Below are 243793 nucleotides of genomic sequence, written 5' to 3' on the forward strand. Positions count from 1 at the left end.
CCTGGCCGGTGGTTGTGGGAGTCTGCGGGCAGGGGGCTTATCAGAATCTGGAAGCCCCCTTTAACAAGGGGGCCCCCAGATCCCGGCCTCCCCCCATGTGAATGAGTATGGGATACATGGTACCGCTACTCATTCACAAAAAAAAACAAAGTGTAGTGTACAAAAAGACGAGACACGGTCTTTGACAAGTCCTTTAATAAAAGAAAAATCTAAAAGAATGTCCCCCGAAGTAGATCCAATGTCAATCATGATGCAAGCCGCTGGCGACCCGAAAAAAGTACATTTTCGACACCTATGTTGGTTTATTTTTATGCCGATAGGGCTCATTTCAGTCAAAACAATTTGGCAACCGAAATTTTGGTGCATCCCTAGTTTGAGACAAACCATTTGCCATTGACCGGGGTGCTTACAATGATCAGTTTTTATGTATTCGTGTTAAATCTTTATTCCAAAAGAAAAAAAACTGCTGTACCTGCTTGTAGGACTGCAGTGTGAGCTGGAGAATCACTTCAGATTGTTAGTGTATCTAAATCTGCTAGTACATTTAACACTCCCATCCCACTAGACCAGTGTTTCTCAAAATTTTTCCTGTTGGGGCGCCCTTGAAAAGTATTTTCAGTCACGAGGCACCCCTCTCCAAGGCTTGGTTCACGTTGCTGTGTGTCGCTGAATGCATGCGAAATTACGCTCATTCCTGACACGCAGACAAATGCTCTGCTCTTTAGGGGTACCCTATACATTGGCAAATGTGGGGTGTTTTTGGTGTGGTGCAATTTTAAAACTAAGTTTAGGGACGACTTTCCCTGCATTTCTGTGGGTAAGCAGCCTATTGAAATGAATGGACTGCCCTACACACAGCCACACAGATGTGAACCGAGTGCCTGTTCACCTGTTGCCTGTTGGAGGGCTGTAAAACCACACAATTGAGCTGCTTTTACCACCCCCAACTGCTCCCCCTTTACCTGTAGAAACAGCAGCTGGGGGTACAGTTGTGACCAAAATTATTCAACCCCCACTGAAATTGAGTGTTTTGGCCAGTTTGACATTGCTTTTGATCATTCAGTCATCTTGCTTACATTTACATTAAAGAGGCACTTGTAGGTCAGACAAATATAACATAACAGTTATAATGAAATAACCACAAATGTCTTTTCTGTGCTCACAGCATTATCAGTTTTATTCAACCCCCAAGTGACATTCAATCTTAGTACTTAGTACAGCATCCTTTTACAGTTATAACAGCTTTTAAACGTGAAGCATAGCTTGACACAAGTGTCTTGCAGCGATCTACGGGTATCTTCGCCCATTCTTCATGGGCAAAGGCCTCCAGTTCAGTCACATTCTTAGGCTTGCGCACTGCAACTGCTTTCTTTAAGTCCCACCAGAGGTTCTCAATCGGATTTAAGTCTGGTGACTGCGATGGCCACTCCAAAATGTTCCAGCCTTTCCTCTGCAACCATGCTCTAGTGGACTTGGAGGTATGCTTGGGATCATTGTCCTGTTGAAAGGTCCAACGTCTCCCAAGCCTCAGGTGTGTGACGGACTGCATCACGTTTCCATCCAATATCTCCTGGTACTGAAGAGAATTCATGGTACCTTGCACACGCTGAAGCTTCCCTGTACCTGCAGAAGCAAAACAGCCCCAAAGCATGATTGACCCTCCACCATGCTTCACAGTAGGCAAGGTGTTCTTTTCATCATAGGCCTTGTTCTTCCTCCTCCAAACATAGCGTTGATCCATGGGCCCAAACAGTTCTAATTTTGTTTCATCAGTCCACAGAACACTATCCCACAACTTTTGTGGTTTGTCCACATGGCTTTTGGCATACTGCAGTCGACTCTTCTTATTCTTTGGAGACAGCAAGGGGGTACGCCTGGGAGTTCTGGCACGGAGGCCTTCATTACGCAGTGTGCGTCTTATTGTCTGGGCTGAAACTTCTGTACCCACATCTGACAAATCTTTTCTCAGTTCCTCAGCAGTCACACGGGGACTTCTCTCCACTCTACGCTTCAGGTAGCGCACAGCAGTCGAAGTCAGCATCTTCTTTCTGCCACGACCAGGTAGCGTTTCAACAGTGCCCTTTGCCTTGAATTTGCGAATGATGCTTCCTAAGGTGTCTCTTGGTATGTTTAACATCTTTGCAATCTTCTTATAGCCATTGCCCTTCCTGTGAAGAGAAATCACCTCTTCTCTTGTCTTCCTGGACCATTCTCTTGCCTTCACCATGTTTGTAACCACACCAGTAAATGTCTAGAAGGAGCTGAGTATCACAGTCATTTTAAAGCTGCCTAATTGGTGCTTATTATGCTTGATTGCTGCTCGGTGACATCCACAGGTGTTTTCAATACCTGATGGAAAGCACCTGTATGAACCTCTGTTCTTCAGAGTGGTAGTCTTTAAGGGGTTGAATAATTGTGGCAATGAAGAAACCACATAAGAACCATTTACTACTGTATTACATAAACAATTGATGTCATTTTAGTTGCATTTGGGTAGTTACAACGTCCTTGTAGGATTTGATTCTGAATACAATTCCAAATGTACACTATAGTCCCTAAACCCCTTTACAGCATTGGGGGTTGAATAATTTTGGTCACAACTGTATACACATGCTGTGGCCGTAGCTGGAAGTATACCTCCAGGTGAATGGGGTTGAACTACAACCACCCCGCAACTGTTTGCGCATTGCCGCAGTTGTGGTGTGGTGATTGATGCTACTTTTTACGGGGTTAAACCAGGTGGTGAGGAGGCAACCTATTGTCTCTTTACCACCTGTCAAATGCCTCTGAAAAGCGATCTGAACATGGATTGCTTTTCAGAGGAGCAGCAGTCCTTGCTGCTATTACGAACAAGTCATAAAAAAGCATTTTTGAAAAGACAGGAATAGGGGGCCAAGATTAAAAGTAACATACAGACACACGCGCACACACGTGTACACATATACACATGTACACACACGTACATATATATACACACACACACACACACGTGTACACATACACACACACGTGTACACATACACACACGTACACATACATGTGTACACATACACACACGTACACATACACACACACAGGCACATGTATAGAGCCCTATAAAAACTGACAGTAACTTAGCGTCCGTCACATCCAGGTACTGCACTCTAGGGGGAGGCAGAGAGCACAGAAGACAATCTCCCCACAGCACCCCTGAAGACCTCTGGTGGCACCTCGTTCAGAAAGGCTGCGCTAGACTAACAGTGCTGCTGTCCAGTGGTACCCCTGTGCTCCTTTTTCCAGAGTGGAGGCACTCTAATACAGGAGATGTGTTACTGGCCAGATCACCTGGTGAAAACAGAGGGAAAAAAGCCTTAAAAAAAGAACACTATTGCAGACACCACATCTAATGATTGGTAGGCTGCAATATATTACATTTTTGGTTTTGTTCTTATGCACAATCTTTTTATTTAGTGTTGACACTATTTTGCCATTTGTGTTACTGCTTGTTGAGTTGCAATGCTTTTTATTGCCATTCAACAGAGTAGCTTTGTTGTCAGGCCTTTTGCTGCTGTGGTCTTGTGGTCTCTCCCTTTTGTCTTCCATGTCCTGCTTTACTGTGAAGCATCTCGTGGGTGATGGAGCAGTACCATGTATAAGAGGCAGGAGGGGAGGGCAACTTTGATGCTCCCAGGAAGTGTTGGAGCTTCGCCCAGTCAGAACAGATTGAGTTTTGGAAGTGGTGATTGTCTTTTGCATTAACCACTCACCTACCAGGGCACTTATACCCCCTTCCTGCCCAGGCCAATTTCCAGCTTTCAGCGCTGTTGCACTTTGAATGACAATTGCGCGCTCATGCAACACTGTACCCATATGAGATTTTCTTATCATTTTTTTGTGACAGAGCTTTATTTTGGTGGTATTTAATCAACTCTGGGTTTTTTATTTTTTCTTAAACAAACCAAAAACCACTGAAAATGTTGAAAAAAAAAAGTTTTAGTTTTTGTTATAACATTTTGTAAAGTGATTTTTCTCATCACTGATGTGTGCTAATGAGGCTGCAGTGATGCGCACTGCTAGGCTGCACTGATGGACACTGATAGGTGGCACTGGTAGGTGGCACTGATGGGCATTGACAGGCATCACTGATATCTGGCACTGATAGGCGGCACTGACTGGCACTGTTAGGCACCACTGACTGGCACTAATAGGCGGCACTGATGCGCAGTGATCGGCGAAACTGACTTGCACTGATAGGTTGCACTGATTGGCAGCACTGATAGGTGGCACTGATTGACATTGATAGGTGGCACTGACTGGTACTGATGGGTGACACTGAAAGGCAGCTCAGATGGGCACTGATATGTAGCATTGATGTGCACTGGTAGGCACTGATATGTGGCATTGATGTGGCACTGATAGGCACTGGCAGGTGGCATGGATGAGCACTGACAGCTGGCACAGCTGGGGCTACACTGATCATCAGGGCACACTGATTATCAGTGCCCTGATGATCAGTGCAGATGTCCCCTCCGCAGAATGCCGATTAAAGGGCTCTCCTCTCCACAAGAGGAGAGAAATGCCGATAACCGGCATTTCCCTGTTTACATGTGATCAGCTGTGATTGGACACAGCTGATCACATGACTGAGCTGACATCTTCGGCTCTGTCCGTGGATCGGTGATCCGCTGTGTCTGAGGGACACAGCGCACCGCCGATCGCCACGCTGCGCACTCCCTGAGCCGTGCATGCGTGGTGAGAATGGGAAGACGTCATATGACATCCTCCCAGAACGAGAGAACCACCTTGCATCCGTCATATTACTAGTATTATAATTTACTATACGGCGGGCGGGAGGTGGTTAAAAAAAATGTAGTCAGCCTAATAAAAGAGTGGAAGTGTTTTCCACATCAGCCAATCAGATTCCAGCAGGAGTGCGGATAGCTACTGAAAACTCTTATGACGCTCTGGGCAAAATTCCATTTTGATGGTATTCCCTAGTTTATTGGTAAGGTTTCATACTCAATTCTCTGCTAATAATAGTGGTGCACCGAAATGAAAATTCTGGTGCTGAAACCGAAAATTCAGGATGCACTTGGCCGAAAAGCATATGTGGGGGCGGGGAGGCTCAAATTTGTTTTGTTTCTTTGTGTGTTTTTATCTACTTTTTTTAAATTATGTTTTTATTGCTATCACAAATGAGACCAATAGTTCTCCGATGTGATATCATACAAGTGATAGGTCCTCTTTGGAGGGGGTGGGCAGTGTGTGCAAGGAGGGGTAGGAGAGGAGCAGTGTATACAGGGAGGGAGCAGTGTATACAGACAGGCTCCCTCACTTGCCGCTGCTAAATGTCATTGCCAGTTTTAAATGCAATTGCTTGCTTTTTTTCTTTTCCTTCGCTTTATAGCTCCGAGAAGGATCTGTCATTAGCCCCAGTGACCCTGCCACTTTGTTTACTTTAGTGCCTTCCTGACAGGGCACTGGACAGAGAGGAGGACCCTGGAGCATTGTCAGGGGGACCCGAGAAGAGGAGGCTCAGCGCCGCTCTGTGCAATTTAATTGCATAGAGCAGGTAAGTGTAGAGATGTTTATTTTTAAAAAACATTTTTCCTTTACAATCACTTTAGGGCTGGTGTTCACATTGTTGCATTGTGGTGATACATTTGTGTGCTGCAATGCCATTCATTCCAAACCATACCACAATGCGCAGTGATGTAATACATTGCATTGTAGTGTGCTGCGTTACAAAGAATTTTCCATCTACCTTTTTATTGGCACATTGGGCAGCCTATTTAAAGGAATGGGTTGGCTTATTGGAATGTACAGAATACTGCGCATGCATTTACACAGTCAACAATGTGAGGTTAGGTTCACACGTATGCAGTTTGCGTTTGATTCGTTTCTGTGGTGCTTTTTGTGGTGCGTTTTGCACGTGCGTTTTTTTACGTATTTTGATTCGTTTTGTGCTTTTTTTTGAAGTTTTTTTTCAACTTGATGTTGGCCAGAATAAAATGCAAAACACATAAAAAACGCACTACATGCTTTTCTGCAGCATCTCCATTGAAGTCTGTACAACCAAAAATGCAACGTTTTGTGTTTAAAAAAAGTCCCCGACCCTTTCCAAAAAGCACACCGGGTGGAAACATGGAGATGTGAACCTGACCCATAGGAAATCATGTTAAATGGGCTGCTGTATGTTTCTGGAAAACGCATAGGTGTGAACCTAGACTATATCTGTCCTACGTGACAGGGAGTCCAGACTCCTGGATAGGAGTATAAAAGTGACAGAAGTTCTAATCTTTATACTCTTTATACAAACACAAAAAAAATACCTGAGCAGAGCAATTTTAAGGCATTTTTTTTAGCGTTTTTGCAAGATATACAAGCATTTTAGAAGTGTATTTCAAGTGTTTTCTTCAGTTTTAGTATTCAAGCTTCAGGGGTTTTTGTTTTAGCCAATGGAAAACACTGGAGGAAGATCATTTACATAGGCTAAACAATTTTCTGAAATACGCTTGAAAGAATGCTCGAGTTTTCAGGTGTTCTCATTGGAGTCTTTTGGGGCAAAAATGCTAAATTCTGCCTGAAAAGTAGCTCATAAACTTTTCTAAGAGACAGGCGTCCATCTTCAAACAACAGGGTGCTCAGATGTGAATATGGGCTGTTGAAAACCATGGGATTTGGATTGTTGAGCGCTTTGAGCTTCTAGTTACAACATGCTAAGGTGTGAAAGGGGCCTTAAAGCACAACTTCACCCAAAAGGGGAAGTTTTGTTATATTTAATTTATTTCAGGTACTTATATAGCGCTGTGAATTTACACAGCGCTTTACATATATATTGTACATTCCCTTCAGTCCCTAACCCTCAAGGGGCATACAATCTAAGGTCCCTAACTTACATTCATACATACACGGGACAATTAACCTAGCAGCATGTCTTTGGAGTGTGGGAGGAAACCGGAGCACCCGGAGGAAACCCACACAGGCACAGGGAGAACATGCAAACTCCAGGCAGGAGGTGCTGTGGCTAGGATTCAAACCAATGACCCTAGTACTGCCAGGCGGAAGTGCTAACCATTTAGCCACTGTGCTGCCCATACAAAAGCCTCCCCCCCCCCCCCCACACGCCTCTGACATATAACTTTTTTTGGGAGCAGGTACCATAGTTTGACACATCACAGGTCCAAGAACACTGTGGGACCATTCACAATGTGCAGTGGGCACCCATCTGTGAAGCTGCAAGCTGTCAGATTCAGGTGCCCACAGTTAAGATGCTGGCACTAAGAACCGCAGATAGTCCCCAGTACCCCCTGGGGTGAAGACAGTGCTGGATCCTGTTCAGGTAAGTGTCTGTTTATTAAAAGTCATCAGCTACAGTATTTGTAGCTTCTGAATTGTAATTTTCGGAAAACCAACTGGAGCTCCTCTTTTTATTACCGATTACTTTCCATACAACCTATGTATTGACTTTGTTATATTTTAACTGTTGTGCAAGATCTGACTAAGGCCACATTCACACCTCTGCTTTGGCCTGACAGTGTGTGGTTGCGAGAAAATTAGTGTTCGGTCCCCGCAATTAGCTGCAGGGAGGCAGCCACATTGGAAACAATGGGAGGCTACCGATTCCACCTGCAACTGCAGCCAGTTGCATGTAATTGCTATGTGGCGATTTACCTGCATGTGATTTGCCCAGGATGCAAATTTTCTGCATCCCAAGCTGATCACAGTAATCAATGTATGAATTACTTAATACATTGAGCACAATAAAATAAACATTTCCTATTAAACTGTGTGTTAAAATTCTTGCCCCAGCACTTGCAGTTTACAATTTTCCATGCTAATGGCTTCTGCTCTCTCAGTTCTGCTTCCCTGAACTTCTTGTCCTCACATGAAAGAGATAAAAGTGGACAGTGCAGTCTCAAGTCAGTCTGTTAGCTTGAAGGAGGAAGAAGCAAGGGAGTGTCTTGCCATCCTAGGCCATGGAGCTGTGTGTTTCTATTGATGCGCACAGTGTAGGGAGACACAACTCTAGTCCCTACATGCATGGGTGACTCAGTAGGACTGTGCCGGAGAAAAGAGCCAGCCTGGAACAGGAAACCTGAGGCATCAGTCACGGTACCAGCTTACACAGGAACATAGGCAAAGATTAAAAATATAGTATCAGCTGCTGAAAGTGCTTTAAAAAGCTGAGGGTTTAATATCACTTTAAAGTGTGGATGAATATTGTGCCTTGGCTTCCAGAGCAGTATTTAAATGTAATCCATTCAGTGGAGTATCTTGTGCATACAAATGTTCTGTAATTGTCAGCAAAAAATGTAAGCTCCAGAAAATTTTAAAGTGTTAGGCCCCTTTCACGGGGTGGTTAGATTTCAGCTTTTAGCTGCTGTTAGAAGAACTTATTTACCGCAGCTAAATGAAGACAATGCATCCCTATGGCTCCATTCACACACTGCACTTAGCATCATTTTCATAACACGATTTTATGCGGTTAGAAAAAACAAAGTTGACAGCGTCCTAGAGAGCTGCGGTACATCGATCTGTACATCTCTGTGCCAGGAATGTTGGAATATCAAAATAAAAAAAACCTGCATTTACAAGCGGCAGAACAACTGCCCGTGTGATGCCTCTTTGATTGTTTTCTGATTCAATTGTTTTGATATTATTTCACATCAGTCGGATAATACATTTGAAGCATGTATGGACACTATTAGAGTGGAAAGAAATCGGAACACTTGTCAGTGGTTTTTTTTTTTTCCGTCTGTGACCCTCTCTATTTGTCTTGGTGGCCATTATCACCAAAAGTGAAAGAATATCCCAAAGTATGAATGGCCACCAGAACAGGAATAAAGGGAACAACTTCCAATTGGGAATCTAGTTCTGGTGCCCCTCCTGGCTTGGGATGAGCTCAGGTGTGTTCAGATCATAGTTGGGACCAAGGGCGGACTGACAACTTATGGGGCCCCCGGGCAATAGGGGATCATGGGGCTCCTGTGTCCTTGCCCAAACTCAAAAAAGCTTATGAAAAAGGTACCAGGGGCATCTCATGGGGCCCCCTACTGACCCCGGGCCCTCGGTCAGTACCCGAGTTTCCAAATGGTCAGTCCGCCCCTGGTTGGGACCCATTTTCCCTCCAGGAACTATCCTCCAGGAAGCTGTCACTGTACAGAGCCAACCATTCACCGTCCTGCAGCCACATGTAGACAAGGGGCATGTAAAGCGCTGAGTAAACTGTTGGCGCTATATACAGTAAATCCTGTATAATAATAATGTACAGTATATGTATAGCTGTGGGGTGGGAAATGCGTTGGGCACTTATGTTTGGCTCTGTACAGTGACAGCTTCCTGGTGGAATAGCTCAAGTGGGTTCTGACTAGGATCCAAAAACACCTTAGCTCATCCCTAGTCATGACAACCTGGGATTTCCTTTTTACTTCCTTTTATGACTATGGGCCAAGAAGTGAAGAGGAATCTTCCCAATGAGACACTGATGCACAGAAAAAAAACCTGACAGGTTATAACCATCCAAAATGAAATAAAAAGTTTTGTTTTTAGCGCTACTTTAAAGTGGAACTTTACCCATAACAACTTGATTAAAAAATATGTTGTTTAGCAAGGAACATACATTCCACATTAATAATTATGCTGCCAAAATTAGTGGGTGCTGTAAATTGCCTCCAACATTGTTTCTCTTTCTTCTTGCTGGAGGCTGCCATTTTGCTGAAGTGCAGAGCAACAGTAAATCTTTAGGATGGCAGCAGATGAGCCATTACATTACATATGGCACAGTGCCTACAAATAGCAACTGAGCATATGCAGAGCAGGGTGAGACAGCATTTTACTGAATTTTAAACTAGCACTTATTTTTTCAGGTTAAAATAGCTTTGATTGCAAGAGGGCCAGCCTGAATTGATCCAGCAGAACTTCATTTTCTGACTAAATTTCCACTTCAAATGGAAAAGTCAGTAAGGCGCTCAGGTGTGTGGCTGATCTTCTCTGCCATTCTTCTAAATAACCACTAGGTGACACTCAAGTGTCATACGTGATCCCAACACAGTGTAGAGTAGACTGTAGAAGGACTCATCCCTGATCAGTAACAATACAAGGCACATCTCTCCTGTGTGGCCCTTCAGAATGTTCCAGAGGCAGGGGCAGACTGACCGTTTGGAAACTCGGGCACTGCCCAAGGGCCCGGGGTCAGTAGGGGGCCCCATGAGATGCCCCTGGTACCTTTTTCATAGGCTTTTTTGAGTTTGGGCAAGGACACAGGGGCCCCATGATCCCCTATTGCCTGGGGGCCCCATGAGTTGTCAGTCTGCCCCTGTCTGAGAAGGTGACCATACACTTGAATATGACAGCCCTTCAAGATTGTTAACATTCCTTTAAAAGAAAAATGTGTTCCGTCCAGTGTCACCCACTCACAATGACTGGCGTTGGTGATGTCTGACCCAACACATTAATTTGTAATATAACATGCATCTTTCACTAGCACTCCTGATGAATAGTGATGTCTGGCCACAAAATAAATACCTTAAAAGGTATTTTGTTGACACAGTGATATTATTCTACAGTAAATCACTGATAGCAATGTTTTCCATTGCATTTTCAGCTTAAAGTAGAACTATAGGCAACCTTTTTTTTTTTTTTTTGGATAGAGTAAGGGATGGTTATTTTTTTCACCATCTGGGTACCATTGCAGAGATTTACCTTCACTTCCTATGCCATAGCCAAACAGGAAGTGAGAAGAATTTCCTGCAAATTAAGGAAATTCCTTGAGGACCCCCAGGTCATCAGACTTAGTGTTCCCCATTGGAAGATTTCCCCTCTATTACTTTTCTGGGGACAACCCAAAATATAGGATTTTTTTTTACTTTCACTTTTAATGATAATGGTAAACAGGACAAATAGAGAGGATGAATTTCCTTAAAGGGGACACAGACAATAATTAAAACTAACAGGTTGCAATCCCTCTCCGCTCTATCCAAAAGTAAAAAAAAGTTTTGTCTATAGTTAGTTATACTTTACTGTAAATCCAGTTCTGCTTCACTTTTGCAATAAACTAATGTATAACTGATAGGAAAAACAAGCCCAGCAAATCACATATAACAGATAAAATAAGAAATAAAGCTTAAATTTGACGTCTCTATTTTTTTAATAGGGTGCACAGGACCATAGGACTAATTTTTATTGTATGATTCCAATTACGATATCATTTTCTATATTTCTTTTATTTCAGGAAGGGTATCTAGATGGGATTGATGCTGGAAAGGAAAAATCATTGCAGACTGGATTCAGCCTGGGATATAAGATGGGAGTAAACATGCTAATGCCCTGTGGATAACTTCAGGGGACTATTAGGTATTTTTATATTTTTTAAAGGTTTCTGGTGTGCTTGAGCACATTTCTAAAGGGATTATTTTAGATCTTGTTTATCTTTTCTTTTGGAATCTAATAAATACAGTATGTGAATGGAGAATGAAGGCACTCTTATAAAATGTCTGGCCACATCACAAATTGAATACCTCCACTCATCCAGTATAGTTCATCCGAGGCATTGGTGATGTGCTGGTATTCAAACACCTCCAAGATCAAACTATTAAAACCGTACTGCCCTCTTTGCATTGCTAGAAGCCAGGGGCGGACTGACCATTTGGAAACTCAGGCACTGCCCGAGGGCCCGGGGTCAGTAGGGGGCCCCATGAGATGCCCCTGGTACCTTTTTCATAGGCTTTTTTGAGTCTGGGCAAGGACACAGGGGCCCCATGATCCCCTATTGCCTTGGGGCCCCATGAGTTGTCAGTCCGCCCCTGCTAGAAGCACTTTTTTTGTAGGAACATTGCTGGCAAAGTATTGGAATATAAAACTGCCTATACATGTTGAATGGTCTTTGAAGTCCAATTTTACCTTTAGTTTAAACTAACTAAAAATACATTCACAATGCATTTAAAGAAAAGGTGTATGGAGTGCAGTCCATTTTCCTTAGAGAGTAGTCACATCCTGGGTAAAAAAGTCTGCCCCCTGCCTGCATGCTCTCTATGTGAAAGCAGGGGTCTGTCTTCCAAGGTCTATCATGATTCTGCTGAGTTGATACTATAGCTCTGCAATCAGCAAATCTCATGCTCTCTGCTGATTGGGGACTTTGACTCAACAGGAGTGTGTTGGACCTTTGCAGAGAGACCAATGCTTCCACAGAGTCCTTCCCTGCAGCAAGCTGGCAGAGGATGGCTTTCTAAATAAAAACCAACTGTAACACTTTGAAAACATTGTGTTTTGATGCAGCTGGAATGTATTTAGCAAAATAAATGAAAAGTTGAGTTGGGCTTTAAATTGTCAAATAACAGTAATATTTTTATTTATAAAGTAAGCAGAGGAAAGGAAATTCCACACTAACGAATTGCAAATTTCTTTAACTGTACAAACGTAATTCAGATTATACTGTCACTGGCTGCTTCACATAGACTTGTACATTTATGCAAGAAATACCGGTACTTCGGAAAGTAATTGGATATTAAAACCTAAAGTGGTTATAAAGGTAGAATGCATGAAGGTAAAACACCTTCAGCCATTACAAATATTTTAACTTGAAATGCATAGGGATATTCAGCAACTTTTTTTATTATTTTAACCGATTCCCAACCGCCCTATAGCAGAAATACTGCTACAGGGCGGCACGGGTGCGCAAAATCACGTATATATAAATATATATATATATATATATATTATATATGTGATTTTGCATTTCCGGTTAGGGTGCACGCGCCCTACCCGCACCGCCATTCGCGGCCGTGGCTGTCAATCACTGGGCCCTGGTCGATAGTTACTCGCTGGTGCCTGGTGATTTCCAAGGATCACCAACAGGGAGGAGGACTATTTTGTTTACTAGCAGTCCTCCTCCCTGTCAGCTCGGCCACCACAGCATCCACAGCAGTGTGATTACAATGAATCACACACATCCCACCCCCTAGTAAAACACACCCTACACACAGTTAACCCTTTGATTGCCCCTCATGTTAACCCCTTCCTGCCCAGTGTCATTAGTTCAGTGTCAGTGGGTTTTTTTTACCACTGATCACTGTATTGGTGTCACTGGGGATGTCAGTGACACCAAGCCAGTTCCCCCCAGTGTCAGAATGTCCACCGCAGTCCCACTTTAAGTCGCTGATTGCCACCATTACTAGTAAAAATAAAATTTTAAAAAATCCCAGTATATATACCGCCATTTGTAAACGCTATAACTTTCACGTAAACCAAATAATTTACACGTAGTAGGATTTTTTTAAGCAATGACATGTAGCAGAATACATTTTGGTCTAAATGTATAACGAAACTTGAAGTTTTACATTTTTTTACTGGACATGTTTAATAGCAAAAGTGCAAAATATTTTTTGTTTTTTTTTTCTCAAAATTGTCGGTCTTTTTTTTTTTTCTATAGTGCAAAAATTAAAAACCACACAGGTGATGAAATACCACCAAAAGAATTCAATTTGTGGGAAAAAAGGACATAAATTCCATTTGGGTGCAGCGTTGCATGACCTTGCAATTGTCAGTTAGAGTAACGCAGCGACGTTCAGGAAGGGGGTAAATCCTCAGGAGGCCAAGTGGTTAATGCTGCAAAATAAACTAGACCTCAATAATAAGTGTCTGAGGGCGACAGTTATTTTTGACCTATAACAGCCTTTCTTTGTCATGCTGGCAAAGAGTATTTGTGTGGTTGCTGTGAGGACTAAATTGTCGAGGGCCTGTCTTCTGTTCTCCAGGTTGTTTATCCCTCTGAGTGATCAAGCTGTATGGATGACATGGGGCTCAGCCAGGGGCGGACTGACCATTGGAAACTCGGGCACTGCCCGAGGGCCTGGGGTCAGTAGGGGGCCCCATGAGATGCCCCTGGTACCTTTTTCATAGGCTTTTTTGAGTTTGGGCAAGGACACAGGAACCCCATGATCCCCTATTGCCCAGGAGCCCCATGAGCTGTCAGTCCGCCCCTGGGCGTGAACAGAGCCTTGTTGGACGTGTTAGGTGCAGGGGCAGACTAACAACTCATGGGGCTCCCGGGCTATAGGGGATCATGGGGCCCCTGTGTCCTTGCCCAAACTCAAAAAAGCCTATGAAAAAGGTACCAGGGGCATCTCATGGAGTTCCCTACTGATGCCGGGCCCTTAGGCAGTGCCTGATTTTCCAAATTGTCAGTCCGCCCTCGGCTCAGCACCCATATATGTGAGCCCAGTAATGATTTGTGTGCTGCAGGCCAACACTGTTAGCACAAGCAGGAGTGTATTCCTTTCAAAACTGTAGGACTACACAGGAGCCGAATAATGTCATGAAAAATTAACTTTGTCATATTTTAAAAGACATTCACTCTATTGCTCGACATCTCAATGTGTCTTCAGATCTGCTTTATTTGCAAACTCTTGAAATGAAGTATTCATTGATTTGAAGACTACACAGATTTTATTAGAGAAATCCAACACGGTCAGAGTAAGCTAATTTATCAGTTACATCAGGTGGTTCAATGGGTTGGATTTTCTTGTATGCTTCTTACCAACTGTTCTAGGACAGTTATAATTTGTCAATTTATTGAAACCACTACTGATGATTAGTATTGATTAGAAACTTTATTTACATTCCGGAAGTGCCGTATTATACAATATATACATCTTGACGAATAGCAAATGCCCTTCCCCCAATCCTTATCCCATCATGATATCCCTTAGGGATCAAAAGTTCTTGTGACTGGATGCAAATGTGTCAGTTTGTCACCTGGAATTCATTGATCGATCAGCATAAAAAAAGTGGATCCACAGAGTAAGTTTAGGTTCACAATGCTCCAATCAGATTTTGATTTGGCTTTCAGTGTAATTATGTAGTGCAACTTGAATGCTACTTTGATAGTGGTTTGCATATTCTATGGGGATAACATTGTGCTTGAATAACACCAAAATAGTACAGGAACCTTTTCCAAACTTGTACCATAAATCGAGCTGTATTGATGTGAACAGCCACTATTGAACATTTCCCTTGTCGTGCAATTCTGTGTGACTCAAGTCGAAACTGAAATTGCACAAGTGTGTACCAGGCTTAAATTGTGACCCTGAAATTAGTTTACTGGAATAGGTATATAAATAGGGTTCACTGGACTTGGTATCTCTGCATGGAAGTTATTTGGCCATACTTGGTGACCCAGTCATTAAAGGGCACTTGTACATAAAGCTTAAGTTTAGTTAGGTGTATTTATTTATTTAGGATTATAGCTGGGTCTTCTCTTCCAGCACCCCTACTCTTCCTAAATGCACTGACACTGACACTTTGTGGTACTGTTGGAGTTTGGACACACTCTCCTGTCCCCATACTTTGGTTTGACACTGCCAGGAAGTGCTGAAACTTTAGCAGATAAGCCTAGCATTTGGGTGAAGTGAGAACATTGAAAGCTGCTGCTGGTGTGTGCCTACACTTCATACCTGTCAACATATTTTTTTTTGGTTTATAGTGACAGTGGCACTTTAACCACCTCCTGCCCGCCATATAAGGCAATGACGGGCGCAAGGTGGTTCTCTCGTTCTGGGAGGACGTCATATGACATCCTCCCATTCTAACAGCGCACGCGCCGCTCCAGGAGTGCACAGCGCTGATGATCAGTGTAGCCTCAGCAGTGCCACCTGTCAGTGTCCATCAATGCCAGCTGTCAGTGCCACCTGCCAGTATCACATCGATGCCACATATCAGTGCCTACCAGTGCACATCAATGCCACATATCAGTGCTCATCTGAGCTGCCTTTCAGTGCCACCTATCAGTGCCAGTCAGTGCCACCTATTAGTGCTGCCAATAAGTGCCGCCTATCAGTGCCAGTCAGTGCTGCATATCAGTGCCGCCTATCAGTGCCAGTCAGTGCCGCCTATCAGTGCCATATATGAGTGCTGCCTTTTAGTGCCCATCAGTGATGCCTGTCAATGCCCATCAGTGCCACCTATCAGTGCCCATCACTGCAGCCTCATTAGCGCATTTCAGTGAAGGATAAAATCACTTATTTACAAAATTTTATAACAAAAACTAAGAAAAAAACTTTTTTTTTCAAAATTTTCAGTTGTTTTTGGTTTGTTTAGCAAAAAATAAAAAACCCAAAGGGGATTAAATACCACCAAAATAAAGCTCTATCTGTCTCAAAAAAAATGATAAACATTTCATATGGGTACAGTGTTGCATGACCGTGCAATTGTCATTCAAAGTGCGACACTGAAAGCTAAAAATTGGCCTGGGCAGGAAGGGGGTATAAGTGCCCAGTAGGCAAGTGGTTATTAACCTCCTTAGCGGTGTTCCCGAGTGTAGCTCGGGTAGAATTTCTATACCAAAAGCGGTAACCCTGAGCTACACTCGGGCTTACCATGCAGTGTTCTCTGGGGGTCCCTGCAGCACTTACCTTGTCCTTCGATCCCACGATGGGTCCCCTGCAGCGTCCCCGTCCATCTCCTCCGGTGGATGCCGGCATCTGGCTTCCGTGTTCCGGTCCCTATGACGTCGGAACGTTCGGGCGGCGGAACCGGCGGGAAATTTGAAATTTTTAAAAAATTACATTTTTGCTGTCATTGCTTTTTCACTGCATTTCACATACATTTTGTCCCCACTGCTTTGTCCTGTGTCCTGCCTGCATTTTGAATGTTCTTTCTGCCTGGAAACTTAGAAAAGTCCATGGCGGCCAAAAAGCGTCCCTTTACGTCAAAAGCGGTTTTAGAACAGCGATAGTAAATCAGAACCACTTGCAGAATTGAGTGATAATGATTTGTGGGGAAATTCGTCATCAGACACTGAAAACGATTTTGCGACTTTGCTCAGCGATGTGCGAATTTGTATTTCAAATTTCAGTGTTTTTGGTTTGATTATATTATTGAATTAAATTTATTATTATATTATTATTTTTTATGATTATTTATTAAATTATAATTTATGATTTTGTGTTTCAAGTTTTATCATACCCGGGATGTTTAGTAGACTCTTTTTCGGATAGATTTCAGTGAGTTATTCCTAAAAATTACAGCCTACAATAAAAAACTACATATTTCCATGCAAAAACATGGTACCGCTTTCAGCACAAAAAACCGGAAAGAATCATACCGCCAAGGAGGTTAAAGCAGAATAAGCACAGACATGTAACACATTAAAAGCATGCACATCAACATAACACGTTAAAACCGATATTGAAACACATTATGTCAAGTTCTTTAAGCATGCATCAACTTGTGCTACATTCAACAGTACACATTGGACGTTTTAATAACGTCGGAAGTGTTAGCTGTGTAAAATTTTTTTTTGTGTTTTTGCATTAGCATCTAGCTGCGCTTTTTGTTTTTTTTTTACACCAAAATAAAAATTAAATTATTGCTCAAAAAAACACCAGTTTGCATAGTTTTTCTGTGTTTACCAGCTTTAGAATACTTTTACAGCTAAAAACTCCTCTAGAAACCCACTAGTTCTGGCTTTTTTTCCAGCCAAAAAACGCCCCTGCTAAAAAACGCTGATTAAAGCGTATGTGTACATGGACACATAGGATAACATGCTGGGGAGGTTACTGGCTGTAGAAAAAAAATGCCAAAAGCCAAAAACAGCAGCTGGAAAAAGGTTGTGCACATGAGGAAAAATGATGTGCATCCAGCCTAAACCTCTGCTTCTGGTTTGTCAACAAACTTTACAGAAAGGGCTGAGGTGCAGGTCAAGCACTGTCGCTGTGTAATAATCAATAAAGTTAGTTAAATGAGAAGCTGTTCCCTTAGCAAAGGTAATGTTAGTAAATGAATTAAATCTGTGTTCATCTTGAATACCTAATATAACCCCTTTTTCTTTAACAAACTCCTCTCACACATGATTAGTTGTTCCTAAATCCACCCCTATTTGCCTTAATCACTAAGTGATTGCATAGAAACTATACATTTTAAAGCCAATAAAAAGCCACTTTACTTGGTAAATCTGAGTTGTGGTGAGAAAAAAAAATGATATCCGGGGGAAAATATTTAGACTTAACTCTGTGTTTAGACTGCATTTTATGGAGCACTCATACTGGCACTTTTAACTGATCCCGGGCATGGGTGACCCCCTTGGGTTGATTCGTTTGTGTAGTGCGAGAGCTCCAAACTGTGCCCAGGATTGGTATCGCTTCATAGATAACAATGTACTGAAGCACAGATCACTAGTCTGATGTACCCAGGAACACCTCCTTATTGTCCAATGTAAGTGCAGACCAGCAGGGGAGAAGGAAGTATCAAACTCGGGTGAGGTTCAGTTTAACAAGTTCCAGTGTGAATGAACTTTAATGGCAATTTGTGTATTTTCCTAAAAGCACAATTGAATCGTAATTTTTTTTTAAGAATTTCATACTTTGCTGTAGAGAAACTTAAGAGAACGATTTTTGACTTACCTTTGGTCACAGTGAAAGTAACGGGCTCCTTTAAGTATTGATTGTGGGTTTTATGTTGTCACCTTCAGGTAAGGACACTAGCAAAAACGTTGTTAGGACAGCCAATATAACCTCTCCCACATCCACCAATCCTCAGTTTTTAGCAAGCAGTCAGAAAAAAAGGAAATGGCAGAGGGGAGGATACTCTACTCCAGGAAAAAAAATTTACAGGCAAGTCAAAAAATCCTTATGTCTTAAAAGTGATTCTAAAGGTTTATTTTTTTCTTAAGAAAAAATAACAAACATGTCTATAGTTACCTGCTCAGTGTAGTGGTTTTGCACAGAGCAGCCCAGATCCTCCTCCTTTTGGGTCTCCCGCAGGCTCCCCTGTCTCCTCCCTCCTGTCGAGTGCCCCCACAGCAAGCAGCTTTCTATGAGGTAAACGGCTGCTCCCTGTGTCCATTCACACACGGAGCCACGGCTCGGCCCCACCTCTTCTCTCTTCTCATTGGCTTCCTGGCTGTGATTGACAGCAGTGGGAGCCAGTGGCTCCCGCTTCTGTCTCAGCTAATGAGAAGAGGGAGTCTCAGGATAAGCGAGATTCCAGTGCACATCGCTGGATCGAGAGGGGACTTAGGTGAGTATTGGGGGGGGGGGGTGGGCGCTGCACACAGAAGGTTTTTTTACCTTCATACATGCTATGGAACCTTGAGCCTTTAGAACCACTCTAATTTTACAGTACAGGACACAGGCGCCGTTAATTCTTGGTCATGGGAAGTTCCTAGGCAAAACAACCGAAGAGTGGGCAACAGAGAAAAAGTGTTAAAAGGCTCAAACAAAGGAATGAGGTTCCCAACTAAAAGGACAGCTTGAACCACCTTATGGCTGAAGCCGGCATCAGCAGAGGTGTGATCAGTCACCTGATGAAACTCTACAAATGTAGCCTTGAAACATGCCTGGTGCTGAAAAGTCCAAAAGGCACTAACTGAATGAAACGTGTGAGCCATAACAGGGAAAGAAGGAGTCTTTTCCTTTAAGGCACATCTTGATGATAAGCTGCTTAATTCCACCTAGAGATGGTGGAATGAGGTAAAGGACAACCCTTTCAAGAGCCCACAGGCAGGACAAACAGAAAATCTGAAGGTCAAATGTAGACAGTGGGAGAAAGGTAAACTCACACTGTGCATACTCCTTCCGAAAAATGTAGAGATTTGGGTTTACATAGGAGAAGAGTCCAGAGAGGTTAGGATGATATCCTGTTTAAGGTGGAAGTAGGAAACTACCCTAGGGAGGAGGGATGCTCAGGGCCTCAAAACAACCTTTTGCGACGCCTTGAACACAGGTTCAGGTATTGGGAATGGCCAGTGGTTTTTAAAAGAGAATGGCCAGTGTCGAGTCTTGACCCTTCACAATGCTTAACCCCTTCATGATCGGGGTCTAAACAAACACCCAGACCCAATTTTGCAAATTTGGCATGTAGTAGCAAAAATGTACATATGATCACAACTACTCTGTGTATCGAGGTGAATTATACCTTTTTTGTGGGGTTTTTTCAGCATAAATTGGGTTTTTATTTGGTGCTAAATATAACGAATAACTTCATATATTTTTTTATCAAAGGAAAACTGTCCCAAAATAGTAAAAAAAACCATATTTAAATTAGCTGTATATTTCTTACTAATACCATAACTTACTGCCAAAGAACAGCCCAAAATAAATTCTGCAAATTTTGCTTTTTTTTTAAATCCTATTTAAAACACACTGACACTTTTACCAATTTAAAAGATGCTATTTTTTTTACACCAATCTTTGACCCTGATCTTGACCTTAACACTGTTCCTGACACTAACCTAGATCAACTCTTGATCTAGCTATTTTTTTATAAATTTTTTAATTATTTTTTTAATTTTTTCTTGTTTTTTTTCACAGGATTTTTGTTTGTTTGCATGTTTCTCCCCTGGCAAGAAGGCAAAGATACAATATATCTTTCGCTCCATTCAGAGGTGAGAAAAAAAAACCCAGGGGTCGGCTGCACATTGACTGATAACTGCTAGCCTATCAGAGGCTATGACAGCAATCAAGTGATTACATATGGAGCACTCAGGTTTAACCCTTTCACTGCCAAGTCCATACGGCGTACAGACCTACAGTGAAAAGTCTCCTTCTGCTATAAGCTTATGGTCACTTTGCTGAACAAGCCAATATCTGATTAGCAGCTAACAAGCCGCTGATCAGTTATTCACTTAAAAATTCACTTAAAAGGTGAATCCCCAGCCCACTGCTGCTTCTCTGTCTCTCTCCCCCTGCTTCCTGCTGCCCCTCCACATCCCTACCTTAGCTGCTAAAATGCACCCCCCCCCCCTTACTACTGTCCCCTTCCTATGCTTCTCTTATCGACCCCGGCACAAATATCCTCCCCCAGAACCACCCCCGCCAACACCAATTTGCGGTGGCTCCAATGTATATGCATAGCAAAACCTGATACATTCATGCTTAGCTCTTCTGCGATTATTGAGCTTAGCTCTCCTGTGATACTGGAGCTTGCATCCTCAGCTGTATTAGGACTGGGGCCTTCTGCCATGATAGGGCTGAGCTCCTGTACAGTAATAGAATTCTGATCCTCTGTAAGACTTAAGCAGAACTTTTCAGCAAGGCTAGAATTTGGCTATTTGAACTGACTTCTGTAATTTTATAATAGACATCTTCAGTAAAGCTGAGCAGGGCATGAGCTAGACTGAATAAACAGAATTAATGACACCATTGGTTTCAGGGAACAGTTCCTCATTGGAACATTTTTGCCATGTGTGGATCGTTTTTTCTAGTTCTTCGTTGCCCAAATGATCACTTTAAACGTCAGAATGGATTTCACCTAAATTTAAAAGCGATAAACCTTAGATAAATACTATTGCACAGAGCAGCCCCGAAACTGCTCTTATGGGGTCCCCCACCTGCGTTCTAGGTTTCTCTTCACTGAGTGCCCCCATTGCAAGTCGCTTGCTATGGGCCCACTTGTTCAAACTTGATCCCAAACCAAGCTGTGTGTGTCTATAGACACACACAGAGCAGCACGGCCCTGCTCCCTCCTCACTGGATTTGACTGACAGCAGCAGGAGCCAATGCTCTCAACCAAGCCCATGAATCCGGGAAGAGAGATCAGGGTCAGGACAGCGCTGGATCAAGAGTGGTGGCAAATAAGTGTTAAGGTGTGGCGAGGCACTGAACATGGAAGGTTTTTTTACTTTAAAGTAGAACTACAGGCAAAATTATTTCTATTTTTTTTGACTGCTATATTCTTTCTATTTTATTCTGTTTGAATTTGAGAAGCCTGCTATATCCTATTTTATTAAATAACAAAAAAAAGTGCAACGCTGGATAGTGTGAAAAACAATCAATTCATCCAAAAGTTCATGCTAATTAGTGTTAAAGTCCAACAAGAATGGAAAAAAAACATTCAATGCATCAAGAAAGGAGGAAGATGACACTTATATAATCTTGGTGAAAAATAACAGGCATGCAAGAGCTCTTACCAGAGCTATTGGGCTTTTATATTAAAAAAGCCAACAGCACTTAGGGGTTAACCCCGCACGACTCTCTGGTTTATGGTGCAGAGATAGTTGTGTCCTTGGAAAAATAGTGAAGTATGCCCACTACTTAAAACTTTCTTAAATGTAAACTAATACACTCACACGTGAAGCTCCATCCAATGCATTTTGTCATCAATTGACGTAGTTAGTAACTGTTTTGATCGTTTACTACTTCATATATCAGTTTGATTCCTACACCATATTCCTGGTGCTTAAACGAATCCTTACTTACCTATCCAAAAGTTTCTCAAGATATCTCTAGTCATAATTGAATATTTTTCATTAAACAATACCCCTGATATTTCTATCACTACAGTACTTTATGGACTGCAAACAAAGCTATGCTACGAGGTAAACCTATCGGAATAAAAGCAGCAAACAAAGAGAGGCTTGCCTACATTCACTCTCTCACTAAAAAATTAGGTGATTTGTATAGATCACACCCGGATACGCACCCTGCAGATATCGTACAGCTGTTTTCTTCGATTATGGTTGGACTCATTGCTGAATTAGACAGCTGAGAAAGCCTTGTGCTGGTCAAGAGCTAAGTTTCTGTTGCACAGTAATTTGGCCTCTTTCATGTTTGCCAGAAAATGTACTCAGTCATTATGTTCCCCTCATATTTATAAATTACAAACCCCCACAGGGCAACACACCACTCATCCTAAGGAAGTTCTGTAGATTATGTAAAATTTCTATTCTACTTTACTCTCTTTCCCAGCATCCCCCTCTCCTCCAAACACTACTTCATGGTTTGCTAATATACCCAAATTTGACCCCCTACTCCAATTACCAAATTGAATGCCCCCATTACAGATAAAGAGGTCATAGATACTATTAAATCTTTGAAACAATCCTCGGTACCTGACACAGACGGGTTTTCTAATGGCTATTATAAAACATTTTCTAAAACATTAACCCCATATTTAGTTTCTTAATATAATTATATAGTTTCTATGTATAACTGTATAGTGCAAGGACATGACTTCCCAGTGGAAATGTTACAGGCCAATATGTCCCTTCTCCCTAAACTTAATAAGGATCACTCTTTTCCCCAAAACATATGCCCTATTTTGGTAATAAATACTGATTTAAAACGTTTTCAGTCGCATCCTAGCAGACCGCTTAGCCTCTGTTATCCCATCTTTAATTTCCCCATATCAAGGTGGCTTCATCCCTCATAGACAGATTACTGACAACCTCAGGTTGGCAATTAATATTATCCAAGATGCCAAAAAATTTTCTGAAGAAGTTCTACTTTTAAGTCTAGACATTAATAAGGCCTTTGATAGTGTCTTGGGAGCAGGGGCGGACTGACCATTTGGAAACTCGGGCATTGCCCGAGGGCCCGGGGTCAGTAGGGGGCCCCATGAGATGCCCCTGGTACCTTTTTCATAGGCTTTTTTGAGTTTGGGCAAGGACACAGGGGCCCCATGATCCCCTATTGCCCGGGGGCCCCATGTGTTGTCAGTCCGCCCCTGCTTGGGAGTATCTCTCTATACTCCTCCGTAGATATGGTTTTCAGGGCTCATTTCGGCATGGATTCCAGGCCTTATACACCTCACCAAACACACGAATTCGCCTCCCTGGCTGTATGACTGGATTTTTCCACTGAAAAGGGACACGAGACAGGGGTGCCCTTTGTCACCCCTGCTTTTTGCCCTAGCTATCAAACCTTTGTCCACTGCAATCATTCCTCACCCATACTTCTCTGGTTACTTAGAAGGCCCTGACAATTTCAAGTTTTGTTTTTATGCAGACAATGTGTTACTTTTTTTTAACACAGCCACTGATCTCTTTACCGAATTTGTTGACAAGTTTGGAAACTTTTGCTTCCCTGACAGGCCTTCCTATTAACTTCTCCAAATCAGTATCAATGCCTATTAATATCACGCCTCCCAGGCACGTAACCTTTAAGGAGAAATTTATCTTTGTTTGGTTTTCTTTGATCCCTTATTTGGGCATTAATCTTACAGCAGACTTTCAGACACTGGTCCAACATAACTACATCCTGGTGGTTTCTAAAATCAAACAAACTCTACGTGCATGGTCTTCCTTTTGGATCTCTTTTCTGGGACGCGGTCAAGATGACAATCCTTCCAAAATGTATCTATTTATTTTGGGCCTTGCCTTTTCCATTAACTAAAGCTTACTTATGCTTCCTGCAATCAAATTTGAACACACTTGTATGATATAATAAACCCCCATATTTTTCGCTCCATAAGACGCACCTGACCATAAGAAGCACCTAGGTTTTAGAGGATGAAAACAAGAAAAAAAAATATTCTGAACCAATGGACTGCAGACATAGTACAGGAGATGACCAGAGACTGCAAACAGAGTACAAGAGATGACCAGAGACTGCGGACACAGTACAAGAGATGACCAGAGACTGCGGACATAGTACAGGAGATGCCCAGAGACTGCGGACATAGTACAGGAGATGCCCAGAGACTGCGGACACAGTACAGGAGATGACCAGAGACTGCGGACATACTACAGGAGATGACCAGAGACTGCGGACACAGTACAGGAGATGCCCAGAGACTGTGGACATAGTACAGGAGATGCCCAGAGACTGTGGACATAGTACAGGAGATGCCCAGAGACTGTGGACATAGTACAGGAGATGCCCAGAGACTGTGGACATAGTACAGGAGATGCCCAGAGACTGTGGACATAGTACAGGAGATGCCCAGAGACTGTGGACAAGGTACAGGAGATGCCCAGAGACTGTGGACAAGGTACAGGAGATGCCCAGAGACTGCGGACACAGTATAGGAGATGACCAGAGACTGCAGACATACTACAGGAGATGACCAGAGACTGCGGACCTTTGGGGAGCAGAGAGGGGGAGCGGGTACCTGAATTTGACAGGTACCTGTTCTCACATCCACGGAGTTGTCCTCCCACCCCATCTTCTGGGACACGTGACAGGTCACAGCCGGTTGTCCCACAAGACTTTGGGGGGGAGGGTAGGAGGACAACTTCCATTTCTGATCGCCTAGGCGATCACAGCGGAAGTGGGAGCGGGTACCTGTCAAATTCGAGTACCCGTTCCCCCCCCCCGCTCCCCAAAGGTGCCAATCGTTAATGGGGACCAATCTTTAAAGCGGAACTTCCCCTTTTGGGTGGAACACCGCTGTAAGGAAAAAATGTTTAGGCTTTAGAACCTCTTCAAAGGAAACTAATGCAGACACCACAACCAATGATTGGTAAACTGAAATATATAAAATTTTGGAGTTTAATACTGCTTTACACAAATTATTTGTGAACCTATTAAAAAAACGAATCTGCTGCCTCACAATTAGAAGCAGCATTGGCACTATTTCAGTTATCATTAGGATGCCCATCAGGTCTATGCATATTTCCTGCAGACCTGATAGGCAGCCCAACCCAACTGAATGAGCTCACAAAGCAAGCTGACAATGTGGCTTTGAGGTAACAGATTAGCATGTCCAGCCTGCAACAGATGTGTGAATACTGGCAGGTTCTCCATATAAGAAACCTTTCCTAAAACTGAACTCGAGGCAAATATAAAATGTTAATATAAAAAATTAACGCAGTTCTGTAACCATTAACACATCAATACATGTATCTGTAAATTCAAGTAGTGTAATACCTGAATAGAACCTGGTATCAGCCTTTTCCAGTCTCCGAACAGCAGGGCAGTAGTGTGAGAGGAAGAAGCAGCAGTAGGTGTCAATCAGTTCAGGTGCTGACAAAAAGCATGCTGATAGAAGTAGAAGAAAGCAGAGTGACAAAAAGATGAGCTTTTGACTGTATTGCTTCTCCTTCTACTGTCCAGTAACAAGCTGGGAAGGGTCCAGGACAAAGGTGGGCTCAGCAGAAGTGGGTTAAACAATGCTGGCCATAAGACTGAGGACATCTTAAGAGCAGAAAAAAAATACTGCAGAAGAAATCTTTGGATTAAAGAATAATTTTGCAGTATTGTGCCCAGTGGTCAGATAGTTTTACAGTTGCCTAAATCACTTCTACCAGAAAGCCCAGATTCTGCAGAAAAAAAAACAAGCTGATGGCCGGTTTTGCAACTGTAAGGTTGTGTGAACCCTTTGATTGGATGACGTGTGGGGCATGTTACAATATTGGCAGTCAAAGGGATAAACAGAAAGCAAACAAGATTTCCCTTACTTGAGTTTCTTCTAGTGTTTAACATGTATTGATTTTCAGTGCCATATGGTAAAAAAAATTAACTAGTGCAGAGTAATATTTTAATCTCCTTTAGAGCCAGCAGGTGGAGCTCTAGTCTCCATTTCACATCACAGACTTTCTGCAAACCTGTTCTGGGTCAGTGACTTGGTTTTGAAACCAAAGACAGCCAGGCTAATAGCATTTGCATGAGATGGTGAGCAAAGCAGGCTTACATATTCCTCTCATAATAGAAAATATTTTCCTAAACATTTACAGTCAGATTAGGAAACATTTGTGTCCTTTAGGCCTTTCTCGATGCCTTTGTTATGCAGATACTTTGGCTTCAATACTTTTCAGGCTTCTTCACACTGGTGACAATGCTTACAGCCCTCTGAAAAGTAATCCACAGTGGACTGCTTTTCAGAGGGTGATAAAGCAGCGGCTAGCAGCCATTCAGGAGGTGCTGCTGCAATGCAGCTTCAAGCCATTAGATTGGCTTGTAGTTGTGGTGTGGTCCCACTGATCTCAATAGGTGAATTTGACAGGCAGTCAATCTCTGCAGACTGAGGTAAAATTGCCATGGCTGCATGTGGCAGCATGTGTACAGTCCTGTGGGGCTGCAATGTTAGTACTCAGGAAGGCAACAAGGATGGCGGTGTTGTGGGCTTTTGTATCATGTCTCAAAAATATGACTTTTATCAAGACATAATATTATATGGCAAACAGATCAGCATAACCGGATGTTAAGAGTTAATTTTGTCTTGGTTGAACCACCAAGAATTCTAGTTAAAGAACTGGAGAGAATGGGTGAAGGGATTGTTTTTCTTTCCTCCTAGAGACAATACTATTTTGAAGTTCTACAGGTGATCAAACACCATTATTCAGACTTCAATAAGCAGGTAAACATATACAAGGTCTGGACATGACAATAGAGGAACCAAACTGATTGTCTGAGAGCTTACCCAAACCTTGTAGAGTGTGATGAACCAACAGACCTCTGAAACTATTACCATATACTATTGTTCACCAAGGGTGAAAGCATTAACAATTGTTTACCATGAGCCCAATACAAGGGTCATGCAAATAGAGAGTTTTTTCCCTACACAGAGAAAAATGTTGATTCTGAAACAAAGGGGTGAAATTCAGGACATTTAAGTCTAAAAGTTCACTGTATATCATTACAAAAATGTATTACAAAAACAGATTATAAATAAGATGTCATAGACTTTAAACACCACTAAATACTCAGCAATGGGAACTACATATCACTAACTTGAGTATTGAGATGATGGGAAGTAAGATGTATTATAAACTAGCATTAGTTACATGTCTTATCAGGAAACAAACAGGATGATATTTCAAGTAGGAATAACTGAATATACACCTATATTCCATGGTCCCTATTTAGAATATCATAGGTATGATCACTGCTATATCTGGAAAGAGCCGTATATTTTATTCCTGAAATTACCTGAAGATTCCACCCAAGGTATGAGTCATCTCAAATACTCACATTGTTCTGTGATACATGACCGCCACCTGGCGGGCAGGTGAGAAATAGCTTATGTACACACATTTCTCAACTAGCCAATCAGGAAGCCTGGTGGGAAGGTATCTTAGAACAATGGACTAGTGGATATAAAAGCCCATGTGCTTTAAGAAAAAGGAGGAACGCTCATAAAGACCTCATGGAAAGACCTGACATCTGAAGAAGATCTCTGCTGAAATAATTACTCTTCCATCTTTTCAAACTTCTTAAAACTTTAAACCTCTAAACTTATAACTTCCTACATTCTCCCCTATTGAATCTATCACTTGCCTATATATCAGTCTAAAGGCGTTCCACTGCCAGCTAAATCCACGGGAGAGTTGCCTAGTCTGACGTCCGGGTGTGGTGAGATGTTTATTTGATTTTGTATTAATTACTTTCTCTGTTGTGTAGAATCATAAAATTACCTTAGTGTATTACAACAATATTGGGTAGTTAGATATCTGTAGTCAGATACTGTGTTACTGTTAAAAAAATTGTTTATTGCCATATTATAAATTTTTCATATTTCATAATTTATTGAATATTAATAACCAGAGTATCACATATCAAGGGCTTACTTCTTGCAATCCTATGGCCACGGCGTGCGAGAATATAACCTTTGAGATATTCGAAATTATTAATTATTAATAAATTTAATAAATAATCATATCATTTAAAAATTGTAATTGATGTAATTAGTTAGAAACTTGATTAGTGTGTCTTACATTGGTAGGTTATATCTTTGATTGTGTGTACCAATATTCATTTATCACCAGTCTTTTGCGTTTTGTGTTAATATATATATAATTTTTGTACATAAATAAATTTTTATATTTATCTATTATAAGGCAAATTTTGTGTGTATGGTACGAAATCATATTGGCTAAAAGAATTCAAGGTATAATAATAAGTGGTGATCAAATTATCAAGGTGTCCAAATTATTGGTTTACTAAATATTTGCCGTATTTTAACGGCTGGAGGCACTGTAATATTTCATCTAAGGGAAAGGGACACGCCCTTTATAAATAATATATATCCTTACATAAACCACCACAACATAAATTTGGAGGCACTGCTGAGATCCATAGAAATCGTACCATAACACAAAACGCACTGGTGATTGTATATTTGTACACTTGGTCAAACATATATTTTATATCAAAATGGCATCCAGTAATCACGGATCCACCTCTTCCAAGCATAACGAGGAAAATATGGCGGCTCAAGGCATTGAGCAAGAAGCTATGAAGCCAGCTCGGAAAGCTGCCGGTGCTTGGCAGAAGTATGTTGAAAATGAAGTAATAGATTATCTCCGCAAGAGATTAAGTTTGGGGGATAGCAATAAGGAATTTGTGGATGAAGAGAAAAAGCAGGCTATTAGCACTTTTGAGGACCTGTTCAACCAAAAGGGCCAGGTTGTTGGGTTTTTAATAGCATTTGCTGGAGCAGAAAGTGATAGAAGCCGTGACAGACTTCTCCTAGAAGCTTGGCCCATGTTATGGTTCATGACCGCTGGAGCTGCCCAGCGGACCATGACTCTAAGGGAAGAGTTGTCAGAGGCCCGCCTCTTGTTAGAAAGCAAAAATCAGGACATTGAGTCTTTGAAAGGGAAGCTTGGTCATGCCGGTGTTCGTTTAGACGAATCCGAGAAACATTATGATAGATTGGTCGGAGACTTTCGAAGTGCTCAGGACCTATATGAAAGAAACTTTCAGGAATTAAAACAACTTCAAAAGAAATATCAGGACTTAAAAGATGAGGTGGAGTACTTCAGATCAGAGAGGTTATCTCCTATCAAAATTAAAGTTCACCCAGGGGATAAGCATGACCAGTCAGAACTTACCTTGATAAAATCTGAGCAGAAAACTCTGGAGGAGCAGATTATAAGGTTGACGGCTCAAATAAATTCTGGGGTCCAAAGACGGACCAACCCAGTCAAGCCAGAGGCTGATGAGCGGAGATACCTGCATCACAGCGAAGTATCTGATAGTGAGTCAGGGTCAGAATATAGGTCACCTCCTAAGCTTTCAAGATACACTCCAGAGCGCTCTGAAGAAAAATATGAGGTTTCATATAGGCAGGAAGGGAAATCCCAGGGGTCATTCAGGAGATATGACACCCCAAAGGTTATTAAGTTCCTGAAGGACACTGTTCCTATGTTTTCTAAGAAAGGGTCCCTTGAGATCACCGAACACATGAGAACATATGAACAGACGTTAGAGATTCTGGGCATTAGAGATGACCACACCAAAATAGAATTGCTGCCATGGGTGTTTGAAGAGAAATACCGGCAATTCTTTGAGACCTTGAGGGCCTATTCCAATCAGTCCTGGAGAGAGGTTAAACATAAGTGCCACATGGAATTTGGGCCTTATAAAACTGTAACCTCTGCCAAGGCTGCGGCCTACAATTTAAAGTGTGGTCCTCACCAAAGCCCTGCAGAATTTCTGGCTGTCCTCAGAAATGCCTATTTCCTGGCTGAAAAGGATCCCAATCCTAACCAGCCAGAATTCAAGACACTATTCTATGAAGCATTACCTGCTTACATAAAATTGGGACTTGCAAAGGATTACAGAAAGGGATGCTCTCTTGATTGGTTGGTGAGAGAGAGTGACTATTTATTCTCGATCCAACAGTCCAGTGAGGGCGGGATAAAAAGAGAACCTAAAAATAGCCCCAAGATAGTAGCAGCCACTACCGTCTCCCCTCCAAATCCAAATTTGCAGGCAGAGAAGAAATCATATGCGGAAGTAGTCCGTGGGGGTAAAACCAATGGTTCCCCTAGATTTGTACCTCAAGCCCAGCAAGTGAAGGAGGTCCAAAACTTTGCACCCCAAAACCAGTGGGTGAGAAAGGATAGACAAAAGCCAGGGAACTACGGTAGTGGAAGTGAGAAGAATAAAAAGTATGGTAAGGGTCAGTACAGTGATGAGAACCAAAGGAGTCAATGGTATCCTCAGAGGTTCTATTATCCTCGCCAAAACCAACATGGGAATTTTTATGGGAACCCCAATTTCAACAGGCCCCATAATTACAATAAGAATCCCAATTTTAATAAAAACTCCGACTTCCAAAGATTTCCTCCACGCCAAGAACACCCTCAAGCTCAAAGGGGGGATACAGTACCCCAGGCTCCCTTTAATAACAGGGAGACCCCAAAACCTCAGAGAGAACAATGGCGTCGGGACCAGAGCAGTAGTTCTGACTCTGAGTCTCATTACCAGTCTCGTCCAAAATACAAGCGCAAGTATAGGAAGAGGGAGAATCAACAGAATGACTCCTCTGAGCGTATTGGACAAATCGAGGCACAGGTCAGCAAAATGGCTGAACAAATGGACAGGCTTGTCACTCAATTTCCATCCAATCCTTTTTTAGGAGCAGCTCCTGTGACCAACCAAGGGTCACAGAATTAACAGGCAACCAAGCCTTAAACCAACAGGGGAGGACACTGAGTCAAATGACAGGAGATGTGTGCCCCGTCCCTGACACGCCTACTAATAGAGAATCTAGTTCTCAGGCAAAGGGGGACCAGTTGTTGGTTATTAATGATTCTCCTGTTTTTCAGTGTCCATCTATTGCCCCTAATATAGTCGCGGCATCAGAAGTCGTCGGGATTGACAAGCCAGACGGAGCACCAACTTCTAGTTGTGCTTCTGTCTTGAGACAGTCCAAGAATCCCACCAGGGAGGATAAGGGTAATGTGTCCACCACATGCGGTGATATAAGAGCCAGTCATATGTTATTGAAGGGCCCACAGATCTTCAACCACACTAATTTCATGTGTGAGCTGACTGAATCTGATGGGAGATATTATGCCACGGTGCAGGTGCAGGATGCCAGTGATCTTTCGATTGTCGGCTTAATAGACACTGGATCCCAAGCAACCATCATGTCACAGGAACATTTTGACAAAGTGGCTAATGTCATGCCCACCAAGCCGAGACTTAAAAGTTTTGACAGCTCATTGATTGGTGTAGGTGGAGACCCATTACAAGTCATGGGTACCGCCTGGCTTAAATTGAAACTGGGTAATAAGGAACTGAGACACCCCATCATCATTGCCAGTATCTCCCAGCACCACATGATAATTGGGATGGACTTCCTAAAAAGGCTGAACACCATAGTTGACTGTGTGAACCAAGTCCTGTGGTCACAGGTAAATACCCCAATTAAATATGGGAAACTTAAAACTCCCCATTCCCGACAACACTGCCACCTGGTGGAAGAAAGGCCTGGATCATTAGAAATCCATTTCAGGAACAGCCAACTTCCTGATGTAACGGTTATCAAACCTGATGACTGTAACCCTATCAGAAGAGATGAGGAACACATTTTTAGAATTCCCCAAGATAAAATCAAAGATATTTCCCTCCAAGATGACATCCTTACGATATCTTTTCATCAGGAGGATAAACCAAGAAAAGGGGGAGATCACACCCAATTCTTGACAGGTATCGAAAGGGTTAACAGCGACTTGTTTATCCCCATCCGGATAAATGGTCTTAATAGGTCAAAATATGCCAAACTAGATTTGAGACAGGAACACAGCTTTGTAAGCCATGGGTTGATAAAACACCTGACCGAAATGGAAATGATCCGTTTCTCCACACCTCAGCGTCATTGGATTTCAGACTCCCTTGATGACTCTGATGATCACAATTCAATGGCTAGGTGTCTCTTAAACGTCACTGTAGGAAACAAAACAGCCACCCATGTGTTCCTAGTCTTGGATAATCCCCAAACTAAAATTTATTTTGGCAACGATGTATTACATCGCTTTGCAATGCAAGTCGACCTAATTAATGACTGTTTATGGAGTCGACTAAAGGGGGACCCCGAAAAATACCAAAATCTGGACTTAGCTTTAAAATCCCAGCAACAGATGCCTTATGCTGTTGAAGTCCAGGTAGCCCAAAAGATTACAATTCCTAAGGGCATAAATAATTTCATACTCCCCATCCAAGTTAAAAAGGGACATAGACTGAAGGGGTCAGATGCATTAGTATGCCTCTCCCATAAAATGCAGGGGGAGGGACTGAACATTACACACACGCCCCTAGTCAACACACATCAATCCCCGATGTACATTTACATACATAATCTGTCCAATCAGGACATCGTCTTACCCAAAGAGACCCTTATTGGTCTAGCGGTAGAGACTGAATATTATACCTTTGGGGTTACTAACCAGGTGATTGGACTCATCCCCGATGAATATTTGTCGGAGGAACAATTAATTGAACAAACATTCCATTCATTACCAGAGGGTATTTTCACCATAGAGTCCATTTATCCATTCGATTCTAAAGATGGCACCTGTCGAATCGAAGAGACATCAATTGTCTTTGATCACCCAATCAAAGAACAAGAGTACCCCAAAGAACCTGGATGGCAGGAGAACACACACACACATCACATACCCAATGACCTCACCACGAAACTTGAAGAGGCATATGAGATAGGTCAGCCGGAAAGCTTTCCTGGATTCAAGGAGTTAGTGGAAGAGATGGTGGCCCTCGCCGATGCATGTGCCAGTGATCTCGACCGACAATTGCTCCGAGAGCTTCTCCTTGAATTCCAAGAGATCTTTGCCAAGGATTCTTACGATTGTGGGACTACTGACCTACACATCGCTAGGACCCAAACAGATCCAGATGCCCCACCAGTATTCGTAAGACAGTATAGGTTACCATTAGCTTCCTATGAATCTCTAGCTGAGATTATCAGGAAGTTACATGAAAGGGGTATAATTCGGCCCATCCACAGCTCCTACAACCACCCGATCCTGGGTATTTTAAAACCCAATGGACAATGGCGTTTGTGCGCTGACCTCCGTCAGCTAAACAAACGTGTGTACATGTCAGGATGGCCGGTCCCATACATAGACCAATGTCTCGCCCAACTCCAAGGATCCCAGGTTTTTACAGCCTTGGATTGTGCACAGGGATACTGGACCATAAAGGTGAGTGAGGAAGACCAATACAAACTGGCCTTCAGTTTTGGAAATCGACAATATTGTTGGGTGAGAATGCCTTTCGGATTCATAAATTCTGGACATGAATTTGCTGTGTTCATGCACAAGGCCATGCCAGACGCCTTCGAAAGGGGGACGTTGGCATATGTGGACGATATCCTGATCAAAAGTACTGATATGGCCAAACACATTACAGAACTTCGGCATGTCCTGGGCCAATTAAAAGCAGCAGGAGTAAAACTGTCCTTACAAAAAGCCCAGTGGTGTCGCACGAAGGTAAACTTCCTAGGCCATGAAGTTACTGCTGAAGGTTTGAACCCACAAAAGAAGAAAGTTGAGGCGGTTCTGAACTGTAAAGTCCCTACTAACCTTAAAGAATTGAGATCATTCCTAGGTATGGTAAACTACTCGCGTAAGTTTATTGATAATTACGCCGAGATAAGCAAGCCACTGCTTCACCTACTGAAGAAGGATGTCGAATGGTCGTGGGGTAAGAAACAGGAGGACGCCATGAAGGAATTAAAGGAACGTCTCACACAAGCCCCGTGTCTCGGATATCCCGAAGGGGGTAAAAATTTCTATCTAGAGACAGGGTTTACGCAGGTAAGTATGAGTTCTGTTCTTTACCAGAAACGTGATGATGTCAGTAAGGTGATTGCCTATGCCAGTAAAACTTTGTCCCCGGTTGAAGTAAAGTTCAGTGACTGTGAAAAAGCTCTATTGTCCACCGTGTGGGCATTACAGAATTTCCGCAGTTACATTCAGGGAGAGAGAATCATTGTTGAAACGGCACACCAGCCTTTACAGTATTTAAAGAGTGAACGTATCAAGGGAGGAAATGTGTCTAATAGCCGCATCACTGCTTGGACTTTGTCTTTGCAAGGGTGGCCTCTTGAAATTCGGTACAAACAGAACAAGGAAAGTCCAGTAGCCCAGGGCCTAGCCGAGCTCCATGATTGTTCCGCAACTACGCCTGCTATGGAGAGCCCGGACACTGACTTTCTGGAAGAACAACTGTTCTCTCCTTACAAGGTTTACGATGAAGAATACTGTAAACAGCTGCCGTGTGTATATGTGGATGGTTGTGCTTTTCATCACAAGGATGGGGAACAGCTCCAACTAGTGGCAGGTATTGGAATCGTTTGGACCCAAGGTGTCACCCCAATTTCTGTGGGATACAAACTTGGACCAAAAAGCAGTCAGGTTGCTGAACTTACTGCAATTCTTAGAGCAGTTGAGATGGCTATAGAGTTCAACATCAGAGAGTGTGCCATCATAACCGATTCCAATTATGTCAGGAATAGTTTTGTGGAGTATTTCCCTAGGTGGAAGCGAAACAACATGAACAAGAGTAATCACAAACCCGTGAAACATGGTAAGCTCTTTTGTCACATCGATGAACTGGTAAGGTCCAATGATCTCACCCTGCACTTCAAGAAGACCAAAGGCCACTCCAAGGTTCTAGGTGCCGAGAAAGAAGGGAACGATCTGGCCGATTCTCTAGCCAAGGAAGGGGCAATCACCGGTGAACTGATAGACATTGACCAATTTTTAGGTACCGTACAGATTGAAGCTGTCACCAGGCAACAGGCCAGAACAGCTGGTGATCCGAATGCATTACAGTGGAGTCACGATTCTCCTAGTGAGGATTTAATTACTGCCCAAAAAGAAGACCCAATAATTGGCTTGTTTTATAGTCATATAGAAGATCCCAACCAAAATCCCATAAATAAGGAAGTATATAGTGGGAAGGAGGATTTACGTATCTTAATGAAATCCAAATCCCAATTCTCTTTATACCAGGGATTGTTGATACGAACCTCAAAGGGTGGCGTACAACAATGGGTCGTCCCACTTAAATTTAGAGGTTTGATGCTACAGCATGCCCATGATGCTCCCACTTCCGGTCATCGTGGAGAGAAGATCACGTATGAGATCCTGCGGGATTATGCCTACTGGCCTCATATGTTGCGTGATGTGAAGGAGTACTGCCAAGGTTGCCTAATATGTCCCCAATTTCAACCTACCAAGCCAACTCACAGAGCACCTCTCCAGAAGAGGGGGATATGTATGCCTTGGTCAGACCTTCAGATGGATTTTATTGGGCCAGTAACAAAATCTTCACGAGGAAATCGGTATATGTTAACAGTTACATGTTTATTCACCAAGTATGTCGAATGTATACCAGCACCAAATAATAGCTCCGAGACATGTGCTGCATTGCTAATAAATCATGTATTTTCACGTTTTGGTTTACCTCAGAGGATAGAGTCTGATAGAGGATCGCACTTCACTAGCGAAGTGATGGCCAAATTGTGGAAAATTTTGGGGGTTAAAAGGAAATTGCATATCGCCTATCGGCCAGCCTCTAGTGGTGGTGTAGAACGATACAATCAGACCATCGTTAACGTCCTTAAGAAATTTGTTAAGGAAACAGGCAAAGATTGGGATGTCAAACTCCCGCTAGTCCTGATGGCGTTGAGGGCTACTCCGAATACAGTTACAAAAATGTCATCTTTTGAACTGATGACAGGTAGACGGATGGTACTGCCCCAGCACTTATTGTATCGCACTACAGATCAAAATTTGATCAATGCTACCACCACACACCAGTACATAGAGGATTTACGTAAACATCTGCAATATGCTTTTGCCTTTGCCCAGCGAAATTTGGAAAGAGCTGCAACTAGTGCTAAGACATACTATGATCTCAAAACCTCCAAGAAGGAATATGAGATTGGTGACAAGGTCTATCTATACAACTTTGCAAGAGACCAGATCAAGGAACGGAAATTCCTTCCATCTTGGAAAGGTCCGTTCTCTATCATTGATAAAATCTCTCCGGTCGCATATAAATTGCAGGTTACCCGGTATGGTGAAATCAGTGATAGATGGGTGCACATCAACCAATTACGTGCTTGCCATCCGAAGTCTCAATTGCAGTTGTTGGAAGACTGAACCCACCAATTCCTATCTGGAGATATTGAGATCATTATTAAATTTCCTTTAAACATATAATTCATCTTTTGTCTTACAGGATCCAGTAACATAATTTTATGTATATCCCATACTTAAACTGTTCATTTTAATAATTTAGAAAGGAAGGCCCAGACTATGACCAGACCGGCGATCGGAGGTGTCAATGACCGGACCCTAGAAGGAAGCTATAATGTCCTGTGGGAAAGACCAGATGCCAGAGATCGATCCGGAGACGATAACCTGATGTCCCAGGCCACCAAGGGCCAGTCCAGAGGAAAAGACCCGCCTAGGAGACCGTCTAAGAGACCTGTCGTGCGGAGGACCCATGGACCCCAAGGTGGATGTGCCAGGCCAGGCCGGCCTCATCACAAGACCAGGATCGTCATCGGAAGTGTCCATCTAAAGACGCCGAGTCAAGTTGAGGACCAACCAGCATCACCGCTGCCATTTTATTATAAAAAAAAAAAAAAAAATTTTTTTTTTTTCTTTCATTCACTTCACCGGAGAAGACGAACAATCACTCTAGCCAAAAGCCCCACTCATGTTTTGCGACACAGACACCCCTATACACGTGCCTGTACCCCAAACAAAGGGGGATTTGTTGTGGGCTTTTGTATCATGTCTCAAAAATATGACTTTTATCAAGACATAATATTATATGGCAAACAGATCAGCATAACCGGATGTTAAGAGTTAATTTTGTCTTGGTTGAACCACCAAGAATTCTAGTTAAAGAACTGGAGAGAATGGGTGAAGGGATTGTTTTTCTTTCCTCCTAGAGACAATACTATTTTGAAGTTCTACAGGTGATCAAACACCATTATTCAGACTTCAATAAGCAGGTAAACATATACAAGGTCTGGACATGACAATAGAGGAACCAAACTGATTGTCTGAGAGCTTACCCAAACCTTGTAGAGTGTGATGAACCAACAGACCTCTGAAACTATTACCATATACTATTGTTCACCAAGGGTGAAAGCATTAACAATTGTTTACCATGAGCCCAATACAAGGGTCATGCAAATAGAGAGTTTTTTCCCTACACAGAGAAAAATGTTGATTCTGAAACAAAGGGGTGAAATTCAGGACATTTAAGTCTAAAAGTTCACTGTATATCATTACAAAAATGTATTACAAAAACAGATTATAAATAAGATGTCATAGACTTTAAACACCACTAAATACTCAGCAATGGGAACTACATATCACTAACTTGAGTATTGAGATGATGGGAAGTAAGATGTATTATAAACTAGCATTAGTTACATGTCTTATCAGGAAACAAACAGGATGATATTTCAAGTAGGAATAACTGAATATACACCTATATTCCATGGTCCCTATTTAGAATATCATAGGTATGATCACTGCTATATCTGGAAAGAGCCGTATATTTTATTCCTGAAATTACCTGAAGATTCCACCCAAGGTATGAGTCATCTCAAATACTCACATTGTTTTGTGATACATGACCGCCACCTGGCGGGCAGGTGAGAAATAGCTTATGTACACACATTTCTCAACTAGCCAATCAGGAAGCCTGGTGGGAAGGTATCTTAGAACAATGGACTAGTGGATATAAAAGCCCATGTGCTTTAAGAAAAAGGAGGAACGCTCATAAAGACCTCATGGAAAGACCTGACATCTGAAGAAGATCTCTGCTGAAATAATTACTCTTCCATCTTTTCAAACTTCTTAAAACTTTAAACCTCTAAACTTATAACTTCCTACATTCTCCCCTATTGAATCTATCACTTGCCTATATATCAGTCTAAAGGCGTTCCACTGCCAGCTAAATCCACGGGAGAGTTGCCTAGTCTGACGTCCGGGTGTGGTGAGATGTTTATTTGATTTTGTATTAATTACTTTCTCTGTTGTGTAGAATCATAAAATTACCTTAGTGTATTACAACAATATTGGGTAGTTAGATATCTGTAGTCAGATACTGTGTTACTGTTAAAAAATTGTTTATTGCCATATTATAAATTTTTCATATTTCATAATTTATTGAATATTAATAACCAGAGTATCACATATCAAGGGCTTACTTCTTGCAATCCTATGGCCACGGCGTGCGAGAATATAACCTTTGAGATATTCGAAATTATTAATTATTAATAAATTTAATAAATAATCATATCATTTAAAAATTGTAATTGATGTAATTAGTTAGAAACTTGATTAGTGTGTCTTACATTGGTAGGTTATATCTTTGATTGTGTGTACCAATATTCATTTATCACCAGTCTTTTGCGTTTTGTGTTAATATATATATAATTTTTGTACATAAATAAATTTTTATATTTATCTATTATAAGGCAAATTTTGTGTGTATGGTACGAAATCATATTGGCTAAAAGAATTCAAGGTATAATAATAAGTGGTGATCAAATTATCAAGGTGTCCAAATTATTGGTTTACTAAATATTTGCCGTATTTTAACGGCTGGAGGCACTGTAATATTTCATCTAAGGGAAAGGGACACGCCCTTTATAAATAATATATATCCTTACATAAACCACCACAACAGCGGTAAAACCATGGCCTGTTTTTTCTGTGCATATGAAAGGGCCATTAGTCCCCGACTGGGAACAATCATATACAAGATATAATGGTTTAGGTCTTCTATTGAACACTCATTTGCTTATTTTAGGTTTAAGACTTGGGAGCACTGAAGCCAGACACGGACCAGAAACTAGCATTTTCACAAGAACCTCAGCAATGACAGCCTTTATAATTTCTTTCATGATAGGTGTATTCTGAGTCTTCCGGGATGCAGGTTGTAATAAGAAGCAGACCATACTTACTTTATTGTATGAGATAAACAGCTGTTGAGCAAAGTAATATACGCTGTTTGATATCATAAAATTTACATGACAGGTATAACATGACTGGGGTGTGTGAAAGGTATTTTGTTCACCAGTGCACCCATCACAGCACTTTCACGTCTACTGTTCAGTACATAACAATGGTCCATACAACCTGGAAGAGACTAGTGAGGCAAGAAGCTTATTCAGAGATTACTTACAAGCCCTCTCTGTCAGGGGTGTATTTACAACAAGGCAAACAAGGCATTTGCCTAGGGCGGCTTTTTTTTTAGGGAGGCAGCACTGCCCCAAGAAGAAGGGGCATATGTGGCATGAGAACCAGGTGGGATCTGAGAAAGGCTGTGGGCTGCTTGATGGTGTATACAGAGCCCAACTGGAGTCCCTGGAGATGGCCACATCTGTGAAGGTGAGTGTCTTTCTCTCTGTCGCTGGGGTGTTGGTGTTAGTGGAAGGCTCTCTTTAGTGGGGGGGGGGATGGGGCAGGGGTGTTGTTGGTCACTGTCAGGTTCTCTCTGCGGGGGGGGGGGGGGTTGGACCAGGTTGGTAGGTGTCAGGCTCTCTTCGTCAAGGACGGGGGGTGTCCAATTTTTGTGTTGCCTAGGGCAGCACAAAACCTAAATACACCATTGCTCTCTGTCACTCGAGAATTGACAGAATCAATCAAATCAGACAAATGTAATATCTCGTCTCTACCAGCAGGGGTAGTCATGAGAAATTTTGGCGGACATGGTTATACTGGACCATGTTTACTAATACCCTTTAGTAGACAACATTCCTACACAGAGACCCCGCCGCACTCTGCACAGATATAACTGCTACCAATGGATAGTAGGTGGGATTTTTTTTTCTTTGTGCTTAAAGTGTTACTAAACCCAGGACCCTGCATTCGCTATATCTGGTCTCACTATATCTGGAGTGTCACTTTAAGATTTGACATACATTTACAGTGCTCAGCATAAATGAGCACACCCCTTTTGAAAATTTCCAAAATTTTGACAAAACTGAGTTTTATAGAACATTTATTTAGCTCATTACATGAGCTTTTTTTCAGATCCTCAGAGAGTTCTTTGCCATGAGGTGCCATGTTGAACTTCCAGTGACCAGTATGAGAGAGTGAGAGCGATAACACCAACTTTACCACACCTGCTCCCCATTCACACCTGAGACCAGGTATCACTAACAAGCCACATGACACCAGGGAGGGAAAATGGCTAATTGGGCCCAATTTGGACATTTTCACTTAGGGGTGTACTCACTTTTGTTGCCAGCGGTTTAGACATTAATGGCTGTGTGTTGAGTTATTCTGAGGGGACAGCAAATTTACACTGTTATGCAAGCTGTACACTCACTACTTTATATTGTGGCAAAGTGTCATTTCTTCAGTGTTTTCACATGAAAAAATATAATAAAATATTTACAAAAATGTGAGGGGTGTACTCACTTCTGTGAGATACTGTAGCTACTGAATCACTTTCATCCTGTTCTTCAGAAATCAGAAAACAGTGGTCTTAGATATGTGTTTTGATCATTGTTATGTTGGAAAGGTTAACGACGAGGGCACGGAGTGATGGTAGCATCTTCTCTTTCAATATAGAGCAGTACATATGTGAATTCATCATACCATCAATGAAATGCAGCTCCCTGACACCAGCAGCACTCATGCAGCCCCCACAGAAGGACATTGTCACCACCATGTTTCACTGTAGGCACCATGCATTCTTCTTTGTACTCCTCACCTTTGCGACACCATACAGTTTTGAAGCCATCAGTTCCAAAAACATTTATCTTGGTCTCATCACTCCAGAGTACAGAGTCCCAGTAGTCTTCTTTTTCAACATGGGTCCTGGCAAATTGTTGGCGGGCTTTTTTGTGCATGGGCTTTAGGAGAGGCTTCCTTAATGGATGACACCTATGCATACTATTCCTCCTGCAGTGTACGCCGTATTTTAGTCACGGGAAACAATCACCCCAGTTTGGCTTAATACTTCTTTAGCTAACTGCTGTGAACTTGCATGGCAATTTCCTTCAACCCTTCCCATCAGAAGATGCTTCAGTCAAAGTGTTAACTTCAGTGGACAGCCTAACATTTCTGTGAGATTGTTGCAGTTTCATCTCTGTTAAATTTTTGTATCACTTTTGCTACAGTATTCTGACTGATAAGTAAAGCTTTGCTGGTCTTCTTGTAGCATTCACTTTTCTTGTGTAAAGAAATAATTTTCTTTCTCAGACCTTGTGACATTTCTCTTCCATGTGGTGCCATTGCTAACAGCATAAAATGGGAGGGATTTTCTTTGTTAAGTAACGCCCTTTTATAATCAACTGTCTGCTGAACACCTGTTTAATGATTAATTAGACTCACCTGTAGTTGAATTCTTGTAACCGCATCCCCACCGCCCTATAGCAGAAATACTTCTACAGGGCGGCACGGGTGCGCAAAATCACGTATATATACGTGATTTTGCATTTCCTGGTAGGGGGCGCGTGTGAGCCGTGTGCACCCTACCCGCGCCGCCGTTCGTGGCCACGGCTGTCAATTGCCGGGTCCCAGCCAGTAATTACTCGCCGACGCCCAGTGATTTCCGACAATCACCTACAGGGAGAAGTACTGTTTTGTTTACAGACAGTTCTCCTCCCTGTCAGCTCGGGCACACTGCTCTGGATGGAACAGCACAGCCATCCAGAGCAGTGTAATTACAGTGAAATACACACACACACACCGCCCCCCAGTAAAACACTCCCTGCACACAGTTAACCCTTTGATTGCCAATCATGTTAACCCCTTGCTGCCCAGTGCAATTAGTATAGTGTCAGTGCTTTTTTTTTTAGCACTGATCACTGTATTGGTGTCGCTGACACCAAGTCAGTTCCCCCCAGTGTCAGAATGTCCGCCGCATTCCTGCTATAAGTCGCTGATCGCCGCCATTACTAGTAAAAGTAAAAAATCCTAGTATATATACCGCCATTTGTAAACGCTATGACTTTCACGTAAACCAATTAATTTACACATATTGGGATTTTTTTTAGCAAAGACATGTAGCAGAATACATTTTGGCCTAAATTTATAACGAAATTTGATTTTTAAAATTTTTTTACTGGACATGTTTAATAGCAAAAAGTCAAAAATATTGTTTTTTTTCTCAGCGCAAAAAATAAAAAATGCACAGGCGATCAAATACCACCGAAAAAAAGCTCAATTCATGTGAAAAAAGGACGTAAATTTAATTTGAGTGCAGTGTTGCATGACCGCGCAATTGTCAGTTAAAGTAACGCAGCGCTGTAACACAAACTGCCTCTGTAACTGCTTTGTGACCACCCTATATCAGAAATACTGCTACAGGGCAGCACAGATGCACAAGATCACATATATATATATATATATATATATATATATACGTGATTTGCTCCCCCGTGGTTTTCATGCCCCTCCCAGATAGCGTCAGATTGCCCCTTAGTACACAAGTAATCACATTTAACCCCTTGATTGCCAGGAACATGCTCATACACAATAAACCTCCATTGTTAGTATAGTGTCTGAACGGATCAATATCTTTGATCAGATCAGCACTATACCAGCTGTCATATTAGTATAGTGTCTCCCAAAATGCAGCGTTAGCGGGATCAGCCCTGGCACCTACCAACACCTGCATTTAGCCCCTACGCTTACCCCCTCCTTCTCCCCCAGCAAGTGCAGTGGCAGTAGGTCACTGTCACTTGATACATTGCACACAAAACCGCAGTGTTTGCATAATCGGCACCCTTACTTCCCTCATTCACTGCCCAACCCAGAATTCTGGTGGAAACAGTAAATTTAACTACTCCCCTTGATTTTCATGGAAGATCTGTATGCATTGATTGTGAATCAAAGCAATTTATATGCACAACACTTTATCGCCGCCAACCCAAATTCAAACCTTGCCAGACCATTACGGTTTCCGAATGAAATTTTTTTTTGGGGGTCTAACCCTCAACATGGGCATTACTAAAAAAAATTAATTGTGGTTGTATTGGTCTGCAGACCCGATTCATCATATGCCCGTGTTCTCTGCTGCCATGGCCAGGCATAGATATGAGAGTATAATGTGTTTTATGCATTTCAACGACAATACACTCTGTCGTCCTCGGTGTGACCCTGAATTGTTTTTTTCAAAATTTTTTTGTTTATAGCGCCAAAAATAGAAGCGTACAGGTGATTAAATACCACCAAAAGAAAGCTCTGTTTGTGTGAAAAAAGTCTGTAAATTTAATTTATGTACCGTATTGCATGACCGCGTAATTGTAAGTTAAACTAGTGCAGCGCTGTATAGCAAACAAATGGCGTAAATTGCAGTATCTATACCATAGTTTGTAGATGCTATAACGTTCACACAAAGCAATCAATATACACTTATTGGGATTTTTTTACCAAAAAACAAAAAAAGACATGAAAAGGGGTTTTACCCTTTCCCTGCTCTATCCATAAAAAGTAAACAAAAACGCTCAGTTGAGAACAGTTGCCCTGTTTCTTACCTGATATAGTGATCAATACATCACTATTGTCTGGAAATTACATTTCTTTGATGTCCCTCATAGCAACAATATTGTGCAACTGTTTTTTTACATGTGCAATTATTTTGGATGTTAGGACATTAAAACAGTAATACAGGTATTAAATCTGGCATAGGAGAACAATATAAAAATATTAGTCTAATGCATATTTTTTATGTAATTGGACAACTGTGTAACACCAGCATGTTCAGAATATAGGATGTCCTGCTGTGCCCTCCTATGCTATGACTAAGCTCCTTATAGGGTGAAACAAGTCAGCAATAGGAAATAGATTAAGGTGGAACTGTCTGCTGTAATAAACTGTCCCAAGCCAGGGATTTCCTGTAGATCAGCGGTTCTCAATCTGTGGGTTGCGACCCCTTTTGGGGGTCGCAAGTGTATTGTCCAAACGCACACGTTCCTGCGTTATAAATGGCTGTGTGTATAAGTGGGTGCTGCAGCGGCCGTCGGCTGGAACCGAACAAAATCAGCAAGGAAAAATGTCACCAGCACACCAAGGATCACCAATATGGGTCCAAAGGTTTTAATGAACGATCAAATAGTTACAGAAAGGCAACGTTTCGGAGTCTCGCAGGACCCCTTCATCAGGCATGGGGGTCGAACGACCCTTTCACAAGGGTCGCCTAAGACCATCAGAAAACACATATTTCCGATGGTCTTAGGAACCGAGACACCGCTCTTCTACCAGGTGGGTCCACCCACATACAGATACGCCACATTTCCCTGGACTGTGATGTGTGGGTGGGATGACATGCCGCCCCTGCCATCTGGTCACACCCCCAGGATCACTCAACAGCTCCGCCTCCTATTGGGTGATTGGCCGCCGAAACTGTAGCTCAGGAGAGGCACACAGGCGGCCAATCACTGGCGATAAGGTGGAGCTTGGAGAGGAGGAGCCGAGCGGCAGCACGAAGATCAAAAAAGATCGAGTGTGGGAGCTACTGGAGCGAGTGAAGAGAGCGGCTGGAGAAGGAAGACAGCTGACCGGTAAGTGTCTGTACCGGGCAGATGGTGCTGCTGCAGCCAGGTATGCTGGCTGTAGATGGGAGAGTGAGAGAGTGAGCCCAGGCTGGAGCAGGGATCAGCAAGGTAATTATCATTGGTGTCAGTGGGAGGAATAGCAAGGAAAAATGTCACCAGCACACCAAGGATCACCAATATGGGTCCAAAGGATTTAATAAACGATCACATAGTTACAGCAAGGCAATGTTTTGGAGTCTCGCAGGACCCCTTCATCAGGCATGTGGGAGGAATAGTGCCCCATCATTGGTGTCACTAATACCAATGATGGGGCACTATTCCTCCCACTGACACCAATGATGGGGCACTATTTCCCCCCCACTGACACCAACGAAGGGGCACTATTCCTCCCTCCACTGACACCAACGATGGGGCACTATTCCTCCCCCTCACTGACACCAACGATGGGGCACTATTTCCCTCCCCCCAAACTGACAACATGAAGAACTGTATTAAAGGATCGCGGCATTAGGAAGGTTGAGAACCACTGCTGTAGATGAATATACATTATATAAAACCAAGATAAGGCTTTTACCATGACTCAAGATTTTCCACAATGTCCTGGCTGCTGCATTATCTTCAGATATTATGATCTGTCCATGTCACATAATCCTACTAATGTCCAGAAACAGCCCTGGCTTTAAAGGATTTTTGCCTGTTCCTGGAAAATCCCTAAAGCTGACCATACAATAAAATCTGATTATACAATTTCCTTAAGATGCGCAAAAAGCTAAATATAGCAAAAGGGCCTGCCTGACTTGATATAAATTTCAATATATCCCTAGGCCCTCACTTTATATAGTATCCGTAGCTATAAAGGATGTACATAGCAGGCAGATTCATACCCATTTGCAGGGATATAATTCCTGTCACTGCTGCAAAGTAAACAAAGTGTGGCTGTCTCTGCAGCTAAAGAGAGTAGCAGTTGAGGGTCGGCTCAACCGTGAGATCTTACCACCCCCAACCTCATGTGTCAACAAGACCTAATAGTGCAACCAGTAACAGTTCTCCACTCACCACCACAACAGACACAGTATTGCTAGACCAGTGTAGCTGGAATACGTGTTCCTGATTGCCACCACACCAGACCAGTGCAGGAAGCAAGTTTTCCTGATCACCGCCACACAAATCCCATTGTTATCAGAACAGTGTATGCCAACAACAGGGTTCCTTATCACCGCAACAACAGTTGCAGTGTCACCACAACAGTGTAAACCAGCAATGGTGTCCCTGATTGTTGCCACACCAATCCCAGTGTCACCAGACCAGTGTAAGCCAGCAACAGTGTCCCTGTTTGCCACTACACAAGTCCCACTGTCACCAGATCAGTGCAGCCAGTAACAGTGTTCCTGATCACTGCCACCAGTGCAGTGTTACCTCTGCCTGTCGCCTGTACTGTTTGTTGACCACATTTCTGCCTTCTGCCTGGAATGATCCTTTACCAGTTTGCTGACCGTGTCTCTGCCTGCCACTTGAACTGACCTACAGTGGGGCAAAAAAGTATTTAGTCAGCCACCAATTGTGCAAGTTCTCCCACTTAAAAAGATGAGAGAGGCCTGTAATTGGCATCATAGGTAGACCTCAACTATGAGAGACAAAATGAGAAAAAAAATCCAGACAATCACATTGGCTGATTTGGAAAGAATTTATTTGTAATTATGGTGGAAAATAAATATTTGGTCAATATCAAAAGTTAATTTCAATACTTTGTTATATATCCTTTGTTGGCAATGACAGAGGTCAAACGTTTCCTGTAAGTCTTCACAAGGTTGGCACACACTGTTGCTGGTATGTTGGCCCATTCCTCCATGCAGATCTCCTCTAGAGCAGTGATGTTTTGGGGCTGTCGCTGGGCAACACGGACTTTCAACTCCCTTCAAAGGTTTTCTATGGGGTTGAGATCTGGAGACTGGCTAGGTCACTCCAGGACCTTGAAATGCTTGTTACGAAGCCACTCCTTGGTTGCCCGGGCGGTATGTTTGGGATCATTGTCATGTTGGAAGACCCAGCCACGGTTCATCTTCAATGCCCTTGCTGATGGAAGGAGGTTTGCACTCAAAATCTCACGATACATGGCTCCATTCATTCTGTCCTGTACATGGATCAATCGTCCTGGTCCCTTTGCGGAGAAACAGCCCCAAAGCATGATGTTGCCACCCCCATGCTTCACACTAGGTATGGTGTTCTTTGGATGCAACTCAGCATTCTCTCCCCTCCAAACACGACGAGTTGTGTTTCTACCAAACAGTTCTATTTTGGTTTCATCTGACCATATGACATTCTCCCAATCCTCTTCTGGATCATCCAAATGCTCTCTAGCAAACTTCAGATGGGCCCGGACATGTACTGGCTTAAGCAGAGGGACACGTCTGGCACTGCAGGATCTGAGTCCCTGGCAGCGTAGTGTGTTACTGATGGTAGCCTTTGTTACGTTGGTCCCAGCTCTCTGCAGGTCATTCACTAGGTCCCCCCGTGTGGTCCTGGGATTTTTGCTCACCGTTCTTGTGGTCATTTTGACCCCACGGGGTGAGATCTTGCGTGGAGCCCCAGATTGAGGGAGATTATCAGTGATCTTGTATGTCTTCCATTTTCTAATTATTGCTCCCACAGTTGATTTGTTCACACTAAGCTGCTTGCCTATTGCAGATTTAGTCTTCCCAACCTGGTGCAGGTCTACAATTTTGTTTCTGGTGTCCTTCGACAGCTCTTTGGTTTTCACCATAGTGGAGTTTGGAGTGTGACTGTTTGAGGTTGTGGACAGGTGTCTGTTATACTGATAACAAGTTCAAACAGGTGCCATTGATACAGGTAATGAGTGCAGGACAGAGGAGCCTCTTAAAGAAGGTACAGGTCTGTGAGAGCCAGAAATATTGCTTGTTTGTAGGTGATCAAATACTTATTTTCCACCATAATTTGCAAATAAATTCTTTGCAAATCAGCCAATGTGATTGTCTGGATTTTTTTTCTCATTTTGTCTCTCATAGTTGAGGTCTACCTATGATGCCAATTACAGGCCTCTCTCATCTTTTTATGTGGGAGAACTTGCACAATTGGTGGCTGACTAAATACTTTTTTGCCCCACTGTATCTGCATGTCCAAATAACTATATTCCTGCGAGACACCAGTCTCATCCATCCCCGGCAGATAACTGCTCTAGGACCCAGGGGAACTCTTTCATTTTTACTTTGTTTTAACCTCATGAATTTCATGGCCAGTAAACAAGGCATTCCTGGAAGCAGTCACATACCAGTAGGCTAGGCTTGCTTGCCTTATAGGAACTGAGACTGCTATAGCTGACAATACACTAAGCTATATTCCCTGACCAGTCATCTAGAGGCGACTATTACAGTACAATTATTTTAACACAATTGGTTGTCTTGTGTGATATGCAGGATACATACAAGATGTGCGGTACATATTTATTTAAAACAGTCTCACACTTAATCTATGCCCCTAGAAAGCCTAAAGGTGCTCCTTGGATTTTGGGCCTCTCTATGTGGTTAGGCTGTGAAAAAAATCTCACACATGTATCAACAATCGGAATAAGTAACATAATTTGTTTTGGGTTGTAATTATAAGTATGCCCATGTGGTGTGTGAGAAATGTCTTATTAAATTAACAGCTTTGTGTAAAAAAAAACTAATGCAGTTTTATCTTTCAGATTTAGAGGAATTTCATACATTTTGTTGTGTTTGTGTCCCCTAATAATGATTTTAGTGTATTTTTTGTGAATGTATCATTTGGAAATTTTCAGGGGGATTTTTGGTGAATTTGTAAAAAGGGGTACTGTGTACCTCCTTATTCATTCATGTGAGGGGGGTGTTATCCGGGGGCACCTTTTTAATGTTTAAGGGGCCTTTCAGATTCAATCACCGCCACAACCACAGGGTCAGAGTTGTGGGGAAGAGGTCCTTGTCTTCATCAACATGTGTACAAGTTGCAGATTACCCCTCATGTTACAAACATGTGGCTTTGTGGATATGCATCACCCTGTGTAGGTAATTCAGTAAAATGAGGGGGCCCAGTCCAGGTGGGGAGGGGTCCGCCCATGCCCATCCTTGACCCTCAGAGTTTTCAGTTTCACCTACACAGGGTGATGGGGCAAGCCCTTTCCTCTAGAGGCACACTCTCTGCTCAGCTCTCTCCCCCACTGCCCAGCCCAGGACAGCTCCTCCCCTCCCTACTCAGCCCTGTTCAACCATGAACATGCACACAAGTTGGGGGCAGGCAGGCCACATTCTGAGCCAGTGAAAGCAGTGGGCTTGTATGTGAATCTAGAAGTCCACTCACCCTGGGTGGAAGCGGTGGGTGGTAGTGGGGGGGGGGGGACCTAGAGGTCTAGTATGGATTTTGAGGGAGGACCCCACGTAATTTTATCTTTATTTCTTGGCATGGGGTTCCCCTCAAAGGGACTGGTAAGGATTAGGGGGACCCCCACGCAGTTATTTATTTTAATGCCAGCATTCTTTTGTTTACATTCAGCTATTAGTGGGTTAGTTAATCGGTTGTTAAGGATGTGGGCGGCTGCTCTTAGCAGCGGTTAGGAATGTTTATGCGCGTTCAGCATTTTTTTTGTGTTTTTTTTTCTACTTCTAAATGCTGAGCATAAAAAATGCCTCTAGACTACAAAGTTTGTATAGGATACATGTATTTGCTTCTAAAGGCTAGGCTTGTTTAAGCTATTGTGCATGGAGCATCACTCCGAATCTGCAGGCAGGAGGAAAATGTGCCAACGTGGAGATCAGAAAGATGTCCTCTCTGATCAGCAGAGTGCTGCAAAGGAGAGTGGTACTGGCTTTATAACCAATCAGGATGCATTGCAGGAGCTCACGTAACCATATGCCAAGCTCTTTGATTGGTTGGAAAGCCAGTATCACAGGATTTCTGTAAGGAGAGGTAAGAAATTGATGATGGGGTGTGAATCACAGATCCTTTAGCCCCATTTTCCCTTCCAAGCTATTCCAATCTCTATTTAAGTTCATACAGATGCAGTGCAGGTATTATCACTGCAACATCTGACCTTTTTTACCTGCCTAGCCCACAAATTTATTCACTTAAAAGGCACAAATTTTATTTTTATTCTTTAAAATGATAAACACATTGTACTTACCTGCTCTGTGCAGTGGTTTTGAACAGAGCAGCCTGATCCTCCTCTTCTCAGGTCCCTCTTTAGCGTTTCTTGTTTTGTAAAAAAACTTCATCTTTTACAACCACTTTAGCATTGATCTCAGATCCTCCAACTTACCAAACTTCCATGCCACCACCTTATCTTCTCCTCCCACATTGCACGTATCAGGTGACACTGACAGACTAGCCTTAGTACCTCTGAGCTTCCCTTCCACCTCACTTACTAAGTAACCCCAGACTGTATATAGATCAATCAATTGGGCAACACAGTGGCTAAATGGTTAGCACTTCCGCCTGGCAGTACTAGGGGCGTTGGTTCAAATCCCAGCCACAGCACCACCTGCCTGGATTTTGCATGTTCTCCCTGTGCCTGTGTGGGTTTCTTCCAGTTTCCTCCCACACTCCAAAGACATGCTGGTAGGTTAATTGGTTCCTGTCTAAATTGGCCCTAATATGTGTATGTATTAATGTAAGTTAGGGACCTTAGATTGTATACCCCTTGAGGGTTAGGGACTGATGTGAGTGTACAATATATATGTGTGTAAAGCACTGCATAAGTTGATGGTGCTATGTAAGTACCTGAAATAAATAAAATCAATGCACAAAAGTCTCCAACTGGAGTAATATTTGGAGATTAATAGTAACTAATGATGATTTATATTTGACCAATCAACAAAACAAATAATTAATGTTCTTTCAAAACTGAGATGACATAGTTCCTTTCCCAGAATCCTTTGTAAAGATGACATATGGAAATTAGGGGTGAGGCCACTAAAGTGGGCAGCTATTTGCTCATCCCTGATTGGCTGTGACACCACAGCAGTGGAGAGAAGGTGAGTAGAATTCCGCTTTAACAAGCAGATGTTTAGTAACCTTGGTGTCCACTTTATTAGGTACGCCTCCCCTATATATTTATTACAATTAATAAATATTGTACATGGAACATTTTGAAAAGATATACCCTCTTCCCCTCCCCTCCTAGTACCACATAGAAAACTATGTTATCAAATTTAGACTGAAAGCTCTTTTTTTGTAGGTGGTGGATCTCCATCATCTAGCTGTTCTGCACAATACCAAGATGTAAATCAGAGACCTCTAGGGCCCATTAACACTTTGCCATACTAGTGCAATATGTTAATGCCTATGCATTAATGCAAGTTGTGTCACACCTTAGTATTCATTGAGTTATGGGAGCCCAATGCGAGGGGGACAGATGAAAAAACATTCATGAAAGTTTCAATTAATTTTTTTCTGATACACTGCAATGCATGTGCAGCAAAGCTGCAATACATTAGCATATTGGGTTGCTATTCAAAATTAATGGCACTGCAACACGCTTACAGTAGGGAAAATAATTATTTGATCCCCTGCAGATTTTGTAAGGTTGCCAACTTACAAAGAATTGAAGGGTCTATAATTTTTATCATAGGTATATTTTAAATGATAGAGAGAGAATATCAACCAAAAAACCAGACACATGATACAAATGTTATAAATTGAGTTGCAGTTCAGTGAGCAACATAAGTATTTGATCCCCAAGCAAAACATGACTTAGTACTTGGTGGAGAAACCATTGTTGGCAAGCACAAAGGTTAGTCGTTTCTTGTAGTTGGTTGCCAGGTTTGCACACATCTAGGAGGGATTTTGGCCCACTCTTCTTTACAGTTCTCTAAATCCTTAAGGTTTCTTGGCTGTCGCTTGGCAACTCAAAGTTTCAGCTCCCTCCATACTTTTCTATGGGATTAAGGTCTGGAGAGTGGCTAGGCCACTCCATGACCTTAATGTGCTTCTTCTTGAGCCACTCCTTTGTTGCCTTGGCGGTATGTTTTGGGTCATTGTCATGCTGGAAGACCCATCCACAACCCATCTTCAGTGTTCTGGAAGAGGAAAGAAGGTTCTAATCCAAGATTTTTACAATACATGGCCCCATTCATTGGCCCCTTAATGCCACAAATTCGGCTTGTACCTTTAGCAGAGAAACAGCCCAAAGCATAATGTTTCCATCTCCATTCCTGACTATAGGGATGGTGTTCTTGGGGTCGTAGTCAGCATCTTTCTACCTTCAAACACAGCAAGTCGAGTTAATGCCAAAGAACTCAATTTTGGTCTCATCTGACCACAGCACTTTCTCCCAATCCTTCTCTGAATCATTTAGATGTTCATTGGCAAGCTTCAGATGGCCCTGTACATGTGCCTTCTTGAGCAGGGGGACCTTGTGGGCACTGCATGATTTCAATCCATGGAGGGGTATTGTGTTACCAATGGTTTGTTTGGTGACTGTGGTACCAACTGCCTTGAGATCATTCACAAGCTCCTCTCATGTAGTTCTGGGATGATCCTTCACTTTTCTCATGATCGTCCTTACCCCATGAAGCGAAATCTTGCATGGCATTCCAGACCGAGGGTGATTGATGGTTATTTTGTATTTCTTCCATTTGCAAATAATTGCGATTATAATCGCTCCAACAGCTGTCTCCTTCTCACCATGCTTCTTACTGATGGTCTTATAGCTCATTCCAGCCTTGTGCAGGTCTACAATCTTGTCCCTGACGTCCTTTGATAGCTCTTTGGTCTTGGTGAGGTTTGAATGGAAGAAAGAGATTCTGTGGGCAGGTGTCTTTCATACATCTAACGAGTTGTCGTCAGAAGCACCTTCTAAAGGACTCGTCTGTATACCATATGAGCAGTCTGTGGGAGCCATAATTATTTTTGGTTGGTAGGAGATCACATATTTATTTTACTAACTAAATTGCAACTCAATTTCTAACATTTATATTATATACATTATATTTGTGGTTGATATTCTGTCTCTATCATTTATAATACACATATGATAAAAATTATAGACCCTTCATTTCTTTGTAAATGGGAAAACCTTCAAAATCTGCAGGGGATCAAATAACTATTTTCCCCACTGTATGCATATAACGTGTTAACATGAATCGTGGTCATGTACTTGTTACCGCAAAGCACAGCAGCACAAAACTGTTATTTGGTCCTCCTTAAGTGCTCCTTAGTCTTGATAAATAAAGACTGTGTGTTGCAGTGTGTTTTTTTACTCAAAATTGATTCCATCCAGTCATGTTTGAATACATTTAGAGCTTTGCTGAGTCCTTCTACAATGGAGGCGATTAATCTTTCCATGCACAATCTAAGCTGCTTTTTTCGAGTGGCCACAGAATAAATAAGTGCTCAGAAGCCTTTCCTCTGCAATGGTTCATTTATATTTTTTAAAGCAATAATGCAGAATATCTTCAATTTTGAGATGTGCCAATACCATTATTTACTATCGACTGGGAATGAAAATTGGTAATGGCAGGGGTGTAACTACAGACCCTAGGGCCCCATAGCCGGCACCCAGGCAGTGTCAACATGGTCAATACATGTCACTTATCTGAACATAATGTAATGTATGCCTAAATCAGGGACATGTAGCCGAAGCTGTCAGCAGATCCAGGACACTACTAGGAATTGAAGTTGTTGAGAGAAGTTTGTAGGAAAGAGGTGAAAACAGTTCAGGAAACTTTAAATCTGGACTCTGGGATATGGCCAGATGAAGATGTCAGCAGCTAGCGGGGAGTTCTGGAACATTGCAGCACTGGGGAGAAGGTGAATTCCACAATATACCCTTGTAGTGGGATCTCTCCACTGCAAGAGTTAAAGCAGAACTTCACCTAAAAAGGGAAGTTCCACTTTTCCTCCTCCTATAGGCAATACTTTTTTTCCATTTTGGAAAGAGCAAGGGAGGGTTATACCTTTAGCAGTTTTGAGGAGATTACTCTTTACTTCCTGTCCCATAGCCAAACAGGAAACCGGAGGGGAAATCCCTGAAAATTAAGGGAATTCCATGGGGATCCCCAGGTAACCAGAACTAGCATCCCCATTGGAAGATTTCCCCCTATTAATTTTCTGGGAACAACCTAAAATTTTAGATTTTCTTTTACTTTCACTTTCAACGGTAATGAAAAACAGGACTAATAGGGTAAATCTCCTTAACCACTTGCTAACCATGCTATAGGTGAATGATGGCTACAGCATGGTTGTACAGTCCTGGGAGGGCATTATATGATGTCCTCCCAGAACACGCCCTCCCACATGCCCTCAGTGGCGCGCACCCGGCGATCTCCATGATCGCTGTGTCCTATGGACACAGCTGATCATGTGATGAGGTAAAAAGCCAATCACAGCGGCCTTTTACCATGTGATCAGCTGTGTCCAATGACACAGCAGATCACGGAGTAAATACAGTTGCCAATTATCGTCAGCACTTTCCTCACGCTGTCACAACATGAGGAAAGTACTGCCGATAATTGGCAGCTGTCACAGAGCAGATCAGCACTGATCATCAGGGCACTGATCGGTGCCCAGCAGTGCCACCCACCAGTGCCCATCAGTGCCTCCCACCAGTGCCCATCAGTGCCACCCAGCAGTGTTGCCCAGCAGTGCCGTCTATTAGTGCCCATCAGTGCTGCCTATCAGTGATCATCATTGCTGCATATCAGTGCAGCATCATCAGTGACTCCTTATCAATGCCCACCAGTGGCGCCTCATCAGTACAGCCTATCTGTTCCACCTCATCAGTGCTGCCTACCAGTGCTCATAAGTGCTGCTTATCAGTGCAGCCTCATCAATGCACATCAGTGAAGGAGAAAAATTACCTGTTTGCAAAATTTTATAATAGAAACAAAGAAAAATTTTTTTTTTGCTTTTTTTGTTTATAGTGCAAGAAATAAAACACCCAGTGGCGATTAAATACCACCAAGAGAAAGCTATTATTTGTGTGAAAAAAATTATAAAAATTTCATATGGGTACAGTGTCACATGACTGCGCAATTGTAATTCAAAATGTGACAGTGCTGAAACCTGAAAAAGTACCCGGTAAGCAAATGGTTAATGGGGGCACATACAGCAAAAACAATGGACAAACGTTCTAATCCTTCTGCATTCTATTCAAAACTAAAAAAAAGTTTGCCTTTAGTTATATTTTAAGCACTTGCCACTGGGAACTTTCTTGCCCAGGCCAGTTTTCAGTGCTGTCGCACTTTCAATGACGATTGCATGGTCATGCAACACTGTACCTATATTACATTTTTATAATTTTTTTCACACAAATAGAGCTTTCTTTTGGTGGTATTTAATCAGCACTGGGTGTTTTATTTTTTGCTAAACAAAAAAAAAGTCTTACTTTCTATTATACATTTTGCAAACAGGTGATTTTTCTCCTTCACTGATGTGCGCTGATGAGGCTGCACTGATAGGCAGCATGGATGGGCACTAATGAAGAGGCGCTGATAAGCAGCACTGAAGAGGTGGCACTAGAGGATAGATGAGGAGACATTGACAAGGCTGCACTGCTATGCGGCACTTATGGGTACTGATAGGGGACAATGATGGGCACTGATAGGCAGCACTGATGGGAACAGATTGGCAGCACTGCTGAGCACAGATTTGCAGCATTGTTGGGCACTGATGGGCGCTTTTGGGGCTACACTGATATTTAGGGCACTAATAATCAGTGTCATGATTATCAGTGTAGATGTCTCCTTTCACAGTTATCAGTTATCAGCAGTACCTTTCTCATGTTGTGACAGAGTGAGAAAAGTACTGCCGATAACTGCCAAATGTGTTTACATGGTGATCAGCTGTGATTGGCCCTTTACTGTATCACGTGATCAGCCAGCTGTATCCAAAGGATGCAGCAATCATAGAGAGTGCCGGTGTGCGCTGCTGGGGGTATGTTCTGGGAGGACGTCATAGGATGCCCTCCCAGAACTGGATGACCGTGCTGTAGCCGTCATTCAGCTATAGCGCGGTCAGGAAGTGGTTAATTTTCCATCTCTCTGGAGTTTTTTCATCATCTGAATTTCAACATCAACTGGATTTTTGAGGGTATTTGACTTACAGTGCCTTGAAAAAGTATTCATACCCCTTGAAATTTTCAACATTTTGTTGTGTTACAACCAAAAATGTGAATGTGTTTTATTGGGATTTTATGTGATAGACCAACACAAAGTGACACATAATTGTGAGGTGGAAGGAAAATGATAAATGGTTTTCAAAATGTTTTACAAATAAATATCTGAAAAGTGTGGTGTGCATTTGTATTCAACCCCCTTTACTCTGATACCCCTAACTAAAATCCAGTGGAACCAATTGCCTTCAGAAGTCACCTAATTAGTAAATAGAGTGTGTAATTTAGTCTCAGTATAAATACAGCTCTTATGTGAAGTCCTCAGAGGTTTGTTAGAGAACATTAGCGAACAAACAGCACCATGAAGGCAGGAAACACACCAGTCAGGCCAGGGATAAAGTTGTGGAGAGATTTAAAGCAGGGTTAGGTTATAGAAAAAATATCTCAAGCTTTTAACATCTCACATAGTACTGTTCAATCCATCTTCCAAAAATGGAAAGAGTATGGCACAACTTCAAACCTACCGAGACATGACGTCCATCTAAATTGACAGGCTGGGGAAGGAGTGCATTAATCAGAGAAGCAGTTGGGAGAATCCGTCCACAGGACAACAATTAGCCATGTACTCCACAAATCTGGCCTTTATGGAAGAGTGGCAAGAAGAAAGCCATTGTTGAAAGAAAGCCATAAGTTTGTGAGAAGCCATGTGGGGGACACAGCAAGCATGTAAGGTGCTCTGGTTAGATGAGACCAAACATGAACTTTTTGGCCTAAAAGCAAAACGCTATGTGTGGTGGAAAACTAACACTAAACATCACCCTAAACACACCATCCCAGCGTGAAACATGGTGGTGGTAGCATGTTGTGGGGATGCTTTTCTTCAGCAGGGACAGGGAAACTGGTCAGAGTTGATGGGAAGATGGATGGAGCCAAATACAGGGCAATCTTAAAATAAAACCTGATAGAGTCTGCAAAAAACTTGAGACTAGGGTGCAGGTTCACCTTCCAGCAGGACAATGACCTTAAACATACAGTCAGAGCTATTTTGCAAAGAAGACTGGGCAAACAGACTTGCAGCTGTAATTGCAGCGAAAGGTGGTACTAAAAACTATTAACTCGGGGCTGAATACAAATGCACGCCACACTTTTCAGCTGTTTATTTGTAAAAAAAAATTCACAATTATGTACCACGTTGCGTTGGTCTATCACATAAAATCCCAATAAAATACATATTTATGTTTTTGGTTGTAACATGATAAAATGTGGAAAATTTCAAGGGTTATGAATACTTTTTCAAGGCACTGTAAAGGATTTGGTATACATTTGTATCAACCCCACTCCGTCAACCAACACAACAAGCATGTGCTTGTGATTTAGTAGTCAATAACAGGAAAAAAATATTATTTAGTAAATCTTTGTGCTCCTGCACAGAATTACTTTAAAATATAATTTTTATCTTATATCAATACAATACAATATCAGTTTTTAGCTTAGGAGATGTAGTGGGATATTTTACCTTTTTCCCTTGCCATTTTTTTTCTGCTACTGGTTGCAAAAGATATATATGGTACTTCTAGATATAGGGAGCATGTGACTTACCTCTTTCCTCCAATGTGACATTGCTGGTGCTTTGTGATTGGCCAATGCTATTACGTGGAATGGAAAAAGTGTTCTTAGCTTTGTGTAAATTTGTGACCTGGAACGTATGCAACGTTTATTCTTTTTCAATGAAGCTGAGGAAGGGAAGAAAAGGGAAGAGAGCGTTCTGCTGAAAAGCGATCAGGTACAGACCACACAGGCTCACCTTAAGTCTCCCTACTTCAACTTCAGTAAGTCACCTTAAAGTCACTGCCTTATATGCTGACCAAAAGTGGCAATCTGGAAAATGAAAGTGCAGCGCTATTGGTAAAAATATGATAAAGTCTTGTACAAAAATTACTAAAAGATGTAAAGTCCAATGTGGTATACTAAATAGGTGAACGGTCCAAAATGATAAATCATGACTTTAATCAATATGAGCACTGCTCCAGCATCCCAATGTAAAGGTATGGAAAGATTGCCCACTCCCCGGAAGCGCAATCTTAATGCGCATATAGAGATCCCAACTAGCCGGAGGTCCTAATTAGGTACTGCCTGGTGACAGAATGATCCTCAGGTGGTCCCTCCGTCTGGGTGGTAGGTAACGGGAATACTGGTCTGGTCTTAGGGCTTACTTCCTAGGCCTGGACAGGTCACCTGGAATACTGGTGTCAGGACAGGAACGCTGGAATGGACAGGCAGGCCTATTAACAATGTAACGCACTGACTGATGACAACCACCACCCACAGACCGAAGTCCCTCAGGGCGCGGAGTCTAAGTCCCAGGCTGCCCTTCACCAGGGCCCCTGATGGTGGGGATGGACTTGACGCAGCCAGGAACCAGGTCGTGGCCCCGAGACACCCCAGTTGCGGTAATGGCCGCCGCCAATGGCGTGTAGCTGGTGGAAAGGACAATAGAGTAGTCGGGCGGGCCGGGTCGACAACAACGGGACAAAACGGTACAGGACAGCAGACGAGAATCACAGGTCACGGGCCGGGTTCAGCAACGGAGAGTCAGATCAAAGGAGAATACAAAGAATGGTTGAGTCAGATTCCAGGAGAGTCACGAGAGTCAGAACAGAGTTATAGCAACACCAAGACACAAGTGCAAAGAGCATGTGCGGACCACAGGCTTATATGTCATCAGTCACACCCCTCTGGGGGATGGACCTCAGAGACCTGAAGGCATAAAGGATTCCCACCATGCTCTGCAAAAATCCAAGATGGATGCCAGCACATGGAGTAACATAACTTCTGGGAAAGGTAGGACCTTGACAACTGGGCTGAGGTGTGGGAGCTCAGTGCAAAGCAATAAAGATATAGATGCTCATAGTGTAGTATTCCAAAGGATTTACTAAGTATAAATTAGTAATGTATCAAATAGGAGCATACATGGATAAAATAAACGCACAAGGTGACTGTGAGTAGTAGTAGTAGCATGAATAGCTAAATACACTGACCAGTGTGAACCATTAGGTGGCAATCTGTTCTTATGAAGACTAGTAGACCAAAACATTACAACTGCAAGTTAGGCTTTCTACAGTCAGGTCCATAAATATTGGGACATCGACACAATTCTAACATTTTTGGCTTTATACACCACAATGGATTTGAAATGAAACGAACAAGATGTGCTTTAACTGCAGACTGTCAGCTTTAATTTGAGGGTATTTACATCCAAATCAGGTGAACGGTGTAAGAATGCCCCAATATTTATGGACCTGACTGTAGGTTAAAAAAAATACTATAGTCTGTGTTTGGTTTTCATTTTATATTATCTTTCTACATTAAATTAACCCTGCCAAGAAACTAAAATAAGCCAAAAAGCTGTTCCTGCAAAAAAAGTTAATAATTCTTCCACTGCCCCCACCTCCCAATGCTGCACTGAAATCTTTTTGACATGTGCAGAGAAGCTAATGCTCCTGGCCTCCTGCTGCACTCAGCATCACTACTGTGTCTGGTAGTGACATGTAGGTTCACAGGAATAACCACTGAGAGCAGCAGCAGACCAGGAGATCAGCATTCCTGGAAATGTCTGTTTCTCAGTCCACTTCAGAGTAGATTTATCTATAGTGAAGTGGGGTTAAGTGGCACAGGCAAAGGGAAAGGTGAGTGTTTACTTTCTTAATTTAAAGGGAGAATGTTTTGACTAATAGTTTCTTGGCAGGGTCACTTTAAATATGGTGCATGAAATCCTGTAAAAATATTATATTATGTAGAGTCCTGTAGTCACATATACCATTGTATTTACTTTCAATGTAATACAGGGTATAATTGCAGTCACAATCCACATAATTCAACTAATTCATATTTTGTATAAGGGAAGCCAGAAGTTCCCGTCACAAATCGCAATTAATAACATTTCTACAAATGTAACTAAAGATTGTCTTTACATTAGAGAACAGATCTTAAATGAAGAAGTACTCTATGTTTGCCCTTACCATGGATATATTGTATAAACTTTGGCAAGGACCCAAGAAAACTCTTCCTCGTCCCACTTCATCTGACATGGAGAAAGGAGTAGCTATAATTTCAATAGTATCTGCTTTCTCTCACATCAGCAGCCAGAGCAATAAACTTTCTCGTTGCTTTGGCTAGAAGCCCAGAAGGTGCTCTTACTAAGCAACTCTTAACAGGCAAAATATGTTTGGTTTTAATATCATGATGTCATATTTTTCTATAAAGATAACCAGATGTTTTTGTGAGTGCACAAAAAAGCAGTTTCAGTTGCAATGTTATTTGATTTTTACAATTACAGCATCCAGCACATATCTATTTCAACTTTTATTTTTTTTTTATACACCTATTGCTAATCCTTGACTGCAGGTATCTAACATTTCCATTCCAGGTATCCTTCAACACATTGTGGTTCCTCTTGCAGGCTGCTAGGTCTCTACTAGTGACTTACAAGCCGTCTGGAGGAACCACAGTGTGAGATAACTGCGCAAGTTTTCAACACACCCAGAAGTGTCATGTAGCACACTTCCTAAAGAACTGCTGGTAGTTTGGGCGCACACACAGCCAGACACGCAACAATTTTGGTAGTTTTTTGCTGACTCCAGAATCAGTCTAGGGTTTGGGGAACAATGAACTTGGATGAGGATAGGAAGCATGGGATACTTCAGAACTGTAAAACTTGAACAGAACTTGAGGACTGCTAATTTTCTGGCTTCTCTTGAAAAACCTATACAGCTCCAGCTGCACTTATACAACACCTAACAGTATTTCACCCATGCTTGGCTGTACTTGCACAACTTCTGGCTGCACTCTCCCAGCAAAGGTCACACAGAATCTCTTTACTGCCTGTCACCTCTCCTCTTCCCAAAGACTAAGCACAGCACAGTCACTCTTGCAGCACTGGGGTCTTTTACTCACTCAGTCACAGGATCAGTTGTTTTCTGTCAATATCCACCAGGCTCTTTCCCGTGAGGGAAATTTGTATGTTTGCCCACTTACAAAGAAATGAAGGGTTCATAATTGTTATAATAGGTGTATTTTAAATGATACAAATGTTATAAATTGAGTTGTAGTCCAGTGAGTAAAATCAGCATTTGATCCCCTACGAAACAACAATAATTTTGGCTCCCACAGACTGGATAAGTACTTATGGGGTACACAGATTAGTCCTGTCAATTCATGAAGGTGCTCCTAAGGATAACTCGTTATGTGTATAAAAGACACCTGTCCATGGAATCTTTCTTCTATTCAAACCTCACCACCATGGGCAAGACCAAAGAGCAATCAAAGGATGTCAGGGACAAGATTGTAGACCTGCAAAAGGCTGGAATGGGCTATAAGACCATCAGCAAGAAGCTTGGTGAGAAGGAGACAGCTGTTGGAGCGATTACTTGCAAATGGAAGAAATATAAAATAACCATCAATCACCCTCAGTCTAGAGCTCCATGCAAGGTTTCGCCTCATGGGGTAAAGATGATCATGAAAAAAGTCAGGGATCAGCCCAGCACTACATGGGAGGAGCTTGTGAATGATCTCAAGGCAGTTCGGATCACAGTCACCAAACAAACCATTGGTAACACAATACGCCTCCATGGATTGAAATCCTGCAGCGCCCGCAAGGTCCCCCTACTCAAGAAGGCACATGTTCAGACTCGTCTGAAATTTGCCAATGAACATCTAATCGATTCAGAAAAGGGTTGGGAGAAAGTGCTGTGGTCAGATGAGACCAAAATTGAGCTCTTTGGCATTGAAGGATAAGTTCACCTTTGGGAACGTTACATGTTCCACTCACTTTTAGGGTCACCCCGTACTATCTATCAAGTTTGAAAACAGCGTACCCATGCGGGACTCCACCCACACAGCCGCATCATTCATTCATCTTAACGGCTATCGGCTTGTAGTTTTCAATGAACTACCACAGCGCTGTGGAGCTCCGTGGTACTTCATTGAAGCTTCCTGTCAGAATATCTGGTTGCTCATACATCCCGTATGGCAAGCAGTTATTCTGACTGGTTTGCAGGAGACCTGCATGGCATCAACGATCTACTGATCGCTGGTGCAATGCTTTCCAGGCTCCTGTAGACAAAAATAGTAAATGCACATTTTTTTACCTGAAAAAAAGTGAATTTATTATTTTTGTCTAAAAGGTGAACTTGTCCTTTAAATCGACTTGCCATGTTTGGAGGAAGAAAAATGCTGACTATGACCCTAAGAACACCATCCCTACAATCAAGCACAGAGGTGAAAATATTATGCTTTAGGGCTGTTTTTCTGCTAAAGGTACAGGCCGACTTTGTGGCATTGAGGGGCCAGTGGACAGGGCCATGTATTGTAAAATCTTGGATGAGAACCTTCTCCCCTCAGCCAGAACACTGAAGATGGGTCGTGGATGGATCTTCCAGCATGACAGTGACCCAAAACATACCGCCAAGGCAACAAAGGACTGGCTCAAGAAGAAGCACATTAAGGTCATGGAGTGGCCTAGCCACTCTCCAGACCTTAATCCTATAGAAAATTTTTGAAGGGAGCTGAAACTACGAGTTGCCAAGCAACAGCCAAGAAACCGTAAAGATTTAGAGAAGAACTATAAAGAAGAGTGGACCAAAATTCCTCTTGAGATGTGTGCAAACCTGGTAGCCAACTACAAGAAACATCTTATCTCTGTGCTTGCCAACAAGGGTTTCTCCACCAAGTACTAAGTCATGTTTTACTTGGGGATCAAATACTTATTTTACTCACTGAACTGCAACTCAATTTATAACATTTGTATCGTGTTTTTTCTGGATTTTTGGTTGATATTCTGTCTCTATCATTTAAAATACACCTATGATAAAAATGTAGACCATTCAATTTTTTTGTAAGTGGGCAACCTTAGAAAATCTGCAGGGGATCAAATAATTATTTTCCCCACTGTATGTTTATTGTATTTTTTAGTTGTTGGCTTTTGCTTCACTTCCAGGCTTTTGGCATAGGTCATGCCCTGCTGTCTCCTGGGATTGCTATGACACAGCTATTCCTGGAGGCAGAGTGTTGGTCAGCACATAAAGACAGCAAACTGTGTCAAAGCTCAGTTGTAGTCTCATAGCTTTTTTACCTTTTATAGCCCTGTGCATTTATATGTTAAGTTTTTTAACTTGGAACTAGTTTTCAGTACTTTTTTCTCTTACCAAATATGTGTTTACTGCACTCCATGTCTAGTGATCTGTAATGGCATAGTTGAATAACAGCCACCCCTATCATTACAGGTATCAGGAGGATATGGTGCTTACTTTTGGTGTTCACTTATCGTGCTTTATAAACGCTGTACAAAAATACATTGGACAGCATGATCAAACTCTGGCACCTATTGGACTGCCCAATAATTTTTAGACACACAGTGCAACTGCAATAACAGCAATATAGATGGAACACTATGACAATGGAGGATAATACTGCAATGTCTGAATGAATATTTATGTGGCTTGTCAAGCAAACTACATATAGGGTTGTGTAGTTTGTATCCCTTTAACCACTGAGACATCTGGTTTATACAGGTTTAGAAGTGCGTCAGCCTCTTGCCTGGACAGAATCAGCTATAGACCATGATCTGTAGGATGTTGGAACTCTCCTTTGTACGTAGGAACTTTACCCTAAAGCTGACTATACACAATGAAATCAAATTGTACTATCTGTGTAAATATCCTTATTGGCCATTAGGCCTTATTCAGATATTGTAGTGCGGGAACATGCGCTTCTGAAGGCACAATTTACGTGCATGTCTGCGTGTTGCACGATTGCCACACAATTCTAATCACACTATGTTTGGGGTGCTATTAGGAATAATGGCAACCAAACGAACGTCAAAAAGGTTACTCCATAAGCACATACTGGCCCTACCTTGAGTTTGTGCAGTGCACTCCCTGCAGGAAGAGTAAAGGAAAGTGTTCAGAACCAAACCAGTACATCCCCCTAGCCAGCCATGAGCAATAATGAGCAGGCCTACCAGTCAGCGTTGAAAGAAAAGCTGGTGCAATTTGTCAATGCAGCCCCCACATCGCAAACAGCTCAAAAATTTGGCTTCTCAGTGGAAATAGTATGCAAATCCAACCTCTGAGCTAATATCTCTCACAGATTACACTCCCACAGATTTCCCCTGATTTTTCTAAAGATCATGTTGACCAAACTATACAGCAGAGTGTTTAACCTCTAATGTAGAGATACTCAAGAGGGGAGCCTACAGTTCTGCAGATTATGGAAGCAATTAGAGATTGTAAAGCACCATTAACTTCCATCAATGAAGCAGTCCGCATAGATATTTCTTTGATCAAGGGTCTGCAAAACCTTAGAGAAAGAACATTTGATGCTTAACATAGAATGAGTAATTTAGAGAAAATGGTTCAGCCTATGGGGAGAAAAATGAATTAATTGCTTAAACAGTTAGCAGCCCAGAAATTGAAACTAGATGATCTTGGATAAAGATCTAGAGGGAATAATGAATGGTTATTGGGGATGGGGCATCACCTGCGGAAGCAATTTTTGAGAATTGGCTTAAAGTGTAACTAAATATTATATAAAGATGTCAAAGCTTAGAACCTGTCAGAAAATGGTCAGCACGGAAATGGTCAGCACACCAATCGGCAAAGACCTCATATTTACAGTATCTCACAGAGGTGAGTACACCCCTCACATTTTTGTAAATATTTTATTAGATATTTTCATGTGACAACACAGAAGAAATGACACTTTTCTACAATGTAAAGTAGCGAGTGTACAGCTTGCATAACAGTGTAAATTTGCTGTACCCTCAAAATAACTCAACACACAGCCATTAATGTCTAAACCGCTGGCAAAAAAAGTGAGTACACCCCTAAGTGAAAATGTCCAAATTGGGCCCAAAGTGTCAATATTTTGTGTGGCCACCATTATTTTCCGGTACTGCCTTAACCCTCTTGGGCATGGAGTTCACCAGAGCTTCACAGGTTGCCACTAGAGTCCTCTTCCACTCCTCCATGATGACATCACGGAGCTGGTGGATGTTAGAGACCTTGCGTTCCTCCACCTTTCATTTGAGGATGCCCCACAGATGCTCAATAAGGTTTAGGTCTGGAGACATGCTTGGCCAGTCCATCACCTTTACCCTCAGCTTCTTTAGCAAGGCAGTGGTTGTCTTGGAGGTGTGTTTGGGGTCATTATTATGTTGGTATACTGCCCTGCGGCCCAATCTCCGAAGGGAGGGGATCATGCTCTGCTTCAGTATGTCACAGTGCATGTTGGAATTCATGGTTCCCTCAATGAACTGTAGCTCCGCAGTGCCGGCAGCACTCATGCAGCCCCAGACCATGACACTCCCACCACCATGCTTGACTGTAGGCAAAACACACTTGTCTTTGTACTCCTCACCTGGTTGCTGCTACACACGCTTGACACTATCTAAACCAAATACGTTTATCTTGGTCTCATCAGACCACAGGGCATGGTTCCAGTAATCCAATTTCCTTAGTCTGCTTGTCTTCAGCAAAATATTTGCTTGCTTTCTTGTTCCTTGTTCATCATCTTTAGAAGAGGCTTCCTTCTGGGATGACAGCCATGCAGATCACTTTGATGCAGTGTGTGGCGTATGGTCTGAGCACTGACAGGCTGATCCTCCCACCACTTCAACCTCTGCAGCAATGCTGGCAGCACTCATACGTCTATTTCCCAAAGACAACCTCTGGATATGACGCTGAGCACGTGCACTCAACTACTGTGGTCAACCATGGCGAGGCCTCTTCTGAGTGGAACCTGTCCTGGTAAACCGCTGTATGGTCTTGGCCACCGTGCTGCAGCTCAGTTTCAGGGTCTTGGCAATCTTCTTATAGCCTAGGCCATCTTTATGTAGAACAACAATTCTTTCTTTTCAGATCCTCAGAGAGTTCTTTGCCATGAGATGCCATGTTGAACTTCCAGTGACCAGTATGAGAGAGTGAGAGCGATAACACCAAATTTAACACACCTGCTCCTCAATCACACCTGAGACCTTGTAACACTAATGAGTCACATGACATCGGGGAGGGAAAATGGCTAACTGGGCCCATTTTGGACATTTTACTTCGGGCTGTACTCACTTTTGTTGCCAGCGGTGTAGACATTAATGGCTGTGTGTTGAGTTATTTTGAGGGGACAGCAAATTTACACTGTTATACAAGCTGTACACTACTTTACGTTGTAGCAAAGTGTCATTTCTTCAGTGTTGTCATATGAAAAGATATAATAAAATATTTACAAAAATGTGAGGGGTGCACTAACGTCTGGGAGATACTGTATACCGAGGTCTTACTTGCAATGACAGCATATTTATCACATTAAAAAACATCAAAACCATTAATGTTTTGGAGACACTATGGCCTCCTATCATACGGTGACAGAAGTCTGTGGCCCTGCTGGGAACCTTTATGCTCTCTGTGCTGGTGATCACTGTTTATTGCTCAGTAAAGGCCTAGTGCAATGACAAGCTAAAATTCAATGTTTCCAATAGGCCCAGTTTACGTCAGTGTTTTGTATTGGTATGTGTTTTGTGAAAATGGAACATGCTGCATTTAAACACATAATCACAACGTACTGCACGTATTACAATGCTTCACAGCACTCTGTTTGCATGTTATAGAAAGAAAAGTATTTTGGCTCCTGCTGTGAATAAAAAAAAGTGCATATGCAGTGCGTTAAAAAAGCAGATGTCAATGCACATCAAATAAAGCCTATTAACCACTTGCCTTCCAGAGGATTTACCCCTTCCTGATCAGGCCATTTTTTGCATTACGGCGCTGCGCCATTTCAACTGGTAATTGCACGGTCATGCAATGCTGTACTCAAGCGACATTTATGTCCTTTCTTTCACACAAATAGAGATTTCTTTTGGTGGTATTTGATCATGTTTGGGGTTTTCATTTTTTGCGCTATAAACAAATTTTGAAAACAATATTTTTTAATTTCTGTCATAAAAAATATCCAATAAACTCAAATTTCGTTATAAATTTAGGCCAAAATGTATTTTGGTACGTCTTTGGTAAAAAAAATCCTTGTAACTATATAATTGGTTTGTGTGAAAGTTATAGGATCTACAAACTATGGTATAGATATTGGAATTTACGCCATTTTTTGCTATATGCCGCTGCGCTAGTTTAACTGACAATTGTGTGGTCATGCAATTTTGTACATAAATTAAATTTATGTTATTTTTTTTTACACAGATAGAGAAAATTTTGAGATTTTAGCATGTGTGTGAAAAAAGTTAAATCCTCCCTACAAATGCAACAAGACTATGGTATTACAAATATTGTGCATTACCGATATATAAGATTAGGACACACTGCACACAAGCAATTTGGTGATTTATACCATTATTACAAAAGAAAAACTGATTGCAACACCAAGGAGGATGCTGTTTCATAAGATACTGTTCACAGGTGGACAGTTCAATTCGCACATGAAAGAAAGAGTGTTAACAGTTACCCTTGGTTAGGCAACATACCTGAGAACATTACTCATGTAAATTTGGACAAGGCGCATGATAGAGTGTTGGGTGGTGGTGGGCTGCCTCGTGTGTGGCCATAGCGAGCAGCCGGGCCAACCCCCCTATGGCCTTCTGGGAAATACAGGACTTTGCTTGATGACTCTCCACAATGTGTAGGTGGTGGGCAGACCCCTTATCCACCCACCTGGCTGTGTGCTTCCCTTCCTCACTCCCAGGGGTTCCAGACACTGGACATCGTCTACTGACTGATAGCCAGGGGACACCAGCGAATGTACTCTAAGGCCAAAGTATAATTGGAACATCTTTATTGAACATAGTGCAACAATTACAGTTGAGTTAAGGCACAGCTCATCACATCATGGCTGATGAGATAGCTGCACTTGGCCCAGGTCCATAGACCACTTTACCTTTCTCTAGTTTTGTCCTCTGGGGGACCCAGCAAAGTCCTTTCCTGTCCCAGGAGTAGTCCAGGCCTAGGAGGCCTCTTCTGGCCTAGCATCTTCTTCCTCTACCCCCCTCCCCTCTTCCTAAGAAGGACAGGTTCTGCTGTCCTCTCTCCTTCTTGCTTCCAGGACCAACTGAACTCCCAATACCAGAACCACTCACCTAATGGGACTTCCTCTCACTCCTTCCTCCAATGGAAGGATCCCACCTAAAGGGGAATTTTACCACTACGCCTGCCTACAAGATGTTTAACATTTAATCAGATTAAATAGGCATTGCAGGTGTTTAAAACAACAGTGGATTGCCTTCTAAAATAATGTCTAACAATTTTAAAAGTTGCTGCATGTTGGCTCCTGACTTGTTGTTAGTTGGGATAAAAGTGACATTTTCCATGAATGGTGAGTATTGCTGAAGTCAAACAACTGGAATGTTCATGGCAAATTTTTCTAACCTATCCTATTTTAGCCTGGGTCAAGGTAGAAGCCATAGAGTGGCCGAGGACATGCAAAGGCATGGAATCTTATGTAGGAAGAATCAAGTTGCCACACATGGACATTTTTGGTGACAGCAGTAGCACCACCCCCCACAAGGGATTTCTAACATTCTTTTCCAATGCAATTCCAGCACACAGACAGCAATGATATAACATAGCCAATAGTGGTAACAGGCTCATTGTCGCTAAGTACTAATTCACAAATACTTTATTTGACTGATACATCATGAAGGATGAGTTTTGATACCAGAGAAGAGTGTGGAACTGCACCTTAAGTTGAGTATAAAAAAGGTAGACTCACACTACTTATTGTGGAAAGACAAAGACACCGTACCTGGACAGAGATCAGGTTCCTCTCTTCAGGAAGTGTTAGGTGCCAACTGGCCCTGATTGTCTACAAAAGGAGACTAAGAAAATCTGCACCTTTTATGTATGCTTGTGATTCAAGCCTTGAGTGATGTATATTGAATATATGATTAGCCTTTAGCTAATAAAAGGCTTGTACTGTTTTATTATTCTTTTATCATAGTACATTTAGTTTATATTGAGTGTTAATATTATGCTTAGCCTGTAATTTAATTAGGATTGGGTTTATATGTTTGTATTGTATTGCATATATTTATAATGATTTAGTAGACATATACATGCCGGAAATTTTCATTTAGTTGAGGATGCATTCATTTATTGAAGAATTTTGTTTTGTCATATTTGTTATGTTGAACCAGTTGTTTTCAGAATGTATTTAATTTCTTCAGCATTCGATTTGTATATTTGTTGGTCTGGATGGATTCTAAAAATTTAGCAGTTTTTCTGGGAGATTGCTATATATTTGATATATTATCAAATCAGATGGGTTTGAATTAGAAGTATTCAATATTTTCAAATGCTAGTCCAACCCACCAAGAGAAAAGCCACAAGCTGATTGGACAATATCGACTTGCGTCATAACAAAAGGATCCAAATTGTGTTCTATCCAAATGAACGAATGGAACAAAATTTGGATTCATTAGTTATTTGAATCTGAATTATCAAACGACTTCGATAATTTAATTAATTTCCCCATAGGCCCGAACTACTATCACATCATGTGACTTCATCCAAATGAAATGAGTGCATTAGTTTATTTCATTATAACTTTTTTTTTTGGATTCGTTGACATTCGTTACTATGTCCATTTGGAGATTTGTATATATCCGAATCTCCAAAAATGTATTTTAATTGTAACTAAACGAAATGCACTTGTCTAGGATTTCGTAAAGGATTTATAAAGCAAAAACAAGGTTAAAGTCTTGTACTCAAAGTATGAAATTGGAGGTAGTGTTTGTGCGTCTGCATAGTGTGTACTAGACCTCCTTCTGCATTATCTATCTATTGTCTGAAATGTTGTATTGTATTCTTGCTGCTTTCAGCCTCCTCTGCCATCCATTTATCAGTGTGCAAATCTGCTTTCACATGTGCCCTACAAAACTGAAATTTCATCATTTCTTTGTTATCAATAAAGTCTAACGCTCACAACACCATCTGTAATTGACCTGGGTATCTTGTCTTCTAATAAGCCATCCTGAGAAGCCTTCGGTCTAATTGTAGCCATAGGCATGACTTGACCTTCTTGTGACATGTTTTTAAATAATTCAGATATTGTTACTGTATATAAAGAGTCAGAGCTGACAGTGCTAATGATTATGGAATGTTCATGCCAATATGTTTTTCAATCGCACACGTGACTTAAATATGAAGCAGCATAACAATTAGAGATTTAGGACATCTAACAAAACCTTCCTATCCTGGTGAAGGCTCTATTCACACATTGTACGGTGGCAGACATTTTACTGCATTGTAAAACGCTTGTCACTGCAACAATTGTTTCCTTTGTGTCCCATTCACACTACAGTGCAGCCTGGAGAAACTCTGCAGAGTGCTGTGATAAAAGACATGCTGCAATTTATCGCAGCACACTGTACAGAATCACATAGCACTGTACAGCAGCGCATCATGCTGTCTTTAAAGCACCATAAATGAAGTGTACCTTTTTTACACTTCACATAAAATTTGTCCAAAGCAAAAAAAAAGGGAGCCTTGTGATGCATTGAATTGCGCACCACACTGCACCCTAGTACAGCTGGGAGCAGACAGCAGCCGGACAGGTAAAATGCTCTGACAGCTGTCTGCTCTAATGTGAAATGGTCCGAAGACTGAACAACCCATTACTCGTATGGGCCTCACAGGGATAGGGAGTGAGAGAAAATCTACAATGGGCTCACAGATAGAAATAAAAACCTGACAGATATTTTTAAATATTTCCCAGTCTATCCAAAACAAAAACGTGTTTAGACTTAGGGACAGTTCATACCAGAATCACATGGGAACGTGTGTGATCCCATCCAGTATGTTTTCACAGCCTATCCATTTAATGGGGCTGCAAAACTCACTGAACCAAGGGCAAAGTAGCACTGCACCTAACCACATGGTACTGTGGTACCATATGATTTTGTGCCTACAAATGCACTGCGTTTGTGACCTGCATTTGGGTTCCATTAACATTACATTGCACCTGCAGCAGATTGCAAAGGTAGTGCATTTTGATCTTGATGCGGGAAACTTGCACGAAGCACGCCTTTCCCACATTGGGTTTTGGTGTGGATCAGTCCTTAAAGTGATTCTAAAAGTTGTAATTCAAAAAATAAGTAAATAACAAACATGTTATATTTACCTGAAGCCCCAATCCTCTTCCCTGCAGTCCTGGATCCTCCATAGCCTCTTGCTATGGGGGCACTCAAGCATGTTCCCACCTGAGTCGCGCTCCTGTGAATGGACATTGTCCATTACAGTCCCTGCTCTCTCCTCATTGGATCACTGGCTGTGATTGACAGCAGCAGGAGCCAATACATCAGCGGGGGCTGAGCGAGGAACCTCACATAGAAGGTTTTTACTGTAAAGGAGAAGCAGTTCGTTCTGCACTCCTGTGACCCATTTTCAGCTTACAGCGGACTGAAGCTGGCTGTCCACTCCATTGAGCACTGGGGGGGGGGGCAGAGCAGACAGCGGTGACTGATAGTCACCGCTCTCTGCTCAGACTGGCTTTGAGAACTCAGCGATCACCAGTCATGGGGTCACTGAGTTCTCACACTTAGAACCGGTGGGGATCATATGCAGCATCGGACCGATGCTGTAACCACCTAGGTAAGTATAGGTGGGGAAAAAAGACAGTCCATACTTCTCTGTTAACTCATAGAATGCATTAAGGTAAAAAAAGAAACTAATAATAACCATAAAGTGCCGCACTTCACAGTGTTATAACCACGTCGTTTGATATACATAAAATCATCAGTCCAATCCCAATCATATACTGTACCTAGATCTCGCTCCATGGCCTATGGCATTGTTTACATCTCTCCATCAGCTTCTTGATCCAATGTTGTGCCAGTACAGTTCAGCCCCATAGGATTTTAGGCTGGTAGATAGATAGAAGCTAATCCTTTTTGCATTGCTCCGTGAGAAATAAGGCCACTACATGGGCAGGCACCAAATACACATGAACATTTACAGTGCATCTAGCTTTGCTTCACTTTTTCTAGATTTAAAGTGTTCCACTTTTGTTGCAAAAATCCCATCTGAGTAAACTATATACAATGCAATCTTTCCTTGTAACTTTATACCTTTGATGTTGCTATACAAAGTCCTTACCTAAGTATTCTGTTGAATGAGAAGAACCATTATAACAACTTAAACAACCTCAGTGTTCTAATAAGAAAAGCTGCAGCATCAGCATCACCTTAGTAATGGAAAAAGACTTAATATCTCTTAAACAAAAGACTTCTATTACAGGGGATACCAGCAATTTAAATTAATGTCTCAAGGATTCCATATTGAAAATTCCATTTTAATGTATTTGTTTACTGTAGAGAATCACAACTAATGAATGAGATTGAAAGATCAAATTTAATGATCTTTATGATTCACTCAGAAGTTTGTGTAACTTGATATCTTCAGCCATAAAGGTCTGTTTTTCCATACAGCTGTAGAAAAAGCTTGCAAAAAATGGCAGCTCTAGTTTGGAACATACCACCACCTGCTGACTCCAAGCTGTAAATATGAAATTTGAAAAAAAATATTCCCTTGTCTTGTTTGCCTAATGATCTTATCTATTTTTAAATAAAAATGTGACAATATTATAAATGGTTATTATTAATTACAAAAATGATAATGAGTGACGCTGCATCCAGGAAGATTAATTTTTCTAATTACCATTAGAAAAATTTAGTTAACAATCTTCATTGTCGCCATGGGCAACAGTAACTTTCACTTCAGACACGTGGTGGATTGTCATTATACAGTATATTAAAAATCATTTCATTTAAATGTTTACACTGCATGAAGTTTTATAAGGTTGTAATATCAAAAGAAAACTTTCCTTTGGATATATATGATTCCAGCCCTCCCAAGGGCCCATGTTAATATGAATTTTTAATAAGTATTCTCTTTGAAGTCTTCACAGAGTGCAGGGTAGTCAGAATCAAAAAGAAATCCTAGTTAAGAGATCTCCAAGAAGCTGTGAGCTGTGTGCGTATCAAACTCTCCGATCTCCTGCTGACCCTGATCTCCCTATCCAACTCTTGTAAATAATGTTAATCTGTCTTTTTAATTGAGTTTTACTACTAGCTATTATTATAGTTATATATCATACTATTTACTATAATATTATATTGTAAAAATAAATGTAATCTGATAAACGGCTGTGGTATTTTATGTTTGGCATCTGAAGACAGGATATGCTTGTTCATGCAAATTTTGATCAACATCTAGCAGAACCAACATGGCCTAAATGACAGCTGTACAGTTGTTCTTTTAATATATCCCCCCACTTTCCCCAACGCCTGAGTGCTCTAGGACAAATACACACACAGATATTTGCTCATTCTTTTACAAAAGTGTCTGCTTCACACTGCACATGTGCGTTGCGCCATCATTCATTCTTGTAGGAATTCGTAATCTGAGCGAGCGACTGCTGGAGAACTTGTCCTAGTAGGAGACACTGGTGAGTGGGGGATTTATTAAAGGAAAGTTGTAGAAAGGTACAATAGTACTTCAAAACAAATATGTGCTTTGCCTGTGCAGAGAGAAGCAACAGGTTCACTTTAATGGTAGCAGCACATAGTCACCTTCCCTTCATTTCCAGCTACTCTGCTCATGTAAATGCAGTGAAGTAACTGGTACTTCCGAGTATAGGGATGAATTTGGCTCACTCATGCGCTGGTATAAGTGACACCTCTGGCTGGTGGTGGGAGCTCACCCAAGAAGCAGAGTGTAAGGCTAGCCATAGTTGAATCCGTTTTTTTAATCTATTTTTCTGGTTGAACCAGCAGATTGAACGAAAAATGTACCTGATTCCCCATCCACACATTCAAGGTGATTTTTACAACTGTTTGCAAATATCAGGGGCTGATAATTTGTCATGCTGTGTTGACTTTTGTAGGTGTAAACCAGTCAAATTACTTGTTATGAGTATTGTCAGTGTTTCCACATTCTGTTTATACTGTTTAAGTATTGATTGTCTTAGTTTGTAATGTAATTTTTAGGTTGTCAGTAAAAAATGTGCTCCATCGGTTTTGTCAGTAAAACATGCTGTGGGAGGTTGGCAACAGTACCTGCTCTTCTCGAATCCCCCTCTAGCACTCCTGGCCCCTCTCTCCTGCCATGTGCCTCCAGAGCAAGCAGCTTGCCATGGGGGCACCCAGGCAGGCTCGCTCCCAAGCCACTGCTTTCCGTCCGTGTCCATTCACACACAGAGCAGCGACTCGACTCCTCCCCATCTCTCTTTATTGGTTCACTGGCTGTGACTGACAGCAGCGGGAGCCAATGGCTTCCAACTGCTGTCTCAGCCAATGAGAAGGGAGAGTCCACGGAGAGCTGAGGCTCTCATCCACATCACTGGATCATGATGGGGCTCAGGTAAGTATTAGGGGGGAGTAATAATACCACTAACAGTTGACCGTGGAATATTTGGTAGCAAGGAAATTTCACGGATGGACCTATTGCCAGGTGGCAACCTATCATGGTACATGCTTGAATTCAATGAGTTCCTGAGAGTGACCCATTCTTTAACAAATGTTTGTAGAAGCAGTCTGCATGCCTAGGGGCTTATGTTTATACACCCGAGGCCATGGAGGTGATTGGAACAGCTGTCCCAATACTTTTGGCAATATAGTGCATATATATATATATATATATATATATATATATATATGTGTATAAATTACATTATAAATAGCTTCCCTCCCCTTTTTTTTAATAAGTGATCACATAAGCTTTGTTCTCAGCTGCATAGAGAGGTGAGGGTGGAAAAACAGGAGTACACTGGTTTTCCCAGTGAGTAGCTGTGCAAGGGAGTGGGGTGTCAGAACAAATTTGATCATTGGAGGAGAGCAGACTGAGTTCCCAACACTGCTAGAGAACTGACTACACTGTGCACTTATGGCTAGTGTGGTCAGTTTTTATAGGAAAGCAGAAGGATTGGCAGGAACACCAGGGATTTCACACAAAGGAAGCAATCCAAAGAGAACAGGATACTTTTTCATACAAGTACATGGTACAGCAGGTACACATCAGGAATTCGAAATGTTGGGTTTACACAGGGCTTTTTTTCAGCAGGAACACAGTTCTGGCACCTCCAGTACTGAATGTATGTAATGGCAAGGGGTGCTGGGGTGTGCTGGAGGATCTATTGTTGCTGGCTGCTGGGGTATTTATTTTTGTGAGGTGGTCTATTGTTTCTAGAGAGGTCTAGTGTTGCTGGTGGGGGGATATATTGTTGATGATGGTCAATTGTTGCTGGAAGGGATTTACTGTTGAGGGAGGGGTCTGTTGTCTATTGTTGCTGGCTGCTGGAGAGTCTATTAATGCTGGCTGCTGGGAGATCTGTTGTAGCTGCTGGGGGTCTGTTGCTGGGGTGTCATTTTGTTTTGGGGGTTAATTGTTGCTGGGGGGGTCAATTGCTGCTGGCTGCAGGGGATCTATTTTTCTGCTTTTCTTTTTATAACTAACAAATTCCATACAAAATATTTAGCACCACAAAATTATACTTGGCTCTGTATTCTCTAAAAGGAGAGGTACTAGAAGGTGGGTAGGGGGTGGAACCAAATTATGGTGCTCAGAGGTGGGTAGGGGGTGGAGACAAGAAGTAATTCAGAAGGGTGGAGTTCCTGCACCTATTTTTTTTAGAAAAAAAGCCTTGTGATTACCTATTCTTTATAGATTTACAAGGTTGTAAAATCATTACATACTTTCTCTTTTACTTTTTTCCTTGAAAAATGCTGAATAAACAGATTGTGATATAAAATTAATGTCAAAAGTAGTACAAGTTCATTTGTAAGCCCCAGTGTAAAATTGGGGCTACACTGGTGATTTTCAGTCATGGAACACTTTTTTTGTGACATTTTTAGATGAGGTCCTACAAGTGCTTTACCATTGCACAACTGATCTACAATCAATATGCAGTCCTCCACTCATTTCCTCCATAGATTTGAATGGGATTAGGAGATTAATCACTTAACAATCACTCATTTATGAGCTTCTCAGGAGATTGCTCCCAATCAAGTATACTCTAAGGGATTCATTTCATGGAACTAATCTTCTAACAATCATCCAACAATCTCCTGCAGTAGCACAAATGAACGATTTGTGCATTAGGAGATTTTTCACACTCTGAGATTAAATAACCCATGTAGCCATAGTCTTTGAGGGTTTTACACATGCCGTGGCAAAAATGTTACCACCTGTCATGTTTGGTAGGCAGTACCACTGAAAAATATGACCCATTCAAGTGACTATAGGGTGTGCAGAACCTGCCCTTCAACTGCATGCAGTGCTTGTGGTTGCAATGAGGTAGTGAGGTCTTTCAGGGTTTAGAAAGGATGGTGCCGAGGCAACATTTCAGCTGCCAGCCGCCTGTCAACCACCCTCTGAAAAGCTATCCACCTAAGATCGCTTTTCAGAGGGGCAGCAAGAGCTGCTACCAGTGTAAATGAGCCATAACATTGCAGACTTCGATATTGTTATCCTGATGTTTTTCCTGTCAAGTGACCATGAACAATACAGCCAGTGAAGTCTAAAAATTGAAGTGTACTGTATTCCTGTTTCTGGTCAATGAAGCCAGTTGGTAATGAAGCCTCTATCAGGATGACAGCCCTAAAAGCAAATCAACAATTTATTTATTTCAGGTACTTATCTAGTGCTGTCAATTTTATGCAGTGCTTTACACATATATATTGTACATTCACATCAGTCCCTATCCCTCAAGGGGTGTACAATCTAAGGTCCCTAACTTACATTCATACATACACATACTAGGGCCAATTTAGACAGCATCCAATTAACCTACCAGCATGTCTTTGGAGTGTGGGAGGAAGCTGGAGTACCCAGAGGAAGCCCATGCAGGCACAGGGAGAACATGCAAACTCCAGGCAGGTGGTGCCGTGGCTGGGATTTGAGCCAATGACCCTGGTACTGCCAGGTGGAAGTGCTAACCATTTAGCCACACTGGCAACTGCCCATTTGTTTCCTGTGTAGGAACATTTTAAACAAGGAACAGTATTTTTCAGTATTTATCTATTATTCATCATTAGCATATGGCTGTCACACCACTCAGTAAAGCTGACATAAAAGATTTGTATGTTAAAAAGAGACCCTTAGGGCTCGTTCACACATGCGACCAGGAGGGAGTAAAAAAAAGGCAGCTGAGCCACCACTGATCACCTTCCTTAAAGTGGTTGTAAAGGATTTTTTTTAAAATAACAAACATGTCTATACTTACCTGCTCTGTGCAATAGATTTGCAAAGAGCGGCCCAAATCCTCCTCTTCTCGGGTCCCCTGCCAGCGCTCCTGGCTCCTCCCCTCTTGCTGGTGCCCCAATAGGAAGCCGATTCTCATGGGGGCACTTGTGCAGGCTCACTCCCCCTCTGCTGCATCCGTTGACACAAACAGCTGGACTTAGCCCCACCCCACACTCCATCACTGGAGTTGATTGACAGGAGCGGGGGCCAATGGCTTTTGCTGCTATTGATCTGCCCAGTGAGGAGGCACAAAGTCAGGAGTGCCGCGGCTCTCACGGATAGTGCTGGATCACAATGGGGCTCAGGTAAGTATAAGGGGGGTGAGGAGGCGAGTCTGTGAAATAGAAGGTTTTTTTATCTTACTGAAATGAAATCATTAAGGTAAAAAAACCTCGAGGCTTTAGAAGCACTGTATCCATACACATGCCTTGGCAAAAATTCTACCCCATGTCATGTTCAGTACTGCCACTCTATGCGACCCATTCAAGTGAACAGCGATATGCTGCGACTGCTCTTCAGCCACATGCAATGCGGTGACGGTATGCGCTTTTTTTGGGTCAAAATAGCTTTGGGAGGAGGCAACATATTGCTTTCTAAAAATTGATCCACCACAAATTGCTTTTCAGAAGGGTGGAAAGGTGCAGGCTTTGGGGCTGTTATCCTGATCTTGTGTTTCCTGCCATGAACAAGCACTCAGCCAGTAAGGTCTGTAAGTTGAACTGGCCTGTATTCCTGTTTCTTTTCAATGACTCAGTAGTGAAGTCAGGATCAGGAACTATCTATCTATTCAGTCATATCCAACCCTTGGCAATTGCATGGACTGTCACTTGTAAGTGACTTCTTCCATGAATTCTCTTAGCAATTATTTTTACAGGGTAGGTTGCCAGGTCTTTCCCCAACCCCTACCATGCAGGAGATCCTGCATGGCCAGGGATGAAGCTAGGACAATTTAGACAGGAGCCAGTTAACCTACCAGTATGTCTGTGGAGTGTGGGCGGAAACCAGAGTACCTGGAGGAAACCAACACAAGCACAGGGAGAACATGCAAACTCCATGCAGGAGGTGCCATGGTTAGGAATCAAACCCATGACCCATTTACTGCAAGACAGATGTGCTAACCACTAAGCCACTGTGCCACCCCAGGATCAGGAAGACAGCCCTAAAAGCTAATCAACAATGACTGCCCCCTATTATTTGTGTTCCTTTATTGGATGACTTTTAACAGGGAACACAAAGAGATAGAATGTTGTGCAGCACTTATCTCTGCATGATCAGCATATGGCTGTCAGTGAAGCTGAAATAAAAGATCTGTATATTAGATGATGTGTTTACTAGCTGCTACATAAGAGCAGAGGCTTGACACTCCTATCCTCCTCCTCCATCTCATCATAATCCCCTCCTCACTTTGTGATCCTCCATCCAGTCCCTGGGTTTCCATGTCTGAAATCTCATTTCTATAAGGACACAAGGTTCCTGCCTTCATCTTCTCCAGCTAGTCCCTTCCTTGTTTCCCCTCCTCCTCCTCCTCCTCCTCTTCTCTCCCTGAGCCCTGTGTCAGCCTGTGCACATGATCTGCCTAAACAGTGACATAGGAAGAGCTGATACACCCACAGGTCCTGTCATCTGCTGACGATCAGCTTATAATCAAGCCAAGGAGTTCCACCATCGATCTGATTTACTGATTGTCCTAATTATCTGACACCCAGCATGTGACTTCACAGATGGAACACAAGAAGAAGTCCACGACTGACCAGTGATCCTTGGCAGTCGTGCACCTATTTTTAGGATATTTTGGGCGATCTGGGGATATTGATGTTACATGAAGAAATTCTGATCAAAGGTTAAAGGGAAGTGCTTGTCACCCTGAGAAATGAAGAGTTTGCAGTGTGCTGGATTCTTCCTGCTGTCACTGCTGTTGGAGGTAAGTGGATGTCCCAGGTCACAACAGCTGCCACTCACATTCCAGCATGAGATGTTGGGGTTTCCCTAATGTGTCATATTCCTTTCCAATTGTGTAGATTGCTAGAAATATGTCTGCCATCCTTTGTTAGAGAAAATGCTATTTCCCCACTATATATGGTGATCTGTTCTATGTCCCATAATACTGTTACATAGATGGGGATTTCTTGTCTTTGTGTCCTGATGGGATCCAAAGAGGCGATCAGATTTTGTGAACTTGTCTTTCTATTCTGATTATATTTGTGATGTTCTGTACTTCCCCTCTGCTTTTATATTATCATAAATGCTTTTACAGTAGAAGCTCAAACTCTTGAATATGAAGCAGCAGAATTACTGTAAATGGTGGCTGTGATTATCCCTACAGTAAAAGAGATCAGCCTTCCGCAGATTTGTGATCGAATGTAAGAAGCGTTTTAAAAATTCTGAAGAGCGAATAATTTCTTAACAGAAGGTGTTGCTGAGTGACAGATGTAACCTGAAGGAAGTTGCTTGCTGTGTACTTCTGACAGCTGTCACCAAGCGCTTTGATCTCTCCTCCATGATCTGTAGTGTTTACAGAAAATGGGAGAAAGTAGATCACAGCTGGATTTTACAGAATATGAAATGATGGGCCTTTAAATACTGTATTTGCAGCATGCGTGTTCCTCTGACTATAGCAGGCGGATAGAGGTCCATTGTTCTCTAGCAGAGACTGTGTCAGATTTCAGTTTGTGGCTTTTCAAGTCATATATTTTTCCAGCAGACGGGTTTCCCCACAACTCTACTGCATTCAGACGATGCTACTTCTTTTACTTTTCAAGGCTGTAGCCTTCATTAGATTGTATTGTGTGTGACACTGTTTCCTTATTTGCTTTCTGCTTGAAAAGCGTCCTGTTTATAAATATTTTTGCCGTCATAATCAATAGACTGCTGTAGTGGACATCAATGAGGTCAAAAAGTGAAGCAAACACATAGCAGCTGGGAATTTCTCATGCTGGAAAGCAAATTAACAGCCATGCAAAGAAAAATCTCATCTTCCTACATAAAATGGGGATAATTGTTGTTGGGGGTCATACATATGAAAATTGGGAATGAGTGGCCAACAGTTGATGAGCTTTGTAGAAATGTTTCTGTCCTAGATGGCATTAAACCCATCAGATATTGGAAAAACACAAAGGATCATATATAATGAAACTGGAACACAACCTTGTTTCTCAAAGCAACCTACTTGTGAGCTGTCATGCTCTAACTTACACCAAAATGATGAAGGTGATTGGTTGTCAAGGAGGCGAGAGCTTAATTCTTTTCCGTGCTCCCATCCTTAATAAATCAACCCTAATATGTCACCAGTGTAATCGTTTGTATATTAGGAAATGAGATTGGAGCTGTGAATCCCAGCCAGAACATCAGAATATATTGGTGTAGGATTGTGCTCATCTTTGTGTGTCTCCAGAGTGACTGTGCTAGCTCAGACATGTCAAAAGTAAAGTGCTTAATTATTAATATTCAACATGCATGTATATTGGAATGACTTGTGAAATATGTTCGACTAAAGAAAGAGGCAAATTTCCCCATCCCTTAATTTTTTTAATACGTGATACATTTTTACAATATTGAAAGACCTCTAGTCTAGACATTTCTGAATTTCTGAAGGAAAGCTATTTAGATCTCTAGACAGCCTCTCTCAACCTGGGTTCCGTGGAACCCTAGAGTTCCTCCAGAGGTTGTTCAGGGTTCCTTGAGAAAGGAGCAATTTCTTGGATAGGTTCCCACTGACACCAATCATCTTTGTAGCTGTCTGTGAGAGGGGAATGTTTCCCACTGATCATAAATGTAAATATCTTTCTTCCCATTGACCATCACAATAATGTATTCTAAGCTTTAGATATAGTAATTATTAGCAGGAGTTCCCTGAGACAGGACAGTTATTTCCATGCTTCTTTCATGCTAAAAAGGTTGAGAAAGGCTGCAGTAAACCTGTAATTTTTTGAAGCTGGAAGTGCTGCTAATATGCAAATTGGCTGATCTCTTCAAGTAGATCAGTAGAATAATTTGTTGTCTGTGTCTGCCTGTCTATAAGATCATTATGTATGAGTAGGAGCCATGCTGTGTTTGTGTCTGCTCCCACTCCCAACGGCTTTGGCATGCTGAGGTGAGAATGGACACACACACACAATTTGTGATTTTTTTAAATTTTACCACATTGTCTATAATTGTTTGCGGAATGAGGACCCTACAAACAATAAGCCTAGTTTACATGGGTATCAGGAGGAGGAAGCATTTCACGAGCTTTAAGAATGCTTACCAAATGTCTGATCCTATCTAACGGTTGTGGTAGCGCACTCAACAGTATATGGTGTTTTTTCTTGGGTAACAAAGCTTTTCAAAGTTTTCATTCTGTTGGAATGCCTTCCTACCTTTTGAAAAGTAATGTATTGTTTGACGTGCGTTTGCGTTATGTGGAGGACTGTTTATCCCCTTGGAGATAGTTTTGTATGATGTAGTACTTTTGACAGAAAATAGAGAAGTGGTGGCCATTTTCCAGCACAACCATCAACTTATCCAGTTCATAAGCACCTTCACATGCACTAAAGTGATCCTCAACAAGAAGACTGGAAGGGAATCCAGCTGTTGAAAATAACAGTTGTGTCTAATTGAGTATAGACCCAAAAAACCCAACCAAACAGCAAGAAGCACCAAAAATCAGGAGATATCTATTACTACTCTATTATTCATCACTTCCTCTTTAATCCTTCCTGTATGGCAGGGGTAACTTTTCCAAAGCTACTGAGATTAATTTTCTAAACTCTGCGGAAATCTTTGCAAATTCTATATTAATTCATTGTAAGCACTTGGCAAATGCTTGACAACACTATTAGCATTTGTGAAGTGCTTATCGAAGTACAGTATATATTTTTAAAATGCTTGTAGACTTGACCTTAGTGGTTGTAATAGAAAGGGTTGTTTTTCTTAAAGTGGTTGTAAACCCTTACGTATACCCAGTGAAGTGACTGGCCTCAGGTTTCACACAAAGATGAAACAAATCCTCCTACATAAGTTGTAACTGCCTGTCTGCAGTGTTCTCTTCTCTACATATGTTCAGGTTGCTGAATTTATGCAGCTTGTCTGAGAGTTCAGAAAACAGGGGGCAGAGAGCTGAAATTACACTCTGCTTAGTTAGGAGAGCTCTGGGAGCTGATTTGAGGGAAAGTACACCCCCTCCCACCTTCACACAGCTCACAGTAACCGAGTTGAGGCTGTCAATCTGCTGGAGGTCCCTCCCCTGCTACCATTTTTCTCTTGGTGTCAGGAAAACTTGTCGTAAGTGACTCATGCTGATGGTAGAGAAACCAAGCAGCAGAAAGACATGACACTTTGTTGCTCTTAATTGAGACAAGTACACACTATAGAGGGATATGCATTGTTCATATTTCATGTCACAGGTTTACAACCACTTAAATTGTATTGGGATAATGTCATGTGGTTAGTTTAGACATCAAACCAAGAATAATGCCATATGTATAGAAACACTCCATTGGGGTCCTCATTTACCTTACTCTAAAAAACTATCTAGAGTACTTTGTTCCTCATTATTACATCTAAAATATTTACTGATTAAAGCTCTTAAAGTGGAATTAAGCATTTTCTTTACCAACACTGGTAATTACCCAGTTTGATTCTAGTTTCTGTCCTAATTATACTTGGTGATCCTGCCTTGAATGTCCTTTTCAGGTACATCTCTGTATGTGGTCTCCCAGCTGTGTTCTGCATTATCACCTTATCACATACAAGCAGCTGTGCTGACACACATTGTACAGGCATGGTCCACTGTTGTTGATATAAGGAAGCCATTCAAAAGTAATGATGAGCAGCTCAGTGAATGGCAGAAACAGGCTGGAGGATATCAACCACACCCAGATGCACAAAAAAAAAAAAATGAAAGAAGAATGAAAGCTGTGTTTTTTGGAAAACAACATTGTAAATGATTGATACAGAGTGCTTTAACAAATAAAAATAGTTAAGGAAAGTAGAAAAATAGCACTGGCCCTGTAAGGTTATTGTATTGATATTGGTACCTTATCTTAAGGCAGTGATGATGTTGTTGTAGGTGATCTCGGTGTCCTTTTATGAAACAGAGATCAGCGGTGATCCTGAGGATCGTTGCTGATCTCCGATCATTTGTGGTTTAGGAAACAGAGATGATCACTGGAGAACATGTTCTCCGATGATCATCTCAGCACACAGACGGCCAGTATATGAAGGAGCGATCTCAGCCCTTCACTGGTGATCTGTGTTCTCCCTCCAGATTCTCCAGCCCAAGCTGGAGAATCGGAGGAACTGCAAACTAAGCAGCGATAATTTACCTCTGCTTAGTAAACAATGTTTGACTGATCTCTTACTGTAATCTCGCGAGTTTATAGTATAAGCAGCCTTTTTCCAGCGTTTGTAGATCGTTCTCCCTTCATTCGGAGAACTGATCTACACCGCTTTATAAAATGCATTCACAGGAGAACTGTGTTCTTCGAGAATGCCGGAGAACTGTGTTCTTCGAAAATGCCGGAGAACTGAGCAGCGGTCATTTACCACTGCTTGATAAAAGGACACCCTCGTTCTTGGAGAGCCAGCTCCTGTACCCCAGAGGATTTCCACAGTTTCCTTAGCTTGTAGTGTAAAGAAACAAAAATGTAAATTGAAATTAAATTGAACTACTGCTAAAAGGTACAGATATGGAGTTTATTCATATAAAGGTCAGTGGGACAATTGACTATTCCCTCGACCTTTAATGGAATTATGTCATATCTGCGACTTCTAGAAATGGTGTGGTGCTTCAATTTATATTTTTGTTAACAAACTAAATATCATTCAGTTAGGGTTTAAATGTACTATACATAATTTTCCTGTGTTGTGGAATTGAGCAAGGTAGCCTGAATGTGAACGTAAGAAAAGTGAAAAAAATGAGAAAATTAAAGAGCAATACAGTATTCCAGCAAGCAGCAGAATGGACAGAAACAGGCTAGGCTGAAGTTCCACTTCAACAATTCCTCTAGCTGAGCAGCCCATCAGTGCTTAAAATGGAAATACTTACCTTCACTCCAGTGCTTTGGTGTTCCAGAGCTCCATGCCGGCCGCTGAAATCTTCATCTGGGCGGCTTCTGGGTACTGATCTCACTTTTTAATTGGCCAGGCTGAGATGATGTCACTCCCATGCATGGGCAATGCTGAAATTGTACACTGAGCTGGGCATGTGCAAAGGTCAATGTACAGGGTGGGCAGACAGGTGAGAAATGTTAATGCAGAAGAGACATGGGGGAGTTTTACCAAAGCTGGAGAGTGCAAAATCTGATGCAGCTCTGCATAGAAACCAATCAGCTTCCAGGTTAAGCTTAATTGATCAAGCTGAAGTTAGAAGCTGATTGGCTACCATGCACAGCTGCACTAGATTCTAAGTGCTCCAGTTTTAGTAAATCTCTTCCATAGTATGAAACCTCTGTCTGTTCCCCAACTTTTTTTGGTTAGAGTTGCACTTTAAATCCCAAACAGCTCTAACCAGTATGTGATCAAGAATACGTTGGTGTTAAAAATGTGCATGTGCATTTCAGTGTTTTGCTTTATCTATATTTTATCTTATCCATAAAATACTTTAATGGCAGTAGTTGGTACTACTGTCTGTAGGAAGTGATGTCATTATTTTCTTCAGGTGGTACTACTATCTGAAGGGAATGATGTAATTATTTACATCGGGTAGTACTGTTATCTGAACAAAGTGATGTCATTATTTACATCAGGTGGTACTACTGACTAAAGGAAGTGATGTCAATATTTACATCAGGAGCTACTACATACTGAAAGAAGTGATGCCATTATTTACATCAGGTGGTACTACTGACTAAAGGAAGTGATGTCAATATTTACATCAGGAGCTACTACATACTGAAAGAAGTGATGCCATTATTTACATCAGGCAGTACTACTGACTAAAGGAAGTGATGTCAATATTTACATCAGGTGCTACTACGTACTGAAAGAAGTGATGCCATTATTTACATCAGGTGATACTACGTACTGAAAGAAGTGATGCCGTTATTTACATCAGGTGGTACTACTGACTAAAGGAAGTGATGTCAATATTTACATCAGGAGCTACTACGTACTGAAAGAAGTGATGCCATTATTTATATCAGGTGCTACTACGTACTGAAAGAAGTGATGCCATTATTTACATCAGGCGGTACTACTGACTAAAGTAAGTGATGTCAATATTTACATCAGGAGCTACTACGTACTGAAAGAAGTGATGCCATTATTTACATCAGGCAGTACTTCTGACTAAAGGAAGTGATGTCAATATTTACATCAGGTGCTACTACGTACTAAAAGAAGTGATGCCATTATTTACATCAGGCGGTACTACTGTCTAAAGCAGGGATGTCAAACTCAATTTTATTGCGGGCTGTATCAGCTTTATGGTTGCCCTCAATGGGCCAGTTGTATCTGTAAGACTATATAAATGTATCTACTCTTTATCATACTAAATAATTGCCTCTGAATTTGATTATTACTGATTTTAGTAATAACTGAAGACTAAAGCTGTGAAGGGCAGGTGCAGACCGACACTGAGTCCCCTCACATACCTGTAGCAGATGAAGTCTAAAAAGGAGAGTCGCACACCACTGGTATTATCCACAAGAAACTTTATTGGAGGCTGCTCAGACAGAACATGCTTCTGCCATGGTGAGCACGTTCTAAGCAGTCTCCATCAAAATTTAATGTGGATGATACCATCGGCATGCGACACAGCTTTTCAATTGGCATAGAATTGTATTATTCTCCTAATAATTGTAAACAGATATTTAGAGCCCCCCACCATCAGAAGCCAAGAGTCCCCCACCCTGCCTTACATCACAGTGCACCCCCCCATACCTTGTGCTGCTGCTATGAAGAAGCTGGAGGAGGAGCTGCAGGAGATGTGCGAGAGCCACATGAAATGGCTTGGAGGACCACATTCGGCCCACAGGCCTAGTGTTTGGCGCTTGTGGTCTAAAGGAAGTTATGGAATTACTTCTCTGTATGAACCACCTTCATTCTTTGCTTATCTTGCTTCTACATTTTTACCAGCCAGTTGTTTCTTGTTTTACGAAATGCAGCTGTCAATAAAATGAGAATTGAAAATTCTGGTTCTTTCAGTTTTCAGATCAATGTTTGTTGTTTGGTGCTGAAAGGACCACTCACGGCTTGAATTTTGCTCATTCAGTTGGAATCAGCTGTGCATGGCTAGCATAAAGGAGATAAGGAAAGCCTATGACTTCTAATCTATTCAGCCAGAAGAGTTGTAAACCAAGAGGTCATAGTGAATCCTGGGTCCTATGCCTACACAACTTGGAAACCTTCGAAGAAAGCCACAAGAGACACATATTTACTACTATGAATGTATGCACTGTTTTTCATTTATAATTTCAGAATGTCAAAGGGTGAAGGAAGGGCCCTACTGTAAAGCATTATAACTGCGGTCCACTTTACAGTAAGCCTGTTGCTAGACTAACAAAACTAAATTGTATACAGCCTGTAAAAGTAGATATAAATACATATGTTTCTGGCAGACATCATTTCTTGAGGCATTTAACACCTGTTTCCCCACTGGGTTCTGTGGTTCCTCCTCCTGACCACTACATCATTGTCAGACATAGTGGTGAGGTAGCAGCAGATAGATGGAATCAAAGCATGCTATGGAGGACCTCATTAGGGAGAAGATTTGACTCTGCCTGCTGGAAAGGTAGGTATTGAGTATCTTTTTTGAAGGGTTGCATGAAACGCAATATTGTTACTCTAGGGCAGCCATTCTCAGCCAGGATTCTGTGAATCCATAGGATTCCTCCAGAGGTCCCTTCAACTGTGGCAGTACGACCTCCTATCAGATGGTGCATGCATAGTTTGAGGGCCAAGTCTACTTGGCAGAACCAGCGGCAGGACATTAGTATGCTTTTTAGTTGTCTATAAGGGTAGTATTCTGACCACCACTGAAAAGGCATTCTTCCCATTATCAATCAAAGTAAGTGCTGTTTTTCCAAGTGACCTGGTTCGATCAGGTGCTTTTGAGGACAGAAGAGAGATCCCCAGATCTCTCAGTAAAGAGTATCTGTCACTGCCCATGCTATCAACAAGGATGTTGTTCATCCCTTGTGATAGCAATGAAGTTGCTAAAAAAATTTTTTTAAAGAGATAGTGTCAAAAATTAAATACATTAATAACATTTTTAAAAAGCATCCCCATCCCCTTGTGCTCACACACAAATGTGAACACACATTTAGGTCTTGTACATGTATGTAAACATGCAAGGTATCACTGTGAACGTCAGAGCAAGAGCAATATTTCTAGTACCAGACCTCCTGTTGATTTTTGAACTGGTAACCTGTAAAAGCTATTAAAGTGTTGCCTATGAAGTTTTTTGGTATGTTAGTTTGACGCCATTCCACTGGCATGCGCAATGTGTGACATATTAGGTATCTATTTACTTATATTTTACAAAAAAAAATGGTATTATATTGTGTTTGTGTGCACTAAACTTCATGAACGTGTACTTTTAAAAAAAAAATTGTGTTTGATAAACAGCTGCGCAAACATTGTGTGACAGCAGTTTCAAGAAGTTAAAGGAGATCTATGGTCACAGCATACTCTTTCATTCTGTAACATCAGAATTGTAATAATACAAAAAATAGGTTTCCAATATAAGCTTACTTGAAAACATTTCTTTCATGTTGTCAGTGCTACCTATCTGCTGGCCATCTCTTTCCACAACTTTCTTGATTCTTTGCATGCTTTCCAGCTTCTCCTCTGATATTTACTTTCAGTTTCTAAGGACCACATATCCCATGATACCTTGCTGTCTTCAAGCAGTGATTCCTGTACTGACTCTGGCTTCTGAAATTCCTCCATTCAGCCCCTATGTAGTCAAGAAGATAGGCTCTGTGAGATGTGCATATTCACAGGGCATAGTGAATACATGTCACAGAGTTTCGGAAGTAAATGTGTGCGAATCTTCACCAAGTAAGTTTACAAACCTCATGATCATCCATATTAATAGGAGTAGGCTGTAAATAATTGAAATACAATGTGGAAATTAATATAAAATTTACATTCTGACCATAGATACACTTTAACCACTTGCCAACCGCGCTATAGCTAAATGATGGCTACAGCGCGATTGTCCAATTCTGGGAGGGCGTCATACGACGTCCTCCCTGAATGCGCCCCCAGCTACGGACACAGCTGATCACGTAATGAGGTAAAAGGCCAATCACAGCGGCCTTTTACCACGGTCATACTGTCACAGCGTGAGGAAAGTACTGCCGATAACTAGCAACTGTCACTGAGCAGATCGGCACTGATCATCAGGGCACTGTTGATCAGTGCCCAGCAGTACCACTCGGCAGTGCCTCCCATCAGTGCCCAGTAGTGCCTCCCACTAGTTCCCAGCAGTGCTGCTCATCAGTGCTGCCCAGCAGTGCCGCCCAGCAGTGCCAAGCAATGCCGCCAGTCAGTTCCGCCAGTCAGTGCTGTCAGCACCACCCATGTGGAAATGAATATATAATTTTACATTCTGACCATAGATACACTTTAAACACATGCCAACCGCGCTACAGTCGAATGATGGCTTCAGCGCGGTTGTTCAGTTCTGGGAGGGCATCAGTGCCCAGTAGTGCCTCCCACCAGTGCCCTGCAGTGCCACCCATCAGTGCTGCCCAGCTGAGAAAAACTAAGGCAGTGCAGCAAGTCAAATGTGTACCATCTTATGTATTATACAGGATAATGCACCATCTGCAGTGGTTTACAAAGATAGAAAAAGTCAACTCAAACATTCATGACCCATATAGAAGCACTCAACCACTCATGTGTTTTAGAATAGTCAAGGTACCCTTCAATGGGGTTAATTCATTATGTTGTGTGAATTATTGTATTTGTATTCATTCATTTCATTGTATTCATAATTTTATCAAAAGCTTCAAACCTTTCTAAGAAAAAAATCTTTATTTTTGTCACATTTATTTTGACTCCACCTCATAATTGCTGCATTTTCTGTTCTGCTCAATACACTCATCGTAGAACCTCAGAGCTATTATCAGTTAGGAGCTATCAAAATCTTAATGTAAAAAAACCTCTGCAGTCATTTTTGTGAATTTACTTTACAGACTAACTCGTGCAGCAATCTATAAAATAATATGTCTGCAGTAAATTCAGCAGATCTGTGAGATAAAACTTACTGAATTGTAAAAATCATGTTGGAGTGTGGGAATCAGCAAAAATTGCACAATAATGAAAATACTACATGTGATATGCTTTAGTAAACTGGTCTCACTGGCTTTTATTCTAAACTATTTCAAGGATACTGTATTGGTCTTAAGTCTGTTATCTTTTAAATTTCTGTCTCGGTGATACTGGTCACTAAGGATGAGCTAAGGTTAGGGCTGAACCCGCGGGAATTTGTCACATGATAGCAGGCTCTCAGCCCAATCATCTGCGGCTGTGGAATTCCTTGTCCTGCAGCCACATGTAACAAAGAGGCTATATGTTGTCAATTACTTTGGTCAAATGTGGCCAGATGACAATATTATTTATTTTTTTATTTTCAACGATGTCATCAGCCTTCTACCCCTTTGTTATGTATAGAATTTCACGCCCGCAGCTGATTGATCCAGCAGCCCGGTCATAGTTTACTACTGGTTTGGACTGAACTTAGTTAACTGATCCTTATTGGACACCAATACCAATGGAAAGGGTGAATCTACCTAGCTTGAAGACCAACAGCAAAATAAACTTGGTAGGGGTTCTAATCTTTTTCTGTCTCAGTTCAACTGAATGGATCCTTTACAGAAAAAACATCTTGTTAAAGAAGATTTGAACTTTGGAAATTGTGTCCAAAAAAAGATATGCTTGCCTTGCCCTAAAGCACTAGTCATCAGTATAGCCTTGGCAGCTAAATTTTCCCCATTATGGACTTACCATGCTTTCTGCATTGTTTCAATGTGTTGAGGAAGCTATCTTGGTGAAGGTAGGACTTTTCTTTCTTATGTCAGAGCCTCCAGCAAGGTGAACAATGAACAGCACAATAGTGACATCACCAAATCTCATTCCAGATCTCCAAAGACTAGCAGTCAGAGGCAACAGAACCTTAGATCTCATCCTGCATACTGTATATACAGGTATAGGACTGCAGGCACAGAAGTGCTTAGGCAGCCTCACGTACCAATCTTATCCACATATACAGTTGCAAGAAAAAGTATGTGAACCCCCTGGGATTATGTGGAGTTTTGCATGAATTGGGCATAAAATGTGCTCTGAACGTCATCTAAGTCACAACAATAGAAGAACACAGTCTGCTGAACATAATACTACACAAACATTAGATGTTGCCATGGTTTAATTGCACATAACATGTAAACATTAACAGTGCAGGGAGGAAAAAGTATGTGAACCTTTGGACTTAATAACTGGTTGACCCTCCTTTGGCAGCAATAACCTCAACCAAACATTTCCTGTAGTTGCAGATCAGACCTGCACAATGATCTGGAGTAATTTTGGACTACTCCTCTTCACAAAACTGTTTCAGTGTAGCAATATTCTTGGGATGTCTGTTGTGAATCGCTCTCTTAAGGTCATGCCACAGCATTTCAATCGGGTTGAGGTCAGGACTCTGACTGGGCCACTCCAGAAGGCGTATTCTGTGCTGTTGCAGCCATTGTTTTGTTGAATTACTTGTATGCTTTGGGTCATTGTCCTGTTGCATCACCCATCCTCTGCGGAGCTTGAAACTGTAGCAGAGATCTCACTATAAAACTCCATGCTGAATAAATATGTCAATAAAAATAAAGTTAAAACTGTGAAAACCATCTACTATCTCCTAGCAGCAACTATACAATATCACTATTGTGTAATTAAAGATTCCAAAAACTGCAAAGTGTCCGAATATATTATTGAAATGAGTCTACATTGAATATAATAATATTTATGCAACTCATTCCACAGGGAATGACACAAGTAAATCCACTTTCTGCTGTAACCTTTAGCAAACGCTACTATCTACACATGGTTGGTTCGTTTCTTTACGAAACGAAATTCATACGATATTTGCGTTATTCGGAGATAGTAATGAATTTCAACTAGTCTGAAATACATTTTTAACAAAAACAACAGATTCATTCATATTCATTAGTTTCATGTGGATGACATGATGCAATTGTTTGGGCCTTTTGTTAATTTTTGAAGCATCCGAAATAACATAACGACATAACGAATAAGCAAAATTGATTCGGAAAATTCGTTTTTGCGTAATGTGAATATTCCAATAAGATTCTTTTTATATTGGGGTTGAACTTAAGAGACCATTTGTTTAATTTGTATGTGCATGGCACAACAAAGACAGTCAGTCTGGAATGGGGAAATAGATTCAACTTAATAACATAACGAAAAAAGGTGTATTAATGAATTAAATTAACACAAATATAGCCAATCGTCCGTAAAAAGAAAAGAATAACAGAACATCCGAAAATGCGAATCGATTATGATCAATGAATATATACTCTCCTGAAATAAATAATTGTTCTAAAACGAATCATTCTAACATTAAGAATATGAGACAAAATTGTTTTCTTAATGAAACTGAAACAAAACAAATTACTAACGACTTCTTTGTGCTGATGCAAAGAGCAAATATAGTGAATAATGAATGCACTGTCTGCACATTTCCCTCTTCCTTGAGGTGACTTACTAGAGAGGATACAACCTTATAACCTTATAATAACATAGCAACATTCAGTAACTGGAATGCTCATGGATCATCATTTCTCCATCTCCTTTGACGTTTCATCAAACAAGCATCAACAAGGTTCAAATGAAAGACAAAAAAACCCCACAAAAGTGTACAACCTTTTTGCTCCTGCAGGGGAAAAAATTCCTTCCTGATCCCCCGAGAGACAATCGGATATTCCCTGGATCAACTTTACCTGTGAATGTTAGTATCCAGTTATATTGTGTGTATCTAGGAAAGAATCCAGGCCTTTTTTAAAACAATCCACTGAGCTGGCCAGAACCAACTCTTGAGGGAGTCTATTCCACATTTTCACAGCTCTTACTATGAAGAAACCCCTCAATATTTGGAGATTAAATCTCTTTTCCTACAGACGTAGAGTGCCCCCTTGTCCTCTGTGGTGACCTCAGGGTGAATAACTCTACACTGAGTTCACTATATGAACCACTGATGTATTTATACATGTTGATCATATCCCCTCTTAATCTCATCTTCTCAAGAGAGAATAAATTCAGTTCCTCTAATCTTTCCTCATAACTGATCTCCTCCATGCCTCTTATCAGTTTGGTTGCCCTTCTCTGCACTTTCTCCAGTTCCCAAATGTTCTTTTTGTGAATTGGTGCCCAAAACTGAAATGCGTATTCCAGATGAGGTCTTACTAATGATTTGTACAGGGGTAATATGATACATCTCTCTCTGGAGTCTATACAGTACCTCTTTTAATACAAGAGAGGATTTTGCTCGCTTTAGAAACCGCAGGTTGGCATTGCATGCCATTATTAAGCTTGTTATCTACCAGAACCTCCAGATCCTTCTCCACCATTGATTCCCCCAGTTGTACTCCCCCTAGTATGTATGATGCATGCATATTCTTAGCCCCCAAGTGCATAACCTTACATTTATCAACATTAAATCTCATTCTCATTTGCCACATAGTTGACCAATTAAACAGTGCATTGAGGTCGGCTTGTAAATTGAAGGCATCCTGTAAGGACGTTATTCCACTGCACAGCTTGGTGTCATCTGCAAAGACTGAAATGGGATTTTTAATCCCAGACCCTATATTGTTTTTTAAATATATTTAAAAGTAAGGGTCCCAACATTGAACCCTGGAGTACACCACTGACAACCCTAGACCATTCAGAGTATGAATCATTAACCACTACTCTCTGAATACGATCTTTTAGCCAGTTTTCTATCCATACAGATTTTTCCAAGCCTGTAGCCTTTACCTTACACATTAGCCATGTGTGGGGAACTGTGTCAAACACTTTTGCAAAATCCAAGAATACCACGTCCACAGCCACCCCTCTGTCCAAGGTTTTGCTCACCTACTCATAAAAAGAAATCAGATTTGTTTGACAACTTCTGTCTTTCATGAATCTATGCTGTCTGTTGCTTAAAATATTTTTTTCCAGCAAGAACTCAACTATGTGGTCTTTTATTAAGCTCTCCAGTATCTTCCCAACTATAGAAGTTAAACTAACAGGTCTATAATTACATGGTAAAGATTTTGATCCCTTTTTAACTATAGGCACCACATTGGCCTTACGCCAATCCAGTGGTACTATGCCAGTCATTAAAGAGTCCCTAAAAATTAGAACCAATGGCTTTGAAATGACAGAGCTCAATTCTTTAAGGACCCGTGGGTGTATGCCATCCAGTCCAGGTTCTTTATTCTGTCTAAATATTTCTGGATCATATCAGTTGTGAGCCAATGTGGATTATCAGGGGCTGTGTCAATACCATGTCTCTTATGGACAAGAGCTCCCCCATGCTCCTATGTATATACAGAGCTGAAGAAGGTATTAAATAAATTTGCCTACTTTTTTGTCCCCAGTCACCCACTCTAGATTATTTTGTAAAGGGCCTACATGCTCGGACCTAAGCTTTTTATTATTAATATATTTGAAGAATTTTTGGGGGTTTGTCCTGCTATCTTTTGCAGTCTGTCGTTCCTTTTCAATTTTTGCAGCCTTGATTTCCTTTTTACATATTCTGTTATATTCTTTGTAATGTTTAAATGATGATAGTGTTCCTTCATTTTTATATTTAATAAAAGCGCTTTTCTTATTATTTATAGCTTTTTTTAACTTTGGCCGTAAGCCACATAGGCATCACTTCTGGACTTCCTCAGGAGCAGCGCACTTCCTCACATATGATATTTTTCAGTTGTTTTTCAAGGCAAAGGGTAAATTTTTCAAAATAGCACTTTGGCACAATTAACATTTATACAAAATGTATGGACGCAAATTGCACCGCAAAGAATAGCATGCATTTTAAGCAAAAATACGATTCTTGTCCAGATTGCATGCGGTTTCCCCACAGTTCCTGTGCGGAAATCGCATGCTATTCTGTGAGGTGCAATTTACATCCATACATTTTGAATTCACACAAATTGCACTGCAAAGTATTGGTACTTGTCCTCAAGTACTTGAACAAATGTATTTGTACTCGTACTTGACGATCAACAAAGGTAACGGTGCATCCCTAATATTCTGTCATTTCTACACTGACAACGATAGTGTCTATATGCCCAATGTGATTATGTGGATTAGTCAATGTTAGCAGGCAGAATTATTTATTTATTATTGTATTAATTTTACTTTTCACTGGCTGGTTTTCTGTTGAAAGTACAAAGGATGTACCTTGTATTTTACATCATGAAAATCTTGTCATATTTTGGATGAATATGTAATTGTTAAGGAGGCTCTAGAAAAAAAAACAAACTTTGAAGTAAGTGACTTTCACAGTAAGTGACTTTGGCAGGAAAGGATATCATATAAGAAAGGTGCTATAAATCTAGGAAATGAAATTTAGGTGCATTTAAGAACAGCAAAAGCACATTTCTTGAAGAAGCCACAAGGTAGCCAAGGCTCAGACATTTGCAATATCATAGATAAAGTGGATGCTGTATTAAAGTGTTACTAAACCCTTAACAGTAAAATCAATCTTTATATAGAAGTAAAGCATGCTTGTTATACTCACTGTGGAACCCAGGGGGTTAATCCTCTGCATTGTGTAAAAACGTAGTTTGATCCTGACTTCTCTGATACTCCCCCTTATCACCTGATAAGACATATCATGTGGATTCACTCTGCACATGCTCAGTTTGGTGTGTATTGCTAGAGAGTTTTTTTTTTCTTGGGAGAGTGCATTTGATCAGCACAGGGCCAATCAACACTGTTCAGACAGAGGTCCAGGGTCCTGCATCCTTCTACAACAGAGTGAAAACTCCTCCTTCAAGCTTTAACATGTGCTCGGCTGTACACTGATAGAAGTCACAAGACTGCTCTAACTGCTGATGAGAAAAGGTAGTTAGCAGTTTAAATTTACAAAAATAATTGCATTTCTATGTTGTGTGTACTGTGGGAGACCAGATATAGTGAATGCAGGGTCCTGGGTTTAGTAACACTTTTAAGTTAAAAAAAAAAAAAAGTAAAGACATCGGTTTACAATATCTAAATTAGATTTTAAATAATTTATAGATTATATAACTCGAGAGAAAATGTAAAAAAATGGTTCCCACCATATTATCAAAAAGACAAAATTTTGTAATAATAAAAAATGTACTATGATATCACACACAATAATAGAAAAAATAATGCAACAGAAAACAACTCAAATGAAAAAAATGAGCAATGTTGTCCAGTTAAAAAAAAAAAAAGCTATGGTGGTATAGTAGGCAATAAATAAGATGGGGTGTAGTGTATTACTAAGAATCACTCATGTTAAAACCAGAGTATTGTCACATAAATGTATAGCAACTACTAAATACACCTGATATGGGACTTTAGGTTATAGTACTGGTAACCACAGATCATATATGAAAAACATTATCATAAAACAGACTTTATTACAAATTTGCTTAAAAACTATGAATGGTCCATACATATTCATAGATAGAAGGAACTATAAAAAGAGAGAAATACATATATATCCTACCTGGGAGCTGTAACATGGTGCTGTTCTAACAGGAGCGGTAGCGTCACGGCGCGTCGCGGTGTGTCAAAATGGATGCCTCTGGTCAAGTCAGGAGGCGTTGAAGCCTCCTATTCTCATCTATGGTGCTGCTCCGCAAACGCCTGGCCGGCGTTTGTGGCGCGGTTGCAGTTGCGGAGCGTTTGTGGAGCGGTAACACCATTTAAACTTCATTATATGCGTTTGTGGGGCGTTTTTAACGCTCTGCAAACGCCTAGCAAATGCCGCTAAACCACGCATGCGGTGTTTGCAGAGCGTTTGCCGAGCATTAAAAAACGCTCTGCAAACGCCGGACCAACGCTTGCCAAACGCTATAGGGGCGTTGGTAAAACAGTCAAGTGTGAACGAGCCCTTAATGGGCAGCTTGTTTGTGTGGCTGGAGCTGCCTGTTACTGAATGGAGATGCAGTGGCTGTATGAACACAGCTACAAGTCCTAATTTGACAGGTGTGGGGGAGTGGCCCCAAATACACACTTGTCTGTGTTTGGGGGCCATACACCTGCATCCATATGCCTGTCAAATTATGACCTGTGGCTGTGTTCGTACAGCTTCTGCATCTCCATAGTGTAACGTAGGCTACCTGCACACAGTAAAAAAAAAAAAAAAACACAGATTCTCACTGTGCAGGCCACAGCACCTATGTGAATGAGCCCCAAGACCTCATTCACAGACATAGCTTTATTGATTAACTCAGTGCTGTTATATCTTTTAGATTTAGCAGGAATTTTGTAAGTTTAATTGTGTGTGTGTCCACTAATAATGATTTTAGTGTATTTTTAGTGAAACTATTGCTTTGGTATTTTTAGGAAGGGGGGGGGGCCTTTCAGGTAGGCTGTATGGGGGCTCCTTGATTTCTAACAGCAGCCCTGTATGTGATATAGTACATTTTTTATTACCTAATAAAAATGTTTGTATTTTTGATAATATGATGGAAACCTTTTTTTTTTCCTAGTTATACTATTGGTTAATGGGATTATGTGGGGGAGGGGGTGTATTTCAGGTGCAAAACATTTTGAAAAGGGTACTTTTCTAGGATCAATTTATCTTAAAATAATGAACACTAATAAAATAAAAAAACAAAAAAAAAAAACAAAAGCTAAAGGACCTCTACCCCATCTCCTTATGCATACCTAGAATGCACATTCATACTTAAACTGTGATCAGGTAACACATATTGGGTATCGCCACACATGCCAGAATGAGAGAAAAAAATATTTGGACATTACTTCTGGTAACTCTGAACTGAGGAGCTATAAAGATTTGTTTAAAGTGTCAGCTTTGAACAGTATTAATATTTTATGCTATTTCACTGGCACAGGCAATTTTAAGGCTTAACATATTTGGCATCTATTTACTTGACGCAGTCTGCTGTTTTAAATTAAAAAAAAAACGTGAATAATATTGTATTTGCACTAAAATTCATTTTAGTGTATTTTTTACTGAACATATAGGTTGTAAAAACAGTTGTGCAAACATTGTATGACATAAACACTCTATAGGTTGTCTGCTTTCAGCAAAAGGGTTAAACAAGAACAAGATGTCTTGCTCTGTTTTGTTTGCTTTGACATTGGTGGGACTATTTTTCTTGATTTGACGCAATGTGGTTGATTTACTGAAACTGGAGAGTGCAAAATCTGGTGCAGCTCTGCATAGTAGCCAATCAGCTTCTAACTGTGCAGCTCTTTGAAAATTAAATTAAAGTTTGCTTATAAATAGATTGATGGAAATACATTAAGGGCCAGTTTGCACCGCATGCAGTCCAGTGTGTTTTTTTCTGCATCAAAAATGCATTGATAGGAGTTTACATGGTTTCCAATGGCATAGTTCACACTAGTGCAGTCAGTTCCAGTGCTTACCATTTCTAGAAAAAAAGTAGAACATGCTGAATTTTTTGTGCACTGAACTGTACTGGAATGCAGTAAAACACACCAAAACTGCACTGGAACAAATATGTCCTTATTTAAGTTGAAGAAAAAGAGAGGGGAAAAAATTAACTGGAACACATAAGAAATTGTCAAAAACGCACCGGAACACATCAAAAATATGTCAAAAACATGAATCCGGACTGCGTTTCTATGGTGTGAACCGGCCCTTAACTAGTTGCCGACCGCAGGTAACCGAATGATGGCTGCACTGTGGCCGGCCAGTTCTGGTAGGCCGTCATATGACGTCCTCCCGGAACACGCTCTCCTGCGCGCCCCCGAGGCGCGCACCTGGTGATCTCTCGCGATGTCCTATGGACACAGCTGATCACGTGATGTGGTAAAAGGCCAATCACAGCGGCCTTTTACCACATGAACGTGAACTGGCAGTTGTCAGAGCAGGGATTGGCACCAATCATCAGGGCACTGATGATCAGTGCCCAGCAGTGCCACCCACCAGTTCAGCCCACCTTTGCCCACCAGTGCCACCCACCTGTGCCCAGCAGTGCCGCCCACTTGTGCCCAGCAGGGCCACCCACCTGTGCCCAGAAGGGCCACCCACCTATGCCCATCAGTGCAGCCCAGCAGTGCCGCCAGTCAGTGCCACCCAGCAGTGCTGCCAATCAGTGCCCAGCAGTGCCGCTAGTCAGTGCCCATCAGTTGCGCCAATCAGTGCCCAGCAGTGCCGCCAGTCAGTGCCCAGCAGTGTACCCATCATCAGTGCCGCCTATCACTGCCACCTATTAGTGCCACCTATCCGTGCCACTTCATTAGTGCTGCCTATCAGTGCCTATCAGTGCCCATCAGTGCTGCCTATCAGTGCAGCCTCATCAACACACATTAATGAAGGAGAAAAATTACCTGTTTGCAAAACTTTATAATAGAAACAAAGAAACTTTTTTTTTTCAAATTGTTTGCTCTATTTTGTATATAGTTTATAGTGCAAAAAGTAAAACACCCAATGGCAAGTAAATACCACCAAAAGAAAGCTTTATTTGTGAGAAACAAATTATAAAAATTTCCTATGGGTAGAATGTTGCATGGCCACGTAATTGTCATTCAAAGTGCGACAGCGCTAAAAGCTGAAAATTGGCCTGGTAAGGAAGGTGGTATAAGTGCCCAGTAAGCAAGTGGTTAGAGAGCAATCCAAGTCAAAAAGTGAACTATTAATGCTATACAGCAAAAACAGTGCTAAGCTTAAGATAAATATAAATGAATGAGCGCAAAAAGATATAGGTCCCACCTTATACGGTATTGCAACCCAAATATAATGTTGATGTTACAAAGCTGCTAGCATAAAAGGTATACCTCATCACCTCAGTAGTAAATATAAGTCAGTTTAGCGCTGCATTTTTTCTGACTTATAGTGCTAAGCTTAGGCTGTCTGATCAATTGACCATATTCTGAATTTCATAGAAGAATTCAGATGTTTACTGGAAGTCTAGTTCCTGTATCTTGTTCTGCATAATTTCCTCTGTCTCTGCTTTCTGTTTCACCAGTGCATTCAGAAATCCAATTAGTGGATGTAATTAGTGACTTAAATTGTTACTAATCCCATGACCTTGCATTCACTATATCTGGTCTCCCACAGTACATGGAACATGGAAATGCAATTATTTTTGTAAATATAAACCGCTAAAAACTTTTCTCATCAGCAGCATATAGCAATATAAGAAAGAAGAGAGAGAGGCCGCCGCCAGAACCAGAAGTGTCTGTAACCAGCGTGGACCACAAGAGCTGGGTGGATGTGACATCACCAAGGGGAGAGGTCGGCAACCAAGGAAGAGAAAGGCTGAGTGCGTACTAATAATATTCTCTCCCGCCCTTTTGCTCTCCATAGGGGCACTCGACGGGGTTGCCCGTTTTCTCCAGGTCTGTTCGCCCTGGCGATCGAGCCTTTGGCTTGCCTGATTCACTCCTCCAAGACCTTACAGGGGTTACCGGTGGGTAAGTGGGAGGATAGAGTTTCCCTGTATGCGGACGACACTATTTTATATCTCAAGGACTGCAGCTCATCCCTTAGAATGGTACTGGACCTTATTGATCGCTTCTTCAGCCACTCTGGGATATTCATACATTGGGAGAAATCATTATCATTTCCTCGTGCGTCGGGCCCGTTACCTAACATCTCTTTTGCCCCTATTAAATCGGTCTCCAAATTTAAATACTTGGGTGTGACGGTGCAGCGGCCCTTGATGAGATACCTTTCGGACAATTTTTATTCTCTCCTACAACATTTACAGACTAAATGTAATGCCTGGTCTTCCCTTCCTATTAGCACCATAGGCCGAGTAAATCTATTTAAAATGATATTTCTACCTAAGTTTATCTACTTTTTTTGGCATACGCTGGTACAGGTCCCTCAGTCCTTTTTCCGTCAGGTGGATGGTATTGTTTCTGCGTTTCTCTGGGCTGGGAGGACCCCTAGACTTGCCCGATGTACCTTGCACTTACCCATTTATTTGTGACGGCCTGACACTTCTTAAGCTGCTTTTATACTATTGGGCGGCTGTTTTTGTCACGGGGCGCTGGTGGTTCTCTCGGCCTAGGGATAATGCAGCGGTGATCCTGGAGGCGGCGATATTGGGTTCCTATGCAGAACTTGGCAACTTAGGTTATAGAGGTCCGAAGTCCAACTCGGCCATCACTATTCCCATGCTGACGACCTTGAGAGTGTGGGGGCAGGCTAGGGTTCAGTAAAATGCTGAAGAAAAGCATCCCCACAACATGATGCTGTCACCACCATGTCTCACGGTGGGGATGGTGTGTTCAGGGTGATGTGCAGTGTTAGTTTTCTGCCAAACATAGTGTTTTGCTTTTAGGCCAAAAAGTTTAATTTTAGTCTCATCTAAACAGAGCACCTTCTTCCACATGTTTGCTGTGTCCTCCACTTGGCCTCTCGCAGACTGCAAACAGGACTTCTTATGACTTTCTTTCAACAATGGCTTTCTTCTTGCCACTCTTCCATAAAGGCCAGATTTGTGGAATGCACAACTAATAGTTGTCCTGTGGACAGATTGTCCCACCTGAGCTGTCGATCTCTGCAGTTCCTCCAGAGTTACCATGGGCCTCTTGACTGCTTCTCTGATTATTGCTCTCCTTGCACGGCCTGTCAGTTTAGGTTGATGGCCATGTCTTGGTAGGTTTGCAGTTGTGCCGTACTCTTTCTATTTTGGGATGATGGATTGAACAGTACTCCGTGAGATGTTCAAAGCTTGGGATTTTTTTTATAACCTAACCCTGCTTTAAACTTCTCCACAGCTTTATCCCTGACCTGTCTGGCGTGTTCCTTGGCCTTCATGATGCTGTATGTTTCTCTAACAAACCTCTGAGGGCTTCACAGAACAGCTGTATCTATGCTGAGATTGAATTACATAAGGGTGGACTATATTTACTAATTAGGTGACTTCTGAAAGCAATTATTTTCACTAGATTTTAGTTAGAGGTATCAGAATAAAGAGGGCTGATTACAAATGCACACCACATTGTTCAGATATTTATTTGTAAAAAATTTTGAAAAACATTTATCATTTTCCTTCCACTTTACAATTATGTGCCACTTTGTGTTGGTCTATCACATAAAATCTCAATAAAATACATTTAAATTTTTGGTTGTAACGTGACAAAATGTGGCAAATGTCAAGGGATATGAATACTTTTTCATGACACCGTAGTAGTGATATAGGGTGTTGTGAATTCAACCATAGCACTCAGCAGGGAATCAGGCATCTGCCATCTCTAGAATTGTGTGAGATGCTGAACATTCTTTAACTAAAGAGCTTTTAAAGTGGAAGAAGATTAGTGCCATGGATGGCAGGACAGGTAAGTATTAAGTCTTTTCTGTACAGGCAGCCCATATTTTTTAGTTTTTAATGCCTTTCATATTTTGTAAACTTGGGTGTTATTGTGGAGATGATCAGAGTTAGCTTAAAGACGTGAATAAATCTACAAAGATGTTGGCCGTCTGATGGAGTATGAATCAATGTACAGTTGTGTTCAAAATAATAGCAATCAGACATCACTAACCTGATCAATCACTGTTTTTGGTAGAAATGATATTTCTACATGGCAAATAATTTACTAGCAGGTGCAATAGAGTAATAGAAATCCAACAGACCCAACAGTCATGACATGCATGCTGCTGATTCTGTGTAATTGAATCACTAATTGAAAGGGCATGTTCAAAATAAAAGCAGTGTGGAGTTCTATTAGTGAGGTCATTCATTCTTTGAAAAACAGGTGGCAATTATTGTCCTTATTTAAGGAAGGAAGGCAGCAAATGTTGTACATGCTGGTTACAGTGCATTTCTCTCTAAAATTTTGAGGAAAATGGGTCGTTCCAGACTTTGTTCAGAAGAACAGCGTACCTTGATTAAAAAGTTGATTGGAGAGGGGAAAACATATAAAGAAGTGCAGAAAATGATAGGCTGCTCAGCTAAAATGATCGCAAATGCTTTAAAATGGCAACCAAAACCTGAAAGATGTGGAAGAAAGCGAAAAACTACCATTCGAATGGATAGAAGAATAGCCAAAATGGCAAGGACTCAGCCAACAATCAGCTCCAGGAAGATCAAAGAAGGTCTAAAGTTACCTGTGAGTACTGTTACAATTAGAAGACAAATGGAGAAACAGAAAAAGGGCGCACCGACCTAGTGCATTATCGTTTAAAATAATTTATTGAAGAAACAAAATAGGTATTGTACTCACAATGGACATATTAACACAGGCATGTCAAACTGAACAAGATGTATGATCCAAACATCTGAGTCCATACGATGGAACCCTGGATGACCAACTGGCTAACGCGTTTTGAGGACACAACCCCTTCCTCAGAGCCCAGAGGGCTATGATACCTATTTTGTTTCTTCAATTATTTTAAACGATAATGCACTAGGTCGGTGCGCCCTTTTTCTGTTTCTCCATTTGTATCCAGTGTATTTGGACCACCCCGGTCTGTTGAGGGCAGCAAGCAGTGCATTATCCAGAAAATTCCAGAACATTCCTATTGGGTCTACTGAGTCCTTTCCTAGCGCAGGAGTAAAGTGTTTGTTGTGTTGGATTTACAATTAGAAGACGCCTATGTGAAGCCAAGCTATCTGCAAGAAGCCCCCGCAGAGTCCCACTGTTGAAAAAAAGACATGTGCTGAAGAGGATACAATTTGCCAAAGAGCACATTGACTGGCCTAAAGAGAAATGGCGCAACATTTGTGGACTGATGAAAGTAAGATTGTTCTTTTTGGGTCTAGTGGCCGGAGACAGTTTGTCAGACGACCCCCAAACACTGAATTCAAGCCACAGTACACTGTGAAGACAGTGAAGCATGGTTGTGCAAGCATCATGATATGGGGATGTTTCTCATACTATGGTATTGGGCCTATTTATCGCATACCAGGGATCATGGATCAGTTTGAATACATCAGAATACTTGAAGAGGTCATGCTGCCTTATGCTGAAGAGGAAATGCCCTTGAAATGGGTGTTCCAACAAGACAACGACCCCAAAAACACCAGTAAACGTGCAACATCTTGGTTCCAGACCAACAAGATTGACGTTATGGAGTGGCCAGCCCAATCCCCGGATCTTAATCCAATAGAAAACTTGTGGGGTGACATCAAAAATGCAGTTTCTGAGGCAAAACCAAGAAATAGAGAAGAACTGTGGAATGTAGTCCAATCATCCTGGGCTGGAATACCTGTTCACAGGTGCCAGAAGTTGGTTGACTCCATGCAACACAGATGTACAGCAGTTTTCAGAAACAGTGCTTATACAACAAAATATTAATTAAGTGATTCAAAGGAAAGCAAAATCTTCAAACATTTTTCAGTTTATATAGTGAATGTTTGAGTTTGTAAAGAAGAATACAAACTGCTATTTTTTTGAACAGTCTAATAATCACTTTTCTTCAATTTTTTTAGAGGAACAACACAAATTTGATATATTTTTCTTCATGTTTTGATTTGGAATAGAATGTGTAGTGTTCCCAATGCATTTGTGTGTATGGAAATAAAAGCTTTTAGAAGGATTTTGACCTTTATTCACTTTTTTTCAACACACTGCTATTATTTTGAACACAACTGTACATATGCAACAATGTAGCGGGGCTTATATATTTTTTATTTTTTTCTATGTAGCTCGATAAGTATACTGTACCCATGATGGATAATTCAGAAATGTCAGCTCTTTTGAAATATAAAATGTTTTTTTTTACTACAAATAAACATCTTCAAGTTTCCATTTAGGCTTTTCATTGGCTTTACATTGTCTCTTGGCAGGAGTCCATCTAAACATAAATACCCATAGTCTATTTTGCAGTTCTTGGCTTGCCAGCATTTTTGGATCAGCTTGGGTTTTTGGTTAATTTTTTATTAGGTTTGTTGTCATTAGCAAGGGGTATAGGTATCGGCACATGCCATCAATTTGTAAAGCTGTATATTTTTGCAAACACCTCCAAGCTCCATATACAGATAATACTTCTCTAGAAATTGGGTCTTAGACACACCTCTTCTGCATCCCCAAAGCAGTGTAGGTGCCAGAGCGACCTATTGAGAGGCACAAGATTTGTTTATGTGGCTGTCCCCCACAGCCTAGGCGAGTGGTTGGTGGGTCTTCTTATGGGATTCTGAGAATGTTTAGGATACTAAATCCAATGAGAACATGTTTCTCTAGCATCTTTTCACAGACATTCGTGAATGTGTACAGAGGAGTGCCTGGTAAAAAAACTTCATCTCACTTTGAGGACTTTTTGAAGCTTTTAATGGTTAGGAGCAGCAGATACAGCCAATGCGTTTTGGGGGAAAAAGCCATCCTCCTCTTCTTTAGGACTAATGTATAAAAAACTTCTAAATAAAACTATTTAATTATCACATATGTACCTTAAAATCTATATAGCATTAAAATGTCCTTTAAACATCCATGTTAGTTGAATTCTAGTCAATCCAAAAATTCTGACAATCAAGATGATTAATCTTTTAAAATGTAATCCAATATATAATAAAGTATAATTAAAATTGAGAGGCAGAACTGACCTTGAGCAATCTGTGATTTTAAAATCACAACAAAATGTACAAAGGAACCTGTGTTAAGGCTTGGTAAGGACTGTGGGTGATAATATCAATTTTTATTTTACTGAAAAGGACTCGGTCACACTTCCTATACATGTTACTCGCCTAGGCAAATTACAAGCACTGTTCTCCCTGTGCCTTCTGGGATATGCAAGTCACATATTCCAGGATGCCTCATCTTTCATTCACAATGGAGGAGGTCTTGCAGCACATCATCAGGAGGCCCGACAGATGAACCCAGAAATGCTGGCAACTTCCTGATGATGTCACACAGCAATGTGGTGTTGCAGAACCAGAGCGGTGACCTTAGAGAAGAGGATCTCGGCAGGACAATACTGGATCTGCTGTTTGGACAAGTATCTGAACTGTGGAGAACATGCAACAAGGTAAGCAGGGATTAAAAAAAAAGGGTGGGATGGGGTGAAGATGTTGTTGAGACAGTCGTTTGGTCCAGACATTCCTAGAAGACAATAGGTGATGTGACAACTTGGGGGTTGTTTAGCTCACATAAAGCGCTCTCCAGGGATTCAGTCCACATCAGATATGCCTTTTCAGGGCTTGTAGGCCCACTTTTATTTAAAACAACAAGAAAATATTCACAGCCATCATCTCCCCTTGCAGGGAATTTCCACCAATACAAAATTAGCAACATTTATTCTCCTGGTTCTCCTTGGCAGCCCTCTCTGGCTTGCGACCACACATGGACTCCTCGGGAGGGTGGAGCCCAGAACTCTTGTTCTGATTGCCCTAAGAACCCAGCACACACATGCACCATCATGTGCCGGTTGTCTACAAAACCTGGCCCAGACTTCTTTTTTATACTGTTGCAGGCCTTGCACTGCCACAATGACTATGTGATCTTTAGAGATGTTAAGAGCTTGGAAAAAAAAAAGAGAAGAGGATGGAGAGCAATTTCTGGAGTGAAGGGAAGTTACGATTTGGATGATAATAGAAAAGTAGCTTTCTTACGCCAATGACAGGGTTTTTTTTGTAGATAATGATTGTCTAAGTGCAAATATTATTCAGGTTTAAAGTTGGGAATAGGACTTTTTTTCTTCATATTTGCATTTTTATGTTATTGAAATTCGAAGAGACTTAAAATTCTTAGTCCCAGAAGAATGAGGCATATATATATATATATATGTATATATATATATATATAAAAATGTCTGCTCTGGAATTGAAAAAGAGAAAAAGAGCTTTAGCTTTGAACTTCTCAGCCTGCTTTGCATTAAAATAATTTCAAGACATATTACTTTACAGAAGATCTAAAAGGAGGTAAAATAATATTTTGGTATGTTTTCCTCCTTGTGAGATTCACATTTCTTTTTTATATGGATACAGAAAACGCATTGGAGAAAAAATGTGTACAATATATGAATACAGAAAATTTTTACCATATGTAGTTGTTTTTTTTTTTCTATAATCAACAAACTTTAATTAGAATAGTTGCATTGAGCTATAACATTTGTATTTATATTTATTAATTACAGATGTTATATATTGCCATCAATTTATACAGAGCTTTAAATACTATACATAATAAGGCCAGGCTAGACCAGAGCCAATTAACCTACCGGCCAGTCTTTGGAATGTGGGAGGAAAACCAAGCAAGCCCAGAAGAACATGCAAACTCCATGGAGATAGGGTTCTGAGCAGGATTAGAACTAGGATCCCAGTGCTCCAAGTACTAACCACTAAGAAGCTGTGCTGCCCACACAAATAATGCTCTTTGGATGTAAGGGAATTAAATGGTCCACCAACATACCATATTTGAGTTGGATCACCCACCAGCTTCATATTTGTTAGATGGGCTCAGGTGGTAAGATCTCTACACATGATTTACCAGTTTAACTAGAATGTTGTGACCAATATAAGGAGTTTTTACTCTCTTTTTTAACTTACCTCCTCAATTGTGTTGTAGTTCATTAAGGCTCCGTTCACATCTGTGCAACCCAGTTGGGCAGCCCATTCATTTCAGTGAGCTGTCCTACCTGCAGAAACACGGGGAACAAGACCCTGCAGCACCATAAGGTTTTACAAATGCAAAAATGCAGGCATTTAGCCAATGAGTGGGGGTGCCGTTAAGATATCTGCTAAAGAGCATTTAATTTCCCTCACATGTCAGGAAAGCACGCAATTGTGTGCACGTTTCCGGCAAGCAATAATGTGGTCCTAGCCTGAAGCAACTGAACTCTGGAAGTTGTGACTAAAAATGGCAAGCAGAAGACAAAAGACTAGTCACCAGTATGGCCTATGGTCTCTCTGCAAGCAGATAGTTTTACCATTACTGACATACCATACCTTGCTCTGCACTGTGTAGGGGTAGCTGTCTTGGTAGAGGTAGAATGGATGAAGAAGAAGCAGCAGCAGGAGGGAAATGCATGCAGCTCAGAATCCTCTCCTGCAAGTGGCACCGTAGTGGTATGAACTAATCACCAGGACAATTAGAATGAACCCACCAAGGACAGCACTAAAAATTTAAATGCCACCCACATGTTGCAGAAACTTGAATTTTTGTGTGGCCATTCCTCTTTGTCATTGTTGATTAGTTTTGAATCAGAAGAGGCTTTCAGGATGCAATAAAATCTGCTTCTATATGTATGTAATCTGTGTTGACCAACATAATTATATATTGGAAAGGTGGGAACAGAATCACATTTTTTTGAGGTTATCTACTTTTGCATTATAAGCTACTCTCCCAATTTTTATACTCTGATAGGCCCTAATAGGTCTTCCATTTAAAAAACAAGTCCAGCTTTTTTTTTTTACATATATACTGAGCAGAAGGTGTATACAGTAGGTATTTTATTATAAACCTAATTTCTTTTTATGCTCAGACTAATACTTTGGACACATATGTTCTTTATTTAGTTGGTGTTAACAATTAAAACGAAACTACACTGCATTAGAGCATCACAAACCAAAAGCACTGTTTATTAATTTTTAAAATCCCAAGCAAACGCCCCCATCTATCCATGTCTCCATGCTTTATTTTGCTGAGAAATCACTTTGAAAACACCTCCTAGCATTTCTGGCCATGGCCATCCTGAGTAAGGGCAAGTGATTAATGTAGCATTTACGTCCTGTAATCCATCTGCCCTTAGCTCAGGCATGTAGACAGGTGGGTGTGCTTAGTTGAGAAACACCCCCTTCCCCCCCTGAAGACACCTGGGATGTATGACATTATTTATCTAGGCATGGAAACCAGAAAGTAACTGAAGAAATGTAAAAAAAGTTTAAAACAAGTAAATAGGATATACTTTCTTATCTGTTTACTAATGCTAGCATCAAATATCCTGTGCAGCCAATTGGCATACAGCTGAGTTGTCAAACAAAAATCCATATGACATGAACAATAAATTCTATAATATTCACATTCTGACATTTACATTGTATACATGCACACACCCCTTTTCTACTTGTCGCATTAGCCATAAAATAAATGTAAAGCTGGCCATACACTGATCATTTTATTTTGTTCAGTCTGTGGGCGTGGATTGCTTTTCAGGATGGTGGCAAGGGCCATCACATATGTGAACGTGCTTATGCAGCGCCTGTTTGCATATTGCACTAATTTTTAACAATTATCAGAGAAAAGATCAAACCTTTTTAACCCACGACTTTTTTTTCGGGAAATTCCTTTTATAACAAAGCTGTAGGCAGGCAGCTAGAACATACAGTATTTTAATCATCTTGCTACTGCCATATGTTCAAGAACAACGGTGCAGTTGACATGTCTTTCTGATGTGGTGGCACATGAGAAAGCACACACGGATGCTCAATGTGCACATTGATGACTGTTATCTGAGCCATCATTGTATTCGGTGTTACTGGACATTGATACAAGTGAAAAGAAATCTCTTGCCTGAGATTCACCCCTTCCCGCCAACGTCACACAAATATGCGGCCTCACGGAACTGGGCTATTTTCTGTGGGGCTGCATATTTGCGTACCTGTCTTTGTGCTAGGAGTGTGCCGCTCAGCGCGCTCCCAGAACTGAGACCGCAGTGTCACTGAGAGCACCAGGTCCCGTTCTAACGATCGGGACCCGGGACTCCCAGTCCCGGGTCACATGATCGCTGTGATAGCCTCTGGTTGGCTATCACAGTGATCAGTCACTGTGCAGCCCATCCCCCTTGTTTTTTTCTCTCTTCATGAATGGAGAAGAGAGATACATTGTATCTCTCTAACTCCTGGCATAGAGAGAAAAAAAAATGTTTGTTAAAAAAAAAAAAGATAAATAAATAAATATTAAAAAATAAAATTAAAAATAAAGAAAAATACCTAGATCAAGGTTTGATCTAGTTCAGTGCCAGGGTCAGTGTTTGGGTCAAAGGTCAGGATTTAAAAAAATAAATTGGTGTCAGTTAGTGTTAATGTCAGTATCAGTGTGTTTTAGGTAAAAAAAAAAAGACAAAAACAAAATGCGCACTATTGTATCTGGGCTGTACTACGGGTACAAATAACTTACACATATATGGTATCGCTGCGATCGTCAAGAGCTGGAGAATTTATTTTGGGGAGTTGTTTGGTTGTAGGTTATGGTTGTAACAAGAAACACACAGCTAAATAAAAAAAATGATTTTTTTTTACTATTTTGGGCCAGTTTTCCTTTGATAACAAAAAAAATCATGAGATATCCATTACCATTTACCACCAAATGAAAGCCCAATTTGTCCTGAAAAAATCAAGGTATAATCCACCTGGATGTACAAAGTAGTTGTGGTGATATGTACGATTTTACTATCACATGTCAACATTGCAGAATTGTGCTTAGTCATTTAGATTTGTTTTACCCTTAGGCATGAAGGGGTTAAATGACTGCCTTGTGAGCCTTCAAGGAATAGACTGTATCAGGGGCGGACTGACCATTTGGAAACTCGGGCACTGCCCGAGGGCCCGGGGTCAGTAGGGGGCCCCATGAGATGTCCCTGGTACCTTTTGAGTTTGGGCAAGGACACAGGGGCCCCATGATCCCCTATTGCCCGGGGGCCCCATGAGTTGTCAGTCCGCCCCTGGACTGTATAGTAAGGGCTCTTGTACATGGGCCACCTGAGCCCATTTAGTGTAAATGAAGCCCTATTTCCTCCGATCAGGCAGCCTAGGTGCAGTATACGGCCTATCATTTAGACGAATGGCTTTGCACCACTATACTTGTGTGTACTGTAGGGCGTCTTAACAGCACGAGCCCAGTGTATGAGCGTTTCAAAAAAAGAACTTTCTATTTACACTCTTTACTGTGAATGGGTTCAGGCAATCCATGTGCAAGAGCACCAGGAATGCAGCGGCTGCACAGTGATGATGCGCTGAGTTTGGCGCATTGCAATGTTTTCTTTTTATTTTATTAAAAAAAAAATGATTGGGATGTCGCACAGATATCTCATAAAGTTTAGTTGCTGGCTGCGTGGTGCAAGACAGTGGATTGCCTTGCATTTCACTGCATTGAAAAAAAGTGGACCTGCGCCCACTGGGCGGATGGGGGAAGGAGCACTCTGGTGTGAGACCAGATTAGCCCTCTGATAGTGATTGTACACCTTATTTAACCACTTCCCGTCCGGCCCATGTATATAAACTGCAGGACGGGAGCAGTGCCGTTCATAAACAGTGCCCGCCATTTTAGCCTGTGCACACTCCCTGGAAGCACGCGGCACCGCAATCCGGTGCTCACTGTGTCCTCTGGACACAGCGGACACAGCGGAACACCGATCGCTGTGCGGGACCACTGTGTGAGGTCCCAATCATGTGATTACTGATTGGCCAATCAGTGATCACATGAATACTAGAAAGCAAGATGTCACTTCTGACATCATTGCTTACTATGTGTGAAATCTGTGAATGATCACAGAGATCACATGGTACAAGGCTATTCGCAACAGCCTTGTACCATGTAACAAGTCGTGACCAATCACAGATCTCACAGTATTTCTCAATGGCTGCAAGAATGCAGCCAGAAAGAAAGAGAAACTACTGCTTTTACAGCCTTTATGCGTGTAAAAGCAATCAGTGTAAAAAAAAAAAAATCTTCACCCCCCCCACAAGTAGTACAGTGTCACTATGGTGACACTGTACTGCTAGGGTGACAGTATGTTAAAATAAATAAATATTAATATATAAATAAAATAAAAAGGTAAAACATTTTTTTTTTAAATGATAAGTTTTGGTTATCAACTAATTTGGGTTATTTTTTTTACTAAAAAGATAACTGAATACATTTTGTCCAAGATTTATGAAAAAAGATTATTTATTTGCAAAATGTTATAAGAAAAACACTTTTTTTCAAAATTTTTGGATTTCTTCATTTATTTAGCAAAAAAATAAAAATCCCAGTGGTGAATAAATAAAGTTTTATCTGTCTCAAAAACATGCTAAAAATTCATATGGGTACAGTGTTGCATGACCGCGCAATTGTCATTCAAAGTGTGACAGTGCTGAAAGCTGAAAATTGGCCTGGATAGGAAGGGGGTAAAAGTGTCCGGACTTGAAGTGGTTAAAGGAACAGGAGCCAGATCCCCTGTTGAAGAAGAAAGTCTCCAGATTGCTGGGTGAAGAGGAGTTCATCTCGGGTCTGGGGTGACACAACTGGAGCTGCTGGCTAGCACTCCAACAGAGACTGTGTCAGAGAAGAGAAGCTGTGAATAGTTCAGGAAGTTGTCCTCAGATTTCTGTTCCCTTGGGCATCCTGTACACCCCTTACCCTATCTAGGTTAAATCCACTCAATAAAATTACAAAACCAATGCTCAAGGCTTGATTTCTGTCTATGGGTGAAAGCTTGTGTGGGAAATACTAACTGACTGGCTGTGCAGGACTATAGGGGGACCCGAATTCATCAGCAATCCCTAAGGGGGTAGCGCTACATTTACTATGCACATTTGTTCTGTTCCTACAATATAACAACGTTTTGTGCCTTATTGCCCTGTACACCACTTGAATAAAATAAAACCTTTCATTCTTCACAATGCTCATTTTACATCTGTGAGCTGCGCGTATTAACACATGAAACTAGGTGTTGCATGTTCCAATGTCATTCATTTAAATGAAACCCCAAAACACCTAGCTGGTGCTCCACAGCACACATGCATTTTAATGCACCACAGTCAACAGCTATGAGTCATTTGAGCCTTGTGATGGGCCAAATTGTGCAGGTCTGTGTTGCCGTGCACTGGTAGACCATTCAAACTGAATGGGTTGCCTAAAATAAAAACACATATTCACATGCCACATATTACACCACAACAGTCTGAATCCACTTTTAAAACAAACCTGAGCAAAGCAACAGGTTTGCTTTAAAGGCTAAGTTCACCTTTGGAACATGTTACATGTTCCACCCGTATTTGAGATGGTATTTGTAACGTGTTACCGCACCTGTCTCCTCCCCCCTCGATTCTACCCCGCCCATGGCAGCGAATGGGGGATATTCTCCGTGCACCCACTTTCACAGTTTAAAAACAGCTGGGCTGCGTCATTCATTCACAGAGCTCTGTGAATGAATAAACTACAAGTACCGTTGGACACCACTGCAGACTGCTTGTAGTTCTCAATGAACTGAGGAGGCGCTGGTGAGCGCTCTCGTAGTTCATTGATTATTCCTACAATTCAGTAACTGCCTGCCTGTACAGGAGGCATAAGCAGACAGCTGACTGAGAGTGCAAAGTTTTACAGTGTAAAAAAATAATAGATGCACATTTTTTACCTGCAAAAAGATGTGCATTTATTTTTTTTTTTAAAAGTGAACTTAGCATTTGTAACCTTGCAGCCTATACTCACATTTCTTTCTCTCCCTCCATTTCTCCATTCAGCATCCAGGAATAATTATAATAGCTGTTACTTCTAGTTATATTGGAGCATATGACTCACTCCCTTTTATGTGACAGCTGGTGATTGGTAATTGGCTCAGCCCTGTCACATGGGTATAGGGAGACAGACCAATTAAAGCTTACCCAGGGCTTGCTTACCTCATCTCTGGCAGGGGAAGGAGCAGTGAGGAGCCACAAATAGACCTTTTAATAAAAACAAAAATGTGTGCTAACACCAAATATTGTGGCCATCCCGCTAGACCCCACTGCACACAGAGGCCGTGATGCCCATTTCTGCCAGTGTAGCAGAATGGACCCTGCAATACACAGCTCCAGAGCGAGTATTCCTCATAATGCTCGCAATGAATAGTGCTCATTGGTCAATGCCAAGTGACCATTCTGGCCAATGAGATACTGTATGCATACGAGGCTTTTTAAGTAACTTAATACAAAGCGCTTGCCATTGAAAGCATTATTTTTTTATTTCAGGTACTTACTGTATATAGTGCTGTCAATTTATACAGCACTTTACATACAGTATGTATTATACATTCACATCAGTCCCTGCCCTCAAGGAGCTTACAATCTAAGGTCTCTAATTCACATTCATACAGTATGTAGCACTACCCTCGTGAGAGCTACTGACTAATAGGTATCCCTTAGCCTCTCTCCGCACAGCCAGGCAACATGTATTTCTCACACAGACTTGCATCCAAAGACAATGATCAGTCCATGGGTTTAGTTTTGTTGTTTTATTAGGGGAAATCAACTTGGATAGGAAAATAGGGATTATGGGATGCCCAGTTTGGCCTGAAACGATGGAAGGGGGGCAATTCCTTCCTATCTACAAAGGCAGATCCTGGACTGTTCTTTTCCTGAAAGCTATCAGTCATTGTAGATCAGTAGCAGCTGCCCTTTATTGGCGAGGAATAGAGATGAGCGAATTATTCAAAAATTCGATTCGGCTGATTCGCCAAATTCGCGGAATAAATTCGATTCGAGGCGAATATATTCGCTGCGAATTTAACTTATAAAAAGGGTGTTTCTAGGCTTCAGAGAGCCTTTATATTAGTGCAGAACACTGTACCTTTAATTTAAATGCCCTTGGAGTCTGCTGGGGAAGAGAACTAATACTGTCAGTCAGTATGACATGCAGATGAGTGCCGTCGATCTTAGAATCACTGCACACTTCACTCATTTGGGCAGTCACGGGGCCAAAACCAGAGTGTGGAGCCACAGTGTGGCGGTGGAGGCAGCAGCAATGGGAGGCCATACAGCACCCTATGACAAAATGGAACCCACCAGCAGTGTGAGGAGACCTGAAAGTGGCACATGGCAGAGTGTGGCGATGGAGACAGCAGCAATGGGAGGCCGTACAGGGACCCATGACACACTCTGGACCTGGCAGCAGCATGAGGAGGCGGTACAGGGGCCCATGACAGATTACGGGCCTGGCAGCAGCAGTGGGCGGGCGGTGGATGCAGCAGTATTCGGAAGCCAAACACAGGCCTCGGTTAAAAAGCGGAAGCCGTCAGCAGCGTGAGCAGACGACAGAGGCACATGGCGCAGGGTGGCGGTGGAGGCAGCAGTATTCGGAAGCCATACACAGGCCTAGGTTAAAAAGCGGAAGCCGTCAGCAGCGTGAGCAGACGACAGAGACACATGGCGCAGGGTGGCGGTGGAGGCAGCAGTATTCGGAAGCCATACACAGGCCTAGGTTAAAAAGCGGAAGCCGTCAGCAGCGTGAGCAGACGACAGAGACACATGGCGCAGGGTGGCGGTGGATGCAGCAGTATTCGGAAGCCAAACACAGGCCTCGGTTAAAAAGCGGAAGCCGTCAGCAGCATGAGCAGACGACAGAGGCACATGGCGCAGGGTGGCGGTGGAGGCAGCAGCAATGGAAGGCCATACAGCACCCTATCACAAAATGGAACCCACCAACAGTGTAAGGAGACCTGAAAGTGGCACATAGCGCAGGGTGGCGGTGGAGGCAGCAGTATTCGGAAGACATACACAGAACTAGGTTAAAAAGCGGAAGCCGTCAGCAGCGTGAGCAGACGACAGAGGCACATGGCGCAGGGTGGCGGTGGATGCAGCAGTATTCGGAAGCCATACACAGGCCTAGGTTAAAAAGCGGAAGCCGTCAGCAGCGTGAGCAGACGACAGAGACACATGGCGCAGGGTGGCGGTGGAGGCAGCAGCAATGGAAGGCCATACAGCACCCTATCACAAAATGGAACCCACCAACAGTGTAAGGAGACCTGAAAGTGGCACATGGTGCAGGGTGGCGGTGGAGGCAGCAGTATTCGGAAGACATACACAGGACTAGGTTAAAAAGCGGAAGCCGTCAGCAGCGTGAGCAGACGACAGAGGCATATGGCGCAGGGTGGCGGTGGATGCAGCAGTATTCGGAAGCCAAACACAGGCCTCGGTTAAAAAGCGGAAGCCGTCAGCAGCGTGAGCAGATGACAGGCACATGGCGCAGGGTGGCGGTGGAGGCAGCAGCAATGGGAGGCCATACAGCACCCTATGACAAAATGGAACCCACCAGCAGTGTGAGGAGACCTGAAAGTGGCACATGGCAGAGTGTGGCGATGGAGACAGCAGCAATGGGAGGCCGTACAGGGACCCATGACACACTCTGGACCTGGCAGCAGCATGAGGAGGCGGTACAGGGGCCCATGACAGATTACGGGCCTGGTAGCAGCATGAGGAGTCGGTACGGGGGCCCATGGCAGATTACGGGCCTGGCAGCAGCATGAGGAGGCGGTACAGGGGCCCATGGCAGAGTGGCGGAGCGTAAGCAGCTAAAATTGAAGGCCATACAGAGGCCTATGTTAAAAAGTCCCCCCAGCAGCAGCGTGGGGAGACGACTAATAGTCGTCTCCCCACGCTGCTGCTGGGGGGACTTTTTAACATAGGCCTCTGTATGGCCTTCAATTTAAGCTGCTTCTGCTCCGCCACTCTGCCATTGGACTCTTGATAGTCGTCGACTATCAAGAGTCCAATGGCAGAGTGGCGGAGCAGAAGCAGCTTCAATTGAAGGCCATACACAGGCCTAGGTTTAAAAGTCCCTCACAGTTAATTCCAATAACGAACTCTACTCCTCCGTGCAATCTACTTACGAGACCCTGGGCAGGTCTGGGTCCAATTTGTGGTAGAGACTGGTTTTGTTCAGCCATGCTTGAGCGAGTAATAACAGGTCTGTGCTGCCCTTTGGTGTCTGGCTTAATGCGCACAACACTGAACGTCCCAGCGTTTGTCAACGATTTGCCGTTAAGTGATGCAAACCCGCTGAACCACGTTCATGAGGAGCCGGTACAGGGGGCCATGAATCAGTATGGATCTGGCAGCAGCGTGAGCAGACGACAGAGGCACATGGCGCAGGGTGGCAGTGTAGGCAGCATTATTCTGAAGCCATACACAGGCCTAGGTTAAAAAGCGGAAGCCGTCAGCAGCGTGAGCAGACGACAGAGACACATGGCGCAGGGTGGCGGTGGAGGCAGCAGCAATGGAAGGCCATACAGCACCCTATCACAAAATGGAACCCACCAACAGTGTAAGGAGACCTGAAAGTGGCACATGGCAGAGTCTGGCGATGAAGTCAGCAGCAATGGGAGGCCGTACAGGGACCCATGACACACTCTGGACCTGGCAGCAGCAAGAGGAGGCGGTACAGGGGCCCATGGCAGAGTGGCGAAGTGTAAGCAGCTTAAATTGAAGGCCATACAGAGTCCTATGTTAAAAATAATAACATGTTTGGGGCATGATTCATGGCGGATTTAGTCAGTTGTGTCAGGAACTGGTGGTTTGAAATCCAGACTAATCCACGCCTGATTCATTTTCACAAACGTGAGTCTCTCCACACTTTGGGTGGACAGTCGTGTCCTCCGCGGAGTTACAATACCTCCTGCCGCACTAAACACGCGCTCCGATGCCACGCTACTGGCCGGGCATGACAGCCTTTCAAGGGCAAATTCAGCTAGTTGGGGCCAAAGGTCAAGTTTCGTTGCCCAGTAGTCAAGGGGATTGTCTACCTCGGTTGGCAGGGTGCTGTCCAAGTAGGCCCGAGCCTGTTGTTTGAGGTCCTGCTCCAGGTCCACCTGATGCTGCTGCTGCTGCGGCTGGTTAGTAGTTTCCTCACTGCGCTGGTGAAGAAAGCTACTCATCATCGACTGCAGACTGAGGCAGCCGCTGCTGGTGGAGCTGCCACTGCTCCTACCACCCCACCCCTCCCCTGCCGCCGTGGCAGCGGAACGTGAGCGCACAGGGCCCACAGTGTCTGAGGATGGACGTTGGCGCAGAAAGGCAGAGACCAACTGACTACATAGGTGGTTTTTATAGTACTTTATTTTGGCCTCCCTCTCAGCAGGTGTGAAAAAGGCCACCATTTTTGAACGGTAGCGAGGGTCCAACAAGGTGGACAGCCAAAAGTCATCCCTCTGTCTGATGGTTATTATTCGGCTGTCGCTACGCAAGCAACCGAGCATGCTATGGGCCATTTGTGCCAAGGAATGCGAGGGACTCCCTGCCTCCATCTCCACAGCATACTGACACGGTGCGTCTGGGTCCTCTGTCTCCTCCTCCTCCTCCTCTACCAGATGCTCCTGCTCCTCCACTCCTGTCCGCTGAGTGGAAAAACCACCCATTTCACTCAATAATTCCTGAGCACCAATGTCCTCCTCTACCTCCTCCTCTTCTTCCTGTCCTGCCCCCACAGGGGTCATGTGGCGTTGAGATCTGTGCGCCACGTCTACCGCACCCTGACCAGCCATTGTTAACAGCATTTGTTCCAGGACGTGCAACAGAGGAATGACGTCGTTCATCCCATAGTCCTGCCGACTCACGAATAGCGTGGCCTCCTCAAAGGGCCTGAGCAAGCGGCAGGTGTCACGCATGAGCTGCCAATGGCTGACATCTAAGTTACACAGGGGAGTACCTTTATCCGCTTGTAACATCAGGAAATCGGTGATGGCCTTTCGCTGTTCGTAAAGGCGGTCTAACATATGTAGGGTTGAATTCCACCTTGTTGCAACGTCGCAGATCAGGCAATGCTGTGGAATTCCGTTCTGCCGCTGCAGCTCAAGGAGGGTGTGCTTTGCGGTGTAGGAATGGCTGCAATGCATGCAAAGTTTACGTGACATTTTAAGGATGTCTTGCAGTGGGATGGTGGATTTTAGGAACCGCTTGACAACCAGATTGAACACGTGAGCCATGCATGGCGCATGGCACAACCTTCCTTGACGCAGAGCAGACACCATGTTCTTTCCGTTGTCGGTCAACATGGTTCCGATTTTCAGTTTGCGCGGAGACAGCCATCTGTCGATTTCTCTGTTCATTACACTCAGAAGTTCCTCCCCTGTGTGACTACGTTCGCCAAGGCATACCAGGTGCAGCACAGCGTGACACCGCTGCGCCCTGCACATGTGATATGCCGGTCGGGTAATGGGACTTGGCACGGGGGTGGCGGCTGAGGACACGGCGGAAGAAGAGGTGGTAGAGGCGGACATCTTTGCTGGACCAAGGACGTGCAAACGTGGAGGCAAAAGCGGCGTGACCTGTCCAAGTTGCTGGTGCGGCTGTGCCGGCACCACGTTCACCCAGTGGGCCGTAAATGACATGTACTGTCCCTGACCGTAGTTACAGCTCCACACGTCGGCGCTGCCGTGCACTTTGGCAGAGACCGACATGCTCAACGACTGGCCCACCATCTCTTCTACATGTGAATGCAGGGCTGGCACTGCCTTTTTGGCGAAGAAATGCCGGCTTGGCACTCTCCACCGCGGCTCAGCACAAGCCATCATTTCTCGGAAAGGTGCTGAGTCCACCACTTGGAAAGGGAGGGACTGCAGCACCAGCAACTTGGACAGGAGGACGTTCAGCTTCTGCACCGTCGGGTGCGTGCTCGCAAACTGTTGTCTCTTGGAAACGGATTCCAAGAAAGACTGCTGACGGAATCCGTGAAGAGGTGTTGGAGCCTTGACTGGCTGATAGAGGGCAATTGACGTCGGGTGACGGAGCAAGTAACGGAGCGGGTGATGGAGCGGGGGCTGGGGCAGGCAGAACCGCCGTATCTTTATCACGATTTTCCCAGGCCACCGAATGGCGACGCTGCATATGCTGACGCAACGCTGTAGTCCCAACATAGGCCCCCTGGCCACGCTTGACTTTCTGGCCACATAGTCGACATACGGCTACGTTTACTTCCTCGGGCGGCTTGACGAAAAATTGCCACACCGCCGAGTAGGAAACTTTGCCCCCGCTACTCCTCACTGGCTGACTGCTACTTCCTCCGTGCACACTGGCACCACTACTGGCCGTGGTGGTAGGCTGCAGTGGAGCTGGTGCTCTACTCCGTGGCCGTTTGCCTCCACTGACACTGCTGCGACCCTGCTGCCTCCTGGGCAACCCACCGACTGTTTTGCTCGCTGGCAAGCTGGCACCCTCTTCTCCTGATGATGCGGAAGCAATAGCCTGATGACGACGAGGCTGCCAAGTGCGATCAGCCTCATCATCATCAATTAGGGTCTCCGCGTCACTACTAGCCCCCTCGGCTGCGTGTGGGTCAGGAGACAGACCTGTCTCTAGACCGGCTACCGAGCCACTCTCCTCGCCAGTACTTCTTCGCCTGGCTGCTGAAGAGGCGGATGTCTCCCCCCGTTCCTGACCGCCCTCTGTTAGCTCTTCCTCACTGTACAGTGGGGCTGAGCCCACAGCATGCGATACTTCGCTTGGTGAGGGAACACCAAAGGACAGGGGCAGGTAGAGGACACGTGATTTCAGTGGGCTTGCTCCCGGGCCATGCCAACTAACGGTTGTGTCTGACGTACCCACCGACCGTTGGCTGTAGGTGTCAGAGGTGACCTGGGAAGAGGAAGACGACCGAGTCAACCAATCGATGACGGCAGGGTTGTCGGTGGAGACATGACCGCTGGATGACACCGGGAGCACTGGCCTCTGGCTGCGACTAGTGCTGCCTCGACCCCTTCCTCTGCTGCCACGTCTGCTCTGCCACTCCTCTGCGTGTTGTCTGACATACTCTTTAATTCAATAGTGGTTGTGAAGCAGAAAGTAACGATTCTGTGTCCCTGAGTAACGATTCTGTGTCCCCGAGTAACGATTCTGTGTCCCCGAGTAACGATTCTGTGTCCCCGAGTAACGATTCTGTGTCCCTGAGTAACGATTCTGTGTCCCTGAGTAACAATTCTGTGTCCCCGAGTAACAATTCTGTGTCCCTGAGTAACGATTCTGTGTCCCTGAGTAACGATTCTGTGTCCCTCAGTAACAATTCTGTGTCCCTGAGTAACGATTCTGTGTCCCTGAGTAACGATTCTGTGTCCCCGAGTATCAATTCTGTGTCCCTGAGTAACGATTCTGTGTCCCTGAGTAACGATTCTGTGTCCCCGAGTAACGATTCTGTGTCCCTGAGTAACGATTCTGTGTCCCCGAGTAACGATTCTGTGTCCCCCAGTAACGATTCTGTGTCCCCCAGTAACGATTCTGTGTCCCCGAGTAACGATTCTGTGTCCCCGAGTAACTATTCTGTGTCCCTGAGTAACGATTCTGTGTCCCTCAGTAACGATTCTGTGTCCCTCAGTAACGATTCTGTGTCCCTCAGTAACGATTCTGTGTCCCTGAGTAACGATTCTGTGTCCCTGAGTAACGATTCTGTGTCCCTCAGTAACGATTCTGTGTCCCTGGGTAACGATTCTGTGTCCCTGAGTAACGATTCTGTGTCCCTGAGTAACAATTCTGTGTCTGTCCCTGAGTATTGATTCTGTGTCCCTGAGTAACGATTCTGTGTCCCTGAGTAACGATTCTGTGTCTGTCCCTCAGTAACGATTCTGTGTCCCTGAGTAACGATTCTGTGTCCCTCAGTAACGATTCTGTGTCCCTCAGTAACGATTCTGTGTCCCTGAGTAACGATTCTGTGTCCCTGAGTAACGATTCTGTGTCCCTCAGTAACGATTCTGTGTCCCTGAGTAACGATTCTGTGTCCCTCAGTAACGATTCTGTGTCCCTCAGTAACGATTCTGTGTCCCTGAGTAACGATTCTGTGTCCCTCAGTAACGATTCTGTGTCCCTCAGTAACGATTCTGTGTCCCTGAGTAACGATTCTGTGTCCCTCAGTAACGATTCTGTGTCCCTGAGTAACGATTCTGTGTCCCTGAGTAACGATTCTGTGTCCCTGAGTAACGATTCTGTGTCCCTCAGTAACGATTCTGTGTCCCTGAGTAACGATTCTGTGTCCCTGAGTAACGATTCTGTGTCCCTGAGTAACAATTCTGTGTCCCTGAGTAACGATTCTGTGTCCCTGAGTAACGATTCTGTGTCCCTGAGTAACGATTCTGTGTCTGTCCCTGAGTAACGATTCTGTGTCCCTGAGTAACGATTCTGTGTCCCTGAGTAACGATTCTGTGTCCCTGAGTAACAATTCTGTGTCCCTCAGTAACGATTCTGTGTCCCTGAGTAACAATTCTGTGTCCCTGTGTCCCTGAGTAACAATTCTGTGTCCCTGAGTAACGATTCTGTGTCTGTCCCTGAGTAACGATTCTGTGTCCCTGAGTAACAATTCTGTGTCCCTGAGTAACAATTCTGTGTCCCTGAGTAACGATTCTGTGTCCCTGAGTAACGATTCTGTGTCCCTGAGTAACGATTCTGTGGCCCTAAAGTCTCTGTGGCCCTAACTCTGTCCCTAATACAGACAGGTCTGTCTCTCTTGAATGACCGGAGGCTAATGGAGAATTCTAAGATGGCCGCGATTTATAGCTCCACCATTACACAGTGCTGGCTGGCTGGCTGCTGATTGGCTAATGCGATCACATGTCATGAATGAATGCATTATGGGTCAGCGCGCCTTGTCTGCGCGCCTTCCCAGAGATCCCCGCTCCGTCGCCACACATGTCGCCGCCATTTTTGGGAAAATTCGATTCGTGCATCCGAAGTTTGCTAATTTTCGGATTTGGCGCGAATCAAATTTTTCCTAATCTTCGAAACGAATTCCACTTCGCCATGTTCGATTCGCTCATCTCTAGCGAGGAACTAGCAGTCCCTTAAAAATCAACTTTACTTCTCATAGCTACATGTAGAGATGTCTTCTCTCCCCCTGTAGAGCTGCTCCAAGCTCCACAGCCTGCAAGCACTACCAGCCCTTCTGGCTTACCAGAAGATCTTCTGGGATAAGGATAAAGGATTGAGCCCAGCTGTCCTTAGAAAGCTCGGTGACTGTGGCAGTCTTTCCACTTGTAGTTCCCAAAAGTGCTGCTGTACTCACACTCTTTGCTCCCTCCTTCTCCAGGTCTCAATCCCTTTCACACCTTACTGCTGAATGTATCCTCCCAAGCCAGCTCGAGCCCAGCCTGGAGGCTGGTCCCCCTCAGACATAGAGGACCCCTCCCAGGCTCCGATGGTCTCCTCAGTACTCCATCTTCCACCTGACTCCTTTGTCAGCCGACTCTCTAATATTTATGGGCCAGTCCACCATTCTACCAGGACCTCCAAACTTGGGATTGTACAAACTCCCATGAACATGCAGATTTGGTCTCCACCCCTTCTTGCTTACCAACTTCTGGAAGGTTCCATGGTCCTTCAGAGTCAGGAGGAGGCGATAGAGCCACAACCTGTTGAGTCATCAAGCTGACATGCAATAACCCTGCAATAACCCATCTTCAATCACAGACTCACACAATTACCATGAGTCATACACAAGGATTTTACCTATATTCACTACACTATTCTAGTAGCACACTAGAGGATGCTACACATACATACACATACTAGGGCCAATTCAGAAAGGAGCCAATTAACCTACTAGCATGTCTTTGGAGTGTAGGAGGAAACCCAAACAGGCACAGGCAGAACATGCAAACTCAACTCCAGGCAGGTAGGGTTGTGGTTGGGATTCAAACCAACGACCCTAGTGCAGCTAGGCCAAAGTGCAACCACTAAGCCTCTGTGCAGCATTATGATGGATATTCAATCCAGGGCTGTGTGTGTCAGTGTACAGTGTATGCACCGAAACAACAGCAGCATGGGGCATCACGTGCGCAATATGCAGCAAAGTCCAAAAGGGTGGCCAGGAAATTTGGAGTCAGTTCACCTTTTTCATAAAAATATAAACTTACCCTTTAACCCTTTCACTGCCAGGTTTGAACGGACCTGACCTTGGGGGGGGGGGGGGGGTTACACACAATCCATCGGCTGCAGTGGCTGTGTATAAAATGAAAAAATAAAGTTACACCCAAGCCGGTAACATCCCCCCATAACACTTTTGAGGCCCCCCACATATACCCACGTACGAACGTAAACGCATGTGCTGGTGGAGTCTACGAGTGAAAACGTTGATTGTGATATACAGGTTGCATGAGATCAGTAATTCTGGCATAAGACTTCCTCCACAACACTAAACTGATGGCCTGTAGGGCTTTTGAAGCGTAGCCTAGAAAATATAGGGTATCCAGGTTTGTTGCCATTTCACAGGCGCACACAAATTTAAGGTTTGACATGTTGGGTATCTATTTACTCGGTGCTACCTTGTCTTTTATATTTTATGAAAACATTTGGGTAATTGATTGCGATTACTTGACCTAAAATTCACTTTACTGTGTTTTTTACTGAAATGTTGCGTTTCTTTGACCGTTGCAGTAATATCGTGTGACGTAAAGAATTGGAACTACAACTATATTATTTTCTAGGGTGTCTGCTTTCAGAAAATATGTAATGTTTGGGGGTTTTGTGTAATCCTCAAGCCGAAAATGATTTTTTAAATGTGTGCAAAAAAATTGAAAAAAACGGCTTTGGCAGTGAAAGGGTTAAAACAAGACAGTTGATTTGTCCTGCATGGGAAAAACACAAGTTCTTTTTTAGATTATTATTTGAGGTCCATCTTATTTACTATGGACAGATATGCTCATAGAATAAATGAAAAGACTGCACAGCTATAACACCTGAAAGTACAACTGGAGAAATGACAGGTGTATCATTCAGCAGCACTTTACTGCTTTCCAAATACCACTTTATTGGCAGAAAGACCCTGGCAGCAGGCCCTATTTTGATCCCCTTGTTGGCAGAGGGTCCCATTCTGCAAAACTTATTGCGTAAATAATTTATGTCTATCCATCAATATTTCTGTGTTTTCTCATGTAGTTCTCCACTGGGTGAACAGGAGGAAGTTGTGTGTCCTGCTTCTTCTTTCATGTATATTTGATAAACCTTTGACTATGATTCCGTGTTCGGTATGGTGCTCAAACACAGACACATCAAGCTAAAGTTCTCCATAAGATATTTTGTTTATTTTATTATAAAAAGATGATACAATCTTAAAGGGAATGTATAATTTTATTTTATTTTATTAACTTATTTTCCAAATATTTGAAGACTTAATAAGAATATGTTCTTTTATATTTTTTTAACCACAAAACATGAATTATTGCACGCTGGTATTTCATATTTCTGATTTTCAGCTAGCAGTTGAAATAGTAGGCTTTTTACATCTTAATATGTTTATCTGTTTACTCCTAGTTTCTCTGTTGAGAAAAGACTGCTGTTTACAGAGCTTAATAGCTCAACCCAAATGTTTAAACACAACAGTGGAAAGGCTGCTTCCCTTCCCCTTGCCTTCTCTGTCTGGGGGGGGGTAATGTGGAGTCTAGTTAGAGAGAGAAGTCTGAAAGTACAAAGCTTTTGCTGTGCTCTTGTTTTGCGAAATCCATAGTGCTCTGTGAACAGGTGAACCTGTATTAAATGTTTATGTATAAGCTATATTATACACATAGTAAAAATTACTTAAAACAGCAGCTGTGCTTAAAAATAAAAACTTTTACTAAAACATGATATTTAAACTGCCTAAAAACCAAGAATGTGGCCTTATCTCAATAGGGAGTTCGCCTTTTAAGTGCAAATCCAGTAGTACCCAGAAGATCGTCACATGACATGCACGCAGGCTCAGCCTGCCCCGCTAGAGGACTGGAGAATCCACCAGTGGGCCCCTGCTCCCTATAATACCTTCAGTCCTCTGCTGTAGGCGGTAACTGGGAGCTCACAGGCGGTCAATTACAAAGCCTGGCCTGTCCCTCTGTGCCCACTGACCACCCATCTCCATGATATTTCAAAGAGGCCCACCTGACATCTTCAGGTGTTGGCCCTTTTCCCAGTACCGACATAGGCCCATTTGCTGCTGTGGATGTCATTACATGAAGAAGCCTGCCCATCCTACCTTCTTCCCTCTCCTAGTAAATCCACCAGCTGCAGCAGATATGAATGTTACACCCCTGTGTTTTTAATGTTGCAGGATTGGGGCTCATCTGAGCTCTGCATTTGTAGGAATTGGGTCTGATATGAATTTGTAAGAATTGGAGCTAATCTAAGGCACTATGTGCAGTTGTTCACTGGCATGTTGGTTATCTAATGCTTGTAAATTGACACTTATGTGGAAATGGTTGCAGACCAGGAAGAGTCTGCGCTGACCAGCGTGGAACACACTGGCGGAAGTGATGTCACCGGAAGAGGCAGAGGGCCTTCTACAGGCCTGTAGAAGGAGCTAGAGGCTCAGAGTGCATAGCCTGTGTCCTTTGCCTGTGTTCCTGGTATCTTCTGTGTTCTAAATACGGCCCTCTGCTTCTTCTGGTGACTTCAGTTCTGCCGGTGCGTTCCACGCTGGTCAGCGTGGGCTCTTCCTGGTCTGCAACCATTTCCACATAAGTGTCAATTTACAAGGTCCAGACAGCGTTGGGTCTGGCTCTGCTGCACCCCATGACATCTGGGTGTCTCCTAATCAGCATACATGGCTCCACACTGTCCCAGCTTACATCCATGGCACCCTAGATGTATGACCGACTTTACCTGCAGGATGGAGAGGACCGGCCACATGCCCCTACACAGATGAACTTGTTAATTTCTTGCCTCTTGTGAGTGTTTTTAATCCTACATTATTAAATACAGCATCTAATTACTGCACTTAGACTGGCGCCTCCTGTTCTTCTCTCTTTTTTTTCAGGGATAAATGAGGACTTTTAAAGTACTTTTACTATTTGTTCAGAATACAGTATATACATACTTTAGCGTGCATGATCTGGTTTCAGGTTCACATTAAGGTAAATTACAAAGTTTTACACTCCAGCTCACAAGATCAAACTTAGATAATATTGTTAGTTTTTAGTAGTTTTATAATGACATATTGACATCATGAACTACAGTTACCTGCCACAAAGCTATAGGTGCCAGGCTGCACTAGACTGTCAGCAGTTCCTCCAAGGTAATAATGCCTGAACAGTGGAGGAAGTACTGGAGAGCCAATTCACTGAGTATTCCTGATGAACAGATATTGTGTTGAGGGGTGACAGTGCTTCATTCATATCACAAGTGGCAGAAAGCATACTCAGCCTTCCTCTGGAAATATTGTAATCAACTTGTAGAATCAACTGGTAAATTCTGTACCTACCAATGTCAGGGCTTCCTTTATGGATGGTCAGATATGCCCAACACTTGTACTTGTCAAAGTACAGTATGGTCATCTTTCCTATTATTAAGGCATATATAAAAAGGATTTACCCTCCTAGCAGAGGCTATCATGTTGTCCCTTTTCTGAAGAATCAAGCAAAGGTCACAATTTTTCTTTGTAGAGATGGCCTTTTGATGTGTGTCCCATTGTATGGTCCATACAGTAAACTGCAGTATTTGTTGTGCATTCCCTCACTTTAGGAGAATGATATATTCTCAGAGCACCTACCATGACATTTCATTTCAGGATGGCCTTGCAGGCTGTCTCCAAGGACCCTTCCTAGCATTACGATGTTATGACAAGAAGTCGTCATTTCAATAAAGGGAGGTGGCATCCCTCTACCCAAGAGAATGCTTTAGCAGCTGGGCAGATGCTCACATAAACGCGTTGAATGTCACTGACATAGGTCTCAGTTTCTGCTTTATTTTTCTTTTCTTGAATTGATTCTGAAAGCTTCAGGCTATTCTGAATTGGCCTAATGAGTCAGACAAATGAACCGCTGTATTCAATAATGTATCATCTTTTCTTTTTGTATCCTGATAATTTATTGCACCAAAATTGGATATATTTTTTGGCAAGAAGCTAAAGCAACACCACAAAACCAGGCAATGCAGACTGAGTATATGGTAAAAAAAATGTATAAGCATTGGTTCCCTTCAAAAGATACTAAACGTTCATTTATTATTTAAAAAAAAAACAAACATACTTGCCTATAATACAAGATGTAAGGCGAGCTCAGAAAGTAAAAAGCTGATAGCACAAATTGGGCAAAGGTAACAAGACCCACAATACTAAATACAAATAGAAGTGCAGCGCTAAATATTAAATCTCCAATTTCAGTCATAAAGTGCTTAAGTGAATATAGTGAGCATACAATATCAATGTGATATGAACCTGATAAAAACACATCAAATCTTATAAATCAAATAATAAAAAATGTCTGTGTCACTACAAATCTCAGCAATCAGTGTGTGATAAATATGAATTGTCCGTGGTACTACAAATCACAGAAATGCCAAGGTGATATAAGTGCTCTTCATCTAGTGAAGAAATCCGTGGTACTACAAGGTGTAGCAATACCAAGTGGGATATTCAAAAGTGCTCATGATCCAGAGTGGAAATCTGCCACCTCTTATGGATGTGCACTCAGCAGAACGCCACTGATATAGTAGCGTTTGTGCTGATCCTTGTGGGGGATCTCAGAAAGCCATAAGGAGGGACCGGACGTCTCCAGAAATAGGGCTTACGGAACCCAATAAAGGATCCTCCGTAAAGACCTTTTCTTGGGGTTATTAGGGAGACAGGATGAGATATTCAGAGACAACCAAATTATCCTTCCCTTATACATGAGAACTGGGTACTTTATTCCCGTTTCATTGACAAATGTTGGACTCCCCCCATGTCTTTACTCTCATGGTGACCAGGAATGTGAATCCACCCAGCGGGCACACACATCGCAATTTCATCCCAAAAGGAAGAAGAGAGGTCCTTCTATAGGTGTCTGTTCTCTGCCTGCCGGATTTGGGCGACACTGCAGTGGGCGGAGACTGCTAGTATAGCGGCCTTAAACCAGAGCATGCGCAATTGCTTCACCAGATACCGATTTTCATCACAGAATACATACTAGTCCCTGATTTGGCGGCTTTACAGAACAATCAGACAGGAAAGTGTGGGACAAGCTGTCAATCACAGTCAGTCAATTACAGCCGCTTGCTGTCTCAGCCAATGAGGAGACAGAGACCCAGGACAGTGGAGACTGTTGTTTACATCGCTGGATCTCGATGGAGCTCAGGTAAATATTAAGGGTTCTGGGGGCACTGCAGCACACAGAAGGTTTTTTACCTTCATGCATAGAATGCATGAAGGTAAAAAACCCTGAACCTTTACAACCACCTTCAGTTAAAACAGCAACACAATCAGTAGATCAAGAAATATAGGCACCTAAATGTAAATGCAAATGTTGACTTTTCCTGGAAAGGTCAAGCATAGCCCTACCCCTTTCTTCTGAATCTCTACTGGTTCTTTAAGAGAGAGATGGCCTTAGTAGGGAGAATAAAGGAACACTAGAGAGTGGCCAAGTTTAAAGCAGAACTAAAGGCACCTTTTTCATTTTGGATAGAGTAAAGGAGGGTTATAGGAAAACTCATACAAATGAGCGCAGAGAGGCCACTCCAGGTGGAAACATGTGAACAGTTAATCATGAGCTCACCACTGCTGCCTTGTTAATCATATGCATGATGAAGAGAACTGGAAAAAAAGGCGCTGTGGAAAATGCTCTCAGACAAGCACCTTAGTGGAGGTGCATCTTTATTGGGTGAGATAAAGTAGCAAGTATAATAAAATTAACCAGCCTGAAGTGGACAGTGTGATTCCAATGGACGGCCCGTCCGCTCTGAGGGGAGCTGAGATCAAAGAATGCTCCTGTCGGCTTCAAATCACGTGGTGTCAGCGTACCAGCGTCCTGGGTGGTGTCACCATGGCAAACGAAGGCAGTGTCCGGCGTTGGCTTCAGCTGGGAGCATATGTGGGTTTACCAAGACGACATATTTCGCGCAGTTGCACTTTGTCAAGTCCTTGGCTGGTTAATTTTATTATACTTGCTACTTTATCTCACCCAATAAAGATGCACCTCCACTAAGGTGCTTGTCTGAGAGCATTTTCTAAAGGAGGGTTATAACCCATCAGATTTGTTTTTTTGCCCTTTATGTCACATTAGGGAGATTTCCCTTCACTTCCTGTCCTATAGCCACAACAGGAAGTGAGAAAATCCCTGGCCCTTACCAGGGTCACTAGACGTATTGTCCCTAGTGAAAGATTTCCCTTCTATTACTGTTCCCAACATATTCACTTTTTGTGATAATGGTAAACATGAAAATAGAGAGGCTGCATCTCCCTAATGGGGCCACAGACAGCAATAAAAATCTGAAAGGAGTTTTAATCCCTCTTCATTCTTCCAAAACTGAAAAAAAACTTTATCTACTTTTGTAACAATTTATCTGGTCAAAGTCTAGATTTGCAAATAAATTTAGGTGCCTATATCTCTGGATTTTTTTCACTTACTTTTCACTGAAGGTAACCTCAAATTTTTTTCTCATTATACGCCTGGTTTGAATTGCTCGTATTTATGACATGACTATTCATATAGTGGATGCAACTAAACATCTCATTAAAGTGCATTTCCACTTTTGCAGTACAATTGGGATAATGCCTACTTAACATTAACATACCAGGACTTTTAACAATTTTTGCATACCTTTTTACATGTTTTTTTTTGTGAGAACTCTAGAACTGTAAAAATCCTGCTTAGTTCCCTTTTCTATGCAATGCCTATGTTTGGGCTGCTGAGTTATGTTTGCCATAATTAACCCTGCCTATAATGTGCTGGCAGATTTCATTATCACTTGTAAACTAGATTTCAAGAGGTGTCTGTTCAAACAAAGTGTTAAAGATCTGAGGCTTGGATGGTGCTTCTATGTTAATGCATGTTTACAAAACTGTCTTCTAGTCTGTCTTCTATTTGCACATTGTCATCTATTCAAAGCAATAGAAGCTGCCCTTGGAGTCCTATGTATAAACCTGCTAAAAAAATCAACCATAGGAATACTTTTTAAATTTTTTTAGATATGCTATGTGAATGGGAACACATAACAAATATATAGTAGGGGTTTTTCAATTTCTTCCAAAGGTGGAAATACATTTTAAAATATTTAGGGGTATAAAAGATTGAGTTTTGTTTACCTTGATTTTGTTGGTGATTAAGGGCCCATTCACACTAGTGGGGGTGCAAAATGGTCAGCATAATGCATTTGCGGGTATAGGATGTGCCACCTGCTGCAGTGTGTTGGGACAATGCATTGCAGTGCTTGCTTTTTTCTTTATTTTTTGCCTTTATTTAACTTTCATATTCTCATTTAATTCTATGCACAGCGGCATGCTCCATAACAGCTGTCAAGTTGTTATTCATGTAGATAGTTCAATACTGGTTATACAATGCAATATAGATTTGTGAAGTCACTGCTTTCAACGAGTCCATCCAAATTTTAACCTGTGTGGAGCCTTGGTGAAGGAAGAGTGATGTTGCTCCAGAAAAGTGTTGGCTGTTTTTATAGGACATTTTTTTAGCAACATTTATAATTATCTTGTACTCTTTTATCTGGTTTTAGTGTGGAGCTCCTTTCTATTTCTATGATTTGAGTTACTGTTGGTGCCCATCAAGGGAAACCTTGCTATGTGGGAGCTACTGAGCTTGTTTGAAGTATTTCTTCATATGACATATACATACATATATAAGTCTAAAAGTTCCCAACACCTCTTTGAGTATGTTATTCTTGGGTTCAATGGGAACATTACATAAAAACCTGGCAGTACGTCTAACCCTTCTCCACGCTATTACAAAAAATTGTTGTTTCTTAGAAAGTATGGAGTGCTTAAAGGTTTAAGGTTTCTTACCTTCATGCACTGTATGCATGAAGGTAAAAAACCTTTAGCGTGCAGCGCCCCCCCTTAATACTCACCTGAGCCCGATCTCAGTCCAGCGATGTGTCAATAATTAATTTGACATATACAATAAATTATCTCTTAACAAGAAAATCTTAGATATTACAGAAGCAGTCCTGAAGAAGTGGACTGTCTGTAAAACGCATAGACTAGCGTTGAGTTAGGATGTGTTTGGTCACAACATGTACTTTGAATGATTTTATTGTACAAAGATACATTGAAAATGTTTGTAATAAAGCATTTTAATTATTTTATATATACTTGAGATAAATCTTTGATTCGTATTTATAAAAAAAAAATCCCATATAATTTTTGTGTGCTTTTCAGCTTCTTAGATTTTTGGGATGATAACACCAGGAAACTATGTACACAGTGTTTTCAGTGGTCTCCACATCTCTGGTTGAAATATTGACTTAGCTATTACAGAACTAACATTATACTGAACATACAAAGAATAACAATAAAGTAAGCAAACTGCATTAAATCGTATTAAGGGCCGGGTAACCTGAGCACCCTGAGCGAGCACCCTGTTTACTTTTGGTGATCTGAGGAATTTGCGCGTGGGACAGATTACAACATAGCATTGAAGAACTGGCAGGGGTTCTATCCCCTCTCACTTCTATCCAAGACTGTATTTGGAATGAACTACAAAGCCTTTGGCAAGTAAATCAGCTACTCAATATTTATTTACCAGTTTACCTGGAGTTTAGCTTTAAAATAAACTGAAGGCATTTGTTTTACATTTTGGATAGAGTGGAGAGGGATTAGAACCCCTGTTATGTTTTTATTGTTGCTTGTGCCCCCATTAGGGAGATTCACCTTCTCTATTTGTCCTGTTTACCATCATTGCTGAGAGTGAAAGTGAAAGAAAATCCCACCAGAACAGGAATAGTTGAGAAATTTTACACTAGGGACACTAGTTCTGGTGACATCTGGGGGTTCCTTCAGTTCGGGGGGATTTCCTCTTGCTTCATGTTTATGGCCGTGGGACAGGAAGTGAAGGGAAAGTCCTCCAGCAGGGCACAGATGACATTACGCCCTGATTCACACTGATGCAGCGCGGAATTCGCAGCGTATTCAGTGCAAATTCCGCACTCCATCAGAATCGCACCCCGTTCATGCGAACTGCTGCGGGTGTGTATGTAAAATTAACAACATCTGAAAGCAGTCCACAAAACGCGGTGCGATGCGCACAATCAGATCACATAGGTGTGAATACCCATGTGATCCTATTCTAGTGCGGACCCAAAAAAAGGGTCCTGCACGTTTTTGGTGCGGGTGCGGTGCGAATAGAGCCATACAAAATGTATGGCTCTGATCGCACCGCACACAAATTGCATGTGATTCACACAGGAATGCAGTTCATGTGCAAATCACATGCGATGTACCGCACCGCATGTATGTGAACCCAGGCTAAAATTGACAGGATTTATAACCCTCCCTTATTCTATGCAAAATGTAAAAAACATTGTCTTTATTTCTTTAAGTGGGTAGAGTGGGCAGAAGGTCAGTAATGAGGGGCTGGATATCACGTTAAGATTTTTTTGCAGGCTTCACGCCACAAACTTGCAAGTCAACTCTCTGAAAACAAAAACATATTTTATTATTGCCTTGTTTTGTGTTGAGAAGTTAGCACAGTACGCTCTCCCTTCCTATTAATGCAGTCATCATGCAATCACTTCTAATGCTGCATCAGCTTCTCTGTAACAGTGCAATTAGGGCAGAATTCCCGCAAGAGAGAGATAATTATACTAGCTTCTGTATCATCTCACTTACTGAGATGGCCTACGGCAGCAGGTGTTCTGCACGCTCTTTTATTAAACCATAATTATCTTATTTGTAATTATTGTATTGTAAACCATACCCTGCATAGGGTGCATTAGATGCTACCAAGGTGAACTAATGCAAAAATGAAAATAATGGAAACAAATGTAACAAAATAATGAACACAATGAAGCAGAAATGACTCACATAGCCTTTCTATGTGCAGAGTTGTAACCAAGTGTGGTTAGAGGTAGGCTCCCAGGTTATAGATAAGTCACAGAGAAGGTGTGATGTTACACTAGGGAAGAGAACAGTTTCAAAGACGTATCTACTTTATCAAAAACTGATCGTCCACTTTTAAGCAGAAGGTTGTTAGTTGTACTTGATTGTAAAGTTATGCTTACCCCACCTGTCTCAATGTAAATATCCTGCTGCGTGTGCTACTGAGTCTGTCGACAGACTACCTAAAACTAGGGGAAAGTTTTGCCTTGCAGTGGGACTGTGCCTACACTGCAAGGGGTTAATTGCTCATTTTGGTTTAGGGGAAACAGAAAGGAAGATTTATTTATTGGATTCTCCACGTCTCTGAGCAGCTAGATCAGTCCACACAGCATCTTCTACCCTACGCTCCAGTGCTTTAAAACCGTGAAGTCATCAAGACTTCACTTACCCTGCACTGGACATGATGACACAGAGGGACAGTCCACTTCCAGAGCGTGGGTAGTGCCATCTGCCTGGTAAGCAGAGGATCAGGAAAGTAAAATAGCTTCTCCTTTTCCCAAGACAAGTTCTGTTTGCATATGTATTGACTAAGGGTAAGTTTACACTAGAAGGGGATTGCAGGAAATCCCACACCACAAAACGGAGGGAGTGTTAATGTTATGTTAGCGACACCCCAAATGAAGGTCACAAGCGCAGTGCCTTTTGCATGCACTGGATCCCATGGTACAAAAGTACAATGTGATTTGATCCTAGATTGTAAGCTCGAAAGAGCAGGGCCCTCGAACCCCTCGTGTATTGTTTTGTTACTGTATTGTCTCATGTTCTGTCCCCCACTATAATGTAAAGCGCTGAGCAAACCTTTTAGCACTATATAAATACTGTATAAAAATAATAATAATTGGAGTACAATTCCATCAGTAGCATGTACTACTTTTGTTGAGGTGCAGTTTACTGCATTGTGGTCCTGTGCAATTCAAATTGTGAACCGAGACTAAGTGTGAATACCTGCATACATGTATATTTATTAATTGTACATAGATTTGTAAGCCACAAAGAAAGATTGTTTATACTAACCGCTTCCCCGCCACCCTATAGCAGAAATACTGCTACAAGGCGGCATGGGTACGCAAAATCACGTATATATATGTGATTTTGCATTTCTGGGTAGGGGGCATGTGCGAGGTGTGCGCGCGCCCTACCCACGCCGCCATTCACAGCCGCAGTCCCGGCTGGTGATTACTCACTGGCATCCGGTGATTGCTGAGCAACTCCGACAGGGAGGAGAACTGTTTGTAAACAAAACAGTTCTCCTCCCTGTCAGCTCGTGCACACTGCTTTGGATGGCTGTGCACAGCACAGCCATGCAAAGCAGTGTGCTTACAGTGAAGCACACAGACACAGCTTAAAGTAAAACACACACAGCAGTTACCCCTTTAATCGCCCCTCATGTTAACCCCCTTCCTGCCCAGTGCCATTAGTACAGTGTCAGTGCTTTTTTTTTCGAGCACTGATCACTGTATTGGTCAGTGATACCAAGTCAGTTTCCCCCAGTGTCAGAATGCCTGCCACAGTCCCTCAGTCCCGCTATAAGTCACTGATCACCGCCATTAGTAGTAAAAATAAAAAATCCCAGTATATATATCGCCATTTGTAAACTCTATAACTTTCACGTAAACCAATTAATTTACACATATTGGGATTTTTTTTTAGCAAAGACATATAGCTGAATACATTTTGGCCTAAATTTATGGCAAATTTAAATTTTTTTAATTTTTTTACTGGACGTGTTTAATAGCAAGAAGTCAAAAATATTGTTTTTTTTCTCAAAGTTGTTGGTCTTTTTTTTTATAGCCCAAGAAATTAAAAATGGACAGGCAATCAAATACCACAGAAAGACAGCTCAAGTTGTGGGGAAAAAAATGACGTAAATTTCATTTGGGTTCAGCGTTGCATGACCACGCAGTTGTCAGTTAAAGTACCGCAGTGCTGTAACGTAAAAAATGACCTGGTCAGGAAGGGGGGTAATCCTCAGGAGGACAGTTGGCTAACCTTTTCATGATCAGAAGTCATTGATGTTCAGATGCCTGGGACAAATGTATTTTTGTTTTCTTACACATATGTTAACTTGACAAAGATTCTATGGCAATTTGCATACCATAATCATTTTCATATGAGACTTATATTTGGTACACTCTTTTAATAAAAAGCCTACTGTTTGTTTTTTATTATAAAACAACAAATGTACAATAATGAAAAAAAATATATATTTTTTTTATATTGTAACTGTACCTGATAAATTACAGCATTAAGCAGATTAACACTGCCACCTTCTGACTGCAGAGGCATCTGTGGTCTTATTTTGTCAATAAAGGCTCCAGCTTGCATGTGGTCACAATGTCATAGCAGTCTCTGCTTCACGTGCTAATAAAGACTCTTGCTCAGGCTCAGCAACTGGAAGTGCTAAGATTTCTCAGGAGCCAGAATACAGCCCTCTACACTTTCCCGCTGACAACAGCCTAAAGTTCAGATTGAGCCAGACAGACCACTAGCGATAGAATCATAATCAGGTCAGGACAAATGCAAGAGAGCAGAAAGTGGAATTCAAACCAAGTCATAACTAAGGGAAACGGAATGAAAGCAGTGGTCAAAGCCAGAGCAGGGGTTCTAGAACAAACAAACAAGGTTCCAACCAAATTACAGATCACTGTACTTTCCATACCCAGAGTACAGAGTCCTTTGTCAGTCACTGAATTAGTGCCCTGAGCTAGGTGTAAATCTTGTGCATGACTGAGGTCAGGTGTGGGCCATGACTGCCATGAAACTGATTATCTGCCAGTAAATTACAGAAGCTTACATCTAAGCACATCGTTCTTGAACAGGCTAGGAAGGATATGCGAAGCAAAGGAGGTAAGGGAGTCACCTATGATCTGTTGGAGGTTTGCTCCAGGCAAAACATTACACACAATTACTAATGACCCATTAACTTGGTACTCTGCAAACCAGATTTATAAGTACTGTACACCGTGTTCCAAATGATTATGCAAATTATATTTTTCTCATTTACCTAAATAATTGATGTAAATAACGGTCAGCATAATTCTCATGTTATCAAATATTAAGAGTACAATTCAATTTTTATTGAACCAACTTCCTAATGATAACAGGATTTTTTTTAAACATAAAACACTTACAATGCACTGTTCCAAATTATTACGCACAGTAAGTTTCCAAACACTTTTATAGGTTGTAAAGAACTGAAAATTGTCATTTGTTGTGTTTGCAGCATATTTACTAAAATCAAAAGCTATTTCAATCACACTCTTAACAACATTTTAACTTTTTAAACATTTTAACAGGTCACGTTACATTGTAACATAGGACCCCTTATTTGATAGCAGCTTCACAAGTCTTGCATCCATTGAACTTGTGAGTTTTTGGACAGTTTCTGCTTGAATTTGTTTGCAAGATATCAGAATAGCCTCCCAGAGCTGCTGTTTGGATGTAAACTGCCTCCCACCCTCATAGATCTTTTGCTTGAGGATGCTCCAAAGGTTCTCAATAGGATTGAGGTCAGGGAAGGATGGAGGCCACACCATGACTTTCTCTCCTTTTATCCCCATAACAGCCATTGATGCAGAGGTATTCTTTGCAGCATGCGATGGTGCATTTTCATGCATGAAGATGATTTTATTACGGAAAGCATAGTTCTTCCTTCTGTACCAGGGAAGAAAGTGGTCAGTCATAAACTCCACATACTTTGCAGAGGTCATCTTTACACCTTTGAGGCCCCTAAAGGGGATGACCAACTCTGTTCCCATGATTCCGGCCCAAAACATGACTCCACCACTGCCTTGCTGACGTCACAGCCTTGTTGGTATAGGGTGGCCGTCCACCAACCATCCACTACTCCATCCATCTGGACCATCCAGGGTTGCACGGCACTCATCAGTGAACAGGACTGTTTGAAAATTAGTCTTCATGTATTTTTCTGCCCAATGCAGCCGTTTATGCTTGTGAGCATTGGTTATTGGTGGCCGAATAGAAGGTTTATGCACAGTTGCAAGACTCTGGAGGACTCTACACCTTGATGTCCGTGGGACTCCAGAGGCACCAGCAGGTTCAAATATCTGTTTGCTGCTATGTAGTGGTATTTTAGCAGATGCTCTCTTGATCCGATGCATGGATCTGGCAGAAATCTTCCTCAATGTGCCTTTATCTGCACAAACCTGTCTGTGCTCTGAATCAGCCACAAATCTCTTAATAGTGCGATGATCACGCTTATGTTTTTGTGAAATATCTAATGTTTTCATACCTCGTCCAAGGCATTGAACTATTTCACTCTTTTCGGTAGCAGAGAGATCCTTTTTCTTCCCCATATTGCTTGAAAATGGTGCTCTGCCTAATAATGTGGAACACCGTCCTTTAGTAGTTTTTCCTTAAATTGGGTTCACCGGCCAATCTAATTATCACAGGTGTCCGAGATTGTTTTCAGTGATCAAAAGAGCCCTGAGACACAATGCCATCCATGAGTTACACTGAAAAATAAAATACTTAATCTTTGTGACACTTAAATAGAATTTGCATAATAATTTGGAACACGGTGTATATAAGAAATGTTTTAACTGTCAAACTATTTGTAATGCTGTTCAGCCACTGGATTCATGCACCCCTTCCACACTGTATTACTGGGATGGTGACACTTTTCCCCACTAAACATACTTTTGGTTGTTCATTGGATGGTGAATCAGCAATGTAATTATTATGATTATTTGTCCATTAAGCATACAGGTGACACAATAAATTGTTAAGATGAAATTTAAAAGTGGTGTCACTTGCCTAGCTTTGCAGTGTTTCAGAGATATGTTAATTACAAACATTACGCCACGTTCACACTTCCTGTAGTCAGTGGTGTATTTAGGTTTTGTGCTGCTCTAGGCAACACAAAAATTGGCGTTCCCGCCCCCCTCCGCAGAAAGAGCCTGAAATTGACCAAGAATACCCCTGCCCTCTACCCGAGCCTTGCACTACCACTGCCCCCTGTACACCAGCCACCATCCCCCATGGCGAGAGAGAGAAAGACACTCACCTGCACAGCTCGGGACATACCCAGGATCCAGAGTCAGGCTGTGCATACACCGTCACGAAACCCACAGCATCTCTCGGAACTCACCAGGTCCCCATGCCGCGTGTGTCCCTTCTTCCGTCACTTCTTCCAAAGGGCAGTGCTGCCCCCCTGAAAAATGTCACCCTAGGCAAATGCCTTGTTTGCCTTGTAGTAAATACACCCCTGCCTGTAGTGGGAACTCACGTTCCCATTTGGGATCTTGTGTGAGCAATTATCATGCAATGGCAGGTTTCACAAATGGAGCAGCCCATTCACTTGAATGGGCTGCTTGGTGCACATTTATCATGACAAAGAAGTTCACAGACCAAATTTTTGCCCTCAGCCAGGCGTGCTTTGCCGTGAATTTATCACAAGACAATCACGGCAAAATCGCACTGCATTTGGGGCGCCATTTAAGATGAATGGCACTAAGATACACGTCACTCGTGTTGCCGTGATTTGAAATTGTGGGCAGAATCATGCAATTAAAAGCTAGACATAATTACATTAAATAACACAATTTTGGCAGCTATAACATATATGTATTTTTACCTGCTCGTAAGCTTTTGCCTGGCATGTGGCATATGGAGATCACTGGAGTAGTGGTGTCTATTTCAGTAATTTGCAGCTTCCAGAGGCACCGACCAGGTATGGTATAGACATAGTTACATTGGTCCAAGCTAAAGTGTAGATTAGCACTCATGGGCGAGTACACAAGCTCATTTAGTGCAGGATATACATGCCAAATGCACCTTCCCACATTCACACCCATTCTTGCACTTCCTTCTCACTCTACAGCTGTGCATGATGGGAACTGTAGTTTCTCCTAACTGTAGAGTAAGAAGGCAGGATGTGACATGTGCCTGGATTTGCTTCTCTGTCTTCTGCTGAGAGAATCTGCTATGTTTTAATTGCTAAGGTGACATTACAAATATTGAATTCTAAACGTCTTCTAAACGGTGAGGCTTATAAATGAACTACAAAAAATTATTAGTTTACATAGGTCAGTGTACTTATTGCAGTTTTTTTGTAGTATCCTGGAGTTCTTCTTTAATTCATCTAAAATAATAAACATGTCATACTTACCTGCTTCGTGCATACTTAACTCCTCTTCTGAGGTCCCCCGCCATTGCTCCTGGCTCCTCCTCTTCTCTAAGTTCCCCCATAACAAGTCACTTGCTATGGAGGCACTCATGCAGACTTGATCCCAAGCTGCACTGTGTGCATCTATTGACACAAACAGTGTGGCTAAGCCTCAACCCCGTTCTCACAGGATTTGATTGACAGCAGCAGGAGCCAATGGCTCCTACTGCGGCTGAGCCTCCTGTGAGAAGGGGGGAGAGAAGAGCAGCATACTGCAGATGGGCACATCACTGGATCAAGTTCGGGCTCAGGTAAGTATTTCAGAGGGCACTGGGGGGAGCTGACATGGAAAGGGTTTTTTCTGCCTTAATGCAGAGAATGCAATAAGGTAAATACAATAGTTTATTTTTACAACCATTATAATGCAGAACTTCACTCTCTCTATCAACATTGCTTATTCTGAATCCTTATGCTACTAGCATTAGTAAATAGATAGAAGTGTATATTATATTTACTTATTTTTTTACTTTTTTTACATTTCTTTAGTTACTTCCTAGTTTCCATGCCTAGGCAAATGATGTCATACATCCTCAGAGTATACAGGAGTGGAGGAGGGGTTTCTCAGCTAAGCACACATTCCTGCCTATATGCCCGAGCAAAGGGCAGATGGATTGCAGGAAGTAATTGCTACATGAATCATCGGCCCTTACTCAAGATGGCCACAGCCAGAAATGCTAGGGGGGGTGTTTTCTAAGTGATTTCTCGACAAAATAAAGCATGGAGAAATGGATGGAAGGCTGAGTTTGATTTAAAAATGAATTAAATAGCGCTTTAGGTTTGTGGTGCTCAAATACAGTGTGTTCTGCTGCACATGGGAGATTTGATGTTGCGTTTCTGCCATGTGATAACTGAGATCTAGAAAAATATGGTTGCTTGGTCGGCACTAGAAAAATGTGCACAGCAACATACAGGAGATGAGGAAAACATGTCTTTGCAAGGATGGCAGATGGCTAAACAAGCACAAATAATTCTTGTCACGTTTGGTTTGGCAGGCAAACAAATGGAAGCGAATTCATTGGTCACATGATTGCTGTATGCATACATGCGCGCACATTATTATCCGATGTTTGCTATCTTAGTATCCTTCAGTAAATTCATGTGCACATAGTGTGTGTCTTTGATGGGAATCCCCTGAGAACCCTGAAGCTTTAATCCCTTGCATATATGGGCCATCAGAAAAGTCTTTAACTACATGGTGATCTGAAGTCTTGTAAACATGGCTGTTAGTACAGGTCACACAGTGCATTAACAATACACAGGGGGATATAGGAAGATAGAGTCGTGACGCAGAACAATATATACTGTGTGTTGATGTTTGCTTTAAAAATGGAGAGAGAGGCAATATAACATGGCCTGCTGTGACCATACAACTTTCTTTGGTGTACTATCATTACCCTGTTTTTTTGGGACTTACTGTCTATGTTGCTGTTCAGATGGTCACGTTAAAGTATTATTTGAGCATGAGCAGTCATATTCCAAGTCTATGAAGTTCATTCACTCTCATAGCACATAGCTTTATGACTACGGTGATGGCCTAATGCTATACTGTCACCCTCATGTTTACGCAGGCTTATGAAAAACACTGTTTACACTGAAGTAACAGTAATGCTAGGTTCACACTGGAATCACATAGGAAGGTGCTCCGCGCTCCTGTGCAATTCTTGTGTGATTCAGTGCTATGCGATTCTCAGCCCATTTATTTGAATGGGCTAAAATTGCACTAAATTGCACCAAAAGTAGTGCTTGCATTACTTCTAAAAAAGAACTGCGTCGGGGTGTGGTTTAGGATGGTGGAGTGAGGACGTGTTCCTGCAGAGCGTCCAGTCAGTGGCTCCCTTGCATCTTTACCCCACCAAACTACCTTACATTACCATTACCAGCCGGGTCCTCAGATGGCCAGGAAGCCATCGCTCTGCCACTGCCTGTCGTGCCATGGACCGCTACCTGAAGCCACAACACTAGGTGGCCTTTACGCCAACACTCTCCACGATGGTACTGGCTTGCCACATGGCTCTACATACAGAGGAGACCACAGCCGCACACAGACCATCCCAACAGCCCCCTGATGACTACACCCTGCTGCCATTTTCTCCTCTCAGTGATCTCTCTCTCTGCCTTCCCTGATCCCTGGTAGTCTCCACCGACACGGAGGACAACTAACTTAGCTTAGAATATAAAATTGATGCAGCGCTAAAAGAACAAAGAACTAAAACCTAAATACAGTAGATACCAGATAGTAAATATAGGTATTGACATAACCCAAATCCACCTAGGGATGAGCAGAAAACAGTGGCCCTTAATAGGCTGATACCAGTGGTTAAGTGCAGGATAAAGTGTCCATAGTTCATATATCTAGAGGGGTGCAGGTGAATCACAGCACACTTTAAAAAACGTGACCCCGGGCAGTCTTGCTGCAATGGCCTCTCACCTCCACTCTATGACCCTACAGGGCCACAAAGCGTAATGTAGATCACCACGGAATCCTCCAATTCAGGGACTCTTTTGATAGATTGGCATCACATGAACAGGGACAGAATTCCTCCAGGCCAGTAGGTAAATGGAAGACACTCTCCTCCGATGTCACAACCGCTCATATGCTCATAAATGAGGAGATAAACACAATCCTCATAGTGTATTACCACTTTAATTGTACATAGGCAGCAGATATCCAAACAAGGAAAGAAGGTAATCCACTTACATGGCAAACGGCTTGTATGGAGATAGCAATACAATGCTGGGTGTACAGCAGGATCAAAAAGGTGCACCAAGATGGCGTCACGCCGGAAGTGCGTCACCACGCTATTGCCGTCTCACTTAGCTTGGGACGCTTGGCCTCTCCCCCTACCCTGGGGGACCATGGAGGTGACCTCAGTGGCACAGCTCCGGCAGTGGATGTGCAGAGACCGGACCCCCCTTTCCAGGACTCAGTGAGTAACCTAGCCTTTACTTCTCAATCTGTAGGGTCTTCCCTGAGGGGGCACGGAGCACAAACTCTGGGCATTCCTGCAACAGTTGCCCACAAGGTCTGATTTTGAGTCCCTAGCTGCTAGAATGGAAGCTGCCATGTGAGGAGAGATTCAGTGCCTTAGACAGGAGGTGGCCTCCTTGGACACTATGGTTGCAGGGCTGGAGCAGAGACAGTGCTCCGTGTCCCACACCATACAAACCCTGCAATCCACCAACAGTGAGCTCACGGACCAAGTCATACAGCTTCAACTATTATTATACAACCTGAAAAATTGCAGCCACAGACACAATATTAGGCTGAGGGGTCCCCAAATCCATCCCACCATCAGATCTATGCTCAACAGTAACCACCATCTTCAACCATTACCTGGATCGCCCGCCTGACAGAGACGTTGTCATTGGCTGGGTCCACCGCACCCTGGGCCCGAAGTCTTTCTCCCCTGATAGACCCAGGGATGTTTTATGCTATCTCCATTCCTTCACCCTCAACCCCTTGACGCTGACGTAACACAAATATGTGGCCTCACAGAACTGGGCTTTTTTCCATGGGGCCGCATATTTGCGTACCTGTCTTTGTGGCAGGAGCGCGCTGTGCAGCGCGCTCCCAGCACAAAGACCACGGTGTCACTGAGAGCACTGGGTTCCGTTCCTGATTCCGGGTCACATGATCGCTGTGATAGCCTCTGATTGGCTGTCACAGTGATCAGTCACTGTACAGCCCGGCCCCCTTGTTTTTTTTCTCTTTCTATGAATAGAGGAGGGAGATACATTGGCATAGAGGGAAAAAAAATGTTTGTAAAAAAAAAGATAAATAAAGAAATATTAAAAAATAAAGAAAAAATACCTAGATCAAGGTTTGATCTAGTTCAGTGCCAGGGTTAGTGTTTAGGTCAAAGTCAGGGTCAAAGTTCTAAAGGTCAGGGTCAAAGGTCAGGATTTAAAAAAAATTTGTATCAGTGTCAGTTAGTGTCAAAGTCAGTGTGCTTTAGGTAAAAAAAGACAAAAACAAAATGTGCACTATTGTTTCTGGGCTGTACTACAGGTACAAACAACAAATAACATACACATTTATGGTATTCCTGCGATCGTCAAGAGCTGGAGAATTTCGTTTGGGTTGTTCTTTGGTGGTAGGTTACAGTAGTAACAAGAAACACACAGCTAAGTAAAACAAAATTTTTTTTTACTATTTTGGGCAAGTTTTTCTTTGATAATAAAAAAAATCAGGAGATATCCATTACCATTTACCACCAAATGAAAGCCCAATTTGTCCTGAAGCCATTTGACACTTAAGCCACTCCTCGATGGCCTTGGGGACAACAGACTCACCTACAAATGGGGCCATCCATTCCACCTCGTGGTCCGGAAAGGCATAAACACTTTTCCCCTAAGCCGTCCATCAGAACTTCCAGATTTGTTTACCTTTGCAGAAATTAACCAAATCCACGTATTCACTTGACTGATGGTGTCTGTACCCCAGAATTTGGAATGCCGAGTCCCCCCTGGCAGACCTTAGTGTACCCAGAAAAACCACCAGCCTAGCAGGAACACCTCGCATACCTGCATGGTATTGGCCCCACGGTTGCAGAGACTGCTGATTGAACTCTCCTCTCCATATGTGAAACTGTTCTACTGTTTTATAACTTGTTGCCATTTGTTGCCTATTGTGGGCCATCAGGCCCCCTTCACACACCTACCCAGGTTCTGTGGGGGGACCTTGAAAACGGTCCAGGGACTCGATCATATCTGATGGGGGGGTTACCTCTTATGTGCCTTTGTCCACGTGCCTGTTCGGTGGCCGACTGATGTACTTTCACATTTTGCAGTATATTGACCCCTTCGGAGGAACGGTGCCATGCTTGGGTGTACATCCTCTGGTGGGAGGGTTGGACTTACCTGGACTGCAACTACGTTATCCTGCCAGCCAGAAGGGGAGAGAGTTCTTTCCTTCACCACCATCTGGCCGCCCTCTGCTCCACGGGATGAGCGTGTGGACACTGGGTCCACCTGGGGATGGAGAGGCTTTTCCTTTCTGCCCAGTAATTACTGTACTTAATAAGCATTAATGCTGGCTTCCATAATTGGTTAGACATGTGTATTATAACGTGGGTCTGTGTATGTCCACCTGGATGGACGGTCGTGTGAGTGATTGACCACTTTTTTTTGCGCACGCATCTGCAAGTGAGCTTGACTGTGTGCGTACCTGCAGGTATACATGTACTCAGTTACATTGTTTTAACACGGTTTCCAAAGGTTTACTTTGACTTTCATGCAATGTTTTCTACCTATTATACTGGATCACCGGATTTTAGTTATTGCTGTTATGGGGAGTCCCAACAACTGGGACTCTGTACCTGTTTGTGCCTTTCCACCTCCCACACTAGGGTCACTCTGCCCTGGTGGCAGTAGCTTTCCTTTGCGGAACTTCTCTTTGTAGATAGATCTCTTTCTTTTTTCTTCCCTCTGTTTCTCTTCTCCCTCTTTCCACCTCTTAAGGTTTTTCTTGTTTTCTCTTTTTTTTTATATTTCTTCCCTACACCCTTCTGTCCCCATCAACTTTCCTTACCCTCTCTTCCACTAGTGTAGGGAGCAGGTGACCTCAGTTACTCCCCCTTTGCCATAATTCCTTTCCTGGAATGTTAAGGGGTTGAATTCCTCTGAGAAGCGTACCAGTTCTGTAGCTGAACTCTGGAGACATAGGGTTCATATAGCCTTTCTCCAAGAGACCCACTTCCGAGCTGACAAGGTCCCAAACCTTACCAATAAACATTTCTCATTGGCTTATCAATGCCCATCCTCATCCTCTAAATCCAAAGGAACAAGCATTCTTATAGCAAAAACCCTTTCCTGGTAGTTCCTAGATGAGCAATGAGAATCAGAGGACAGGTGTCAGGAGCCAACTGGTGGTAGCCTCTAGCGACCCACAGGCCGTAATTCCTCAGGGCGCAGAGTCTAAGCCTCAGTCTGCTGTTTCACCAGAGCCCCTGATGGTGGGGATGGACTTTAAGCAGCCTGAGACCAGGTCGCGACCCCCGAGTACAACCAGTTGTGGTAGAGGTAGTTGCCAGTGGCAAGTAGCAGGTGAGAGCCAGATGTGAAGAGGTGGTGCGTAGCGTAATCAGACAGGCCAGGTCGGTAACAACGGAGGCAGACGGTACAGAGCGGCAGACAAAAGGATAAATGGGTCACAGGCCAGGTTAAGCAACAGGAGGTCAGATAATCAGGATCAGGCAGAGAATAGTCAGAACGAGCCAAAGGTCAGAGCAGGAGACGGTCAACAGGATCAGGGTCAGGCTGGGTCGGCAACAAGGCAATCACTGGACAGAAACGAGCAGGAACACAGGAACAAGACCATACGGCAATTTAGGTATGCACAGGGCTGGTTTAAATAGTGCGCCATGTGCTACCATTGGTGCCAGGCGCGTGTCTGCAATCGCGAGTGCGCATGTGCGGCCGCCGCTGTTGCCGCGGTTGACTATGCCCTAGTGCTCGCCAGCTAATGTGCATCGGCGTTCTGCGCATGCGCAGACCCATGCGTCGCCTCGATCCCTGACAACAGGTTTCTGCTCCTGAAAGGGACGCTTAACTCTCAAACATCTACCTTCCCAATACAAGCCAATTATCGGTACAGGAATCCTTTTTATGCACCCTGGACTCTTTTCACAAAGGTAACCTTGTTTTATGGGGGGATTTTAATCTCACCTTAGACCCTCATAGGGATTCCTCAGCGGGCTCGTCCTTGATGCCCTGGAGAGAACTACTTCGCCTTCGGGACCTTCTACATACTTACCAACTGGTTGATATTTGGAGGATTATGCACCCACAGGAGCGTGACTACACCTTCTTTTCTTCTGTACATGGCTCATATTCCACGACTGACTCTTTCCTGATGCAACACCGGGTGATTCCCATGATTTCCAAGACAACTATTGGTCAGATTACACTCTCTGATCACGCCCCGGTCTTCCTAGAACTAGTCCCGTCCGCCATGGACGCTCCTTGGATGCCCATATGACGACTTAACAAAGCTCTTCTTAAGGACCCTGAAATTGCTAAGGAGGCTCACAGGGGACTCACTACTTACTTTGTTACTAATACAGACTCGGCAGCCATCCCTCTTTCTGTGTGGGTTGCCCACAAATGCTACATCAGAGGTATTTTCAGAAAACTTGGTCATGCCCACAAACAGTGGCATGCCAAGACTCTATCTGACCTCCTAGCAAAGCTTCACGCCCTGGAAAGGTGACACAAATCAGGCCATTCCACCGAGGCCAAATTAGTCCGGATAAGGGAAGCGTTTAGGGAACACTCCTTACATAATGTGAAACAGGTCTTGTTCAATACATGTCGCTCTTTCTATGAGTACGGCAAAAAAAGTACTGGCCAATGCGTTGCGAGACAAACGCACTCAGTCTTATATTCCTGCCCTGCTTGATTCAGCTGATGTCAAAGTCCACACCTCTCCAGACCTGGTGAAGGCTTTTTGTGACTTTTACCTGAAATTCTACAACATAGATTCAGCTTCCCCCTCTACCCCAATTTGCTCTTCCCTGGGGTCCATTTGGGAATACCTACGGGATGCTAATCTTCCTACTCTCACCCCGGAAGAATGGGCTGAAGGTTTTTTCAGGAGACATTCTGCTCTGTCGGGATGCCAACACCCATTCTGCAATGGATCTCGGCCTTATATACTAACCCCACTGCCAATGTTCGAGTGAATGACCCTTTTTCAAATGGCACTACACAGGGTGTCCCCTCTCACCCTTATTATTTGTGCTCACTCTTGAGCCTCTCCTTAGCCACATAAACATTCAATACAATATCTAGGGACAAAAATTCCTTCTAATAAAAATGATGTTTTTTCTTTGTATTTCCAACCCTTCTTGACTACGTTGGCGGCAGAAATGGGACAACCTTGCTCTTTCCTGGTTCTGACGTTGTAATGTACTTACGATGAATGCAATGCCTAGATTCTTGTACCTGTTGCAGATTTTACTGATTAAGATACTCCAGAGGTTTTTCCATGCTGTACGTTCAGCGTTCATATGGTTCAGATGGCGAGGAAAGCATTCATGTATAGGCAGGGCAATACTGTTGCGACCAAAAACAACAAACAATTGTGGCGCTCAGAGAGACCAAAAAAGTACTGTACAGAGGGACACTTAACATCCAATGAGAATAAGAATAATCAGTCCACAGTCCTTATATAAGGGTAAAAATCTTTCCAATGAGAAAGCAGCCGGCTTGTCAGATGAAGCTGATCTGTCATAGGATATAGAAGAAGGAGAAACAGCAGCGCTTTCTGAGCATAGTAATAGTATAAAATATAATTTATTACAAAATAATTGTAGAAACTCACAAAGTGAGACTTGTATAAGGCACATCACTATTACAGCCGACTCCCGCTATATGGTCCAGACCACTGGTGGCGATGTATGTTCCCAGACTGTATGGTCACGCTAGATGGAGAGGAGGTCCGAGGGTGCTGGGCTTCCTTCGCTGGTAGCGGTAATGTCACCAGATCCGAAAGCGGAAGAGTGGCTAGTGGGCGGCGCGAGTTTGGAACATGCGTGCTCCTTCTTCAGGCCGTGATGCGGCCATATTGGTTTTGGGCTTAATATATCTATGGAGTATATGGATGCCATACTACTACAGGCAGCAGAATACCAAACTCAGCAATGCAATATGCAATGTAAAATATAAAACATAACTGGCTACAATAATAAAAAACAGACTAATATTAACCAGCGAATACCTAATAACAAAATTAGATTAATGAAAAGAATAATTAACAGCAATAACAGAAATAGATTGGAATACAAAATTAAAATAATTGACCCTACATTGGCAGAGATGGACAGGTTCTTCCGCCTCTCTTCCTTCTCTGGCTTTCCTTCGCCGCTGACGCCAATCATTGGACACCCAGGCTTTTCCCTGGGCCTTACGGACCCAAACTGTATAATGCAGACCCCAAAAGGACTACTCTGTGCCTCTCATTTTCATCGACCACCTAACTGGATCCCCATTCAGACATTATTAGATAGACGACCACCTATAACTCTGAATCACTGGAGAGCCCTCCAGCTCTCATACGTTTTGTCCTCTATGCCTAGACCTGCGCTCTTCCTTCGGCAGCTTCACTACTTTGAGGAGCTCTGCTTGAACGAGGACCCGAACTGTGGTACACTTTCGTCTTGCTACAAAACTCTGTTGAACTTCCATGCAATTGTCGATCCCTTTTTCTTAGTGAAATTGGAGGCAGATCTGCAGATGAGTTTTACCGAACCCCAGAAAGAATGCATCCTCTTCTTTGCACAGAAATCTTCCATCTGCAGCAACTATCAAGAATCCTCTTATAAAATTATTGTTCGCTGGTACAGGACTCTGTCGATCTTGGCCAAACTATTCCCCAATCAATCTGACCAATGTTGGAGATGCGAACAACATCCTAGCACTATCCTCTATATCTTCTGAGAATGCCCTAAACTCCAGAATTTCTGGCAGCCATTTCTCCTACTTATACACAGATTTACAGACATATCTCTGCATAATGCCCCAGCGGCAGTCCTCCTTGACCTCAATCCCATGTCTAAGAAATTCTATCATAAATCTCTTCTCAAGCACCTTCTAAATGTGTCACATGCATGCATCCCGAGCCAATGGAAACAACAGGCAGCCCCTACAGAGGCTCAATGCTTCAGCAGGTTGAATGACATTGAACAGATGGAGGACCTGACTTCTGCTATCAGAGGAACACAAGACCAGGTGGTTTTATTGGGACCTCCAATATACCTAATACTTGCTTTGTGCATATGAACCAAGGGTCTTTTTGGGTTGATAGGTAACGTGGTTCCCTGATCCCTGATGGACAAGCCTCCCCTTGGACCTCTTTTGACTCTGAAGGCGCTGTGTATGAGTGTGTGTGTATGGAGGGGGCATATATTTTTCTTGCCCAGTAGGTTCTTCCCGACTATTGTACTCAGGCCATGCTATAACTGGGTCTCAGTCCTAGAAATTTGAATGCCCTGAGTTAATGCAGTGTTCTCTCCATGTATCGATATATAATTTTTTTTTTTTTATTGTACCAGTGTTACCATGCTTATCCTATCTGGTTGGTGAAGTCACCTTTTCATGTCATTTCATTGTTACTGTCACATACCTTTAAATAAAAATTAAAAAAATAAAAAGAACTGCAACCAGATTACATGACATGGTACTGCGGTACCATGCAATCCAGTGCAGCCAAATGTGTTTGGAGGTGTCATTAGGAATCTATTGACACCCGCAGCAGATTGCATAGCCCATGTGTTTGGAACACAGTACTGGAAACACACATGGAACACAGGTTTCCTGAAATGCATTCTGGTGTGAACAGGCACTAAGGCAAGGTTCATATCTATGCAGATGTTTGACTGCGTGTATATCGCATGCAAACACACACTGCTGTTTAGTTTTTGATATATTTACATACATTTTCTGTATTGAATGTGTCTGATTGATTTATTGTTTAATTAGCATTAATTAATTGTCTTGAGGTATTTACCCTTAATTTTGAAATATTTTTTCATACACCTTGTGAGTCATCTAGTTATAATAAAGATACTCCCATCGGGTACTTGCACATGGTACTGATGTTTACTGCCTGAAAGTTCAGGTGTTTATTTTGTATGTATTCACACATATTTGTGCACGTACTCATACACAAGTAAAATAAATTATGACCTCTATAAATTAATATTTTACACACATAAGCACCATCAGCTCAGATTTCTGTATATTTTTACTTATCTATACGCAGCCCATGTTTACACGCCTTTCAACTGCATTTAGATGAGTAAAAAAAAAAAAAGCATCTATATGCCTGAAAATACTCAGTATTTTGGCAGGAGTGTGTACGAAGCCCTAAAAGATAAGTATACCTTTTCTATACCACATTCAGTGTGCAACATGTTATATGTTACAGATGCACGAGCCTCTGCACCCCCCCTTCATTCCCCATTTTGACAGTGAGCGGGGGATCTTCTCCCCATGCTCGCTGTCACAATAAAAAAAAAAATGGGCTCTGTCCACCCACCCGCGTCATTCATTCACAGTGTTCTATGAATGTTAAAACTGCTGTCTGCTTGTAGTTCTCAATTAACTTACCAGGATGGTGTTGAGCTGTCTAGGTAGTTCATTGAGCTTCCTGTCAGAGTGTAACTGCCTGCCCATATGTTTTTATTAGGGATTGGTACCAATAATTGGTTAAAAAAAAATCACTTTTTTAAAAAGATTTTTCTTATACAAGGTTCAGTACATATTAGATCTGTGCCAGTATGCTATTATATTGAGACTGAAAGGTCAGGAAAGAGTTAGTGTTTCAGGCTTTTCTAAACATCCCAGAGGGGCTGTGAACAGTCAGGCTGACAAAAGGGAAGTTTCTCCAAACACTGTGTTCTCAGGTTGCCTTGATTGTTGACAGGTGTGAGAGTGGCCTGCTATCTTCCCTCAGCAGTGGTGTTTTATTTACTCCATTGTTTCTGGAGTGTCTGCACCAGGGGTGGACTGACAACTCATGGGGCCCCCCGGGCAACAGGGGATCATGGGACCCCTGTGTCCTCGCCCACACTCAAACCACACCCAAAAAAGCCCAAGAAAAGGTACCAGGGGCATCTAAGGGGCCCCCTACTGATCCCGGGACCTCGGGCAGTGCCCGAGTTCCCAAATGGTCAGTCCGCCCCTGGTCTGCACACATCACAGGACTCTGACACTAAGCTTTCCTACGTGTCCACCCTCTGTATTCACACTTGTGAGTGCAATATTTACTGTCTGTTTTTATGTGTACTTTTTAATATAGGTATCACTGCTACTATGTAGCTTTTTTCTGCCCTTGATTACTCTTGTTTGTTACAGAACATCTTTTGAATTCCCAGTCCAGCTTCAAGTGGCAGCGAAAGCACATAGCAAGTGACAACCTTTTTCCATTCCATTTGAGCGATCAAAGACAGTTGATTGTTCAATTCTCATGTCCGTTCTGAGCACATAGCGGTAACTGTCAGTCACCGCTCTGTGCTCTGCTCCTCCAGCACTCACTGGAGTGCCGGGCTGTGGAGGGGGTGAGAGCAGCTGGCTCACACTCTATGCAGAGCGCAAAGAGGCTGAGCTAACTGACAGTCAGGCATGTGGGTGGATCCCGACATTATTGTCAGGATCCTTGCAGAGACTGGACTGGCTCTGTGATGTCAACCAGCAGGGGACCTTTTAGCCTGCTGTCATCTGAACCTGGGTCCAGTACAAAATAAGTGCACTCCTGTGACCTACAGAAGTGTGGCTAAAGAGATTTGGTCATACGTCACCTTTAATTGATATGCTGTGGTTTTAATATTTTAGATGTAATATGAGGTGATACGCAATTATCTTATACTTTGTTGCAATTTTAGCTTTTTAAAAACGGTGTATTTCTCATATACTGTAAGTTTATTTCATAACTGGAGGAAAGGGTTTATAATTAGGGCACTAGTCTTTTCCATTTAAAAATGCAGTTTGTATGTCATAACATGCCTCTGAAGAAACATATATACTATGTACTGTCTAAACAATATATACTGTAGTTTCATTAGGAAATTACTTGGTAGCAGATAAAGGTAATGCGAGATGTTTACACTGTAAAATTGATTAGGGTTGAGAGGAAGATGGATCAGCAGATTTTAAGAGGGGGGTGAATGGTGTAAATATTTTAAAGGTGTGAGCAAGACAATTAGAATGGTAAAGAGAATTTCAAAAAGCACTTTAATCATTACTGCTTATTCAGTCCTGTACATAAGTATTGACTTGTGCATACTGCAGACTCAATCTTGTGGCTTAGAAAATACTAGAAGAATAATAACCGCTAAGGAGTATGTTGCATCATCTGAGGGCAACTTTGTACATTTATAGCATCCGCTTTACTCTTTAGTCCCAGATATGGATCTCCTGCCATTACTTTTAACTCCCTGGTTATGCAGTTACTTCCACCAATATGTTGTGTGATCATTGCACCTCCATTCTGTTTGACTGTCATTGCATGACGTGTTGGATAAATAAGGAGCCCCCCTACTTACATAAATATTATAATTTAAACATGTTTCTCTTATTAAGAATTATTTTGGGAAGCAATGTTTTACCTGAAATCACCTATGAACATTTAATCTGGTATGTTGTATCTGTTTAAACTATTTTTTGGTGGCTAAAGTGAAATATGTATTAAGGAAGAATTTACTCCCTTAATGATGATAGCCGATGGTTGCATGTGTGCACGCGGTACCTTATAAGGACATTGTGTCACACATTATTAAAGTGTAAAAAATTTACCAAATCCATAGTTGCTTAGTTAGTTAGCAAAGTCACTTTCCGAGGAAATTTAATGTGGAGTTAGGTCTAGCCTGCACTATCAAGCTTTAACAGGGGTCTCCAAAATTTCAGTAAGAGGGCCTCATTGCATATTTTACAAATATTCCTGGGCTGAAAATATTCTCCATCAGAGTTCCCCCTTACTTCATGGTCCCCAACATAGTCCCCGCTTACATCAGGGTCCCCATCAGATTTCCTCCTACATTACCCCTTACATCAGGGTCTCCATTAGAGTCTCCCCCTATATCAGAAGAGGAGACCATAAACAACCTTTGCTGACCTTAATCCCCAATCAATGCACATTGAGTATACGGTACTGACCCTAGCTACAGGCCTGATAAAATCTTTTAGTAGGCCAGATGTGGCCCATGGGCTCTCGTTTGGAGACCACTGGGCTAGAACAACCTCTCTGTTCTGTTTTCCATTATTATGTGCCATAGGTTGTAGTTTTGGACTTGTCATGTTTATTATATCATCTAATACATTCTGCTATTTTGAAAATTTTAATATGTGATTGTTTAATCATTTTTTACATTAGTTCTTTTTGCTGATTTGCTGTGCAATTTATCTCCTCTGCATGAGGGTTCCACAGAATGTGAAGTACCCCGGGCACTTCTAAATATGGCCCCTTATAGCATGTCTGTTGTATATTTTGTACTTTGTTCTGATTAGGTCATGTAATCTGGAATAATCTAGTATGATGAGTAAATGGCATATCACCTTTCTGTTCTGGTAATCTGGATTTGGTTTGCAGCTTTCTATGAATTACAGATTTGTACATGCCCGTTATGTCTGAGAACACATGTAATGGGTTTCTTTTACTAAAGAAAAGTGCTACATGCAGTCACCTGCTTCTATGAATACATCGTGCTCTGCTCTGCAGAATATTGCTTGCAAAGGTGGGGCTGCTTTTCAGCACAGTGCAGAGCTGGTTTCCCATCCTCTAATGGAGGCCAACAACTGCTTGTTCACAGCAAAACAGGACATGAACACAGAGCCAGGTCATGATATTCGAGAAGGGATTTGTCTTCAATAAAGTAATACACTCTATAGTAGTTACCATAGGATGCCAATAGTTGTCTTTCCCGTGCTCCCACAACTATTTTACAAAAATAACCAGTACTTCTGGGTATGGAAGCACATGTAAAAGTGACACCCCCCGCCTACTCACAATGCTGTGCATGGTGGTTGAGCCACCAAACTTCTGGACAATATCTAATAAATGGTGACCATCAATTTTGATTAAAAAACAATATTTTTGACTTTTTACTATAAAACATATTCAATAAAAAATGCTAAAAATCAAATTTCTTCATAAATGTAGGCCAAAATGTATTCTGCTACATGTCTTTGCTTAAAGGAAATCCCAATAAGTGTATATTAATTGGTTTAAGAGAAAGTTATAGCATCTACAAATGGCGGTATATATACTGGAATTTTTATTTAAAACTTTTTACTATTTTTATACTAGTAATGGCAGCGATCAGCGACTCCACACTGCCAAACAGACCTATTTTATCACTCTCATTGACACCCTCTCATGCAATCCCCATCAACTCTTTTCTACCTTTAACTCTCTACTTCGTCCTTCTCTACCTCCACCCACTAACTCACTCACTCAGGAGATCGCTAATCACTTAAAAAATAAGATTGATACAATTCGTGATGAGATCTCCACTGTACAGATATCTCCCCCACCCTACACTCCTTGTCCACCTGCACAATCTATACTTCCCTTGTTTAACCCAGCTACTATAGAGGAGGTTGGTAAACTGTTTTCTAAAGCCCACCTAACCACCTGCCCCGTGGACCCTGTTCCCTCGCAAATCTCTCCCTTTCTACTGGCATCTCCCCCAACTCTCTAAAACAAGTGCTAGTCACCCCCATACTTAAAAAGCCTAACTGGACCCGCCAATCTTGGCAACCTAAGACCCATCTCCTTACTCCCTTTTGCCTCCAAACTCCTTGAACGTCTAATCTACAACCGGCTGAGCTGCCACCTTATTGAAAATAACCTTCTCATTCCCCTTCAGTCTGGATTTCGCCCACAACACTCCACAGAAACTGCTCTCCTAAAACTCACAAATGGCTTACTAACCGCTAAAACCAATGGTCATTATTCCGTACTCTTGCTCTTAGACCTCTCCGCTGCCTTTGACACAGTTGACCACCCCCTTCTCCTCACAAAACTCTATTTACTTGGTCTCCGTGACTATACTCTCCGTTGGTTTGAATCTTGCCTATCTCACCTTCAGTGTCACTTACAACTCTACTTCCTCCTCTCCTACTCCTTTTGCTGTCGGGGTTCCCCAAGGTTCTGTCCTTGGACCTCTCCTATTCTTGATCTACACTTATTCCTTGGGTTAGATGATAGCTTCCCGTGGTTTCCAATACCATTTCTATGCTGATAACACACAAATCTATCTCTCTACTCCTCAGCTCACCCCATCAGTTTCCACACATATCACCGATTTACTAACATACATATCAGACTGGATGTCACTCCACTTTATAAAACTCAATCTATCCAAAACTGAGCTCATAATATTTCCTCCCTCACACGCCTCTTCCCCTGATTTCTCAGTCAGGATCAATAGCACCACTATCAACCCATCCCTGCATGCCAAGGTTCCGGGTGTAACCCTGGATTCTGAACTATCCTTTCAGACCCACATCCAATCCCTGTCCAAATCATGCCGCCTCAACCTCCTCGACATCTCCAAAATACGCCCCTTCTTAACCAATGATACCACAAAGCTCCTAATTCACTCCCTGGTAATCTCTCGACTCGATTTCTACAACTCCCTCCTCATTGGCTTACCTTTACATAGGCTATCCCCCCTCTAGTCCATCATGAATACTGCTGCCAGGCTCATCCACCTTACCAACCATTCAGTGTCTGCTACCCCTCTCTGCCAATCTCTCCACTGGCTTCCACTCGCCCAATGAATAAAATTCAAAATACTAACAACAACTTACAAAGCCATCCACAACTCTGCCCCCAGCTACATCACCAACCTGGTCTCAAAATATCAAGCAAACCGCTCTCTTTGATCCTCCCAAGACCTTCTTCTCTCTAGTTCCAGTGTCACCTCCTCCCATGCTCACCTCCAGGACTTCTCCTGAGATTCTCCCATCCTATGGAACTCTCTACCCCAACCTCTCCGGCTGTCTCCTAATCTATCCACCTTTAGACGATCCCTGAAAACCTTTCTCTTTAAAGACGTCTATCCTGCTTCTACCTAGTAAACTGCCATTTATTTCCTCCATCAGCTCATCCCCCCCACAACTATTACCTTTTGTATCACTTCCTCCTAGATTATAAGCTCTAACGAGCAGGGACCTCTGTTTCCTCTTGTACCAAATTGTATTGTAACTGTAATGTCTACCTTTATTTTGTAAAGCGCTGCGCAAACTGTTGGCGCTATATAAATCCTGTATAATAATAATAAAAAATAATAATAATAAAGGGGTGTGTTCTTAATTCAACTTATCTCTGCTGCAGTCGCTATCAGATACAAGCTAGAGCTTGTTAAACAACATTATGATCAGTTCTATCCATGCCCGCTGTGACATAAATGTCCAGTCCCATCTGGAATGGCTCAGTATAAAGGGTGACAGTAGACAGTGGATTTTTATACAGGTGAAGCTACATAATCACCCTTTTAGGGGAAATAGAGATATAAGCCCTCTGGTTGCTAGAATCCAGTGTACATTCAAAGCTGAACACAAAAGTCAAAACTACCATTGTAGTGGGGCTACCCAGGAACTGTAATGGTTAAATGCGTGTTTTTTTTTTTCTAGAATGCACCTAGATGCAGTTTTTATTATGTTATCTCTCTTCTGTTTGGTGCTCTATCTGTTACTTGCATTTAGAGTCCTGCATTGTAAATTCAGGCCGCCAATAACCAACCCACAACCCAGAGCATCAGGGGAAAGAGCAAAGCACCGCCTGCCAGGGGAGGAACTATGTCTTTTTATCAGTAGCTTATGCCCTTGTTTTTCAACCTTTTTACAGTCAAGGTACCCTTTAAAAATTTGGACAATTTTGAGGTACCCTATAAAATTATGAATAATCTCCAGGCACCCTGTTTTAAAATGTAAATGATTGTTCTAATAGTTTTACATAATGCAGCAACATCAACACACATAGGATACCCAGCGTTAGAGGTGATTTACTCTTCCAAACAAATACACATTTAAACACTAGTAATGACTAGTATTCCAGTGTTTCTCTTCTCACTCACTTTCTCTCCACCACTCAGCTAACATGACCTCACTGCTGATGGAGAGAGGCAGGGGAGGGCAAACAAGGATGCTGTACAGGCGTCCGATGTCCTCTTCATTATCTGATGACATCATTGGTTGTTAGGACTCTGGCAGCTAGAAAGTCGTAAGGGTGCACAATGCAAGCTAAAAGGCTGGCTTTTGTAGCTAAAAGGCTGGCTTGATCCACCTGCTGGCTTGTATACAGTTTGTTGGCAATTTTTAAGCAGTTTGCCAAGGCAATCCTGAAGAAACCTGAAGGCACCCCAAGGTGCCTGGGCACACTGGTTAAAAAAGGCTGCCTCAGACAAAAGCAAGCGTTTAACCCTTGCAGTGTGTGAGGAGCCACAATGCAATAGTAGTTTTTAATTTTCCATTTAGTAAGCTTTAGGATGCTGCTTTCTACTTTTATAGAACTACTCAGCGAAGTTCAAAGAAGCTGTTATGGCTTTTTTCTGGTGGTGACTCCCTAAGAACTGCTTGCACCTAATGCAGGCAAGCATTTGTGCCAGTTTTGTTAACATTACCGAAACGTGTGGCAAATTCTTACTACCACCAATTTTATAATCTCTCATGGCAGCAACAAATTTTTAAATTTTTACCACCAGTTCTCAGTTTAAAAAACTGGCAGTAATTAAGACCAGTACTGAGCTTCTGTACAGAGGTATGTCAGTACTCAGTCCAGGCTGTGCCTTTGCTGGAAAGCTGTCATGTATGTGCAGGAAGATTCCCCAGCCAAAAGCTAAAAGTAACGGGGATACAGGTGATGTCATGACCCAATAATGGCAATGCCCATGTTTGGGAAATGACTTGTCATTGGGTGGGCAGATCCTGATGGGGAGCTAAGAGTCTAGTACCCCATCAGGTTAGCTTTACTTTTGATTGACAGAGCACAACAGTGGGCGGATTTGAAAGCCGCTATTGGATCCACCCACTGCTGTACGCTGTCAATCAAAATGAAAGCAGATCTGATTGGGAACTAGTCTCTTAACTCCCCATCGGGATCTGCCCACTCCAGTACACAAATCCCCAACCATATGCAGTCGGAAAAGCACAGTGGCTGGGGATGGAGTAAATTTGGAGTAGGTTGGAGTCCGGCCACAGACAGATTTGTTTACATGTCTGTGAGAGATATATGGATCAATCTTTAAATAACTTCCAAAAGTTTATTCAAAGTGATCACATCACAGCAGAAGCATGCAAAGTTTTGGTGCCACACAGGACTCCCTCGTCAGACATGTGATGTTTAGACACTGTATTATCACATATTATATTTTCAGTTTTGATTATGTTGTTAAGTACTATCAACTCGGGACTGAGAGATCTAAAGCAAAGTTGTTTTTGTGCTAGCCTGCCAAGATCTTCTAGTGTCATCCCCACAGCTGTAGTCAATGTGTCCAACCATCTAGTACCCAGTCTCCGCTATTCCTTCTTCTGAAAAAAACACAAAAAAGAGGCGCTTGAACAATACCACAATAAGTTGAGTGAGAGTAGATTGTCTGGGGCTAGGCTACTCAATTACTCATATGAACAAGTATGAGATAATCCACCAAAAAAGGAGTGCCATGACACTGCAAGTCACTTACTAATTTATTTCATAAGCCAGAAAATCCAAGGAAAGCCACAAGTAATAATAAAAGAGTCACAGTTTAATAGACTTAAAAGTTCATACATTCATCACTGTTGACCACAAACCAAAGCAGTAGACCCACAGAAATGCTGGCACAGATGTCCCATCATCAATTCCCGGTGTGGAGGGGATGGACAGGGGGATCGCGCCAGGTAACTGTAGATGGAAATCCACCAGTACTTCAGCTCTTGGACCACAGTGATGAATGTATGAACTTTTAAGTCTATTAAACTGTGATTCTTTTATGGCTACGTCTTGCTTTCCTTGATTTATCTGTTATATGAAATCAATTATTAAGCGACTTGAAGGGTCATGGCGCTTTTTTTTGGTTTCTTTGGTATTCCTTCTCCACTGATCTCTCACTTATAACAGTGTGACTAAAATAGGACAGTCGTAACTTCATCATTTGGGCTTCTAGTGACATAGCTGGTGTGATCTCTTCCAAAATCGATCTATTAGTTCTATGGGCTGTCCACATCTTGCATAAAATCCTTCTCGAGCACCAAAGCTCAAATGAAGCGATCTTCTTTTTGCCCCATTTTTGCTGTGTCCAGCTTTTGCAGACATAGTAGACAACTGAGAATGAGTTTATAGGTGAGTCTGATCTCTGTTTTGAGTGTAATTTCTTTACCTTTGAAAATTTTGTCAAAAGTCTTCATTGTGTAGCTACCAAGTGCTAATCTACGGAGTATTTTGTCACTACTAGTTGCTTCCTTGTTTATGAAAGAGCCAAGGAGATTAATTCTTCTATCGCCATCCCGCTCACAATCGTCATCATTTTCTGTGTTCATGATCTTTGTCTTCTTTATATCCAGTTCTAATCCCATGTTACGACTTTCAGCATTGACTTTTCTCAGTAAACACAGCATATCTTCTTTGCTGCTGACGAGTGTTGTGTCATCTGCATAACACAGGTTATGTTTCGGACGCTGACTTTGATACCAAAAGACTCTTCTTCCAATTAAGCATTTTTGAAGATGCCCTCACTGTATGGGTTGAGCAGGTAAAGTGACAAGAGGCACCCCTGCCTGACGCCTTGTGTTATTAGAAACCGGTCAGTGTTGTTCAGTTCTCACTTCAACTACTTGATTTTTGACCATAGCTCCACTTTAATAAAAAAAAAAAAAGATCTGTTACATAAAAATTATACTTGGAACCATGATTAAATGTAGATCTTGCTGCTTTTTACATGTTTGAACTAATCCATTGTGTCATCTCTGCTTGCATATCTAATGTTAATTGCTCTGAGAATAAAGATACTAGAAATGTTTTGGAAGGATGAACTATTTTAGCAGGCATACATTTACTAAGCAGATAAATTATCTTTTATTGTACATAAAATAAATATCCCACTTTGCAAAAACAGCTTGTCGTGGCTGTAATTTTCAGGATGTTTGTGTAATACGAAAGCAGATTCCACATTTCACCTCTTGGAATGTGTATTGGGAAATGATATGCAGTAGCATACACATCGCTGTCCTATGGGGTGCTGACATGCCATATGGCAACAGTAGAAGCTGTCAGCACTTTCATTATAAAGCAAGTCATGCACAGATATTTCAATCAAGATGGCTTGATGAACCACAGCATTTTCATTTTGCATAAATCTTAGTGTGTATATTTTTGCAAAGATTTTATAGAGATCTCTCTTCTACTGAAGTAGTAAGCAGCATATGACATTTTCCAAAATAAAGTATTGTGAGTGACAGTCGAGCGCTTCCAAAGTCCTGATGGACCTTGGAAGGCCTATGCATAGGTCTCCTGTGAACATTAATAAAATCTGCTTCAAGCTGCATATATTTATTTATTTATTCTTGCTGGATTTCACAAGCAGGAATTGGTGTCTACCCACAGGGACATCTCTTGTAAAAGTCTGATTGCTTTGATATGCTCCCAGTCAACCAAGGTAGGAAAACAAACTAAAAGCTAACTGTATTACCTCAATGGCTCTTGGGGGCTGATTTTCCGAAGCATGCTATTACAGCTGTTTCCTGCTTGCTTTATGCATTTAATATACTGTTTAAGGGCTTGTTATTCTTTTTTTGCAGTATAAAATTTGCTTTTCTATGTTGTTTGATTTATTTCTCAATGGCGCTAGTTCTTCTGGATCACCTGTAGGTGGTTGCTCAGCTTCCTTTTCTGGCCACTGTCTGGTTTCCCCCTGTAGCCTCTATTTTCTCATTAGTCGCCACCGGCATTCGGTATGCCATGTGCCCCAGCAATCTTTTGGTCTCTCTAATCCCAGTTGTGCTTTGCCCTCTTTTATGTGATTCTTCATCATATCCTCTTGCTAGTCTTGCCACAATTTTTTCTCTCCAGCTTATTTATTGCTATTATTATTTATTAAATGTATTTATATTGCACTGACAATTTGCATACACTACATTTACATCAGCCCCTGCAGTCAAGGAGCTTACAATCTAAGGTTTGTATCTCATATACATACAATGCCTTGAAAAAGTATTCATACCTCTTGAAATTTTCCACATTTTGTCATGTTACAACCAAAAACGTAAATGTATTTTATTGGGATTTTATGTGATGGACCAACACAAAGTGGCAGATAATTGTGAAATGGTTTTCAAAATTTTTTACAAATAAATATCTGAAAACCATTTATCATTTTCCTTCCAGTTCACAATTATGTACCACTTCGGGTTGGTCTATCACATAAACTCCCAATAAAATACATTTACGTTTTTGGTTGTAATATGATAAAATGTGGAAAATTTCAAGGGGTATGAATACTTTTTCAAGGCACTGTAAGTGGTACAATTTGTCATTTGTAATTTCATGTGTTCAAATAGCAAGGTTGCAGTCCTTTGACAATTTTCATTTTTATTTTTTACCTAAAGTTAACTTTTCCCTTTAGGTAGGGTTTAAAGCCCAACTTTTTCCAAAAACTTTTTTTTTTTATATTCGGAGAAACTTGAAACAGCTGTTCATGACCCTGTTGGGTAGGTTTGAATTTCTCTTCCACTGGGGTCACAGACCATAGAAAAAAACCTAACTGAGATTCAATCCCTTTCTCACGGTGTCCAAAACTAAAATAAATAAAGTTTTGGCTGGAGTTCGGCTTGACACGTGCAATATAATAACATTTAAAGTAAATAATAAAATAATTAATTTTTTACTAGGGGACCTAAGGGTAGGATGGAAGAAAGAAGTATTTATTGCAACAAAGGAATAATATTGTTTTAAACAAAAGTAATCAGTGAAGCCATTTATAGTGTATTCCTTTTGAAGGGTTCCCTGCATTGGGAACAGTATGTCATTATTTTTTTTTATGGAAAGACAAACACGTACTCTAATAACATCCTAAGCTCCCTCAAACTTTCACAATAGCTTCCAACCTTTCCTTGTAGTAACATGAATGATTGATCCCATTGCAACACCAATGATTCACCTACAACTGAAGTTTCTGACAGTACATGCAGCATCAGTATTGAGCTATAACACATTAATTATAAATATTATTGAAGCACTCGTTTAAAAAGGTATCTAGGATGAAGTTAATCAATCAAGTCTTCATCATGAGCTGGCAAAGCACAGAAAATCACTGTATCTATTGAGTGCTACCTATGAAAATGATAAAAAGCTGTAAGACTATTCATGGACATTACAGGCTGATTGTACAATTTCCTACATCTTCCATTGTGTAGTGCACTAGATCTACCAGCAACTATATAGTGGATTTGTCTTTAGGAAGAACATATTGTGTTTGTGAAGGTTAATCTGCTTGCATTTTCACATTTTCATTTCCCCTCTCCCACCTTTATCAGCACCCTAATGAATTTTATAGAGAAAAAAATCTGTTTTCATTCCTAATTTTAAAGCTGGGTCTCTTTGCTTCTTTATGCAATGCAGGAAGATCATGGCCATAAAAACACAGAACCCTGCTTCTGTATTCCTCTCAAGAGCCCTTAGCCCTGATCCAAGTAGTGGGTTGGCTTTTGAGAGGAGTTCTGCATTTACTTAAATGTGCCAATTGGTGGATGTGAGTCTAGAGGAGTAGTCTTTCCTAGGCAAACTGCATTTGTATGCAGTCAGCCATATGTAATACCTTACCCAACTCACAGTGTGCAGTTAAAGCTGAGTATTCACTTTCAATACAGGAGAGGAGCATGTACTAATGTGTAAGACTGAAGATACTGTATAGTTGGAGTTCAGCTTTAAAACCCAGCTGCATCTTTTTTTAAGACCCTCATCCATGCACACAATACAAATTAAGGGAAATCCTTGGGACCTCCAGGTTACCAGAACTAGTGTTTCCTGTGTCTGATAGGCTCCTAGTGCTGCCCCTCCCCCTTATAGTGCGGCTGTGTAAGGAATTATTATGAAGACAGATTCAAGTACTTTTATTAAGTACATTTAATAAAATACATTTGATAGTTTTTAAAGGATTATACAGCTGCATTAAATGCTGTTTTGTTAAATATGCATAAAGTTTTGTTTTAACATTTTAATATATTGAAGGGGGTTGGGGGCAGAGTTGCTCAGAGGAGCTTATGATCCAATGCTACAGTCCTTGTCATTTAGGATTCACAAAATACATAAGTGCCTGCAGTCTAGCCTTGACAAGGGTATTTAATTGGTGCCTCCTGTTTCCTAAATACCTGCAAGTTCTGCAGCCAGATATAGATATGCACAGCAGAACACACTTTTCTCTTTCTTTCCTCCATCCTTCTCTTTTCCTGTTTCTGCCTTATTCACATGACCCTCTTCCTTGTTGGGTGCCGCAATTCAGTTATATATACAGGTGAAACTCGAAAAATTAGAATATCGTGCAAAAGTTCATTTATTTCAGTAATGTAACTTAAAAGGTGAAACTATTATATGAGATAGACTCATTACATGCAAAGCATGATAGTTCAAGCTGTGATTTGTCATAATTGTGATATTATGACAAATCCACAATCTCAGAAAATTAGAATATTACATGCAATCAATAAAAAAAGGTTTGTACATAGAACAATATCAGACCTCTGAAAAGTATAAGCATGCATATGTACTCAGTACTTGGTTTGGGCCCCTTTAGCAGCAATTACTGCCTCAATGCGGCGTGGCATGGAAGCTATCAGCCTGTGGCACTGCTGAGGTGTTATGGAAGACCAGGATGCTTCAATAGCGGCCTTCAGCTCTTCTGCATTGTTCGGTCTCATGTCTCTCATCTTTTTCTTGGCAATGCCCCATAGATTCTCTATAGGGTTCAGGTCAGGCGAGTTTGCTGGCCAATCAAGCACAGTAATCCCACGGTCATTGAACCAGGTTTTGGTGCTTTTTGCAGTGTGGGCAGGTGCCAAGTCTTGCTGGAAAATGAAGTCAGCATCCCCATAAAGCTCGTCTGCGGAAGGAAGCATGAAGTGCTCCAAAATCTCCTGGTAGACGGCTGCGTTGACCCTGGACTTAATGAAGCACAGTGGACCAACACCAGCAGATGACATGGCTCCCCAAATCAACACAGACTGTGGAAACTTCACACTGGACTTCAAGCATCTTGCAGTGTGTGCCTCTCCATTCTTCCTCCATACTCTGGGTCCTTGTTTCCAAATGAGATGCAAAAGTTGCTCTCATCAGAAAAGAGGACTTTGAACCACTGAGCAACAGACCAGGTCTGTTTTTCTTTAGCCCAGGTAAGATGCTTCTGACGTTGTTTGTTGTTCAGGAGCGGCTTTACAAGAGGAACATGACATTTGAAGCCCATGTCCAGGATCCGTCTGTGTGTGGTGGCTCTTGATTTGAAAGTCCCCAACACTTTTGAATGGCCTTTTCCTGACAATCCACTCCAGGCTGCGGTCATCCCTGCTGCTTGAGCACCTTTTTCTTCCACACTTTTCCTTTCCACATAACTTTCTATTAATGTGCTTTGATACAGCACTTTGGGAACATCCAACTTCTTTTGCAATTACCTTTTGAGGCTTTCCCTCCTTATGGAGGGTGTCAATGATGGTTTTCTGCACAACTGTCAGGTCAGCAGTCTTTCCCATGATTGTGATTCCTACTGAACCAGACTGAGAGACCATTTAAAGGCTCAGGAACCCTTTGCAGGTGTTATGGCTTATTAGCTGATTAGAGTGGGACACTTTGAGCCTAGATTATTGCACCTTTTCACAATATTCAAATTTTCTGAGATTGTGGATTTGGGGTTTTCATGAGCTGTAAGCCATAACCAGCACAATTATGACAAATCACGGCTTGAACTATCTTGCTTTGCATGTAATGAGTCTATCTCATATATTAGTTTCACCTTTTAAGTTGCATTACTGAAATAAATGAACTTTTGCACGATATTCTAATTTTTCGAGTTTCACCTGTATATAACGACACACATACAGTTGTGTTCAAAATAATAGCAGTGTGTTGAAAAAAGTGAATAAAGCTCAAAATCCTTCTAATAGCTTTTATTTCTATACACACAAATGCATTAGGAACACTACACATTCTATTCCAAATCAAAACATGAAGAAAAATATATCAAATTTGTGTTGTTCCTCTAAAAAAATTGAAGAAAATTGAGAACTGCTGTATATCTGTGTTGCATGGAGTCAACCAACTTCTGGCACCTGTGAACAGGTATTCCAGCCCAGGATGATTGGACTACATTCCACAGTTCTTCTCTATTTCTTGGTTTTGCCTCAGAAACTGCATTTTTGATGTCACCCCACAAGTTTTCTATTGGATTAAGATCCGGGGATTGGGCTGGCTACTCCATAATGTCAATCTTGTTGGTCTGGAACCAAGATGTTGAACGTTTACTGGTGTGTTTGGGGTCGTTGTCTTGTTGGAACACCCATTTCAAGGGCATTTCCTCTTCAGCATAAGGCAGCATGGCCTCTTCAAGTATTCTGATGTATTCAAACTGATCCATGATCCCTGGTATGCGATAAATAGGCCCAACACCCTAGTATGAGAAACATCCCCATATCATGATGCTTGCGCAACCATGCTTCACTGTCTTCACAGTGTACTGTGGCTTGAATTCAGTGTTTGGGGGTCGTCTGACAAACTGTCTCCGGCCACTAGACCCAAAAAGAACAATCTCACTTTCATCAGTTCACAAAATGTTGCTCCATTTCTCTTTAGGCCAGTCAATGTGCTCTTTGGCAAATTGTAACCTCTTCAGCACATGTCTTTTTTTCAACAGTGGGACTTTGCGGGGGCTTCTTGCAGATAGCTTGGCTTCACATAGGCGTCTTCTAATTGTAACAGTACTCACAGGTAACTTTAGACCTTCTTTGATCTTCCTGGAGCTGATTGTTGGCTGAGTCCTTGCCATTTTGGCTATTCTTCTATTCATTCGAATGGTAGTTTTTCGCTTTCTTCCGTGTCTTTCAGGTTTTGGCTGCCGTTTTAAAGCATTTGCAATCATTTTAGCTGAGCAGCCTATCATTTTCTGCACTTCTTTATATGGTTTCCCCCTCTCCAATCAACTTTTTAATCAAGGTACGCTGTTCTTCTGAACAATGTCTGGAATGACCCATTTTCCTCAGAATTTCAGAGAGAAATGCACTGTAACCAGCATGTACAACATTTGCTGCCTTCCTTCCTTAAATAAGGGCAATAATTGCCACCTGTTTTTCAAAGAATGAACAACCTCACTAATAGAACTCCACACTGCTATTATTTTGAACATGCCCCTTTCAATTAGTGATTCAATTACACAGAATCAGCAGCATGCATGTCATGACTGTTGGGTCTGTTGGATTTCTATTACTCTACTCCACCTGCTAGTAAATTATTTGCCATGTAGAAATATAATTTCTACCAAAAACAGTGATTGATCAGGTTAGTGATGTCTGACTGCTATTATTTTGAACACAACTGTACATACAAACAAATGTACAGCACAGTGCTTTTTGTAATGGTGCTTGTATATAACATCCAAGGGTATAATTGCTGTCTGCCATCCTTGGCTTCTTCCATTCTTTCTTTCTCTTACTTACATTCCTTATTTAATGTATTATGCAGTTCTTTCGCTTCCTTTTCTTCTCTTCTTCCTTCTCTCCTCAGGACTTCTCCCAAGCCTCTGCCATCCTATGGAACTCCCTACTCCATTCTCTCTGACTATCTCCTGCTCTGTTCATTTTTAGGAGACCCCTGAAAACTTCTGTTCAGAGAAACCTATCCTGCCTCCAACTAACAACTGTACATGTATTTTCTCCAGCAGCTCATCCCCCACAGTTATTACCTTTTGTACCCTTGACCTTTCCCTTTTTGATTGGAAGCAGGGCCCTCTGATTCCTTCTGTATTGTATTGTAACTGTAATGTTTGCCCTCACATTGTAAAGCGATGCACAATATAAACCCTTTATAATAATATTATTAATATGCACACACACACTTTCAACTCCACTGTGTAAAGCACAGGAGCTTATCATCTAAAGCACAGGTGTCAAACTGGCAGCCCTCCAGCTGTTGCCAATCTTCAAGTCCCATGAAGCATTGCAAGATTGACAGTTGCAAGCATGACTCCCAAGGCAGAGGCATGATGGGACTTGTAGTTTCACAACAGCTGGAGGGCCGCCAGTTTGACACCCCTGATCTAAAGAGAAGCATCATTCCATTAGGACATGTCTTTTACTACTTCCTGTACAAATACATTATATTCAAAATGCTGAACAAAGTATTCTTTTAGGCAGCCTAAGAAAAAAGATCTTTTGTCATCAGTTTTAATTATATGGAAATGGTACAAAGAACAGAAAAAGCTACTGTACACCATTGTAGTACAGTCATGATGCCAAATAATATACCTTATCCTTTGTTATTCATAATTACTGCTGACAACATTCTAAGATTGCTCTGCTGGATTTTACATACACTGCTGTAGACAGTGCAAACACCTTGGAGAAAAAAAAATCTAGTAGGGATACAACATTTTATAAAATATAAATTCCTGGGAAACAAAGGAGCAGGGCTTGATAGAATGGGGTTGAAGGTTAAGGGCTTAAAGCCTTCTTTAAATTTATATTTATGGTTTATCTTTTTTTTGTGTGTAGTGCATGTTGGCTACGGATTGTGGGTCACCCATCGAGCTTTGCATTTGCAGTTAACGTGTAGACTTTAGATCTGCCTTAATGATCCAGTGAGAATGCGCGCAAATGACATAGAGATTTACCAGCATCCTAGAAACTGCTACAACCATTTAGGTGGTCATTACTTTACTCCACCTTAACCACCACACTTGAAATAAAAATGTAAAAGTCAGCAACAAATAATGTAGCTGCCGTTGTTTAAAAAACACACAGTCGCCTATCCAGGGATCTAGCGCTGTCCTCACCTGGACAGGTTCTTCACCGGTCTTCGGGTCCCTGGCATCGGCAGGTTAACTGCATCAACCATGCTGCCCTTTGTGAATCATCCCGCAGCCTTGTGGAACCTATGATATGCTTCAGAAGGCTCCAGGCAAAGACAAGAGGGTCGAATTTCTGCTTTGATTGTAAAGGTGGCTGGAGCAGAAGCGGGAATGGGTACCTTTCAAAACTAAGTACCCGCTTACACCCCCCCCAAGAATACTATTCCAAATATTGCAGGGGGGGGGGGAGGAGGAAGAAAAGCAGAACTTTGACCTTTGATGAAGTTCTGCTTTAAGGCTGATGTATGGGGCAAAATAATTTTTGTACAGTTTCACAATAAAAATAGGTTACCTCCCATCTGTGACTGCTGCAGCATTTGATAACACTTTAACACTGTCCAGTGCCAAGATCGGTAGTTCAGATATCACAGGAAGTATGGGCAGCACAGTGGCTAAATGGTTAGCACTTCCACCTGGCAGTACTAGGGTCGTTGGTTCAAATCCCAGCCACGGCACCTCCTGCCTGGAGTTTGCATGTTCTCCCTGTGCCTGCATGGGTTTCCTCTGGGTACTCTGGTTTCCTACCACACTCCAAAGACATGCTGGTAGGTTAATTGGATCCTGTCTAAATTGTCCCTAGTATGTGTATGTATGAATGTAAGTTAGGGACCTTAGATTGTACGCCCCTTGAGGGTTAGGGACTGATGTGAATGTACAATATATATGTAAAGTGCTGTGTAAATTGACAGCGCTATATAAGTACCTGAAATAAATAAGTCAATTACTCCAAAGCTCTTTTATTCATAAAAAGCCTTGTATTCTTTTCACTGAAACAAGGTGCTGTATGAATGGAGGAGGTCTGCGAGAGCTACCTACTGTGATATCCGTAACAGAAACAATAAGTCTCAGCACCCGACGTTCGTGACAACAAGGGAGTGCGGGCTGAATAAAAGTAAAAGTTTAGCAAATGCTGCAGCAACAAGATATGTGGCACACTTCATTGGATGTAACTTACTTTTACCATGCAAATGTACAATTGTTTATGGCCACACTTCTTTAAAGAGATGATTTTGCTTTGTGTGTCAAAAAGTTGTCATAGTCAGAAGAAAAAGGCACAGTGGGCATGGTAACACTGATAATTAACAGTTCTCTCATCTCTAGTCAAAAGGGAATGAGGGATTGATCCATGACTGATAATATTTGTTGTGAGTCTAAAACTATGGCAGATGTTTGGTACATTTAATCCAATGGAAGAAAATCTCAAATAAAGATTTACATTTTATACAAAGAATAGATATACATACATATTAAGGAGGACTGCTTACCATAAGCTGTTTCTATTAGAATGGGTGCAGTTCCTGTTTTCCAATGTACATTACTTCCTTGCAATCAAAAATGTATGACGTTGTTAAATAAAATATATCCATTAACTTTTGCACAGTTCTGTAGAAATGTGGCTTTGTGAAATAAACATAAAATTGCAGTGACTACTTACAGAATTTAGGTAAGTTTATAAGCTATGTTTTAGGGTCCTTACATGCTTGTTGTATGCTGGTATATTAATGGGTTAATGCTTCCCTAAACTGAAAGTTCCTTGATGATGCCAAGGAAATGCTTCAGTTCAGTGACATTTCTTTGTGCATGCATTTCATTTTGATATACATTGAGGAAAATGAAAACTGGCACGTCTATTAGTACTTGAGTAAACTGAGCTGTTTGGATTAAAAGAAACCTGTCACTACTTTATAGCGACTAACTGGCATTTTAAATGAAGTCATGGCACCATACATGAAGATCTGTTTCAGAGCACTCCGGGAACCTAAAACCCAAGACTTGTTGTTGTACATAAAACAATGTTGGGTATGAAGTGGTGCCGTGTCTGAACCCTTCTATGCTTCCCCTGTTGGTCCAGCAGTGTGATAGATGTCCTCACAGACTAATATGCTGGTGTAGGAGGCCACAGGTCAAAATGCCAAGTTCCTAGTTGAAGTCAGTAATTGTATAATAGTGTGCCCTAGGTTTCAGGGCTCCCGTGGGACTCTGCACAAGATCTGAAGAGCACTTGGAGCATCAAAGATTTACTGTGAGCACTACCTCACATGTTCATGTATATGGTGCCTTTTTTGTGTATATATACTGTATATAGTTAGTTACACACACACGCTCAAAAAAAATATAGGAACACTTTGAAAACACATCAAATCTTAATCGGGAAAAATATCATGCTGGATATCTATACTGCTATGGACTGGGTAATGTGTTAGGAACGTAAGGATACCCCATCGTTTGATGGAAATGAAAATTATCAACCCACAGAGGACTAAATTCAAAGACACCCCAGAAATCAAATTGAAAAAATGATGCAGCAGGCTAGTCCATTTTGCTGAAATTCCATTGCAGCAACTCAAAATGGTACTCAGTATTTTGTATGTCCCCCACGTGCTTGTATGCATGCCTGACAACATCAGGGCATGCTCTTATAAAATGACGGATGGTGTCCTGAGGTATTTCCTTCCAGATCTGGACCAGGGCATCAGTGAGTTCCTGGACAGTCTGAGGTGCAACTTGGCGGCATCGGATGAGCAGAAACATGATATCCCAGAGGTGTTATACTGGAATTAGGTCAAACGAGCGTGAAGACCTTTCATTGGTATTAATTCCTTCATCCTCCAGGAACTACCTGCATACTCTCACTACATGAGGCCGGGCATTGTCGTGCACCAGGAGGAACTCAGGACCCACTGCACCAGCATAGGGTCTGACAATGGGTCCAAGGATTTCATCCCGATACCTAATGGCAGTCAGGGTGCCATTGTTTACCCCATTGGTCTCCAAACTCCAGCCCGGGGATGTGGCCCTTTGCTTACCTTCATCCGGCTCTTGGAGCACTTTTCCTCCCACTGATACAGGACACTATTCCTTTCCTCCCACCAACAATGGGGCATAATTACTGCTACTGACATCAGCAATGAGGCACTATTTCTCCCATTGACATCAACAAAGGGGCACTATTCCTCCTCCCACTGATACAAATGATGGGGCACTATTCTCCCCACTGATACCATTGATGGAGCACTGTTTCCCTCCACTGACACAATAGGACACCATTCCTCAAACTGACACCAATGATAGGGCACTATTCCTCCCACTGACTCAATTGGACACTATTCCTCCCACTGACACCAACAATTGGGCACTATTCCTCCCACTTACACCAATGAAGGAGCACTATTCCTCCCCATAATACCAAAGATGCATTATTTACTCCCACTGATGCTGGGACAATTTATACTCCCAATGGCCACAGTCCAGCCCTCCAAATCTGGACCTATGTTTAGAAAGTTTTGAGACCCCTGGTCTAGCCTGTAGAGGTCTGTGCATCCCTCCATGGATATGCCTCCCCAGAGCATCACTGACCCACCACCAAAATGGTCATGCTGAACAATGTTACAGGCAGCATAATGTTCTCCATGGCCTCTCCAGACTTTCACGTCTGCCTCATGTGCTCAGCGTGAACTTGCTCTCATCTGTGAAAATCGTGCTTCATAGTGCCATACAGTGAGCACTGGGCCCACAAGAGGGCGTCGGGCCCTCAGGCCACCCTCATGAAGTCTGTTTATGATTGTTTCGTCAGAGACATTCTCACCAGTGGCCTGCTGGATGTCATTTTGTAGGGCTCTGGAAGTGCTCATCCTGTTCCTCCTTGCACAATGGAGCAGGTACTGGTCCTGCTGATGGGATAAGGACCTTCTACGGCCCTGTACAGCTTTCCTAGAATAACTGCCTGTCTCCTGGAATCTCCTCCATGCTCTTGAGACTGTGCTGGGAGACACAGCAAACCTTCTGGCAATGGCACGTATTGATGTGCCATCCTGGAGGAGTTGGACTGCCTGTGCAACCCCTGTAGGGTTCAGATATCATCTCATGCTACCAACAGTGATACTGACCCTATCTAAATACAAAACTAGTGAAAAACAGCCAGAAAAGATGAGTATGGAAAAAAATGTAAGTGGCCTCCATCTGTAAAACCATTCCTGTTTTGGGGGTCGTCTCATTGTTGCCCATCTAGTACAACTTCATTAACACCAAAGCAGCTGAAACTGATTAACAACCCCCTCTGCTACTTTACTGACCAGATCAATATCCCAGGAGGTTTAATTGACTTGATGGTATACTTTGATTAAAAAGTGTTCCTTTATTTTTTTTGAGCAGTGTAATATATATATATATATAATGTGCAGTATTATCAGCAGCACTCTGTAACAAGATGTAATTCAGCTGTCTTAGTCTTCCTAATATCTTTTGGTAGTCAGTCAGTCTATAAAGCATTTCAAACTATGAACCTAAACATTATGACATTAGTACAAAATGCTTCTTACCTACAGTGTGTATGGTTCGGTTGGTAACTGTAATACAGAAACTATTATTATCCTACATTGCTGAGACAGATGATATAAACCTGTAACAACACAGGAACATGGGTGGCAGTTGTAGCAACTGCTGCTAAGTCCATGGCCCCTGGTGGGCCAACTTGGAACTTGGTTCAAGAATGTTTATTTCCCTCTCATTGCATCAATAAAATCATCAACATGAGCTCATAATTGGAGATGGGAAGGTCTTGATAAAAATGGAAAAACTGGGGAAAAAACTGTTTTTCCAGTTTTTTTCTCAAAGCCTTTTTTAGTTTTTTTTTTAAATTTTGAAAAAAAAAAAGAGGAGCATGGAATATGTTCTTTCACAATAATAAATAATATATCTATGACATAGTAAAGTCCTTAATTATTGCAAGTTCTCCCAGCTGAAGAAAAGCCAATCCTGGAATGCAATTCAAGTAACACTGTACATCTCAATGTAGTTCCAAACAAGAGAAATATGCATTTCTGGCATAAGGAGGCACTTCGGGGGAAAGGCTCCAGTTTAGTTTGCTTGTGGGCTCCATCTTGCACCTCCTACAGTTGGATGATTGTTGGGATACAGTAGAGGATAGTTTCTGTCTTCCCAGGCCCTAATTGACAGAGTATAAATTTGTCTGACAAATTAGTTTATCTCTATAACCTTCAAACGATTCCTGTATACAAATGTCACCGGGGGTTTATTTACTAAAGCTGGAGAGTGCAAAATCAGACTCACTTCTGCATAGAAACCAATCAGCTTCCAGGTTTCATTGCCAAAGCTTCATTGAACAAGCTGAGGTTAGAAGCTGATTGGTTTCTATGCAGAAGGGAGTCTGATTTTGGACTCTCCAGCTTTAGTAAATAAACCCCCATGTGTCTGTAGGTCAACGGCACCACATCCTTTATGCAGATAACATGGATAGAAAATAGTTATGGTATTTTTAAGGTGCCAACAAAAAACAAAATAATTTGCATAAAATGACATGTTTATTTCTAAATTTAAAATTAAAAATATTATTAAAATTACATTTAAAGTTACAAATCATTTGTCCACATAATGGTATGCCGAGATGATGAATCCATAATTGTTGAAATGTAGGCCCTTTATCTCTTCATGTTTCACCACTATTTTGGCTTCCTCAGGAGATAGTTAAAGTGCTACAAATGAAGCCACTATGGGGCGGCAGGAACATGTAATGCGAAGTCCATGGCAGCCATTTTGTTGATGCACGTATGTTGGTGGACACCCAAGGCGATCCCTCCTATGTGGTATGAAAGATTATATATTTTTAGAATATGTCTTTACTCATTTATTGCCCAGATGGGCTTACATTTATTCACTAGAGACTAAATATTGGTGGCCTAGTTGTGATTTTACTAACACCTGATGGAAGATATTTACCTGCCTACATAGAGGGTAGGTCTACATGGCCTTTAATGGCTTTATTGTGTATTGTTATCTATCTTCTGGTGGATTTTATTAGCTATAGACTTTATATTAATTTTACATCTAGTAATCTTTTGGGGAGTCTCCCTGGACCCTTTTATCTCATATGGCTCACTAAAACTCCCGTTGAGTGGGAATGGAAGCTCACTGGACCTAGTGTGATTTTCTACATTGGTAAAAACTTTATTGAACATTTATTTTATTTGGAGCCCTCCACTATATACATAAATCTGCAATGTAGCTGAAGTAAATGTAAACATTGCTTGCAATATTATTGGGCACTGGATGTTTTTACAGCTGCTGTTTTTGTCATTTGGCATTTTTTTCTATAGCCAGAAAACTCCCCAGTATGTTATCCTATGTATTTATGCACACAGACTGTAATCAGCGCGTTTTGGCAGGGGCGTTTTTTGGCTGGAAAAAAAACGCAGAACTAGTGGGTTTCTAGAGGAGTTTTTCAGCTGCAAAAACTCTCTAATGTTGAAAAACGTGGAAAAACACGGTAAAATGTAATCTAAAAACTGCAAACGCAAAAAAACACGGTTAAATGCTAATGCAAAAATACTGAAAAACTCACGTTTTTTACATGACTTTACACAGCTAATGTTACCAGCGTTATTAAAATGCCCAGTGTGCATGGAGCCTAAGGCCTGGTTCACACCAGTGTGTTTTTCAGTGCTTTTTGCAGAAACGCACTACAGTCCATTTAACATGTTTTCCTATGGGACACGTCCACATCTATGCTTTTTTGAGCAGCTGGGTTTTTGGAAAGGGTCAGGGACTTGTTTAAACACAAAGGCAGCATTTTTGCTACAATAGAGTTCAATTGAACGCTGCTGAAACGCATGTAGTGTGTTTTTTCTGTATTTTTGCTGTGTTTTGCGATTTTCATTTTTATTCTGCCCAGCAACAAAAAGATTTCCCCTTTATTTGGTTCCCCCAGACACACCTGCCCTTAACCTATCCATTTATACATGTGCTCTTACTATGGAGGCTTTGAAAAATGTTAGTTAGGTCCACAGTATACAGAGGACCCTAGACATGGGACTGTGGCTTACGGCAAATGTGTGCAAACAAAACCCTCTGTTTTTAATGTATACTGTTAGACAGGGCCAAATTCTTTTTTTTCCCGCAGGCTGTCTGGTAAGTGTTGCTGGGAAATCATTTGTTTGTCTTGTGATGTGCATTGCCCTTCCATGTGCACCTTACTGCTAAGGCTGGTTGTAGGTTGGGATGGTTGCCATTTTTTATGTTGGTTAAAAACTAAATTCGAAATGCAAAAAGGATTGTAAAAACGGATCAAAAGCAAACTGCATTGGTGTGAACCAGGCCTAACTATCTCCTGAGGAAGCCACAGTAGTGGTGAAACATGTAGAGAACAAGTGATTCCATTTCAACAAATTATGGATTCATCATCTCAGCATATCATTATGTGGACAAATGATTTGTAACTAATTTTAATAATGTTTTTAACCACTAGCCGACCAGCCACTGTAGAAATACACGGCTGCGCAAAACCACGTTTTAAAACGTGCTTTTGCAAAACAGGTAGGGGGCGCGCATGAGGCGCGCCACCCCCCTACCTGTCCCGCCGCTCACGGCCGTGGATGTCAGTCGGCCAGTCGTTACCGGCTGTGTCTCGCCGATTAGCGGCAATTACTGACAGAGAGCAGGGCTGCAGTAGCTCTGCTTTCTGTCAGTTCCCTGTCAGCTCCTGACATGCTGAGCCGGAGAAAAGAGTTTATCTCTCCCGATCAGCGTGTCCCGTGCAGTACACACCCCCGCCCCCTAGTAAAACACTCCCCTCACACAGTTAACCCTTTCAGTAAATAAAAACGTTAACCCCTTCCTCCCCAGTGCCATTAGTACAGTGTCAGTGTTTTTTTTTTTGCACTGATCACTGTATTGGTGTCACTGGGGATGTCAGTGACCCCAAGTCAGTTCCCCCCCCAGTGTCAGAAGTCGCTGATCGACGCCATAAGTCACTGATCGCCGCCATTATTAGAATAAAAAAAATTAAAAATCCCAGTATCTTTCCCACCATTTGTAAACGCTATAACTTTCACGTAAACCAATTAATTTACACGTATTGGGTTTTTTTTTAGCAAAGACATGTCACAGAATGCATTTTGGCTGAAATTTATGACGAAATTTGATTGTTAAATTTTTTTTACTGGACATGTTTTATAGCAAAAAGTCCAAAATGTTTTTTTTTCTCAAAATTGTCAGCTTTTTTTTTTTATAGTGCGATCAAATACCACCGAAAGAAAGCTCTATTTGTGTGAAAAAATTTCATTTATGTACCGTATTGCATGACCGCGCAAAAGCAGTGCTGTATAGCAAAAAAATGGCGTAAATTGCAGTATCTATACCATAGTTTGTAGACGCTATAACTTTTACACTGAGGGAGTCTGCTGAAGCATCATAAAAAACCTCAACACCCATTCAGCACTCCCCTCAGAACCTTGGATTGGCTGTGTTAGTTCTGTAAACGCTGTCCTCAGGGATCACAAGTAATGGATGTATCTGCAGCACAGAACATTCACTTCCATTCAAACTATGCAGGAATGATGACAGTTATCCATGAGAGCCAGTAACCTTGATACACCAGATCGAACCACTCTGCAAATGAAATAATCTGCACTGGACGCAGGACCAGGCAAACTTTGCTAAGTACTTTTCACTTCTATTACTATTTATTTTGTGACTTGTTTGTTTCCTAATACTTTTTTCTGTAAATATTTTCTTGCACCATTTTTCTTTTATTTTAAATTTTTATTTTTTTAAACAATAATTAAAAATTGGTAAGCTCTATATATGAATATTATAAAGCAGAATTTAAATAACCTTTGCCTTCTGAAGGCTATCATATTTTAAATCTCTGTTACATTCCTGTCTGGACATGGTGGCAAGTGTCACAGGAACCCAACCCTTTTCACTGCTTACAAGCCAGCCTGTATTCTCATTGGTTCCCTGCAACCAGGCAGATGCCAAAGTCCCGGAGTCCAGTCTTTCTCCACTGCAATCCACCATCCAAATAATTTCTAGCCAAGGTTTACTGCAATGACAGAACACTGCTCAGCTCCACCTAAAGCCATGCCCTCATCATGTTTCACCCACAGCAGGGCTTAATCATGGGGATCCCCATGATTACGCCTTGTTGTGGGTGAAACATGTTGGGAGCATAGCTTTGAGTAGGAGTGAGCAGTGTTCTGTTATTGCAATAAACCTTGCCTGCAGCTGAATGTCTTCCATGTGCTGCCCATTATTTGTATGGAGGCATTTCATAAAGGTCACAAATGCTAAAAAAGATGCTGTGAACACTTTGTTTCTGTTAAAACACATGAAAGAGACTACAGTTTCTATGTGTGGAGGTTAACTACAGAGTTTAATGAACCCAGTGACAATTACTCTCATTCTGCTGGTGCTTAGATTGTTGTCCAGCAAGTTGGAAAATGTATGTGCATTGTGAGGCTGACTGTATGTTCACATCAACTAAGCAATGTAATACTATCATTTTACAGCAGGCACCCTAAAGTGCCTACGTAATTCTACCTGTACAGTGTCTTCCCACTATGCTGATTGAGCCCCTGAAAAATCAGAACTTTCAGGTATCCTATTATCCCCTTATTGCAGGCACAAATGCCTGAATACCATGTTGCCAAGTCCAACCACTTTGGCATGGGAAGTGAGAGGTGAACTGTCTAGCGTTAGGCACATATGGACTTTTGGGATGTTGGTATTTGCGTACTGGTTCTGGAGGGTTCCAGCAGCATACTGGGAAGGCAATTTGCTTTCTGCAGGTAGAAACAGGCTCATTTGAATTCCTGCTGCAAGACTTCAGTGTTACTTAGTAAGCAATCATTACAGGGTTAGTTTTACGTTTAGGACCCTGCTGATGTACATAACCTTCTTGAAGAAGCAAGGGACAGATTATTTTTATGTATTGGATCGATTTTTGCATTTATAAATCAAACAGCAGGCGGTAAAATTGTTATATTGGGACCAAGTGACAGATTTATCTGGAAATGAAATGGGTAAACCAAGTATATTTTTGCAAGAGCAGTAGCAAATACAATAAACTAGTGACATGCTAAAATAAGAAAAATGATAGAACTGCCCAACAGCCTGTCGCTGCGTACTACGGTGATCTATATAAAAGAGACAAAAGCCATAAAGCATGTGTTCTTTACAGAGCAAAATATACAACGGCATGCGTAAATGAAACAAGAATGGGATTCTGTGACTTTCACTGCAGAGGAATTATTACCAGTTACTACCAACATCAGGAATTATATTCTGTAGCTGAAGTGTACCGTAAAAGCAATTTTAAACCTGCCAAAGTCAGCGCACCCATACGTTTATAATGATCAACTTTGCTAAAAATAAAGAACTTTGTGGACAAATAAATATGTTTAGTGGTGTTACTGATTATGATCTTTAAAGATTGCTGGTTGTAATGTAAAATAGTAAATTAAATGAATGTAATAAGCATTCTGCAGAAGATATATCACTTTGCCCAATAAGGGCAAAGTGACAAGTTTTCTTATAAGAATAAACCCTTTGCCAACTGATACTTACCTTCAATGTGTTTCCCCGGAATCAGGGGTGGACTGACCATTTGGAAACTTGGGCACTGCCCGAGGGCCCGGAGTCAGAAGGGGGCCCCATGAGATGCCCCTGGTACCTTTTTCATAGACTTTTTTGAGTTTGGGCAAGGACACAGGGGCCCCATGATCCCCTATTGCCCGGGGGCCCCATGAGTTGTCAGTTCGCCCCTGCCTGGAATTCTTTTTAATCCTTTGAAGCCCTTGGTAGATACCTCTAATATTGAAGAACATATGACCTTCTTTCAGTATGCATTTTGTGGGCCTGAACAGCCAGTAGCCTGAATGGGCAAAGTCATAGTCTTTTTAAAGCCAAATTCCATTCTAGGAATGCTTCTCAACTTGCTTAATGCTCAAGCACAAAGGAGCCTTTGTCCATATAGTGTAAAACCAAGAGTATTCTGGAGCTCGGGAGGTATAGGTGGCCTGTACAACCTGCTGCCAGATGCCTGTCAAAATCAATGACAGACTAAAATACCCAGCAACTGTACTTTGTTCTCTGTGGCACTCACATAGATCGTATGCCCTGAATTCAGAAATTCTGTCTTTAAGGCCTATATCCCAGAACAAAATCAGCCCTATACGTGAGTACTGCTCAGAACAGCTTACAGGTGTGTACAGTTGCCATGGGTGGAGGGGAGAGAGAAGAGCAGACACATATTCTTGCTGTGACCCTGAAAGTGGCGTGTATGACGTCACTTCCAGGTCACCTTATCGCTTTCTCCGGCTAGAATAGCCAGGGAGGAATGTATTGCAATGTGATCTCCATTGCAATACATTCAGTGGAGCCCAGAGGAGACATGCAGGGTCTTTTAGACCCTGCATGTCTAATGAAAGGGAACCTGTTACCTAAAAATCATCACATTAGGGACGTTTTGTCCCCGATGTGATGTAAAAAAAAAGTTAAGCAAAAAAATAAACTTACACCCAAGCACATAACATCCCCCAGGGGTGGACTGACAACTCATGGGGCCCCCGGGCAATAAGAGATCATGGGGTCCCTGTGTCCTTGCCCACACCTATGAAAAAGCCAATGAAAGGTACCAGGGGCATCTCATGGGGGGTCCCCTACTGACCCCGGGCCCTCGGGCAGTGCCCGAGTACTCGAATGGTCAGTCCACCCCTGCATCCCCCCCTTAAAAAACATTTGAGCCCCCCATCCCCTCATATACGCACATACAAACATAACCGCACGCGTCGGGGCTCCAATGCGTGAAACGCCGATTGCAATACACATATTAAATATTACCACACACGCCTAAATGAGCAATAATTCTAGCATAGGACCTCCTTCATAACACTAAACTAATGACCTGTAGGGGCTTTAGGAGAGTCTCCATTAGAAAATATAGAGTACTGAAGTTTGTCGCCACGGGCGCACACAAATTTAAGGTTTGGCATGTCAGGTATGTATTTACTCAGTGCAACCTCATCTTTTATATTTTATCAACATTTGGGTAATTTGTTTGCCTGCTCTAAAATTCACTTTAGTGTGTTTTTTACTGCAATTTTGCGTTGGAACAATTGGAACAATTGGAAATACCACTATTTTATTTTCTAGTGTGTCTGCTTTCAGAAAATATATAATATCTGTGGGTTTTGTGTAATCTTCAGGCCTAAAATAAATTTTTAAACATATGTGCAAAAAATGCAAAAAAGGCTCTGGCAGCGAAAGGGTTAAACACAGATAAGTGATAGTTATTATGAGACCATGGCATGTAATATTAAAGAATATTTAAACCCTCACCTTGTAAAACAACATATTCAGTTTAAAAGAGAATGAAAGGCAAAACATTTATGTATAGATACAAAAACATTATAAATACCTTTTTCCCTTTTTTATAAGTGATTACATACCCTCTGTTCTCAGCTACATAAGGAGCTCAGGGAGAAGAACCAGCAACACACTGATCTTCCCAATGAATGGCTGTGCAGAGGGGTGTGTCAGCACAAGCCTAATCATTGTATTAGTTCCCAGCAAAGCCAGAAAACTGACCACACTGTTCTCTCCTGCCTTGTGTGGTCAGTTTTTAATAGGAAAGCAGAGGGACGGACAGGAGCACCCGGGATTTCACACAAAGGAAGCAGTACAAAGAGAACAGGATACTTTCATACAAGTACATGGTACAGCAGGCACATATCAGGAATATGAAGTGTTTGGCTTATACAGTATATTCTATAATGGCCATGGAAGAATTAAGAGAAAGCAAGAAAATGGGGTAATCAAAATATAAAGATCACAATAATATATTAATATAAAGAATCTACCATAAAGAAGGATCTTCTAATAAAACTACAAACAGTTTAGAAACAAAGGGGTGTGTGGGAGGTGCAGAGAATTCCCATTGTCTTCCTAAAGCATCAGCTGGGTGTGAAACAATTGCAAATTTATTCAGATTTTCCATATATCACCTCTTTTCTGCACAGTGAACATCACACATTGCTACTTGTGCGGTTGTTGTACAGTGAAATGTAAAGAAATAAAAGATGATTTTTAGGAAGGTTAAATCTTGAGGCCATTCATAAGCTTCCCTTTTGGATATGCATGACACAGAGTTGTTCAAATGCATCACTCTTACAAAGTACTGCTAAATTTAAATGCAATGAGGAGGAAGCAGGGGGGTGGGCAGGGCTAATCCCTGCGGTGTGTGGCTATGGAGAACAGCTCCTTAGACACACACAGCTCAGGAGCGAGCACACACTGTGTGCCTCCATAGAAAAGTGGCTTGCTATGGGGGCACATGAAGAAAAGGAGGAGCCAAGATTGCGTACAGGGGGCAATTTCATTGCACAGAGCAGGTACTGTAAGTATAATGCTTATTATTTTAATTTAAAAAAACTGTACCTTTAGTAACGCTTTAATGTGGCAAAATAATTAGTCAAAAAATGTACCTTAAAGGGTATTAATGGCCAAAATTTTAAATCATATATTAATTTCTTAATTGTATTTTAATTATTTTTAGCCTACTCCTGTTAAGCTAAATGATCTTAAAGTTTGTAAACTTACTTTGTGAAGATACCCACACATTTACTTGAATTCTGTGACACCTTGTGAGTAGGGACTGCTGTGTCACACATTTCACAGAGCCTGTATTCTGAATTACAAAGGTGATTAGAGGAGGAGTTTCAGGAGATGAAGTCAGTACAGGAATCACTGCTTGCAGGCAGCAAGGTAGCAAGGGATAGGTTGTCCTTAGAAATAAAAAGTAAACAGCAGAGGAGAAGCTGCAAAGCATGCAGGGAATCCAGGAAGTTGTGGAAAGAGATGGCCTGCAGATAGGCAGCACTCACAACATGAAAGGAGACTTCTCAAGTAAGCTTATAATGAATATTTAAAAGAACTATTGTTTATATTGTTATTATAGTGCTGATGTTAAAAATGAAAACTATATGCTGTGACTATATATTTCCTTTAAGTACACTGTAAATAACAGAACTCTACTGTGACAGTGCGTAGGCAACCCACGTTCCTTTAGCTCCACAGGAGCGTTGTTCTGGTTTCATCAGAGGCATTTTCTTCCACTCTTTTTTTTTCAGATTCTTCTTTTTAGGTTTTACAGAAAATCAGTGAGAAGGGTATCAGTACACATATACAAACAAAGACTTAAGTACATCCAGCAACCAATAATTAAGCATATAATATATAGTAAGCGTGGTGGTGGAAAGTTGCTAAATTAATTTTCTAAGTCCGGGTCTAAATAATTCTAGCTTCCCATTGACTGTTGGAAAGGGGTACAAGAGAAAGGCGTGCCTAGCATGGAGTGGCACACCCTAGGACAAGTAAACACTTCCAAAACTTGGTTTTGAACCGGTTACGTATATTAGAAAAGGCTAATAAAAAAAGACAGTACTGGAGTAAGCAGAGAGCCAAGAGAAAGAAAAAAGTGAGGTGGGATGGGTGGTGAAAAATAAACCAATGGGGTCATGAATGGCGTCATCAAATGGAAAGTTAAACCCTCAGAAGTTCATTAGTCTTCAAGTAATGTTCCTTGTTTTCTGAACGATCTAATTGTGCTTGACAGAATGTAAAATTACCTAGTAGAACCAGTTTTCCAGAAGCTCTCCTCCTGCTGTATAAGCGAAGAAGTGAGGTCTTCCCTAGTTTGATGATATCTTAACTGGAGGTGGGTCAGCTCAGTTTACTAAAATACATACTTGGGCTGAGTATAGGAGATGTAAAAGATTTCATCTGGGTTTTTTTTTAATCTGAGTAAGACACTGCTGGGTTATCTCCCAAGAGTATAGTAGCAAGTTTAAAAATAATTATTTGGACTGTGTCCCAGAAACCTCAAAGCCATGGACAGATACAGAGACTTGGAACATTGTCCCTTTATGATGACCACATCTCCAGCAGAGGTTGGAGCACTGGGGAAACATTTTATACAGTTTTAAAGACACATGATACCATCTGATGGGGATCTTATACCGTATGCTGTTTCCTGGAATTTTCCCACTCTGGCTGCTAATTATTGGATTATATTAAAGCTTGTTACCCCAACATTTAATATTCCTGATATGTGTCTGTGAGACCGTGTACTTGTATTAAAAAGTATCCTGTTCTCTTTTCATTGTTTCCTTCGCATGAAATACCTGGTGTTCCTACCAGTCCCTCTGCTTTTCTGTTTCAAACTGACCACTCCAGAACAAGGAAGCACATTCATCCAAGAGTGGTTAGCTTTTTCCTTTGCATTCTACTTGGGTACTTGGGAGCACAGCCCGCCTGTACTCCAGTCATCAAACTTATGCTGACACACCCCCTGCACAGCTAATCACTAGAAAGATCAATATATTGCTGTTTCTCTTCCTGACACTCCCCTTTGCTGTCTCTACCCCCAGCTCTCTAAGCCCCTTGTGTAGCTAAGAACAGAGGTCATGTGATCACTTATGGACAAAAAAAAGAAAAAAAGGTATTTAAAAGGTATTTATTTATTAATTATATATACACACACAAATGTTTTGCCTTGCATTTCTATTTTAAACTGGGTTGTTGTAGGGTTCACATACTGTATATATTTACATATATGCATTATATACATTTAATGATGAAATCAGGGTGTGGGGTCTAAGAGGAAGAGTTGCCTGGTGATAGCTTAACTTAATATGGTAGCTGCTAGATAGCATTATGTAGTGAATAATAAAGTGGACAAAACAGCATTTGCAGAATGCCTTCTGTAAGTGTGATATGATATACAGTTAACATTTCTCACAGTTTAAAATATAAGGTTTCTTGAGTCTAGGTCTGCTTTAAGGCTCCATGCACACTAGCATTTTTTTAAGCTCCTAAAAGCTATTATCAGCATTTTCTTCTGCTCCTAGAAGCTAAATAGTGTTATCTTATGTGTCCATGCACACTACTTTAGGCTATTAGCATTTTTTGAGCTTCAGTGTCTAGGAACAGAAATTCAGTGTCTAGGAACATAAATTGTTTGTGGAGAGTTTTTGGAGAGTTTTTCCAGCAGAAAACACTCCTAAACACTGCTAAACGTGACTAAAACGCGCCTAACAGCATTTTAATGGCTTTTTTTCCTCCACATGTACTATGAAAACATTAATAAAACACTGACGCTGCTAAACGCTTCTGAACGCTACTAAAATCGCTATTACCAGCTTTTTTTATCCAGTGTTTTTTTTAGCTTGAAAAAGTGTGCATGGAGCCTAAAGGTGTCCTTTGGCTTCCTCCAAAAGGAGACCCTTCCAGATATAAGAGATGACTTGTTAGACCAGATCACTTTGTTCTATTGCTTTGAGGTCTATGGGTTGTGAAAATCATGCTGTAGTGTTTTTTTTGATTTCCAATTCAGGGTGTTATTTTTTTATGCAGCTTTCCTTGACACATTACGTATTTGTTTTTATCTACCTTCTTTATAGAATCACATGTACATCACCAAGAGAAATGACATATTCTAGGGCAGTGGCCTCCAAACTGTGGCCCAGGGATCAGATGTGGCTTTTTGCTTGCCCCTATCTGGACTTTGGGGCACTATTCCACCAACTGACACCAATGATGGGACACCATTCCTCTCATTGATATAAAAATGGGGTTCTATCCTCCCATTAAAAGAAATGATGGGGTACTGATGCCTGGACATTTTCTGCTCCCACTGGTAACAGTCTGGCTTCCCCCCAAAGACTGAAGGACAGTAAACTGGTACTTTGCTTGGAAGGTTTGGAGACCCCTGTTCTAGGACATCCTTTCTCAGACTTTTTACGATGTCAAAACCCTTGAAATAACTTTCACATATAATGTCCTTAGAGCAGTGTCTTTTTTTCAGTCAAGGCACCCTTTAAAATTTGGTACAATCTTGCACCCCATTCTAAAATGTAAAAAACTAAACTGTTTTACATATCAGAGCAACATTCACACACATAGGAAACCCAGCATGATTTATTCTTCTAAAGCAAATACACCTGTGCACACTGGTACTAACTAGTATTGTAGTGTTTCTCACTCAGCTAATGTAACCCCAGGGCTGAAGGATACGGGCCGGGGAGGGCAAACACTGCGCCCGGTGTCCTCCTAATCAACTGATGACATCACCATTTGTTAGGACACTGGTGGCTAGAAGGTTGTAATGGTGCAAAATGAAACCTGTGGCTTTTTGTAACTAAAAGGCAGGCCTGATTTACCCTCTGGCTTGTATACAATTTTTGTGCAATTTTTAGGCATTTTACCAAAGTACTCCTGAAGAAACCTGAAGGCACACCAGGGTGTCTAGGCACCCTGGTTAAAAAAGGCTGCCTTAGAGGGTTATCACACTCATTGCAGCTCCTCGAATACTGAAGTAATTTCTGTAGATATATAAATATCGATCAAAAGTGCCGTCAGCACTGGGAACCGGAAAGGACGTGACTATACTTTTCGTAGCTATCCAGCTCCTTTGTCAAGCCTTGGAGCTGTGCAGCTCCAAAATGCATAGCCATGTCTCTTCTGGTTCCCAGTGCCGATGTCCCTTCCAGTCGGCTCTGCTCTATGCCAGTCGGCTTCTTGGTTGCTGTTGTCCCTCAACCAGCAGTGGTGCCCCTACAACTCCTGGACCATACTTGCCATCCCTGTGAAATGAGTTACCAACCAGGGATAACCTATTTGTAATATGCACTCCTATTTTACTGCCATATGTGAGTTGGCACTTGTGGTCAGATCCTGGCAGTACTGACGACTATAAAAACTACAATTATTTTGGAAATACAACACTTCACACACATTTTAGCTGTAAATGTAGCTGTTTGCCTTCATTTATACCATTTTTTCCTTATTTCCCCAACCCCTCCCCAGTACATTTTCATTTCCAGTTATAAATTGGATATCAGTGATGCCCGAGTATCTGAGAAAAGCACAGAGCGGAGTGAGGGAACCAGCTGTGGCAAGCTCCATAGTAACATCCTGGCAGTAAAGATCAATCTGAGTCACAACAGGAGAGTACGCTTCTCACATGTAGCAAGCTGATTGTCTGTCTGCAGACATAATAGCATCTACCAAAGCTGAACTTTATTTTCTGTTTGACATGGAGGCAGATCATTATACTTCCCTTTGCATAGTCCCTAATTAGCATCCAGCGGCGTGGGAGTTGCTTGTAAAAAAAAGACCTCATACATTCCATGCCCAGGGCATGGCTCTAACTGAGCCTCTACAGTAGAACAGAACAATCTGCCTGCTGTAGATATTAAATGCAAGAAGCAGACATGAATGAAAAATGTATTCGGTATTGTCTGAGAAGGTATTGATGATTACAGTTTTATTATGTATTGATTATATTTTCAGTATTGTTAACAATAAAGTAAAAAAATGAAAGGTTAACCCTCTCAAATTCTACCCAGTATGTACAGTGGATATAAAAAGTCTACACACCCCTGTTAAAATGTCAGATTTCTGTGTTGTAAAAAAATTAGACAAAGATAAATCATTTCAGAACTTTTTCCACCTTTAATGTAACCTATAAACTGTACAACTTACCGTAGTTGAACAACAGACTGAAATCTTTTAGGTGGAGGGAAGTAAAATAAAAAAAACTGAAATAATATGGTTGCATAAGTGTGCACACCATTGAACTAATACTTTGTTGAAGCACCTTTTGATTTTATTACAGCACTCCTTTTGGGTATGAGTCTATCAGCATGGCACATCTTGATTGACAATTGCCCACTCTTCCTTGCAAAAACACTCCACATCTGTCAGATTGCAAAGGCATCTCCTGTGCGCAGCCCTCTTCAGATCACCCCACAGATTTTCCATCGGATTCAGGTCTGGGCTCTGGCTGGGCCATTGCAAAACTATAATCTTCTTCTGGTGAAGTCATTCCTTTGTTGATTTGGATGTATGCTTTGGGTCGTTGTCATGTTTAAATATTAAGTTCCTCTTCGTGTTCAGCTTTCTAGCAGAAGCCTGAAGGTTTTTGTGCCAATATTGACTGGTATTTTGAACTGTTCATAATTCCCTCTACCTTGACTAAGGCCCCAGTTCCAGGTGAAGAAAAACAGTCCCAAAGCATGATGCTGCCACCACCATGCTTCACTGTGGGTATGGTGTTCTTTTGGTGATGTGCAGTGTTATTTTTGTGCCAAACATATCTTTTGGAATTATGGCCAAAAAATTTCAACCTTGGTTTCATCAGACCATAACACATTTTCCCACATGCTTTTGGGAGACTTCAGATGTGTTTTTGCAAAATTTAGCCAGGCTTGGATGTTTATCTTCGTAAGAAAAGGCTTCCATTTTGCCAATCTACCCCATAGCCCAGACATATGAAGAATACGGGAGATTGTTGTCACATGTACCACACAGCCAGTACTTGCAAGATATTCCTGCAGCTCCTTTAATGTTGCTGTAGGACTCTTGGCAGCCTTCCAGACTGGTTTTCTTCTCGTCTATTCAACAATTTTGGAGGGACGTCCAGTTCTTGATAATGTCACTATTGCGCCATATTTTCTCCACTTGATGATGACTGTCTTCACTGTGTTCCATGGTATATCTAATGTCTTGGAAATTCTTTTGTACCCTTCTCCTGACAATACCTTTTAACAATGAGATCCCTCTGATACTTTGGAAGCTCTCTGCGGACCATGGCTTTTTCTGTAGGATGCGACTAAGATAATGTCAGAAAAGACCAACTAGAACAGCTGAACTTTATTTAGGGCTGTACTTTAAATGATGGCAGGTGTGTACTGACTCCTATTTAACATGATTTTGAATGTGATTGCTTAATTCTGAACACAGCTACATCCCCAGTTATAAGGGTGTCCACACTTATGCAACCACATTATTTTCAGTTTTTCAATTGAGTTGTACAGTTTATAAGTCATTAATTAAAGGTGGTAAAAGTTATGAAATGATTTATCTTTGTCTCATTTTTTTACATCACAGAAACCTGACATTTTAACAAGAGTGTGCAGACTTTTTATATCCACTGTATTTCCTTATTTCAGGTGAATTGTGGCGGTTTGACCCATTATTAGGTTGTTAGTGCTGTCCAGGCCCGTGGTGCTACCATGGCCTTCTAATGCTATTCAGCAAACACTGCAGCTGTGCTAAAAACAGAACATTCACCATGTTCACCTTTATCTAGGTTTTCTGTAATTCTCAAGGGCCAGTATCCTGAGAGCATCTCACTGAGTCACTACATTTACTGATGTTTACTCAGGAACTTGTGACTCCCCTGTGCAAGGGGCCAAAAAGTTTGTGCAAAGACCTGAGTAATGTTGAGTATAGGCAAGTAAAGGTCTGTAAGCATATAAATGAGTATAGATAAGTAAAATTCTTCTTCATTGCCAGCAGGACAGCCAGCAGAAATTTCTGGGCCCCTTACACAGCTTTAGGCCTGGGCCCCACCAGGCCTGACCACCGATATTCCCCAGGTCCCATTGGATGTCCCACTGAATTCTCCCACTGGCCATCCTGAGTCCTTCAGTGCACCCACTCTTACAACTTAATATATCCTCCATCCCATGTGCTCCTCCTCCTCCAGTCCCATCTCCTTCATCCCATGTCCTCCTCCTCCTCCATCCTATGTCCTCCATACCATGTCCTTCTCCATCCTATGTCCTTCTCCTCCAGTTCCTTCCCCCCATCCCATGTCCATCTCTTCTAGTCTTATCTCTCCTATCCAAGTTCCTCCTCTTCCAGTCTCATCTCCTCCATTCTACATCCTCCTCCTCCTCTATTCCATGTCCTCCTCCTCTATTATTTTCTCCTCCTCCAGTCCTATATCCTCCTCCTCCAATCCCATCTCCACCTTCCCACATTCTCCTCCTCCATCCCATGTCCTCCTCCTCTTCCAGTCCCTTCCTACCATCCCATTTCCTCCTCTTCCAGTCTCATCTCCCCTGCCAGTCACATGGGGCACACACAGGAGGGAGTCTAATATAGACAGGGCAGGGAAGGGGATTGGTTTGATGGGGCAGGGATTAATTACAGTAACGATGCCCTATGTGTCTCTCCCTCGAGCAGCTGAAAGCTGGAGGGAGGGAGAGGAATAGAAACTGGTTTTCAGCTGCTGCAGACAGCCGCACAGAGCATTTTTACTGTAATTAACCTCCATCCTGCTGAACTGATTCAATCCATGTCCTGGCCCCCTGTGTGCCCTCGTTTCCTACAGGGGTGTCAAACTGACGGCCCTTGAGCTATTGTGGAACTGCAAGTACTGTGCTTGTGGGATTCATGCTTGTAACTGTCAGCCTTGCAATGCCTCATGGGATTTGTAGTTTGCAACAGCTGGAGGGCTGCCAGTTTGACACCTGTGCCCAAGCTTATTGTGTGTCATTGGAACCTTGTTGACGTGAAGTAGATAGCTAATGGGTTTCATCCCTAAATCTGCTGATGTTGGCTGAGAAGATGATCTATGGACATCAGACCAAAAAGGACATAGTAATGAGCAGTGCAAGAAAATATGATGTAGCGTCCATCATATTGTTTTCAGCAGCTTTTTCACTGTTTGAACTTTATTCCTTAAAAACTGTATTTATGACTTTGCACTTTAGTTTCCTAAAATGATATTACACAATCCCAGCAAGCAAGGGATTCATCCTCTTTAGAAAGACAAAATTGCACATCATTCTAGACATTTTGACTGTCAAATAAACTAGATATGGCATGTATATTTATCTAAGAGCTTCTCTAGAGAGATAAAGAATCACAAAAGGCTTGGTGCAAGATAATTTATTTCTAAAAGAAAACCACAAAATACAGAAATATTATAGATCCATACTGGTTGAAAGTGCAACAGATAGAAAATTATCCAAATGACTAATTATTTTCCATAAAACCCATTATGCAGTTCAGCGACTAGTACTGTATAATGGCAGCCATGAAAACTCATACATAGTATGAACATCTATGAATAGAGGCTGCAAGTAATGTTAATGTTTTCCTTTATGCTTCTGTCCTGAAATATATTTTTAAAAATTAAAAGAAAAAACATTTTTGTTATATTCTGAAAGGTATAAATGTGGTTTAGGCAATGTGATCATTTAATAATGTTGTCATATTTTGTTTTTTTTCAGTGCACAGAAGCCAAAAAACATTGCTGGTACTTTGAAGGTTTATATCCATCATATTACATGTAAGTAATAATATGTTTTTGTTGTTTCCTAGTGTTTATAAAAAGGATGTTAACAAGTTTAAAATGTCACTGCTACTACTAAGTTTTTTTTGTCCTTATGCATCTTTCAACTTTGAATTACTATACAGGGTGAGCAACTGCGTCCTGCCAGCTGTTGCAGAACTACTAGTCCCATCATGCCTCTGCCTGTGTCAGTTTTGCAATGCCTCATGGGACATGTAGTTTAACAACAGCTAAAGGGCCACGGTAAGTATTTTATGATTTACCAATCAAAAGCTTCAGCTCCATTAGCCGATTCCAGCTTCCTATGTGTATCAATGATGCTGACACTTCACATGTATACAATAATTCAATAAACAGTGGCGCGCAATAGACAATCCAATAAATAAAGTGCAATTTGCAGTGTTACGTGACAATATGTAAAGTGCATAAAGCCATTCCAATATGAGCATGAGCTATAAATAACTCATAAATTAGAAGTAATCCTTGTATACGATATCTTCAATACACAGTGACTTTAAATCTTGTGCAAATCCATATTCATTTTTTCCATGTGCAAAAACACACTTTTTGTGCTCCTCCACCACTGTCATACATATATACTCTCACCTCCTTATATGACCTACAAGTATTAGGTCAAATAACGCTTTCTCTTTAACCTGGGTAGGTACAGGCTCTTTGTAACTTCCCTCTCCGCCACATTCAGCTCCAGAGGGTTCCTCCTAGTTCTTATCCATCATATCCTCCGCCATGTAGAAAAAGAACGTCAAGCCGCAATACTGGAAGTTTACGAGCTCAACCTAGTGTAGCATTTAGGTTTGCCAATATTTATTACAAAGAAAAGAAGTGCACTCACATTAAAATGTGTCCTGCTGGGACACTACAGTAAAAAAACCTTTTGTCTAACACTGGATACTGATGGTTCACAAAATGGCAGCACGTAAACTTCCAGTATTGCGGCTTGACGTTCTTTTTCTACATGGCGGAGGATATGATGGATAAGAACTAGGAGGAACCCAATGGAGCTGAACGTGGAGGAGAGGGAAGTTACAAAGAGCCTGTACCTACCCAGATTAAAGTGAAAGTGTTATTTGACCTAATACTTGTAGGTCATATAAGGAGGTGAGAGTATATATGTATGACAGTGGTGGAGGAGCACAAAAAGGGTGTTTTTGCACATGGAAGAAATGAATATGGATTTGCAAAAAATGTAAAGTCACTGTATATTGAAGATATCGTATACAAGGATTACTTCTAATTTATGAGTTATTTATAGCTGATGCACATATTGGAATGGCTTTATGCTCTTTACATATTGTCACATAACACTGCAAATTGCACTCTATTTATTGGATTGTCTATTGCACGGCACTATTTATTGAATTATTTTTATGATTTCATCTCAAAGTGTTTTTTTTCTTGCTGTAATAATCCAGCGTTTTGTAAAAAGGGGGCTGTCACATAGGTGGATCATGTATTTTAGTGTTTTTTCCAGCACGTACGGCAAAAACAGATCCTTTTTGTAAATGCGATCTTGGCTATATGCACTTTTGTTTCAAACTTTTTATAAGAAACAAGGTCACACATACAGCAGTAGAGGTTGGCAAATAAATGTTAGGGCTCGTTCACACTTGACTTTATTTCTAACTCTTGCCAAACGCCCCTAGAGCATTTGACAAGCGTTAGACAGGCGTTTGTGAAGCGTTTTTAACGCTCCGCAAGCGCTCCAAAAACGCCATATGCGCAGTTTTGCGGCGGTTGGTAGGTGTTTGCCAAGCGATAAAACTGCACCACAAACGCCTATAATGAAGTTTATATGGTATAAACGCTCCGCAAATGCCATCGCAACCGTGTCGCAACTGTACTGAAAACGCCGGCCAGGCGTTTGCGGAGCAGCACCATAGACTTGAATGGGAGACTTCAACTCCTCCTGACTTGACCAGAGGCGTCTGTTTTGCCATGACGCTAACGCTTCCGTGTGAACAGCACTGTGTGCTGCCATGTGCAGAATTTTCAGAGGTGTTTAAGAAGCGTTAAAACCGCTTCCCAAACGCCTGTCTGATGCCTGCTGACAGAGCTAGTGTGAACGTAGCTTTACATCAGGTTTTCTAAACGCGTGTTCAGTCCGATCTTTTGTATTTCCAGGCTCTTTAGAACAATATGAAGTCCACTTTATCATAACAGAAAATGGTAATCATACAATCTTACATTCACTTTTACTTGTTAAACTGAAAGTATCTGGTATAATTTTCTAAGTCTTTGCTCATCAATTACAGTTGTGACCAAAATTATTCAACCCCCAATGCTGTAAAGGGGTTTAGGGACTATAGTGTACATTTGGAATTGTATTCAGAATCAAATCCTACAAGGACGTTGTAACTACCCAAATGCAACTAAAATGACATCAATTGTTTATGTAATACAGTAGTAAATGGTTCTTATGTGGTTTCTTCATTGCCACAATTATTCAACCCCTTAAAGACTACCACTCTGAAGAACAGAGGTTCATACAGGTGCTTTCCATCAGGTATTGAAAACACCTGTGGATGTCACCGAGCAGCAATCAAGCATAATAAGCACCAATTAGGCAGCTTTAAAATGACTGTGATACTCAGCTCCTTCTAGACATTTACTGGTGTGGTTACAAACATGGTGAAGGCAAGAGAATGGTCCAGGAAGACAAGAGAAGAGGTGATTTCTCTTCACAGGAAGGGCAATGGCTATAAGAAGATTGCAAAGATGTTAAACATACCAAGAGACACCTTAGGAAGCATCATTCGCAAATTCAAGGCAAAGGGCACTGTTGAAACGCTACCTGGTCGTGGCAGAAAGAAGATGCTGACTTCGACTGCTGTGCGCTACCTGAAGCGTAGAGTGGAGAGAAGTCCCCGTGTGACTGCTGAGGAACTGAGAAAAGATTTGTCAGATGTGGGTACAGAAGTTTCAGCCCAGACAATAAGACGCACACTGCGTAATGAAGGCCTCCGTGCCAGAACTCCCAGGCGTACCCCCTTGCTGTCTCCAAAGAATAAGAAGAGTCGACTGCAGTATGCCAAAAGCCATGTGGACAAACCACAAAAGTTGTGGGATAGTGTTCTGTGGACTGATGAAACAAAATTAGAACTGTTTGGGCCCATGGATCAACGCTATGTTTGGAGGAGGAAGAACAAGGCCTATGATGAAAAGAACACCTTGCCTACTGTGAAGCATGGTGGAGGGTCAATCATGCTTTGGGGCTGTTTTGCTTCTGCAGGTACAGGGAAGCTTCAGCGTGTGCAAGGTACCATGAATTCTCTTCAGTACCAGGAGATATTGGATGGAAACGTGATGCAGTCCGTCACACACCTGAGGCTTGGGAGACGTTGGACCTTTCAACAGGACAATGATCCCAAGCATACCTCCAAGTCCACTAGAGCATGGTTGCAGAGGAAAGGCTGGAACATTTTGGAGTGGCCATCGCAGTCACCAGACTTAAATCCGATTGAGAACCTCTGGTGGGACTTAAAGAAAGCAGTTGCAGTGCGCAAGCCTAAGAATGTGACTGAACTGGAGGCCTTTGCCCATGAAGAATGGGCGAAGATACCCGTAGATCGCTGCAAGACACTTGTGTCAAGCTATGCTTCACGTTTAAAAGCTGTTATAACTGTAAAAGGATGCTGTACTAAGTACTAAGATTGAATGTCACTTGGGGGTTGAATAAAACTGATAATGCTGTGAGCACAGAAAAGACATTTGTGGTTATTTCATTATAACTGTTATGTTATATTTGTCTGACCTACAAGTGCCTCTTTAATGTAAATGTAAGCAAGATGACTGAATGATCAAAAGCAATGTCAAACTGGCCAAAACACTCAATTTCAGTGGGGGTTGAATAATTTTGGTCACAACTGTATATTCAGACCGTGTGACTTTGTAGAAGTATGGTTGCTGAGCTGGCACTATTATTCTACTTTTATCCTCTCTTTCTCTGTAGACTGTTTCCCTGACTGTTTGGCAGGTTATCGAGCTTCTGTTTTTGGTTGGCTGCATTCCTGAGCATCAGAAATGTGAAAAAGCGGACATTATGAATGTTATTATGTGTTTCATGAAGCATATTGTAGTTGTTATATGAAGGAGACATTGGGGTTAATTTACCAAAGGAGAATGTTGCCTTTGAAAATTGAATGTTTACTAAACTAAAAGAATTACATATTTTAAGCTGTGCTCACTTTGAATACCCATGCATGTGCAAGAAAAAAAACATTCTTGCACAAGAAAACTATTTACTAAACTAATTGAATTTTCACTTTTAAAGTAAAGCAACCACATTTTAAATGGTTGTGAAATTGGACATACAGTATAATCTGATAAAGGGTGAATATGTCTGTATGTTGAAGATAGAATCGCTTTACTTACACTGAAACTTTTTGAATAATAATAATAATTTAGACATGTTCCTTAAACACAGCTCATATATACATTGTGTTTATTACTTGAAATGCAACCAAACTGCTGAACATGTAGTACATACAATTGTACAAACAGCCAGGTACTAATTTGCCAGAAGACACTCAGTGAAATAATTTATTTTGAACCACTTGCAGATCACCCATCTGCAATGTACTGCAGAAGGCAGCCTGTACAGACACAGCAATGTACCTGTATGTTGCCGCCTATGTCCAGGTACAGGTGCATCAGCAGGTCCTGACCAATGATTCATGGCTGGGACCTGCTGATCATCTGTGTCCAATCACAGCCCAGAGCCCTGTGTTGACAATCAACACAGGGCTCTTTACAAAGGGAACAATCTCTGTTTCTTCTCCCTGCAAAGCAGGGAGAAAAAACAAAGAGATATGTAGTAAGAAAAACAGCAGGCATTACACACATTAACACTTAGGCACCCACTTAACCCCTTGATTACCCCAGTGTCATTAGTTTTGTTACAGTGTATAGTATTATCACTGATCACTGGATTAGTGTCACTGGAGATGTCAGTGACATTTAGTCAGTTTCCCTCCAGCGTCAGTTTGTGTCAGACTGTCACTATCACAGTCCCACTATAGATAGCGTATCACTGCAATTACTAGTATGAAAAAAAAATTCCAATATATATGCCATCATGCAAACCAATCAATATACACTTATTGGATTTTTTTTTTTTACCAAAGACATGTAGCAGCATACATTTTGGCCTAAAACTATAAAGAATTTTTTTTTTGTTATGTTTTATAGGAGAAAGTAAAAAATATATTTTTTTTAGAAATGTTTGATCTTTTTTTGTTTATATAATAAAAAACCCAGTAGTGATCAAATACCACCAAAAGAAATCTCTATCTGTGTGAAAACAATTATATAAACTTCATTTGGTTGCAGTGTTGCATGACTGAGCAATTACTAGTTAAAGTAGCACAGTGCTAAAAAGGCAAAAAAAATGGCTTGGTCATGATGGGATAAAACCTTCCTGAGCTCAAATAGTTAATATATTTTAGATGATCGTATTGGTTTAATGTAGAAAATCGTATCAGTATAATTATCAGTTAAAGTGACCCTGTTGCTAGGATCACAAACTGCAAGCAGCACACACCCCCCCTCCCATGTAAAGAGACCATTCTTTGCTGAGATATGAGCACCACTGCTGTCCAATGCTTCTGGATTTGTACAACAGTGTGTTTCCGCTGGGCACTGTGTTTTTTTTTTTGCTGGCTACAGCAAAAAAACTACAGCACACTAGGAGTATGGCCCTATTCAAGTATAGGGGAGTTAGGCCCTTCCCACATGTAGCAAACTCTGCTCCGATCAGCAGGGGATCCGCTCAGAGATCCTCTGCTCCGATCAGCAGGGGATCCGCTCAGAGATCCTCTGCTGATCAGAGCAGAGGGTGGAGACGATAGGTACATTAGAACAGAGTGGGCTCTGTCCGTGTCTGCTCTGCATAAACTGAGCGGACACAGACAGAGCCCACTCTGCTCTAGGGTTCGATCCACCTATGCAGAGGAAGACAGATCCCCTTCTGTTTGTTGTTAGCAAACTGAATCGGATCAGAGGTAGGCGGGTATAAATGGACACAAGTCTGTTTACATCCACCAGTCTATAGAGATAAATGGGGAGTCCTATCAAGTCCACCTGAAAAACTAACAGAATGGTTGTGTGATCAAGGCTTTACTGTGCAGGAGAAGATTTCTAAAGCTGAGTGTGGACTAGGTTAGATGTTGTGTGTTGCAATGACATTGCCTATATAAATGGAACCCCAGTGCACTATACATTAGTGGCCAATGCATCGCACGCAGCAGCATACCACTACCTATGAATTGTGTTTGTCTGTGAATAAAAAAGTTATGTGTGTTTTCTGGTCATCTGTGGTGCGTTGGCAGTCAATTCATAATGAATCAGCTGCCTTAATGCAGTGCAGATTAACACAGTGAAGTGGACTTCATAAATCTAAATGGGCTTTTAAGTTCCACCTACTGGGTGGATATGAGAATAAAGAATATAAGCATTATTATATATTTATTGACTAAAAAAGAGACATTTTCTTTTTTAGTGCTATAATATATAGGAAGTCTTGTTAATGGTAAAATATGGCTTGCAGTGTGATTTGTCTCCCCTATTATAGGGAGGTAGGAGGGTGTAATACACTTTCTGGCCACTTGAAGGCATCAAACTCATATGTGGATTGTATTGAATTGCAGACCATGCATCAGGACATTGGAGCCGTTCTGATGTTTGGACAGTTATTTACGTCATGATGCAGGTTTACATCATGGAGCAAAATGACGTCATGACGCATGTATGACATCACACGTGGATGGGAGATGAGAGTTATTTACGTCATGGCGCAGGTTTACATCATGGCGCACGTATTACATCACATGTAGACAGGAGATGATATAGCCATGCCCCCACCCCATATTATAAATAGATCTGCACTACAAGCAGCCTCCATTTTCCATGTTCTCTATGCACTGTACTGTACACTAAACTCCTGTTTTAACGCATACTGTTAGACAGGTTAATTCGGTTTGTTTGCAGGCTGGCTGGCTCTGAATTTTTCTTTTTTGTTGTTTGACTGTACTGTACAACCCTGATGAAGCTTTGCTTTTAGGTGAAACATGCTGGGTTAAGGGATTTTTTGTGGTTTTAATTCTTTTTCTCTATTGTGCAATATGGTCACTTAGATTTATTGGGGAAATGCGGATTTAGTTGTAGGAGGAAAAGGGAGATTTCTGCGGACCGGTGGGGATAGTGGATTGATAGGAGTGTATTCTTTTTCCAGGCTTGAAGGATACTGTGGAATATTCGATTTCGAGGGGCATTTGAGCCTTTAATCACCACAGTAACCCTTTAATATTAATCCATAGCTTTGGGATGTGTTAAGTGGCCAGGATACAGACCCTACCCTTATACACATCTCCACTCAGAAAGATTGACCAACAGCAGCTAAAGACATAATTGCTGTCTGGTTATTATCTCCCTATAATGAGGGCAGTTGTAAATGTGTTCCGTCATTTTGTATTTTTGCACTAATTCCGCATTGCCCTTTAAGGTTACATACCTGGCATTGTTATGACTGCCTTTCATTTTCTACATTATCGATTTTCCACAGTTATGAATAAAAATTTAAGTTTTAGGTTATAGTGGGTTTGGTGCGTGGGTATAGCACACCCTTACTGACGTTTCTCTATAATATATACCAAGCCACAATAAATTCCCTTGAATAACCCTCACTGTCCATAAATTGTGAATACTCAGAGAACTAGCTATTTAAAGTTTAGATTTAAGGCTGGTTCATACCATAGAAATTCAGTCCGGATGCGTCCCGAATGTATTTCTGTATTTGACACGTTTTTGATGCGTTCCAGTTCATTTTCCCCCTCTCTTTTTCTTCAACTTAAAGACACGTGCGTTTCAGTGTGTTTTTGGTGCGTTCCGGTGCATTTTGGTGCGTTTTTTATGCATTTTACTGTGTTCCAGTACAGTTCAGAGCAGAAAAAATGCAGCATGTTCTACTTTTTTTCTGGAACTGGAACACACTGGAACTGACTGCACTGGTGTGAACCAGGGGTGGACTGACCATTGGGGAACTCGAGCATTGCCCGAGGGCCTGGGGTCAGTAGGGGGCCCCATGAGATGTCCCTGGTACCTTTCATAGGCTTTTTTGAGTGTGGGCGAGGACACAGGGGCCCCATGATCCCCTATTGGCCGGGGGCCCCATGAGTTGTCAGTCCGCCCCTGGTGTGAACTATGTCATTGGAGACCATGTCACCTCCTATCAATGTGTTTTTGATGCAGAAAAAAACACACTGGACTGCATGTGGTGTGAACTGGCCCTTAGTGATACATGTGCAAACTGCAAAAGTCATAATAAGGTGTACACCTTAGCTATAATTGCTTCAGCTGTTTAATGCAATCTCTCTGGTAACACCACCTGCAAGTAGTTACTATCAATTAATTTCTACACACAATGGAGTGTAGAAATGGGGGTTACACCCCGGTCACACTGATTCGACTTTTAAATTTTTCGACTTCCAGTAAAGTCGCACTATTCAAGGTCGGATGGTATTCCGACTTTAGGTGCGACTTGCAAGACATCTGCAGCTTGCAAGACACAAATGTTTATGAAAATTGCACCTAAAGTACGCGCATCGATATGACCGCTGTAATTGCGGACAATAGGGTGCGACTTGCCATGCGATTTTCAAGTCACATGGCATGGCAAATCGCATGGCAAGTAACAGCTGGTGTGGCCAGGGTCTTACGCCGGCCATACATGGATCAAAATGTGTCCGGTTCAGCAGGGTCTGGCTAAATTTCGATCCATATAAAGACCAGTGTCTTTATATGGAAGTCAATCTACTGATTGAATTGTCCTGCTTGATCAGCTCTGCAGGCTATATCCTGCAAAGCTGACCTGTGTATTCTGATGGCAGGGAACTTTCCCCACTGTTAAAATACAATAGCTGCTCAGCAGGGAGGATTCTCCTAACCATATTATGTAAATGGAGGAACCAAGACCGTTTTTTTCATTGAAAGGAAAAATCTGACTCATCTATGGGCAGTATTAAAGCAGAGACCCTGGAGAAAAAAATGGTGACTGCTGGAGATTTTTTATGTAAGACAATATTTGCATAGCCAGTTACTAAACACAAATTTTTAGGAAAAAATACATTAAAAAGAATTTTAGGACACACATACACAATCTAATACCAGTTGCTGTAATGTATCCTACAATCATGTTTTTATTTGTGTAGGGGTGGAATGCAAAGTGCTTTTACATTTGTTTATTATTTTTATTATTTTTTCAATTGAAATAATGATACCAAACGTAAGGCTGCAGCTTGTTATGAACACTTGCTGACAGGACATTTTTCTACGTTTGGCGGTCAGCAAGTGGTTAGGAAGTAACCATGAAGCAGCAAAAATAGAAAAGAATTTTGTGCTGATACAGGATATACAGTGTAGCCGCAGTATGCCTGATTCATCCATGCTGGAAGAATTTGACGTAGGACTGGATTTTCCAATCATTATGTGGATACCAGCCAGAGCTTTAAAGAGCTATGCTGAACATTGATGAGATTTAAAATGAATATTTAATCAGATTCACTATATGCCTTTTCTGTGTAATATAGAATGCAGCATGCATAATGCAAATGGGGATTTAAAAAATGGATTGCTTTGTTACAGCACTGTGCATGGTTTTCACATTTTCTCAGACCACATCCATCAGTGCTAAACTGTGTAGCAAAGAGAAGACTGGCTAAGGAGTGAACACACATTTTAAAACCAGCCACCCCATTTCTCATTTCATTAAATGAAAGAGGGGCCTAAGGACCGGTTCACACCATATAAATGCAGTCCGCATGTGTTTCTGCATGCAAGTTTTTGATGTGTTTTTTGATGCATTCCTGTAGCGACATGTGCATTCTGGTGTGTTTTGTATCTGTTTTACTGCGTTCCAGTACAGTTCAGTGCAGAAAAAAATGCATCATGTACTTTTTTACTGGAGTTTAAGTTTTTTATGTGAACTATGCCATTGGAAACCTTATAACCTACTGTACATGCATTTTTGATGCAGAAAATAATGCACTGGACTGCATGTGGGGTGAACCCTCCCTAAAGAAATATGGTATTATGATAAAATGTGTATAATTAATATAAAAACATATCCAATAAATCACAAATGGGTTTCCATGATTTAGTCTATGTGATAATAATATAAATGAATTCTGTATATAATAATAATAAGTTGTGCTACTAATTAACTAAGATCCTGCAAATAAATACAGTATGTTACTAGTAGAAGTTACATATAAATAGGTTAAAAGTTGTAAAAACTTTTCTTACCTATTTTTTTAAACATATTTGTAACCTATTTATATGTAATTTCTTAGTCTATTAGTATTATATTTATATGCAAGGTTTTAGTTTATTAGTATTACAATTTTCTTACTATTACATTATCATTTCTTATTATTAATATTATACAAAGATAATCCGAGTATATACAAAATGCAGTTTTTGAATGATGATTTAATTTATTATGGGAGAAAGCTATCCAAACCTGCCTGTCCCTATGTGAAAAAGTAATAGCCCCCTAAAACTAATAACTGGTTGTGCCACCCTTGGCGGCAACAACTGCAATCAAGTGTTTGCAACAGCTGGCAATGAGTCTTTCACATCACTCTGTAGGAATTTCGGCCCACTGTTCTTTGCAGAATTGTTTTAATTCAGCCACATTGGAGGGTTTTAGAGTATGAACGGCCTGTTTAACCTCCTTAGCGGTATTCCCAAGTGTAGCTCGGGGTAAAATTTGAGTACCAAGAGCAGTAACCCCGAGCTACACTCGGGCTTACCATGCGGCGTTACTCAGGGAGTCCCTGCAGCATTTACCTTGTCCTTCGCTCCCATGATGTGTCCCCTGCAGCATCCCCGGCCATCTCCTCCGGCCGATGCCGGCATCCGGCGTCCGTGTTTCGGTCCCTGTGACGCCGGCAAATTTGAAATTTTTTAAAAATGTAATTTTTTGAAAAATGTTTATTACATAGTAAAACATTGCTGTTTCAATGCATTTCACATACATTTTGTCCCTACTGCTTTGTCCTGTGCCCTGCCTGCATTTTGACTGTTCTTTCTGCCTGGAAACTTAGAAAAGTCCATGGCGTCCAAAAAGCGTCCCTTTATGTCAAAAGCGGTTGTAGCCCAGCTAGAGAACAGCAATAGTAAATCAGAACCACTTGCAGAATTGAGTGATAATGATTTGTGGAGAAATTCGTCATCAGACACTGAAAACGATTTTGCGACTTTGCTCAGCGATGTGCGAATTTGCCTCTGTATTTCAAATTTCAGTGTTTTTGGTTTGATTATATTATTGAATTAAATGTATTATTATTATATTATTATTTTTTATGATTATTTATTAAATTATAATTTATGATTTCGTGTTTCAAATTTTATCCTACCCGGGATGTTTACTAGACTCTTGTTCGGACAGATTTCAGTGAATTATTCCTAAAAATTACAGCCTACAATAAAAAACTACATATTTCCATGCAAAAAAATGGTACTGCTTTCAGCACAAAAAATCGGAAATAATCATACCGCCAGGGAGGTTAAGGTCATGCCACAGCATCTCAAAAGGTCCAGACTTTGACCAGGCCACTCCAAAATCTTATTACTGTTTATTTTGATCCATTCCCCCCCAGGAATTTTCCAGTATGTTTTGGATCATTGTCCTGCTGCATAACCTAAGTGCGCTTGAACTTGAGGTCACGAACTGATGGTCAGACATTCTCCTTCAGGATTTTCTGGTAGAAATTCTGATTTCCATCATTTATGGAAAGTTGTCTATGTCCTGAAGCTGCAAAAAGCCCCAGAACATCACACGCCACCATCATGCTTGATTGTTGGCATGATGTTCTTTTTATGAAATCCAAAAAGTTCAACTTTTGTCTCATCGTTGCACAAAATTTTTGCCCAAAAGTCTTAAGGATATTCGGGATGTTTTTTGCCAAATGTGTTTTTTTTTGTCAGCAGTGGCTTTCGCTTTGGAACTGTCCAATGGATACCATTTTTGCCCAGTCTCTTTGTTATTGTTGAATTATGAACACTGACCTTAATTAGGGCAAGTGAGGCCTGCAGTTCTTTAGATGTTGTTCTGGGTTCTTTTATAACCTCCATGATGAGTAGTTGTTGTTCTCTTGGAGTAATTTTGGTAGGCCAGCCACTCCTGGGAAGGTTCACCACTGTTCCAAGTTTTCTCCATTTGTGGATAATGGCTCTCACTGTGGTTCACTGGAGTCCCAAAGCCTTAGAAAGGGATTTGTAACCCTTTCCAGACTGATACATGTCAATTACTTTGTTTCTCATCTGTTTTTTTATTTCTTTAGATCGAGGCATGATGTTTTGATTTTTTAGATATTTTAGCATGCTTCACTTTGTCAGACAGCTTCTGTTTAAGTGGTTTCCTGATTCAACAGGTCTGGCAGTAATCAGGTCTGGGTGTAGCAAGTGAAATTCATGATTTAGCAAGGGGGGCAATTACTTTTTCACATAGGGCCAGGCAAGTGTGGACAACTTTTTTCCCTTAATAAATGAAATCATAATTTAAATATTGCATTTTGTATTTACTCAAGTTATCTTTGTGTAATAATAAAACTGTTTGATGATCGGAATCATTTAAGTGTGCCAAATATGTAAAAAAAATCAGGAAGGGGGGAAAATACTTTTTCACAGCGCTGTATATGTTCGTAGCCTGTTTATCAATATACTATATTTAGGGAATATACTATATTTCTTTAGGCCATTGTATTTATGGTCTTAGATTTTTTTCATTCATAGTATGTCTTGTCTCCTAGTACTAATATGGGGCCTTCAAAATGCTTTGGATAAACTTCATGACCTTTAGCTGTGAATAATAAAGGACCACTGAACTAAATTTTGAGTTGTGAAGAAAATAGCATCCTAAAGGCACTGAGACTTTGATGTGAGTTTATAAAAAGTAGTAGTAGAGGAAAAAAAACATTTGGAGCACTCACTGGCTCAGTTTGGGCTGCTCACAATAGACAGCAATACCCTATAGTGGGTACCCTGCAGGATCCCAACCAACATGTTTTGTGGACCAGAAAATCCTTCCCCTTTCATCAGGGCTACATTTATATTATATTGTGTTTTTTTGAAGCCCTGATGACCCCCAAAACATGTTAGCCAGTTTTTTTTAGTGCAAACCAATAAGTAAATTTAGACTCTTTTATCATTTGGTCTAGAACTTCTTCCATTGGTGCATGTTAACTTGCTGGGTACCCACTGGAGGGTATTCCTGTCTGTTGTGAGCATCCTAACCTGAGACAGCAAGCTCTCTGAAAGTTTTTTCCTCTTGTGACGATCGCGGCGTCAGACCCCAGCACTTCTTACCAAACTTGCGACCAAAGGACTAGCCAATCTAAAACCGCGTTGTCACGTGCGTAACAATGCCACGCCCAGCTGCACCCTGCACAAAGATTTTCCAGCTAATGGACCACAATCTGTGTACCTGCAGCCTGGGAGTGATTGTTACTGGGTCACGTTAATTACGCAATTAACCCTTCACACTGCCACCACCTCCTTTTTGTACAGAGAAAGCAGAAACTTGGCAATATTAGCAATAACACTATGATGTGTGAATAATCGTTTGTATACATAATGTCACCGCAGACAGATGTATGCAGACATTTTAAAACACACAGTAGCGCTCTTCAGAGACAGGGATTTTTAGTTTGCATTAAAGAGCTTTAGAAACAGTTCAACACTTTCAGAAAGTAAGATTTATTACTAAAAGGTCAAAAGGGTGCAATAAAAATATTTACAGAAAAAGATGTAGCCAATATATATATATATATATATAAATATACAGAGAGCAATAACACAGCAAAGAGATAACAGAAAGAAGTTTAGAGAGATAGAGTACTTGCCAAAAGTCATTATCAGGGTTTTGTGTGGAATGTGCCAGGTTTGGACTTTTGTTTCTTCACTTTTTTGTGTCATACCAATACAAACAAAAGAAATAAACATGAGAATGCCTAAACATTTGTAATTGAACAATTTTCTGGTGAAGTGGTGCATTATCTGACAGAAATGCAGGGGTGCAAATATTTTTGGCCATGAATGTATTTCTTTTCAAAGTGAGAGCTGTCTAATGGAGGAATTCCCCTCCCTTCATGTTGTATGTCGAGGACAGGAAGTGGAGGAAAATATCCCCAATGGGACACAGACAACAAAAAATAAACTGGCAAAATGCTTTACCCTGCTGTATTTGAGACAAAAACAGAAAATGACGATACATACCCTACTTACGTACCCTGACGTGATTGACTGCTGTGGGTAAATGCACTTTATGTATCCTAGCTGCTAACTGCACTACCTTCTCTAACTTATCCCATGTTGTAGACATGCACAAGTGATCTATAGAGCTGTTCTTAGATGATAAAGTAAATCAGTCATGACTGAGTTTATACAAGAATCAGTATTTGGTCTTAAATCATCATTAGTGTTCAGGTTTAGTTATAAAAGATTTGTTTTTCCTCTTATGTTATAGTTGCTACTGTGCCAGCTACGTGACTTCATGCTGATAACAGTATAGCCCAGTGGTGACGAACCTATGGCATGCGTGCCGCAGCAGGCACTCGGATCCCTCTCTGTTGGCACGCTAGCCAAGTCATCCCAGCATCGCCCCAGCAGCCGAGCATCGGATAGTGGCACGTATAAGGGCCAATGTGCATGCTCAGAAAGGAGTAGCTGTGCCAGGCGATGACGTCACAAGCCACAACTCACCCGAGCTTTTGCATGGCCGGTCAGTACACTGCCAAGGAAATTATATATATATTTGCTTGGACTGGTTGTGATTTTAGCAGAAGTCCCCCACAAGGTAGGAGATGCCTTTTTCAGAGCAGGCCAGAAGCTGGTGGTCAGTGGAACATTGCCCCTTTGTGCTGGTGGTTAGTGAAACTTTGCCCCTTTGTGCTGGTGGCCAGTGGAACTTTGTCCCTTTTGTGCTGGTGGTCAGTGGAATTATGCCCTCTTGTGCTGGTGGTGAGTGGAACTTTGCCCCCTTGTGCTGGTGGTCAGTGGAACATTGCTCCCTTGTGCTGGTGGCCAGTGGAACATTGCCCCTCTGTGCTGGTGGTCAGTGGAACATTGCCCCCTTCGTGCTGGTGGTCAGTGGAACTTTGCCCCTTTGTGCTGCTGGTCAGTGGAACTTTGCCTCCTTGTGCTGGTGGTCAGTGGAATTTTGCCCCCTTGTGCTGGTGGTCAGTGGAACATTGCCCCTTGTGCTAATGGTCAGTGGAACATTGCCCCTCTGTGCTGGTGGTCAGTGGAACATTGCCTCTCTGTGCTGGTGGTCAGTGGAACATTGCCCCTTGTGCTGGTGGTCAGTGGAACATTGCCCCTATGTGCTGGTGGTCAGTGGAACATTGCCTCTCTGTGCTGGTGGCCAGTGGAACATTGCCCCCTTCATGCTGGTGGTCAGTGGAACTTTGCCCCTTTGTGCTGCTGGTCAGTGGAACTTTACCCCCTTGTGCTGGTGGTCAGTGGAATTTTGTCCCCTTGTGCTGGTGGTGAGTGGAACTTTACCCCTTTGTGCTGGTGATCAGTGGAACATTGACCCTGTGTGCTGGTGGTCAGTGAAACATTGTCCCTCTGTGCTGGTGGTCAGTGGAACATTGCCCCCTTCGTGCTGGTGGTCAGTGGAATTTTGCCCCTTTGTGCTGCTGGTCAGTAGAACTTTGCCCCCTTGTGCTGGTGGTCAGTGGAATTTTGCCCCCTTGTGCTGGTGGTCAGTGGAACTTTGCCCCCTTGTGCTGGTGGTCAGTGGAACTTTGTCCCTTTGTGCTGGTGCCCAGTGGAACATTGCCCTTTTGTGCTGGTGGTCAGTGGACCATTGCCCCCTTGTGCTGGGGGGGAGTGGAACTTTGCCCCTTTGTGCTGGTGATCAGTGGAACTTTGCCACTCTGTGCTGGTGGTCAGTGGAACATTCCCACTCTGTGCTGATGGCCAGTGAAACTTTGCCCCCTTGTGCTGGTGATCAGTGGAACTTTGCCCTCTTGTGCTAGTGGTGAGTGGAACTTTACCCCTTTGTGCTGGTGGTCAGTGGAACTGTTAAAAAGCTGTTTGTATCATTGAAAGCTCTGTTATTGTGTTTTTCTTTTTAGACAAAAGACGCTAATGTATGAGTTGTTTTTTCTAAACTAAAACCTCAGTATTCAGGTTTAATTGCAGTGTTAGCACTTTGTGATAAATAAGTGGGTTTTGGGTTGCAGTTCGGGCACTTGGTCTCTAAAACGTCCGCCATCACTGCTATAGCCTAACTTCATAAAAGCATAATGCATTAGGTATTTTCATTCCTGTACTTTAGTTGATTAATCTTTTTTTTTGTGCAATTCACTTAAGGCATTACCGAGAACATCATTTTGCTTTTATACACATATATTATCATTTACTGCACATACAATATTTTATCAATTTTTTAAAAGTATTTGACTCTGAAAGCCAAGTTAAAAGAATATTACACATATTTCCCCTCATTAAAATAGTGCTAGCTACAGGATGGTGATAGCAAAGTTTCATCTGAGGAGAGCAGGAAATGGAACGCTTTGAGGTGATAATAAAATAAAACTTTTGTGAGTAAAACTATACTTAATGAGGCTTTCGACAGTTATATTTTCATTTTATGGGGAAAAAAGTAATGACTCGGCATCAATGTGATTTTTATTATTGTGAACTGGTCATCTTGGAGGAAAATAACTCATGTGGCATTGTGAATTGACAGTACTTTAATGTTGGCTTTATATTTGTAGAATTTCATTTGGAGGAGAAGTATAAAAATTGCTCTTCATGGACTCAAATAATTTCAAATGACTTTCTATTTGAGCACAATATCAATGTCTCAAAATTTGTAGAAAGATTTTGGAAGTGATGCAATGTTGCACTCACACAAGAGCTACGATTTTTCTTGTCATGGAGCAATTTCAGCAATTAGAAATTTGTTTAGATTAGATTCAACAAAAAAATTCCATCCTTGTACTTTAATTAGTTTTTTTATTTTTTGTTCAACCTGGTGAAAACCAATTGTGTATAAGCAAAATGAAGACAAGCTGCAGCACAAACATCAATGTGGAAAACAAACTTCTTACATGATAACATCAATTTATTATTATTATACAGTATTTATAAAGCGCCAATGGTTCGCTCAGCGCTGTACATTACAAACGGGGACAGAACATGTGACAGAACAATACCAATACAATGCAAAACATGAGGGGATTGAGGGCCCTGCTCTTTTGAGCTTACAATCTAGGAGGGAGGGGATGGTGGCACAGGAGGAGATGGCTGTGGGGGATGGAGTGGTAGGAAGAGTGGAGGAGGTTGGCAAGTTAGTAGGGGGTGGGGTAGGCTTCCCTGAAGAGATGGGTTTTCAGGGTGCGCCTGAAGGAGAGGAGAGTAGGTGATAATCTGATGGGTTGGGGCAGGGAGTTCCAGAGGATGGGTGACACCCTGGAGAAGTCCTGGAGGCGGGCGTGGGAGGAGGAGACCAGGGAACTAGAGAGAAGGAGGTCTTGTGAGGAGCGGAGTGTGCGTGCTGGGCGGTACTTGGATATTAGGTCAGTGATGTAGTTCAGGGCAGTATGGTGGACAGCTTTGTACGTCAGTGTTAGGATTTTGAATTTGATCCGTTGCGCGATCGGAAGCCAGTGGAGGGATTGGCAGAGGGGGGTGGTGGAGATGGAGCGGTTGGAAAGGTGAATGAGTCTGGCAGCCGTATTCAGGATCGACTGAAGTGGGGATAGCCAGCGGCGAGGCAGGCCAGTGAGGAGGGAGTTGCAAATTGGCAACAGTTTTGAGGCAAAAAACTGCTAATTGTCAGGCCAGATAAAAACAAATACAAATACATAGTATCAATGGTTTCTGATATACCCCAGCTTCCTGGAAATGAAATAATTTCAAATTCATTAACTACATTGGTGCCAAACAACAGCACACAACATCTATCCATATACCCCTAGACATGTAATATACAACAAAAGTAATGAGGACTGTAGATGAAATCTCTTTCATCCAGAATTAATGAGTGATTACCCATGAAAAATCACAGCAACAAAATTAATAAGAAATATAAAATAGGAAAAATAAAAATATATAATTATTATATCATTTATAATATCAAAGATACCATAAAGATCCTAAGAAAACATATAAACAACAAATAGATATTGTAAAAAATAAATAAATAATATGACATAATAAATAATTAAATAAACCTTATACATTAATCATCACAAAAATAAATGCAAATCAAAAGCACTATGCAGTTCTGTTGAATGCATCACGTTTAAAGCGGTAGTAAACCGCAGGAAAAAAAAAAAGTCCCCTGCAAGATAGTGTCATAATGTGCATCGCATACTAGCACATTATGTAGGACTTACCTTAAAACAAAGCCCTCCAGTGGCATGTTGTCACCACTGAAGAGGCTTCTATCTTCACCCAGTCTTCTTTCCGGGTTCGTGAGCTCCGGCCGTCTGACAGGCCGAGGCCACAATGACGTCAGTCCCGCACATGCACGCAAGAGTCCCGTGCCACAGCACAGAACTCTGAAGGAACGGCACGGGTATTCCGTTCCTTCAGAGCTCATGCGCTGGCTCTAAAATAGAGAGAATATCTCCTAAATGGTGCATATTTAGGAGATTTTCATTGTAACTACAAGTCAAGCTTTATTATGGTCACCTCACCAATGCAAAGATAGGATAGAGTAAGTGGCCATCAATCTAAACTGAGCTACAGAATGTCCTGCAAACATAAAATGGTGAGCAAGTGGCAACTCATTGTGTTTGTCCCTAATGGAATGCTTATGACTAGCAGTCCCATCTCTAAGCTTCTAAATAGTCTCTCCAGTATAATGAAGGCCGCAAGGACATGTATGCAAATACAGTCAGAGGCATAGCTAGGATATTTTGCGCCCAGGGACGAACTATAAAATTGGCGCCCCAGCCCCCCTCCCCGTTTAATCACATTAGTGACACCAATGATGGGGCACTATTCCTCCCACTGACACCAATGACACTTATCTTGCTGACCCCTGCTCCAGCCTAGGCTCCTTCCCTCTCCCATCCATAGCCAGCATACCTGGTTGCAGCAGCACCATCTGCACGGCACACTTACCGGTCAGCTGTCTTCTTCACTTGCTCTGGCCGCTCCCTCACTCAATCTTCACGCTGCCGCTCGGCTCCTCCTCTCCAAGCTCCGCCTCCTAGCAGGTGATTGACTGCCTGTGTGCCTTTCCTGAGCTACAGTTCTGGCGCCCAATCACCGGTCAGGAGGCGGAGCTTGCAGTGGGAGGTACAAGCTGCCATAGGCTATCCAGTGATCCTGAGGGTGTGGCCAGATGACGGGTGGCATGTCATCCCACCCACACATCGCATCCAGAGAAAAGAAGACACCGGACCTGCGGACCTCTCTACCCCTCCTCCAGCAGCGCCTCCTGGACTGGATCGTCGTGGGACTGTAAGCCTCATTTTGGCACCCCTGTACCTTGGTGCCCGGGTACATACATATGTACCCCCCTGCCCCCCCTAGCTATGCCTGTGAATACAGTTTATCACATAGGACCTCTGACATGTTAGATGTTGTTTAATACCAAATGAATAACCTTGATGTGGGTGATTAATACTAGTACACAGTATACAAGACACACAACGAAAAGGAGGAGTTGGACTGCCTGTGCAAACTCTGTAGGGTCCAGGTATCGCATCATGCTACCAGTACTGACACTGACCCTAGCCAAATGCAAAACTAGTGAAAAACAGTAAGAAAAGATGAGTAGGGAAAAAAATGGCAGTGTAAAATGGCCTGTAAAACCATTCCTGTTTTGGGGGTCGTCTCATTGTTGCCCATCTAGTGCACCTGTTGTTAATTTCATTAACACCAAAGCAGCTGAAACTGATTAACAAACCCCTCTGCTACTTAACTGACCAGATAAATATACCAGGAGTTTAATTGACTTGATGCTTTACTCTTAAAAAGTGAGACAGCACAGCCAAGACCTGCAGTTCCTGAGGCCTCTCTGCAGATTACACACTAAATGAGAAATAGAGCCTGGTTTAGGACCAGTCCCAGCCTAGGACTGGGCAAAAAAGAAAAGCATAATTACAATGCTACTGCCTTCTTTCAGGATGCTAATTGTTTTAGATGTGCACTGAAATAGAACCTGATTGTCTCGCAGTGCTGCCCTGTGTGTATAGAACAAGCAGCTTTCACATCTCGAAAGGCAACATCAATGCTAAAAAAATATATTCAGGCATATGGGTTTCTGAGAGTTTGCAAACCATCGCATTCTTTTTTTATGTAGATTTTGCACAAACTGTCCCAACCTTTTTGGAACTGTGGTTACAAGTCCTGTTTATGGAACTTTTTGACTCATGACATCTTCATGCATTAACGAAAAAGGATAATGGTGATATTCACACTTTGTAATTGACTGATTTCTACAGTTACTGTTGTCTCTGGAAGACAGTGTTAGCAAATATTAAACTGGTCCACAAGTTATGAACAAAAGCCCGCTGGTAATGTGTAATTCAATTATAAATTGTATTCATTGTGCCTCTGACACAAAAATGTCAGCACAATGATTAAGATAAAATGTTAGTTTCCAGGACTGGAACACTGCATGACTGATTACTACTATCGTCTTTTATTATTGTTGAACAATTGGGTCACTCAGAAATGATCTTACTGGTTTGGATAGATGCTGCTGGCTTGTATTACCAACAGGCTTCTTAAACCATGCTAGAATGCTGGTGGGGATATAGAGGTCCTTGGGTTACCCTATTGAAACCTTCATTTACTGCACATGAGTGAGTGTAGCTGAGAGAGTGTGAAGCCACATTGGATGGTGGCAGAGCTGAAAACCCTCTCAGGGATAACTCGCTACTTAGAGATATCATATAAAAAGCCAATGGGTGATTCAATTTGTTGGATTCCATTCATTTAAAAAGTGTGGATAAACAAAGCAGACAACCCTCTGACAGAAATTCTGGGAGGAAATTTTGGAGGCAGTATGCATATGCTAAGGGAAACCTAAATTAAACTGTTACTAAAGCCACAACAGTAAAAATCAGTCTGTATATGTAGTAAAGCATGCTTGTTATGTTCACTGTGGAACCGAAGGGGTTTAATTCTCCACATTGTGTAAAAAATGTGATGCTGTCTTCTCTGATCCTCCCCTTTTTCTGTCCCCAATCAATCTGCTGATATTACAGAGCTCTAGGGAACACTCTGCACATGCTCAGTTTAGTGTGCATTGCTAGAGAGGTTTTTTTTTTCTTTGGGAGGGTGCATGTGATCAGCATAGGGCCAATCAACACTGCCAGACAGAGAGTCAGGGGTTTTGCAGCCTCATAGGACAGTCAAAGAAGAATAAAAACTCCTACAAGCTTTAACCAGTGCTCAGCTGGACACTGAGAGAAGTCATAAGACTGATATATACTGCAGATGAGAAAAGGTATTTAGCAGTTTATATTTACTAAAATAAGTGCATTTCCATGTTCTTTGTATTGTGGGAGACCAGATATAGCAAATGCAGGGTCCTGGGTTTAGTAACACTTTAAGCCTAGTTTTCTCTGCTTTGGGAAGAATAGAGAAGGAATTGATTTCACATCATGCATTTACTTTCTTGGGATCTCTGTGATGCTATATTCTCACATGCATGTAAGTTTTTCATGGCTACGATAGTGTCAGGTTGGTATTTCAGCTAATCTACTGTTAACAACATGAGCATGTTATATATTCCTGTGGGGAGGACACACAATGGAGGGAATTTACTAAAATTGGTGCACTCAGAGTCTGGTGCAGCTGTGCATGGTAGCCAATCAGTTTCTCACTTCAGCTCATTCAACTAAGCTTTGACAATAAAACCGGGAAGCTGATTGGTTTCTATGCAGAGCTGCACCAGATTTTGCACACTCCAGTTTTAATAAATCAACCCCCAATATGTTCTAATGTACCCAAGAGTAGATTCAAAGTGAGAACATGTGCACTATTTTTTAGTGACCCCTGGCTGCCATGTTTTTGAAAATATTGAAAATTAGACATGTGTGAAGGCAGCATGTTAGGTTCTCAAAGACAACAGAAATATTATTCTCTTTCTGCCAGTTTCAGTATACATCACTTTAATAAATTAGAGTGATTTCACAGATCGCAACCAGCCACTGACTTTTTTAATGAAAGGAGGTTGCTAAAGATTGAATGCTGATCTGCCTTATTGCTAATAAAGTGAACTTACTGTCACCCTAAAGAGGAAGTTCCGCTTAATGCCTTCCTCTTCTTTCCTCTTCTTTTTTTGGCACTTTTTTTGGGGGGGGGGGGGGGGGAGTGGGCACCTGATTTTGACAGGTATCTGCTCCCTCTTCTGATCAGATCACCACGGTGATCCATCAAATGTTCTCCCCCCCCCGCCTGCAACCTTCTGGGACAAGTCACAGGTACTGGAAGATTGAGGGACTATTCACAAGGTGCAGTGTGGCTCATGCATGCACAGTGAGCAGCCAGCTCTGAAGCCACAAGGAGTCACAGCTGGCTGCCCACAGTAAATGCTGGGGACCCGACGACCAGCAAGTGGTTCAGGTGAGTGCGGTTGGACACCTGGACAGGTGAGTGTCATTTTATTAAAAGTCAGCAGCTACAGTATTTGTAGCTGTTGACTTTTATTTTTTTTTTTTAAGGATGAAGAAGGGCTTTAAAGTGGATGTAATAGAAGGCAAAATGTTTTTATAAATCTAAAAAACATTGCAAATATATTTTTTTCTTTGTTTAAAAGCAGTCATGTGACAGCTATTCTCTGCTGTGCTCTGGGATTGACAGGGTGGGGGCGGAGCCTCCTTATGATAATCAGCTGATCTGCTAACATCAAATATCCAAGCCTCAGTCACTCAATAGTACAAGGCTGGGTGGGCATGGCAGCAACAGTCCAATCAGAGTACAGGCCTGTCGTGCCTGTGTGAAAGGAAGATACTTCACAGGATTCTGCATCCTGGTCCTCATTTGTGCAGCAGCACCATGGGAGTGTAGGCATGCCATCATATGCACAGCAACCTGAAGCTCCCAAGTAGAAGACAAATGTAAAATGACCATGCTAAGATAGATTTGCTTCTGTGCCTGCCATGGTCAGTTTAAATTAGGAAGGGGGGTGGCAGGGGGAGCCATGTAAGCAATATAAAGAGAACAGCCTATTTTTTAATAGAATTACACAATAAGTCCTCATTCACACGGAGCAATTACATGTGTCCCACATGGAAGAAAAATATATTTGAAATATATTTTAAAAATATTCTTCACAAATATATTGACATATATTTGAAATGCTACAATTTTGGCCATATTCAATATATTTCAAAATATATTTCTATAAATATATATATATATATATTGCATGTTGAAATGCATTTTTTATTACAAAATATATGAAAAAGTTTCAAAAATACATTTCAAATATACTATATGTCTTTAAAAATACAAATCTACATTTTTGGAATGCATTTACAAATATATGTAAAAATATATGTTAAAATGTACTTTTTTATATGTTAAAAAAAATCTGAAGAATATATTTAAAAAAAATATATTTTTAAAAATGTATTTTTATGGGGTGCTACATGCATAGCCATGTTTTACTGGCACTGGGATGCACAGGTGTTGTACCATTGTTGTATTTTGGGACACAGCTGCTGCACAGGCACAATATGACATCCACAGTCAGGTTCATAAATATTGGGACATCGACACAATTCTAACATTTTTGGCTCTATACACCACCACAATGGATTTGAAATGAAACAAACAAGATGTGCTTTAACTGCAGACTGTCAGCTTTAATTTAAGGGTATTTACATCCAAATCAGGTGAACGGTGTAGGAATTACAACAGTTTGCATATGTGCCTCCTATTTGTTAAGGGACCAAAAGTAATGGGACAGAATAATAATCATAAATCAAACTTTCACTTTTTAATACTTGGTTGGAAATCCTTTGCAGTCAATTACAGCCTGAAGTCTGGAACGCATAGACATCACCAGACGCTGAATTTCATCCCTGATGATGCTCTGCCAGGCCTCTACTGCAACTGAATGAGGAAAGAACAAAGAGAGAGCGCACAGGCCTAGTGCATTACCATAAAAAATGTTTAATAAGAAATAAAATAGGTGTTGTACTCACAAACGACAATAAAGTCAAGGCACATCATAAAAGAACAGCTGGGTCAACACTGCGCTGAGTAACAGTCCGTAATGGGGAGTGTAGACATCCAATAGGTTGACGCGTTTTGAGGACTTGCCTCTTCCTGAGAGCCCTGGGCAGCAAGGTGTGCATGTTCCAGGACATTCTTAATGTGGTTGTAGCCTGCATCGAGTCCATCCCCAAGCGCAGGAGCATTTGTGTTTGCTAGTTCATTGTTCCCTACTGCAACTGTCTTCAGTTCCTGCTTGTTCTTGGGGCATTTTCCCTTCCGTTTTGTCTTCAGCAAGTGAAATGCATGCTCAATCGGATTCAGGTCAGGTGATTGACTTGGCCATTACATAACATTCCACTTCTTTCCCTTAAAAAACTCTTTGGTTGCTTTTGCAGTATGCTTTGGGTCATTGTCCATCTGCACTGTGAAGCGGCGTCCAATGAGTTGTGAAGCATTTGGCTGAATATGAGCAGATAATATTGCCCGAAACTCTTCAGAATTCATCCTGCTGCTTTTGTCAGCAGTCACATCATCAATAAATACAAGAGAACCAGTTCCATTGGCAGTCATACATGCCCACGCCATGACACTACCACCACCATGCTTCACTGATGAGGTGGTATGCTTAGGATCATGAGCAGTTCCTTTCCTTCTCCATACTCTTCTCTTCCCATCACTCTGGTACAAGTTGATCTTGGTCTCATCTGTCCATAGAATGTTGTTCCAGAACTGTGAAGGCTTTTTTAGATGTCGTTTGGCAAACTCTAATCTGTCCTTCCTGTTTTTGAGGCTCACCAATGGTTTACATCTTGTGGTGAACCCTCTGTATTCACTCTGGTGAAGTCTTCTCTTGATTGTTGACTTTGACACACGTACACCTACCTCCTGAAGAGTGTTCTTGATCTGGCCAACTGTTGTGAAGGGTGTTTTCTTTACCAGGGAAAGAATTCTTCGGTCATCCGCCACAGTTGTTTTCCGTGGTCTTCCGGGTCTTTTGGTATTGCTGAGCTCTCCGGTGCGTTCCTTCTTTTTAAAAATGTTCCAAACAGTTGTTTTGGCCACGCCTAATGTTTTTGCTATCTCTCTGATGGGTTTGTTTTGTTTTTTCAGCCTAATGATGGCTTGCTTCACTGATAGTGACAGCTCTTTGGATCTCATCTTGAGAGTTGACAGCAACAGATTCCAAATGCAAATAGCACACTTGAAATGAACTCTGGACCTTCTATCTGCTCATTGTAATTGGGATAATGAGGAAATAACACACACCTGGCCATGGAACAGCTGAAAAGCCAATTGTCCCATTACTTTTGGTCCTTTAACAAGTGGGAGGCACATATGCAAACTGTTGTAATTCCTACACCTTTCACCTGATTTGGATGTAAATACCCTAAAATTAAAGCTGACAGTCTGTAGTTAAAGCACATCTTGTTTGTTTCATTTCAAATCCATTGTGGTGGTGTATAGAGCCAAAAATGTTAGAATTGTGTTGATGTCCCATTATTTATGGACCTGACTGTATGTGGGTACGGGTCCATGAATTCACCCAGTGTACGTTCAGGGATCTTCTCCCGCACCCACACAGATTTCATATTGGGACACAGCTGCTGTATCCCAGTAGATGACAATGGGATTGCCGGCATGGGGATGCTTGCAATTCCTGTGCATCTCCTTGCTGGTAAAACTTGGCTCTGCATGGGGCACGCATATTATTGCTCTGTGTGAACAAGGACTAATACTCGCATATCTGAAATGTTACATTTTTGGGTAACATATGCTTTGAACTAGCCTACAATTGCCAACGTTTACAAATGCCATAGCCTCTACTGATCAGCTAAATTAACTTAGTAATGGGAGGGGTATGGCTTGATTGTAGCTTGAAGAGAAATCAAGGAGGGAAAAAGCCAGTAAAAAAAAGAAGACTAATGCAGCCACCACATCTAAGGATTGGTAACCAGCAATATATTACATTTTTGGTTTTGGATTTAATACCGCTTTAACGCAGGCACTTGAAGTAGCAGCTGCAGTTTTAGCACTGTTGTTACCACAGGTGCATCTTAGGACCGGGCTGGTTTACTTTAATGAGAAGCTGTGCCTAAAAAAAGGCAGAGGACAAAAGACTAGTTGCTAGTATTGCCTATACCAAAAGTAATTCACTAAGGTGGTAAGTCTTTAAACTTTAAGCCTGGGTTCACATATATGCGGTGTGGTATATCGCATGTGATTCGCACAGGAATCACACTGCCTTCCTGTGCAAATCACATGCGATTTGTGTGTGGTGTGATTGGATCATACATGTATGGCTCTAATCGCACCGCACTCACACCAGAAATGTGCAAGACCCTAGACCCAAGGCACTAGAATCAGATCGCATGAGTATTTACACCTATACAATCCGACTGTAAAGGGGGCTGAATACAAATGTACACCACACTTTTCAGAAATTTATTTGTAAAAAAATTTGAAAACCATTTTTCATTTTCTTTCCACTTCACAATTATGTGTCACTTTGTGTTGGTCTATCACATAAAATCCCAATAAAATACATTTAATTTTTTTGTTGTAACATGACAAAATGTGGAAAATTTCAAGGGGTATGAATACTTTTTCAAGGCACTGTAAAATGATCTACTCTTTATCTGCATTCACTTATTACTGGTTTCAGTAATAAGTTAAAACTTAATCCGTGAAGGGCAGGTGCAGACGGCACTGAGCTCGCTCACACTTTTGTAGCAGATGATGCGAGTCTGAAGAGGAGGGTGGCACAGCCAAAAAAACATTATTGGAGACTGCTCAGACAGAATATGGTTCTGTGCGGCCCTCTTTTTCATCTTGCATGGAATTGTATTATTCACATAATAATTATAAGCAGATGTCTAGAGCACCCCTCCCTCCTATACATCAGATGTCAAGGGCCTCCCACCATCAGAAGTGCTGGGAACAAGATGGGGACGGAGCTGTGGGAGAGGTGCGAGGGCCACATGAAGTGGCTGAAGGGCCGGATTCGGCCCGCGGGCTTTGTGTTTGACACGTGCTTTAGAGCTGACTGAATTTTTTTTAATTTCTATTATTTTAATTTAATTTTGTGATAGCATAGGCAGGTGACAGGTATGCTATATTAGGACATCGGAGGTCTATTAGTCCTCTGATGTCTTTCCTGCCCTCCACTGCAGCTAATTTCACACAGACCATGCTTGATTAGCTGCTTCATTGACTAGAGCAGCCAGGGAATGACAGATCTGAACCCAGAAGTAACTAAATGCTTGCTGCTTCTGAGTTTATTAGTCACATAGGAGATCAGGGAACAGATGTTTCCTGAGCTCCTCCTGCTCTCTATCCTAACACAGTTTACAGTGATCCTGGGCCCCATTAAAGGGTGGGGGGCCAGTGTCAAGTTCATAGTGCAGTATCATGCAACTTCACTGAAAAGCCAGGAGTCTGTGATGTGCCATGAGCTGGTTTAAACCATTTGAAGCTCAAGCCATTTATATACTGCCTGTTGATGGCAAGTAGTTAAGATTGCTTCTTTATCCTAAATATTACAGCCCTGAGCTGTAAAGGGGCTTTATTTATATAAATTTGACTATAATGAATGTAAAAATAAAAAAAAACTAATATTTTGTATGAAATCCTGTGTACATGCGTGGCTTATCACTGTATCACCTGAAATATCCCCCAAAGAATTGTTTTATTATTATGATTATTAATAATAATAATAATAATAATAATAATAATATTAAACAGGATTTAGATAGTAAATACAAAGGAACTTTTCTCATACAAAAATTACCCTGCATCCAAACCAATCCTAAGTGTCCAAAACCACATATCAAATATAAATATAATTAAAGTCTCTATATAATAAAATCTTTTTCTCAAAATAAGTGTATTTCTTTCCTTTATCCCACGTGGTGTTTCCAGATTTTCTTGTACTTCAAAAAAATATAAACACGTGACGTCTGACGCGGAACCATAAGTGCGATAGCGGCCATTTTGGAAGTGGGAACGTATGCTGGTTCCCCTACTAAAGCATACATTGGAAGCTTCTCTGTTACTGGGAGCTGTATTCTTCTGTTTTCGATCATACATTGGAAGCTTCTCTGCTACTGGGAGCTGTATTCTTCTGTTTTCAATGTAAGTTACCTATTAAATGTTATTTTAAGAAATCCACCATCATTTCTAATCCCTGATTTATTCCATGAGGAGAATGGAGGAGAAACAACAGGAGTAATTGGGATCCTGGAGAGTGTTTTCATCCAATATGTGAGGAATGCCCTTTTGGTATTAACATAGGGTAATTATTCACTGTTACACCAGCTGGAGTGGATTACTTTATTGAAACACCAATTATATACCTTTTTTGCACAAATGGAGAAGGAATTTTAGGATAAAGCTGGTCTTGGAAATTTGATCACTTTTTGTATTAACCACTTGACCTCCAGAGGATTTACCCCCCTTAATGACCAGGCCTCTTTTTTCTACTCGGCGCTGCACTAATTCAACTGATAATTGCGCGGTCATGCGATGCTGCACCCAAACGAAATGTACGTCCTTATTTTCAAACAAATAGAGCTTTCTTTCAGTGTAATTTGATCACCTGTGCGCTTTTTATTTTTCGCGCTATAAACAAAAAAAGGCCAAAAAGTTTGAAGAAAAACAATATTTTTTACTTTCAGCTATAAATAATATATAGTAAACTCAAAGTTGGTTACAAATTTAGGCCAAAATGTATTCTGCTACATGTTTTTGGTAAAAAAAATCCCAATAAGTGTATATTGATTGCTTTGTGTGGAAGTTATAGCGCCTACAAACTATGGTATAGATACTGCAATTTACGCCATTTTTCTGCTATACAGCGCTGCGCTAGTTTAACGGACAATTGCGCGGTCATGCAATACGATACATAAATTAAATTTACATTCTTTTTTTCCCCACAAATTGAGCTTTCTTTTGGTGGTATTTGATTGCCTATGCGGTTTTTATTTTTTGCGCTAAAAAAAAAGGCTGACAATTTTGAGGAAAAAAAACCAATATTTTGGACTTTTTGCTACAAAACATGTCCAGTAATAAAAAAATGCAAAAATCAAATTTAGTCATAAATTTCTGCCAAAATGCATTCTGCGACATGTCTTTTCTAAAAAAAAAAACCCAATACGTGTAAATTAATTGGTTTACGTGAAAGTTATAGCGTTTACAAATGGCGGGAAAGATACTGGGATTTTTAGTTTTTTTTTTTATACTAATAATGGCGGCGATCAGCGAATTATGGTGGCGATCAGGGACTTATGGCAGCGACCAGCGACTTATGGCGGGACTGCGGAGGACATTCTGACATTGGAGGGTACTAACTTGGGGTCACTGACATCCCCAAAAACACTAATACAGTGATCAGTGCAAAAAAAAAACCACTGACACTGTACTAATGGCAATGGGGAGGAAGGGGTTAACTTTATTTTGCAGGGAAGGGTTATAGGAGTGAGTGGAGTGTTTTACTAGGGGGCGGGGGTGTGTACTAGACGGGACAAGGCTGATCGAGAAAGAGAAACTGTTCTTTCTCGATCAGCTCATCCTCGAGCTGACAGGGAAGTGACAGACAGCACAGCTACTGCAGCTGTGCTGTCTGTCACTGTTTGCCGCCGATCGCCGAGAGATAGCCGGTAAGGACCGGCTGTGACCCGGCGACTCACATCTGTGGCGGTGATCGGCGGGACAGATAGGGCGGCGGCGCACCTCGCGCGCGCCCCCTATTTGTTTACAAAACACATGTTTTAAAATGTGGTTTTGCCTGCCAGTGCCGCCCTGCCGCCGTATATCTACAGTGGCTGGGCAGCAAGTGGTTAAGTGTCGTTTTACACTAAATTGGAGTGAATCACTGTGTATTGTTTGCAATAGTAGTGTTCACAATTGGAGTATATTCACGTGTACTATAGCTATTTATTTTTATTATTTTGTATATTATTTATATATTTTTTTTTTTATTTAATATATATATATATTTTGTTTTCATGTGTGTATTGGCACGTTATACGGTTTTTGCATGATTCACGATTTATGGCACATTAATTATTTGTTTGAGGTAATACACTATCTTGAGTTTATATTTTTTTGAGGTAAAAAAAGAAAATCTAGAAACACCACGTGGAATAAAGGAAAGAAATACACTTATTTTGAGAAAAAGACTTTACTATATAGAGACTTTAATTATATTTATATTTGATGTATGGTTTTGGACACTTAGGATTGGTTTGGATGCAGTGTAATTTTTATGAGAAAAGTTCCTTTGTATTTACGTTTACTTTGAAGGGTGAAAGTTGTTGACTTTTCTTTAGGGTGTGGTAGTTATTGGTATAGGTGGTATTGTGCTATAAGATTGGTTTAGGATTTATATAGTACCAACAGTTTACGCATCACTTTACAACATAAAAGCAGACAGTACAATTACAATACAAATTAATACAGGAGGGATCAGAGAGCATTGCTTGTTATACTTTATATCTTCTTATTTGGGATTTGATGCATTGCCCCCATGAACTGGTCCATGCCTGCATTTACTAAAGTCAATTCAAGGGGAAAAGTTCCGCTTCAGGAAGACCGCAGGCAATACTGGTAACTGCTTGCCTTTTTTGGGGGTACAGCTTCCAGATTTCAGGGGTTTTTTTTAACAGCCAAAAGGATTTCAGTTTTCCCAGATGGTCTGGTAAGCTGAGGGTCTGCCAATTCCCAGTACAAACAATTTTTGTCAATCATAGAGCAAGAATGCATGAAATATATTACATTGTGCCTCATCACTGCAGCTAGCTGCTGATTTACACAGCAAATTGCTATCTTGCATGGAAAATATACTTAGTAGCGGTGACAAAAATGCATCAAATGACTGTTTAGATTATATCATCACCTCCTGGAGAGCTGTTATCACCTATTCGATATATCTAATAACTATTTTTCTATTTGTATACATGATTATTTTGTCAAGGTGATGTTAAAGTCATGACAATTTTTTCTTGCTTGAAAAATGTTACCTAAACTAGATACATCATAAGGTTGCTAAGGAGGGGGTGGGGGGGTGGCTAATGTGTTTCCACAGCCTGGCTAGTTAGTGATGTATCCAAGCTACAGTCGCCTTTGGGAAGTTGTCAGAATGAAGCGAAGGAATATACATTTATTTCAGGATATAGGCAACCACACTCACCTAACTCACCCTTGGCTCCTATCCAGTGCTGGGGGGTAGAGCCTTGGCTTCTGTTCTCCAACCGCCGAACTGGGGCCTAGTGTACTTTATAGTGCTTTATTGATTTATTACTTATTGATTACAAGTATTTGTATAGCACAAACAAATTTATGCAGCGCTTTACATATAGATTATACATTCACATCAACCCTTGCCCTCAAGGAGCTTACAATCTAAGGTCCCTAACTCATATTCACACATACAGTAATAGGACTAATTTAGACAGGAGCCAGTTAACCTACCAGCATGTCTTTGAAGTGTGGGAAAAAACCGGAGTACTCGAAGACAATCCACACACGCACATGGAGAACATGCAAATGTAGGTAGTGCCATGACTGGGATTGATATTGGGACTGACGACCCTAGTGCTACCAAGCGGAAATGCTAACCACACAGTTCAATAAAAAGCAATACAAATAACTGTCACATATATGATATATTATACTGGTAAATAAGAGTTGTGTAATCCCTGTATCAAGGATATGTGAGAAGTAGGAGCACACAATTCATTCTGGGGAGGCACTGCTTCCTCTTGCCCTCCCATGATGGCAAGGCCATGTCTGTCTATATTCTGCCAAAGCTGACTGATTGTATTACTTGGTAATTAACATAAACTTGTTTTCAAATCTTTTTTGCGAATTAAAAAAATGTGAGGTGGCCATTTGGTATTGTTCAATATATATTTTTCATGGTATATATAAGATTTATGTAGAAGGCACTGAACGTTAGTACTTGATCAGTCCACCTCTGCTCCTTCCATCTGCCTTCCTTCTGTGAAGCAGCAGGATAAAATGAGCATGCTTTATAAAGCTAAAAATAACCTGTTTTTGACAGTCGCATGGTGCTTTGAAACACGGACATTATTTCAATAGCTGCATTATGTTTTTTTCTTTGACTTCTTGAACTTATTTCACATTACTTCTCTTGGTTTTGAGTGAGTGGAAGCATTAGTGCTAAAAACCTATGATCCTACTCAACATTTTCATGTAAAGTAATAATAAAAGAGTCAGCCGTTCTAATAAAACCACCCCCTAACTTACTGGTGTCATTGAGATTTGTGCTCTGGGCCATTGCCTACAGATATGTTTGTTTGTATTACAGTAGATTGGTTGCTTCAATAAAAGGAGCTCAATGGATAATATGAAGGATTATGGCATTAAAGCAAAACATAAACAAAAAAGGATCCAACAGTATAAACTAATTTTTGGCTTGCCAATTTAAACATATTATTGTTGCCCTTCATATATGCATGTCTCTATGCCACCATGCCACTAGGCTGATGTCTAGAGTATAAAATGCTGATTCCTTTGTTTGGGGAGAGACTAGGGATGAGTTAGCAGCAGCTAAACATAACACAAGGAATATCAATGGGCTTTCTAGTCAAATTGGTTGGTATTTTAACTTTGTTTCTCTTTTTAGATGTCGAGCATATGAAGACTGCTGTGGATCCAGGTGCTGTGTACGAGCCCTTTCCATTCAGAGACTATGGTATTTCTGGTAGGTATTATCCCATCCATCGATAGACAGATGCTTCATTGATCCTTTTTTTTTCTTTTTGTCCATATTTTTGAGTTGTTGGGGTTCGAGCTGACAAGCAAAACTATCTTGGCTCCACCAGTGTTGCACCACCTAGAAGCCTACACGTGTCCAAATGCCTACTGCACAACCTATCCTGTTCTATATCTCTGTTCACTCCAGTCATGCTTCTCCAGATCAAAATACCCCCTTTAAATAGCACATACATCCATTCACCATACATGGCATCCACAAACTCGCATGCAGATCTGAGCAGGGACGCTCTTATCCTCTGATGTCTCTTAAATGTTCTCCATGAAATCATCTTTGTTTGTTAAGTAACTTTCAAGAGAGCTGGGAAGCTTTTCAGCTCAGCTGTGTAAGATGGTGATACCACTATATTAGTCTTTAAAGGGTTTTCTGTCTGCACAAGGACAGTCTCTGCAAAGTGAAAAAACAAGAAGCGCACCAACCTTGTGCATTACCTCAGTAAACAAAATTTATTAGTAAAGGAATGGTACGCACAAACAGCGAATAAAAACAGGCATGTAAGTCCTCCAAGGGACTTCAGAGACAAGAGGCCAGCGCGAATCCTATCATGGGGGTAGACACTCAGTACAGCTGACGCTTTTCGAAGGTCGTACCTTCTTCCTCAGAGTTGACTGGACTGAGAGTGTATGTTCCCATTTATACCCATAGATTGAAATTCAAATTAAATTTTGGTTACTGAGGTAATGCGCAAGGTTGGTGCGCTTTTTTTTTCACTTTGCAGTATTGTTCGGGCTTCCCCAGCCTTGTTTTGGAGCTGCACGACCTTTCATGCTCTGGTGGTTGTTTCGTTTGGGTTTGATTTCACCTACCCGCCACCGGCCTGGGTCCTGGAGCGCAGGAGGAATCGTATTTTGTCTTCTGTCAAGGACAGTCTCTCTCATTGGAAGACTTTCTCAAACAGTGTAGTCTATCTCAGTAGGACAGTTTTTCATGTATGAGGGCATTCCTTCTCATAACAGTCTCTCCAATATGGTGGTCTCTCACATGGCACCAACAATGTAGTTGCTGTCTGAGATTGGCACTCTCTTACCAGGACAATGTCTCTTTGAAAGGTAGCATCCTTTATGCACTTTCCTTAAAGCTTTACATTTGCAGTATCTCTCATGGGTTTATAAAGCCTAAGCTTAGTAAACAAAAACTTTCTAAAATAATCAGCATAAGGGACATTACTTACATTTAATGCACAGTGTCCCTTGTTCTGGTGCCATCTGTCATAGTGGAAATCTTCAGTGCTATGCCCCCCACCCACGCACACCTAAAGTGGTAATCTTCTGGTGCTGCAGTGGCTAATACCAGATTTGAACCCACGACAGGCACTTACCAAGAATGCCAACTATGCCTACCCTTTCCACCCCCCTACTCCATTCGTAGAAGCTGTACTATAGCTTCCATGAATGAAAAACACTGGAGTAGGCAAACCATTAATTCATCCACCCGTCCTCCCTTTGTAGATTACTTTTCATTCATGGAAGCTATAGTACAGCTTTATGAATGAAGTAGGTGGGTGGAAAGGGTGGGCGTAGTCAGAACTCTTGATGAGTGCCAGTCACAGGTCAAGCACTGGTATTAACCTTTGCAGCACTGAAAGATTACTGTTGTTGAAAGGGGGGAGAGGACTAAAGATTTTCACTATACCAGCTGACACCATCACAAAGAACAGTTTGCATAAAATATAAGTAATGTCCCTTGTGTTGATTTAAATACAACAAAAAATGCTAAACTTAAACTTTAAGTTAGCTAAAAAGGGTATCATCTAAACTCTAAACTTTCAGCATTAATCAATGGCTAATACAGTACTACTGATATAATAAACATTTCTAAACCTACAAGTAGTGTATTATGTATGAATATAAAAATAAACGCATTTATTTCACAAAGATGAGATAACTTTTTTTTTTATGTTCCTCTAGGTTCCTGTTGATGATGGGAGTTCTGTTTTGTTGTGGAGCCGGGTTCTTCATAAGAAGGAGAATGTACCCTCCCCTGCTTGTTGAAGAGCCAACATTTAATGTATCGTACACAAGGCAAACTCCTGGGCCTCCACCAGGTCAGCTATTTACATTCCCCTTTTTGTTTTTAACATACGGTGTTTGATCTTCAAATTGCAATTTAGCAAGAAAGAAAAAAAAATTGGTTAAAACCTGAACAATGGCATTGTATAACAATTTTTCATTAATCAAAACTGTGTGTACATGTTATGAAAACCTTCGGTCTTACTGGAAAGCAGAAACTAGAAACTGTAAAATTATTAAAGTGTTACTAAACCCAGGACCCTGCATTCACTATATCAGGTCTCCCACAGTACACAGAACATGAAAGTGCAATTATTTTAGTAAATATAAACTTCTAAATACCTTTTCTCATCAGCAGTCTTGTGTCTTCTATCAGTGTTCAGCAGAGCACTGGTTAAAGCTTGTAGGAGGAGTCTTCTTTCTGCTCTTGGAGGACGCAAAACCCCTGACCTCTGTCTGGACAGTGCTGGTTGGCCCTGTGCTGATAAAATGCACTCTCTGCCTAAAAAAAAAACCTCTCTAGCAATGCACACTTAAACTGAGCATGTGCATGTGGCTACAGTTCAGTCTGTCTTATCAGGAGATAAAACGTGGCTATTTGAACAAGAGGAGGGGCACAGAAAACAGGATCAAACGGCCTTTTTACTTTTCTGTGAGCAACTCGGCAGAGCAGGTTCCTGAGAGAGGAGCAGTGAAGTGGAGAGAGGATCTGAGGAGTTGAAAGCCAATATCCCTGAGTATCCATGGTCCCTTTCTGTCACTCACAAAGTAATATAATACATTGCAGATGTTCACTAAGAGGTTAAGTGGGCTGAAGATTATGAAAACGAAAAGCAGGACTTCCAAATGCTGGAGAATGGTGAGTGCCCACATCTAAACAACAGGATAAATAATGTTTTAAGTGACAATATGAGTTCTGTGAAAACTGTTCTGTATTTAAAAAGAAGGTAAAAAGTGGCTGAAAGAGGCAGCACCTGGGAGTCTATGGGTGAAAGCGACACAGGAAGAGACTAGTGGATCTAAGAGAGAATAGTAAAAAGGAAGAAAAAGAGGATATCAAGTCCACAGGAGTAATTACATCCCTGTATACCCACATCTTTGTACCTGTATACCCAAAACCCCCTTAAAACACTTACCTAACCCCTTGTCAAAAGTAGAAGGAAGATTAAACGCAAAGAGGGGAACAACTATGAAGAACAGAATGGCAAAAGGAAGATGGGTTAAGACACCCAAAACTACTACGGGAACAATTAAAAACTATACGTCCCTACAGGAGAAATGCCCGGGGGGGAGGGGGGGGGTTCTCTGGAGAGACAATGGGAACCTAACAGTAGACAAGATGTGGAAAATAGCAGTGGAGATCAATCTAGACTGTCAATAGAGACCACAGATTTGAATTTAGGTAAAGAAAAATCAAATAAAGTACGTGTAGAGGAAAAGAAAAAAAGAAGAACAGATAGAAATCCCACAAATGCCAACAAAGACTGATATGGCAGATATGTTTGCGAAGCTAGAACTCTCAATTAAGAATGATATGGCAATGCTGCACAAGGATCTAGGACAGGTGTTAGCTCGAGTGGAAGAAAAAATTGGATAAACATGCACAAGCAATATCTGAATTAAAGGGGCAAATGGAGGAAATGCGAAGTGAACAGAGTAAATTATTATATAAGGTAGAAGACTAGGAAAATAGAATAAAAAACTTGAAGATCAGGGGGCACCCCAAGGAGAAGATTTAAGAAGCTTAATGAATAAGTTACTAAATTCAATACTGGAAAGACCGATAACAGAGCAGCTGTTGAGCAGCTGAGAATACACATAGTACATAGGATAAGAAGGCCCCAAGGAGTGGCTATAGAAACAACAAGAGATGTAATAGTAAGATTCCACTATTACGAAGATAAAGCAAAGATCTGGAAGAAAATGAAGGGAATACCCTCAATGAAATACAAAGGAGCAACCTTACAGATCTATGCAGATATAGCCCCTGAAACAGGGAAAAGGAGAGCTCTGAGACCATTATTAGAACAGATGTGTAAAAAAAATATCCAATACAGCTGGGGTTTCCCAGCATGTTTAATGGGATGGAAAGACGGATGATCAGCTAGACAGAGCTGCAGATACCAGAAATTCTGGGATGGACTGAGGGGACAGAGAGGGGGAGGGAGCAGGAGGAGGAAAGATGGCTATCAATTTCTAAGGGAAGAGACAGTAACAGAGACTCACTGAATGGGAGAAGATAATATCTAGGGAAAAATATATTACCCACTAGAGGGATTAGAACAGGAGTATAATGGAAAGTGAGAGTTGGGGTCTTCTCTTTCGTCTCCCTTTTTTTTCTTCTTCTCTCTGTCCCCCTTCTCTCTGTTACAATATCCAGGACCCCCCCCCCCTTTCTCTCTCAGGCGCTCAGGTTTCTGCCTGAGAGAGGGAGGGGGGGAGGGGGGAGAGACGGAGGTTGATTGAAAGATATAATATAGGCGGGATAAATGGAGGCCAATACACTTTTGGACCCACACTCCAAAAGGGGTTGGGGAGAAGGGATGCGTGCATAGACAGAGCCTTACCCCAATTCGAGTGATCGAGGACGGGAGGTATCCCACAATGGATCCAAAGGCTATAGATGAGCCATAGGTTTTTTAGGGAAGGGGGCAGGGGTGAGGGGGGGTGGAGGGGCAGAAAGGGAGGGAAGAAAGAAGGATAACAGTCTAGGAGTTTTCAGCCAGGTCAGTCGTATCATATCTAAAAAGTAGAAGGAAAGGGAAAAGGGATGGAAGAAGAAAAGATAATTAACATTATAACATACAACGTAAAAAGATTAAATACCCCGGTGAAAAGACATAAGGTTTTAAGGGAAATGGGCTAACGTTCAATGGACATAGTGTTTTTACAAGAGACACACTTATCTCACAATACAAGAATTCGATTACAATCAAAAAATTATCCAGTTTGCTATTACGCTGATTCTCCAATAAAACAAGCTAAAGGGGTAGCTATAGGGATGGCGACAAATATAAGATTCACTATTGAATATAGAATGGTGGGTCCAGAAGGGGGAAATTATATGAAATGGAATGTACATTTGCAAAGACTTATAGCCCAAATAAGAATCCAACTAGGTACCTAGAAGATATATTGAGGAAGTTGAATGGATTTTAAGAAAGGGAAACTGATTATGGCAGGGGATTTCAACTTTTGTATGGATCACAAATTGGATTCATTATCACATGTACGGAGGGATGGAGGTAAGGGTTTCAGACAAATAAAAAAGAAATTACATCAACACCAATTGGTAGACGCATGGACAATAAAATATCTAGGTGTAAAGGACTATACGTTCTATTCCTCAGTACATGCAATATATTCTAGATTGGATTATATAATGATAGAACATAGATTGTGGGAGTCATTGATCAAATCCAATATAGAAGTTACATCATTGTCAGATCATGCACCAGTTACAATAAAGTTGAAAGTGGGGAACGAACAAAGTAAAAGAGCTGCATGGAAATTAAATGAAACACTTATACAAGATCAGGAGACGGAAGTAAGTATACAAAATGAAATAGAGCAGTACTTCCAATTAAATGAAATGGAAGGAGGTCTGAATCGCTACGGTTTGGGAAGCCCATAAGGCATACATAAAGGGGGATCCTGATTTCCATAGGGACAGAAAAGAAGAAAAAACAATGGGAAAAGATAAATATAGTAATATAGGAATTATACGAACTAGAGCAAAAACATAAAGAAGGGATGGAAACCGTAATACATCAGAAGATAATATTAAAAAGAGTAGAACTAAGTAATCTAATGGAACAGGAGACAAATAAGGCTTTTAATGTGGTGCTAAAAAAAAGATATCAGTGGGGAAATAAATCCGGGAAATATCTGGCCAGGAGGATAAGGAAGAAGAAATCAATGAATTATATAGAAAATATCAGAGGTAAATCAGGGAAAATAGTATATTCAACTAAACTAATTGTGAGTACATTCCAGAAATACTATAGCTCCCTTTATGCATTGACCTCAAAGATGCCAAGAGAACTGGAGGAGGATAGAAATAAAAAAATCCAGACTTATTTAGAGACAGCCGCACTACCTAAATTAGAGGATGAAAGATTGAGAATGTTAGATAGTCCAATAACACAAGAAGAGGTGCTTGAAGCTCTTAAGAGTACACAAACGGAAAAGCCCAGAGCCAGGCGGGTACACTGTAAGAAATTACAAGAAGTTTAAAGAACAATTGATCCTGAAAATATGCGCATATATGAATGCAACAGTGGAGTAGTGGAGGAAACACAAATAAGAAAAGAATCACTATTAGCACATATAACAATTATCCCTAAAGAAGGCTTATTACAATGTGCCAGTTATAGGCCAATAGTGGTATTGAACACAGATACAAAATTATATGTAAAAATCATTGCTAATAGGATGAAAGATCTAACGTCGGAGTGGATCCACACAGATCAAGTAGGGTTTATACCAGGGAGAGAAGGAAAAGATAATGGTTTGAAGTCACTGCTATTGCTACAGAAGAGTAGGAAGGAGGGGTCCCCAATCTTATTCCTGTCAATAGATGCTGAAAAAGCATTTGACAGAGTAGACTGGGGATTCATGATGAGTACCATATTTTTCGTTCCATAAGACACACTTTTTTTCCCACAAAAAAGGGGGGAAAATGTCAGTGCATCTTATGGAGCGGCCGGTCCGGTATTTCTACAGCCGACACCGTGTCAGAATACCGGGCTGGCTGATCAGCTCTTCTCTGCAGCAGGACCTTACCTGTTCCTCGGTCCAGCACTGTACAGTCTTCCCGCATCTTTAGTTTGGGCACCCGGCTGTGACAGCTTGGTGCCCACTGTGCTTTGTGAATGGCCCGGCGTCTTCTGGGACCTGTCATGTGTCCCAGAAGACGCCGGACCATTCACAAAGCGCACCGCTTCTTGCGCATGTGCAGTGTGCACCCGGCTATCATAGCCAGGTGCCCACACTAAAGGGAGGACAACTCTGCGGAAGTGGGAGAGGGTACCTGTCAAATTCAGGTACCCGCTCACCCTCCCTACCCAAAGGTCCACAGTCTCTTGGTCATCCCCTGTACTGTCTGCAGTCTCTTAGTAATCTCCTGTACTGTCTGCAGTCTCTTGGTCATCCCCTGTACTGTCTGCAGTCTCTTGGTCATCTCCTGTACTGTCTTCAGTCTCTCGTCATCTCTTGTACTGTCTGCAGTCTCTTGGTCATCCCTTGTACTGTCTGCAGTCTCTGGTCATCTCCTGTACTATTTCCGCAGTCTCTGGTCATCTGTACTGTGTCCGCAGTCTCTGGTTATCCCATGTACTATGTCCGCAGTCTCTGGTTATCTCCTGTACTATGTCCACAGTCTCTGGTCATCTCCTGTACTGTGTCTGCAGTCCATTAGTTCAGAATTTTTTTTTCTTGTTTTTCTCCTCTAAAACTTAGGAGTGTCTTATGGTCAGGTGCTTCTTATGGAGCAAAAAATACGGTACTTTAGAAATAATAGGTCTAGGACCAAAAATGATTAAATGGGTTAAATCTCTATATAGTTACCCCTCTGCAGCAGTAAAAGTTAATGGCTCATTATCAGAGCCGTTTGATTTATATAATGGAATGAAACAAGGGTGCCCACTTTCACCACTATTATTTGTTTTATCTTTAGAGCCTTTGCTAGCAACAATAAGGCAGAGTGTAGATATAAAGGGGCTTCAAATTGCAGAAATAGAACATAAAGTAGCAGCGTACGTGGATGATATGCTGTTTTATGTAGCAAATCCTAGATTAACATTACCAAACCTTATGAGATTGTTAAAACACCATGAAGAACTATCAAATTTTAAAATCAATCTTTCAAAATCAGAGATAATGGATATCAATATCCCAAAGGTAGAAAAGCAGTCCTTGCAAGAGAAGTTTCCATTTACTTGGAGGGACAAAGAACTTAACTATTTAGGGGTAAAGCTGACTCCATCACTTAGGAATATATACCAGATAAATGATATACCATTATTAAATGAGATTAAGAAGGAGTTGAGAAAAACCTCAATCAGATCCTTTTCCTGGTTAGGACGAATAAATATAATAAAGATGGTGATAGTTCCTAAACTTTTATCTAAAATCCAAATGCTCCCAATCTACTTATCGCAAATGTATTTTAGAATCTTAAAGAGAATGATAACAAAATACATGTGGGCAAACAAAAAACCTACGGTGAAGTATGGCCTTTTTACACAGTGCAGAGGATTAAACCCTTAGGTTCCACAGTGAGTATAACAAGCATGCTTTACTGCATATACAGACTGATTTTACCGTTGTGGGTTTAGTAATACTTTAAATAACCAATTATCAATTCAAAGGGAAACTGGCGTAAAAGAGATAACAGGACTGCCATTGTTGACTAACATCTGAAAAAGTTTGTTGTCACGGTAATCCTCTGGCTATGATACTTACGGATATACTGCTCCATAAAAAGGATGCAGACAGTAATATGATAAAGTCAAAACTTCTGACCTGAATACTTGTTCCAGCTCATTGACCACACCTAATTTCATAACTGAGTCCAGGACACTAGCAGCAGGATAGCAAGGAAGCTAGCCATTGCCTACACATTTTCTTCTTAATTCTTTCATGACAGACGTACTTGAAATCTTTTCCTTGCAGTTGGTAAAAAGCAATATTGTACTCGACACATTGAAGAAAGTTGTATATGTCCAACTTTTCCACTACATCATGCCAACGGAAAGCACAGCTTACATTGAATTCAATGGGGAAATTCTTATTGTGTTATGGAGCAGAGATACATGTACATGTAACTTTTCTTGTTATTTACCTGGCTGTCATGCTGATATAAAGGCTTCAAAACATTCAGTGTCACGGACCAGGCACAGTTATGCATATTTGATGTTCTGACGCTTAAACTATGGCAGCTGCTTGCTTGTTCCAGGTCAATGACTCAAAGCCCAACTTAAAGTGGTTTTAAAGACAAATTTCTTTTACCTCGATGCACTCTCTGCATTAAAGTAAAAAACCCTTTAACAGCAGCTACTGCAGCACCCCCCCCCCCTTTGACTCAGTGCTGTCCTGTCTGCAGCATCACTTTGCTCCTGCTCCTGGTCTCACAGGATTTGCTGATAGCAGTGGCAGATATTGGCTCCTACTGCTGTCAATCATATACTGTGGGAGGACGAGCTGAGCTGCATTGTGTTTATAGATGCATACAACCCAGCTCAGGATTGAGTCTGCATGTCTGCCCCATAGCAAGCAGTTTGCTATGGGGGCAGATGGAGAATGAGAAGAGGAGGGGACAAGATCGCTGGTGAGGGACCCCAGAAAAGGAGGTTTGGGGCTGCTTTATGTAAAAACATTGCACAGAGCAGGTAAATATCACGTTTTCCATTTCTAGAAACAAAAATTAGGTTTAGAACTCCTTTAAGTCATAGAAAGATACATTTAGTAAGATATACTTTGCATTAACAACCCCCATTGTCATTGTCTTATCTCCATTTCCAGTAGGCACCAGAGTCTGATCGTGCTGTTCAGTGCTCTCTGATTCGGTCAGATACACCTCTGCACTATAACTGAACGTAACAAGACACAAAAGGCACAATGCGGTGTAAACATTGGAGTGATCGATTGTTATATTCTCACCCCTAAATCTCATTTAGTTGGGATTTACACCTACTTTCAAACACAAGATGCTATAAAGTAATACATGTCTTACCCCAGCTCCTAAATCAGTATCTTAGATAGCAAAAGGGTTCCTCGGTAAAAGAAACCTGGTGCAACAATCAAACAACAGATCACTATCTTTTAACTATGAGCTGTTCTAATTTTTTTTTATTTCAGGACCTCAGCAGCCAGGGATGCCCTACTACTCAGATCCAGGAGGAATCCCAACTCCTGCTCCCTCTTTTCACATGCAGCCGAACTCACCACAAGGGAACCCAGCATTTCCACCTCCCCCTTCTTACTACAACACACCTCCACCACCCTACGAGCAAGTGGTGAAGTCTTGCAAATGAAGCAATTTTGCACTTGGCGATAATTTTTCATAAAATTGACTTTTTACAATTGTTTCCACTTCACCATGAGGAGGACTATCCCTTGGCATGATACTTGCTCTGCTGGCATCAAAGCATTGTGTGCCTTGGCCGGGCCCAGGAAATGGAACAAATCTTTCTAGAAAATGGTTGCAGTATGAACAATTCTCAACTGTTTGTTAACCTTCTCAGCACAAGCATGGGGTTTGAAGAATAAATGCACTCCTCCATTGCTGAAAAGGCTTCTTCTTCTTTTTTTTTTTTTTACACATTCATGGTATGTGGTTCTTTCATTGTAACAATGTTGGTGGTGTGCAGTACATATCTTTGCCTATTATACCTGAGAGTGCAAGCAGATTTAAGCAGTATGTACATTTAAAGTCATGTTTTTCATGGAAACCATTTTTGGATAACTTGTCGTTCTCATCCCGATTACATAAAAAGTAGAAGCTGCAAGTAAAATGTTGTATGAGGAGACACCTGTAACTCTACAATTCCATTTGAAAAGGAAACTACTATGTTTGAGACGGGTGTCGGGCTTTTTGCACAAATAAAAACTTCTGGCACATCAAAATTGACTCACATTAATTGATGCTATCCTAATGTTGGTTTTATTCTGAAGAAGCCCTCTAGCAGAACACAACACAAATGCTAAATATTCCATTTGATTGGTCATTAACATCTGGCTAGTTTTGATGCTCCTAGTGCTCAATGTTCTGCTTTTTGCCTGTGTTTGGCCAGCAGCAATTCTGAAACCTCTCATTGACAGCAAGAATTCTAGACAGTCTTCTCAGCAAGTTACTATATGTAATGTAATTCAGTTCACTGGAGCCAGTAATTTTGTAGCAGATTTTGATCTTATTAAAACGCTGTTCGGTAGATCTAGGCAAGGTCTTGCTGGGGCTAATAAAAAGATACCAGCTAAAACCTGATAAGATAGCTGAAATTTGTAGTTCTGTAAATAAAAAGTTTAAAGAAGTGTGTGTAAAGGTTATAAAGTAATTATGTGCAAGCCCAAATGATTAAGTAATCATATAAAATATAGCAATGGTTATTATTATTATTGCTTATTATTTTTACTGACTGCTAGGCCATGTCTTTCAATATTTGCTTGTTGCCGTGTTGGGATGGCTTAGATCAGCCTTCCTCAACCATTTCTACACAGAGGAATCCTTGAAATGCACTTTCCAGGATTGGGAATCCCCTGATAAAAGTGACTATATCTACTACTCCTGATACATTAGTTTGATGGCCATTGGAAAGAATGCTCCTTAAACTTGGGGTCATTAGGAAGAATTACCCTATATAGGTAGCTAAAAAGATCAATGGTGTCAGTGGGAACATATCTGAAAGGCAGAAATTGCTTATTGCTCAAGGAACCCTTAGAAACCACTAGAGGAACCCTAGTTCAGAAACCATGTCTTAGACTAAGACTCTGAAATCTGGTATGAAGAATGAGATAGGTAGCTATTAAGGACAGGGTAGTTACCTGGAAAATATGGTTGTACTCCATTGAACCACTAGAGGCTACCATGAGTATGTCCATCCCATACAAATAAATGGGCCATGGTGCGCATGGTCAATGTTAAGAGGGGAATTCTTTGCAAAGGCATGTTTCTTTGCCAGCATGTTCACACAGCTCACATTGCTGGTACATGGCTGAAGGTATGTAACTGTGAGGGGAGGAAAGGATGACTTCACCAAAAAGGTATAAGGCTAAAAGGTCATTCCCCACACTGCTGCAAATTCTGTACATAGCACCAGTCTCTTGTAGTGCACTATGTTGAAAGCTGTTGATTTAGGAATACATTATGTTAAGATTGGTGACAGTATTTTCACAATTCACACTCCCAGGTACCACAGAGAAAGATCGGTCTCTAAGGGAGCCCATCAAAAATTTGCCATGGAGCCCCATGATCTGCAGTTACACCCCTACTTAGGTTTACATTCACTTTTGTGATAAATTATGTATTTGAGTTTGATCAGTTCATTTTTCAGATCATATTTGTTTTTTGGGTGTGATATTTTGTAACTCATATGCTAAAAAATATAGTTTGTTAGCAGGGGTTTGCTGCAAAGGAAGAGGAATATAGCAAAAATATAGAGCTAGGGTAGGCAATGCCTCTATCACAATATACCAGTATGTTATTAGACCTGATTCACACTGTGCGGGTCAGTTGTGGGTGCAGGAATTGCATCTTTTCCTGTACCCACAGCCACCTGCAGCCGAATCATGCTGCTCTTACGGGATGCGTGGGGTTCTGAATGGCACCCCCACGCATCTCAGTCCACAGTGTGATCGCAGGTGCAGGAACTGCAGGGAAATCGCATGGTCAAAAAGACCATGTGATTTCCCTGCAGATGTGTTTTTGAAAAGGTGCATGAACCTTTTTTGTGTGGGATACATGGCATAGCAGCCCATTCAAATGAATGGGCTGCCGGGGCCAAGCAAACACGGGCTGCACGGCCCGCACTAGTGTAAACCGGGCCTGATATATCCTGGCCCTGCAGTTTTGAACTGCTGGAAAAATCTAGGTACCCTGGACACTAGCTAAAGCTCAAGGAACATACAAAGGGGCAGAAAGGCATGTACAGAAATGTCCTTAAGTGGTGTACAGCATTCAATGTGATGTCAATCACATGCATACTATTCAGTACTTTTAAAGGGAATCTATTCTGAAAGAAGCATGCTTGCAGTGATTGTAGCCATATTAATGCACTTGCAACAAAAATGATGGAGTACTGTCTGTGATACTTTTTTCATTTGCACTAACATTAAGATTTTCAGGAAAAGATTTCGGGGTATACACTCTTCAGGGAAAACCTCAATAAAATGTATCTTTCCTACTTAAAGTGGTTGTAAACCTCAGATATGAAATATGAACATAGCATGTCCTTCTATAGTGTGTACTTGTCTCAATTAAGAGCACAAAGTGTCATTTCTGTCTGCTGCTTCTTTTCTCTGCTATCAGCATGAATAATTTCTGACAAGTTTTCCTGACATCAAAAGAAAAATGGTGACAGGGGAGGGACCTCCAGCAGATTGACAGTCTCAGTTCTGTTCCTGATTGCTGTGTGAAGGGGGGTGTCCCCTCCAATCAGCTCTCAGACCTCTCTTCACTGAGCTCTGCAGAGTATAACTTTGGATCTCTGCCCCTTTTTTTTTCTGAACGTTGGCACACTTTATAAATTCTGGACTTTGGATGTAGAAAAGAGAATACTGCAGATAAACAGGTGCAACTTGTGTAGGAGGATTTGTTTCACCCTGTGTATCACATGAGGCCAGTATTTCACTGGTTATATGTAAGGGTTTACAACCAATTTAAAACTATTTTTTCCAAGGCAAAAATCAAATATCGCTTTTTTCACAGCAGATTGGTAGTATATACAGAATCTGTATCTACATTTCTTGTTTTGTCTTCCTGTAACATAGAGAAATGAATGACTCTCATCCTCAGTGGGACACTATAAAATGCATGCTTTCTGCTCTTCTGCTGACACTCTTAGGGCTAGTTTACATGAGCCTCGCTCTCCAAAGAGTGACCTGTGGCAGTTTGCTTTTTCAGACTTTTTCACAGGCGTTGAGAAGGCATTGCATTGCCTTCCTATACCAAGAAGGCAAAGAGATTAATACAAAGAGAATGAAATGTTACTGAGTAAACAGGTGCATATCAAAACTTTAAAAAACGGGTTCTGAAGGTTTTTATTTCCCCTGGATACAAAATTAACAAATGAAAGAGTTTGATGTGCATCCTACATTGCAACAAACTAGGGAACCTCATAGATTTATAAACTTCTACAGCAGTTTGAATTTTACATGGATATACTGGAGTTAAATCTTGAATGTAGAAATTCATTCCCAGCTGTATAACATGCAGTATTAATATGTGCTTGCTCTTATCTGAAGTGAGATTTGTGTGTAGCCTGATATAGGAATATGCTGAGCCAAGCTTCTTTGTCTGGTCTAGAAAATGACTCTGCTAAAAGAGAAACAACATCACTGCTTGGATTATATTCTTGACAGCCTGTGAGCAGAATCATTTTTTCAGTTTCAGTCCCAGTGGCAGCCACTATAGAGGAATGAAAGCTGAACTGCAATATGTGAAATTCTGTACCCTTTCTCCGACTCACTTTCACCATTTTATACATAAAAAGGTTGCATACTGACAAGCTTTACCAGTTTGCGTGAATACATTTCTGACATGTCTCAATCTCAGCAGTACCATTCTTCAAAAAAGCTGAACCTTTCATCATTAAGTGTAGTCTTTATGCTCCAGTCAAGTGCCTAGACCTAAGCTGAAATGATGTGACCAGTCAGCTGCAGGCAGGAGGAAGCATTTTCTCAATCTCCCCTGACTGGGTTCCCAACACCGCAGTTGTCCATGACTGCAGCCACCAGCAACTCTTTGTGCTGGAAGGGGGGATTTATGCTAGGAGGAGAAATTTGGGAGAGGAGATGTTTGTTGGGAGGAGGAATTTTGAGAACAAGAATTTGTGCTGGGAGGGTGGATTTTAGCAGGAGGTAATTTGTACTAGTAGGAGAGAGTCATTCTTGCATTTTGGGGGAGAATTTGGCTTGCAGAGGAAATGTGTGCTTGGAGGTTGAGCTTGCAGATTAGTGCCTATTTTTTTTGTTTTCGGGAGGGAGGATTTTTGATGAAAAGGGAAAGTGGGGAGAGTATTGCCTGTGAGGGAAGGGATTTACACTTTTTTGACCCATGCACACCCATGGGGTCATACGCCCCTGATTCCTGAACTCTGTTTTGTACTCCTGACCCCCACACTCGATACATTACATACCCTGACCCATGCTTATATACGGTGACCCTTGGGAGATGGCAAAATCCTGTGTTACATTTATATATTATTGAGCTTGAATACACCTAACATGTAAAATATGTGATGATAAGTGTCACTTAAGATCTGTCCCTGGTAGACTCCAATGTATTTGAGAAATATGATCCAGTTTATCTGTTATGTCACATTCACACATTCTCCCTGCCTATGAAGGTTCTTATTACCCAGGCCATGATATATCTAATAGTAGTCACATTCAGCTGGACGTGGTTAAGACATTTTGTAGCTTGTCCAAGCCATCAATTCTAATGAGTGTCTGGAAAACACTCGAACATTTATATTCACACAGCTGACACCTTGATCCAATTACCGTGAAAGGCAGTTGCTATTTGACAAAATGAAAATTGTGCAACCACAATGTTCTAGTTACTAGTTAAAGCTTTGGTAGAGATGTTCAGCATTATATGTGACAGACAAATGGTGTTGAAGGCTCCCAACCTTGTTCAATGATGGTTGTTCCAACTTGATGAGGATGGCCTGTTGCATGCCCATTGTGAATAAAAATGTACACCTTAATATCCACAAAAGAATATCCCTTTTTCTTATGGTGTAGGACATCTGCTGAGTCTTGGCCTTGAGAATTTGCCCTCGTATGTTGGGCCACTCATTTGTTGAGAGGTCCTTCTGTGCCCAATGTACAGGTCTTTGCATTCCTCTCTATACTGCATTGCATATACCAAGTTACTTTTCTTGTGGCTGGGTGTTGGGTCTTTTGAATTTTATCGCTGGGCTTGAAAGACTTAAGGATGCAATGTTTGTTAAAGCTCCTGCATTTTTCTGACACTCCAGCTACATACGGGCTGACTATACTAATTTGGTGTTCTGCTCCTGCTCCCTGTTCAGTGGTCCTCTGTTCTTGTTTCACCAAAATCCCAGTCTGAGCAGTCACAAACTTTCAATGCACTCCTGAGATGTCTATGTACTTGTCTTTAGGCTCTGTGTTTGCTGTTACCATTTCAGACAGAAGCTGCAGATTTCTAGTATCCCCCAGTCTGTGTTCCAGTTGATGGGGGTAGTCAAAACACAGAAACTGGTCTGTGTTCCTTGTTTACTGTAGTCTTCATTGTCTAAGTTATTCCCCTTCCTTGACATGCAACACACAGTTAAAAAAGGCAATTGTTGTTACACGGGAAGAGGTGCTTTTTGTAGAAACAATAGATTACTCACAATGACCGCAAGGACCGCAAGATTTTTTTCTTTACCCTTTCCATAATTTAATTCCAAATGATAATATATTTCTAAAGGGAATTCCATTTTGAAATACAATGGTACAAACTACTCATGTGTCACACAGGGTATGGAAAAGTCAAGGTGAAACTGGCTGAATAAAAGGTCTTGTTCAAGAGGAAAATCCGGTATTTCCAATTTGGAAATACTTCAAATTACAAACTATCATCTGGTGGTAAATCCAGTATCATTGCAATCTTGGAAAAAAACCTGGAGAATCCTGAGATGGCAGGCAATATATAGTCAAGAAAAAAATTATATTTCAAGGTCAGAAAATAGTTTGACTCAAATTGTGGACTGCTAAATATAAAAAATCTAAAGACAAGATGTTTAAAGCTTGGTCCATGTATTGCTGAACAGTCTGTCAAAAACACCAATCTGATTTGAAGGTTATAACATGCCCCCTTCTTTGGTGCGTAAAGTTTGCAACCTTCCCAGAGGAAACAGCTTGTTTATATGTATCTGACTAAATAACTGACAATGCAAAGCAGAGAGCAGTCCTGCAGTTGACATACTCATTCAGTCCAGGTTCAGCCTGATCCATGGCCATTGCAACCACTATATACAGAATATCCAATTGGCCTCTTTGGCCTTAGCCAAACAGTTCCTGCTCCTGAGGTTGACCTGGCATACACTATTTGCCGGTAGGTGAATGAACTATAATTTCTGTTTACAAGAAAGCTGTCTAAGCTTTAGCTATGAATTCTTCTAAAAGGTTAAACTGAATAAAGTGTTTTTCCTGATGAGCACACATTTTCTCATTAGCTTTACAGTACTTCTTACTAAACTGGGAAGTCTAAGGTAGTAGCATTATCTGATATAGTAACTGAAACTGCTGAGGACTCTGATGAGGGTAAGCTAAGCAAATTTACAATTATGTCTGACATTGCATTCCTTAGTAACATTTTCTTGACCTTGAGTAGATGAGCTCACCCAGTCTTGATGCATTGATGATAGAAGTCAAAATTCTTTCAATCATGAAGGAAGCCATCATTAACTCTATGGGATCCAACCAGGCCATCATACAACATAGTGTTCACACTGCATTACTGATGCATACATCCCAACAGCCTTAGATTGTGCAGGACTGTCCCACAATTTCACCCTACTCAGGCTGTCCTGTATACTTCTGCACACTGTGGCCACAGCTCATTCATATGTAAATAATCCATGCTATTCATTCATAAGGAAAGTTCCTCCTCAGCTTCAGTCGCAATGTACAGCAGAGGGAAGGGCCTCTTGTTGCTGCTGCATCTCTATGTGGAATCAGGTGAATAAACCTACGAGGGGAGATCAATATTGTGCATTACTGACTTCTGACCCCTACACTGTATCACTCATTGCTGATCCTTGCATGTATGCTCTATGATACACAATCATGACCCCTGCGCTGTGTGCATTATGCACTTATGATCCCTGCATGAAAGACACTATGTTGTACATTTCATACTCTGTACACTGCACTCTGTACACTGGGCTTTATATGACATACTTCTGACCACTTTACGCAAAGTACTGTACATTACTCCTGAAGTTCTTCTTTAACCACCTGCCACCCAGGCCAATTCTGACATTTCTATCATAAAAGTAAAAATTGCCTTTTTTTTGCTAGAAAATTACTTAAAAAAAAAAAACGTATATTTTTTAAGCAGAGGCCCTAGAGAATAAAATGGTGGGTATTGCAATTTTTTATTTTTTTTGCCACACAGTATTTGCACAGTGGTTTTTCAAACACAAATTTTTGGGGAAGATACACTTAATACACTGAATTGTGAACACAAACAAACACAATATAATACCCTGTTTTTTTGGTAAAATATAAAAGATTATGTAACTCAAAGTAAATAGTTACCAAACATGTCTCGCTTTATAATTGCGCATGCCCGTGGAACAGTGACAAATCACAGTACATTAAATTATCCCATGTGACGCTTTAAAAGGCTTGGCATTACAGGAGATCTGGCTCTAGAATTATTGCTCTCCCTCTAACATTCATGGCGATACCTCACGTGTGGGGCGATCGCCGGACATATACATATGCGTGTGGAACAGATGTGCATGTTTGCATGTGTGCATTTACATTTATTTTTTTACACTGTCCCTTAAATTTTTTTAATATCAACTTTATTGCTATCACAAGAGATGAATAACATTGTCATGGAAACCACCGTGATCTGGGCCCTTGGAGGGGCCTAGAGGCCAGCTTCCTTCCCACTAACTATGGATCCAAGGCTAAGAAGACCCCCCTCTTGGGGTTACAAGGAACCTTTTCCCCAAGAGGATTATACCACTTCCCTGGGTACCTGGCTAGCCATTGATTATACCAGCTACCCTTTTCCATGTAATTAGGGCTGGAGGGACTGTTTCTGGAGGAGTGAATTTCAGCATATGTGGTGATAATCTCTCACTTTGTATAATCAGCTCCAGAGTCCAGACTGCCAGGTACCAGGAAGGAATCCATTGTTTTCTTGTGGTTGATTGTTTATGTAATATAATTTTCTCCTCGGACTTGTAATGTGTGCCATACCTGTCTAGGAGGAAGTTTTTTTTTTATAAATGCTGTGCTATTTGTTAATAAAGTAATTCCTGTTTTGCTCCAACATTGATGCTGTCTGATGCTTGGGGTACATTTGCTATATTCTAGTTCCAGAGTGGAAGAAGCTGTAGTTTGGCAGAGATACCCAGTTGGGCTGTCAGGCAGTCTGTCACATTTGGTGGCAGCAGTGGTATCTGCTTCCTCTGTAAGGGCAGTGCAAACCACCACCAGGACCAAGTGTCAGCTGATATCAGAGAAGTGTTCCAGGAGCCGGTTGCCATGGAAGCAGAGTTCCAGTGGCGATAGTAAGAGATGATCACTCTGTACGGAAAGTCTGGTTCTGCCAGGGTGTGCTGGATGTGGTCTGCCGGGAGCTCTGAAGGGAGGCTCTCCAAGTGGAGCAAGACTATTATGGAAAGGTCCTCCCTATGCCCATGGATGAGTACTGGCTGTAGCTGAACTTGCGTATACTGTCCCTAGGACAGCATCCTCGGAAAGAATGGCTGACAGAGCTGGATAGGATGGTCCAGACGGAACTGATGATGGACAATGGGTATTAAGCGCTGCAATGGCATGCCACCAAAGTGTGTTCATGGCTGGAGAACAACAATCCCATAGAAGGCTATGACTTTTATGGCCCGGGATTGATATTTGAGGTGCTTCAGAAGGATCCAGTTCGGTAGTGTAGTGAAGTGGAGATGGGAGGATATCCAAGATTTTAGAGAGTTGGAACTTCCCAGTGAGCTCGGATTGAGCAGTGACTTTGACTTTATAGTTACAGAAGAATGGGAGCTGGAACAGGCATATAGAAGACTGTTCAATGAAGCTCAACAGTATGCCCCAGCACCCATGGATGTTATGGATTATGAGACACCCACCGAAACACTGGCACTGGGCCTGAGTTCCACCAGCCCTTGCCCTGGATTTTCGGCAATTCCGGAACAGCAAGGAGAGGAGGAGGTCATCCTCACTCCCCAGTGGCAGTCCGCTATGCAGCGATGGGAGGAATCTGTCCTCACTTCCCAGCAGTAGTCAGAGGTGCAGGGAGGGGAGGAACCCTTTCCTGCTTCCCAGCGACAGGCCAAGAACAAGGGAAAGGAGGAAGTTGTTCTCCCTCTCCAGCAGTAGTTAGGAGTCCCAAGAGAAGATGAAGTTGTCCTCCTACCCCAACCGCCAGCCAGAGTGGAGGATGTGGGGTCCCCAGTATATAGGTACACAGTCTGGCTGAAGAAAGACATAAGTCCATCCAGTTCAACCATTTAAAAAAAAAAAACGCTGGCATCAGAGCAGTGCCACCAAGCTCTTATTAGCACTGGAAACAACTCCGGAACTCTGGTGAGCTGGGGTAAGTGGCCCACTCTCCAGTGACAGGCTGACGTAGTGAAGCTCCTATTCCCCACTGAAGTGCTGAAACCGGACTGAGCGTCCACAACCTCTGCCCCATACCTACAGAGACACGGGGACCTCAGGGAGAAGCAGTCATCTTTGCTTCTCCCCAGCAACCAAGGCAGGAAATCACGTGGACAGAAAATGTGGATTTATACTGCCCGACTAACGCTGGTCCAGACCAGTTGGGGGTCTGCGGCCTGGGTAGTCTACCTTTGGGGGGGCGAATGTCCGGAAACCACTGTGACCTGGGCCTTTGGAAGGGCCTAGGGGACAGCCTGTTTCCCTTTGACTATGGACCCAGGACTAAAGAGATCCAGGAAACCTTTTCCCCAAGAGGGTTATATCACTTCCCTGGGTACCTGGCTGGCCGTGAATTATACCAGCTACTCTTTCCATGAAAGTAGGGCCGCAGGGACTGTTTCTGGGAACGTGGGCTCAGACTCTTGCTTGTGGCACAGTCATTAAAGCATATTTTGTCTGAAAAAATTCTGTGGCAGATGTGTGCTGTGTATACAATAAGTAGGCATTGCAGTACTAAGGTCAGAAAGGTCAGAAGAAAATACAGTGTTTCTCACTGTATTCTCTGCAAGAGCTGTTGGGCTGTCATATTAAAAACCAGACAGTACTAACTAGCTAAACAAATACATAAACAATCTTTATGAATGAACTATGCCTTCTTGGATGTGATCTCTCCTTATTATGATCTTTTAGTCCCAGGTGAGACTCTTATCAAAGCTGATACAGGTATATCTGTAAACCACAGCCACTTGTCACCTAGGTCTGCTACACAAGCCATATTCTGCACTTTTAAAAAAAATTGTCCCTCTTTGTCAAATTCAAACGTTGAATGGTATGTTGATGTGCACCCTGATGTAATTGGTGCTGCATGTTCAATCATATGATCAGATCAGAGTCACTTGTACACAAATCCTACTAGATTAAAATAAACCTATATGGATACACAAATGTGTTTCCTTTTACATTGAAAATGTTTGGTTTATATACTGTATGTCCTACAAATGTTACTTTTTTACAGCTAAACACCTTTCAGAAGCATCAAAACAAAAGCTGTGCAAAGATTAAGTTAAAGCAGCCATGGTGCGAGTAGACTAGGCCTGTCTCCTGCCAGCATCCTACAGAAAAAAAACCCTACTTGTC

The 243793-nt window shown here is 41.7% G+C and overlaps 1 protein-coding gene across 1 annotated transcript; it reads left to right on the forward strand.

Moving 5' to 3' along the window:
- The first annotated feature begins 78709 nt into the window (after positions 1-78709).
- Positions 78710-233200, forward strand: VOPP1 (VOPP1 WW domain binding protein). Its single transcript, XM_089687260.1, has 5 exons — positions 78710-79222; positions 189489-189547; positions 222414-222491; positions 224471-224607; positions 232433-233200. Exons 1-5 carry the CDS (start codon positions 79172-79174, stop codon positions 232606-232608), a joined length of 501 nt encoding a protein of 166 aa, XP_089543386.1. The 5' UTR covers positions 78710-79171; the 3' UTR covers positions 232609-233200.
- Positions 233201-243793: the final 10593 nt, after the last annotated feature.

The sequence above is a fragment of the Staurois parvus genome, unplaced genomic scaffold (genome assembly GCF_062004578.1).
Source record: "Staurois parvus isolate SC_StPar_1 unplaced genomic scaffold, SC_StPar_1.0 ptg000020l, whole genome shotgun sequence".
NCBI classification, from domain to species: Eukaryota; Metazoa; Chordata; class Amphibia; order Anura; family Ranidae; genus Staurois; species Staurois parvus.

Bases quoted from the DNA above. Each gene is read 5' to 3' on its own strand.
- VOPP1 (XM_089687260.1), top strand. From the start codon at position 79,172: ATGAAGAGTTTGCAGTGTGCTGGATTCTTCCTGCTGTCACTGCTGTTG. The intron at 189,548-222,413 runs GTAAGTAATAAT...TTCTCTTTTTAG, and splicing joins TTATATCCATCATATTACAT to ATGTCGAGCATATGAAGACT. The intron at 222,492-224,470 runs GTAGGTATTATC...ATGTTCCTCTAG, and splicing joins CAGAGACTATGGTATTTCTG to GTTCCTGTTGATGATGGGAG.